A 288,358-nucleotide genomic window follows, 5' to 3' on the forward strand; every position below is an offset into this window, starting at 1 on the left:
TGTCCTGAAATGTGTCTGTTTGTCTATTTTGCTTTTGCTTATTTCTTGAAGGGGTTGTCGAAGTGGACACGCTTACTCAACAACCCTGGGGAGACTGGGGGAAACTTCAGACTCTCCACCCTTGAAGGAGGACCCCTGGAACCCTGCCTTGAACTTGGGTCCACTCCTTCTGCACCCTTGCAGGAGGTCGTGGGCCAACTTGGGAGATCCCCAGTTTTTATTGTTCTCAGGCCTGTGTTTTCCTCCTTTTGTATTAATTGTTTTGTTTTTTTTTGTAGCCTTTTGGACTGAACATCTGATCAGAGCTATGGGTAATGTGCTATCTTGGGGACCTCCATCTAGCCCCCTAGATTTGACTCTAGCTCACTGGAGGGAGGTCAAGGAGATAGCTCAGAACCGAGGTGTGGCCCTTAAGGAGGAAAAATGGATCACCCTGTGTAAGTCAGAATGGCCCACCCTTGAGAGAGCTAATTGGCCACCTGAGGGGAGCTTTGACATAATTAAAATCAGGACTTTACAAAGCCTAATCGACGCCTCTCGTTCAGGCTATCTAGACTAGATTCCTTATATAGACACTTGGAGGGAACTAATTTGCTTGTTTGAAACTATACTTTTCACTCACCAGCCCACTTGGGATGATTGTAGACAGCTTTTACAGGTCCTTTTCACCACTGAGGAGAGAAATCGTATCCAAGAAGTGGACCAAAGACTTATCCCCAGCCCCAGCGGAACGCCCATCACGAATCCTGCCTTGATTGACACCTATTTTCCTGAGACCTGACCAGCATGGGACTACAATACGGCTGAAGGTAGGGAACGACTCCTTGTCGATCGCCAGGCTCTGCTGACAGGTCTCAAGGCGGCAGCTCGCCGACCTACCAATATGGCCAAAGTTTATGATATTAGACAGGGAGAAAATGAAAGTCCGGCAGCCTACCTTGAGCGGCTTGTGGAAGCCTTTAGTCAATACACCCCGTATGATCTTGAGACCCAGGAATCTGCTCAGATGATTATGTTTGACTACGTAAATCAAGCTTCACCGGACATAAAGTGAAAGTTGCAGGCTCTAGACAGCCTTGATGAAAAATCTGTTAGGGATCTAGTAGCAGTGGCAGAAAAGGTTTATAATAAGAGAGAGACAGAAGAACAGAAACAGGAAAGGAAGGACAATGGACGTGAAATCGAGTGAGAAAAGAGAAACAGAGCTAAGGAAAAGAGTTTGGCTAGAATTTTGGAGCAACAACAGGCACAAAACAAGAAGGACCTCAGGGAAATCCTGACCTCCGTGCAGGCAGGAAACTTTAGACAGTCCTCCTCTCCAAGTAAGGAGCAGAGGCCCAAACCCCAATCAAAAGTGGGGAAGAACCAGTGTGCCTATTGCAAGGAAGAGGGACATTGGATCAAAAACTGCCCAGAGCTAGCCAAGGAAAAGGAGGAAAAACAGAAAGTAGGATCAAGAGTGTTGCCAGCCTTAGAGATGGCTGAGGACAGTGACTGAGGGAGTCAGGGCTCAGACCCCCTCCCTGAGCCCAGGATAACATTGAAAGTGGAGGGGAATCCAGTCATGTTCATGGTAGATACGGGAGCAGAAAATTCAGTATTACTAGCCCTGAGAGTGCTGATGTCCACTAAAACAACATGGGTCCAAGGTGCGATGGGCACTAAACCCTATAAATGGACTACTTGAAGAACAGTGGACTTGGGAGCGGGCCAGGTAACCCACTCATTTTTAGTCATTCCTGACTGCTGCTATCCATTGCTTGGACATGACCTCTTAACAAGAATGAAAGCTCAGATACAGTTCACAGGCAGTGGGGCTTCTGTGATGAACTCAAGAGAAAAACCTGTTAGTATACTGATAACTAGTAAGTTAGAAGAGGAGTATAGGCTATACCAGCATCCCAAGCCTGAGTCTCCAGAAAATGAGTGGCTACGGGTGTTTCCCCAAGCATGGGCAGAAACTGGGGGAATAGGACTGGCAAAATATCATCCTCCAATCTTTGTGGAACTAAAAGCCGGGACTGACCCAGTAAGAGTTAGCCAGTACCCTATGTCACTAGAAGCTAAGAAGGGGATCACTCCTCACATCAGAAAATTGTTAGATTTAGAAGTTCTGAAGCCTATCCAGTCAGCCTGGAATACTCCACTGCTGCCTGTAAAAAAGCCTAATTCTAATGATTACAGACCAGTGCAAGACTTGAGAGAAGTTAACAAGAGAGTAATGGACACTCATCCAACAGTCCCAAACCTGTATACCCTGCTGAGCTCCCTGTCACCGAGCCATGTGTGATATACTGTGTTGGATCTAAAGGATGCTTTCTTTAGCCTACCCTTAGCCCCACAGAGCCAAAGCTACTTTGCATTTACTTGGCACGATCCTGAAATCAGGATAAGCGGTCAATTGACCTGGACCAGGCTGCCTCAAGGATTCAAGAATTCGCCTACCGTCTTTAATGAGGTGTTACATGAAGACCTGAGTGAGTACCGCTCCAAAAATACTGGAATAAGTCTATTGCAATATGTAGATGATTTGTTAATAGCCTCTCCAGACAAAAATAGCTGTCTAAAGGGAACAGCTAGGCTCTTAAAGACTCTTGGCAATTTGGGCTATAGGGCCTCCACTAAAAAGGCACAAATTTGTAAACCTGAAGTCACCTATCTGGGCTTCATATTAAAAGAGGGCAATCATTGGCTGTCAGATGCACGTAAAGAGACTGTGCAGAAAATCCCTGTGCCTAAGTCAGCCAGATAAGTCAGAGAGTTCCTGGGAACAGCGGGCTTTTGCTGGCTGTGAATACCTGGGTTGCTGAGATGGCCAAGCCTCTATATGAAGCCACCAACAACCTCCCAGAATTTCATTGGACTGAGCAGATGCAAAAGCCTTTGAGGCAATCAAGAAAAGCCTTCTGGAAGCCCCTGCCTTAGGCCTACCTGACGTGAATAAACCATTCACATTGTTCATGGCTGAAAATAAAGGAATAGCAAAAGGGGTGCTCACCCAGCCAATCGGGACCTGGAGATGACCAGTCGCCTACTTGTCAAAGAAATTGGATCCTGTCGCCGCTGGGTGGCCTCCGTGCTTAAGAATAATAGCTGCAGTAGCCCTCTTGGTAAAAGGTGCAGATAAGTTGACTCTGGGACAGAACCTGACTGTGGCCACTCCACATGCTCTAGAGGGGGTGCTAAAACAACCACCTGACTGATGGATGAGCAATGCCCGCATGGTCCATTACCAGACCTTGTTACTTAACCTGGCATGTATCAGCTTCTGTGTACCTACAGCATTAAACCCAGCAACTCTGCTGCCGGATCCGGATCTGGAAGCGCCTCTGCATGATTGTGAGCAGATCCTGGCCCAAGCACATAGCCTCCGGCCAGACTTGCTGGATTTGCCGCTATCACATGCTGAGCACACCTGGTTCACCGATGGCAGCAGCTTCATTCGGGATGGAAAAAGGTATGCGGGTGCGGCGGTTACTATGGACACTGAGATAGTGTGGGCAGAGGCACTCCCCCAGGGAACTTCTGCACAAAGAGCAGAACTAGTGGCACTAACAAAAGCCTTACAGATGGGAAAAGGAAAGAGACTAAATATCTATACAGACAGTTGGTACACTTTTGCCACCGTACACGTCCATGGAGCCATCTACCAAGAGAGGGGGCTACTGACAGCCGAAGGAAAGGCCATTAGAAACAAGCAGGAGATTTTAAGCCTCATCCGGACCCTATGGGAACCAGCAAAGATTGCCATTATGCACTGTCCGAGTCATCAAAAGGGAGTTGATTCGGTGACTAGAGGGAATAATCTGGCCGACCAGGCAGCCAAGGAAGTAGCCCTACAGCCCAGAGCAGAAGTATTGACTCTAGTAGACCCAGGGCCACGAGCTTTGCCTCCTGTGCCCCAGTATTCCCAAGAAGACTTGGAGTGGATAAAGAAAATTCCCATGGCCCACAAAACCCCAGACAGAGAAGGAAACAATGACTGGTGGAAAACTGGTGAATGGAAACTTATCTTGCCACAAGGGCTGGGTAAGGGGATCCTTAAGAGAATCCACTGAGTTTCTCACATGGGAACCCGAAGAATGCAGGACTTGCTCCGATACTCCAAAGTGAAAATTAGACAAGGAGATCAACTTATTGAAGATATTGTTAAAAATTGCAAGGCCTGTAAGCTTACCAATGCCCCCAGTCAACAAGTTACTAAAGGAGCTTGCCTCTGTGGGGATAGGCCAGGTGTGTATTGGGAAGTAGATTTCACAGAAATTAAACCTGGAAAATTTGGATACAAATATTTGCTAGTTTTTGTAGACACCTTTTCAGGATGGGTTGAAGCCTATCCAACAAAGCATGAGACTGTGAATGTAGTGGCTAAGAAGATCCTGGAAGAAATCCTACCCAGGTATGGCTTCCCATCCACCATTGGGTTGGACAACGGACCGGCCTTCATCTCAAAAGTAAGACAGGGAATAGCCACTGCACTGGGGACAGATTGGAAATTGCATTGTGCTTATAGACCCCAGAGTTCAGGACAGGTAGAGAGAATGAATCGGACTCTAAAAGAGACCTTAACTAAATTGGCCTTAGAGACTGGCGCAGACTGGGTGTCACTCCTTCCTTTTGCTCTGCTTAGAGTAAGAAATTCTCCCTATCAGCTTGACTTTACTCCTTTTGAAATAATGTATGGGTACCCCCCCCGCCCATTATCCCTAGCCTTCAGACTGAATTGCTTGCTGATTTGGATGATACTGAATTTTTGTGTAAATTTGATTATTTGCAGCTCGTGTACAAGAATATGTGGCCTCAACTTAAGGCATTATATGATTCTGCTTCTGTCCCTACCCCCCATTTATTCAGACCAGGGGATTGGGTGTTCATCCGGAGGCATAACCCTAAATCCTTAGAACCACGGTGGAAGGGATCCTACGTGGTGCTACTGACTACTCCCACCGCCCTCAAGGTAGACAGCATCGCCACTTGGGTCCATTGCTCCCACGCCAGGCCAGCTGACCCCTTTGCCCTGGACGACGACTACCGTGGTGGAACATGGGAGGTCTCCAAGCACCCGGCTTAGCCGCTTCACCTTTGCCTCAAGAAAAGAAAGTTAGACTGAATAGTGTTATAATTTTCTTTTTGCCTTCTTTCCTTGCTTCCCTGGCTAATGTTGATGTTATTTTGGCAGCTCACTCCAAAGTGGGGTGATCCCCTTATCTTAGCAACTAGCAGGAGTCTTGTAAAGTCCCATGCAAGAAGGCATTGGTAGTTTTGGGCTTGCTCAGGAATACGGGCATAGCCACCCGACTCTTAGAGCACAGCTGAGAAGTTTATTATTTTGTTGCTGACATTTGGATCTTAAACACTATACAGCTAATGGTAAGTCTGTATAGCTGAAAGTTAATTTCCAGTTTGAAGTAATCCTGCAGTCCCTTGGTAAAGTAAGGTTATAGGTTCCTGGCTAGGTAAGGTCAACGTCCCTCAGTCAGCCCGAAGAAGCTACAGAAGATGGATGATCTTCACCCATCAGCCCCCCTTTAAAACCAAGGGACCAGAGTTTTTTTTTTTTTTTTTTTTGGTTATTACTTTGGGCCCTATTGGCCCATGCCTTATCTCTATATCATCCCCTAGACATGCAAGCCGTTGAAATGGACAGAATGGAGCCATGATTGGCTCCCAAGGTACCAAAGAGAAAAGGGGGAAATGAAGAGCCAGACTTTGAAGTCAGGCCCCACTTTAACACACAAACCCCACTTTATCACGTGAACCTGAGATAAGCAGACCCTGTGAGCAAACTCAGGACAAGCTTATTAGGGCCCAGCCGGTTGAGAACTCTAACCACTGGGAATGCTTAACTCTAACTTCCCCCAGAGTGCCTTGAGCCCTGATCCAATCAGATTTGTACCCGTGTCCAGAGTGCCTTGAGCCCTGATCCAATCAGATTTGTACCCGTGTCCTAAGCTTGCTTGCTTGAACATCTGATGGCTGTAACTTTGTTTTTTGTCTTTATAAACCCTGTGCAATCGCAGCTCGGGGCTTCCTCCTAACCTCTCTTGTGTCGGTGGGTAGGACGAGGCCCGAGTTGCAGCTTGCCTGAATAAAGCCTTGCCTTGCTTTTGCATTTCGGAATGTTTGAGTCTTGGTGGTCTTCTTGGTGGTCGTTTCGCGACTTGGCATAACACTATGAGGTACGATTCTGCATGATATGCTTGCTCTGTGGTCTTTCTTCCTATCTCTCTGTTTTTCTGAACTGGGTAGGAATAAATGACAGTGTCTCAGAGCATTGTCTGTGGGAGTTGGGAAAATAAGGTCTGTAATCAGATACTGATGTCACCTTTGAAGATGAAGGAGCCGAATATTCTCTGTGTTTCCCTACCTCACCCACCTCTGCCTGAGGCCATGACTGAAATACTGTTCTCTGGTTCAGAGCTGATGAGATCCATTTATTTACCATTTCCCCTGTTCACCAAGGGGATTGAAGGATCTTAAGGAAGAGTGTTATCCAGGCCAGGTATAGTTCTGAAGGGTATGTACCTCCTGACATATGCAGGCCACAAAGTGCCCAGAAGTAACTGAAAACATCTTTGCATTTATGTAGAAATGTCTGCACCTCACATCCTGCATTATTTATCCAGCTACAACTAAGGTACAGTCTTTCTTTAGTTAATGAATATTAACCTTTTTGTGGAGAAGGGTAAGTACACTCCTTCATCATGAATTTGGTGTTTTTAGTTCCAAAAATGTCTAAAAGCATCCTGCAACATTAACTCATAGAGGATTGAGGTGGATTATGATTTTTTATTCCAAAGCAGAGTTCCGTTTCCCGGCAGCCAGTCTGGTTCTCCAAGGACTCATCTGCCTCTCCCCGTGCTAGAAAGGTCTCAAGGCTCCTGTAAGCAAGATAAGATCTCTCCTCTTGTTAGAGAGCAGTGAATGCTTTCTCTTCAGTAGATTCAGGTTTACTTGTACTTCTTATTACACATACACACATGCATGTATGCACAGGTATGCACAGATTTTCATGTGATTTGTAGAGATCTCAAAAGAGACTAATGGGGGCTGGGGATATAGCCTAGTGGCAAGAGTGCCTGCCTCGGATACACGAGGCCCTAGGTTCGATTCCCCAGCACCACATATACAGAAAACGGCCAGAAGCGGCGCTGTGGCTCAAGTGGCAGAGTGCTAGCCTTGAGCGGGAAGAAGCCAGGAACAGTGCTTAGGCCCTGAGTCCAAGGCCCAGGACTGGCCAAAAAAAAAAAAAAAAAAAAAAAAAAGAGACTAGTGGATCTACATGAGATTTATCACAGACACTCACTTACCATGTCTTAATTTAAATAGAAACAAGCTTTATTGTTTCCAATTCTATGTGGGATACTTGCCTATATTTTCTTTAAACTACTCTTAATGCATCACTGAAAGCCTGTTAACAGCTCCTCATTACTCTCATGATGACCCTGCCTGTGGTTGAAGGGGGCCCAGGGAGTCCAGGAGTAGGAGGCATGTTGCCTGCATTTGTAGCCATCACCACTGGTGTGTTCCGTCTGCCAGGGTTTCCTGTTTGCTTGCAAACACAGGACTGGATCAATGCTCTGGTGCCAAGAATGCATCTACACAACATAAACCTCTTTTGAGTGATGAAAGGAAGTGACAAGGGGTGGCAATTAGCTGTTGGTCTCAAGCTGTAGTGCTTCAGGACCTGCCATAGGATTCAAGTGCAGAACACTCTCCAGAGACTTCCCACCTCCCACACCAAAAGCTGAGGGTGGTAGGGTATTCATCTAGTAATTTCTACCAATCCAGGACTTCTCTGTGGGAGATCTGCACATGGTTAGGCTGGCTGATGGGCTTTCTGTTCCTTTTCTTTTCAAGGGGTCATTTCTGCATGGTGGTTGATGGCTTTTCCTGCCTGTCCCTTTGATCTCCTCTAGCCCATATGTTCTTTACCTGGCCCTGCCCCAGTACATTTCTTCTTGCATTTCCAACACTGTCTTTGTGTCTGCTTCTTGGACTGCCTGAACTGGAAGTTCTCCTCATAGGTGACCTTGTTGGGGGTACAAGACACAATTCCACTTCACCTTTCTAGTTCTCAGCCTAGAAGTTCCTCAGATCTTGCCAACCTATACCATTACAGAATTTAGAGTTTTCTGGATGTTGGATTCTACTCTTCTAATGGTATAAGTTGTTAGGGTTCCAGACATCATCCCATTTAGACCCTTAGAGAGACAAAGACATGAGAGTCAAAACCAAACTTTATTTCTGTATAGAGATTCTTTTTTTTTTAATATACATAAAAAGGCTTTATTTTGCAGGGAAGCAGGAATTTAATTAATCAAACAGGCCAAATTCCATGTCATCATCTGACTCCTTGGATTCTTCTTTCTTCTCATCTTTCTTCTCTTTTGCTGCAGCAGGGGCAGAACCAGCAGCAGGAGCTGCAGAGCCAGGTGCAGCAGAAGCAACTACAGCCCCACCAGCAGGCAAACTGGCAAGCTTGCCAACACCTTGGGTGATGACATCTTCATTGCTCTTCCCGTTCAGCTTACTGATAAACTTGTTAAGCCGGTCATCGTCTGCCTTGATGCCCACGCTGCCCAGGATCTTCTTAATGTCTTTGGCTCTAGGGGAGGGGTTGTCCCCAAGGGCAGCCAGAAGGTAGAAGTCGACATAGCACATGTTGCCTCGAGCGAGCATGCGACCTCGGCGGCTTCAGGAATCGAAAGGAAGACACCGGCTCCAGAGGCAGGGGGTTAACCGCTACCCTAATAGAGATTCTTTCCAAGATCCCAGGCAGGAAAACATAGAAACTTTCTCTCAACTTGCATTCTTCTCTCCTAAAACCAGGCCAATGGAGTCAGCTTCTGAGTACTCTGAGTACTCTTTCCTCAAGATTCTGCTAAATCCTATATCTTAGCATCCTAGCAAGAAGAAGATAAGGACTCTTGCTTTTTAATTGCTCCTATAAAGGTCCCTTCTTTACCTCTCAGTTTCTGTATACATCAGGGCTCCCCTGAGAAAGAATGATGACAGGGAGGAGATTGGCATAGCACACACACACACACACACACACACACACACACACACACACACACACACACACACAGTCACTGGATCCCACAGTTGAGGAGTAATGAAACCAAGATGGCCTCATGATGTCTCCTATTCTATTACTGTTAGATGGTACATTACTACTAGACGGTACATCAAGGAAACACTTAGGAGATTATCACAAGGTGACACGTTTCTATAATAAGTTTGAGACCCATGCACAGTGCAAATCATGTTGTTCTTCACATGTAAGAGCTAAAAACATTTTTATAAGTTAAATAGGTCTTGGAGCATGGGGCAGTGGAAGACTTGCTGGCACTTTCTGAGGGTTCTTCTTCCTTTTTTTTTTTTTTTTTTTTTGCTGTATTTGAAATAATCTGGGATCACTCCACAGTCCTTATTTTGCACCTGGTGATACTGTTCAGCTCTATCCTTTTAGGTCCCCTGGGATGACTGCTGGGCTCCCCTTGGAATTATCTCAGGGAATTGTCATTGCAAAAGCTCTCTGAAGGCCCCAGACTTCAGCTGGATCATCCATGTTGAGAGTGGTGAAGACTGCTTCTCAGATGCCTTCACACCTGTGGGAAAGTCTGGCCTCATTAGGTCTGATTTGTTAGGAATGGTGGGGCATGGTGAGCTTCTTGTGTTCCCAGCTCAAGGCAAAGTTCAGAGCAGGTGCTCAAGAAAGCCTTATTGAGTTCAACTCTAACCTTCTCTTCACTTACAGAAGGTGAAGCCCCTGCCTCCCAGGTGATGTGTGTGCCTGAATCCCTAGATGCAAGAGTGGGCATTTGGTTCATAGGTTATTTCCTGTAACCCTGTCCCCTGCCTTGAGTGTATTTAGGCTGGGACCAGCTCAGGTGCCATTGTGCCATGCCACATATTTCTGTGTTTGTGTCCTGTCTCCTGTCTCTTCTCTGGTCACCATGGTGCACTAGCTCCAATGGTATTGTTGGTATTGTTTTTTCTTTCCTCTCTGTCCTTCATGGCTCAGTGTTAAGTGTATTTGCTGGCTGCTGTTATTTGAGACAGGAGTCCACCATACAGTCGCCAGCTTTTTAATAAAGTCTCCAAGATTTGACCTGTCCAAGTGTGGAATCTCCATTTTCTCATCTTATAACAATTCTACCTTTAATAGACAGGAAAGAAGCAAAACTATGGGGCAGACAGGAGAGACCCAGGGTCTAAGGAAAAGATGCAATGTACCTCTTCCTAGAAGCACAGCTTCACGATCAGCTTTCTTACTTTATGGGTACCTAAGCATATGCCTCTTGCTACCAAAAAGTTAAAAATCTAGATTAGGGCCTCTGATCAAAGATACCAAAAGTGCAGAGTAGGAAACCCACATGCTTGACTTTCCTGATGGGGTTCTCAGCCGTGGAACTCAGCCTGGTAAAGCCTGCTAGAGAGTTTTAGGTTTTGACTCAAGGTCTTCTGTGCTAGCAAAGACCAAAGAGAAGGAGCACATCAAGAATAAGTGTGTGGGGGCTGGGGATATAGCCTAGTGGCAAGAGTGCCTGCCTCGGATACACGAGGCCCTAGGTTCGATTCCCCAGCACCACATATACAGAAAACGGCCAGAAGCGGCGCTGTGGCTCAAGTGGCAGAGTGCTAGCCTTGAGGGGAAGAAGCCAGGGACAGTGCTTAGGCCCTGAGTCCAAGGCCCAGGACTGGCCAAAAAAAAAAAAAAAAAAAGAATAAGTGTGTGAATGTCAGAGAATGTCCATCTCCAGAAGCTAGGTATTGTTCAATCAGTTCTTTCTGAGATTACCATTTTGGTAACACAAACAAGCAGAACTTATACAACCACTGACCCATGGGACATTAAGATTCAAAGGGATGCTTTGATCATGTAGTTCAGTGCTATTGCTTAAAAAAAGAGAGAGAGGAGGGTCCATTGGCTCACACCTGTAATCCTAGCTACTTAGGAGGCTGAAATCTGAGGATCATGGTTTGAACCCAGCCCAGGCAGAAACATCTCCATGAGACTCTAATTTCCAATTAACCAGTCAAAAAACTGGACATGGAGCTGTGGCTCAAGTGGTAGAATGCTAACCTTGAACACCAAGAGGCTCAGGGACAGCACCCAGGCCTGAGTTCAAGCCCTACAACCAATAGAAACAAACAAACAAACAAACAAAAACAAAACAGAAAAAGAAAGGAAAGAGGCTAAGCCTAACCAGGTCTCCTCACTCTTGGTTGGCTTAGAGATTAGCTGGCCTTAGTAGATAGCTTTCACTTGCATCTTCTTCTTTTTTTTTTTTTTTTCTTTGCCAGTCCTGGGGCTTGGACTCAGGGCCTGAGCACTGTCCCTGGCTTCTTTTTGCTCAAGGCTAGCACTCTGCCACTTGAGCCACAGCGCCACTTCTGGCCATTTTCTGTATATGTGGTGCTGGGGAATCGAACCCAGGGCCTCATGTATATGAGGCAGGCACTCTTGCCACTAGGCCATATCCCCAGCCCCACTTGTATCTTCTGGTTGCTCAGAGTGGTCACTGGGAATGTAATGCAGAATAACCCAACAGTCTCAGTTCCTTGATGCTTAAATGAACTGAAGTACTGGGGTGCCAAAAGGAGGTGAATGTGTGTTTTCTTTTCATGGGTGCTTGGGTTTTATGTGGCACCTTCTTTTGCTTCCCCTGTCAAGTGATAGCCAGAGTGATGTGCGCCACCAGCTGAAGAGGACTAACCTGAGCATGGCTGAGAATGACTGCAGGGCTCCACTCCAGGCAAATAGACCTGTTGGATCTGTTACTGTGCTACAAAATTCACCCTGAAATGAGTCACCCACATGCAGCTGAAGTCTTTTCTAGAATCATGGCATGATCTATAGGGGAAGTCTAGTACAGCATTATCAATTTATAGGGCTCAAAGAAGTTCAATGATTTGCCTTGGGTCACACAACATGAATGGGGGAGACTGGCAAAGACCGAAGTATCCAGATTGGAAATCCAGATTCACTTTAAGAGAGAACATTTTCACTAAACCATTCACCCTTTGCTCCCATGTTAGGGTATTTCTGATGGGTTCCAGATAATAGAGATCATATCCATGCACAAACGAAGCAGGACAAAGACAATGGTGGCTGCATTTGCTGAAGGAACTAGTACTTAGGACAGCATGTTAGAGTAGAAGCTGAAGCTCTCTGTCATGGTCTTGGAATTGCTGCGAGAGGAGCCATTGGAGTTCAGATCCATGGAGGAGGGTGTAGCCTTGGAGGCCTCCTCTGGGTCCTCCTCGTGGGCCCCTACCACAGTGGAGACAGTAGTCTCCAGGCGGCTGACCTTGTACACACTGCCCTGGGTCTGGAGATACCGGGTGGATTTCATCTCTAGCCCCTCATAGTCACCAGCATTGATGAAAGGGCAGCACCGGAAGGCATGCTTGAAGCCTAGACGGAACCTGGAGAGAGAAATGAAGGAGAGTGAACTATGAGGATGGCCTGTTTGCAGAGGACATTCCCCATCATTGCATCAAATTCTCAACCTTGGACACACCCTGCCATTATTTTTTAAATTAATTCCGGGCTAGAAAGGTTCCAAGGCCAGTCAGCAAAGTCAAATATAGGATCAGAATCCAGGTTTAGGTGAGGTGCATGTTGCTTCTGAGGGCATCGCTGCACTAGGCTGCCTGTCCTGTTAGGTCAGAAGACTCTGAGTCAATTCAGTGTCAACAAAGACCACTTACTACCTGTTCACTGTGCTCACAGCACTAAGTTGGCCACCAGGCTCATGGTTAAAACCTGTGTTAGCTTTCCCAATGTAGTCCAACGACTGTAAATAGACTCTCTGTGAGTCTATTTCACAACGGAGATACCGTGTACCTACCTCAGTTTCTCTGTTAAACAAGAAGAATCTGCCTTTAAAGACAAAAATTTGAGGCAAGTTGTCATGCTTTCAGAAGGATGGGATCTCTTAAGTGAGATTAACAGAGACCACTGGAGCAAGTTCAAGAGCATGTCTTTCTGGTACTCATAGTACTTGTGTTTGTCTCAGTCACAGGAGGCTCTTCTCAACTGCTGCCTACAATTTTTTTCTTTGTGTTTTGTTTTCATCCTCACTTCCTGCCACACACAGAGGCTGCTGCTTTGAATGAGTACTGTGTTAGATCTTTGTATTCCTGCCCCCACTGGGCACCCTCTGCCAGCCATGGTGATACCTGTAACTGAGGATGAGAGCTACTTTTGATGATCTCTCCCTGCCCTGACTAGTCTGAGTTTGGCTTTTTCTTGGCGGGGGTGGGGGGGGGAGGTCCTTACACCAGTCTGATAAAATAATAAATGTGGCTTTCCAGGCCCTGACTCCTCTTTGCTTACCTGGTCCTGTTAGAAATGCAGTAGGATAGGAAGAAGATCCAACTTACAGGCTTGCCTTATGCTCATCAGCAAGAGAAGTTTTACATCAATCCTAATTCCCTCTTCCCTAACACAGTTGCTACAAGAATATATGGATCCCTGATTTGTTTAAGAAACATCCACACTTCTGTACAACTCCCAATCAGCAAGGGACACAGTGTGTGGCTATATTGCTCCCTCCTATTTTTGTCAGCTGTGTTGATTGAGGATGGCTACTTGTAGACCCTAGAAAGGGAGTGAGTGGGGGCTCACCTGTCATTGAGGCAGCAGTAGATGATGGGGTTGTACATGGTAGAGCTCATGGCCAGCCACATGATGGCCAAGTAGACCTGCTGGATAAACTTCTTCAGGTAGAGATCCGGGTTGATATAGGGCAGGAGGAAGAAGATGTGGAAGGGCAGCCAGCAGATTGCAAAGGTGCACACCACGACGATCATCATTTTCACCACCTGGTGAAAAAGGTGACCAGGGGAGCCCACCAACACATTCTCCTTTCAGTGCTATTTCTTCCCCTCCTCCCCTCACTGCATACATTAGGGTGGTATAGGGCAGGAGATAGTTATAATACTGCCTCTCAAAGAGGAGGAGGAAGAATCTTTTATATTTGGACATAAAAAATTTTGATTATGCCAATATTTCTAAGTGTGGCCCAGGACAGGCATCAATCATCATCACCAAGGAACTAGTTAGAGATGCAGGTCCCAGGCTTCTGGACCCAAAACTCTGAGGGTGGGACCCAGAGCTCTCTGCTGGACTAACTGTTGAGATGGTTTTAGTTTTGTGGTATATGGCCCTCCTGGGCAGCCTGGAGAAGCCAGGGGAGATCAGTTGGCTAGGGCAGGCACTTGTCACTTGGTCTGGAGGCTGAAGGAGTGGGAAGGGGGAGAGGGGGGGAGAGATTGGGAGAGCCACTGCGAGGACATATTAGTAAAGGAGATTTAAAATAAGATTTTAGGAACACTGGGCACGGAAGTCTGAATGCTTGTGTTATTTCCAATTTATATGTTAAAATCTTAATCTTCAACATGATGGCATTAGAGGGTGGGGCCTTTGGGAAGAAATTAGGTCTTAAGGTAGAGTCTCCTACTGGAATTAGATCTCTTGGAAAATTAGTGCTCCTGTGTGGGCACATAGGGGAAGGAGCCTGCAAATCAGGATGCAGCCCTCACCAGACACTCCATCTGCTAGTGCCTTCATCCTAGACTTCACAGCCTCCAGAGCTGTGAGAATCTGTTTCTCATCATATCTCGCAAATTTCCAAAAGAATTTTCTTATAGCAGCCTAAATGAACTACAATTCTGAATGCTGTAATCTGTCTCCAAGAAATCCCAGGGAAGACGCATATGGCAGCTATACAATCCGTTCAAGGAAGCACCAAAAGGAGAAAAAGAATGGAGCACGGAGAGTCTTCTGTTTGCTGATGTGCAAGGCTCTTGGAATTTTTATGTAAAAAATGAGACCACTATTTATTTTCTATTTGTAGAAACACAGAGAAAACAATGTATGTGTGCATGTGTGTATTTGATTTACAAATACCAATATATACAAGGCTTAGCAAAGCCAAATAACAGTGGGGATCATGTTGTGTGTATCTTCGGGTATTTGTGCATAGGTGGTTTCATGTACATTTATGTGTTTGAGTGTGTATGCATGTTTTATGCATACTGTGCATACTCATAATGTGTATGAGTGTACGAGTGTACATGCTTTATATGAGTGTGTGCAAGTAAATGAGTTTGTATATATATATTTAACAAGTGTGTATATGAATGTGTGTGAGTATGTATGTATTTGTGATTGTATATTCATGAATGTATACGAGAATGAGTTTATGTATTTATATGTGTAACTATGTGGCAAAATTGAGTCTGTCTGTGAATGAGTAAGTACGTGTTTGAGCTTATATGAGTGAGTGATTGCAAATGAGATTTATGAATGTGTGCAATGAGTATACGTATGTATATATGAATAAATACATATGTATTGTATGATATATAAGTATGTATGTGTGTAATGCATGTATACAAGTGTGGTATACATTTGTATAATGAATGCATATATGTACAAGTATATGTATGGAAATGAAAATATTATGCAAGTAGTAGCTACGAGTGTGTTTGTATGAGCATAAGCATGTGTAAGAGTGGATATAAATGTTTATGTATGTGTACATGTGTGAGTATAGTGAATGTGTATAAGTGTGTGTATGTGTACAAGTATGAGGGTAAATGGGTTTATTATGGGTGTACAAGTATGAGGGTAAATGGGTTATGCATGTAACTAGTGAATGTATGCATGCATGAATGTAAAGGTGTGAGCATGGATATGTGTATGTATGTAATGAATATGTGTATGAGTATATGTGTACAAGTGTGTATGTGAGTGTATAATGTGTGTAAGGAGATGAGCATAGGTATGTGTGTATGAGTGTGTATGTATGTGTATGGGCATGTGCAGAAAAAGGCCCTCCTCTCTGTTCCCCTCCTGTTCCCTAGTCCCAGGGATGTTTTATGCCTGCTGCTCTAGCACCAGGAGGTTGTCAGCCCTGCTTGCCAGTCTGTTGTCTGTGCCAGGGTGGTTGCTGCTTGCCCCTTGCTCACCTTGCGCTTGGCAGAGACTTGCTCGTGGTACCGGTCTGAGGAGTCCCCAGGGATCTCACTGGCCCACAGTGTGATCCCCACCACAGTGTAGGCATAGCCAATCACCAGCAGGGGGAGGAAGTAGATCAGCATGGTGACACAGATGTGGTACCTGCAACAAGGTAGACCGAAGGGTCATTCTAAGAAATGACAGGGTTGCTTAAGGCTTGGCTCAAAGGCTGGGTGATAAGGCACACTACAGACCGTGCTGACTGCCAAGTGAATGGATTTTGAGCTATGTTACTGCAGTAATACTCATTCTATCTTGTTTAAGGCAAAATTCTGCTAAATAGAAGATACAAGTAAGGGGTTTGAATTTTGAGAAGACAAATTTTTCTCAAGGAGGCTCTGGTTTGTCTGTCTAGTTTTAACTTTTTACTCATCGCTAGTGTTAGATAACATAATACTAATATTACTAATAATATTATCTTGGGAGACTTACTGAAGCTCTTAGATATGGTTTGGGTATGGCTTGATTCTCAAAGCTTCATGTGCTGGGAGCTTGGTCCCCAGTGTTGGTGAAGGTGGAAACTTTAAGAGGAAGGGTCTAGTGGAAGGTTCCTAGGTCATGGGAAAACCACTTTAGTAACTGCATTAGTCCTCTCTTTTCTAGGAGTGGTCAGATCTCCTTGAGACTACTTTTGTTCCTCCAGAGAGAACGGGAGCTTAACATCTTGTGTGAGTTATTGGGGTGCACACACTGCACCCCATTCTTGCACATACTCCTGCCTCTGTGCTACCACCCATCATGAGCTCCCTTCTAGGGCTGAGCTGATGGCAGTGCTATGCCCTTGGACTTTATAACTGTGAGCTAAGTAATTTTCTTTTTTCTATAAAGCACTGTGCCTCATGTGTTTTGTTATGGAAACAAAACAAACTGATAATCACTGTGCTAATAATATTAGTGACATTGTTAGTAGCAGAAATGGTAGCTAAATTTGGAATATTTCTGAAGAGAATGATGCTAAGCATTTCATTGGCATTCTCCTATTTAATCTTTAAAGCACATATCGTCATCCCATTTTGTAGATCAGGAATCCAAACTTCCAGAATCCCTTTAAGTTGTCCCAGTTTATAACCGGTAATGGTGAGGGGCTGGAATCAGGGTGCAGGTTGGTGACCCCAGACTAGTTTCTTGGCACTGGAGAAAATTTACCCATAGATTCCATTTCCTGCTCTTTATGCTAATTTTCTTTCCCAACAGGGAAAACACACTTATGCACTCAATTTCTCCTTTATGGACACTCCTTTTGTTTTCAGGCACTTTTGGTGAAGCCCAACATCTTTGCCACTTCTCCAGTCCCCTCTGGATATTAAGCATACGTGAAGAGTTCTTAAGTAATGAACCAGAGATTCAGTGATGCGGAGTAAGAGTACATCCTTGTCCTGCGCAGACAGGCTCCTGGATCAGCAGGCTGTCAAGGTCATCTGGGTTGTGCTTTCTGGGACCTGCTGGATTGTCCAGCAGCCACAGAAGTGATGGTGTGATGTACCTCCTTCAGGTTAATTACTAATGGTGCTTGCAAGCAAAGCATTTAGAGATAAGGTGTGTGTGTGGGGGGGGGGCGGGGATTGAAAGATGCTGAGACCCTTTAAGAGGCCTCCTGTCTTCTCCCTATGAGAACAGCTCAGTGTCATGAAGACTGACGGATCCAAACATGCTGGCTGAGCTTGGTCAGACCACTGCCTGGGAATGCTGAGCATTTTTGTGGGCTCAGGGCTGCGAGGAGAGGACCCTGCTACTCAGTTGATGCTTCCTTCTCTACACCAAGGGTTGTTACCTTCACATAGGCCTCAGACACATTGGAAGGGCTTGTGATGTGTTTAAGGGGGCTAAGAATTTGCATTTATAGCACATTCCCAGATTGCTGCTGCTACTGTTTCTGGTTCAGATTCTTGAGAAACATTGTTTTAACTGGTGATTCTAACTCCTAAATGCCTAGTAGAGCCACTGGGGGGCTTCTGAAATGATCAGTGCTTGAAGGTATCCATTCAATTGGCCTAGCTGTGGGAGCAGAAAATTTCCCAAGTTATTTTAGAAAATGTCCCAAGTTATTCTAATGAACATCTATCATGGAAAGCCTGCTATTTCTGATTATAGATCTTTGAGACCAAAGAATGCCTGCTGGGACCCCATGATTGTTTGTGGTTGAATGACTTCATTAAAATCTGTACTAAGCATGCTTTCTGGTGTCTATATCTGATGCTTTGGCAGCAGAAGCTTTGCTGGTAAGGGAGGTCTAGCTAATTCCTAGAGATAACAAAGCACTCTCCTGGTAACACGCCTTCCCATGCAAACTAATAATTAATACCCTGCATCTGTCAGCTTTATTGGGTTTGTTAGACCCAAAGGACATTTCTCCTGCCCTGGACAGGCAGAACCCACAGAAATAATTCAAGCTAGCCAATCCTTAGCCTTGCTTACTCAGCCTCACCTCGCATATTCTTTCCTGAAAAAAAAAACAAAACCCAGTTAAGGCTTTCTCTATGGTATGAGAACTGGCTCCTTTACTTTGGGATCTGTGAGAAATAAAGCATTTGGTTTTTTTCCAGTGGTAATTATCTTGTTTTACAGACCTTACCATACCTAAATACAAAATAAAACCAGCATTTAAAAACAACACATCCTTTGGGAAGTCCTGAATCAGAACATTAGGGGAATGCTAAAGTAAAACATCATTTATCAGTCTTTTCTTTTCTTTTTTTTTTTTTTTTTGCCTTTTCCTCTCTTTCTTTTTTTGTGCAAGTCGAACTTGAAGTCAGGACCTGTGCACTATCCCTGAGCTTCTTTTTCCACTCAAGGCTAGCTCTAGACTTCTTGAACCCAGCGTCACTTCTGGCTTTTTAAAAAAATTAGAACTTTTTTTTTTTTTTTTTTTTTTTTTTAAGTTTATTGGTGATGAGAGTGTCATGGACTTTCCTGCTTGGGCTGGCTTTGAAACTTGATCCTCACATCTCAGCCTCTTGAGTAGCTATGATTACAGGAGTGAGCCATCAGTGCCCAGCATATTTTTTTTTATCCTTTATCAAAGAAGAAAAATAATTCAGTTACCTATTTGGAAACAAAAGTAAAAAGGACTTAGTTTCAATAAAAACTGTGTTATATATAGCAGGCAGAACATTGGCTTTTCTATGTACAACCAGGAATAATTAGAAGCAATAGGAGATCAGGTGATCAAAGTTCTAGGTCAGCCCAGGTATCAACCAATGGCTAGGTGCAGTGGGGTAAGCCTGTCATCCCTAGGAACAGTGGGAAGTACAAATTATAAGGATTGCAAACCAGGCTGGCTGGGACATAAAGCAAGATACTACCTTGAAAATAACCAATGGAAAAAGAGGCTGGGGGTATGGCTCAAAAATAGAGCACATACCTAGTGATCATGAAGCTGGAACCAGGATTTCAATCCCCAATACTTCCAAAAAGAAAACAAAAGAACATAATGTAAGAGCACAATTCACGTTTCTGTTGAAACAAAGTTTGAATGGGGGAAAGTAGATGAGTGGGTAAATGGAAAAGGGAATGGGGGAAAAATACAGTCCTAATACTCAATATCCATCTGTGATAGAGGAAGTGGGAAACGGAACATGTTTCTGGGAAGAAGGGGAAGTAACATGGAGGAGAATGATGAAAGGGTGATTGATCAAGAAGTATTGAACATATAAATAGACATGTTAAATTGTAACTCCTTTGTACACCATTAGAAGTTAAAATGTAAAATAAATATTATAAATAGCATAAATTCAAATTATAATATCACCTGAAAAAAAGAGAATATTATACATTTATTCTACTTCTAGGAATAGACCCAAACAAACAGAAAAGCTGAACTCAAGCAGCTACTTAGACACCAATATTATTCAACACAGATAAAAGATGGAAAACAACCCAAATATCCATCAACAGATAAATGGATAAGCAAATGTGGTCTATCTGCAATAAACTACCATTTAATCCTAAATTGGAATGGAATTCTGAAATATTGATAAACATTTCAAATATTATACTAAGTGAATAGACCAGAAGGACAAATACTGTAGAATTACACTTATATGAAATATACATCATTAAGACAGAAAGTAGAGACAGAAGTTAAATAGTAATTCCTACTCTTTAACTCCTAGTATTTAACTGGCTACAGACCTTCTGTTTGGGATGATGAAATTGATAGCAATGACTGGTCATACAACACTGTAAATATTCTTAATGCCATTGCATTGTACATTTTAAAATGATTAAGCTGGTATGTTTTTATATTACTAGTTTTAATCACAATAGAATGATTAGAGAAAAAAAGATTTCAAAAAGTCTTAGATCACAGGCCTCCGGACTTGCAGTTTTCTGTTTTTTCCTGGCATTTCTAAAACCTCAGTTCTACAAAAAAGAGAGATTCAACCCTTGGATAAGCTCTAAAATGAAACGTATCATTCTAAATCTTGTTCAAACAAACTCTTAAGGCTGAGAAATTATGAAAGTTCAACCCAAGCAGTGCCCAAAATTCTCGCGGAATGTACATTGAATGAAACTTCATCATTATATAAGAATAAACTCATTTCTTTCATCTTCACACTTTTTTGAGGGAATTTTTTAAAAATCATATTTTATAGTTAGCTGAAGTTAGCTATTGGAGCTAGTTAAAAGTGTGTCTATGTATTTGCCCAAACTATTATTTTAGAAAGCTGGTCAATGAACCATAGTAATCCTATTTTGTGTGATTTCACACCTATTTTGGCTTTCATTTCAGATATATACTAGATTCATTCCAGGCAGGATTTTATGAGCTCTCAAAAGTAATATTTGCCTTGGAAGAAGAGATCTAGGGTCAGCAATGAACTGGAAGTGAGATGGAGAAAGAGCCAGAAATGAAAGGAGAGGCAGTGACAGAAGGAAGTGCTTGTCCCCTTGATGAGATTTGTTCCAGGTGGTGTAGACATGGAGGAGGGGTAGGAGGAACAGTACATTCATTGTGATAATTAAATCTTGCTGAAGTGCTTATTAGAACTTTCAGAAGAAAGCTGCATGCAATTGATTCATGCCTTTATTCCAACTAGCTCACTCCTTTAAGCAGTGAGTAGAACTGGAGGCATTTTCAGGATAAACTTGCTGAACATGAACCATGTAGCTCCTAGTCCCACAGAGTCCTGGTCCTTAATGCCCTAATACCTTAATGCTCATGAATCCAAGTTTACTTAATGCCTCACTAGCAGGTACTGAAGTAAGGTCAGATCTGGTCAGCATCATCATTGGCCACATGGTGAATTGTAGGGTCTGGCATCTTGTCTCTACGGGTGTAGCTGAATTCCTAGAGGAAGGGAAGTCCCACCCCCAGGTGATGGGTATTCCCGAATCCCTGGAGACAGGGATGGACACTTGGCCTATAGGTTACTGAACCTGTCAGCCAAGTGCTTGGGACTGGGAGCTTCCTGTGACCCTGCCCCCTTACCTGAACCTATTTAGGGTCAGGCCAGCTCAGGTACAATTACGCCATGCTGCATGTCTCTGTGTTCCTGTCCTGTGTCCTGTCTCCTGGCTTGTCTCTGATCACAATAGTGTCCCAAATCAGCTCTCCATTGGAGCTGGATTGGTTTGTTGGTATTGTTTTTATTCTTTCTCTCCTCTGTGGCCTGTTTTCCTAACAGTGTTAAGGGTATTTGCAGGCTACAGGCCTTTTTAACAACTGGCTGCCTGCAGACTGGTAATGCTCTAATAAAGAATCCAAGATTCGATCCTTCAATATGTGGCTTCTTGGATAATTTACCATATAACAGTACAAAGCACCAGCAGTTTTGGTTTCTGAAGTGATCCTCATCATCTGAAACCCAAATTTATTAAATAATATCTAGGTGTTTTCATAATGGACTTACTAGAGACTCTAGATGCTTTGGAATAGTGGAAGAAGGAAGCTAAATACTCATGGCTCTGTGTCTCCCATCTTCACCTCTAACAATGTGCCTTTTCAGTATGGCCTTATGTATTGGCTTTCTACATATGGTTTTGTTTAAAAGGTGGTAGGTAGGGCTGGGAATATGGCCTAGTGGCAAGAGTGCTTGCCTCGTATACTTGAAGCCCAGGGTTTGATTCCCCAGCACCACATATGTAGAAAATGGCCAGAAGTGGCTGTGTGGCTCAAGTGGCAGAGTGCTATCCTTGAGCAAAAAGAAGCCAGGGACAGTGCTCAGGCCCTGAGTCCAAGACCCAGGACTGGCAAAAAAAAAAAAAAAAAAAGGTGGTAGGTAGAAGATTTCAACTCCTACAGAAAGACTGAAGAGCACTGGTTGAGCACTCCTGGTCTCCTTCAATGCATTAACCATCTCTGCTATATCCCTGACATATAGGTCAACATCCTTTTATATAACCCCTGTGGCAAACTGCTCATTACCACAAATGCTGAGCTACACCGGTGACCTTTGGAGGCTTGTTGGAGATGCAGATTCTCAAGCTCAACCCCAAATAGGCCATATCTGAGATCAGAGATTTCATACACAAGTTGAAGTTTGAAGCACATGGCTCTCTCTCTTGACTGTATGTTGGGAATGACCTGTGGAATCTTGAGAAATTCCAATGTGTGGAGTCCATCCTAAAATTTCTTATCCAATTGGCCTGCAGTAGTGACCTGGGCACTAGAAGCTCTCAGGGAAGTTCTCAGGAGCTCTTCTGGGAAGCCAGGGGTAAGAATCATTGACACTGAACTTTTTTGGCCCTGGTAGCTCCTTCTAAACAGAGTGAAAGTCCCTGGCAATGGAGTATTCACTATTTCATCCAAGGTTAAAAGGCAAAAATGGACTCAATTTTCTTGGGAGGTCCTGCACACACAAGGTGACTTACTTGACTTTGTGTTAGTGGGGAAGTGAAGGAGGACTGGTCACCAGAAGTGGATCCAAGTGGGCGATTCAGAGATGGTGGTGGTCACAGAGTTCCAGTGGTGAGTTTAAGTTATTAGGTGGTGGCACAGGATGTGGCAGAGAAGGATACCCCACACAGGAAGACAGAGGTAGTCCCTGCAGCTGTATTATGCCCATTAATCAGGCTTCCCAGTGTAGCAGATGATACCAGATCATCTGAAGATTTGATGTCTCTGAGGATGTTCTGTAAATCCCTTCCAGCCCCAGGGCTTCGGGATAGAAATCCATGACTTACAACTTCCACCAGGAGGCACCATGCTGCAGCTGGCACCTGGACCAATCAGTATTTCCTTTAGATTATCAGCGCTTCAGTAAAAGAGCAGAAAAAGGAATGCACATTGTATGTGCTTGGACTCATTGAACAGTGCACATTGCCTGCCCTACTCTACACTCACATGCCTTACCCTATCATATGTAATTTTTTAGTTTGTGCTTTTGTAAGCATGTTCTTTGCAAACCCTGGAATGTTCCTAGCTGTGGAGAGCAGAGCTGCATTTTGTTGGTGACATGCTTGCTCTGCATGCCAGTGAGTGCTAGTCAATGTTTTGCTGCCACAACTCTGCCATCCTTGAGCCCTCCACACGGTTCTGGCACTCTGTCATGTTAGGTTTTGGCTGAGGATGGGCTGGCTGATCATCACTGCAGTGTCCTTGCTGGATGAATGCCCAGGGATGGATTTGGGTAGTCTTTTTGCCCCCAACTATTGCAGCCGATGATGAACACTGAGATACGGAGAGCTGAGATTTGGGCATTATTAGTGGAATTTGTATTTTATCATTCCATCAGGCATTGAAAGTATGGTTATTTTTGGTGAGACATTGTTTAGAAATTGCTTCCAGCAGTGCCAGCTAATAAGAATAAACTTTTTTCCCCATATAAATAAGTCAAACAATAATTGTGGATGTGGCTGGCACTTAACACTTTATCTAGTCTCTGGGGCATATGAAAACACATAAAATAATTGAAACAGTCTTGGTCACAATAGCCTAAGCACCAAACTTCTGACCCTTGTCCTAAGTTGTCATGACTGGAAAACAGTTTCTCTCTACAAGAGAAATCTCAGTACAGCAGCCATTAATAAATGGCTAGAAAGCTGAAGACTATTGAAGAAGATTTCTATGTGGTACAGTGTGAATAGCTATCGGCTTTTACAGGATGTAGAAATTTGACATTTTCTATGTGTAGTAGTTTCATTGTAAAGGCATTTCTAGGAAATGGATTTGACTTTATCCCATTACATCTGGGACTTCAGCTAACAGATGCCGCTGACCCTATTTTAAATTAGAACCTTAAAGGGACAAGGAAAGGAAAGTAATTGCCTTGTTCAAGTCACACAAAGTTGAAACGAGAGTAGGAAACACATTTACCTTTTTGTCATTTCAGCCTTTTGCATGGTTTCCTCTTGCTACTCAGAGGTGCAAAGAAGAATGGCTAGCTGTCACTCAAATCATACAAACTACAACTTTTTTAAAGAAAGCAAATACATCAAGCATAATAATTATCTACAGCACTTAATAATGGCACACAACTCATTAAAAATAGCATAGCTTAAAATACCAGCTGCAGAACTGAATTCCATATAGATGGATGCCTTGGAATGCAGCCAACTGGATTCTAATTTGTGTCTGGATTCCTCCTACTACTTCCATGGCTTCTGTCTATTGTGAACCCTGAGCCCAGAGAGAGTCTCAGTTACCTGAAATATGTGGGAAAGACAAACACTGTACTTTCTAGCACGGACAATATGCCATTATGCTATGCCCCACACAGGCTGCCTGAGTATAGTTTCCATCAACAAATTGAACAATGCCATTTACATGTGTCATGGAAATGATTAAGAAGACTCCATTAATCAATTTGAAGTCTTGTAAGTGAGAAGACAAACATTTTTAATGTGGGAATGATGAGAGATTTTTGTTTCCCTAAGTTGGCCCAAGCAAATCTAATAATTGGGAACCATCTTTTATGTAACTCACTTTATTTTACAAAACAGGGAGCCTTTCCCCCTTTTTTTTGGTCTGTCGAGAGCTTGAACTCTGGGCCTGGGCATGGTCCCTGAGCTCTTTAGCTCAAAGCTAGCACTCTATCACTTCAGCCACAGCACTATTTTGTCTTTCTGGTGGTTAATTGTAGAGAAGAGTCTCACAGACTTTTCTGCTTGGGCTGGCTTTGAACTGCTTTCCTTCGATCTCAGCCTCCAGAGCAGCTAGGATTACAGCCACCAGGACCCAGCTGGGAGCCTTTTTTTATGGAAGGAAAACCTAGGTTGATCTCCACAATAGAGATGGAAAACCCAGGTGCAGTGAATGCTTTTGGGGAGGAGGTATGAAGGGGTTCATGTTGGGAAATGAGAATAATAGACAGAGACTTAAAAAATATATCTAACTGGACAACTGACTTGTGCACTCTTCAATGGAATTATTATTTTATCATTTGCACCTATTAAACTGGGCTTTCTGAACTTGACTTTGTGGAGATGGTGCATCTGTATAAAATCACATACCTTTTCAGAAAAACAATCTCTAAAATCTTGGGGATAGCCTTGGGCTGAGAGAGAGCCCCTTCAGTTTGCAATTTTACTCCTTTTTGTGCTGAGGATTGAATGCAGAGCCCGGAGCATGAGGCTTGCTAGGAAAACACTTTACCATTGATCTTCTCCCTCCTGTAATATGCACCTTCAGCAATGGACGAGGATAATGGAACTAAGAGACCGCACAGCTGATGCAAGGCCCCATTTAATCAAACACCTAACTTTTAGTAAATCCTCTCCATGGATTAAGTCCAGAGGACATATGAATAGGAAGACAGATAATAAATAAATATATCACAAATGAGTATAAAATCATAAATGAGTTCAGTGTACAAATGAAACAGAGCAATGGTAGAGAAGATAGTACTCATAGGACCTGGATGGGGTAGTAAAGACTTAAAGGGCTGTGAAGAGCTGGGTGCCAGTGGCTCACACCTATAATCCTAAGTACTCAGGAGGCTGAGATCTGAGGATTGTGGTTCAATGACTCTTATCTCCAATTAACCACCAGAAAACCAGAAGTGGCCCTGTGGTTCAAGTGGTAGAGCACTAACCTTGAGCTGAAGAGCTCAGGGATATTGTAGGTTCAGAGTTCAAGCCCCATGACTGACAGGGAAAAAGTAAAAAAGCCATGAAGAGTGCAGGGTTAGGTGGCCCATGAGGAGATGGGAGCAGACATAAAGTTCTGAGGTCCAAATGAGCTAGGAATACTGGAGTAGCCAAGAGAAATCCCTGGTGGCTGGGGTCAAAGAGTTGAAGGCTGAGTGACATGAGATACGACTATATCCAGCCTCCAGGGTCCTGTAAGGCCCTATGCTGGGCCTTCACTTGAAATGCCACCAAAAGTCAATGTAGGGTTAAGCAGTACTAAGCATGATCCAGCATGGGGGGAGAGGTTAGATATATAAGCCTACTAGGCTCAGCTGAGAGGCTGCTCTTTCATGTGGACCAGACACAATGGAGGCCAGGAATGAAAGGCAATATTGTTCAGGGTTCTCCAGAGAAGCAATGTTTTTGTTTTGGTCTGTCTCTTTCTATCTGTCCCCCTGCTCCTTTTATTTGTCTATCTATATAGAATAATTTAAAGAATGACTTACACAGGGGTAAGGATGGGGATGAGATCTGTCATGTAGCCTTTGGTAAGAGTTGTTGCTGTAGACCTGAGGCAGAATTCCTTCTCTTCCAGAAAACGTCATGTGTTCATATGGCCTTTAACAGACTGCATAATGGCATGGCTTGAATATGTATGACGGTCCCCCTAAAATGCATTGAAGCAAGAAAGGCTTTGCTCTCAACTGGTGGTGCTATTTTGGAGGATCTGGAAAGTTTTGAAGTAGGGCCTTGTTGGAGGAAGTGAGTCACTGGAGGCATGTCCTTGGGGCTGTATTTTGCTCTGGACTCTGTCTCTCTGTCTCTCCCTGTTTCCTCTCTGCCTTGAGGTGAGTATTCTTTGTCACATGCTTCAGCTGTCAGAATGTCTGTCTCATCATATGCTTGGAATTAACTGAGCCAACAAATATGGAGTGAAATTTGTAAAACCACGTGCCAAAATAAATTGTTCTGTCTCTTAATTTATTTTATTAGGTTTTGGTCACAAGGATGAAAAGTATCATACAGATAAGTATTATTGACATTCTAGAGGGTAATCTCTTTCATTTAAAGCGATATGCATCTACCATGCCTTTACAGTAACATTTACTCTAGTGTTTGGCTAGTAGGTTAGCCAACTGACATGCACTCAACCATCATATGGGCACAGCTTGGATGGAGAGAGCTGGGAAAACTCAGGCTCTGATTTGGAGACATTCTACCACCACTACCACCACCACCACCACCACCACCACCACCACCACCACCACCACCACCATCACTGCTATACTAACAAGTAACACAGATAAAGTGCTATATATCAGACTTTGTTTTAAATGCTCATTCACCTCCCAACAGCAATGTCTGTTTTATAGATAATAAAACACAGATACAATGATTGCCTAGTGCTTCTGCACCACTGCATTCAACACTACTCCAGGGCACATTCACAGAGACTATTGTGTAAATAACAGTCCCTGAAGTTGTGTGATGCCATTGACCTTGACAGAGAGTTGCAGTAACTGGCTCAACAATTCTATATTATACAGAGTGTCTAGGGTGAGAAGGATTGTAAAATTGTATCGAAATATATGCTTTTTATTATCTATGTATGTATTTAATAAAATAGGAAGTTAAAAAGATAACAAAATTATTGAAAGTTATAATCACAATAATTCATTAAGGGATAGGCATATCAAAATGCAAAAGATAAGTCAAAACATTTGAAATATGTGTTGGATAGGATCACAGAGTTGGTGTCTATGTCCAGACTATATAAAGAATGCAGGGGCTGGGAATGTGGCCTTGTGGTAGAGTGCTTGCCTAGCATCCATGAAGTCCTGGGTATGATTCCTCAGTGCCACATATACAGAAAAAGTCAGAAGTGGTGCTGTGACTCAAGTGGTAGAGTGCTAGTCTTGAGCAAAAGAAGCCAGAGACAGTGCTCAGGCCCTGAGTTCAAGCTCCAGGATTGGCAAAAAAAAAAAAAAAGAATGCAAATGACTTAATTGCAGAAACCCAAATAGTGAAATGAAACATGGACAAAAGACATGAAAACATATTTCTGAAAAGAACACATACAAATGACCAACATGTATATGAAAATATGCTCAATATCACTAATCGCCAAAGAAATGTAAATTGAAGGCACAGTGAGCTATCACTTCATTTGTTTATTCTTTTATTTTATATTTGTATGGACTCTTGGGAATTTGTTTATCACCTACTATGACTTTAGTATTTTGTTCTCATTGATCCAACTTTGGTCATTTGGAGCGTTTTCAATCACCCTAGTGATCCCACCCTCCAACAATTGTGTGTGTGTGTGTGTGTGTGTGTGTGTGTGTGTATGTGTGTGTATGTGTATTTTCTTTCTTCTCTAAACTATATTTGTATTATGTTTAAGCAGTCATACAAAGGAGTTACTATTCAACAATGTGTACATTTTCTTAAATACAAAGCACTTCTGGTGCATTTTGTAAGTTCACTATCTCAGACTAAAAGCAGCGATTTCCTCAGTGAACGATGGTTCTTTTATGGAGAAAGGTATGAGAAACCGCCGTCTGGATGCTATGTGATGAACATTTCCAAGAGCAAGCAATCATGCTTGGTTTGCCATTTCCCCTCCCTCTGGCCCCTGCCACAGCAGCTCCATAGCTATGCTTGAGTATATTCTCTCCTCTACCATGGCCAAAGCGTAAAGAAAGCAAAGAGAAGGGGCCAGCAAGGAAAAGAGCAGCCATCCTATCCCAAGCTCTAATCTGTGTACTGGTTCAGTAGAAGGAAGGTTGAGGATTTTATTCTGGAGAGCTTTAAATTCCATGTGAAGGACTTTGTGTTTAATTTACTGGGTGATTGAAAGCCTGAATATGGAGGTCATTTTATCAGAGCTGGGCTTTGGAAAATTGAGTCTGTGCTTGCTTATGTAGGGAGTGGAAGGAAAAAAAAATCTCATGGTCTCTGATTCAAGAAGGTTTTGCAGATCACTGGGAAGCTAAAAGTTAATGTGCAAGAAGTGCACACTGCACAGGAATTAAATGCTCTGGGAGTTCAGAGGACTGGGAGGCAATTGGGAAGCCCAGATTGGTCCTGAGTATTTCCCAGTGGTGCACTATGGACTTGAAAAAGGATAGATTTCTGTTGGTGCCAAAGAAGGAGGAGCATATCAGCCCCTTCTCAAAACAAAGGTTAACAAATTCTCAGAGCCCAAAGTTTTTTTTTTTTTTTTTTTTTTTTTTTTTTTTTGCCAGTCCTGGGCCTTGGACTCAGGGCCTGAGCACTGTCCCTGGCTTCTTTTTGCTCAAGGCTAGCACTCTGCCACTTGAGTCACAGCGCCACTTCTGGCCATTTTCTGTATATGTGGTGCTGGGGAATTGAACCCAGGGCTTCATGTATACAAGGCAAGCGCTCTTGCCACTAGGTCATATCCCCAGCCCATCAGAGCCCAAAGTTTCTGTCACATGGCTCCACTCAGACATTGTAATCTCCTCTCAGACATTGTAATGCAAAAGCAACCACAAATCATTCCTATCCCTCCTCACCCTTGCTCCCCTGCTACCTTGGTGCCAATACTAGGGCTTATACGCAGTACAAGAGTGATCTCCCTTAGTTTTTTGTTCAAGGTTGATGCTCTACCAATTGAGCCACAGCTCTATCTTTGGCTTTTTGCTGGTTAATTGGAGAAAAGAATCTCTCATGGATTTTTCTGCCCAGCTGGCTTTAAGCCATGGTCCTCAGATCTCAGCTTCCAGAGTAGGTAGGATTATAGGCATGAACCACTAGTTGTTAGCACACAGATAATTCTTAAATGTAGGGGTATGACTGTGTTTCCAGGATAGCTTATGCAATTTTAAAATTCAACTTATTTATTGAAATTTTAATGTCATATAAACTTCAAATGCTATGAAACAATACTCACCTGGGAGATCCAAGATCAAAGTTTCAGCCAATCTGGTTCCTGGGTTATGAGGTTATTATGAGTTTCACTGTCAGATGGGGCCAAATGCCAGATAGGAAAAACTACAGTGTGCCATGAACAAAACATCCAAACCAACCAGCATGTGTAGTGGCATCCCTATGCTGAGAGGAGAAAATGAAGCAGTACCTGGGTGGGCAGCATGTAGTTTTGGGAAAGCATGGAATGGATTTGGATGCAAAAGAAGGAAAATGTTATACAGATAGCTCAGGAGAAATAGAAAGGAGACCAAGAACAAAAGGAAGGGAGAAAGGAGGGGAGGAAAAAAGGCTCCAAGGTTCTTTCAGTGAAGCTGACAAGACTCATTTGCAGAGCCAAGGAGGGAGGGTAGGATCAGTGACCAGAGACTACCCCCAGGAATGCAGCTGATGGCACCAGATACAGAAATCTTGAAAAATTGGCTAGTAGAATTAATTCATGTGGTCATAGTGTGCACAGTTTCTTGATTTTTCTAGTGTTCCTTGGAGGGGAGAAGACATAAAGGGCAATATGAGAGAAAATATAAGGGAAATTTAAGGTAGGAATGTTTTGCTGAGATTGGGGCTGGGCCATAGTGGGTATGGAAAGCCTTGGCAAACACATTTATTGAGCTATTCTTTTTTTTTTTTTTTTTTTTGCCAGTCCTGGGCTTAGACTCAGGGCCTGAGCACTGTCCCTGGCTTCTTTTTGCTCAAGGCTAGCACTCTGCCACTTGAGCCACAGCGCCACTTCTGGCCGTTTTCTATATATGTGGTGCTGGGGAATTGAACCCAGGGCTTCATGTATATGAGGCAAGCACTCTTGCCACTAGGCCATATTCCCAGCCCATATTGAGCTATTTTTGATCTAGCACTAATGGCAGTACCAAACTTTACTACATGTTACTCTATTGTAATGCCTGCACCAATTCTCTTAAAATTGTTTTACTAAAAAGGTTTTATTACCTACATTTTGCAATTACATTTGAGGTTCAAAGAGGTTCTTTGACTGATATCATGTGGACACAGCTGGGCTTTCAGTGCAAGTATTTAATCCATTCTACTGTTGTGTTTTTCTGCATGGAAATAGTGACCCATGAGGTCCCAGAATTCCACAGGCAAGTTAAGCACTGAAGAGGGAAACTTGCTTCTATCTAATCATGAAATCTTCCTCACTGTGACCACTGCTCACTTTCCCTCTCGTGGATCATGCAACTAACCTGGATGGTACTTGTGGCCTACTGAATTCACCAGTGTAGACTCCTGAGGGTCCCAGTTCCCACCTCTGTGAACACTGAAGATGGGTAGAGAAGGTGACTCTTCGCTATATCCTCTTTCCTAGCCCATAGAATCAGGAGTGGGAAGTGAACTAAGGAGGGTACAACTTCAGCATCCCTCTGTGCTTTATCATCACTCTTCAGGTGACTCCTGATAAGGACTGCACATATGTCTTACACAAATCTATATGTTGAATCCTTTACCTCCAAGCAGATGAGGAGATGAGATTAGGAGGCGAGGCCTTGGGGAAATAAGGTTGTGAGGCTGGGGCCCTCAGGATGGGATCAGTGCCTTTGTAACAAGAACAGAGACCAGAGAGCTGGCTCCCTCTCTGCTTTCCACCATGTGAGGACTCAGGAAGGAGGCATCATCCCACTGCACACAGGAATCAGAGGTACTTTGAGTTGAATCGCCCAGGTTTCAGAATGCTAATACATGCCTGTTGTTCAGGTTTCCCAGACTAAGCATATTAAAAGCCACATTGTTGTATCAAGCCCAAGACTGTCCCAGTTCATCCCACACTTTCGGAGTACAATCTTGTGGTAAAAACTATTTTGGTACAACCTGATAATAACCAAAAAGAATTTTGTTTTTGTTTTTGTTTGTTGGTCCTGGGGCTTGAACCTCAGGGCCTGGTCACTGTCCCTGAGCTTTTGTGCTTAATGATAATGCTCTATTATTTGAGTCATAGCTCCACTTCTGGCTTTTTGGTAGTTAATTGGAGATAAGAGTCTCGTAGACTTTCTTGTCCAGGCTAGCTTTGAACATTGATCCTCACATCTCAGCCTCCTGAGTAGCTAGGATTATAGGCATGAGACATTGGTGCTCAATGCCAAAAATGTTTTTAAAGCTAAGACATGAAAGCAACCTCCTGGGTCTGGAAGGAGAAAGACAAGGGTTTTCCCATCCCATGTAAACCCATTTACTGTCTTCTATCTCCATGGAAGCTGTTCACAAATGGAATGTATTAACAAGAACTGAAAAGAAAGAGTACATGCATTTAGACACCATTCTAAGGTCTTACTCATTGTAAGGGTTGCCTGGGAAGGCAGCCCTACTCACATATGAGAAAAACGGTGCTCCAAGAAGGAGCCTAAGTCCACAGATGTAGAACAATTTAAGTCCTAATGGGATCTGACTTTGGACACTCATCCAAATTTCTCTTCAGAGACAGATTCCCTAGTGACCTTTTTTTTTTTTCCAATTTTAAAGAAAATGGGCATCTGTGGCACACAGAGGAGCCTCCAGGGAAGGCTGGCTGGTTGTCTGCCAAGACATCTCCCCGAAGGGCACTTACCTTGAGAGGTTCTTTTCAGTCTAGGAGCTGGTGCCAGTTTTAGTTCCCAGAAACCTCATTTGTCTTAATGACTAGTCTCTGTGGCAAGAGCACCTTAGCCATGTTCTCAAGTCTGATATGTTGTAAGCCATTTTAAGGGAGGAATACAACTGCTTTAGCTAATAGGTGTTGGTGTTGGCCAGATCAACCAGCTGTGCTCATGTAATCAAATGCAGGGCCAGGAGGCTGGTTGGCCAATTCCAGAAAATCCTGGCACCAGACTCTGAGACTGAAGGGCAGGTGTACCCCAATCCACAAGAGGTTCTATGGTTAGGATGAAACTTGTTCCCTAGGAGACACAGCTGCTTTGCACAGTGCCTGGCATAGAACACACAGTTGGTACCTTGGAGATGGCTTAGTGAAGTGAAATCTGCATTTAATGGAAAAAGAAACTTAAACAAAACTTCAAGAATGATGCAGGTTTATTTTTTTCTTTCAGTATCCTGTCAAGGAAGGACATTTAATAACTAGGGTAAGCCCAGCTAAGCTAAATTGTACTCAGCTAAGTAACTAGTGTCTTTATTGCTACATCTAGTAAAGAATATGTTAACACCAAGAAAAGAAAGGCATAATCTTAGCACAGAAAAGCAGGCATTTAAGGTAAAAAGCCTCACTATATTAAAATAAAAAAATCCAAACACTATTTATAGGTGTCTAGCCTGAGTGTTTGGAAACCCATGAGACTATGTTTCCACCTTCCAGGTGGGCTATGGTGTGATTAATTTCATTTCCATCTGTTCTGCTACTCCCATCATCCAGACTCACCTACCTACTCCTCCTGATTGATCTTTAGGTGTTGGCAAACTGTTCTCCCTAGCTCAGATCTAAAGCCTTTTTCTATCTGAGGAATTGAAATCTCAGCCCCTGAGACAAATAAGACATCTGTTTGCTCCCCACCTTCCATTGCTGTCCTTTCCTCAAACAACAAAACAAGTCTTGGAATTATATGGTTTGTACAGTGACTGAGATGAAGCACACATGCTTGGACTTTTATTACTCATCCATTTTTTCCTCCCACTTATTATCCCATTTATTAAGTGTTATTGTATAACACTTTTTTTTTATAAAATGGAGAGGAAGTATTAAAATATTTTCACAACCACTGCCTCTGTCTCCACGTGCTGCTGCTGGATGCTCAAGGAACATTAAATTTATTTTCAAGATGAGAAACTGCCCACACAAGTGCTGGCTGGTTCTGTCCTAACTTGTTGGGAGAGGACAGAAGTTGACAAGGGTTCCTGTCTTCTTCATTCTCTGAAACTTCAGTTTCTAGCAAAGCCTATTTTAGTCAGCTTTTAGACAGAGGCATCTATCAGGAGCTGCTGGGTGTGCCTAGGCCTGTGAGGAAGACAGAGCTCAAATTTCTTGTGCACACAGCACAGCGCTCAGAGAATATGGCCCATTCTCCCAGGCAGACTGGCCGCAGATTTGGTATTGTTGAGATATTTCATTGAGATGTCATATTTCTCCAGCTTAGGGAAATAGGGATTTTTTGGGGGGGGGGGAAGGGGAAGAGCTTCTGAAGAATATACTGATATAAAATACAATATGATCTGAGTTTTTTCTTAAAGTAAGAAAAAAATTTCCTCTCTCATTTTGTTCATCAAGGGATGGACATTAAGGACAATCTTCCACTATTTCCATGCCCGTTCCTTCTCCCCTAAGAAGATAACCTCAGATTATAGTCTATAGGTTGCTAGCTATGATACGTGGGCCAATTTGGGGTGTGCATGTGTGGGGGAAAATTGTGTCTTTTGAATGGGATAAAACATTTTAGGACAAGCAGGGTAAAAGAGCATCTATGTGTACTATGTGACTAATGGCTGATTAGTCTTGGTTTAATTAAGATTTTCCTGGTTTCATGGACATGCACCAGTTCCAGGCAAACCAGAATGATGTGTTGCCCTAGACGTGGGAGTGATGACAGCCAGTCCACTTTCCAATTTTCATGTCTTACTGATAAGTGACAGGGCTGATGGTCCATTATTTTTAGAGCGATTTCTTAACTCAAAGGGATATTAAAATGAGAAAACTCTTGAGAAAGGTGATGTGTTATACTATAATAGTTGAAAAGCAACCATCTACCCAGTTGATTCCCTTTCTGCTTCCAATAACTGTGTTCCACCTCTGAGAAGTACACATCAGAATGACAAGAGAGCACTTTACATTAGTCAAGGCACAAAAATAAAGAAGTGTGACAATATCAAGTGTTGGCAAGGACAGAGAAAAATAGAAACTACGGGTGAGTACATACATTGTTGTACTTACCTTAGAAAATAACATGTTACCTTAGAAAGTTGAATATATACAAACCCATGTTTCTGTCTTTCAGATAAATACCTTAAATAAACTTTCAAACTGAGTGATCAGGAATCATATTTAAGGATGTTTATCACATCAAATCATTGGAAACTTAAGTGCCAATAGGCAAGAGAGTGGGTGAATAAATTATGAAGCATTTACAACAGAATAATAGAATGCATTTAAAATTAATAAACCATAGCTATGTACAATGACATGGATTAACCTTAGAAGCAAAATAGTGTACCAAAAACTTAAATAAATAATGCAAAACTGAATGCACTTAAGATATGATTTCTGTTATTTAGGATCCCGTTTAAGCCACCCGTGTGAGGATGCAGTGAGCAGTTCTATGGCCTAAGCATACTCTAGCTCATAGGATGGGTGTTAGGGCCTCACATTTTCAAGTTTTATAATTCCCCATTATTTACACAGATGTTGCCTAGACTCACTTTGTAAAATTACAAGATGTCTGGTAAACATTTCAGAAAAATAAGATGCAAACTAATAAAAGCATAAACAATTACAGTAAGTGTAAAGAAACTAAAGAAAAGGGCACAGATGGTAAGATTACATTTAAACACCAACCACAAATCCAGTTAAATGCAATTTATAAGAAACATACATAAAAGAAGAATAAAAGTAAAAGGGCAGAAGAAGATATTCCAAGCTACAGGTAACTATGTAAATGTAAGACAAATAGATATGAAAGCAAAAATTAGGAACATCTGATATTCTAGTGACAACACGGGGAATCAAGAGTCTCTACAAAATCCTCATAAAGCTGTAACTTCCTTGGATCTATACAACATAGTAAATCTTAAAACAACTATTAGAAGAGATTGACAGATTCACAACCACAATGGCAGCTTTTAACCCAGCAAGGGAGTGCCAATTGTTGGTTGTGTTTGGATTTGCCTTTGCTATTTTTATCTCTCTCAGTATCCTCTGTGACCTGGAGCAAGTTTCTTCTTTTAGTTAGATGATCTTTGTTTCTCATACTTAAAAAAAGGGGTGGGGGGAACTGTACCAGAGAGATGAGGAATCCCTCTAATACCTACACTTCTGTCAGACAGAGTCTGAAAAAAAGCCTTATCACATGACAAAATACTCTGCTTTCCATAGCAGCTCGTGCTCTTTTTCAGCAAGTCCCTGGACAATTTATCACCTGTTATTTTTCCTAACAATGCCACATCTCAGATCCTCTCTTCCTATTCTAGGCAGCTCTACACATGCGGAAGCTTATACCCCATCTCTCATCAGTTAAAGAACTGATGAGAGAGTTAAAGAACTGTGGGCATAGCCCACAGATCCAGAGGATTGTGCCTGCTTGTTTGGTTTGCTTCTAGAAGTCAATTTGGAGGTGACAGAGTGAGGAAGTCAGTTCAGGTCAGCTCCACTGGGAAGCTGGCGAACTATCTCTGAAACATGTAGGAGGCCAGTTGTGAAAGCTGGGCAGACAGCATCCCTCAATGAAGATTTCAATGCAGCCTAAAAGGACTAATTGGGCAGTACTATGATGACAATATGATCCTGAGACCAGGAGTTAGAATCCTGGGGCTGCTTTTCTGGCTTTGACAATGGCTGGTGCAACCTTGGTTAGCTACTGCTTTTCTCTGTATTTCTTCCTCATCCTTAAAGTGATAGGGACTTGTTCTAGCCTGATAAGATCTCCCCAGCTCTGGTAGAGAACAAGAACAAGAGAACAAGAACTCTTGGATAGCTCTTCTGACTTTTTTGTTCAGTAGCAATAAAGAGGAAAGTGAACTAATGCTTATCAATCCTTGCTAGGTCCCACATACTTTATGTAAGTAATTTCATAGAATTCTCACCATGAACTTATTACTATTTTAATTTTACTGATGAGAAAAGAGGGTCAGACAGGGAATACCAAGAATAGTGGTATAGACAGCATTAAGCTAAACGCTTTTGAAACCAAAGTTGTCCTTTTTCCATTTCTTTTAACTCAGGATTACGGATACAAAAGGAACATCTTTTCTATTGATGTGACTGCTGTTATTGGAGCAGGGCAATATTTCCAGATCAGGGGTGAGGGGAGCTCCCTAGGCCACTCAGGTAAGACCCCCCAACGTATCATGGGGTGAAGAACAGTGCACAGAGATTAAATGTAATACTCAATAATTGAATTATAGCTTAGGAACATACTGACAGTTCCTGATCAGGTTCCTTTTGGGATCTTGGGAAGTTGCCTCATTTTAGCTTGGAAAAATAGATTTTGCAGGATTTTTCCAGTTGCATGCCCTTGAATGATATTTATTAGTCTTCAAATCTCAGGTCATACATTTGCAAAGCAGAGGCTATGTAACAGCTCTGATCATAGGAAGTTGTGAGAATCAAATGAGATTATTTACTTACCACAAATGCCTAGCATAGTTTCTGTGTCATGGCAAAAGATTGATAAAAATTAAAATTAACTTTAAAAAATAATAAAACTGATAACTAATCAAATGAACATTAGCAAAACTAACTTAAAATGTGAATACCAATTCTTCAAAATGAGAAGCTTTACATAAAAATTATTCAAAATATCAAAGTTGTTATTTACTCACATCTACGTTTTAATTTTCATTTATATTAAGGTAAGACATCTAAAGCATCTTGATAATTTTCCAACTTCCACCCCCAACCTCCACATTTCTGTGCAGGTAGCGCAGATGCAAGCATGGCCTTGTGGATGGACCATGGGGTAGCCGAGGCATCCGCAGGAACTGAGGCTGTTCTATGGGCATCAGAAAATAGTGATGCAAAGTGTTTTCCAAACTGTATACTCTTGACTGCATTTTTTCCTTTTCTGATCACTCTGTTGCAAAGTGCTTAGCATTATGAGGCCCTTTGTGTGTTCTCTATGTCTTTCATTCTCCTTCCTTTCCTCAATGTCTGCTTCTTTGTCTTGGAGATTCTCAGAAGTATAAGAGGAAAGTAAAACAAAATTTTTTAAAGTTTATGTACATAGAAGAGTGAGATTGAATCACACATCCACGAGCTCTCTGACAGGTAAGAAAATGCCAAAATGTGACCCATAGTTAGGCTCTACCAGAGTTATGGAGCTCACTACCTCACAAAGCAGCCCACAGCATTACTTCATAGGGAAAATTAATTGTAAAGTTATCTTTAGATGGAAGCCGCATGACATGACATCATGCCAGTTTCATTTGTCTTAATTTTGTTATTCCCTCCTTTATATAAATCCCATTCCTGACTGCTGCAGTCTTACCATATTCTAAAATGTCTTTTTAACACGTCTCGGGGTCTGGCCTCCCCTTCTAACCCTATCTTCCCCATTCTTAGCCAGATTTCTCTTGCCCAAACTGGGCTATCAACTGCTGGTTAAATCTGGCACTTGAGTTAGTGCCATCATCCATGATAATCTTCCTGCTCCCTATTTCTGTCCCTATGTCTAGTGAATATCCAGAAGTATCTTCAGCTGTTGTGGACAATTTGTTGTGAAATTTGCTTCTTAATTTCATTTTACATATATATATATAATATATAATATATAATATTTCTCTATATGTAATATTTCTATCGAGGGTTCTTTACCTTCTGTGTCCAAATGTGATACATTTAACTTCTCAGGCAAAAGTTCAAAATGCATCTGGACCTAAGTCCCAAGGAAGTGAGTCATTCTCATCCATCCTCTGAGAGATTACTCTCTTCAGGAAGATAAGCCAATAGAGCAATCAGTCTTCTGGAAAACTGATCTCGTGGTGATGTTTTTGCTGTTATCTGGAGGGATGAAACACTACTGGTAGAGAAGGCATATTTCCTAAGCAGTGTGCCTGCTCAGGTGAATGGCTGTATCATAAAGTGCAGAGATGGTGGTTAGAAGCTGATCTGAAGTAATTAAGCTGTTTAGTCTGCAGATCAAAACCCTGGAGGAAGCAGTCTCTTTCCAGATGCAATAGGTTGTTACAGATATATTATACTTCAGCAAATTAAGGTTGGGATGAAGCTAATTCTTACTGAACTTAGAAGTCAAAATGCAATTAGAACTTTGTAATTAAATAGGCATAAATATTTATAAGTGTATGATTTACATTTCAAACATTTGGAAGACTGGATGTCTCTTTAAAATAGGGGAAGAAAGATACATTGCTCAGTTACTCCATCATGTGAAAATGGATTCTTTCATACTTCCAGGCAGTGCCAACAAATACATTTTGTATTTCTGGTGGCTGTGATAGGATATGCAGAAGGAAGCAACATAGAAGCACTTGGAAAACTTAAAAGGTAATTATCACTTCATCTTTACCCTACTGGCAGATAGATTAGCATATACAGAAGAAAAACTTCTGAAACCGTAATGCTTGGGATGAGAGAAAGTTTGGAGGAGGCCATTGGCCAGGGCCAGATAAGGAAATAGGGAAGATGGTGTAGGACAAATGAATTCATTAGGAGGAGTTAGGGAAGAATCATTTTCACAAAGTCAGTTATCAAACTACTATAATTCTAGGCCATATGGCAGGTTGCTTTAAAGAACAATGACTGACACCAGTCAATGCATCAGTCTCTTAGTCTATCATACCACAGGAGCTAGGTAAACTACTAAAGAAGAGCCGGCCTGCCACAGAGGGAAATTACAACTTAATCAGGAAACAGAATAAGACTGTATAATAAGATATCACATTGTATAAAGAGAGTGGAGTTCTGCCAACTCTACTCATAGTACATCAATGACAATAATAATTTAGGTGCATTGTTCAGATACCAGGGGTCTCTATCCTGGGTCCTGAGATGTAGCAGCTCCACCCAAGTCCTTCCTTGACCAATGCTCCCCCTACCCCAGGGTGAGAAGTCTGTAGGGCCTAAATGACATACTAGGCAGTGATAAATCTGCTCATCATGCTGTGGAAAGCAAGCCCTCTTCTAGGACCTGGGCGAGCCTCTTTCATTCAGTCAGCCTCCCCAAGCATGGCAAATTCTGATCATGTTGCCTGTGAGGCTGGAGAACCCATGTAGGAAGAACTTGGGCATTGACATTGATGTGTCACGTATGTGAGACTTCTCTGGGTAGGAAACAGGCAGAATGAGGTGAGAAGGAAAGCAGGCCAGGCTGAGGAGTGGGAACTGCATTGTTTCTACAAAGAACTCCAGGAGTCCCAGTGTTCAACCCTGGAGTGAAGGTATAATTTTCAATGTAAAACAAAGTTGAACTAATGGTTTACCAGCTATATTTGTACCTTTTAAAATATTTACAGACTGTGCTCTTATTTCTGGCCTGCAAATGTCAGTAGAAGCCCAGGGTACTCTAATCATTTGGAGAAGGGAGAAAGATCAGCATTTCCTGAGTGGCTACCCCACCCTAGGCAGGATAGGGGGTCACAAGGTGCTAAGAAGGTTCTGGGAAACTGGCTTTGAAGTAATTAAGCAGTTCTGTTCACAGATCATAGCACCGGAGAAAGTAGTTACTATTCAATTAGGAAAAAGGTTGTTATGCGACTATTATACTCCAGGATATTAAGATTTGGGAGGAAGTTAATTTTGACTGAAATTAATTTCTGGCAGTTAATTTCAGGAAAATTTCCTTCCTGGTAGGTGAGATTTCACTTTTACCTTCAACTATCTATCAAGTTTGGGGGAAAAATGCTGAGAAATGTGAGTGAAGGGGAAAATTTCTGGGAGGAATAATGGTAACAATGATGATCTAATTGGAGCCAGTCACTCCTGCTCCCCACTGTAACTGAATTCCTACCTTGTATTCCCCTCTTACGGAGCCTTCCCAGATTACTTCAATCCCTAAAGTCATCTTCCTTTTCTGATCACCTCTGTAATTCTTCGTCTCGAACAACCAGTATGCACAAGCATGTGCAAAGAAGTCATCTATATGAGCACTGGCCAGGCTTGAATTTAATTGTGAAACTAATAGTTTGAATCCTTACAAGTAAAAGTCCTTCTAAACCCAACAGCCCCTTTATATAAACAGAGAACAATCTTGAAGCCAGGCTAATTCAAGGCCATTCTGACAGCTTTGTATTGTTTAGGTTGAGGAAAGAGAAAATAGAGGAGGGAAAGCAATTACTTCACTTCTTGGACTTCATCAAAATTGCCTCTTGAAGCAGAGGAACTGAGAATGTGTCCCAAAGGGACACTGAGGGAATAGCCCTAAGCTATGTACGTCAAGCCTAGACATTAGGATGAAGGCTCCTGTTTTATCTTAAATCATGCAGATTTTATATTCTACTCCACAATACATTTTTGTGTCTGTTAAAATCAAGTTTTAAATTATTTATCTCCAAGCAAAACTCACTCTTTTGGAAGATCAGTCAAGCCAGTTGTATAAAAGTGTGAGTGAATCCTAGGGCTAAACAGCCTTGGCACATAGAGAACACTCGGTAGATACTGAATGGATGAATAAATGAAGGAATCCCATGTGGTTTGCACTGTACTGGAGGGCATATGGGTGATGGGATTAGAATGCTGATTCAATGGCTCCTGTGTGAGGAATAGGGCTAGCCATGCCTCTCTGGCAGTGCAGAGGAAGGATAGGTAATGGAAGAGACTTCACAGGCAGAGTTAATGGGACTAAGGACAGAAGGTAGTTGGAGGCTCCAAAGAAGGATGTGTAGAAATAGGATTACTTCAAAAGCAAAGGAATGTTTAGTCCAGTTTTAGCCTTTGGGACGACAGTGGCAGATTAAGGTACATAGGTCATCTCTCCCTCTAAGTGGATGCTCTGTGAGCCATTGTCAGTATAACAGAATGTGAAACTCCTCATCCTGGTAAAACTATCACTGTCTAGCTACATCCAGTCCATTAGAGTAGCCACAGAGTACATATACCTGATGAGTTTTAAAGTGTGGCTAGTCCAAACACATCTGGAACATGGAGGACTATACACCTCCACACCCTAAATACCTTATTAATATTTTTGTATTAATTATAAAATACTATAGATGTATTTGGCTGAATACTGTTTATGAAAAAACTTGCTTCATTGTGTGTGTGTGTGTGTGTGTGTGTGTGTGTGTGTGTTACTGGGGGTTTAACGTAGGACCTGAGCATTGTCCCTAAGCTGTTTATTTTTTGGCCAGTCCCGGGCCTTGGACTCAGGGCCTGAGCACTGTCCCTGGCTTCTTTTTGCTCAAGGCTAGCACTCTGCCACTTGAGCCACAGCGCCACCTCTGGCCGTTTTCTGTATATGTGGTGCTGGGGAATTGAACCCAGGGCTTCAGGTATACGAGGCAAGCACTCTTGCCACTAGGCCATATCCCCAGCCCCCCTAAGCTTTTTTAATTTTTTATTAATATATATATTTTTATTATCAAACTGAATTACAGAGAGGTTACAGTTTCATACATTAGGCATTGGATACATTTCTTGTACTGTTTGTTACCTCCTCCCTCATCCTCCCCTCCCCCCTCTTCCTTTCCCTTTCCCCCCTCCCCCATGAGTTGTTCAGTTCATTTACACCAAACAGTTTTGCAAGTATTGCTTTTGTAGATGTTTGTCTTTTTTTACCCTGTGTCTCTCTATTTTGGTATTCCCTTTCAATTTCCTAGTTCTAATACCAGTATACCCAGTTTCCAATATGCTCAGATAAGATACAGAGATAGTATAGGTACAACCACAGGAAGGTGATACAAGAAGATCATCAATAATAGAGGCTACAGTTACATATGGCACATTGAAAGTAATTACAACTGTGGATTAACAATTGTTTCCATAACATGGAGTTCATTTCACTTAGCATTATCTTATATGTTCATAAGGGTATAGCTATTGGGCTCCTGTGATACTCTGCTTTGACTCAAGGCTGGCACTAAGCCACTTGAACTGCAGCTCCACTTCCAGCTTTTTGATGGTTAATTGGAGATAAGAGTCTCCTGGGCTTTCCTGTTTAGAGCCTCAATCCTCAGATCTCAGCCTCCTGAGTAGCTAGGATTACAGGCATGAGTCACTGGCACCTGCCTTACTTCACCTTATAAAAATGTCACTAGCAGAAAATTTAAAATTCTTTCATCACCTTGTATTTATTACCTGTACTATATTCCATCCAGCAATGCTGACTTAAACTAATGAAGGAAGAGGGCATGGTCACAGTTCCAGGCAAAGAGGTCTCAGTAGCACATTCGTAAGGACTACCAGGGATAAGATTTTGCCAACGTCTTCTGTAAAACAGTATTTATCTCACTGGGGTATCTGGAATGCACTGTTAATAGTTGGTTGCAAAGAACAATTATCATTCACTACACGCTTTTGAAGGGTTAAGTGTTGAGAAAAGCAATGGAAGTATAAACTCCAAATCGAACCATAATTAAAATTCTTGCCTAAAGAAGTCTAATTCTTTCTAAACAAATTCAAGGAGAAATCTGTGATTGTATTTCCTTTATCTCCAGGTTGTCACTGACTCCCCACACTGCTTCCATTTTAAGCAATAAATAATTAGATTTCTGCTCACTTCCTTGATATTTGGAATCACTTCTCTCCTGCACAGGTCTAGCTCTTTTAAATATAATCAGTCTATCCACTTAGAGGAGCAGAAATATTTTTGATACTGTACTTTAACATCTGACACAACTCTGGCATGTTCAGGATTCAAATTGCCTTGTTGCTATTTGTGGTACAGAGAACTACCAACAGAGGAGGAAGCCAGGCCAGGGGCAGGCACTTAGGGACTGTTTTGGAATCCTTCTAAGGGAAGTTCTTTTTTTTTTTTTTTTTTGGCCAGTCGTGGGCCTTGGACTCAGGGCCTGAGCACTGTCCCTGGCTTCTTCCCGCTCAAGGCTAGCACTCTGCCACTTGAGCCACAGCGCCGCTTCTGGCCGTTTTCTGTATATGTGGTGCTGGGGAATCGAACCTAGGGCCTCGTGTATCCGAGACAGGCACTCTTGCCACTAGGCTATATCCCCAGCCCAGGGAAGTTCTTTTAGGTGCTGGTGCTGGAATGAACTTCTGGTATCTGTAGCCTGGGTCATTGTTTCTCTACTAATCTACTTGCTTCCATTCCCCGCCACCCCCACACCCCCAAGCCTCTTGTCATGTCATGATAGATGGAAAAAAGACCTCGACTCTCAATGGAGCCATCAGCACTTTGCCTGACCTGGCCTTATCCCTTCCTGCAGCCTCAGGTTAGACTGCATTCCTTGAAATGACCAGACTCACTCTCTACCCTGGCTCTTGTTCTGTTTGATCCTGTGGCTTCCAGCCCTGTGGTTTATTTTATTTTTATTTTTTAGCAGTTCTCTCTGCTTAGACTGCATGTGGTTGATTCCTTCTTAATACTTTGTTCCTCAGGCCATTGTCCTGTAAACCATCATCTACTAAAATTACTCCCATGGAGGTTTGGGTCTGTCTTTCAAAGTGCTTATTGCAGCTTATGATGTAAGACTTGCATGGTCTTAAGACTATTCGTGGTCTGCCTTTGCCACTTGGTTTGTAGCAGCTGGAAGGTGAGGGTAATGCTTGTGTGGCTCACTTACGCATCCTCAGGGTCAGAGATTCGATAAATCTTTAAATGGAAAAATGTATTCCCTGTATTCCTCTTGGACCTGCGTGGCCAAAGGAGCAGACACCTGTCCTTTTCCCCTCCTGCCAGGAGGTAGAGCCCCTAGTGCTTTAATCTCCAGGTGAAAATGAATTCGGTGGGTCTGTTTCAAATCTGGCTAGTTTAGGCCTGGAATGGTTCCCTGATGTGGTCCTTCTTAGATGTATTAAAATGAGGAGCCACAGTAATTACACAGGCAAGTGCCTCTGTGTATCTCTGGATTTCACAACTTCCTTTTCTCTTCTTTAACTGTCTGTGCCTCCCTCCTCTCCCTTCGGGCATGCTGCTCCCCCTTCCAGCTAATCAGCCAGTTTCCCACAGGGAGCATCTAGCTCCTCAGAGGTACACAGAGGCACTTGCCTGTGTAATTACTGTGGCTCCTCATTTTAATACATCTAAGGAAGAAAGACCACACAGATTCAATGAGCGATTGTGGAGCCCAAACACATGCTCCTGCTTCTGGCCTGGAACACAAGGAAGGGTGCTGAAATAGTCTTGCGCTAGAGTTGTTTTCAATGCTGATTAAAGAATTAAAAAGCAGGAAAGTGTTTAAGGTAGACAGAGTAGGGGAAAGCAGAAAAATGGCCTCAGAAGTGGACATAGGCTGCGGAAAGTTTCATGATTGGTTTCTCCCCACCTGGGAGTTCCTGCAGGAAGTTTCCCTTTGATTGCATCATCTCCACACACCAGTATGGAAGGGATTCCTGATTGGATGGCAGCTAGGGGAACACTCACCAGGCCACAGTCCGGTACATGTGTTCCCTCCACTATGCTGGAGCTGGTCATGGCTGCCACCTTCTATCCCCAACTAGCTAACCTGGAAGACCTCACTTCCTCTCAGATGCCAGGTACTGAGTTCTAGTCAGGGCCCTGTTCTAGTTGAGGACACTGGTTAGGCAGCTTTTCATCTTCTGGAGATTGCCACTGGTTTGACCTTACCATGGCAGCCATAGCATGATGTGGCGTGTACATCAACACAAGCCTTTTTCCTCAGCAAAATCTGCCAGCTCTCACCACTGTTACTTTCAAGCCCTTGCCCAAGCCATGGCCATCTTTTCTCGAGTTATTGCCACACTGTCCCGCTTCTGTCTCTGCTTATCAGTCTTAGCATTGCATTCAGAGCAATCCGGATGAAATGTAATCCAGCCACGTTTTCCCTCTTCCTGGGATCCTCTAAGGAATGGTCATGCAGAGTGAAGCTGAAGTCCATGTAATTGGCCTCTTCAACCCTGTCACCTATGATACTCCCTTAGCTCATTCCACTCCAGTACCATGGACTTCCTTCTGGTTCCTTGGTTATGCCAAGACTGTTTTCCATCTGCACTTTGCACCTGCTTCATTGTCTGTGTGGAACAGCATTCCTTCAGGTGTGCACATGGCTTGCCCTCTTTTCCCTCAGGACGCTGCTCCAGTGGGATCTGACAGGATGCTGACTTCATGTCTTTCCCGTCACCGTCTATTTATCTCCTTCTGGCTTTATTCTCTGAAAACAGAAAGCCCACTAATTTGATCACTGTTAAATGTGGGCAGGTTAGTAGTCCCTTTCCAGCTTCCCTATAAGGGCTTCCACTGAGGTAGAAAGATCTGAGAGACAAAGGCAATGGCTCTAAACTTACACAGAGACTAAATTGAAACCTTTTACTGAACAAAATAATTTGTATAAGATCTCATTTGTACAAGTTTTTAGAGAAAGGAAATGTGTGGCCATGTGGACACATTGCTGGGATGCAGGGTAGGCTGGTGGCAGAGGCTGTCACTGCCTTTGGTGACAGAGGAAGAAATAAGGACAAGAGAGGTTGAATTTTTAACTTAGCAACTTTGGGGCTGTGGCAAAGTCCTTGGGCCTAGAAATCTAAGCTTTGTTACCAGCACCACTTCCACATATCCTGTGCTCTGACCTGCATCATGGTGTAACACAGGGTTTTATAAACACTATAAGAAATATTTTTTGTATTAACTTCTTAGCACTCAGACTAAAATAAACATGCCAAAAGATGCTAACTCATTGCTATCTTCATCAACATCATCACTGGTACCATTAATAAATTGTCTATGCTTCATTGTTTTGTCCATAAGGAGAGTTTTGGAATTCCATACATCATTTACCAAACCATCTCTCCACCTCCTATAGGTCACTTCTTAGTTGCACCACCATCCTCGTAGGGAGTGTGACCCACTCCTGTCCTCTCTCCTGGGTATATCCATGTCTGTCTATCTTGCTCTGTGTTTTTCTTTGGTCCCTGTGGTATTCTTGCCTTTCTAAAACATGACTAACTTACTCAGCTATTGTTTTTCTGTTGTTTATTTTTGTCCTTTTTGCCTAAAATGCTAGCTCAGCATTGGCAGATCCTTTGTTGTGCTATTGATACTGACCTAGAAAAGTGCCAAGCTCAAAATAAGCAAATAAGCTAGCAAATAACTATCATTACAATTTCTTCGTCTTGTGTTTACTCAGCCAACTCTCTATTTAAGCTCCAAACTCAAGAGTGATTTGAGTTTGGTCAACATTCCTCATCCATTCACTTAGTGAATGTCTGTATCTTGTGGATGTTTTTCTCATGGGGCCTTGTGCTCTTGCTTAGCTTTTCCACTTAAGGCTGGTGCTCTACTTCTTGTGCCATATATTCACTTCTGATTTCTTTTGCTGGTTAATTGTAGAAAATAGTCTTCAATTTATCTATCTGGGCTGGCTTCAAACCTCAATCCTCAGATCTCAGTCTCCTAAGTAGCTAGAATTATAGTCCTGAGCTGGCTGGATCTTGTAAATTTTGTCATGTTTTGTTCATTACTCCTCCTAGCTCTTTCAAGATCCCTTCCTTTCCTGGTCCTTCAACATTTCTTATTTGAATGATTTTGGTGTTCTTTCAGTTCCTCTTTCTCATCTGCCTTCATCCAATGCATCCGAAATTCTGCATCTGGAAAGAAATCTTAAATATGCAAACCATATTATCCCATCTAGTGCTGATTCTCTTTTCAGTGTATAAAAGATAGTGTCAATGAATAGTGCAGGGCTTCAGTTTCATGAAAAATATTTACAAAACATACAGGAATTTTTTCTTAAAATGAGTACTTATTTTTGCAAATGTTAAGCAAAACCCCCCCCCAAAACATACAGCACATTGTTGGGTAAAAAGTCCATCCTACAAAATGGCTGAACAGGGATTTGAATTTGAACTTGGCTTCAAGCTTCACCTGTTTCAAATAGTTGACTGTAGAAAACAGATGCAACCATCAAGTAGCTATGTGACTGTGGGTGAGTTACCTTTCTGTGCTCAGTATCATTGTGTATAAAATGGGAATAAGAACCATACCTATTTCACTGTGTGATCATAAGGATTAAAAGGTACATGTGAAGAATTTTAGTTTCTCACACCTAATCAAGCCATAAGTATTAGCTGGTTTTAAAAAATCATATTCCCGATTTCCGTTCTCTTAATCATTACAGTATCTTACAACTTTTGAGGATGAGGAGTAAATTTTCCTAAGAAAAGGTGATCAATCTCCTTACAAATGTGTGCTCCATCATCCCAAGGCCATCCTTCTCAAAGAGTGGAGGGTACAGTCTCTGTTCAGAAGTGTGACAAATTGCCTGTGGTAATTCTAACTGGTCTGCAGAAATGAGGTCACCCTGCTTAACCTTCCTGCTCAGCCTTGCTTATCTTGTCTGAAAAAAAGATTGTTACTATCCCTTCTGTTAGGAATCTACTTGGTCTTCAATTTCTAAAAAAGTTTTAACCTTTATTCTAGGTTCTGCTTCTATCTGTTTTATCTCTTCTTGATTGATTATTCATGGCATAAATGGTTTTATCCCACATATTTTGGTGCTTGATAGAATTTTTTTGGGAACCTTTCATTTTTTATGTTCTTGCATATGTTAAAAAATTCTCACTGAACTTCTGCTCCTAATTCTGTCACATTCATGGCAATTTTGAGAAACTGCTCAGCCACTTTGGATTTCACTGTCTCCATCTTACAGAGAAGGTGTTGAGTCAGGCAAAATCCAAGCCCTCCTCAGATTTCATCTTTTAAGAGATCAGATCCAGTTTTGTAGTACAGATCATGTTAAGCAGGAGTAATGACAGTTTCCACTTATAAAGAGCCTGGTAGATTCCTTAATCATGTCATTTCCAATTTTTTTTAATAATGTTGAAAGAGAAGTATGACTGAGTCCATTTTACAGATGGGGAAAATTAATGGTAGGAACTGTAACACACACACACACATAAACACACACACACACAACTTGTTTAAGGGAACGTTAGTGATTCAGAGCAGATAGACTCTATTCTGAGTCTATCTCAATGTTAAACCTGCACTCTTTCTCTCTTTTTTTTTTTTTTTTTTTTTTTTTTGCCAGTCCTGGGCCTTGGACTCAGGGCCTGAGCACTGTCTCTGGCTTCTTTTTGCTCAAGGCTAGCACACTCTGCCACTTGAGTCACAGCGCCACTTCTGGCCATTTTCTGTATATGTGGTGCTGGGGAATCGAACCCAGGGCTTCATGTATACGAGGCAAGCGCTCTTGCCACTAGGCTATATCCCCAGCCCCTCTTTCTCCCTTTTAACTACCTTGGCTCTTATATGTCTTTTATGTCACTCTTGCTCATGAATGTAGACCTGATTTGGGACAGTCAATGATCTGAAGGGAACTTTGAATTGCATTTCAAAACTGAAGGATTAGACCCAAAGAAACATAGGTTGCATGTTTTCCCTCATTTGCTGTAATTAGAATGTGCCTATAAATCTACAAGTAAACACAATGGATGGTAAAAGACAAAAAAATTATACTTGGACATGATAAATTAAACAGGACTCTAAACATTCACACAATGAGACCAAAGTAGGATAGTCTTAGGAGGGGGGTCATAAAGTCTCAGTAGCTATTTTCATATGATCATATAAAATTATGCTTATCGAAATGAGCTCTAAGAATTGGAAACAAAAATTTATTTTACTTTTAGTGATTTTATTTTTCCCCTTTTGTACTTTTTTGTACTTTTTGTCTTGTATGAGCAAAGAGAACTACAGAAATAGTGGGACAAAGGGTGAACTAATTCAGCAATGATGCTCACTGGACACTATATAGAAAATCAACTATTGAGCTTGGGAAGAAGGAGGTTCTGGAGTGAAACACTGGGAGAAAATGAGTGAAAAAGAAATGTATTCATTATCTGACCTATGTAACTGTAACCCCTCTGTACATCAGCTTTATAATAAAAAGAAATTATAAAAATACTGAAGGATTCATTTATATTTTCTTGTTCAATCTGGAGACTGCTGTGTCTACTTGGGCATACCCTCAGGGTCCTTCATATTGGCAGCTAGAAGAAGGCAGCTCACATGGGAATTCGTAGTTTTTGTAATAACTAATAAATTCTGTAACCTCACTTTATAAATCTTTTCCTTCATTAAAGAAATTCGAACACCTACTTCCTAGGAGTGTTTGGAGAAATTTAAATGAAGAAATGAATGTGATCTTAGTTCCAAACTGACCTCAGTGCAAAACTGAGAATATCTTGCAGGTCTCCCAAAAGAACACACACACACACACACACACACACACACACACACACACACACACACACACACGAGGCAAGGACCTCCCAAAGAGATAGAATGGAAATTTTATATCATAGCTACTGTAGCAAACAACTCAGTATTCATATTCTGAGCTGTAGTTTTCTTACATGTTATTCAGTCTCACAAGTTCTTACCTCCCTCCTCACTTGTTTATGCTAAATGCAATGCCACTAGCTTTAATTCCCAAGCTTTCATTCCCAACTCATTATAATGCACAGAAAGCAGAGACTCTGCCAGTTAACCAGACTCATTTTCCTTGGGCAATTATTTGGTTATAAATAACAAAATATATTTACCTTACATATTATAATCAGAAACTTCTGTGGGTGACAGAATAATAATGCACATAGATGATAGAAAAAATGGAGACGGGGTTATTTTAGTCCAGTTATTGAAAGAGTTGTAGATGAAGGAGATGTAGATGGATGGAGTTGTAGTTGTAGAATCCAGTGTTAGGTAAAATAGCTTTGAAACTGAATTTCCTACGCTTAGAATAATAGAACCAATTATATTCAACTACCAATGTATACATACCTCTCAACTGTGGTTGAATGTAGACTGAGGACCAAGAGACTCACTGAAATTTGAACAGTGACCACACCACTACCACCACCTCCTCCTCCCCTCCTCCTTCTTTTCTTCCTCCTCCCCCTCCTCCCCCGTCTCCTTCTCTGTCTTTTTTTCTCTTGCTGTACTGGGATTTGAACTCATGCATGCTAGCCTGGCATGATCCTGCTGAACCATGCTTCTAGCTTCTAGAAGCCCATGATTCTGCCTGTGGCTTCTCATCTTTGCTGCAATCTCTGGCTTGCACCACTCTATCCAGCCTCCTCTGTGGAGATGGTGTCTTGCAGTCTTTTACTGCCAAGGTTGTCTTTCAATCGTGATCCTCTGATCTCAGCCTCACATAGCTTGGGGTAACAGGCACTCAGCAGTGCTCCTGGGTCTGAGATGTGGGGAGTGCGGGATTGGGTGGAGGGTGAGTGTCTTCTGAACTTTTCTGCCTGGGCTGGCCTTAAACTTTGATACCCTCATTTGTAGTCATCTGAGCAACTAGGATTACAGGCACAAGCTGTGGGTGCCTGGCTCCAATTAATTTTTTATTAGTGTTGAATATGAGCAAATATACAGAGGTGTTTTTTCAGGTACACAGGAGGATGTACATAATATTGATTTTTTTAAAAAGCAACTATAGAGAACTCCATGCCATAACCGAGGAACCATTCTTAGGTTCTCTTCTCACTCTGCATTTTCAACATCTCCAGTTCTCCATTCATTTTTTTTTCTTCCTAGTGTTCTATCTGTGAAGTGTATCTTGACCTAAACATCCTCTCATCTAACAGAGAGATGTCAGGATCAGAGTCTGTCAGAGTATTTTAAAATAAATGATGAAAAATATAGAGCTCAATATATTAAAATAATAATACTTTGGACTCCTCTTTTTGGCCCCTGTCCTGATGGAGTGTCTTACTACTTTCCTTTATAGTTTTCCCGTCACTTTCAAATAAACCTTCTCTTTTTACCTTATAAAAAGAAAGTAATGATGGTTGCAGGATCACCTCTCATGAGTCAGACCCTGTCTCAGGCAACCTCTCATTCTTAGGTAAGCCTTTGAACACTGTCCATACCTGGAAGGGGGAGGGGTCACACAAAATCCAGGCAGCTCTTACTCTGTAAATCTAAAGCAATTGGTATTTATTGTTCTCAGCTGGGACATAAACAAGCTGTTGCTCTTTTTCCTCTAAGGATCTGCATCATAGTAAAGATAAATGGAAGCATTTGCCTGTTTCTGGTGGTGGTACACAGCCGGTGGTATGCAGATAACACCTGCTCTCTGAAAAGAAAAAAAATCCTAATTTGTAGCATGTTGACTTGTAAATACTTCTGCCAATTTCAATTTCAAGTAATAGGACACCATCATTGAATGTGAAGCTAGGAAGAGATGGGTGAATTAGCACTGGCACGCTGCAGAAGATGTTCATGTTGTGCTCAAACAATAATACACGTGCTCCAGAACACTTAAAAATCATAGAAATGCCAAGCAGAATTCAGATAGAACAAAAAATTACTAAGATCTTTAGTATCCAACAAAAAATAAAGGCTTAATAATTTTGTTAGCTTCCGTTTCTAAAAACAAAGAAAATGCTGTGCTCAGATTGCTTGTAATGTTTAGTATCATATGTCTCTCGTTCCATACCTTAACAGAACACACACATTTCCAATGTTTTTACAATTTTCCCTAAACATTCTCTATTGCCTAATTAAACAAAAAACATCATGGTGCCTTGAGTTTGATTCTAATTCTCTCTCTCTTTCTCTTGTGTGTGTGTGTGTGTGTGTGTGTGTGTGTGTGTATGTGTGTGTGTGTGTGTACATATGAGATATGACATCCATTCTGATTTTCCATCCTCAAGATGTCTTATTATGTGTATGCAAATATTCCAAAACAGAAAAAGTCTGAAATATGAAATGTTTCTTGTCCAAGCTTCTTTAATAGGAGACATTCAGCATATGCCTGTACTTCCTTCTTTGTGTATCAACATAGTCACTGCTGGGCAGACACTTCCCATTCCTGTACCCTTTCCTCCCTCTATGATTCTAGCCTTATGAAAATCTCAGCTCGGGATGAATCCAACCACACACTATCTATCTAGTCCGCTGCAGATTCAGGGGCTATACACTGGAAGAGACTCATATAGCCAGCTTGGCAGATGGGATTCTAGATTCAGGGGGCCCCTTTCCTTCCATGCTGCTGGGACAGCATACCTCAGTTTCTTGCTTACCCTGCTAACCTCTGACTCACAGTCCACTTTGCTCAGTTCTACTATTTTACTGACTCCCTCTAATTAGCTTTCTTCAGCTGACTTCTTGGCTATTTTGTAAGTCCATCGATAAGTATGTGACTCACATTTTTCTATCTCTGACCTAGCCTCATTCATCAGGAGCACATGGCCCCTGGGCCTTCCTATCTCTTGCTTCATGCTGTTCTTTTCCAGCCATTACTTCACATTGTGTCATAGCAAATTCTCAACTTAATGGGCCTACAGTGTTTTTCATGATATCCAGACTGTATTCTGTATTTCTTCACATACTCCTATCTTGTCTCATCTACCACATCACACTACACACCACACACACACACACACACACACACACACACACACACACACACCCCACTCCACACAACCATGGGGAATGCAGAATAATGTAGTAGCTATCAACTGAGCTCCAACATCAGATTTCCTTGGTTCAAAATCTGGTTTTGTTACTGGGGAAACTTGGACAATTTACCTCTACTGTGGAACTTGCTGAGAGGATGAAAACAGACAATACAGGAACAGTTCTTGGAAGAGTGCCTAGAACTCCATAGGTACTTAATGAATGTTAAGTATTACCATTTTAAAATTGAGTATTTTCAACATAACCTATGCTTTCTTTCAAAGGATTTTGTGCATGTGGTTGCCTTTACCTGCAAATTTTTTTTTCTTTCAATGATCCTGATTTCTTGGTCTCCTTCCACCAAAATTCTGCCTAACTTACGCTCATTTACCAGGACTTTGTATTTCATGACTTGTGGCAATGACCTGGGAGCCCCTTCTTTATGTTCTTGAATACTGTGAAGTTATTGTCATTGTTATGCCTACCGTGTATACAGACTTGTCTCACCTCTTTGCCTAGTAGGAGCACAGTTTAGTCATTATTTGATATTCAGAATAGTATTTGCTATCAAGTAAGTATTCATTAATATTTGCATGCGTATGTGTGTGTTTGTGTGTGAGTGTGTGCACCCGTGTGTGTGTGTGCGTACATGCAAGTATTGAGTCTTGAAATTAGAGCCTTGAGCTCTTGTTCTCTCATAGCTGGGGTTCTTCCATTTGAACCATGTTTCTGGCTTTTTGGTAGTTGCTTGGAGATAAGAATGTCACAGATTTATTTGCCCAGGGTGGTTCTGAACCAACATCCTCGGATTTTGGCTTCCTGCATAGCTAGGATCACAGGCAAAAAACACTGGTAAGTATTCGTAAATATTAGCTAAGTGAATGCATGAATTGATAAGCATACTGAGTAACCATTGCTTTCCTTTTGAATAGTATGTCAGAAAGGAAAAGTTTGTGGCAACTATGGAAAAACTTTGAAGGAATGTAACCCCAACTCAAATTCACTGACCATCCTTGGTGATATAAATAAGTATTCTATGCTATAGATTACTACAAAAAATGTTGGACTAGCTCATTGATATATGTAGGAATGCTCACTAATATTCTATCTTTAAGAAACAAAAGGAAACTTCCATTGAATTCCAACACCTCTACCTAATAAACCATAGTGATAAATATAGCTGCCGGATTTAAAATGAAGAATGGAAAATATCATAGAAAATACCATAAAATGGGATTAGTCATATAGAGGATAGCCTGATTATTCTCAGAGAATACTCTAGAAAAGAGAAACAAGATGGAACGAAGATATGAAATCTAATAGAGACAGAAGTGAGATTCTCAAGGGATCCTCTCTACTAATGAAAAGATTTCCAATCAAGATCAGAATGATAGAGGTGAAGTAGTAACCAAACATGGTGTAAGTATCTTTGTGTGTGTGTGTGTATGTGTGTGTGTGTGTGTGTGTGTGTGTGTGTGTGTGTCAGACAGTGTCTCATGACATACCACAGGCTGACTTGGAACTTGTGGTGTTTCTGTGTCAGTTTCCAAGTGCTAGGATTTCAGGTGTTCATCACATGTGGCATAGGTGACATTGACCAAGATGCACAGTACTCACAAAATGACATGTTGGATTGAAACTCCTTTGTCAGTCAACTACTTAGTGGTAACAAAAATGGTTATCATGTACCTTACTGTGTGCTGAGTGTTATGTACAGTATCTTATCAAGTTCTAATAACTCATGATATAGCTGCAATTATTGCCAGTTTTGGATGAGGAAATTGAGACTCAGAGGAGTGGTAGAGTGATTTGTACAGGTGACAAAGCAGGTGAGTGGTGGCTCTACTATAGATTTCTTTTGGAGTGAGCTTTTGACCCATGTTGGAAAAAGCATCAGCATATCTGGAGCACTAGCTGAGATATAAATGCTAGGCCTCTTTGGCAATTGATAGGGAATACATGCACATATTTTCTACCATATGGTTTGTTTGGCCAGTGGCATGCTAACATATGTAAGATAAACAGAGTTTCGGAAAACACTAGTGCCAAGGGGCTTGTCCTCGACTGCTCCTATGGAATACAGTTACAATATGAAGCAATGAACTCCCTTACCCATGACAAGGAACACATGGTCCAATCAACCCTTAGAGTGAAAATAGATTATCAGGCAAAACAGTCATATACATACTTTATAGTTTTAAATGTATTCTCATCATCTTATAAATATTTTTGAGGTGTTACATTTCAGGTTTATTTGCAAAAGAAGAAACTTGTATCTGGAAGAGAAAGATATTCTCGAATACACATAGAATCTCTTCTCTTCAAAGAAACAACCAAAAAGCATGTGCTAGAGAAAATGAGAAACTAAGAATTCAAATAAGAAGGTCATGGTGTAGTATTTTCTTCCATTTTTTTTTCTGTAGTACTGGAGATTGAGCTCAGTGCTTCATGTATGTTAGGCAAGTAAGTGCTCTTCTACTTGATCCATGACCCTAGTTCTTTTGGTTTTTTGTTTTACTTTGAGTTATAGTCTCTTATCAGGCTTGGCCTTTGGCCAAGATACTGCTACTTCTGTCTCTCAAGTGGCTGGTAATACAGGTGAAAAACACCATACCTGGCCAAAATAGAAACTATTTTAAGAGAGCAGACTGATTTCAATTTTTCTCAATATGTTTTTTTCTGGGAATCTGTTTTAACTAATAAAAATTATTGCAGACTCTAAAGAGCTTTTGCTCATATGCCACATTAGAAGTAAAAACTGAGAAGGACACCTTGAAGGTCTAACTCATTATAAAATACCAATAACAAAGTCAGAGCTCAGATCTTGGTTTCTAATGGCTTTTGAGAAATGATGATGATAGGACTGTGGAAAAGAAATATGTAAAATAAATCTGATACGTCTTGTAGTACTACAATGTAAGAAAGTATTCTAAACAACACAATAAAAATCAAAACCCAAACCCAATATATGGGCAGTGTCATGAGTGTGTAAGTTGAAAGGATATAGAAAATTTTACTGGAGTCTGAAAGAAATCTCAATAGTCAAATCTGGAACAACAAAAGCAACAAAACAAGTAACCCAAAGAGATTATCAACATACAAAAAATATATACAAGCCTATACTAATATAAATAAGTGATTGAATAAATAAATTGTGGGGAAAGAGATAGGTCATCAGTGCAGAAGAATTCCATATAGTACATATATGTACTATATATGTACATATGTGGCTATAGCCACTCTGCTTCCTAGGAGGAAAGTGTAACTCTTCACTTGTGAAGTGTGACACATCTAGTGACATCTTTCAAACATTATGGCATAGGAAATGGGAATAAAAGGAATAACTTCTCAGTGGAGAAACTTGACAAATCCGAGCTTAAACAAGGGAATCAGGACCAAAGGCTGATATCAGCAAGGTGATGGAGAAGAAGATATAAGTGTAAATTGTTACAGTTTAAAATGGACTTTTTATTATTATAAGATGTTCTGTGTAAGCTCCATGGTAATCTCAAAGCAGAAATGTATAGCTGATGCATTAAGAAAGGGAATAGGAGAAAGAGAAACAACAAGTGTATACTGTATAAAAGAATCAAATCAGAAGGAAGCCAGCAACAGAGGAAGAAAGGAACTGAGAATCTGCAAAAGAACCAGGAAACAATTGACACCATGGCAGTAGTATGCCATTTCTTATCAATAAGTACTTTGAATGCCAATGGATTGTATTCTATCAAAAGACATAGAATGGCTGAGTACATTAAAAAAATGAGTCAACTATATGCTATCTGTAAGAAACACTTTCATTTTACAGGCACAGAATAAAAGTGAAGGAATAGAAAATAGACACAAAAAGGGTAGCTAAACTTGCACTACCCCAAACAGATTTTAGGACATAAACTGTAAATAAAAAGGGGGGGGGGGTAAAGATTGGGAATGTGGCTTGGTGGTAGTTTTATTTGCATGCATAAGATCCTGCATTCAATCCTTGGTACTACAACAAAAAAAACAAAAACAAGCATATAAAAAGAAAAGTCATTAGGTGGCTACTGGTGGTTTATGTCTGCAGTTCTCATTACTCATGTGGCTGAGATCCAGAGGATAATGGTTTGAGGTAAGCAGGGCCAGACTAGACTTCATCTCCAAAATAACCCACAAGAAGCCAGGTTGGGGGCATGACTCAAGTGGATAGCGCCCTTGCAACAAGCTAGCTAAGAGATCAGGAGGCACTGAGTTTAAATCCCAGTATCATTAAAAACAAACAAGGCCATTGTTATATTGATAGAGAGTTGATTAAGCATGAAAAGGTAACAATTGTAAATATATATATATATATATATATATATATATATACACTCAAGTATACAAAACAAATACTAACAAATCTAAGCAGAGAGATAGCAATACAGCAATGGCAAAAAAAAAAAAAAAACCTTCAATAATCTTCTTTCAACAATAGATAGATCATCCAGACAGAAAATCAATAAGGAAACATTGTACTTGAACTGTACCTTATACCAAGTGGACCTAACAGACAATTTATAGAACATTCCATTCAATAGTGGTAGAATGAACTTTCTTTTCAAGCCCATATAAAACACTCTCATGGATAGCTCAAAACATTCCATTCAGCCACAAAATAACAGCTTTGACAAATTTAGGAGTGAATTCATACAAAGTATCTTTTCTGACCACATACTGTGAAATTATCAACCAGTAATAGGAAAAAACTCACAAAAGAAGAAACACGAAAGGTAATCAATACAAGAAAAAAAAAAACCCACACCAAAAACCCTCTAGCAACAAAATCCTCTATGAGACATTATTTCAGACTTGTTACTATAAAAAAAAAAGACACGATCAGTTTTGGGGAACATGTGGAAAAAATAGAATACCTTTACATTTTGGATGGGAATGTAAACTATTACAGTCTTTATAGAAAATAGTATGGTGGTCCCCCCAAAATTAAATCTGGAACTGTCACGTGATGGAGCACTTTTGCTTCTTGGTATTTAGCCAAAAGAACTGAGAGAGATAGCATCTGCTATCCCATATTCATTGCAGCCCTATTCATAACAATACAGATATGCAGTCACTATCATGATATTGAATGGTTAAGATATAGAACCAATAGACAAAGAAATAAAGACAACGTGGTATAGGTACACAATGGAATACTACATATCTGTTAAAAGGGAACCCTGGCATTTGTAATAACATGGATAAATCGGGAGGACATTTTGCTAAGTGAAATAACCTGGGTTCAGAAAGACAAATACTACATAATCTAATTTTTGTGTGGAATTTTAGAAAGATGAACTTGTAGAAGCAAGAAGTAGAAAAATTCCAGGGGTTAGAGATGGGGAGATGTTGGTGAAAGGGACAATGTTCCAGCTAGAATAGATAGGCAAATATTTTGTAGAGATCTACTGGACAGCATAGTGGTCATAGATCATAGATTGTAGACCTGAAAATTGCTAAGAGAGTATGAGAGTATATCTTAAGTGTTTTCGCCATAAAATGTATGTGAGGTGATGGATATGTTCACTAGCTTGATGTAATGATTGGACAATGTGTCGACACATTGTATTGACACCACAAATTTATACACATTTTATTTGCCAACTATAATAAAACAAAACTGAAAGGCTGACATCAATAGTAATAAACTATATTATTCATATATTCCCTCCATAAATGTAATAAGAATGCCACTCTACCTCTATAGGTTTGCCTATTACCCAGGTATCATGAGAAACAAAAATTCCAGTTAAGGTCTCTTCTACAAATTACTTGGCAAGTACTCTTCCAAGCTGTCAACATCATAAAAAACAAGGAAACCATAGGAAACAGCCTCAATCAACAAGATTCTAAAGAGATATGGAAGCTAAATATAATACAACTTCGATGGGACCTTGGAATAGTAAAAGGACATAAGGAAAAATGGAGGAGATCTGAATTAGGAATGGACATTTGTTAAAGATTAATCAACATTAAGTTTATTAGTTGTGATAAATGTACCCAGCTGAGATGTTGTTCATAAGGAAAACTGTTAGTCGTGGGGCATGGGGCAACTCAGGGACTGGGTGCTGTTCCTGAGCTTTGTCTCTCTAGGCTAGCACTCCACTTGGTGCAGGCTGATATGTAAGGATTTTACTTCAGTTTTCTACATGTGTATAGCCAATTGTACCAGCACCATTTGTTGAAAAGGCTGTCTTTCTTCCATCTGATAATTTTGGTTCCCTTATCATAAATTATATGGCCATAGGTCTGTGGGATCATGTTTGGGCCTTCAATTCTAGTCCATTGGTCCTCAAGCCTGTTCATATGCCAGTACTAAGCTGGTTTTTGTTGTTGTTTGTTTGTTTTCTTTTCTTTCTTTCTTTCTTTCTTTCTTTCTTTCTTTCTTTCTTTCTTTCTTTCTTTCTTTCTTTCTTTCTTTCTTTCTTTCTTTCTTTTTTTAAATAATTACAGCTTTGTAACAGAGTTTGAAGTTTGGTATTGATATTTCTCCAGCACCATTTTTCTGGCTAAGGATTCTTTTTGCTATTTTGGGTCTTCTATTATTCCATATAAATTTTTTGGATTGCTTCTTCTATTTCTTTAAAAATGTTATTGAGATATTTATGGGTATTGCATTGAATTTGTAGATAGCTTTGGGCACTATTGCCATTTTCATGATGTTAATCCTAGGCACATGGGAGGTTTTTCTACTTCCTTAAATCTGCTTTTATTTCCTTTTTCAGGTTTTTAAAGTTTTCATCATAGAGGTCCTTCACCTCTTTGGTTAAGTTAATTCATAGGGTCTTTTTTTTTTTTTTAGACTATTACAAAAGAAGTTGATTTTCTGAGTTCAGCTCACTCTTCTCATAGTTCCCATACAGAAAAGCTACTGCTTTTTGTGGGTTAATTTTATGGCTTGCTGCTTTGCCAAAGTTCTGAATCAGCTCAAGTAACTTCAGAGAGGAGTTTATGGGGTTCTTTAAATATGGGATCATGTCATCTGCAAAGAGGGAGAATTTTGGTTCCCCTTTTTTGTTTGTCTCTTGCCTTACTACTCTGGCTAGGAATTCCAGTGCTCCTCAGTAGATAAATGAAGCAAGAAAATGTGGTATATATACACAATGGAATTCTATGCTTACATCAGAAAGAATGATATTGCCCATTTTAAGGAAATGGAAAGACTTAGGGAAGAAAAACATATTAAGTAAGCCAGACCCAAATAAACATAGGCTCCATGGTTTTCCTAAGTTTTAATAATTACTATATGTCTAGGGCAGTCCTAGCAGAGGATCACAATATGTCAATAGCAATGTACATATGACCATATAAAATTATGCTAATTGAAATGAACTCCAAGATACGGAAACGAGGGTTTTTTTGTTGTTTGTTGCTTGTTGTTTTTTTTAACGTGCTGTATGAAGTTCTTTCTTTTTTTTAATATTCTTTTTTCCTTTGGTTTATCCCTTGTCACTGTTTTTGATTTTGTTACCCGGTGTCTTGTATATACATTTATCTGATTTGGAGAAGGGGAGGGGAATAAAAAATGGTGAGACCATGGACTAAGGGTGAACCAATGTAGCAGTGATACTCACAAGACATATTTTAGAAATGAACTTTACAACTTGGGGCAGGAGGAGAATTGGGGGGGAGGCTTAACGATGTTTGACAAGAAACGTACTCTTTGCCTTACTTATGTAACTGTAGCCCTTCAGTATATAACCTTTAAAATTAAATTAAATTAAATTTAAAAAAACCCAAGGTTTGAGAGGCTGTTGTAAAGAGCAAGAAACACTCCTTTTAAATAAAATCATGGTTATCACATTCTAAGTGCCTGGAGCAGTGAAGAGCAGATAAGCTCTTGATCTTACAGTTTTAGCTGAGATGCTTGACAGTTCATCCGGAAACTAGAAAAATGACGAAAGAAATTGATCACGAAATAGTAAGTACTACAGTAAGGGACAGACTCAAGGGAAACACTTGGCACATAGCACTAATTCAAAAGGAGAGTAGACTGGAGGGGAAAAAACAGTATCCTTTAAAATCTTGCTTCAAAGGAGACTTTTCCTGAGCTAGAAATCCGACTCCAGTAAGACTGCAAGTTTTCAGCAACAAACCTCCAAACAACAGACACCTTGAGAAACAATGTATAAAGAATAAAGAAACATCTTAACTACATTCAGACTTCTGTTTTTCTAAAACAAAAAAAAATCAAATTTCTTCACAAACTAAATACCAAGACTGAACAATGTCTTAGGAATTTACACGATAAGTGATTGTGATCAATATTCAGGTACTGCCATATTTGTTTTATTTCATCATTTTATCTCCTAGTGATTTTTCCTAATATGAATGCCTAAATTATAAGAGGTCATGGAGAGGGGTGAATTTGATCCAAGTATATTAAGTACATATCTGGAAAACTCACAATGAAACTCTTTATTCAGCTAATATGCTAAGATGCTATAGAGACAATAATTTATAGTAGATCTGGAGAAACTGAAATTGTAGATAAGCAAATGCAAATATCTGACATGTATGATAAAATCATTGAGCATTAAACTGCCCCACATCTTCAGACTTTTCTGCTACAATGTATGAGTACATGTGTAGACTTTATAACACACACAAATGTTTTAGTTTACTGATCGGAATATCAGGAATGTATCTTTATGTTAATAGGCTTGCACAGTGCCACTAAAAACAACTGCATAACCTTCTTTGTATGAGTGACTCATTGTTTAATTAACCAGTCCTTTATGACTGGCATTTGTTGCTAGCTTTACAGTACTGAAAATCATGTTGACACCAATGTCTTTTATATGTATTATTACCTTTGTGAATTTCTTTCCCTTTAATTTCTTCTTTTTCCCCTTTCCTCTCTCTCCCCATCCTCCTCCCTCTCCACCTCCCTTTCTCACTTCCTCCCCTTCTCCCCCTCTCTTTCTTTTTCTTTGTGTTGAACCCAGGGCCCTGTGCTTGCAAGACAAGCTCTGTTCTTAACTTGAGCCACACACTTGACTGTTTGATTCTTACTTTGTTTTTGAGATAGCCTACTTTTGTTCAGGCTGGTTTCAAGCTTCTATTTCTGCTTCCAAGTAGATGGGGTTATAGTAATTCTACAGCCTTTCTTAAGAATTCCTAAGAGTTCAACTGTTCATTCATCTCAAGTATGCATTTAAAAGCCTTGATTGTTGTTGTCAAATTATCTTTCTACAAAAAGCAGCCACCTGCCTCATAATCTGGTCAATACTTAACACTTTTATTTTGGAGTTATTATTTTACACATCCATTCCTGAGCTGTCAGGAAAGGATTGTTATTACTATATTGTTATTGTTATTACTATGATTATATGATTACTCAGATCTCTTTTGAGTTAATTGTACTAATCATCTGTCTTATTTTTGCATTTTTCGGATTGGCACTTACAGGTGTCCCTCCTAAGTTTTCTGATATACAGAATGTAATATATGTATCTTATGTGTATGCGTCAAAGCAAACTCTTATTTTGGCTTTTGCCTTGGGTAGTAAGCTTTGGGAGCCTCCATCCCACCTTATTTGCAAGATATATTGGTTGGCTAGCCCAGAATTTCTCTAGAACATAGCTTATGAACAATGTTTCTGGACATTGACAGAGTTAATCACAAGAAAGATTCTGTGATCAAATAAGCATAAGAAAAAAGATCAGATTTCTATACTGTAAAAACTAACAGCAATGAAGACTATTCATTGCAATATAATTGAAAGGGGCAAAATAGTAGGAATAATCCAAATAGAAATCCATGTCATATTGAAAAATTCATGATAGGGCCCAGCAAGCTACTCAGTTCTGAAATCTCAGCTATTTGAGAGGCAGAGATTGATTGGATTGTGGTTCAAGGCCAGCCCAGGCAAAACATTAGACAAATTTGGTTCCAGTCACTAAGCTGCCTTGGTGGTGGTGCATGTGATCCTAGCTATCTACATAGGAGGCCAAAGGCCAGAAGATCAATGTCAGGCTGGTCCCAGTCAAAAACACAAGACCTTACCTGAAAAACAGTTAAAGCAAAAAGGGGCTGGGAGTTGTAGCTCAAGTGGTAGAGCACCTGCTTGCTAATTATAAAACTGAGCTCAAACCCCAGTAATGCCCCCCAGAAGGAAAATATATTATGGTTTTTCCCATACAACGGAAGGCTAGGAAGTTATAAAGAAAACAAATAAAAGAAGACTTGCAATATACTGATGGGAAAGGATAGTCAAAATAAAATCATATGTTAAGTGAAATGAACTCCAAGATATAGAAACAAGTGGTTTTTCATTGTTGTTATGTTTTAATGTACTATGTGAAATTATTTATTTTTTCTTGCACTTTTCTTCCCTATGGTTTTGCCCCTGTTGTCACTGTATTTGATTTTGGTAACCTGGGTATTGTATGTACATTTATCTGAATTAGGAAAGGGAACATAAAAATGGTGAAACAAAAGATAAAAGGCAAACCAATGCAACAGCACACAAGACAATATTTTAGAAATTAACTGTACAACTCCTGGTGGGGGGGGGAGGGATTGGGGAAGAGAGAACATGGGAGGAAAATGAGGGAGGAGGTAACAAGTTTGACAAGAAATGTACTCACTACCTTATGTATGTAACTGTAACCCCTCTGCATGTCACCTTGACAGTAAAATGAAATAAAAAAATAAAGAAAAAATTCAATAATAAAAAAATAAAAATAAAGTTATAGGGGAAGGCAAGAATAGGATGTACTATTTATTTTATGTACAGAAAGTTAAAATAAGAATATAGTGCTGTACTTTATAATGCAAAATGAAGAAACTTTGGAAACTTATCCCAAACTGAGAACCTTGATTATGGAGAAGGTTGGAATGAGAGAGAGAAAATCCTTTCCAGTCTACCTTTTGTGCTTCCTGGTTTAAAAGCCATATAGTAGATTATCTGTAAAGATGAACTAAACATACTTTTCAGGAAGGGAACTTGATTAAGTATACATAGAGGGGTCTATATACTACTTAATATTGCAGTTCTCCAAGTTAGAAGTTGTGCAGTTATCTAAAAACTCATTTGAGTAAAGAGTCCCAGAGTATTTTGGTTTTATAATTTGAAACAAACTATGAGATGAATCTTAGGGATTTGACAAATCTTTACCATGCACAGACATAAATTTTTATGTCTGTGGGTTTCTAGTGGGGTGTGTGTGTGTGTGTGTGTGTGTGTGTGTGTGTGTGTGTAATTTTCTAGTCTCTGTTTTTTACCCCCAGCACCTAGTATTTTGGCACCTGGAAAAGCAAGTTGTTTCTTATTCTCTCATTATTTTGCTGATATCAAAATTCCTTCTTCTTAGCCAATAATTTCCTAAACTGTTGTTCAACCATTTATTCTCTCAAATGATTAACCACCTGGACATATTCTTGGATATAGTTTGAAAGCTTGAGGAGAATTGATCTCCTTATGGAATTATTTAAAGACAAAAAGGAGACTGATTTCTATATACAATACACTTAAATAGTTTTTTGAGTCTTGGATCTTGTAAAATATACTGCTCAATTATTTCCTACATCAGTCAGTAAAGACTAGAGTAGCGTGAGGTGGACTTTTTTTTTTTTTCATTTAAGTCCTGCCTGTTTTTTTTTTTTAAATTATTCTAAGTATTCTTGTCTTTAGCTTAAATATTTTTTTTGTTAGAAAAGAGATCTATCTTGTCTAGGATTATGGTTGATGTAAGCTACTTTTTTTCTTTAAGATATATTGCAGTAAAAATATTTTGAACATTTTTTGAGATGAGTTTGAGAGGTTTCTGTTTGACCAATTAATTTGATGAAATACAGTAATAGATTTCCTGATAATTTACTATTTTTATTTTCCAGACAAAGTCATGCTTAAAAATAAAGCATTGTTCTTCTAAGATGACTTTGGATTTTATTTATTTTTTTTTGTGTGTGTATGTGTGAATATTTTAGCTGAGGTGTTTATGTCCATGTTTGTGACAGAAATGCAACTGTAGGTTTGTGTTTAAAAATTTCTCCATTTTCTGTTTATATTTTGGTTATGGCAGAACTATGTAGTAAATGAATCAATTCCATATGGTTCCAAAAATCCTGCCACTTCTCCTCTTGTCTCCCTTCCCCTCCCTTCCCTTCTTCTTCCTTACTATTGCTTCCCCTCCCCTACCTCCTCTCCCCTTCTTTTCTTCTTTTCTTTCTTTCTCCCTTTCCCTTTCTTCTTTTTCTTCTGTTTCCCCTACCTTCCCTTCCTCTCCTTATCTTCTCTCACTGCCCTCTTGTTTTCTCTGTTTGTTCTAATTTCTTTCTAGCAGTCAAGGTGCAGTGCTTATATTTATGCTTCAGATTTCCCAGTAGTGTCAGTGCACTCTTCATTCTTGGTTCAACTGCTTTTTATCAATAGTAGTGACAATGCTAGGGAACCTGGGATATATTATTAAATGCAGTGGATGTCAGGGAAGGAGATGAATCACAACAGCTAGCATAAACAATCTCTTCTGGAAACACAAATATGCTTCTGCCCCTAAACCAAGGCCTGGAGTAGCTTGGCAAAAGGATCTCCCCTGCCCTGCCCTGCCCTGCCCTCCCCTCCCTTCCTTTCCTTTTCTCTTTCTCTTTCTCCCTCCCTCCCTCCCTTCCTTACTCCCTCCCTCCCTTTTTCCTTTCTATATCTTCCTCCCTCCCTTCCTCCTTTCCTTCTTCCCTCATTCTCCTCCACTTCATCCTTCTTCTCTCTCTTAAATATTTGAATCAAGAAGGTAGAAAATTTGAGAAGTAGTTGTAATGATGCAAGTCTATTTTCTATTATTTTCCCCTGGCTTTTATTCTGTCAGTGAACCGATTTTTTTATCATTATTATTAATTATTGTTTTTGAAAGTAAAGAATATAAACATAAAGCTCTTAACTGGTTCCTACTAATGTATTATAATATCCCAAAGGAAAGTGCTGTAAATGTTGGCAGAGGCTTGTTTTTATGTTCTTTCATCATAATTGGTACCTGTAGCAACTGTTGCAGGTACTTATAATCAGAGTTTGTGTATTCACTTTCATGTACCTTTCCACACAAGTCCCAGGTAATTATAGTCACAAATGATCCTGCTTTTGACAATAGTCTCTGTTCCCATTCTTGTTGCAAGGAGAGGAAGGTCTTCCTTTTTTCTAACCCCCTACTAGAATAGACCAAGGTAGAAGTTTGACAGACAATGACCTATGACCAACATGTTTAAATGACTCAGGGAAACTAAAATTTCATACGCTATCCAAACTTCACTCTTTTTTATGTCATTCTCATCTTTCTTCCTCATTCTAGACTTTTCCTTGACCTTTGTGGTGGTCCCTCTGATAAAAAGGTCCTCTTTTGGCTCATTTATCTCCTTAATCCTCAAGGCCACTGTCCTCTTACCTTAGGACCTCACCCCCCAGTACAGCATCTGCAAGACAGGCCTTAGCTTTCATTAACATTGAAAGCTACTGCACTTTTCTTAATTTTATCAAGCCCAATTGTTCTTTCTTTTAAGTTCTCTCATCTTTCTTTCCCTGTGTTTTCCTTTATATTTTCATTATGTTCAGGTAGTTGTACAAAGAAGTTGCCATTCTACAAATCCGTTTATGAATGCAATGCATTTTGGTCAGTGTCACCTCTTTTTCTGTGCTTTTTGCTCTAGCAGGAAGACTCACTTTGGGTCACCTATGAAATCATCTGTCAACCAAATCCATTCCTATTGGACTTCCTGGGTTGTGTAACCATTGTGGAAGAGAAACTATGGCCAGGCTCCTAGGTTGCTAATTATGATAGGACTCAATTACAATTAAGATGATATGATAATAATGATAAGCCAAGTTTCTATTTTTGTAAATGCTATAACATTAGCATAATGTTCTATTACTGAGGGTTGGAAACAGAGAATGGCAGAGGAAACCATGCTGGTCCTCCCACGGGTTTGGAGATGCAGCTAGAAGAAGCCTATTTTCTTTTTTTTTTTTTTTCAAATTTTTATTATCAAACTGATGTACAGAGAGGTTACAGTTTCATACGTTAGGCATTGGAAACATTTCTTGTACTGTTTGTTACCTTGTCCCTCATACCTCCCTCCTCCCTCCTCCCCCTTTCCCTTTCCCCCCATGAGGTGTTCAGTTCACTTACACCAAACAGTTTTGCAAGTATTGCTTTTGTAGTTGTTTGTCTTTTTTTACCCCGTGTCTCTTGATTTTGGTATTCCCTTTCAATTTCCTAGTTCTAATACCAGTATAGACGGTTTCCAATATACTCAGATAAGATTACAGAAATAGTGTAGGTACAACCACAGGAAGGTGATACAAGAACATCATCAATAATAGAAGCTACAGATACAGATGGGACGTTGAAAGTAGTTACAACTGTGATATAACAATCGTTTCCATAACATGGAGTTCATTTCACTTAGCATCATCTTATGTGTTCATAAGGGTATAGCTATTGGGCTCTTGTGATGCTCTGCTATGACTTGCCTAAACCTGTACTAATTATTCCCAATAAGGGAGACCATAGAGTCCATGTTTCTTTGGGTCTGGCTCACTTCACTTAGTATAAGTTTTTCCAAGTCCTTCAATTTCCTTACAAATGGGGCAATGTCATTCTTTCTGATAGAGGCATAAAATTCCATTGTGTATATGTACCACATTTTCCCGATCCATTCGTCTACTGAGGGGCATCTGGGTTGGTTCCAGATTCTCGCTATGACAAATTGTGCTGCGATGAACATTGTTGTGCTGGTGGCTTTAGTGTGATTATGTTTGTGGTCTTTTGGATAGATACCCAAAAGTGGGGCTGCTGGGTCACAGGGGAGTTCTATATTTAGCCTTCTGAGGAATCTCCATACTGCTTGCCAGAGTGGCTGAACCAGTTTACATTCCCACCAACAATGAAGTAGGGTTCCCTTTTGGCCACATCCCCTCCAACAATTGTTATTGTTAGTTTTCTTGATATATGACATTATAACTGGGGTGAGATGGAATCTCAATGTTGTTTTGATTTGCATTTCTTTTATGGCCAGTGATGTAGAGCACTTTTTCATATGTCTCTTGGCCATTGTCATTTCCTCATCAGAGAAGTCTCTTTGTAAGTCTTTAGCCCACTTGATGAGGGGGCTATTGGTTCTTTGTGGTTTTGTTTTGGAAGAAGGTAATTTTTTTAGTTCTGCATATATTTTAGAGATGAGGCCTTTGTCCGTTGAATGGTTGGTAAAGATAGAAGAAGCCTATTTTCAAGTCTGGTGTTTTATGTGACTAGCCAGTGAAGAGAAACCACTAGGTTAACCCATTTTCAAGGGAGAGGATTAATTTAGGACATATATCTGGGCAGCACACACAAACACATTCACATAATGATATAGAAATACATTCAAGGATGTGGCAAATGAAATGAACAGATTGTAAAATGTATGCACCAATGCCTAACAAAAGTGAAAAGATATACCAACCTCATTCCTAATAAGGGAAATTTACATCTTTAACTGTAATGTGATATCATTTTTACCCCCATCAGATGAGCATAATCAAAAAGCCAAAAGGACAAGATGGTTGATGAGGCTATGGAGAAACTGGAACTCTCACACATTACTGGTGGGAATATACACTTATACAATTCTGTTTAGAGGGAAGTCATCAAAATTAAAGTGACTCTTCTGCTTTAGAGAGATCTTATACTACAATTCTTGTGTGCTAGATGTAAAAGTTATTCATGGTGGCATAGAAAATGCCTCCTTATTACACACTCTCCCTCCTGTGGTTGAGAACCAGGGTCTTTGCACACTGGCCACTAATAGTTTTGCCATGCACTTATATATTCAAAACAAGGCATTTCATTCTGTTGGTTCTAGAACTTTGTTTATGACAGTCACCAATATTATGGGAAACTACATTGTACTTTATTAGTGATAAAGTATTCCATTATGTGCTGGTACCACAACTCTTTATTCTACTTATGAAATGTCTCTAGGGGATTAAGAATAATGATAGGAGCAAAATGTTAAATAGATTTGGCTATGTATGTGCATGCTTTTTTTTAAATCTATTTATTTATTTTCCCCAGTGCTGGTTCTGTTTTCTATCCATTAGTGGGGCTTCACCTTGGAGCCTGGGTGCTATCCCTGAACACTTTTGCTCAAGTCTAGCATTCTACCACTTTGAGCCACAGTGCCACTTCCAGTTTTCTGGTGGCTAATTGGAATTAAGAGTCTTATGGACTTTCCTGCCAGGGTTTCATGTATGCTAGGTAAGTACTCTAGCACTAAGCCACATCCCCAGCCCTTAGGTTTTTTTTTTTTTTTACTATAAAATATTTTCAATGTAGATTTGACAATTTATACCTCTAGCAGTTAACCAAAGTTCTTATTATTTCATATTTTTACCAAAAGTTCAAAATAATTAGTTTTTGCAGGTGTGTGTGTGTGTGTGTGTGTGTGTGTGTGTGTGCTGTTAGTATGTTTACCACTTGAGCCACACTCTGATCCCTTTTGACTTGTATTTGTTTATGACATAGGGTCTCATTAATTTTGCCAAGGTTGGTCTAGAATCATGAGCCTCCTGCTTCTGTTTCCTGAGTCACTGGAATTATAGGCATGTATCACCACAAGTCTTCTCAGACTTTTTAATGTGTGTGTCTTTATGGTTTGTAGTATGTTAACATTATAGCTTTGGTTTTCATTTTGCTGGTGATGAGTGAATCTTCATAGATTTATTATCTATTTGATTTTTTTGTCAAGTATATACTTAAAACTTTGGCCATTCTTTTTTTGAATTGCCTTTTTTATTTTTATTGATTTGCTTGTCTTTAAAAGTACTTTATTTAATACATGTATTAATAAGGGATCTGAATGAAAAATGATTAGGGCTGGAGGCTTACCAAGTAGCCAGAACACATTTACAGCAACCTATGATTTTTTTTCAAAATGCCTTTATGTAATTAGTTGGCACAAATGATCTATCAGACAAATTGAGCCTAATCATCTGCCCAGACCATTATCTCATCATCTTCCAGTGTGCCCTATTAATGAATGATGTTGATAAGGGTGGTTAACATTAACCAGATCCTTCCACAGGTGTAATACTAGGTCACTGGGTTGAGCACATCATGTCGGTTACTTTACATCTTTTTTTGGAGGCTGGTGGCGGGGCTTGAAGTCAGGGCCTGGGTGCTGTCCCTTCTTTCTTTGCTCAAGTCTAGTGCTTTACCACTTGAGCCACAGTTCCATACCTAGCTTTTTGGTAGAGATTCTCCTGGGCTTTCTTGCATAGATGGCTTTTAACACTGATTTTCAGATATCAGCCTCCTGAACAGCTAGGATTACAGGTGTGAGCCACCAGTGTCAGGCTCTAGAACCATTCTATGTGGAATGTACTATCAGGCTTAAAGACTTTAAATTATGTGAGCATTATATGTCAACTAGTGAGTGATGGGGCTGAGAGTAAGCTATTGTCTAATTCCAGAGCCCACATTCTGATACGAATTACCATACTGACTCAAAACAATGTTTCCACCAGGTTTCAAATTGGGGTTTATTGTATACTGTGGAAATGATTAACACTGCTTCTAAAAGAAAGGGACATAATTAAGGACCAAGTTTAGACATTAAATTCCCCCCAGAATAGCATACTGTGTTACGAAGAATTCTGACAGAAAGAAAATGAGGGTGAATAAAAAAAGCTCTGTTGAATCTTGGAATTATGTTTGTATCACAGTCAAATCAATTTGTGAATGACAAGTACAGGGTCTTTGGCCTTAATATCCTATTAATAAACATGTTGTACATCTTGACTAGGTAAAATCAGATGCTTATAAGCTGGACTGTGCTTTTAGGTTAGGATGATGAAATAAACAATGCAACCACTAATGCTTCTCAACTCTCAAAGCAAGGAACGGGGACAATACAATGGACTGTGTTGAGTCTCAAAGGGATTTGCTAGTCATTAATAAACACAAAAATGTTCAAGTATGGGACTCTAAACATTACTGTTTCTGGGCAAAAAGATGCATCCTCTCAAAAAACACCCCCCACCCCCCCAAAGAAAACACCCCACAACTATAGATCTGGGGAAAAATCTATTCCCAAGTTAGAATTTGTTGTTTGATGAAAGAATCATGAGTATTTTGAAATGAAGATTTGTAGCTGGTGGATGAAACTTTGAAAAGATCATGAGAACTAAGAACATAGCCACAGTCTGTGTTGTCAATGGAGTTTATATCAGATTTAATTCACAGGTGTTTCCCCCTTTAGCAGGAACCTTCTGGTGTGATCATGTTCACAGATCCAGTTTGGCTTGTAAAGCTGTGCTCTTTCTCCCTCTGATACCTTGCACAGACTTGTAGTTTCATTGAAAAAAACAATTTTCAATGTCTTCTAGGCTAAGCATTATTTCTCCCACTGCTTGATTGATGAAATCCCACTGTCTGTGTCTGAAAGGCAATGTCTGAGCCTTACATATTGCTTCCTGGCAGGCCACATTTCCATGCTCTGTGGAACAGACACACCAATGTAACTCTGTGTGCCTCGGGCTCTAGAACCCTCTATCTTGAGGGTATGACAGGGATTGTGTTTCATTTTAGCTTTTAGTAAATATAAAGGCCATGCAATTATACTGATATTCAGTGAATTTGGTTCATAACTCTTGTATGGCATTTAATAGCTCACTTGGTGAGAATACATTATCTCATTTGCTCTCCCCAACTATAGTTTATGGGAAACTGTGCTTTATAGTCTTACATTTAGTAATGAGGTGGGGCTGTGATCTTTGCCTGTGATTATATAGCTAGGGGCAACGCCATCGTTAAAACCCAGCTCTTCTGATTCTAAGACCAGTATTGTTTTATGATACCCAAGATTGGAGAATTACGGAGGACTTTCAGAAAGAGCCACTTTCAGCCATGTGCTGTCAGTCTAGAAAGCTAGTGGTTATATAAATGTCACATTGCTGCTCATTTGAGCAGAGTAAAAGAAAAATGAAGCTGTTGCATTGCTACCTCTAAGATAAGAAGTATTAGAGAAAATTGCCAACATACTTTGCAAAACCCTAAACATGACCAGCCCTCCCTGTGTGAGATAAACAGGGTTGCCCTGTAATTCCTCTGTAACCCCCAAAGTGCTGGGCCTTACATTCCCAGACATTTCACTGTGTGTTTCCTTACTTCTCCAACAATAAAATTCTGAAAGGAGCCATTTCAGTTTGTTCTTCCACAGAGATAGAAATCAGGATAAAAGAGTTGAATGCAAATATCCTATTTGAGAGGAGAAAGAAGCATTGCAGGGTATGGGACCATGATACATGAAAGGAATGGTAGCCAGTAAAGTGTGATGTTCTGGTCCAGGGCAACTGGACATAGTGTTAAATTCAATCCTCAGAGACACTGTCTGAGAGAGGGACCAGAGTATCTACATGCCAACTGCCATTAGCCACTGTTGAGAGATTCTGGGAGGAGGACCCCATCTCCCAGCATGCTGTGCAGGAGGGCAAAGTGGCAATTGGTAGGTTAGAAGAAACAAGTTCCCAGACAAAGAAATGTAGATACTGACAGGAAAATATCTAGATAAAAGCCCAAGGGATACTTGGAGGTACCTAAAGAGCCTTCTGTAACAGGATCCAGCTCTTGTAATGGGATTCTCTTTTAGAAGCCCAGAATAATAATTTGGAATACTATAATCCCCTGAAAACTTCTTGGTTACTTCTTAATGGACATTACCTCTTACTTGTTAACATTACCTCTTACCTCTAACCTCTTTAACATTACCTCTTTACGGACAAAAAGAAGATAGAAAGAGAGAAGCAACAAGAAAGGATGCAACACAAAAGTTCCCTGCACCACAGCAACTTCAGAGCAGGTTCAAGTCTCTACTCACACTTTCTCATAAATCTTGTTGGGATGTTCCGGCCACTCGATCATGCACACCACTCTGCTGGGCATGGTCTCTGTGGTGGAGTAGTAGCCCTGCGGGAAGGCCAGCAGGAGAGCCAGAACCCAGATGACACAGATGACTACTTTGGTGGCCGTGGCTGACAGCCGAGGCTGGAGGGGATGGATGATGGCCATGTACCTGGAATGGAGAAGAAAGGATACAGTTAACCAAAACCTATAACCATAATCATGATTTTTTTCAGTCAGTGAAAACTTCCAGAAACTATATTATTTTTATTAGTTTATTTAAAAATTTCGTGTGTGTGTGTGTGTGTGTGTGTGTGTGTGTGTGTGTGTGTGTGTGTACTTGGGGCTTCAACTCTGGACCTGGGTGATTTTTTTTCTTTTTTCCATTTTGTGCAAAGCTGGTACTCTATCACTTGAGCCACAGCTCCACTTTTACCTTTTTGGTGGTTAATTGGAGATAAGAATGTCACAAACTTTCTTGTCCAGGCTGGCTTTGAACTGTTATCTTCAAATCTCAGCTGCTTCAGTAGCTAGGATTACAGGAGTGAGCCATTCACACCTATTGTCCATATTCTATTTTTCAGATCTCTGACTTATGTCATATGATGCTGAAATCCATAAGAAAAAGCAAGTGTACATTTTTAAATATCTGAGGACCCATCTAACAACATTCTAAGGGACATTTTCATCACTTAAATCCTCATATTAGGGACATAATAACCAAGTACTGGTAAATGGCTTATGGAAAAATTAGAAAAATAAGAGTGAAGGTGGGGCTGGGAATGTCGCTTAGTGGTAGAGTGCTTGCCTACTGTGCATGAAGCCCTGGGTTTGATTCCTCAGCACCACATAAACAGAATAAGCCAGAAGTGGCACTGTGGCTCAAGTGGTAGAGTGCTAGCCTTGAGCAAAAGAAAGCCAGACTTTTCTAAAAAACAACCAAATGCAAAAAGGGATAGAGACATGGATCAAGTGGTAGTGTGCTTTTCTAACTAGCAGTAGGCCCAGAATTTCAATCTGAATTCCCACAAGGAAAAAAAAAGTCATGCATTGCACAAAAGAGGTTTCAGTCGATGACAGACTACATATGTGAATATGGTACCATAAAATGATATTGCCTAATGGTATCAGGGCTCTCTTTCTATGAATATACTCTGTGGGGCTTGCACAGTGATGAGATTGCCTAATGCATTTTCCACAGCATGTCTCCACTGTTAAGTGGCACATGATTGCAGGAGTTTAAAAAGTCCTTATGTAGTGTTATCAAAACTTACTAACCAAATATCAGTCCATATAATCAGAGAGGGATATAAATATGTATGAGACAGAAATCAGTAGTCCAAGGGTAGCAACCCCCATGGTTCCTGGAGAAATCTTCCTCACCTCCTAGAGCATCTGAGATGAGCATGAGGCACACAGCCTTATAAAAGTCTCCCTGTGTGCTAAAGCAGATGCAGTAGATGACATGAAAAGCTAAAGACAGGAGGGATGAAGCCTTGTTGAGAGAAATGGGAAACACAGAGAGGTCTTTGGTGCTATTCCTACCTTACTTCACAGGTAGGGTTTGGACTAAGCAGTGTTGTCTGAGTGAGTTATGTCCCTTTTGCATTTGTGCATCATCTCTGAGATAGTAGCAAGGAAGTGAAGAATAGTAGATATCACAATCATCATCTCTTACCACTTATAAGCAAATCATTTCTGCCCCTTTCCGTTGCAATGGCATTTCCCTATGGATATTTTTCATACAAAATTTGTAGATTCTTCTTTTAAAATATACATTTTTTTTGAAATAGGAATGATCCTTTTACAGCCTTTGGGGTTTAAATATTACCTGACACCACCCAGAATCACACTTTTAAGTCTCTGACAAGCAGGTATTTCTGGCATTTGTGGGACAGAATTGTCAACAGAAGCTTCACAAATGTACAAATAGCAGCACAGCTGTCAGCTGGCTTGACAAAATACTACGTGACTCTTTTTACTGTGGCCTTTAGACTCCTAGGATCTCCAGGTTAGGACAGGGGCCAGGGCTGCAAGTAAAGCCATTTCATTCAGATGTGCTCAACAAATTCTTACCTAGCACCTGCTACATGCAGAGCATGGCTGTTTTCTTCTGGCCTATGAGCATCTAATTTCTCCAGGAAATCAAGGTGTATCAATAATCAGCTACAGAATGTGACAGCAGGGTAAGTGACCTCAGTGTGTGATCCTTAGTGATGAGCCTTAGGGAAGCTTCAGAAGTAATCAAGCCTTGGACTGGCAGGTGGTCTATTGAAGAGGCTCAAAGAGGTGTGCTCAAGCTGGATTGGGGGTAAACCTGCTGTGCATCCTGTTCCAAGAGCAGGAAGCATTTGAAGCCTTCTCTCTGTATTAGGATTAGATTTGACTTCCTGGAAAACTTGATAGTTTTGCTTTGAAAAAGGCTTGAAATTTGAGAGTAGATTTCTGTGCATTTTTTTTTTTGTGTGTGTGTGCTGGGGCCTGGGCTTTCCTTCTTTGAGCTGTAAAAGCAATGATGCTGACAGTATAGGGAGCCTGGATGTTAGGGGGATGCTTCAAGTCTGCCTTTATAAATACACTAAGAAATTGTGAGCACTCTCAGAGTGAGTGCCTTCTTGACAATGGATGGGTATTATTAAAGTCAGGACAGATTAGAATTAGGAAGAGATTTGGAGGAGTTATGGGGTAGGTAACAAATGTAAATTTTTTTTCTTGTGGGATGTGGGTACTGATACTTAGGTTTGAACTCAGGGCTTGGGTGCTGTCCTTTAACTTTTTTGCTCAAGGCTAGTGCTCTACCACTTGAGCCCAAACTCCACTTCTGGCTTTTTGATGCTTAATTAGGGAGGAAACACACTTTCTTGCATGGGCTGGCTTTGAACCACAATTCTCATGTCTGAACTTCCTGAATAGCTAGGTTCCAGGCATGAACCACCAATGCTGGTTAACAAGAATAAATCTTTGAGTATGCTATCTGAGGATCCCAGTCCAAAGCCAGCCCAGGCAGGAAAGTCTGTAACTCTCATCTCCAATTAACCACCAGAAAACCAGAAGTGATGCTGAGAACCAAAGTGGTAGAGAAATAGCCTTGAGTGAAAGAGCTCAGGGACAGGGCCCAGGCCATTAGTTCAAGCCCCATTACTGACAAAGAAAGTGTGAAGATAACTCAAGTGGCTTTGAATCAAGCATCATTTGACTTCTTTAGCTCACTCTGATGAGCCAGCTACCATCAAGTACAACCCAAGACTCCAAGAACCCAAGTACAACACAGACTCCAAGATCTTTCATCTTTGTCTTGAAAAGAACCCTGAGAAGTCTTGATTTCCCAAAACGCAGTATTTTTTTTGTTTCCCCTCTCCCTGCCCACATCAAAAGCTAGACAAGCAACCATGCAGATGTCTTATCTCACTTTCAGTCTCCAGCACCACTCAGGTGTCTCCCCTCACTGTGCAATCTCAAACTATGAAAGAGGAAGAGACACACAGGGGAGACAGTGGTAATTACATTGTTCTCTTTAAATATTATCTCAAATGTAAAACTTTAATTTGTTTCTAACTCAGGATAAATGCTCAATCTTAAATAAATGAATCATAATACTCATAAGCCATACACCAACCAGTGCCACTCCATATAGCTAATGTATATGCTTCAGGGGGATTGCATCAGCACAATAGTGCCATAGCTTCAAATGGGTGGCAGAAAGCCATATTTTATCTTTATTGCAAAAATTGCAGTGTGGGAGCCCCTTTCAGTTAATGCTGATGTTCCTGAGTGTGGGAGCTGTTCCAGTGACAGATAAAACTACAGCCTATATAAAGCCAGAGACACTAAAAAAGATTGGCTTTCAAAAAATGTGGATATTTCAGTTTGTTCAAGACAGAATTATTGATAAATCTCTCTTTTCTCCAATCTGCATTTCTTCTTTTCTTGTATTTCTTGATTCTGGGATTTGTGTAATGTGCTTCTTTCTTATTTATTCAAAAGCTAGTACCATTTGGATAATTTGTCCATAGATGGATGAATATTTTCTCTCATACTCCTCATTCCTAGCTTGCATCCGATTAACATACATTTGTATGCTTATTATGATCGGCCATGAATAATTTCTTCTTATTTGATTATGAGATATCACTGAACAAGTGCTGCAAGCCTTGGGAAAATACATTTAATAAATATTTATTGATTGCTCTGTGCTCATGAGACTAAGGCAGTCAATGAAACATCATTCTGGTTTATGCATTAATCAGGCTGCCAGAGTCAGAGGTGTAGAGGCTGTGGGATGTGGATTTTGTTTTCCACTTCAGATTATTTCCAATTCACAAAGGGCCATCAGCTCTGATTTGAATTATATATGTACCCCACCCACATTCTACTTTATAAAAAGAGCTCTCACCCTGCATTCCCTTAATCTGTCAAAGTGTATACTATGTATGTGTTCTCATGATTTCTACTCCAGCCCTCAATCATTAGGCAGAGAAATTGTTCTTCCTTAGTGAGGACGTTTGTCCTATAAGCTCCTTCATCCATAATTCTTCCCCCCAGATCTCATCCCCATCTTTCCTCATTTGTTCAGAAATGGTACAAGTTTCCTTTAAGGAACCATATCTTCCTGTGTTCAAATGACCAAGGTAATTACAATTGAGAGTATGACTAGATAAAGTGTTGGAAAACTTTTGTAAAGTTCAGTCAGCAAGTATTTTAACTCCCAAGGAGCATATAGTTTCAATCCTAACTACTCAACTCTACCTTTGTAGTGTCAAAGTAGCCATGGACATTAAGAAAACTATTGGATATGACTGTGTGCCAATAAAACTTTATTTACAAAAACAGGTGGTGGGCTAGATTTGTTCCTGAGATTACAGCTTGCTGCCCTTTGTGCAAGTTTAGGTGAGTCAAGAGCAGGAGGAATTAGAACCATAAGAGAATACAATGTCATCTCCAGGAACATTCTTCACCTTTAGTGGCCTGAGGATGCTGAGTCTGAAGCTCACTGGGTAGATAAACTTAAAGCTCAACAGCAATCAGGAAGGTGGTCACCTGGAATCTGGTGTTCTATCTGAGCACAGTGGTCTCCCTCCCTCCCTCCCTCCCTCCCTCCCTCCCTCCCTCCCTCCCTCTCTCCCTCCCTCCCTCCTTATATACGCTACTTATTCCACTACCATCTACAGAAATCTTATCTATCCTTTAAACATAGATGAAAAAAATCAATTTCTTGCCCAGGTACTGTGGGCTCATGCCTGTAATCTTAGCTACTCAGGAGGTTGAGATTGAGGTTCAAAGCCAGCCTGGGCAGGAAAGACAGTGAGATTCATATCTCCAATTAACTACTCTTATCTCCAATTAAAAGCAGGAAGTGGAGCTGTGACTCATGTGGTAGAGTACTAGCCTTGAGTGAAAAAGTTCAGAAACAGCACCTGAGCCCTGAGTTCAAGCCTTAGGACTAGCATATATTAACTGACCCCCCCCCCCACCACACAAAAGAACCCAAAAATCCAACCAATCAACTGACAGCCAACAAAAATAATCCAAAACATCTTTTTTTATGAAAAAGTTTTGATTGTGTTAAAACTGCACAGAGATAATTATAACCATATTCAACTGAAGCATCCTGTAATATTGTCCTGTTAGCCATGTTACCTTATAGATCCCCACATTCTATCTGGTAGCAATTTATACTTTACTCCTATTGCTAGATGTCCAGCTTCCTGAGGAGTGGGACTGTCCTCACCCATCTCTAAATCTTCTGTAATAGGTAACTTTGCTTGGGTGTGTCAATTGACTTTGCCCAAAGAACTCCTACTTTATTAAATAGCTGCAAGCTGGTGGCTCCTCTTGGGGCATGACAACCATTAAAATACAACTGGCTACTATCTGAGATAGGGTTGAATGTTCATCTTATGCAATGTAACATTGGCATTCATTTAATATTTTCTTCTAACCAATTTTGAAGTTTTTTGTAATCAACAGCAAGATGTATTTCTTGTGGGGCTGAAACACTGAGTTTATTGGGCTTGGTAGGCTATGTATGAACCACTAGTATGACACAATGTGTTTAGCATTTCCCATTTTTTGCCATTCTCTTCTCCAAGTAATAGCCATAATGTTTGCATAATCTTAGGCTTGACTTTTAACCTTGGCAACAGAAAACTTAAAGCAAGGGCAGCTGGGACAAAGGGGTGGGTTAGGAGTGAGTGTCAGAGAATGAGCTGCTTCCACCTCCTCCTCAGGATGGGCCTCTTCCACACTTCTCTATTCAACCCATGGATAGTGGATATAGGTGCTGGGGTTAGGGTGAACTGAGTGAGACACTCAAAGTTTTTATTTAAAATTTTGTGATTTGTGCATTCTTTGCATTAACTTTGATACTTTGAATTATTGCATCAAGAATTTGGTGCTCACTTACTGAAATTTTGTGCCCCTTAAATTTTGCTCCAAGGCAATGGCTCATTTGCCCTACCTCAATCTTAGCCCTGATGGTATCACCCACTCAAGCCTACCAGGCAGGACAATCCCTGATTAAATGCAATGGATGCAGACTTTTGTAGAGGTGGGACTTCTATTCTACATTGGTGGTTTCGATGGCTGCCAGGTATACCAGTTAGCCATACTGTTCTGTGCCTACAACCTTGAAATGTCTTAGGCCCCAGACCCCAGTGTGCTCAGATCCAGGAGAAGCCTGGGAAATTACCAGAAATATGATCAAGACAGATGCTGACTAATCCTGCAGTGTGATATGGTTATTTGGAACTCTTGCTACAGCTATTTTACTTCTTTTTTTCCCTTTCACTTCTTTATTGTTAAAGTAATGTACAGAGGGGTTACAGTTTCATACAAAAGGCAATGAATACATTTCTTATCCAACTTGTTACCACCTCCCCATTTCCCTCCCCCGCCATGAGTTTTACAGTTGGTTTATACTATATAGCTATTTTATTCTTATTGCTCAATGTAAATTATAACAATTGTTGATTGATATGAAGATTGATTGATAGTGCCTTCTGGGTTACAAAAGTATTTAAAACATTTTTGTTTCTAAATTATATTTTATTATGTTTGAGTAGTTGTAAAAAGGGGTCTTTCGACAGTAATGTTATAAATAAATGTGCATAATTAATGAAAAAGTAAATGCTAGTTTTCTGCTTTTCAACAAACGTTTCCAATAAATGTGTAATTTACACCGAGTACTATTAAAGATTTACTTTCGGTATGAGGGACGAGGTAACAAACAGTACAAGAAATGTATCCAATGCCTAACGCATGAAACTGTAACCTCTCTGTACATCAGTTTGATAATAAAAATTTGAAAAAAAAGAAAAAAAATAAAGATTTACTTTCTATAGGACTACTGTCCATGTGAGAAACAAGAGACTAATCTGCTGAAGAAACATATCTACAACAATACATTAGTTATTATTTTAAGACAACTGTGTAGATGGCACACCTATCATCCAGGCATTGGAAATGCTGAGGGAGGAGGATCTCAAGCTTGAGGCCAGCCTGAACTACACAATGAGAACTTATCAGAAAAGAAAACAAGCCAAACAAAACAAAATAAGTGCTCAAAGACTGTGTATATGCAGAGAAAATGGAGTATTTGCCTATCTCCTTGTGAAGCATGACTTATCACTTAAATAATTAATTTCAGTGATTTTCAATTCCATTTTTTTGGTGCTTTGTACAAAGGGCCAATTGTTGGCTCAGTCAGCAGAACTTGGCAAGTAGTTAAATTATCCCAATTTTGTATCAGGCTGACCACATTTTTCAAATGGAAAATCATTTCAATAATGATTCAATTCTCTTTTAATCCAATTGATTCCTGAATTCAGTTTTTGGAAGGTGAAACAGTCGACATTGTGAATGGCATCATAAATTCATTTCAAATTTCAACGACGAAGATAAATTGATTTGTTTTGCATTGCTGCTAATATGAGCATGCATTAAAATAATGTTTTTGCTAAATTAAGAAACCAATGGAACAGAAATGTACTTGGAACAGGTGATACATAATTTGCAACTGTGTCAAAACAAGCCTTGATGTTTGATTAGTTGAAACAGAAGTCATAGTTGTTAAAATTTACAAAAATATGGTAGGAATAGAGTAAGTGAACTACCTTTTCTTTTTCCTTGTTATTGATTTATTGATTTGGTACCTGTCCTGGGGCTTAAACTCAGGGCCTGGGTACTATCCCTGAACAATTTTTGCTCAAAGCTAGTGCTCTCCCGTTTGAGCCACAACTCCACTTTTGGCTTTTTGATGGTTAATTGCTGACAAGTGTTCCATGGACTTTCCCACCTGGGCTGGTTTTGAATCCATGATCTCAGCCTCCTGAGGAGCTAGAATTACAAGCATAAGCAACTGGTACAGGCTCATTAATTTATTTTTGATCATTTGTATTTGACAAATATAAAATTTTGTTTTGTTAAGATTTTAGATATGTTTGATCCTTTGACTAACTATTTTATGAACGATCTCAAGTACCATAACTGACGGGTTGAATTTATGTAAAATTAGTTGAAAATCTCTTATCAAAGTATTTTCAGGTGGATGCCATATATCCATTACCTTTGCTTCTACTGCTTTTATAAATGTTTATTTTTGGAAGTATTGGGGTTTGGTCTGGAATTTGTAAGGTAGGTATTCTCAATTGAACCATGCCTCTAGCCAGTTTTTGGAATGGTTGTTTTGAGATAAGATTTCATTTATTTCTCTGGCTTATTCTGCACTTCTCAGTGGATAAGATAATAAGCACATGCTACATTCCCAGTTGTTGGTTGAGATGGAATATTTTGGGTTTTCATGCTTGGGTGGTCTTGAACTATGATCTTTCAGTTTTCAGTCACACAAGTATCTAAGTGTATATATATCAGCCATAGTGCCTTGCTATGTAACTGTGTGTGTGCATGTGTGTGTGTGCGCGTGTGCGTTCATGCATGTGTGTGAGTGCATGTGTGTGTGTGTGTGTGTGTGTGTGTGTGTGTGTGTGTGTGTTTTGCAGGTTCTGGGGGTTGAACTCAGCGCCTGTCCCTGAGCTGTTGTGCTCATGGGTAGTGTTCTACCACTTGAACCACAGCTCTATGTTTTGGAGGTAAGAGTGTCTTCTGCCTGGGATGGCTTTGAACTGAGATCCTTAGATTTCAGACTCCTGAGGAGCTAGGCTTACAGGCATGAGTTAACAGTGCCCTGCTTATCTACCTGCTTTTTTCTTCATCATACGTTTAGCAAGACTTACTTAACCTCCTCTCTGTGTCACAGTAGAACATGGAAAGTTCCATGGTTAGTGGGAGTCTTGGTCTCCTGGAGAGGCATAAATGGAGATAAGGAGGAGCCATATTGCTGGCTGCAGGAGTTACCACAAGCATGAAGCAAAAGCACAGCAGACAGGAGTCTCTGAGAAACAGGCAGGGAAATCAGGGGTATTTCTCAGTGGAGATGACATTTGAATTTGACCTGGAAGGTTGAGTGGGAGTGTGCATCTCCAGAAAACCATGTGCAGCATATTTTGTAGGAGGAGGCAACAGCATAAACAGAGGCCCAGAGGGCTGCAAAGGAGTGGCTTGTTTATAATCACATCTGACATTTAATTAGAAGCCTATCCAGGAGTTCAGGGCTGTGTCTTCTGTTCCTCTGAATCTTGTAAGACCTGTTCAGCACAAGATAGCTCTTACATACAGATGCTCTTACTGACCCCTTTCCCTATTTAGTATGCATCAGGCAGAGAGGTTGACTTTTGAGTTTACCCCTTCTACATGATCATGGAGGACCAAGGACAGAAGGAAGGTTGGTGAGGAAGGACAGGTCCAGTGATCCTCTGCTTGTGAATGTTAGATCCAGATAGCCAATGTTCTGATCTTGAGGTCCAGGACCAGTGCCTTTATTTATGACCATTCTTGCCTTATCCCTCTCTCCTTGACTGACTATAATCCATTTGGCTGGTAACAGACCAGGACTTTGAACTGACACTCAGCTTTATTTTCTCTCTTTCTCCAGCTGTGTTCTCTTTTGCTTGTTATATAGTTAAACACACCCCACAGTTTGTTACTTATATACCAACCCCCTACCAGACAGTTCCAGCATTCCCACGACCACTCTAAAAGTGTTGACCTGTAAGCACCAATGAGTCTCTACCTTTGGCTGGAGGCTCCCCAGTAACTCTGTGCTGGTGTTGAGCTGTCTCTTTGCCTATCCTCAGTGAAGACTCCAGATAGAATAGTTAGTTTCAAAGGTCATATGAAAGATGCTGGGATTGGGGTTGCCAAGCAGAGAAAGAACTCAAAAGAAAGAAACATATTTTCCAGGAAGTAAACACTTCCCATACATGTGGGGGCCCTTCCTGCTGGTGAGGACTTCCCTGGTCTCTGTCCTCTGCTGCCCTGAGTTATATGCTACAAACATTATTTTTTTCTGTCAGCCTCCTAGCACAGGATGTGCGTTCCCTGGCTTCATGGCTTTTTAAAAACTGCTTTTTCATTTACTTAATCTCTCTTAAAATGGTAGCTAAGATTCCCAGTTTTCTTCCCAATGAGGATTAATGGAATTTTCTTTAATTACTGCCAGAGATGGCTGGATAACACACATAACAAGACTGGATGGTGTCTGGTACATTTCATGCACTGAAGACATATTCATGCTCCCTTTTGTATCTTTGTAGCTCATCTCTATAGAGGCCATGTGGTCTCTTCTCAGATCCTCAGTGCCCCATTTAAACCCAAGGTGCCCAAGTCACCAGGCATTTTGACCATCAACTGACGGGATCCAGGGCCAGGCACCCAAAGGTACTCCAAACAGTGAAAGGCCAATGAGGCAGTGGCATCAGCTTAATAGCTGCTGTTAAGGAGGGAAGTATTTAATTTGCAATTTACATGGTATTTCATGGGGAAAAATAAGTTAAAATAGCATTATTCATCCCCTTAGTTCCCTGAACCAAATTCAGGGAGACATTTCAACATGGGAATTGATGCAACCTTGAGTAGCCTCTGGTAGAGAGGGCACCTGCACCTGGGCAGCTACACACTGGAGTGATCATTTCCTCACAAGCAGATGCCAACACCCAGATACTTTACAGAGGAAGAGGCTGATGCACCCTCTCCCACCTCTGTACCACCCCCTTTCCATTTGGTTTCCTGTTTCCCTGCCATCCTGTAAATCTAATTTCTGAGAGTAGTTAGACAGCTTCACAGAGAGCTGCTGTGACACCAGGAACCAGTGGTTCACTGTCAGAGGATGAATCATGTGGGAGGTGAGTGTTAGGATTATATGAGAGGAGAGAAGCAGCTTCCCAAGCAAAAGCGAAGCTTAAGGACAGTGGTTGGTGGATTTCACACCAGTGGACAGGTACAAAGGCACATTAGCTCTCAGGGCACAGCCCTGCTGCCAGGAGGTCATGGATTCCTTTGTGCAGCCCTTCCTCCCCTCCCTCCCTTCCTTTTCCTTCCTTTCTTCCTGCCACCCTCCCTTCCATGTGCTTCAATACTCCCTCTGGAGATGTAGGGCCAATCTCCAAAGGCATGGCCCTAGCTGTTTCATTCTTACCAACTTCAGCAGAGGCCAGGCTGGCCACATGTTTACTAATGTGTGACAATTAGCACTAAACTCATCTCACTAGCCACCCAAGTTAGGAAGAAGTGGTCTTTTCTCTGATTTTTCTACCTTCTGTTGCTGTGAGCATTTGGCAAGTTGCCTCCTCTTTGAGTCCTAGTTTCCTCTCAATGAAGTCTTGGCAGAGTTCCTATGGGATTCAGGTGTAAGTTTCAGGGCTAGTGTAGGGCCCGGAACTGCAGCAGGGCCAGGGTCTCCTAGTTCCATTGAGCTCCTCACTTCCCTGATCTCTGCTCCATTTAATAGCATGGTTTAGCCAGAAACCTTAAAATTCCCCTCACTTCCACCAGAAGTGGGTAGGTTCAGGATAGGCACTCTAGCTGCTCCACCTCCTGTGGTTTATTTTGATCAAAAGTAAGGGCTTGAAATCATTTAGGGAGCTACTTATGAATCTCACCATGCAGAAATCTAGCTGTAGAAAAGATAGACAACTCATGTGCTGGAGGAATTACAATACCCAACTTCAAGCTGTATTCTGAAGCTATAGTAATAAAAACAGCTTGGTATTGACACCGGAACAGGCCTGAAGACCAATGGAACAGAATTGAAGACCCAGAAATGAATCCACAGAAATATGCCTACTTAATATTTGATAAAGAGGCTAAAAAGTAGGATGGAAGAAAGATAGCCTCTTCAACAAATGGTGCTGGCAAAACTGGTTCAACACATGCAACAAACTAAAACTAGATCCTTATATATTACCATGCAACAAAAACAATTCCAAATGGATCAAAGACCTTGAAATTAAAACAGATACCTGAAAACACTAAAAGAAGGAGTAGGAGAAACACTTGGGCTCCTTGGCATAGGATGGAACTTCCTTAACAAAGACCCAGAAATGCTACAAATCAAAGAAAGGGTGGACAAATGGGACTGCATCAAACTGCAGAGCTTCTGCATGGCAAAGGACATAGCTCGCAAGATAAACAGAAAGCCCACAGATTGGGAAAAGATCTTTACCGGCCATACAACAGACAAAGGCCTCATACCTAAAATATATGGAGAACAAAAACATTTAAATTCCTCCAAAACAAAACTGCAAAGAACCAACAGCCCTCTCAACAAGTGGGCTAAAGACTTAAAAAGAAACTTTTCTGATGAGGAACTGAAAATGGCCAAGAGACATATGAAAAAGTGCTCTACATCACTGCCATAAAAGAAATGCAAATCAAAACAACATTGAGAATCCATCTCACCCCAGTAAGAATGTCCTTTATCAAGAAAACTAACAATAATAAATGTTGGAGGGGATGTGGCCAAAAGGGAGCCCTACTTCATTGTTGGTGGGAATGTAAACTGGTTCAGCCACTCTGGCAAGCAGTATGGAGATTCCTCAGAAGGCTAAGCATAGAGCTCCCCTATGACCCAGCAGCCCCACTTTTGGGTATCTACCCAAAAGACCACAAACAAGAACACACTAAAGCCACCAGCACAACAATGTTCGTTGCAGCACAATTTGTCATAGCTAAAATATAGAACCAACCCAGATGTCCCTCAGTAGACGAATGGATCGGGAAAATGTGGTACATATACACAATGGAATTTTATGCCTCTATCAGAAAGAATGACATTGCCCCATTTGTAAGGAAATGGAAGGACTTGGAAAAAATTATACTAAAGTGAAGTGAGCCAGACCCAAAGAAACATGGACTCTATGGTCTCCCTCATAGGGAATAATTCGCACAGGTTTAGGCTAGTCACAGCAGAGGATCACAAGAGCCTAATAGCTATGCCCTTATGAATGCATAAGATGATGCTAAGTGAAATGAACTCCATGTTATGGAAATGATTGTTATATCACTTTTGTAATTACTTTCAACATGCCATGTGAAACCGTAGCTTCCATTGTTCATGATCCTCTTTTTTCCTTTTTGGCCAGTCCTGGGCATTGGACTCAGAGCCTGAGCACTGTCCCTGGCTTCTCTTTGCTCAAGGCTAGCACTCTGCCACTTGAGCCACAGCGCCACTTCTGGCCGTTTTCTATATATGTGGTGCTGGGAATTGAACCCAGGGCTTCATGTATATGAGGCAAGCACTCTTGACACTAGGCCATATTCCCAGCCCCTTGATGATCCTCTTGTATCCCCTTCCTGTGGTTGTACTCGCACTATAACTGTATCTTGTCTGAGTACATTGGGAACTGTATATATTGGTATTAGAACTAGGGAAGTGAAAGGGAATATCAAAATTGAGAGACAAAGGATAAAAAGACAAATGACTCCAAAAGCAATACTTGCAAAACCATTTGGTGTAAACTGACTGAACAACTCATGGGGGGAGAGGGAAAGGGAGAGGGGGGGAAGGGAAGAATGAGGGAGGAGGTAACAGTACAAGAAATGTACCCAATGCCTAACATATGAAACTGTAACCTCTCTGTACATCACTTTGACAATTAAAAAAACAAAGATAGACAACTCATGATGCTGGTTAGGGCGCAAACAGAACTTGGAAAGATCACCAATCACTGGGGTTGAATGATGGCAAAAAAAAGCCTGTTAGGTGCCCTAAGGGCATCATTGTGTCCATATCTGGTTGAGACACAATCTTCAATCAAAGGGAGATGTTTCAATGACCATTTATGTTGTCTCTTGGTTTGGACTTTGAGAAGAAGACAGTAGGTCAATGGCAATTCATTGTACTAAAGCAACTTACACCAGGGATAAGGTTAGAGCGCCCATCTTCTTTGTATGCTGAGCACAACCCAGTCCTCAGAGAGTAGGTAGGTTGAAAGATGGGAAGAGTGAGTTGGGGCATTTAGTACAACTCTTTCACTAGACACAGGAATTCTATGAGGCCCAGGGATGTGGCATGGTCACTTACAGTCAAGTCTAAGGCCAAGTTATGGTTAAAGTCAGGAGTGGCTCTAGAATTTCTGTACTGGAAGGTCTAGGGAAAGAAATTGGACTGAGGAGTTAGGGGGTGGTTACTTGAAGCTGCTTTTACATAGCACTGAGATAGTGCCAAGAGGAAAGAACTAATGGAGATGGCAGACAACCGAGGCCTCCCTTTGATACTAACATGGCTAATGCCATGGTTCTCTCCTGCATTTCCTACTAGGTATGGTCATCTGGGCCAAGCAAGGGGAAGAGGAAAATAAGTCCTTCTGAGTCCTACAGCTATAAGCTTTAACTCTGCTTCTCCTGCTAGGGTTTCAAGGAGGCAGACAGGAGGGTAGAGACAGATCCTGCCATGGACCAAGCCTGATTTCTCTCTCTTGCCCTGATTTAGACCATCAGGAAAGTAATTTCTAGCAACAAACTCATTAGCATCAACCTCCATTATCACAGAAAGCAACTGGAAGGCCAACAATGCTCATTGAAATGGGATTTTATTTATAATAAAAGCAGCATATAGAGAAGACAATGATTTATGCCAGTTGAAATTGCCCTCCAAAGGGGCTTATGAAAGGATTCTTCCTCCCACTGTGTTTTGAAGGGCTTTTGTCTTCTGGGGGGCCCTTTTTGTGTGCCTTGGAGACAGGTGTCATAAACAGATTAAAGATGTTTGTTTCAGCAGCTTCCATGGCTTTATTTCTGTTTCATGGCTACCCAGCCAGCTTTAGGGCCTCTCCTCTCAATGCTTTCTGTCTTTCTCTTTTCTTGTGACTATTTACTCTGAGTGGGTGCAAATTCACTGGGTGATGGGGCCAACTGACAGAGATGGCCATGGGTCACTTCAGGAGCTATTGTCTTACAAGAGGAAGGATGGCTCATATTCTAAGTGGCTCCTGGAATCTTGGTGTGCCCTGGTTACTAAGTAAGGAGTCTTTAAAATGATGAGGGCAGTGTATAACAAGACTTTTATGATATCAGGCCATTGCAGAAACTTGCTTTTTCATCCTCATGCCTCCCCTACAGGCTGCATCTCTAAGGCCTGCCTCTCCAAGGATCCATCTGTTAGGTGGGCTGGGAATGATATGGGGTAAGATATGAGATGGAGCCCAGGAAAATACCTCAAATCATAGTGACCAATATCTATCTTCATTGGTGTATGTAATTTGTTAAGTACCACCCATGTGTAGACATTTCCTACTGAATATCCAACAGATTCAGTGACCATCCACTTTGTATCATGAGATGGCCTGAGAATAGAAGCCACATGTGTAGGATCAGTACATTAAAAATAGCCCAGGTTGCTGATGGTTTCATGGAAATTTTATATCTGCCCTTTGGGGTCTACTAGATTTCACATAAGCCTAGAATTTTCATGTCTCTATAATATTTAGAATGCTGATCTCTCTCTCTCTCTCTCTCTTATTTTATGTATCAGAATAAACCCTTATTATTTAAGGTACAGTATTCAGGGCTTAATGTTGTTAGATAATTTGAATCCTGACAACAGAACTTGACACTTGGTAAGGAAGAATCTAAACGATGGCATTAACTTATTTGGGGAAAAGGAGACAGATGTTAAAGACTCATCTATGGAGGGTGATCTTCATTATGTAGTCACCCCATAGCCCATTGCACCTTGGAAACCTGGTCTCAAGCTGCTCACATCTGATGCATTATGACCAGTAAGATGTATGGGATAATTTCTTGCCATTTTTATAAAGTTCTACAAGAACAATGAACTCAAGCTAGAGTCAGAGAGGCTGTGCACAGATGGAAGGGAATATAGCTATCCTAAAGGACATTGTAATTGGGAGCACAACTAGATTGAAAAAGTGAGATGTTCTTGTACCAAAATGTAGTCCAGTGGTGTACACAGCTGGTTTTGCCCTACCAAAGTGGTGAGCTCATGTCTTAGCTTCAGCACCAATCCCCCTAGTGCTTAGGGGAGCACACTGGTCATATCCATACCTACTAGATTTTGGGGACACCCAGGATTTGGGTGTTTCAGGCATCCTTAAGACTTCAAAGAACATATCCCAATTCTTTAAGCCACTTAATAGACAGATTCAAAATTTCCAGGAGGAAGAAGGACAGATTGTTTGGTTTCATTGCTACAAATGATTTAAAACTAGTATTTCTAAAATAGAATTTCTATAAACAGAATCTGAGCTATTTAGGTAGAGTGGTCACATATGGCGCCCTCTTCAATTCCCTTCCTCTTTTAGGCCTGAAGACAAATAGTCCTCAGAGATCCATCTGGATATAGAGAATCTTTGGTCTTAGGATGGTCTTTTACTTGTGTTATCCTTGTCCTTCTTACAACCCTTCCCTTTCTCCACACCCCTAGACCTTTGGGATTTGTCTTCATGATGGGAACTTTGGCATAAGGCTTTGGCCTGTGAACATACAGCAGTTAAATGGTGGAGATGGGATAACCATTTATTAGTTCTGATACTAAATCTCATGTTTTGGAAGATGTATACAGAGTCTTCCACAGTTCAGAGACCCTGTGGGAAGATAGATTTTTGGGAATAACTGCCACAGATATTGGTGCCACTTATGGTACTAGATCCTATCTGCCAGAAGCTATGTACCATGAGACAGCGCCACAGATTAATGATTAAAATAATGCATTGAAATCTTTGCCATCTTGCAGCTGGGTTAGTGAAGGCTTGGGGTCATCTTAGATCCTCTGGTTCTGGTGTTTATGACCTCTTGGGCACATATATTCATATAGATAAGAATAAGTAAGAATGAAACCAGGGTTGGGGATATAGCCTAGTGGCAAGAGTGCCTGCCTCGGATACACGAGGCCCTAGGTTCGATTCCCCAGCACCACATATACAGAAAACGGCCAGAAGCGGCGCTGTGGCTCAAGTGGCAGAGTGCTAGCCTTGAGCGGGAAGAAGCCAGGGACAGTGCTCAGGCCCTGAGTCCAAGGCCCACGACTGGCCAAAAAAAAAAAAAAAAAAAAAAAAAAAAAGAATGAAACCAGGCTATAAACTATAATCTCCAGTGTCCTGCATCCCTAGAGAGTTCTGAGGCTCAGGTTCACAGGAGGACCTGGAGAAGAGAAAGATGCTGAGGGTCAGATAGCATCTCTGCAAGCTTCCTTGTCCATCCATCAAATCTCCTTGCTCTGTAGGGTGGGATGAGTAGAGGGCAGGCTATGTACATCCTTCAGGCTACTGTGACTATCTCTGACCCTGGAGGGGGGCCTTGGTAACTACCACAGGATGGTCAGAGTTACATAAGGAACTATAAAACAAAGAAGATGCCTTACTTCTCTCTAGGCCTACTAAGTCAGAATTTCTGGGGTCAAGGTCCAGAAATCAATATTTTATTTATTTATTTATTTATTTATTTATTTATTTATTTATTTATTTATTTATTTTTGCCAGTCCTGGGCCTTGGACTCAGGGCCTGAGCACCTTCCCTGGCTTCTTCCGGCTCAAGGCTAGCACTCTGCCACCTGAGCCACAGCGCCCCTTCTGGCCGTTTTCCATATATGTGGTGCTGGGGAATCGAACCCAGAGCTTCATGTGTAAGAGGCAATCACTCTTGCCACTAGGCCATATTCCCAGCCCTCAGAAATCAATATTTTTGATATGTTCTCAGACTTAGATCGTATCTAAGGTCTCTTCTTGCTATTGAATGATTTCTTTTGGTTTTCCTTTCAGGTATCAACTAGGAGAGGAGTGGAAGAAGCAGTGTGCTAAGGTACTTTATACATCTTTTATTGTTTAATTCTCAGTCTAGCCCTTTCCTCATGTCTCAAGCTGAATCTAAGGAAGTTTACTTAGATGAATTAATACCTTGCTATCAATAAATACTGGATCCAGGTTTCAACTCCATTTGTCTAGGAGCTAACTATCTTTAAAAAAAAAACAAACAGTTATCTGCTAATGCAGGGATGAGCAAACTCTTTGTTATGGGAAAAGCAGTAAATATTTTTTTGAGTCTTTTATTTTCTTTGATTTTTATTGCAACTGTTCCAGTCCCCATTATAGAGTGAAGGCAACATAGGAATGCATGATTATTGCCATTATACGTTATAAAACAGGTGGCTGGTGAGATTTAGCTCATTGGTTATAGTTTGCTGATCTTTACACTAAACAAACTATTCATTTATCCTTCTTAAGGAAAGGAAGATAAAATGAACAGTTGTTAAAACATTCGCTATGGAGCAGTTAGGTTGCTTGGGTATCATGCTAAACACTCCAATAACTTTTATGACCTATAAAGTGTTCTATCACCCAGGAATTATCATTCATATTTTTACATCTAAGGAAATGAAACAATTAAGTCATTGCCAAGGGCCACACTGGACAGGGTGATTAGTCTGGGGTCAGTGAACAGGACGGACTGAAATGAGCTATCGGACATTGGCATCTGTACGTTTTCTACTAAATGGAGAGGTGAGGCTATGTCAGGCTTTCCTGCTGCAGCTACAACTGTATGTGTACACCTGAGAGCTCAGTGTGACCCAGGGCTTCGCTGTCCTTTCACCCTGCTCCAATAAGGCAACATGTTCTTCCTCTACTTCAGCCAAACGAAGTGTCTCCCTAGAGAATATGAAACCGTTGTATAGGAAATGGAATCTCTCATAGCTTTCTTTTCCCCACATGATAAACAAGTAAATGATCAGTATTCAAAGTTTGGGTAACACAGTAATCTTTTTCCTGTTGAGAGTAGATAAAGAATTTGAGAAGGTCCACTGAGAGACAGATAAAAACTGTAGTTGTAAGTTTACTTGAGACATAGCCAAAATATTAACATCTCATTTAGAATTGGGAAAACAGGGTGAGGCCGAGAGAAAAGCATCAGAAAAATTAGACAACAGTGAAAGCAGCAGTCCTGGTCAACAACCCTCAGCAAATTTGGAGTGAAAGTGTTCATTTCACATGCACATCCAGGTTATTAGAGGGGAGAGAAGACATCTAACTGAGGAATCTGCATTTGTTCATTTAAATCAACATGTTACCATTAAAATGGAAATTGAAGTCCCGTCATACCAAGCAGTCATTTTCTGGATAATATGTGGTTATCTGTTATCTTTTCTTTGGTCACAATGGAAATGGAGATGCTCAAATTTACCTATTAGCCTTTGGAAGTTATGGATTTAAATTTTTTAAATAGCCACTATCTTTTTTCTTTTCTTTTTTTTTTTTTGGCCAGTGAACTCAGGGCCTGAGCACTGTCCCTGGCTTCTTTTTGCTCGAGGCTAGCACTCTGCCACTTGAGCCACGGCGCCCCTTCTGGCCATTTTCTGTATATGTGGTGCTGAGGAATCGAACCCAGGGCCTCATGTATATGAGGCAAGCACTCTTGCCACTAGGCCATATTCCCAGCCTGAAATAACCACTATCTTTGGTGCTGTGTATACACACTCATTTTTAGGGATGGGGGCTAAGTGGTTGCTGATGGTGCATATTCCTCCTATTCAAGTTAATTCAGAAAAGTAAAGGGCAAATGGAAATGAAGGTGGTATGCTGAAAGTGTCTAAGAAGGATTTTTGTTGTTGTTTGTTGGCTTGCTTTTTGGAAAAAGAGCAAAGGCAGGCAAATGTCCACAGCCACTTGGAGAAATGGCTTTAAACATCATTGGGAGGAATCAGACAGCCAATTGTGCCTACAAAATTCGCAGGTAGATTATGTGAGGGCTAGACTTAAAACCAATAGTGGCCTACACTGCTTATTGTCCTGCCTGTCTCCTGGCTGGTTTGTCTCAGAAAGTTCTGGCACAGAGCTCTTGAAAGAATTTCCTCTAGATCCAGCCTGGTCAAGTGCTATCACTCTCCTTGTAATATTCAACTCAGGACAGCTCCTTTAAAAAGCCCTCCTCTATTCCTTTCTCTAAAGGTCTTCAGTACTCTGTTGAGTACTGAAGTTCAGCTGAAGGCATGCTGCCCAGTTACTGGCTTTGCATTCTGGCTGCAGGATGAGGCTGTAAGCTCCGTGAGGACAAGTATCAAGTTGCATAGAAATCATGAAACAGAATTAACGGCCTCTCCAACAAGAGCCCAGCATAAGAAACAATTTTTTAAATGAAAATGAGTATATTTGGCAAGGCAATTTAGTGAGAGAGTGGCATTATTGTACATTTTTTGCAGGTAGGTCTACTATTTGGTTCAATAGAAGACATCAGAATCTGAAATCTATTTTTTAAATCAATCTCAACAATAACTGTCTGGTTGAAACACATGCAAAAGATCTGGCCTAAACCACATCTTTAATAGCATAAAAATATTTATGAAGCTGAATGTCAGTGGCTCATGCCTGTAATTCTAGCTACTCCGGAGGTTGAGATCTGAGGATGGCAGTTCAAAGACTGTCTAGGTAGGAAAGTCTGTAAAACTCTTTTCTCGAATTAAAAATCAAAGAGACAGAAGTGGAGCTGTGTCTCAAGTGGTAGAGTATTAATCTTGAGAAAAACAAATCACAGGGATAGCTCTTAGGTCCTGAGTTCAAGTGAAAGATTAATTTGCATGCATGTGCACACCCACTCCCACACAATATTCATGAAAATTCAAGAATAAATAAAAATAATCACAGTTGATATTCACATATTCCTTATGATATCTTTTCCTGGCTGTTACAGTGGTCCAGATTAATTTAGCACAAATTCCACTTTTATAGTCATGATAAAATCCAAAGCTTGACCTGTGGTTCAGGAGGATTCCTGTGGTTTTAATTTAATGGTTTCCATTGTGACTAGTGCACAGACTCGTTAATATGGATAAAAATCTCATTCTTTTACTGATTTCCCTAAAAGTGTCTCTAGTAAGAACAGGGAATTTAGATAGAGGTCTCGGGATTCTCACTGGGCAACGACATAATTTGATTGGTTTTGCTTCCTCTCTTATCTCCCTCTAGGGTTGGAGAAACCATTTTCCTTTAGTATTTGGAGCCTTCCAGCTCTCCTAGTTTGCAAATCCACATCTGTATAATCTCAGCAGAAACAAAGCCACCTCATCACAGAACTCATCATCCTTAGAAAACAACTGGAGTTTCAACTGGTGACTTTCCCCTACAACACTAAATAGAACTTGCATTGTCTCCAATAGGAAGCCCTTTCTCATAAAAGGGCTCTGTAACACTTAAGTTTTATCTAATAACCAGAAGTTTGAAGTTATCCAATAACCAGAAGTTCAAAGGGACAAGATAGAAAACTGAAGGCTGAGATGGCATGACTGCACCCAAGTGTGCAGACATAGGGAAAATATGGTAGCCAATAATCACTAACTTATTTCCATCATACATGGAGAAGAAACACAAAATCAGAGCCAACAATTTGTGTGGAGGATAAAAACAGTCAAAAACAGAATAACTGGGGCAATTTGGGCTTAAGCTATGCCTTTGTTCATATACAAGTCATTTTACAAATGTTTCTTGATCCTCCTATCAGCCTCTTTGTCCAGCACTAGGAATACACAGATGAGTGTGGTATAGAGCATTTGCTGCAAATGTATTGTGCCCTCCCCAGTAAAGCAACAGCATGTGGACCCTTAGATATTTTTAGTAGGTGACTCTTATTTTTCATACTTCTGGAACTGTAATCTGCTTGTTTCCTGAAGCTGCATAGCCCATGTATACCCAGGCTATCTTGGAAGGAAGCTCTAGGCTTCACACTGTATCCTTCTCTTCAGCTACAATTTTTCCCTCAGCTTGAGTTGCACCAGAAAGGAGAGAGGAACCATTTATTCGACTATCCTTGGTGCTTTCACACAGATTATTTCATCTCATTCAAATTACCACTCTGAGGGAGATAACCCACTCTGGGGATCAGAGAGAGTACCGAGTTGTCTGAAGTAACTATTAATGAAGGTCAATGAAGATGAGATGGAGCTCTGCCCTAGCACCTCCAGTTGTTCTTTCCACATTTTGTCTGCTTCACCACTCAGTCCTTTTAAGGTGCTAGCTTATGTCTTCTGAGCGTTTAGCTTTCTAATTCCTTCTGCTAATCCTCATGCCAAACTAGAAGTTGCCAAATATTTAAGTCAAAGGCAAATGTTGTTACATAATAGCCTCTTTTATCCCTAGGGCTTTTATCTTAAGAGGACAGGGTAGTGGTAGGTATGTGTATGCAGAATAGAAGTCTTATAGCAAGTTTGGCAAGAAGATCTAATGTATATTGCCAAGCTAGAAACAATGGTTTCTGTCTCCTTTATAAGCTTCTAAAATCTCTTCAACTAAGTCTCTCAAAATCAAACACGAGTAAGCAGAAGCATGAACAAGGGTTGGGAAGAGGTGCTTCAATTGTTCATTTGTTTATACAATACATACTTTGAGTGCCAGGAACTGTGAAAAGTGCTGGGGACATGAGACAGATAGAACTTAGGGCCTGCTCTTAAGTAATTCATGCTCTATTAGAGAAGAGTCTCTGCTAACCAAAGGGGAGGAGAACAGGTTATCCAGAGGGAGAATACATTATCCAGAGTGGGGGAAGGTTAACCTGAGAGGGAAAAGCATGTTAACCAGAGCTCAAACTTTGCTGATTCTCAGAATCACCTTAGTTGTTTTATAAATACTGGATTCCCAGTCAGCTTTCCTCTGACTGTGAGGTAGGACTTTTTTCCTACATCTACAGTCATCATCTGTACTATTGATAAGCTCCTTAGTTAACTTTAACCACCATGGCAGCTGGGGAAAAGGCCTCCCAGGCACATTATTAAGATCTTTGTGCTGTATGCTTCTGGCTCCCAGGAGGGAGGGGCGGCTACTTGGTATATTTCTGGGCTTTGTAGAACCAGTAATGTATGAAGAAAGCCTTCAGAATTATAGACAGACAGATTTGGTACATGGGCTACTGAGAAAGGAGGGAAGAAGGGCTTTCCAGGTGGATGGTACCTTCTGAGCAAGGCCCTATAGTGTGAATTACCATGCTCAGCCTGGGCTGTCTGACTGGGTATGAGAGAAAACCACATTAGAGGAAAAGCTAGAAATGGTCTACATTCCTGGTGGTTTTATTAATCCTGCAACTGAGAATTTTCCATGTCAAAAGGAGAAAACCACCTAGCTCAGACATTTTTTTCTCTGCTTCCTGGCCACCATTCTGTAAGCTGCTCTCCTCTGCTCTGCTCTCCTCACCATGATGTGTTGGGGTCTGGCTATACCTAAGAGGCAGGCCCCTTCTCCCACCCTGGGGCTGCTTGGCTGTTATCCACTCCTACCTTCTCCCCGGGTCTGGAACCTCCCCCGGAAGAGGAAGCTAAGCCAGCCCCACCCTCCATCTGTAAGCACGTGTGCCACCATGGCGCTGGCTGTACCCAGGGGGATGGGGATCCTATAGGATGTGACGTAAACCTTGGAGGAGGTCCTAGGGTGTCACTCCTGGATGGATAGCTCATTAGCCAATCGCTAGTGCCTAGCTAGGTGCTCCAAGTCCCTCCTCTTCCCACCGTCATTACTGCTATAAAGGTATTTGCCCTTCCCTTTATTAAACGGAAATCCAAGGAGCTTTCCCCGAAGGAGCCCAAGTGTCTCGCGCCTTTGTTCTTAGTGAGTCAATGGGGAGGAAGGGCGTCTTCGCGTTCGAACACGGGTTCGAGGCTTTCACGTAACCCTCGCTCTAGCCTTGCTGACCTGCTGGTTAGGCAGCTCGTGCGTGAGGGCGAAAGGGGTTACACGGAAGATAGACAGTCCGACAGACTGGTGCCCAACATGGGCAAAGGTCAGAACAATGTAAAGATCTCAACTTCAGTGGATCTGAAGTGGCTGTGTCTTCCATCCCAAATTAGCAGGCCAGCAGATGGGTTGCATCTGGGTAAGGCTGTAGTAGGAGTCCTCTGGACAGGCTGTCATACCTCCTGCAAGATTCTACACAGACTGTTGAAAGACATTTGGAATCCCCCAGTATTTCCTGGTTGCTTATTCTGAGTACTCTCTGGCTTTTGTAGGCTGATGCCCTTCTGGTTCAAGCAGGGTAGAAAGATTTCCCTAGTCACAAAATCCACACTGATAACATACATGTTAACCTGTATTCTATGAAGCAAAATGTTAGCACTCTGGATGTTCAAATTCTTTATCTAGAAATGTACTTTAAGCCTTTAAAGGTAGAGAGAGAGGCTTTTACACCTTTGCCTCAGCCTTATTTGCATCCGAAAAACTCTGGAACCCAGGGGACATCTAGCCTCCTGGCTGCCTGTTTTAAAAGAACCATTTTTTTCCCCCTCTGGGTAAGCTTCTGGAACTTCCACCAGATTTACTCAGGGGAGGGGTTTATATAACAGCAATGGTGGCAGGAAGGGGAGGGACTAACTGCATACTGGTGATAGGCTGACAAGCCATCCATCATAGTGATGTCACAGAACTTTCTCTATGGGTGGAGATCATGGCCCACAGAACCACCCTCTTAGGCTTGGCTCGGCGCCATTATGAGATATGTGCTCTGAGATGGGAGGCGGGGTTGGATTGCTACCTCTTCTGGGGGAGGTTCCAGACCCGGGGAGAAGGTAGGAGTGGATAACAGCCAAGCAGCCCCAGGGTGGGAGAAAGGGCCTGCCTCTTAGGTATAGCCAGACCCCAATAATGATGGTCTGTAACTTCTGAAACTATGAGCAAAACAAGTCTTTCCTTCTTTAATTTGTTTTTCTTGGGTATTTTCAGACAAGGATGAAACATTTAACTAACACACTAATAGAGGTGCTAGTGGCCTAGAATGAGTGTTGGAGCAATATCCCTCAATTCTCTTTGTATGTATGAAAAGTTAATCTGGAAAGTGGGTGGATGGGCTACACAGTTCAACTACCTTAAACTTCTAAGCTTAGAGTTTCTCCAAACAAGGAAGAAAGTCGAGGGAAAGCTCTCATGTCAGGACCAAGAGGAGCAAATCCTCATCTGCTTGGTAGTGAAGCTGTCAGTCACAGGTAATTAGTTTCCCTGTTTCTACAACCAAAGAGACTTCTAACTCAGCACAGATGATCCTAACCTTGCACAGTAGATCCTGGACTCCGTGGGGGTACTATTTCAGAAATACACTGTTTGCCGACAGAAGGAAGACCTCCTCTGCTCTGCAACCTGGAGAGGTATGATAATTAAGGCGTAGGTGCAGACAGTAGGGTTCTGAGGTAGCCCTATACTTCACTGTGGACTAGAAGGAGTTCTTGGTTACAATACTAGATTTCTTTGGTGCCAAGCCCCTTCCTCTTCCTCACAGGCAGGTGTGTCCTGCAGAATGAAGTTGGGGACTTTTCTCATTTTCTTGAATGTAAGATTCAAGCAGGCAACTCCACAGAAGCCAACATAACTCTGAATGAACAGTACTGTCTCAGGAAAGATAACACAGATCTATGAAATACTCACAAAATTTGATAAAATTCAACTAAACAAACAGCAAATGTTCTCCAATAGAATCTTCTTTCAAAAACAATAAGACACAGAAAAGATGTAAACAAAAACCCAAAAGGATTAATATCTTGATGAGATTTAAGATTTGAGCATCTACTTCATTTAAAAGCAACAACTTTATATCAGAAAATCTTCTCTTAAAAAGGAAAATTTTATCCTATATATTTGTAAATTCAAATTCTTAAATTTTATTTGCAAGTGGCAGCAGTGAATAACAGATTAGTTGGAATAAAAGTCCTATCTATGGTTCAGAAATGATTTAGAAGTCCGATTTGAGGTTTCTCTAAAACCAGAAACATGGGAGAAGATGAGGGAGGGGTGATACTGTTCAATAAGACATGTACTCAGTACCTCACTAATGTAACTGTGATCCTCTGTATATCACCTTTACAATAAAAATTTTTTTAAACAGAATAAATAAAAAAAAAGAGACAGAAACAGGAGAGACATATGAAATAATAAAGTAGGTTTAGGCAATAAAATAGAAAGTCTGGGGGCTGGGAATATGGCCTTGTGGTAAAGTGCTCGTCTTGTATACATGAAGCCCTGAGTTCGATTCCTCTGCATCACATACACAGAAAAAGCCGGAAGTGGCACTGTGGCTCAAGTGGTAGACTGCTAGCGTTGAGCAAAAAGAAGCCAGGGACAGTGCTTAGGCCTTGATCTCAAGCCCCAGGACTGGCAAAACAAACAAACAAACAAACAAAAAAACCAAAATAGAAAGTCTGAAAGTAAATATAAAAATCAATATGTTTGGAATATTGTCCCACCAGCTAAACATGATTCTAAGTTCTTAAAGTAAATAAAACTTTTCTTAGAAAAAGCTTCACAACATTACTACAAAGATGATTCAATCCTAAGAACTCAACATCATTTGTCACATGACCAGATCAAAGAGGAAACAGCTTATAATAATTTCTTTGAGGGATTAAAAGACATTCAGTAAACATTTAACATCATTTACTAACACAAGATGGAAATAGAATAGTATGTCATTGATAAAATGAAGTATGTATATTTAATTTCAGATAAAATATAATGATGAAAACAGAAGTGGTTTATTCTTATTAAAGTCGAGCCCCACATAAATGACTATTATTTCCAATAGTGATATTGATCTAGGCATGCTAGTTAGTGTAATTAAGAAAAGAAAAAGAAGAGACATAAGTAATATGAAGTCGGAAAAAAAATGGTCATTATGTGTAGATGATAGGCTGTCTGTAAAAGCAAAGGTAATTGACTGAAAAACTAATTAAAAACTAATTAAAATGAAGTAAACAAATGAGATTTCAGAAGAGAGCTAGTTTCAAAATAAATGTGTTGAAAATCAGTAGGTCCTACTAGCCATTTGTAAAATATAAAGGAAGTAGGAGCATGTTACCTTGGTCATGAGAGTATATAGTACCTAGAAATATATAAACACATGCTGAAATCTGTAGGACTTGAGAGACAAAAACTGCCAAACAGTTACTTGCTGGAAGAATCAGTGGGAACATGTCCCAGTTAAACATTAAATGCTGTGAAAAGGACAGACCTCACTGTAGTGTTAGACTAGTATAGTAAATTCAGTCTTAGGTGTGTGCAACCTGATGTTCTTATGGGACATTGAAGTGCAGAGATGCAGAAAGCGGCGGCACCTTATGTGTATATCTACCTGTCTCTCTAAACAAATGCAGATTTATAAACTTTATATCTCATATGTTTACATCTGCATTTTGAATTCAGTAGATAGGTCTAGGTTGGCTACAGAGATTTGGGTCTTACCCCTGTAGAGTGAATGGCTGAAATAGCTGAACACGAATGAGGACTCTACAAAGATATAGGAAACGGAAAGAGAAAGTGGTCAAGATCAGTTCTCAGAGACAGAGCAAGAGTCATTGAGACTTCTCTAGGACAAAAAAAAAAAACACTGAGAGAGAGTAGTGTTTTTTAGAAATTGAAGAAAGTAGCCTTAATAAGTAAGGAGTTGAAGTGATGACAAAAATAACCTGCTTTGTTAAAAGGCAAAAAAATTTAAATGTATAACCTAAATTAGAAAAAGTAAGGGAAGGGGTGGGTTAGGAAGGGTGAGTTAGAATGTTGAGCTGTCAACTCCTTTGTACAACTACTTAAAGATAATAAAAAATATTTAAAAAAACACCATAAAGTCATGTCAGACCAGATAAAGTTGGAAGAGAGCCCATTGTGTCTACCCTCTATGAGACTACTGGCCGTGGTGATAAAACTATTTTCAGTGGAATTATTGAGGTGTGATAGCCGAGCTGAGGATTATTGAATTTCTTGTGATACTAATAACCAAGGAGGAGCTAGATCCAAATGGAATCTGCTACTTACTGCAGGAAGTCACTAATAAGGAGTCCTATCTAATTTCTTCATCTATAAAGTAGAGTTTCAGGAAAAAGTGTGATAAAGACTAAGAAATGTTTTTCTTATTAAGCTCTATACCACGATGCAAACAGATGGTGTTGTTTTGGGTTTTGGTAATCTTCCAGGTAACATTGTCACATGAAATGTGCTAGAAAGGATGGCACCCAGACAATAGCCCTGAAAAATTTCTTCATCATCTCTTCCATGCTGCTCGTTTTGCCTAATCCCCAAAGGTGTTCTGTAACCTGGTTAACACAGAGACACAATCTGCTGTGTGCTTTTGGGCTGACTCACAGTGAGCTGTTGGGGAAGCCACCGTGTTGCAATGTGGTGCATTGTTTCACCTACTGAATGGAAGCGGAGTTCCAGTTCCAGTCAAGTGAGGTGGCAGAATGTTTTCCTAAGTAGATGCCAAAACTTAAATAATACACGATGTTCCTTCCCAGAACTTAGCTGGAAAGCACCCCCACAAAAAATAACCCAGAGATGCTTGGCTCCTGGCCCAAACCCACTGACATTTCCATTGTCCTTTACTTACATTGTAAGGATCTCAAATGGCCACAGGCCTGACATTTCTCTAGGCTCTCAGTGGGAATATTTCAGTGACAACTATCAAATGGTCATACTGTCATGGGCTTCATTTTACATTTCTCCCTTCCTTCATCCATGTCATCCTTTCCCACAGCGTGTCTTTGGTAAGCATCTTTGAAGTACAGGCACTTTGCCAGAAATAAAGGTTTGCAAAGACAAGTGATTTTGAGTTGACTATGAAGAGTTCAGTTTAGCAAAAAAACAAAGAAACAAAAACAACCAAAAAAAAAACAACCCAAAAACAAAACAAAAAAGAGAAACACTTTAGCACTTGTTTATAACATAATGAGCTAGGTTAATAAACTTTTGTTCAAAATTCTATGGAATTCTGGAAAAGAGGCATCAAGAATGTCAGTTCAGCCAAAAGGTCAAGAGATGAAATATCACAAGTCTGACTCCTTTCAACTCTGAAAACAGGAAGGTTAGAAGTTGGTACACAGTTGAAGTTCAACTAATGCTTAAATCAGTGATTGATGAATATTAATGAAGAAGCCTACAGCTTTCTTAACTACCCTAGTTGTATTCCCTCCCATCTACACAATTAACCTCTAAGAGCATCTCCTGGGAAAAATGGATATGTATATTATCATCCCTAGTAGGTAGAACCAAGACTATTAAACCAAAGAAGTATGTAGGCAATAGTTCCTTTACTGAATCTATGGAGATGTCTTTTTTTTTTTTTTTTTTTTTTTTTTTTGCCAATCCTGGGCACTGTCCCTGGCTTCTTTTTGCTCAAGGCTAGCACTGTGTCACTTGAGCCACAGCACCACTTGTGGCCATTTTCTATATATGTGGTGCCAAGGAATCGGACCCAGGGCTTCATGTATATAAGGCAAGCACTCTTGCCACTAGGCTATATTCCCAGCCCCTATGGAGATGTCTTTGATGTTGTCAGGAATCTTTTCTGAACCTCCAAGCCTCAGTAGGACATTATGAAAGGCTGATACTCTGAGGATGGTCTTGACACCAAAATGGGGTAACAGTGCAAAATAAAATTATCCTAAGCAGGATAATTTTTTTTTTAGGATTGGAAAAAGCTCCCATAAAAACAAATATCTTAATTTTTATAGAGTGTTCTCAAAGTTGTGTGGCACTTGAGCAACAGCAAGGATGACATTCCTGAAATCCACCTGGTGAAGTCTCTATTTCCTTCCCATGGCTGATGTTCACCTTTGAACTTGTGGATTGAGGGTATCCAGGTAGCCCTATAAAGGGGACAAAGGAGAGGAGGCATTTTTCTATTCCCACCTATAGGAATTTGCCTCCTAAGATGTCTTTTCTTTCCACTGAAGCTAATTCTAGGTCACCAACATACCTTAAATATTTTAATCAGACTCATGAAATGTTCTACCAGAGTCACCCTTTGTGAACAGCATAATTCAGCATTATTCAAGGTGCTGTACAATTAAAAGGCCTGGCACAGTCCCTGCTGTTTAAGGACGCTGGTTTTGATGGGGAGGTTGGCCTTGCTGTAGGATGTCAGTAAAAGCCAAGCATGCTGACTGACTGAGGAGTGTGTGTGGTGGTGAGGGTGGGGGATGTTGCAGGGCAGAACATAAGCTCCTTTGAATGTGCCTATAGTGTCCAAAGCTGAGCATGACCCACTGGAGAGCTAGCTTGGTGCTCCTTCCCCTAGGCTCTGGCACTGCTCCATCTAAAAACAAAGACTCCTGTGATTATACAGAAACATGAAGTCCCATTTCTGTACATTTCAAACACCACTGCCCATGAGAGGCTCATGGGGAAGAAGTTAGTCCTTCTAGAGTGTGGAGTGCCTATGTCAAGAGGGAGGATGACATCTCTGAAACTGAGCTGGGGTGGGGGGGGGTAGGAGTGGGGGGGCGGGGGTGAGGGGATTTCTAACTGGCTTAGGGATAATCAGCTTAGAAATAAATAAGGAAAGTAAATAAGGAAAAAACACAAAAAGAAACGAAAACACTGGGAATTTAACATCAACTCCAGCACAGCCACGGGAGAAATTAGAGTCTGTCAGTCATGGTGACTCTAAGGAGGGGACCTCAGCTCTCCTCTCTCTTTCATTCTCACTGTAGGGCAGCCCCTCTGTGCATCTCTATGCATTGTGCTTAGACAATGGCCAGAAGGCTCCAAAGGGGCCAATTTTTTCCTCTGATCTTCTTGGCCAGCTCCTCTGTACTCCCACCTGTGTCCTACCAACCATGTGAACCCCTTTTTGCTCTGCCCTCCATAGGATTATCAAACCCCTGCTTGTCCTCCACCTGCCTCCTTTCTGCTGCCTCTGTCCCTGGCTGCAGGTCACAGGCTGTGGCTTTTGCCTTCCTTCTTTCCCTCACTCATGGAGGCAAGCTTAGGAAAGCAGCTCTTTCCTCAGAAAGTCTGCTGCCTCACTTGCTCAAATTCATACAGCAGAGATGTTGCCCATCTCACCTTTCCAAGCCAAAGGAAAGAGCTTTGAAATTACAACTTTATTTTGGAGGGCAGATAAACCTTACCTCTATTTCAAGAACAAACAAAACCATCAAACTTCTGGAACTCTCTTGAAGCCCAGCATCATTGCCCATTTTGCTCTTGAGCCTTTAGGAATTCTCTCTTCATTCTTGGGATTGTGACCCCAAACATGCCTTAATTCTCTTCCAGTTTAAGACATTTCTGTTTTATGGTAGTGGCTTAATTAGTGTCAAGTTCACTTAGCACCTTTTGGATTTAATTTCCTTTCTTACAATGAACAAGCTCAATTCTTTCTCCATTTCTCTTTCTTTTTCCTCACTTCCTACTCTTTGATTCCCTCCCGCTCCTTTTCTTTTTTCTCTTGCTGTCTCTGTCTCCCTCTCAGTGTCCATGAGCTCTTCACAACTCTCCCATCCATTCTTCCCAGAGATTACTAGCTCAACTGATCCATCTTACCAATAGAAGATTTTATTCCTTTCGTACCCTGTTTTTAGACTCACATAGCTGAAATACATGTAAAGGAGACCAAGACAATTATTTTCCTGCCTTGGGAAATTATTAATTACCTTATTATGTTTCTTTTGAAGCCATAATGACATTCTATCATATTTATGTGGCTGGAGGAAGAGTTTTCAAAAGAAAAGCAGTCACACTGTCAAGAGACACAGAAAAAGATAGCTGTACTTATCAGGAGGCTATCAAAGATCTTCAAAAGATTACTTAAATATATATTCTGTTATTCTTCTTACCCTGGATTGTCAAATTATGGTCTGTGAGACAAATCTGGCCTGTTGCCTATTGTTTCATATGGCCTGAAAGTGAAGCACTCTCTATCTACTTATTTATCTATCTACTTATCTATCATCTATCTTTCTATGAATGACTGAAAAAAATAAAAAGAACATTTCCCAATGTGTGAAAATTCTATGGAATTCAGATTTCATGGTACAAAAATGAAGTTTTCCTGGAAGGCAGCCATGATCTCTCGTTTACTTACTGTCTGGAGTGGCTTCTACATCGTAGTGGCAAAGCAGAGCGGTTTTGATAGAGACCATATGGCCCATGATGCCTACAGTGTTTACTATCTGAACTGTAACATGCTGAAGTGAGGCTCCCCAAAAGATTTGTTCAAGCTTAACACCTGCTCCTTGTGATGTCTCCTTATTTGGAAAAATGGTGTTTGAAGATGTAATTAAGGATCTTGAGAGATAATGTTGGATTATTAAATCCAAAGGCAAGTATTTTTTTTTAAGACACAGAGGAGGAGGAGACAGGCAAAAGGGAGAAAGCCAAATGATTGCAGAGGCAAAGACTAGAATTAAAAAGCCACAGACAAGGATTGCTTGGAGCCACTAGTACCTAAAAGTTCAGATTTTCCCTGAGAGCTCTGACAACATTTTGGCTTTGGGGACCTGTGGCCTCCGTAAGTGTGAAACATAATTTTCTGTTGTCTTAAGCCATCTAGTTTATGGTAACTGGTTACAGAAGCCCTAAGAAATTTAGGCATAGACCTTTTACAAATCTTTTTCCAACCTTTGCACCTCTCTGTTTTTGTGCATCTCATTGAAAATCAGTTCATTTTCCCTAATGAAGGTAAATAGTGAAATGTAAGACTATGGCTCACTTCCATTAAGATGAATGAGAAAATGAGAGCATGAACCACCACATGGTGAAGCTGAGACCCTCTCCCTCTCAACGTGGATGGGAACAAGGGTTGGATTCTTCATCTACTTCACCAAGGGCTCATGTCTCCAGTTCATTCCAGCTGCTTCCCTGGACCAAAGATCAGAAAGAGAGCCTGGAAGAGGATGTCTCCTTAGCTTTTGCTCAGGTTTGTGGCAGTGGTGTGGCAGGTGTTTTAGACAGGAAGTAGATTAGACAGGAAGGAAGTGAAAGAGGAAAGGGTTCCTGCCACCTTGGAACCACTGGTAACCCAGACTTCACGGAAGGCTTACCAAGTAAAAAATAAAATCACAATTTCTTCCCTTTCCTTTTCCACCCTCTTCCTCCCCACATACCCTTGGAAGCAAGAAGTATGCTTCTCTTACTTACTTTCCCAAATGAAGGAACTCAGATCCTGAGAAATAAGTCTTATATAGGTGTGGGAAGGACCTCTAATGACAAGATTTTGACTTAGTACAATCAGAGATGGTATCACCAAGAGCTGTGCAAATCATGTGCCAAAGAAGGGCAGGTCCGTCAATAGGCTATGACAAGGACTTTGCCAAGTGGGAAATCCTAGGCTGATTCCAAACATAAGGATGCCCTATGGATGCCCTATCTTCACACCTAGCAGGAACTGTGCCAGTTTGATTTTCAAAAGAGGGTTGGGGAAGGGAAAGCAATTACAAAGGTATTCTGAGCAAAACAAAATAAATGAATTTATGAAATACCACAGTGAAACTCCTTGGTGCAAAAAATAAAGTAAATGACAGAAATGAATGACAGGAATGTAAAATTGTCTGAGATGTAGGGATACTAGAGGGAGAAGGGAAGGCTAATTAAAAGGATGAATTAGGATGACTATGTTCCCATACATGAAAATAAAAACATAAAACCTACTGAATTTGTTAAGTGGAAAATGAGGGAGGAGAGTGATAGAGAGAGAGAGAGGTTGATAGGCATACATTGTCTGCATGTGTGGAAATGTTACAATGTATCTCCTACAACTAATATATACTAATAAAAACAAAGGAAGGCATAAATGCATTTCTCTTACTTGGCAAGAGGTGGGTTTCTTAAGCAATTTAAATTCATTCTGGTTTTTGTTGTTGTTGTTCAGTTCTGGCTACTGGGCATTATCAGGAAGATGTGGGAAGAAGCTTGAAAGAAAATCTTCTAATTATTGAGAGAATTTAAAATGGCAAAGCAATTTCTACCTAGAGGCAGGGAGGGAAGAATGTCTGAGTCCAAGTCTCCATGGGAATGAGCTTTGTTTGGAGCTTGTTTCTCTAAGAATTTGCATATACATGTAAAAAGATCTGTGAAATTTTTATTGTAATCTCTTGGGTTAGGTATAAACTTTATTTTACCAGTGGAAAAAATTAGAGACTTAACTGGATGTTGGTGGCGCAATCCTATAGTCCTACCTTCTCAGTAGAGTGAGATTTTGGAGGATTACAGTTCAAAGGCAACCCAAGTGGGGAGGGGGATGTATGCAAGATTCCTTCTCCAATTAACCAGCAAGAGGCTGGACTGAAGGTGTGGCTCACATGATAGAGTACTAGCTGTGAACAAGAAAGCTGAGCCTGGGCATGAGGCTCTGAGTCCAAGCCCCTGTACAGGCACACACACAGCACAACCAACACCACTAAAAAAAAAAAAAAAAAAAGAAAACTCAGCTAAAGAGTTTAGCTGAGCTCATAAAGAGTTGAGGAAAAAAAGAGAATATGAAACTCTGGCTGTGACCCTAGGCGCTTTTCAACACACTGTGCTACTTTCACGTCTATGTAATTGCAAGTAAAGCCTCTAAGATCATATCTTTCAGGTGAAGGCTGGGGTAGTGATGGGAAAGGCATTATTCTAGGTAATTCCATCATCAATATAATTTCAAATATACAAAATGGATGGGAAGAGATTCTCAAGGCTTATTAGCTTTTCTTGGCTTGCTGTATTTTTTTTTTCCTGGGAAGAATATGTATTCCTGTGGCCTGATTCATTAAGAGGAATTATAATATTAGGACAGCTGTTTTCCAAGATTACGTGTGTGTATGTGTACATATATGTGTATATATATAATTAGATAAATAGCAAAAATGGAAATGATCCTAAGAGTGTGTGTTGAGGGGGTGTCTCTATCTCAGGCCACAGATGAAGTTTTAACCGCAGAGCCTGTTAATTGTTAGCTGCTGAGTTAAAAGTTGTTTCTGAAGTAATCTTTGGGTGGTTGCCATATATTTTCATCAATTAATTTTTTGTTGAAATGCTTGTTGAGTATGTGCTGTAGCATGGAGAGACAGCTGAATGTTTGCAACATATTGTAATTTGGCACTGGGCTCTGAAAACTGAGTATTCCTGCAATCAACATGATTAGGAGAGCAAAGGAAGCAGAGCACAATGGAGTGGGATCTGAGGTTAGGTGTGAGGTTCACTGTGTGGCAATTTAGAGTTAGAAGTGAGCCTTTGTTCTACCCCTAGGTGGTTCTATGTTCCAGGCCTAGCTCTGCCACAGACTGAGCATCAATGCAGCCTCTAGCAAAGCCATCTCAATCTCTGAGCATCTGCTCCCTCATTTGTGAACAGAACTGAAACACCACCAACTTTAGAAAGTCCCGTTAAATGGCTGAGATGTATTAGTTCACTTAATTCCCACAATAGCCACAAACTGAACAAATCTTTTTGTTGGTACTTTTATTTTGGAGGGATAACTGTTTAATTTTGTCAGAAAGGCTAGGTAATAGGAGACTTGATTTCTAGTTCAGGTTGGCTGTTAACTTGTTCCAGATCAGTACAATTTCAGAAAGCACATAGCAAACATTTTCCCATGCCTCAAAGTCTTTCTTAAAGACATGTAAAAAACACAGAATTTCCGGTAGCTAAAATTCTGAGGAAGCTTATAGACAGAAGAAAGGAAAGGAATTATCTTTTCATTAGATTACTTTTGCAGATGTTTTCTTAAGCAACATGGAGTTTTCCTATTTGAGAAAGATAAGCAAGTGCACATCTAGCTTCTAAATTATTCACAGCATTTGCACCATTTTCCTCCAGCACTAGTTAATATTTTCTTGCACTGATTTTAGGACTACAATTATCCATAATGCTGTGTGATGCAGAGTGCTTATATCTTGGGGGAAGGGAGAGAGCCATGATTGGCAGCTGGAAGGAGTCAGTTGCAGTGCATTCTGGGAGTTCTGTTGAATGCTGGATAAACTGTGACACACTGAGCTCTTGTTATGAGTCAGGCAACCCTACCATTCCTTCACTAGGCCAGGCTCATAAAGAACTGCAAAGAATGTCTGACTAGACAGGAATCAGCACCACTCATGAAAAATTAAACAGGCAGTAGGACTAGATGTCTCCTTCTGACAATACAGTTTCAGTATATAAATGACTTCAAAATGGGGAAAATGGGCTGAAAAGTATGAATATCAAGTAGTACTTGATCTTAAAATTCAGAAATGAGAATTCTATCAGCAATAATGTGGACAGTGAAGGGAGCCAAGCTTTTTAAAAAAATAGGCATTAAAATAAATAAAAATAGGTATTTATATTGAACTTAGCTTAAGTAAATTTTGTCACATGAAACAATATACAGAAAAAATTGAACTTGGTGACAATAAATTATGAATATATGTCATAAAGGGAGGAAGTAATGCTCAACAGGCAGAGGAAGAATGTATCTTTGAATGAAAATTTACAGGTTTCTAAAACAAATTGTATAAAAATAAATTTAAATCAAAATTCTGTTTAATTAGCATTTAAATGTAATTAAACACAATAGAGAGCTTTGAACTTTAAGATGGATTCAGACGGGCTGGGGATATAGCCTAGTGGCAAGAGTGCCTGCCTCGGATACACGAGGCCCTAGGTTCGATTCCCCAGCACCACATATACAGAAAACGGCCAGAAGCTGCGCTGTGGCTCAAGTGGCAGAGTGCTAGCCTTGAGCGGGAAGAAGCCAGGGACAGTGCTCAGGCCCTGAGTCCAAGGCCCAGGACTGGCCAAAAAAAAAAAAAAATGGATTCAGAATAACAGAATATAGGATAGTTCTGAAGTTGACAACCAAAGAAATAAATGCTGAAATTTTAAAAATGAAAAGATTAAAGAAATCCCCCAAAAAGGACAGAGATAAGAAGCAGGTCTCAAGGAGTTAAACATGTAGCTACAGAGTCACATTCAACATTAGAATATGTCATTTTTAGGAGAGAAAATTAGCAATGGAAGAATCAATTTTAGAAGTGGTTCCATAATAAAAAGGAAAGGACAAAAGACAAAAATAATGAAGAAATTTGGATTCCCAAACAGAAGAATCAAATGATATGAGCAGAAGTAATGATTTAAAAAAAGCTAGAAGAAAAATGCTCTTGAACTGAATAAAAGTTTGGGAATGCTTATACTAAAAAAAATCAATATGTTTGGGAGAGGGTATATGTGATATTCTGATATGCATTCTCCTTTCAATAATCATAATGCATTCTACTAGCCATCCAAGAAGACACACATTTTGCACATAGGGGAAATATATCAGGCTGATTTCTATTTTTTTCTTGCTGTAATGTCAGAAAGTGGAACCACATTTATAGTGTTATGACAGGAAAATTTTTATATGTTATGAACTGTTGACCCAAGTTACTATTCATTTGTTAAGATAATAGAAAGAGTTCCCAGAAGACCTAAGAAAATGTACAGGAAGTATTATCCCTGAAAAAAATATAAACAAGGAAAACAAAGGGGAAAGTAACCAAATAAACAAAAACTACCCCCAAATATTATTCCCTTGGGAAGAAACAACTCAGTATAGTACAAGAGAAAGCTGTGGGCTAAAAGGATTACATCCAACACTGCAAACATTAAAAAATTGAGTTTTAATAATAGCTATAATATTGCTATAAATGTTAATATTAATGTGATGAACAGCTTTTGAAACTGAAAATATAGAGCATAAAACAATAGAAAAAAATAAAATTAGATGGCCACTGAAATACCAAGAGAATGGTAGATAGTATAAGGGTATTAAAGATGTATGGTGAAATGCTAATCTTTCACAGACATAGCCATTAGAGTTGTACTTGTACAATTTATATGAAGAAAAAATAGTGTCTTTCAAATATAACACTAACCACTAGAAAAACAACAGCACACACACACACACACACACACACACACACACACACACACACACACATATATTACATATATATAATTATACATATAATTATACTAGAGGGGAAAAATAAAATAAATAGGATCCCTGAAGTAAAGGAGGTAAAGCAACAACAAAACAGCAAATCACCCAAAACAGAAGGCAACACAGACTACTTATTATCACAAGAAATCTTAATGGTTAAAACATTTTGGGCTGGGGATATAGCCTAGTGGCAAGAGTGCCTGCCTCGAATACACGAGGCCCTAGGTTCGATTCCCCAGCACCGCATATACAGAAAACGGCCAGAAGCGGCGCGGTGGCTCAAGTGGCAGAGTGCTAGCCTTGAGCAGGAAGAAGCCAGGGACAGTGCTCAGGCCCTGAGTCCAAGGCCCAGGACTGGCCAAAACAAAACAAAACAAAAAAAAAAAAACATTTTCACTAAAATAAAATGACTTTAAAAGATCACAAGTATGTTAAGAAAAAGCATGTAATAACATAGGCTGCCTAAACATATTTTTAGAAAAGTTACAGATGAAAAGATAATAACCTGTGGGCATATGTGACTTATGGAATTGAGCCATGTCTCCTTATCAATAATAGAAGAAAACACAAGCAGTATTGGGTCTGGAGCAAGCTGGTGAATCAGGTAATCAATTATCCAAAGTGAATATTGGACATTTTTTCAAAATTAAAAGGAAAGAAGGAAGTCCAGTCAAAGTTCTAACAAACACAGATTATTAAACAAACAAGCCAGGTGCTGGTGGCTTACTCCTATAATCAAAACTACTGAGGAGGCTGAGATCTGAGGATTGCAGTTCGAAGGCAGTCTGGCCAGGATGGTTCCTGAGACTGTTATCTTCAATAAACTGCTCAGAAAAAGCCAGAGGTGGTACTGCAGCTCAAGTGGTAGAGCACTAGACTTGAGCCAAAGAAGCTCAGGGACAGTGGCCTGGTCTGAGTTGATGCAAGCAAACAAAAGGGAAGGGAATGTTGGAAACCTGCCCACTAATATCACTCAGGGACATGGAGGAAATCTAGTTGCAAAACGTGAGCCAAAAAATATTCTGAAAGTGGATGATGTTAGAATGAAATGTTACTATTTTGTGACATCTACAAATTTAAAAGAAGACAGTTACGAAATTCAAAGTTTACAGAATAAGATTTGTGAAGGCCAAAGGCAGTGTAAAGTAATACATGTTTTCTTGACCTCACCTAAATGTCTTTTAAGAAAAATGGCAGTCTTAAAAACACATGGCAGAAGGACATACTATAGCATACCCTAAATAGTACAATGGCCAGTGGTTTTAGTCCAAAATATAGGAGAGTCAGTGCCATTATATGAATATCTACAATACTCAGTTATTTTATTTTAGAAAAGAAACTAGAACATGGTATCTTAGTGGAAATTGAGAAGTTCTAATTGCTATTAGTGAAAAATATATCAAAAGGCATAGCTTTATTTGAGCTCTAGTTTATCTTAGACATTTAATTATAGTTTATGATTTTCTTGTTTGGGGATATATTTCCATGGCATTGAAAGTTAATCCGGAGACCGTCAGTGACCAGAGAAGCAACAGCCGAAAAGACACGCCAGGAGTGCAGAGTCCAGACAGCAGGAGCTCCACGGACCCCAGACGGAGCGCAGACCAGCCGAGACAGATGGCAGCAATGGACCGAACGGCCGGGAACAGACAACAACAGCAGGGGAACCAGGCAGTGCAGACAGGGAGAGCCAGACGGGGAGAGCCAGGACCGCCACCACCAAATGACCGATTGCCACACCCCAACACCCCAGCCCCAAAAGCCCACAGCAGCGCAGAACACACACACAATCCAGGATGAGTAAGTTCCCCACTACCCGCCCCCCCCACACACAATGGGAGACCAGCTCTAGCAGAGACCCAAACCCTACAAAGAAGATAGAACTCCCTCCCTCTCCTTACCCCAAAGGAACAAAGGAGCCCCATATCTGATGGCTCTAGGACCCTACAGCCTCTGGGAGGACACGGGAGCTAGCAGAGGCAGAGCAGCACCCAACAAAGTGACCGGGAAACACCTTAGACAGGCGTCCCCCAAAGCTGAGGAGCCTGAACCCGGCTGCACCAGCCTCGCCCCCACCCCTAGCAGGGACCCAGGGACTGGTAGGCCTTGGAACGCCACCTGAGGCACCCTAGTCTGTGCGGACTTTTTGAACAACAGTCACAGGCTTGCTAGTGTGCAATGCCAGCCCAGCAGGGACACCTGGGCCCTAACACACGCCCCCCCATACAGTGGAGGCGCAGAAAGTCTGTGGGCACCAATCCATGCCCAGACACCTGCTGGGGACCACGCATACTGCCCCCCACAGCAGACTCATGAGAGGGCACAAGCACCCTCCAACAACTCGGGGCAGCATGCCCACAAAGGAAGCACGAGAGTGCACAGGCACATGCCCCCCAGAGGGCCAGCATGGGCCACTGTGCCCTCCCGCAGGAGGATCTACTGCCCAACCCTCCGTGGGAGTGCACAAGTGGGCAAACTGCCCCCTCAGCAGCAACACCCGCTCTGATAGGTGCACTCCGCAAAGGTGGGCAGGGCCCCCCAGCGGAAGTGCCTGCTCTGATAGGCGGACTCCGCACAGGTGGGCGGGCCACCCCTCAACAGCAACACCTACTCTGACAGGAGCAATCCACACAGGTGGGTGAGCCGCCTCTCAGTGGCAATTCTCAATCTGAGAGGTGAGCCCCTCTGACCATGGTACCGAGTGGGAAAAGAATCAAAGAAGAGAAAAGTCTCCATGCCACGCTGAACCAGCAACCCACAAACCCCCATCAGGGGCACACGAGGGTCAGCACAACACAGTGGCAGGGCATAGTCCTGCAGAGAAAGACGCAGAACCTACCTACCCCCAAGTGCAGTGAGGGTGACCACCCTGGCAACAACCCAGATGGTCACGCTCACCCATTGGTCAGTAAGGTTCAACAGCCAAACTCAAACCCAGAGCCAGGACACAAACAAGTCTCCACTGACGGACCAGCAGGAACCAGCACAAAGCCAAGCCAAGGTCGCCACCTACAGGTGTATATCTCCAGATGCACAAATCACAAAGAAATATTACAAATTTCATGAAAGGTCAAGCCAACTCGCCAGCTCCAAAAAGTAGTATGACTGAAGAGGGGATGGAGAATAAAAAAACAACTGAGGCTAAGATAGCAGAAATGATGGACAGCCTCAGGAATGAATTCAGAAAACAATGCCAGAAGTTTAGAATGGAAGTCTCGAAGGATCTTCAGGAAGTCAAGAAAGAAATGGAAGCAAAAATGGATACAGTACACTCCTCCGTTAAAGAAGAACTTAACATCCTGAGAAGCGAAATGCATGAAAAAATAGATTTAAAATACAACTCTTTAAAGGAAGAAATTTCCACGATTAGAGCTGATCTGGCAACCATAAATAGCTTGCTGATATCCATAAACTCCACACTTGAAGCCACATCACAAAGAATTGATCATATTGAATCCCGAATCTCTCTTTTGGATTATGATGCAGCTGATAAGGACCAGAAAATTACCACACTCCAAGAAATGGTTAAACTCCAGGGCAGACTAATCCAGGAGCTAGTGGACAAAGACAAGAGTTATAATCTGCACATAATTGGAATAGATGAAGGAGCTGAATTCCAGAGCCGAGGGCTACAACGTATTTTCAATAGAGTTATTGCAGAAAACTTCCCCAATCTCACAAGGGACTTCACCCAAGTAACCAAAGCCTATAGGACACCTGGCAGACCAGACCCTAGAAAATCCTTGGCCAGGTACATAATAATCAAGACTTCAGATCTCAAGAATAAAGAGCAAATTCTGAATGCAGCCAAAATGAAGAAAGAGCTTTATTACAATGGAAAAAGAATCAGGATCACAGCTGACCTCTCCACACAAACCTATAACACACAAAGAGCATGGAAGAACACAGTCCAAGTCCTCCAGGCCAACAATTACCAACCCAGAATTAGATATCCAGCAAAACTAGAATTCACCTTAGAGAGAAAAACCAGATCTTTCCATAGCAAAGAGGATCTAAAGGAGTATGTGAATGAAAAACCAGCCTTACAGCTAATTCTAAGAGGGGAACCCCACCCAACAGAAAACCTACAGGACTCCCAGATAGAAACAGAAAGAAATTACAATAGCCAGAGCCCAACAGAAAGAGCAGCTAAATAAAGAAAAGAAAAGAAGGAGACAGAAACTAAAGGTCATCTCACTGGGGCTGTGTCCTCCACTGTAAAGCCAAGGTAGGACAAGTTCATCTAAAGCCTCCAAGGCCCCTCCTAGAAGCCCTGGGAAGGGAAACAGTCCCTTCTCCTCCCCTTCACTGTGCCTTATTTTGATTTATTATGAAAAATAGTTCCAGAAAAAGGATATAGGAGAGAAAAGATTGCGCCGAAAGAATAGGGAGGCACCCCGACTTGCACCAACTGAATAGCGAGCTGGGAAATCCAACACTCAACACCCCATCAAGAACCCAGCAAAACCAGCATCCAGAAGCAGTGGAGAAATGCAGGAAAACAAAAAGGAGCAAAAAAGAAGAACCAAAAACCTACATGGAGCCGGAGATTCTCCGGGGCACCTCCCCCCACCAGCCGACCCTGGCCCAAACAGGGCCAGGCTGGGAAAGGGGAACCCGGCGACCGACAGACAGGTTGCCAGCAGTGCAGAATTCATATAGTGGGAGACCCCACGGACACAAGGCAGGGTGCGGACCAAGACACACACCGGCAGCGACGAGAAGTTCGGGTCCACACCGGGTTCGGACAAGGGAACCCAGCGTGGCAGAAAGAGGGAACGGGGAAGCCACCACGACACTTCGCCAACCCCTGAAGGGCCAACGGCTGCGCGGGACACACACACAAAGCAGCAAAAGTGAGTCCCCCATTATCCCCTCCCCCAACGGGAGACCAGCTACCAGAGACCCAACCCCGACAAAGAAGCTAGATCTTCCTCCCTCCCCCTCCCCACCCCTGAGGGAACAAAGAACCCCCAAATCAGGCGGGAAGCTCCCATCAGGTGCTGGGAAGCCAGTTTAGCAGGGGAAGGGCAGAACATCCCCAAGCCCCCACAGGTTCCTGAACTGGCAGAACCGGCCCCGCCTCCTTCCCAACAGGGGCCGGGGGATGGCCGGCAGGGCAAGCACCACCCGAGGTGCCTGGACCTCGCCGAATCTTACAACTAAAATCACAGGCGCTGGTGGGCAATACCAGCCCAGCAGGGTCACCTGAGCCTGATCACGTCCCCCCCCTAGCAGCGGAGGCGAGGTCTGAGGGTGCCAAGCCACACCCGGACAGTCGATCCCACTGGGCCCCACACATACCGCCTCCCCCAACGGACTCACGGGAGGGCGCAAGCACAACCCAACAACCCAGGACTCGCTCTGGGAGGCATATCCCGCTAAAGTGCATGTTGTAGTGGACAACAGCGCACAGGAGGGCAGGGCCCCTGGCGACAGCGCCCGCTCTGGTAGGCATACCCTGCACTGGTGGGCGGGGCCACAGCGGCAGCACCTGCTGCCGTAGATATGCCTACACAGGAGGGAGGAAAGAGCTACAAACCAAACCTGAGAAGCCAAAGCCGTCCACAGATTTCCAGATGCGCAAATCACAAAGAAACATAACTCAGTTCATCAAAGGACAAGCCAACTCGCCAGCTCCAAAAAGCAGCACGACTGAAGAGGAGATGGAGACTAAAAAAGCAAATGAGGCCATGTTAACAGGAATGATCAAAAGCGTCAGAAATGAAATCAGAAAACAATTCCAGGAGTTTAGAGCAGAAATCTGGAAGGACACCCAGGAAGCCAAGAAAGAAATGGAAGCAAAAATGGATACAATGCAAGCCGCCTTTAAAGAAAATCTCCACATCCTGAGAATTGAAATGCATGAAAAAATAGATTTAAAATACAACTCTTTAAAGGAAGAAATTTCCACGATCAGAGCTGATATGACAACCATAAATAGCTCTCTGACATCCATAAACTCCGCAATTGAAAAGATAACACAAAGAGTGGACCATATAGAATCCAGAATCTCTCGCCTGGATGATGAAGCAGCTGACAACAACCAGAAAATGACCACACTCCAAGAAAAGGTGAAGCTTCAGGGAAGACTAATCCAGGAACTAATGGACAAAGACAAGAGATATAATCTGCGCATAATTGGAATAGAAGAAGGAGCCGAATATCAGAACAGAGGGCTTAATCATGTTCTCAATAAAGTTATTGCAGAAAACTTCCCCAATCTCACAGGAGACCCCATCCAGGTAACCGAAGCCTATAGGACACCTGGCAGGCCAGACCCCAGGAAAACCACCCCAAGGCACATAATATTCAAGACTACAGACCTCAAGATTAAAGAGCAAATTCTGAATTCAGCCAAAGCGAAGAAGGAAACTTTTTTCAATGGGAAGAGGATTCGAATAACATCTGATTTATCCACACAAACTTACCAAGCTCGAGTGAGTGGAAGAACACCATCCAAGTACTTCAGAATAACAATTTACAACCTCGGATCAAATATCCAGCGAAATTGGAGTTCACATTCGAAGGGAGAACCAGATCTTTCCACACCAAAGAGGAGCTAAAGGAGTATGTGAATAAAAAACCAGCCCTACAGCGAATATTGAGAACCCCACCCAACAGAGATCGTAAAAGACACACAGACAGAATCAGAAAGAAACTTCAACAGCCAAAGTCCAGCAGAAAGACCAGCTCACTAAAGACAACAAGAAAAAAAAAAGCCCAACAAGAAAATGGAAGGAGAAAAAACACCCTTATCCTTGATCTCTTTAAATATAAATGGCTTAAACTCCCTGATTAAGAGGAGCAGACTGGCAGAATGGATTCACAAACAAAAAGTTGACATCTACTGTCTACAAGAGACCCACATTACAGCAAGGGACAAAAACAGGCTTCGAATGAAAGGATGGAGCAAGATGTACCAAGCAAATGCACCCACCAAAACGGCAGGTGTAGCCCTTCTTATCTCAGACAAGCTGGACTTCTCTTTAAAGTCCACTCAAAAAGACAAAGAAGGACACTACATATTAATACAAGGAAAAATCCAGAATCAAGAAATCACGGTGATAAATGTATACTCACCGAACAAAAGAGGCCCGACATATGTCAAGCAAATTCTCACAGAATTACAGAGCAAGATAGACGCAAACACAATCATAGTGGGTGACTTTAATACTCCTCTCTCTCCAAGAGACAGATCCAACACCCAGAGGATTAGTAAGGGAGCTGAGGACCTAAATAACACCATTTCCCAAATGGATCTAACAGACCTATATAGAACCTTTCACCCTACAGAGACCCAATACACCTTCTTTTCAGCAGCCCATGGATCATATTCCAAAATAGACCACGTCATAGCCCACACAAAGAACCTCAGCAAATACAAAAGTATTGACATCATCCCATGTATTATATCTGATCACAGTGGATTAAAGGTAACCCTCGGGCTGGGGATATAGCCTAGTGGCAAGAGTGCCTGCCTCGGATACACGAGGCCCTAGGTTCGATTCCCCAGCACCACATATACAGAAAACGGCCAGAAGCGGCGCTGTGGCTCAAGTGGCAGAGTGCTAGCCTTGAGCGGGAAGAAGCCAGGGACAGTGCTCAGGCCCTGAGTCCAAGGCCCAGGACTGGCCAAAAAAAAAAAAAAAAAGGTAACCCTCAACAACAAAGGAAACCACAGACACTAGACACACTCTTGGAGGCTAAACCCCACGCTGCTATCCAACACTTGGGCCACAGACCAAATTAAAGATGAAATCAACGAATTCATAAGCCACAATGACAAAGAAAACACATCACAAAGAAACCTATGGGACACAGCTAAGGCAGTACTGAGGGGAAAGATCATTGCACTCAGCACCCACATTAAAAGAATGGAAGCAGAGCAGGTGAATACCCTCACGGTGAAACTAAAACAACTGGAGAAACAAGAAATGACAGAATCTAAAACGACTAGGAGGGGAGAGATCACAAAGATTAAAGAAGAGATAAATCTGATTGACAATAGAAAGACCATTCAACAAATAAATAAGACAAAAAGCTGGTTCTTTGCAAAAATAAACAAAATTGACAGACCCCTTGCAAGACTTACAAAAAAAAGAAGGGACTCATATACGTAAAATCAGGGACTCCACCGGAAAAATTACAACAAGTACACACGATATTCAAACAATCATAAGGAGCTATTTCCAAAACCTCTACTCAGCAAAAAACAATAATTTTACAGAAATGGATCAATTCTTAGAGAAGTACAAACTGCCCAAACTGAACCAAGAAGAAATAAATCAACTAAATAAACCAATAACTTACGGTGAGATACAGGAGGTAATCAAGAACCTTCCTACTAAGAAAAGCCCAGGCCCAGATGGATTCACCAATGAATTCTACAAAACCTTTAGTGAGGAGCTAATACCAATACTCCTCAAACTCTTCCGCAAAATAGAAACAGAGGGAGAAATCCCAAACTCATTCTACGAAGCTAATATCATACTCATTCCCAAACCAGGCAAAGACCCAACAAAAAAAGAGAACTACAGACCAATATCACTAATGAACACAGACACAAAGCTCCTCAATAAAATATTAGCTAGCAGGATCCAGAAACTGATCAAGAAAATCATACATCTTGACCAAGTAGGCTTCATCCCTCAGTCACAAGGATGGTTCAACATCCGTAAATCAATCAACGTAATTCACCATATAAACAGATCTAAAATTAAGAATTACATTGTTATCTCAGTAGATGCCCAAAAAGCCTTTGACAAAATACAATATCCATACCTATTAAAAGCTTTGGAGAGAACAGGAATAGATGGAACATTCCTCAAAACAATAAAAGCCATATACAACAGACCAACTGCTAATATCATATTAAATGGAGAGAAACTTAAATCATTCCCCCTAAACTCAGGAACAAGACAAGGATGCCCACTCTCCCCACTTCTGTTCAACATAGTGCTGGAATCCCTAGCCATAGCAATAAGGCAAGAGGAGGACATCAAAGGGATCCACATCGGCAAGGAAGAAATCAAGTTATCCCTATTCGCAGACGACATGATCTTATATCTGAAGGACCCAAAAAACTCAGTACCCAAACTCCTACACCTAATAAACCAATTTGGCAAAGTAGCAGGAAACAAAATCAATCCACAAAAGTCAGCAGCTTTTCTGTACACCAGCAATAGACAAACAGAAAATGAAATTATGGAAACAATTCCATTTACAGTAGCCAAAAAAAGAATAAAGTACCTAGGGATCAACTTAACCAAGGACGTGACGGACCTATTCAATGAAAACTACAAAAATCTAATAAGGGAAATCAAGACACAAGGAGATGGAAAGACCTCCCATGCTCATGGGTAGGCAGAATCAATAGAGTGAAAATGGCCATATTGCCCAAATTGTTATACAAATTCAATGCAATACCTATCAAAATCCCAGCCACATTCTTCACTGAAATAGAGAAACCAATCCATAAATTCATATGGAACAGCAAAAAACCTAGAATAGCCAAAGCAATTCTAGGCCAAAAAAAATAGTGCAGGAGGTATCACCATACCAGACTTCAAGTTCTACTACAAGGCCATCATAACAAAAACAGCCTGGTATTGTTATAAAAACAGATCGGGGGCTGGGGATATAGCCTAGTGGCAAGAGTGCCTGCCTCGGATACATGAGGCCCTAGGTTCGATTCCCCAGCACCACATATACAGAAAACGGCCAGAAGTGGCGCTGTGGCTCAAGTGGCAGAGTGCTAGCCTTGAGCGGGAAGAAGCCAGGGACAGTGCTCAGGCCCTGAGTCCAAGGCCCAGGACTGGCCAAAAAAAAAAAAAAAAAAAAAAAAAAAAAAAACAGATCGGAAGACCAGTGGATTAGAATTGAAGACCCAGAAATAGAACCGCGCTCTTACAGCCAACTAATATTTGACAAAGGAGCTAAAGACATACAATGGAATAAATATAGCCTCTTCAACTACTGGTGCTGAGAGAACTGGGCAGCCATATGCAGAAAACTCAAAGTAGACCCAAGCCTATCACCATGCACCAGGATCAACTCAAAATGGATCAAGGACCTCAACGTCAGACCTGAATCCTTGAAACTACTGAAAGACAGAGTAGGAAAGACACTAGAACTTATAGGCACAGGAAGGAACTTCCTGAAACAAGTCCCAGGGGCACAACAGATAGGGGAGAGACCTGACAAATGGGACTACTACAAAATAAAAAGTTTCTGCACAGCTAAGGTCATAGCCACCAAAATAGAAAGACAGCCAATGATATGGGAAAGGATATTTACCAGCACAGCAACAGACAAAGGCCTGATATCGGTCATCTACAGAGAACTCAAAAAACTAAGCCCCTCCAAGCCCAATAAACCTATTAGGAAATGGGCAAAAGAGCTAAAGAGAGACTTCACAAGAGAAGATATAAAAATGGCAAAGAAACATATGAGGAAATGCTCAACATCCCTGCTAGTAAAGGAAATGCAAATAAAAACAACCCTGAGATACCACCTCACCCCAGTTAGAATGGCCTATACTCTGAACTCAGGAAACAACAAATGCTGGAGGGGCTGTGGGGAAAGAGGAACCCTTCTCCATTGTTGGTGGGAGTGCAAATTAGTACAACCACTTTGGAGAACAGTATGGAGGTTTCTCAAAAAGCTCAACATAGACCTACCCTATGACCCAGCCATACCACTCCTAGGCATCCATCCTAAACAGCAAAACCCAAGATATCAAAAAGACATTTGTACTTCCATGTTTATCGCGGCACAATTCACAATAGCCAAAATATGGAAACAACCCAGATGCCCCTCCACAGACGAATGGATCCAAAAAATATGGTACTTATACACAATGGAATACTACATAGCGATTAGGAATGGTGAAATATTGTTATTTGCAGGGAAATGGTCAGAACTCGAACAAATAATGTTGAGTGAGACAAGCCTAGAATACAGAAAACAAAGGGGCATGGTCTCCCTGATATATGACTGTTAACAAAGGGAGATGGAGAGACAGTAGAGACCAAGTCTGTGAACACTGTATATGTTCTTGATACATTGTATATTGCATATGTGTCTACCTCACCTAGACAAGGGATGGAAAATCAGGTTGTAAGATATCACAAGAAATATACACACTGCCCTACTATGTAACTGCACCCTCTTTGCACAACACCTTGTAAAAAAATTTATGTTCAATTAATAAAAAAAATTAAAAAAAAAAAAAAGAAAAGAAGGAGAGGAAAAACAGCCTAACAGGAAAATGGAAGGGAAAAAAAAAAACCACTCTTATCCATGATCTCTGAATAAAAATGGTATAAACTCTCCAATAAAGAGGAGCGGACTGACAGAGTGGATCCGCAAACAAAAAGTTGCTGTTTGTTGTCTTCAAGAGACCCATTTTACAGTAAGGAACAAAAACATGCTCCGAATGAAAGGATGGAGCAAGATCTTCCAAGCAAATGCACCTACCAAAACGGCAGGAATAGCCATCCTGATTTCAGACAAGTTGGACTTCTCATTAAAATCAACTCAAAAAGACAAAGAAGGTCACTACATTTTAATACAAGGAAACATCCAGAATCAAGACATCACGGAGGAACTTCTGGAAGACGGTGGAGGAGAGCAGAGCCCTAGCTGAGCTCCCTCTGACATTGCAGTTTTCTCACCCCATAGAAACATTTACTCCTAGAAAGACAGCCAGAGTAAGTTCTAACAGTACAGGAATTCTAGCCAGGAAGGAAAAATCAACTTTGCTCCTCTGAAACCACAGATTTGAGCTCCGGGTGGCATCCTGCTGCCGCACCAGTGCCGGCGCCGGCATGCGCCCGGCACAGCAATCTGCACTCCGCGCCGGCATGCGCCCGGCACAGCAATCTGCACTCCGCGCAGCTAAAGCAAACAGCGTAGACCAGGTAGAAATCTTCCAGACGGCTGAGCACGGGTGGGCTGAAAATGGAGACAAAGCACAGAGGAGCCATGGTTCCCGAGACTGCTCACGTCCCCATTTACAGAGGACGCCCAAGCCCTACCTGCAAGCTGTGCGAACCACAGAGACCCAGGATTGCACCAACAGGGGAGAAGGGTCAGAACAGATCCACCCCCTGCAAACTGAAAGCAAGTCAAACCAGCCAATCAGGAAAATAGACTGCAGATCATTGCAAGGAAACCAGAGACTGGGGAAAGACCACCCAAACAAGGAGGACTCCATTTTTTTTTTCTTTTCAAACATTTTTTAAACTTTTTAAAAAACTTTTTAAAATTTTTTTTCACTTCTGAAATGTCATTGGCTTTTTTGTTTTCCATTTTTACCTGTTTGTTTTATCAAGTTTTTGTTTTTTTTGGTTGTTTGTTTTTCTGTTTTTTTTTCCTTTTTGTTTTTGTTTTTGTTTTTTTTTTTTTTTTGGCCAGTCCTGGGCCTTGGACTCAGGGCCTGAGCACTGTCCCTGGCTTCTTCCCGCTCAAGGCTAGCACTCCGCCACTTGAGCCACAGCGCTGCTTCTGGCCGTTTTCTGTATATGTGGTGCTGGGGAATCGAACCTAGGGCCTCGTGTATCCAAGGCAGGCACTCTTGCCACTAGGCTATATCCCCAGCCCTCCTTTTTGTTTTTTATTTTATTTTTTTAAATAATTTTTCTCTGTTTTGTGCATCTGTCTTCCAGTATTTTTTCTTTATTTCTCTCTTTGCGTTCTCTTTCTTTAAAAATTACTTTCCTATGAATAACACCTCCACTCTTTTCTGCTAACTCTCCATTGTCTATCATTTTAACCTTGTTCTTTCTACTGATTCTACTCTTCTCCACATTTCCACGTCACTGAAACTAAACCAAAATCATCACCCCCCCAATACATTTTACCCTATTCTCTTTACTACCTCTAACTTTCCCTCCTGACTTACTGCCAGGACCTCCAGGTTCCATTGACTCCTGGTTATTGGATAGAGGTTATCCCTGCTTAATCTGAGTGAATCAAAGGGGTCCACAGAGAAAGCCAGTCCTAAAACAACTTACTATAAGAACAAGAATTGCTCATAGGGTTGTAACAGTAAATAAGTAAATACTGAATACAGGGCCCAGCATCGGTTGTTACATTGAAATTGTATTCTTTAGGAACACCAAATATAATTTTATAGACAGGTATACAGGGCATCTGTATATAATTGTGAACTTATAAGATTTATACAACAGTGCTTGGTAAGGGCTGCTTTGGGTCTTAAATGGTGTTCAGAGGTGCTTATAGATTGGCATTCCCAATCAAAATGGGCACAAGAAACACAAGAAAGATGGCAAACAATGGAGTCTCATCTCCCACTCAAAACAAGCAGGAAACAGAACAGTCAATCAAAGACATAGAAGAGAACCCTCAAAATGATTTACAAAGTCTACTGATAAACATGTTAAATGAAAAGTTTGAATCAATACAGCAGTCCTTCCATAAAGTAATAGATTATTTCATGCCCTCAACAAATAGAAAGATAAATGAAATTCAAGAGTCAAATGAAATGATAGCTACCCATGTAAAAGATTTGAGAGACAACACTCAAAACCAAATTAATGAAGTAAAGAAGTCCATGCAAGACCTAAGAGATGACATGGAAATCATCAGGAAAGACCAATCAGAAGGAAAAGAGATTCAAAATCAAGTAGCTAGCCTACAGTCCAAACTAATTGAAGCAGAGGATAGAATCTCAGGAGCTGAAGATTCCCTAGAATCTAAGGAGAAAGATAAAAAAATCAATAAAAACCAATCCAATCGATATTCTGGATAGTGAGGAGGCAAAGCAAAAATTAATGGAAAATTTCATGGCCTCCACAAATATAAAGATAATTGAACTTCAAGAGTCAAACAAAAAGATAGTTACCCAGCTAAAAGATTTTGAGAGACAGCACTCAAAACCAAATTAATGAAGTTAATGAAGTAAAGAAGTTTATGCAGGACCTAAGAGATAATTATAGCCTACATTCCCAACTAACTGAAGCAGAGGATAGAATCTCAGGAGCTGAAGATTCCCAAGAATCTATGGAGAAAGATAAAAAATCAATAAAAACCAATCCAATCGATAAAACAGATCACTCCAGGAGCTCCAAGACACAATCAGGAAGCCCAATTTAAGGCTAATAGGTATTGAGGAAAACATGGAGAAAGAAGTTAATGGAATAGGCAATCTATTTAACAAAATATTAGCTGAGAACGTCCCAAATATCCAGAAGGATAGGCCTATACAGATAGAAAAAGCATTTAGAACCCCAAACCGACCAGACCAGATTAGGACATCCCACTGACACATTGTGATCAAAACAGGATCAGTAGAGTACAAGGAAAGAATCCTTAAAGCTGTTAGGGAGAAGAAAACAATCACATATAAAGGAAAAGCAATCAGAATTACCCCAGACTTCTCAGCAGAGACCATGAAAGCAAGGAAAGCCTGGAATGAGGTATACCAAACACTAAATAAAAATAACTACCAACCAAGAATACTGTACCCAGCCAAACTGTCTTTCATAGCCGAAGGTCAAATAAAAGTCTTCCACAGTAAGGAAAAACTGAATCAATATATCTCCACCAAACCAGCTTTACAGAAAATCCTCAAAGATGTACTATACAGGGCAAATAATTAAGATCCCAATACAGACAAAGAAATGAACCCTAAATAGAAAACCAGAAAATTAGATCAAGAAATGGGAAGACACAGCTTTTAACAAGATAGATGTAGTGAAAGGAACAAACGAACATCTCTCAATCCTAACTCTCAACATTAATGGACTTAATTCTCCAATCAAATGACATAGGCTCATAAATTGGATCAAAAATCAAGATCCACCTTTCTGCTGCCTCCAAGAGACACATCTATCCAGCAGAAGTAAACATCTTCTAAAAGTGAAAGGCTGGAATCAAATCTATCAAGCAAATGGCCCCCATAAGCAGGCTGGAGTTGCAATCCTAGTATCAGACAAAATTCACTTCAAATTAAAAAAGGTAAGAAGAGATAAAGAAGGTTACTACATACTAGTAAAGGGATCTCTCCTACAGGAAGATATAACCATTCTAAATATCTACACACCAAATGAAGGAGCACCCAACTTCATCAAAGAAACACTACTGACTCTAAAAACACTCATAGACCCAAACACATTGATAGTTGGGGACTTTAACACTCCACTATCACCTCTGGACAGATCAACACACCAAAAACTGAACAAAAATCACAGAACTAAATAATTGCATAGACCAACTAGGCTTAACCGACATCTACAGAATATTCCACCCAGCAACAACAGAATACACATTCTTCTCCGCAGCACATGGAACATTCTCCAAAATAGATCACATCTTAGGGCGCAAAGAAAATCTGTACAAATTCAGAAGTATCAAAACCATTCCCTGCATTCTCTCAGACCACAATGGAATAAAATTAGAGCTCAACTCAAACAGCCACCACAGAAAATCCTACAATTCATGGAGACTAAGCAACACATTACTGAACCATCAGTGGGTCATTGAAGAAATTAAAATGGAAATTCAAATTTTTATGGAATTCAACCAAGATGAGGACACAAAGTACCAGCTCCTTTGGGACACAGCAAAGGCGGTACTCAGAGAAAAATTTATATCTCTGAGTGCATACACCAAGAAACTGGATAAACAGCAACACCTTAATTTCCTTGAAAGAGAACCAGCCAAACCCCAAGTCAATAGACGGAAGCAAATAATTAAAATCAAATCAGAATTAAATCAATTAGAGATGAAAAAACTATCAAAACAATCAACCAAGCAAAGAGTTGGTTCTTTGAAAAAATCAATAGGATAGACAGACCTCGGGCACACCTGACCAAAAAACGAAGGCAGCACCACTCAAATAAACAAGATAAGAGATGAAACAGGTAACATCACCACAGAAACAACCAAAATTCAGAAAATAATAAGGGACTATTTTGCAAAACTTTATGCCAACAAATTCGAGAACTTGGATGAAATGGATGATTTCCTAGAAAAAATTCATATCCCCAAACTCAACCATGAAGATTTAAACCTTCTAAACAGACCCATATCCAGTATTGAAATAGAAACGGCAATAAATGATCTCCCATCCAAGAAAAGCCCAGGTCCAGACGGATTCACTGCAGAATTCTGGAAGGCCTTCAAAGCAGAACTCACACCAATATTTCTCAAACTCTTCAATGAAATTGAAAGAGAACGTTCACTACCAGACACATTCTATGAAGCCAGTATAATCCTCATCCCAAAACCAGGCAGGGGGGCTGGGAATATGGCCTAGTGGCAAGAATGCCTGCCTCATATACATGAGGCCCTGGGTTCAATTCCCCAGCACCACATATACAGAAAATGGCCAGAAGTGGCGCTGTGGCTCAAGTGGCAGAGTGGTAGCCTTGAGCAAAAAGAAGCCAGGGTCAGTGCTCAGGCCCTGAGTCCAAGCCACAGGACTGGCAAAACAAACAAAAACAAACAAACAAACAAACAAACAAAAAAACAGGCAGGGACTCATCACTGAAAGAGGACTATAGACCGATTTCCCTGATCAACAAAGACACAAAAATTCTCAATAAAATTCTGGCCAATCGACTTCAACAGGGCATCAAAAAAAAATCCTACACCACAATCAAAATGGATTCATCCCAGGGATGCAAAGTTGGTTTAATATACGCAAGTCAATTAATGTAATCCACCACATCAACCAGAGCAAGATAAAGAACCACATGGTTTTATCTCTGGATGCGGAAAAAGTGTTCGATAAAATCCAGCACCCATTTATGCTAAAAGCCCTGGAAAAACTGGGATTCCAGAGAACATTCCTGAATATAATCAAGGCAGTTTATGACAGACCAACAGCAAGCATAACTCTAAATGGTGAAAAACTAAAGCCATTCAATTTAAAATCAGGAACAAGGCAGGGATGTCCACTCTCTTCCCTGCTCTTCAAAATAGTACTAGAATTCGTACCCAGAGCAATTAAGCAAGATGAAAATATAAAGGGGATCCTTCGGGAGCTGAGCTAGCAGATAAGCTCATCCTCTCCTCTGGCTGTGCTGTTATCACCAGGATATGCTAGATGCAAGGACATTTGTTCACAGCCTCTATCCGGAATTGCTTTGCTATGTGCACACCTTGCTATGTCCACTGGAGTAGATTCCTATGTTAATCAACCTTATCCTGTGTTTACTGTAATCAAATGTTGCAAACTTCAAAGCCTCTTTGTGTTCTTGAATTTTAACAACCCTATGCTATTCCCTGGTTCCAAAACTGCATATAAGCTGGGAGTTAAGAATAAACTTGGTTGCAGTCTTGAGTTACAATTTCAAGATGCAGACCTCGCCTACCCCATCTTTGCCTCTTGTCTTTTTTCTCTTGTATTTTTCCTTTTCTTTAACCCTCGCCCCCCGCTTTCAGGATTTCCTTTTCACTGCCGGCTGGCTTGGCAGATGTGGCGCTCGAATAGGGACCTGAACACCTGAGACGACGGCAGAGGACCTGCGCTCAGGTAAGGACGTCCAATCACTTGGGAAGGAGAGTGGGAGAGAGAGAGTATTGTCGGGAGTAAGAAATTATGGGATAAAGTATAGGCTGCATGGTATACGTGCAGGCCCCCAAAGGCATGCTTAATGCCTGGGTAGTGATAGTTGGCCAAAGTCACTTAGAAAGTTTCTTTTACTTTATCGAGGAAGCATGCCCCCAGTTCCTGGAGGAAGGAACCAATAACTTAGAAACTTGGCAAAAAAAAAAAAAAAAAAGGGAGAGATTCAGGAACATTATGATGCAAATGGCCCTGAGAAAACCCCAGTGGATACTATTATTCTTTGGTATCTGGTCCGAGATTGTTTAGATCCTAGACATGAACAGATTAAATTCAATCAGCTGATTGGAGAAACTGAACAGGGACCTGATGAGTGTTGTCCAGCCCTGGGAGCATAGGCTGCTGCCTGGGAAGAGCTGAGAAAATTAATAGGAGCTGAACCCAATGGGCTAGATATTAAGGAAGACTCAGATGGCTCAGACACCAAGGAGAAATTATGCAATGAGCCTACTAAAGATAGATTGACCAATGTTGAGAATACGTTGAAATCAGTTATAGCTCTATTGTCACAGCTTCATCCAGAACAACAAACTCCTTTAAAGGTAGATACTGGTGAGCCCCCACCGACAGTCCTGGCAGGGTTATGGCTCTCCTAGGTGCAGGCTGCTCGCACGGGTGAGGGACCTGAGGCTAGGGAAATGCTAACACCACTGAGGTTACTTCTCCTGACCGAGCGCTCTACTTTCATCCACCATGACAACGACAGATTTAAAACCTCAACCAGGGTGAGTGACCATTAGCCTGGAGCTTGGATTTTTCATAAAGCCACTGGGATAGGTCAAGGAGATCAGCAATTGTGGGTGTTTGGAGTCAACTGATCTCTAGTTCAGCTCCGCTGGTCACTCATCAAGTGGGGGACAGTCTAAATTGCTTCAGAAAAGCTGCTCAAGTTTGAGCCCAATCTTACATATTTGGAGTATTTTGCAGGACTTACCTAACTTCTATGAGTGCTCAGGCACATGAAGTTCTCTCTGTCTCTTTTTCTGCCTCCCTCTAAACTCTGCTTGCCTGCCTGTGACATAGGATGGGTATTGATATTTGTTTAACATCTGCTTTGAAAGACTCAAAGAAAGGGTTTCTATTCTTCTTATTGATGTTAAGTTTGGAAACTCCATTAAATTCTGTTTGTTTGGCTAAATCGTGAGTTTTCCCTAGCATTGAGCACATAGTAGACAATAGGATTGGTTGGAGTGGAAGCCTGCCCATCCCCCAGATGCCAAATTCCTGGAGGCAGGGCAGGGACTTGGAGTCTCCAGCTCCTGATAACCCTGCCCCCACTCTAAACTCTGTGACTATGGCCTTGCATTTCAAAGGTGCCTTGCAATTCAAATGCTGGAAGATGAAGGTAGGTGTCTTACTGTGAGTTTGCTGTCTGTGTTCTGTTCTTAAGCTCCCTATGGGAGCTGAACTGGTTTCTCAAAATGTGGCTTCTCAGATAATCTGTGAAAATTTTGGTTTGCTGAAAAGGTTTTTTTTTGTTTACTATCTAACCACGTGGTTTTAGAATAAAGGCAAAATAATATCATTTATCACTGGAATTCCAGAAAACTTACATGGCCAATTAAAGAACAATTATAAGCGTACCCCAAAACGTGTGCACATTGTCTGTATGTGTATGTATGTATGTCTATGTCTATATGTTGGTAAAACTTAAAAATAAAACAAAAAACAGGTTTTAAACCCAAACTGATTTGTTTGGGTACAAACAAATGTGTCTAAGAAAAACTCCAAAAGGTTCTAATATACACCACGCTATATAAGTACAATGATGTAAAACCAATGTGTTATTCTTTATGTCTATCTATGCTAAGAGTCAAGTGTACATCTAATCCTGACAATTCTTTGGTATAGACTAAGATTTTGCTTCTCCATTCCCCGCCCCCCTTTTTTCGCTGTGCTCTCATAAACTCTTTAAGATCAATGGACCAGAGTCATTTTGGAACAACTGTACAAATGCGACTATTAACCTAAATTTTCCTGACCCAAAATTAACATTTTGCTTTATAGGATACAGGTTGACATGTGTGCTAGCTGAGTGGACTGTGGCAGTCTGTGGCTACAGAAAGCTGCCTCCACAGTCAGCTCCCAAACTGCCTGGTTTGCTCAGGCATCTAGGAGTCCTGTGAGGATTTTGACATGCCCGGACTGTCAAAGGCTACTACCCTGGCTCTGCCTTCCCCAAGATTAGAGTTGGGTTTATAGCAGGCCCATCATGACAGAGTTGCAACCGAGACTTATTCCAAGGTTAAAAGCATCAAAGTTGTGTTTGGCAACCACAGGGTTGCATTGGGGTAGCATTGGTGTCTTCTCTCTCCATGACTCAGAAACTGTCCCGGCTGCTACATAGAGCAGACTTGGTTGGCCTTCAATCTGTGTGGATCTTGTGACTAGAAAGAAGGTTAAAGGCCCAAGCCTTCTACAATCTGTTTAAAAATGCCCTTAACCAGTCTGTGTAGAAATTTAGAGGCAACAAGCAGGAAGTGTGACAGCCTATCCAGGGAACTCTGAGATGCTACTACAGCCTTATCCAAATGCAAGCCATATCTCCTGCTGGCCTGCTAATTTGGGATGGAAGACACAGCCACTTCAGACCCATTGAAGCTGAGACTTTTATTGTTATTCATTTGTTTTCTCTTTCACGTGCCAGTAAGGTAAGGTTAAATAATATGACTTGATTTAATGGCACATGGATCTCATTCAGTCTGCTGTTCTTTTAAGTGTTACAGCAAAACTCTGGCAACTATTTGTTGGTCAATTCTTAACAACTTACAGGTAAACTCTACTCCTTTTGTTCTCCTGTTGCTTTAATTGGAAATAAAAAGGGCTTTTATAGCTAAGACTCCTTGGACAGTTCAAAGACAGCCCTGCAGAGAAAAATAAAAATCCCTCTTGGTCATATTTGAAGTCCTTATTAATTTACTAGTCAGAAATTACAGATTAAGACTTCTTATTTGCGTACTTTGCATGATTTTCAAAAATTTCTGGGAGATATTAATTGGCTTCGCCCTTATCTTAAATTATCCACAGCTGAATTAAAACCCTTATTTGATCTATTAAAGGGGAACCCTGACCCTACATCTCCAAGAGAAATGACAACTGAAGCAGCCAAAGCTTTAAGCATAGTAAATTCTGCCTTTTCTTCCCAACATGTAAATTATTTTGATTACTCAGCCCCTTGGGAAGCATATATTTTAACTACACCTCATTCTCCTACAGCGGTCCTCTAGCAGAAGGGACCCCTTTTGTGGCTTTCCTTGCCTGCTACTCCTTCAAAAGTGTTAACTCCCTATTATAAATTGGTGGCCACCTTAGTTCATATGTGCCGTGTGGAATCTTGTAGGTATCTTGGACGAGATCCACAGGTTGTTTATATCCCTTATACTTTACTACAGCAAGAATGGCTTTATATTCATTGTGATTCCTGGGCCATTGCTTGGGACAATTTTATGGGCACAATTTCACATCATTATCTCTCCAACAAATTACTTCACTTTGCCTTTTCTTACCGTTAAGTGAGGGCAATGCTATTACGGATGAGGCTACTCAAATTATTCTCACTCATATTGACTTAGCAAAGCAATCACATGCTTCCCACCATCAAAACAGTCGTGCCTTACGTCAGCAATTTCATATCACACATCACATGGCTCGTCAAATTGTGAAAACTTGTCCCAACTATACTACCTTCCTACCTGTGCCTTAACCCTTGAGGCTTAGTGGCCAACCATGTTTGGCAAATGGATGTTACCCACATTTCCTGTTTTGGACGGCTCCGCTTTGTCCATGTTACCATAGACACTCTAATTTTATTATGGCTACTCCTCTTAGCGGGGAAGCTAGCAAACATTGTATCTCCCATGCCTTATGCTGCCTTGCTACTATGGGACTTCCTAAACAAATTAAAACTGATGATGGTCCAGGATATGTTGGATGAGCTTTTCAAACTTTTTGCAAATGTTACCAAATTATTCAATCTACAGGAATTCCCTATAATCCTCAAGGGCCTTGAACGGGCCAACGGTTTGTTAAAACATCAAATTTCTAAATTAAAAGGGGGGGAATTATACCCCTTCTTTCCTGTTAATATTCTTTCTCATGCTTTATTCGTACTAAATTTTTAAAATTTGGACTGCAATGGCCACTCCGCAGCACATCGGGTCTGGGAAAAGAAAGAGCAAAGAGCTTTTGCCCAAATCAAGGGGAAAGATCCTTTAACAAGTGCTTGGTACGGGCCCGATCCAGTATTGACATGGGGTCGAGGACATGTCTGTTTTTTTTCACAGGATGAAAATGATGCCCGCTGGCTACCTGAGCATTGCGTTTGGATTGTGGAAACTCATCAGAATGTTACAAGCGCTGACCCACTGGGCTTACGTGCCAGATCCACCGATTGTGCACCCTGCGACTTGGGAAGGAACTGAGGTGTTTGTCCATGTCAACAGATCAGCGTATGGTACAGCTCCAGACCCTTTTGTCCAACACGTTAAAATGGGAGACTTTGCAGCTTCTGGCATTGGAACCCCTTTATGTTTTACAACTGACTCCAACAGATATATTCCAGGCTGTACTGTAATGCAATCCATAAATCATAGAATTTGGATTCCTGATAATAGTCAAGGATATAATATACGAATGACTTCATTGCCTACTGGGTTTCCTGTGCATGCTAATTCTACCTTATCCTTCATGATACCTCGCTGCATCAACTCTTCTCAAATTGTAGAATCCATGGGAGAACTGCACCTCATAAAGTGTAGACATGATCATCCTTTTATAAACAATATTTCAGGAACTAATTCTCAGCTTATGGACTGGTCTGGAGCCAATCTCACCAACAACCCAGGTCTGTGGTGGATGAATGGACACCCTCAACTTCATGTGTGGATATTAGTGGCTGCCCTAAATAATATCTCCTGGCCCACTTCTTTTTCTTTAAAAAATATTATGAGGGCTGGGGATATGGCCTAATGGCAAGAGTGTCTGCCTCGTATACATGAGGGCCTGGGTTCGATTTCCCAGCACCACATATACAGAAAACGGCCAGAAGTGGTGCTGTGGCTTAAGTGGCAAAGTGCTAGCTTTGAGCAAAAAGAAGCCAGGGACAGTGCTCAGGCCCTGAGTCCAAGCCCCAGGACTGGCCCCCCCAAAAAAAATATGTGTTGTGTAACACCCCCTTATGCCGTTATGTATGGACCTTTAAATATTTCTATAGGAGCCATGTATTTCAATGTCACTTGTACTAACTGTTCTTTTACAAATTGCTTGTATAGTGGTCTTACTGATTCTGTAATTATTATTAAGCAGCCACCATTTGTCATGCTTCCTGTGAACATATCTGAAGCTTGGTATGAAGAAACAGGTATTCAAGTGTCAAAACATTTAAAAGAGCTTATGCACCCTAGACGATTTGTAGGGCTATTAATAGCAGGCATTGTAGCCTTTATTTCCTTAGCTGCCTCTGCTGCAGTGGCTACTGTGGCTTTAACACAAAGTGTGCAGACAGCTCACTATGTTAATCAGCTTGCTCATAATACCACGCAAGCCCTGCACTTTCAAGGCAGGATTGATGATAAGGTAGAACAAAAATTAGAAGCATTGTATGAATCTGTGTTGTCACTGGGAGAACAAATTCATGCTTTGCAAACTTTGCAACGGGTATGCTGTCATGCTGGGTTTGACTTTATTTGTGTGACACTCCTTAAATATAATGGGTCGAGCTATCCTTGGGAACAAGTTGTAGCACATCTAAATGGTATTTGGCATCATAATAACTTGTCCTTAGATCTCTTTCAACTCCATCGGCAAATAGCTGGACTAGAGCAAGCTCCACCTCTGGACTCTAAAGTGGCAGAAACAGCAAAAGAACTGTTTGAACAACTTCAACAGTATATCCCTTCCTTAAGTAATGTTAAGGGGCTGCTAATGACATTGCCCGGCCCAGGGATACTTTTGCTGATGGCTTTCCTATGCCTTCCTTGCATTGTATGCATATTGCAAAACTCTTTCATGAGTTTAGACAGTCAGCTAGCTGCATAAGGACAAGCTCCAAGTGAATGAATTTTCCCCCATGAGGAACCACAGCCAGAGACGGGTTTGAGAGCGGGGTCAGCTTGACCGACCTAAGACCTGGGCTTTCAGCATTGCTCTGAAGTTGTTCCCTAGGACGGGTAAGGCAGGTTGGGCGACCCATCCCACCTAAGACAGGGGGGTTCGCTTCTTTAAATAAAGACTGGGGAAATGTCGGGAGCCGAGCTAGCAGCTAAGCTCATCCTCTCCTCTTGTGCTGTTATCACCAGGATATGCTAGATGCAAGGACATTTGTTCACAGTCCCTATCCGGAATTGCTTTGCTATGTCTGCACCTTGCTATATCCACTCGAGTAGATTCCTATGTTAATCAACCTTATCCTGTGTTTATTGTAATCAAATGTTGCAAACTTCAAAGTCTCTTTGTGTTCTTGAATTTTAACAAACCTATGCTATTCCCTGGTTCCAAAACTGCATATAAACTGGGAGTTAAGAATAAACTTGGCTGCAGTCTTGAGTTACAATCTCAAGATGCAGACCTCCCGTACCCCATCTTTGCATCTTGTCTTTTTTCTCTTGTCTTGTATTTTTGCTTCTCTTTAACCCTCACCCCCCACATTCAGGATTTCCTTTTTGCTGCCAGCTGGCTTGGCAGAGGGATCCAAATAGGAAAAGATGATTAAACTTTCTCTCTTCTCAGATGACATGATCCTATACCTTAAGAACCCCATAGACTGTACCCCCAAGCTACTAGAGCTGATCCAAAACTTTGGCAAAGTTGCAGGATATAAAATAAACCCTCAGAAATCAACGGCCTTTCTCTATGCTAATGACCCGAAAACCGAGGCTGAAATCAGGAAAGCAACTCCTTTTGTAATAGCTCCCCAAAACATAAAATACCTAGGAATAACCTTAACCAAAGAAGTGAAAGACCTCTTTGATGAGAACTTTAAAAGCTTGAAAAATGAAATTAAGTCAGAACTAAGGAAATGAAAAAACCTCCCATGCTCCTGGATTGGGAGGATTAATATAATTAAAATGACAATATTGCCAAAGGCTACCTACAAATTCAATGCAATAGCCATTAATATCCCAACACCATTTTTTAATGAAATAGAGGAAGCAATCCAGAAATTCATATGGAACAATAAAAGACCTAGAATAGCAAAAACAATCCTAAGCAGAAAGAACAATGCTCGAGGAATTACAATACCCAACGTCAAGCTGTATTATAAAGCTATAGTAATAAAAACAGCTTGGTATTGGCACCGGAACAGGCCTGAAGGCCAATGGAACAGAACTGAAGATCCAGAAATGAACCCACAGAACTACGCCTACTTAATCTTTGATAAAGGAGCTAAAACAATAGTTTGGAAGAAAGGTAGCCTCTTTAACAAATGGTGCTGGCAAAACTGGTTCAACACATGCAACAAACTAAAACTAGATCACCCTGCACCAAAATCAATTCCAAATGGATTAAAGACCTCGAAATCAAAACAGACACCCTGAAAACACTAAAGGAAGGAGTAGGAGAAACACTTGGGCTCCTTGGCACAGGACGGAACTTCCTTAACAAGGACCTAGAAAGGCTACAAATCAAAGAAAGGTTGGACAAATGGGACTGTATCAAACTGCAGAGCTTCTGCATGGCAAAGGACATAGCTCGCAAGATAAACAGAAAGCCCACAGAATGAGAGAAAATCTTTACCAGCCATTCAACGCACAAAGGCCTCATATATAAAATATATGCAGAACTGAAAAAATTACCTTCCTCCAAATAAACTGGAAAGAACCAATAGCCCCCTCATCAAGTGGGCTAAAGACTTACAAAGAGACTTCGCTGATGAGGAAATGAGAATGGCTAAGAGACATATGAAAAAGTGCTCTACATCACTGGCTATAAAAGAAATGCAAATCAAAACAACATTGAGATTCCATCTCACCCCAGTAAGAATGTCATATATCAAGAAAACTAACAATAACAATTGTTGGAGGGGATGTGGCCAAAAGAGAACCCTAATTCATTGTTGGTGGGGATGTAAACTGGTTCAGCCACTCTGGCAAGCAGTATGGAGATTCCTCAGAAGGCTAAATATAGAACTCCCCTATGACCCAGCAATCCCACTTTTGGGTATCTATCCAAAAAACCACAAACAAAATCATAGTAAAGCCACCTGCACAGCAATGTCCATCGCAGCGCAATTTGTCATAGCTAAAATCTGGAACCAACCCAGATGCCCGAATGGATCAGGAAAATGTGGTACATATACACAATGGAATTTTATGCCTCTATCAGAAAGAATGGCATTGGCCCATTTGTAAGGAAATGGAAGGACTTGAAAAAAATTATACTAAGTGAAGTGAGCCAGAACCAAAGAAATATGGACTCTATGGTCTCCCTTATTGGGAATAATTAGCACAGGTTTAGGCAAGTCACAGCAGAGCATCACAAGAGCCCAATAGCTATACCCTTATGATCCCATAAGATGATGCTAAGTGAAATGAACTCCATGTTATGGAGACAATTGTTATATCACAGTTGTAACTACTTTCAATGTCCCATGTGTATCTGTAGCTTCTACTATTGATGATGTTCTTGTATCACCTTCCTGTGGTTGTACCTACACTATCTCTGTAATCTTATTTGAGTATATTGGAAACCATCTATACTGGTATTAGAACAAGGAAATTGAAAAGGAATACCAAAATCGAGAGACACAGGGTAAAAAAAGACAAACAACTACAAAAGCAATACTTGCAAAATTGTTTGGTGTAAGTGAACTGAACACCTCATGGGGGGAAAAGGAAAGGGGGAGGAGGTAGGGGGAATGAGGGACGAGGTAACAGTACAAGAAATGTATCCAATACCTAACGTATGAAACTGTAACTTCTCTGTACATCAGTTTGATAATAAAAATTTGAGAAAAAAAAAGACATCACGGTGATAAATGTATACTCACCGAACAAAAGAGGCCCTACATATGTCAAGCAAATTCTCACAGAACTGCAGAGCAAGATCGACCTAAACACAATCATAGTAGGAGACTTTAATACTCCACTCTCTCCAAGAGACAGATCTAACACCCAGAGGATTAGCAAGGGAGCTGAAGACCTAAGTAACACCATATCCCAAATGGATCTGATAGATCTGTACAGAGTCTTTCACCCTACAGAGACCCAATACACATTCTTCTCAGCAGCCCATGGGAACATACTCCAAAATAGATCATGTCATAGCCCAAACAAAGAACCTCAGCAAATACAAAAGTATTGACGTCATCTCATGTATTATATCTGACTGCAGTGGAATCAAGGTAACCCTCAATGACAAAGGATACCACAGAGGTTATACAAATACTTGGAGGCTAAACCCCTCACTGTTATCTAACACTTGGGCCACAGACCAAATTAAGGATGAAATCAACGAATTCATAAGCCACAACGACAATGAAAATACATCACAAAAAAACCTATGGGTAACAGCTAAGGCAAGATCATTGCCCTCAGCACTCACATTAAAAGAATGGAAGCAGAGCTGGTGAATAACCTCACGATGAAACTAAAACATCTGGAGAAACAAGAAATGATGGAATCTAAAATGACTAGGAGGAGAGAGATCACAAAGATTAAAGAAGAGATAAATCTGATTGAAAATAGAAAGACCATCCAACAAATAAAACTAAAAGCTGGTTCTTTGAGAAAATAAATAAAATTGACAGACCCTTCGCAAGACTTACAAAAAAAAGAAGAGACTCATATCCGTAAAATCAGGGACTCCACCGGAAAAATTACAACAAGTACACACGATATTCAAACAATCATAATGAACTATTTTCAGAACCTCTACTCACTAAAAGCCATAAATTACAGAAATGGATCAATTCTTAGAGAAGTATAAACTGCCCAAACTGAATCAAGAAGAAATAAATCAACTAAATAAACCAATAACTTACAGTGAGATACAGGGGGTAATCAAGAGCCTCCCAACAAATAAAAGCCCAGGCCCAGATGGATTCACCAATGAATTCTATAAAGCCTTTAGTGAGGAGTTAATACCAATACTCCTCAAACGCTTCTGTGAAATAGAAACAGAGGGAGAAATCCCTAACTCATTCTATGAAGCTAATATTATACTCATCCCCAAACCAGGCAAAGACCGAACAAAAAAAGAGAACTACAGACCAATATCACTAATGAACACAGATGCAAAGCTTCTCAATAAAATATTAGCTAGCAGGATCCAGAAACTGATCAAGAAGATTATACATCATGACCAAGTAGGCTTCATCCCACAGACACAAGGATGGTCCAACATCTGTAAATCAATCAATGTAATTCACCACATCAACAGAACTAAAATCAAGAATCACATTGTTATCTCAGTCGATGCCCAAAATGCCTTTGACAAAATACAACATCCATACTTATTAAAAACTCTGGAGAGAACAGGAATAGATGGAACATTCCTTAAAGCAATAAAAGCCATATACAACAGACCAACTGCAAATATCGTATTAAATGGGGAGAAACTAAAATCATTCCCCCTAAACTCAGGAACAAGACAAGGATGCCCACTCTCCCCACTTCTTTTCAACATAGTGCTGGAATCCTTAGCCATAGCAATAAGGGAAGAGGAGGACATCAAAGGGATCCACATCGGCAAAGAAGAAATCAAGCTATCCCTATTCGCAGATGACATGATCTTATATATGAAGGACCCAAAAAACTCAGTCCCCAAACTCCTACACCTAATAAACCATTTTGGCAAAGTAGCAGGATACAAAATCAATCCACAAAAGTCAGGAGCTTTTCTATATACCAGCAATGTACAAGCAGAAAAGGCAATTATGGAAATAATACCATTTACAGTAGCTAAAAAATGAATAAATTACCTAGGGATCAACCTAACTAAAGAAGTGAAGGACCTATTTAATGAGAACTATAAAAATTTTAAAAGGGAAATCAAAGACCACCTTCCATGCTCATGGGTAGGCAGAATCAATATAGTGAAAATGGCCATATTGCCCAAATTGTAATACAAATTCAATGCAATCCCCATCAAGATACCAGCTACATTCTTCACTGAAATAGAGAAAGCAACCCATAAATTCATATGGAACAGCAAAAGACCTAGAATAGCCAAAGCAATTCTAGAAAAAATAAAGGCAGTGCAGGAGGTATCACAATACCAGACTTCAAGCTCTACTATAGCGCCATCATAACAAAAACAGCCTGGTATTGGTAAAAAAACAGACCTGGAGACCAATGGAATAGAATTGAAGACCCAGAAATAAAACCACACTCTTACAGTCAGCTGATATTCGACAAAGGAGCTAAAGACATACAATGGAATAAACATAGCCTCTTCAACTACTGGTGTTGGGACAACTGGGCAGCCATATGCAGAAAACTCAAAGTAGATCCTAGCCTATCACCATGCACCAAGATCAACTCAAAATGGAGTAAAGACCTCAACATCAGACCTGAATCCTTGAAACTACTGAAGGACAGAGTAGGAAAGACGCTAGAACTTATAGGCACAGGAAGGAACTTCCTGAAACAAGTCCCAGGGGCACAACAGATAGGGGAGAGACCCGACAAATGGGACTACTACAAAATAAAAAGTTTCTGCACAGCTAAGGACATAGCCACCAAACTAGCAAGATAGCCAACCATATGGGAAAGGATCTTTACCAGCACAGCAACAGACAAAGGCCTAATATCTGTCATCTACAGAGAACTCAAAAAACTAAGCCCCTCCAAGCCCAGTAAACCAATTAGGAAATGGGCAAAGGAGCTAAAGAGAGACTTCACAAGAGAAGAAATAAAAATGGCAAAGAAACATATGAGGAAATGTTCAACATCCCTGGCAGTAAAGGAAATGCAAATAAAACAACCCTGAGATACCACCTCACCCCAGTTAGAATGGCCTATACTCTGAACTCAGGAAACAACAAATGCTGGAGGGGGTTGGGGGAAAGAGGAACCCTTCTCCATTGTTGGTGGGAGTGAAATTAGTACAACCACTTTGGAGAACAGTGTGGAGGTTCCTCAAAAAGCTCAACATAGACCTACCCTACGACCCAGCCATACCACTCCTAGGCAACTATCCTGAACAACAGGTCCCAAGATATCAAAAAGACATCTGCACTTCCATTTTTATTGCTGCACAATTCACAATAGCCAAAATATGGAAACAGTCCAGATGCCCCTCCACAGATGAATGGATCCAAAAAATATGGTACTTATACACAATGGAATACTACATAGCGATTAGAAATGGTGAAATATTGGTATTCACAGGGAAATGGTCAGAACTTGAACAAATAATGTTGAGCGAGACAAGCCTAGAACATAGAAAACAAAGGGGCATGATCTCCTTGATATATGACTGTTAAGGTGGGGGGAGGGGGAGACAGTAGAGACCAGGTTTGCGAAACCAAAAACTTCTTGTCAAATGGTATTTCCCACAGGTTTGGGTCAGCGACCCTACATTATGTAACTAAAACCAAACAGCTATTTAACATATAAAGGCCAAAAATAGACCTCTCAGTGGATCACAACAGCTCAAAAGCTATGTATGTACGTTCATATAAAACAAGGATAAGCAAACTCTATTGTTGACATTACATTTAAAGTCCTAGGTGAATTTCCTTTGGCGTAGGCCATGTGGCTACTGTATATGTTTTTGGTACACTGTGTAATGTATATATGTCTACCTGATCTAGGGAAGGGAAAGCAAAACATGGTGAAAGATATCACAAGAAATATATGCACTGCCCTATTATGTAACTGTACCCCTTTTGCACAACAGCTTGTCAAAAAAATTTGTTTAATTAATAAATTATAAAAAAGAAAGTTAATCTGATTGTATTTTTAGTATTTTTGTGTACTATTTATGTCTCATAGAAATTAAGATGCAGATTAATTTTTGAGGTTAATTTTTTCATTAATTTTATGTTGCCATTTTATTTAAAGATGAATGGTCCAAGAAATTTTGTTGATGTTTTGAGGTTAAATTTTCAACAAAAAGAAAAGTCCATATACAATGAATTAATAAACAACTATATTCACTAGGAAGCACACAAAAGCCCTTTAGTCTTTGCTGTTTAAATATGAAGTTTCCCTAAAAGAATACTTTTTCCCATTCATTGTGGAAGATTAGAGAGAAATGGGATTCTAGAACAATCTAAAGTGTGCAATTATACAGACATGCTGCCCTAGTAAAACAAGACTGACAATATTAGAATATTCATTAACAATCAAACATTCATTATCTTATAGGAGAAAAATATGGGTCTATCTGGTGGGAGATCAGTAATGGAATTAATCAAACTCAACATGCAGTCTTGAAAAGTCATAGAAACTATGATAAATCCTTCTTTATCTGATAGAAGTATAACAAATAATAAGCATCCAATGGAATGATGAAATTATAAAAGCCCTTTTATTCTGTGGAGGAGATCCACTGTCACCTGTTACTGTGTTTTCATAATAAGAGCTTCTTTAAGCAGTTCCATAAATTAATGCGACTGGCTAACTTGCAGATTTGGAGCTTGTGATGAACACTGGCTTGGGCGTAAGATAAGTGATGAATACCTCCACCTCTTATTTTCTCCCAGCCTGCTCCTCAGAAGCAATTAGCCTCAAGACTCACACTGATTTCTCCAGAGGGAAAAAGCTGCAATGGGTCTCACTAATATTTCTTCTGAAAAATAAATGGAAGAAAGAGAACAGAGTTAGAGGACAGGAGCATGTAAGTGTGGAAATGAGAGGTTGTGAGTGGCTGGAGTTGTAAAAATCTAAAATTTAGAGGCTACCTGAGGTTATATACTTTAAAAAATTGGATCAAAATTACCCAAAGAAGGCACTTCACTGGAAAAGAGAATTAAAGAAGAGACCCATAAAGAGCTGTAAAGTTAAGGGTCAGGAAAGTCTGTTTCACTTCATTCCAATGTACAATTATGGTCCTGTTTCTGGGTTATAGATGTCTTCGTGTTTCTGTACTGAAACATATTTTGCTTATCGTGGCTAGCTAGAAAATATGGATAAAACAGTATACTTTTTATATGCTCACAATAATAACAAATAAGACTATGTACAATGATACAATAGTATTCCATAAAAGTAATAAAAAAGATAAACTGCAGGAACAATCATACTGCAGTGTGAAGGAATGTATGTTGAATACACCTAGTGCTGAATACACCTAGTGCTGAATACTTAAAAGTGAAAAACTAATAAAGGCAAAAGAGGACATTTATTTCTCAAACTTTTTATGTTTTAATGCAATAAAACATTCAGTTATATTTTCTTCTTTATTCCAAAGATCATACAGTAAAAATAAACTGGCAAAACAGTAAAAAAAAAAATTGGCATGTTTAGGCTGGTGGTAGACTGTGCCTGCTTATTCACTCAGATATTGATGTCCTAATGATTAAAACCACATGATATCAACACAATGGTTGAAGATGAATCAAAGGACTACAATCAAATGCCCACAAACAGATGATCCTCATATAAAAACATAGTGTAAACTATCCATGACATTGTAGAAGAGAAAGATTTGCCAAGAAATCCTTCTGGCACCATTTGTTAAAATATTTGGCAAAAATGCATTATCTCATCCTGTAAAACCCATCAGGAAATATAGGCATTGGTCTGTATTGGAGTGACAGGAAACTTTCTGAAAGTGTACTAAAGAATTGCTTACTAGATTATATATTATATAAAGCTATGAATTAAAAGACATATCAGAAAAAGGAAGCAAATAAACTTGAAATATATTTTCCTCTTATTTTAGGAGTTAGTGTTTTATGGCACTTGAAAGATTGACACAGAGTAATAGTACACATTTCTGAGTATTGTGTGACATTTCAATACACACATACAATGTGTGATGATTAGATCAGGGTAATTGGCATATCCATCATCTGAGACATTTATCTCTTCTTTTGTTTTGGGAACATTCAAAACACTCTCTATTAGCTATTTTTAAATACCCAATTAATAATTGTCAATCATAGCTATCTGCTGTGCTGTACAGATCATTTAAAGTTATGCCTCCAGCCTAAGTGCACCCTGACCCCTATTAACTGCACTTTCTCAATCCCTTCTGCTCCACACCCTTCCAAGGGTCTGGAACATGATATTTAATTTCTGACTCAATAAGACCAGCTTTAATTGAGCTCATGTGATATTTGTCTCTCTGTGCCAGACTTATTTCACTTACTAGAATCACCTTTGGTTTCATGCCACCGTTAATATTCTTAATATAGAACAACTCTTATGAACAAATTTTAAGAATGGGTAACTGCAATATGAAGATAGAGAAAGTAGTTAAGCCAATTTCAAAATCTTAGAAAGACATATAGCTAGTAAAAAGAATGTTAGGAGCCACACCTATTGTAGACCCTTCTCAACACTTAGACTGTTAACATTTCAGAAAACACTGGCATCACTGGAGAGATGCAGTTATTGTGAAGGGCCCCAAAGGACTCCTGAAGAGGGTCTTCAGTCACATCAACGTGAACTCAATCTCGTTGGAAAGGAGAGGAGGCTCTGATTGACAAGTGATGAGAAATAGAAAGGATCTGGCTATCATTCCAAGTATCTTTAAGTCACATACAGAACTTTGACCATGGTTGTCACACTTTCATTACAAGACAAATCTTATACCTGCTCATTTTCCATTAGTCACATTCTTCTGAAGAATAGGTCTTCTATTGAAATATGACATGTCTTGGGTGAAAAATACAATCTGGGACTTCAGATCAAGCCAGGTATTACTTGTTCAATATCTCAAGCTCAGAAAGATGAGTTAGACATGAATGTGCTTCAAATTCAGCTGCTCTGACTCAGTAAACCAGTTAACAGTTAAGGATTTTAGGTAAGATTCGGTTGGTGTGGAAGAAGGAACAGTTCTTCAGGCTTACAAATAAGATCTGATTGTTGTTCAGTTTCAGAAACAAGATTGTAGAGTATATGAATAACTTGTGACATTTCAATGGTGCGATAAAAGATCTCTATTGGAGTTAAGTGTTGGTGGCTGATTCATGTAATTCTAGGTAGTTGGTCATCTGAGATTGGAAGGATTAGGATCCAAGGCCAGTCTTGGCATACACTCAAGATCCCTTGTCAACCAGTTGATGGGTATGGTGGAATACAACTGTCAACTAAACCAGGAAGGCGGCCGAGATAAGGAGAACTGACAATGTAGGTAGAAAAGTATGTAAGACTCCATCTCAGTGGAAGAATGGGCATGGTTTGTGCCTGTTAACCCAGCTACAATGGAAAGCACCATGCATTGTCACATAGTTATTGGCTCAGGTAGGAAATGAGACTCTATTTTGAGGCAAGCACTCTTGCCACTAGGCCATATCCCTAGCCCGAGACTCTATTTTGAAAACCAATATAACAAGAGGACTCCAATGTGTTTTAATGGCAAAGTACTGGCTCAGCAAGCATAAGGCCACAAGTTCAAACCCTTATTTTTTTTTAAAAAAGAAAAACTCCATTGGTTTGGGGCTTTTTCTCAGAAAAATTGCTTAGGTTTATTAGTTATCAAAAAGAGTTTAGTCAGCACAACAATGGGATGCTGTTTTTTATTCATCAAATTTTCAAAGATTAAAAAACAGATGCACAGTCTTCCTACGCAAAGTACAAAATCAGGCATTATCATTTGCTGCTAGAGAAATATGAATTGAGACTTTTCAGGAAGTAAATTCAACAACATGTCAGAAGTTTTGGCATTTACAAAAGTAACCACTGACTTACAGTTCTATTTTTAGAAATTTGCTTGTGGAAATACTCAGACTGCTGCAGCTTATTTGCTATTCATTTATTTAAAAATATTGAAGTAACTGCCAAAGGTAATTGGTTAAATAAGTTTCAGCATTGAAAACTCCATCTATTGTCAGAATAATGGTTCTCTTATCCTCAAGAGGCCAAAATTCCTAGTCCCAAGACTGGCCAGTATTACCTTATATGGCAAAAAGGACTTTGCAGATAAAATTGAGGACCTTGAGCAGGAGATTCATATCACAAAGGTCCTTAAAGGCAGTGTCTTTCTCAGCTGTGGTCCCTAGAGGCTGAGGGCAGCAAGAGAATGAATGGTCAGACAGATGAAGTGTTCTAGCATTGATAATGGAGGAAGACCTAGAAAAAGCAAGGGCACATTCACTCCAGAGAGTACTGGAAAAGAACAAACCCTGACAAGTGACACCCAGGTCAGACTTCTCCAGAGCTAAAAGTTAATTAATTCATGGTGTTTAATCAATTGAGTTTGTATAAATTAGTTACAGGAGCAAGTAAAAACTAATACAAATAGGATATTACTCTATCAGTAACTACCAGTTGAGTCCATTCAGTCACATATAAAGCAGATTACAAAGATTACAAAACTAAAAGTGACAGCCTAGTTCCCAGGATGCAATGTAAATACAGTAGCAATAATTATTTCTAGAAGGTCAATTTACAAGAGTTTTCTTTTTTTTTTTTTTCTGTCAGTCATGGGGCTTGGGAACTGTCCCTGAGCTCTTCAGGTCAGGGCTAGTGCTCTACCACTTGAGCCACAGCACCACTTCCAGTTTTCTGGTGTTCAGTTGGAGATAGGAGACTCAAGGACTTTTCTGCCTGGGCTGGCTTTGCATTGTGATCCTCAGATCTCAGCCTCCTGAGTAGCTAGGATTACAGGAATGAGCCTCCGGCACCCGGCAAGACATTTTTTTAAAGTTGATATTCTATTTCCCCAAATTAACATAGTCTCCTTAGTAATCAGAAAAAATACAAGTAGGTCAAATAAACATTAATCTATATTTCTGTAATTATTAAATCAACACTAATTTACAATGGCTTTAGTCCTCGTAGCAAACATCTATTTCTACCTTTCTATCCCTAATCTAAATCCTTATCTAATATTTGATGAAAATTATGTTACTTTTCTAAATAAAATATAAACTTGTCAGGCATTGGTGGCTCATCCCTATAGTCCTAGCTACTCAGGAGGTGGAGATCTGAGGATCACAGTTCAAAGACAACCCATGTAGAAAAATACAAGAGACTCAAATGAGGAAGAAGGTAACAAGGTTGATAATAAATGTACTCTCTGCTTTACATATGTAACTGTAACCTCTCTGCACATCACTCTGACAATAAATAAATAAATAAATAAATTCAATAGAGAAAAAATATGAGACTCTTATTTCTAAGTAACCAGCAAAAAGCCAGAAGTTGTGGTGTGGCTTAAGGAATAGAGCACCAGCTATGAGCAAAGAAGTCACAACTCTGAGTTTAAGCTTCACTGCCAGGATAAAAATTAAAATACACTTTACAAATTTATTTTTTTATATTTTACTTTCAATTTAATTACTATATAGAAACTTGGTGGAAATCATGTTTGGGGGATTATAATTCTCAATCTCATCCCTCTTTTGGGTCCTCAATTTTACTTTAGATAGTCTTTGGTTGTAATACATCTTTATATTGCTTTATTTTTTATTCAGGAAAAGGGTATAATTTTTCTATTTTGAAAACCCTAGATATCAGAATATTGTTCATACATAACTATGAACGTACAATGAGTATATAATGTCACAATATTTTCTTCTAAAATATGACATTGATTTATTCATTTACTCTGTGACATTGCCATCTATCAGAAGACTGACTTCAGAGTAATTTTTGTTTCCTTTTAGGAACCTTTGATTTTTCCTGTTGAGATTTGTAAAAGGAATTTAAAATTTTAACTTATAATTCAAACATCAATGAGTGCAGGTACCCCCCCCCCCCCCGCCCTTTACTGCTACTTTGAATGTGTAATCCCATTCTAGGTAGATTCTGGAAGGTAGATTCTGCTCAGAAAAGTTGTTTGCCTGCAATTTTGTGACAATTACTCAATTAAGGCTAGCTTCTTTTTCTAGAATAACTAGGATATTAAACTGAACATTTTGGTCTGTCATTTTCATAACATATCTTCTGTCTTTAAAAAATGGGCTTTTCTTTGTCTTTTACTTATGCTTCAATGCAACTTTAATTCTGAAATAGTTTTTTTAGTTTCCTTGTGGTTTTCTCTTATTTCAATCAGACTTTTGGATTCCCCCCCCCCCCCCACTTACTATTGTGGATATCTTTAAATTCTTTTCTCTCATAGTAAATTGTAAAAAGAATGCTTTTATTTTAAAAGAGAATCCTTATCTTGTGCTGTAGAGATTTTTTTTTAATTTTATATGCTCTCAACTGATTTCTTGAATGGAGAACTAATCAAATCCAGGTTTGACACAACAGGTAGAACCCCTTCTAGGATCTATAGCTAGAAGGTACACTGAATAAGCAAAGTTTCTGGATTTGTAAAGAAATTTTGTCCTGTTGTTCTGAGCAGAGGTAGAAGTTTCTCTTTTCCCAAATGCCTATTTATCTATAAGATGAAATAGTCTCTTTATCCTTTGATTTGAGAAGCTTCTAGTGCAGTTCTTTTGTCACTCTCTCCCATCTCGACAGCTCCCTTGCCTATTGTCTCTAAGTGATCTGAACACATATCTCAGATGCCAATGCCTACCTGTTGCTTCCCTGAAAGGGAAGCTAGGGTCTCCCTGGACAGAACAAGAGGCTGTCATCTGGGAAAGAGAAAAATGTAAGGACACAGTTCCAGACACCTCAGCTTCTGCTTCTTCATGTAAGCAGCAGAAAGTACATGGATTTGTTGAAGCTCACAATCCATGCGTGAGGAAGGTCTTTTAGAGAACTGTGAGGGAAGAATTATTATACACTTTTTTTTTTGGATTATAGGTGACTATGTTCTGGCTGTGTCTCTTGACATTGTTTTACCTGTGTCCATATTTCTCTTTTTATAAAGACAGCAATCACATTGGATGAAGGTCCACTCTAATGATGTTATGCCACTTTCTCTTGATTACCTGTATAAAGATCCTATTTATAAAAAGGTCACTTTTTGAGATACTGTGGGATGTATGTACATATATATGTATATACACACATATATAAACACTATCTATGTCTGTGGATATATATATATATATATATATATATATTTGTCTTCAGCTGTGCAGTATTGTGCCTGACTTTAGTCTTTCATCTATGAATATTGTGTGCATGAATGGACAGAAAATTAAACTCACAACAGTGCTGTTAGGTTAAGCCTTCATCTATTACTCTAGATTAAGTAAACTCTTGGTTAAGGGAGTGAAGGATGTGCGCACAATCCGTGAAAATCGCCCTACACTGGCACACATTCAGCTATTAACCTGAGTACACAGCCCTGTTGTTGGTTTCCATACCTACATTTACATTGTTGAGCACTGTACAGCAGGTACACAGCCTGGACAAAGCCTTGTCAGGATTTCTCACTTCCAGATTACCCTTAAAGTTTCAGTCATGACATATTTATAGGCAAAAGAAGCACTTCATAGTCTCTGTCAAGGTACCTCTACAATACCTTATCATTGACAATTGTATTCATGACCTTCAGGTTATTTGCTGAATCTTGAAAAATGATTGGAGTTCATCTTCTACTTAGGAAGTTTTTGATTTACTTAACAAATCTCACTGAACAAAAGGACTGTGAAAAGGGGAGGAGGGATGGTAATGGCAGAAGAAATTAGCTGCTGAGTCTTTCATAAGGAAGTAAGAGAAGCCAACTAATTTCCTCACCTTCACATTGGGAGACAGATGCTAGAGCAAACCCTAGGGTGAAATGTGGTTTAATTACACAACAACTATCTGCTCTTTTAACTTGAAAGACTATTCATCACACTTTCCCTTCACCAAAAAAAAAAAAAAATTCATTGACTTGGTAATGATCAAACTACATTCTTAAGTGGAGAGAAAGGAAGAAATTAGAGCTTCTAGTTCTTTCACATGCAAAGAACAGTTCTGTAATGAGCTGTCTTATCCTCTCCATTTTTTTTTTCTGAGCTACTTGGCCTTCCCTGAGGACAGACAGCCTGATGTGCTAAACGATAAGGTGGTGCCTTGTCTCCCTGGTGAGGGCTAATTACAACACTGAAGCTCACTCCTTTTCACCCACTCCTGTATGCCTACTCCCCAAACAAAGGATTTTCCTGCCCTGTTCTTTAAAAAGAAGTGTGTTACCCTCTCTGGGAATTTCACCTAGAACCTCTGTTGGATCCCCTGAGTGGCATCAGTGCTAAGGCATCCATTGTAACACAGAACATGAGTATGTATTGTTTGCTAACATTTCCCATAGGAAAACAGTTGCTAAGGATGCCCCGTCTTTGCAGATAATAACAAATAGGTGCACAAGGAGAAGTGCTATGTGAAAGACCCGCCCTCTCAATCCATAGCAATAGAGAATCAAAGAGAATCACTTCCTTTTCTATTTTAATTGCAATAATTTGCAGCTCTAGTGATTTTTTTTTTTATCATGGCCAGGGATTTCATTAAGATGTCTCCTTGGGAAGCTAGAATCCTACTATGGCTGTGGCTCCCAATGATCAATTGTCTCACTATCAGGGGCAGGAAGTAAAGAGGGGCTAAGCACAAACTTTTGAAAAATCAATTTGGAAGTTTTTATTGATGAATTAGAATCTCCATAGGTTATTGATCTTGACTCTGAAATTATCTGCTTTGAGGCTACTGAGTGCTGAGTAACTAAAGGTACTTGGAAGGTTTCTGGTTCTGAGCAGTGCTCAGATAGGTTGCTCTCTTATATCCTTGATTCTAGGTGGAGGATATTTTCTTTTGAGAATTAGAACTTTGGGGAGTATTTGGTTGTTAAAATAGGCCAGGGAGCTGCTGGTATTTAGTGTGGGAACTAGGAACGCTTGATGTCTTGCATTGAGTTATATAGTCCTACATTAAGGAAATATTGTCTCACATCCCCAATGATTTTTTGGATGATCTTCTAGATAGTCATGCAAGTGAAAAAAATCTGCTTATAGTTACCCTGATGTAGAACCTACCTCTGATTTTATATAAACAGAGTAAAGTTTTCTTATTCTTTTTGAAAATAAAAAACAGATTTATTATTCTATAAATCTAGAGCCCTGAAGTCCAAAATGGTTTTTGCTGAGGTTAGAAACCAAGTTTTTGGTAGGGTTGTTTTTCTTCTGGAGTATCTAGTTCTTTGAGTTTTCAAATTCCAGGGGATGCTTGCATGCCTTGTTTCATGGCTGTTTCCTTAGTTTGCAAGGCTAACAGTGAGGCATCTTCATATATCCCTCTGACTTTGGCCCTTCTGTCTTCCACTTTCATTGAAAGGACATTGTGATTGAGTTTGGTCCACATAGATGGTTCAGGATCATATCCCCATCTTGAGATCCTTAACTTAGTCACATCTGCAAAGTCACTGTGCCATGTAAAGTAACAGTGAGAAGTCTCCCTTTCCATGACTAACACATTCCAAAAATCCCTGGGGAAGATTGGAATCTTGTACTAAACTCTTTATATGTGATGTTTTCTTCCCCTTTACATAGTACATAAGAAGTTAACAACAATAATTAATATTAAAATGGAACAGTAATAACAACATACTATAAAAACAAGTTATCAGCATCTCTACACTTGTGCTTCAGTACTGATTAGTAAAATAAGGGTTGCTTGAACACATACCAGGACAATGGATATGATAGCCAAGACAGCTAATAAGTGGCCAATAGTAGGATAATGTATATAGTGAATGTACTGGTCAAAGGGATAATTCATGTCCTGAGCAAAATGGAACAAGATGGCTTGAAATTTCTTCAAACTGCTCAGAATGGTGCCAGATTTAAAACTTTGCTTATTACTTTTCTTCAAGTATATTTTTAGACCACATTTGACTGGGTTACTCAAATTGTGGAATGTGAAAGTGAGGAGTGGGACAGGCTACTGTATTCATAATTTTCAGGATTTAGATGTAGATATTTTGGGGAGCTCAGTATGGTACTTACCATGAAAAGAATAAAAATGGTTTTTAATATTTCTTGGATTCTCTAGAAACCTAACTACTGTATAAATAAGGAAAGATTTTAATCTAGATATGTTTGTGGTATACATCTATAATCCCAGCTTCTCAGGAGGCAGAGGCGGGAGGATCACAAGTTTAAGGCTATGACAAAGTGAGGAAGACCTTTTATCAGAGTAAATTATAACCAAAAGGGCTGGCGGTATGGATACTGGCTTAGCATGAATGAGTGAGGCCTTGAGTCTAATCCTAAGTATTGAAAAACAGGATTTTCTTTTCTTTTCATGGTCAGGAATTGATGCTCATTTCAAAATATCATGTTACTTATGCCAGCACACCTAAGTTTAAAATAGAAGTTGGGGGAAGTAAGGGAATGTAGCCCTACCTCTGTTTCTGGCCTGCGCCTGTTGCTGTTCCATTGTCTTTATTCTGAATAAAATCATAGTTTAGCATACTCATCCCTTAACCTAATGTGTGCCTGAACACTTCTATACTGAAATACATAGTTGCTGTAATTCTCATTCTTTTTTTGCAGTTCAGTTATTATGTTATAACATGTATAATTTTACCTCAGTAGAATAAGAGATATTATAAAATATTTGGCATAAAAAGTAGGGCATTGTGTATATCTCAGATTCATGCTGCTCATCTCAGCTGAACAGCATTGATCATCTATGCACTGGATTTTACGCCAATCTCCTTCAAAATACCCATGAACGTATTTTTTGCTAAGGCCATCAAGACACTGTCCTGCGATATAGTTAATAGTTTTGGCACATCCAAGGTCATGAATTTTCCCAGGAAAATCTCTGGAGGAGACATCTAGGCTTCTGGGGGCCTTTGGTATATTCTTCCACAAGAGGATTTCAAGGAATCTCATGGCACCCCATCTATATCTGATTAGGTTACACTCACTCTGACCTGGTGGTACTACTGAAAAATGCCCCTGTGTCTAATATTTTGAGGGATTAGCAGTAGAAGAGGACAAAAGAATTTTAGAAAATAAATGCTACCAAAATACACTGCATCTGTGAATGAAGGTGGTAAAACAAAACTCACTAGACACTATATAATTATAGGACATAATGGAATTGGGAAATATGCAAATAGAAAAGGCATCAATCTAACTAAGGAAGGGAAAGGGAATATCAAAGTTGAGAGACAAAGGATAAAAAGACAAATGATTCCAAAAGCAATACTTACAAAACCATTTGGTATAAACCAACTGTACAACTCATGGAGGGGGGGGGAGGAAAAGAGGGGGCAGTGGGGAAAAATGAGAGAGGAGGTAACAAGTTGAACAAGAAATGTACTCACTGCCTTACATATGAAACTGTAACCCCTCTGTACTTCACTTTGACAATAAAGGAAAGAAAAGAAAATGCGTCAATATAATAGAAATTTTATATATAAACCAAGCACTGATGGCTCACACCTGTAATCCTAGCTACTCAAGAGGCTGAGATCTAAGTACTGCAGTTCAAAGCCAATTGGGGCAGGAGAGAACGTCTGTGACACTCTTAATTTGAAATAATCACCAAAAAGTCCAAAGTGGAGCTGTGGCTCAAGTGGTAGAGTGCTAGACTTGAGCAAAAAGGGACAATGTCTATGTCCTGAGTTCAAGCCCCAGTATCCAAACACACACACACACACACACACACACACACACACACACACACTACGGTATGCACACTTGAAACAGAAAGCTCCCTTGAATAATAATCCATAAGAGCATACAGTTAAAAAATGAATGGCAGGAACATAAAACAGATCTTGTCCAGGGTGCAGTACTAGTGGAAGAGAGACAGTACATTAATGGCAAATATTATCAACACACTTTATGTACATGTGCAAAAACGAAACTGAAACTAGCTATAATTGGTTTAATGAAGGAGACAAGGGATGAGGGAGAGTGATAGCAAGGATGAGTCTGAACTAGATACATTATATGTCTATATGGAAATGGATTAATGAACTCCCTTGTACAACTAGTTGATGCTAATTAGTAAAATAGAAAGCTCTAATTAGAGAGGTTATAGGCCTTCCCTTAATGACTCCATCATTTCTCTTTTCTATGGTCTCTTCCATTTGCCTGAGTTTCTATAGTTGCCAATTATAACCTGTGTCCTGAACATTTTGCTAGTCTGATTACCCTCCCAGCCTCTGCAGCTACCATGAAGGGCATAGCTTATCTTCAGTGAAATGCTTACATAGTATCCCCTTCATATTTTTACCATCTACAGCTTGACTGTTTCGGAGTACCACTTCTGCAACTGCTGTCATCCCAGATGATGGCTCTTCTTCCACCACAGTCTTTCTACTTTATTCAGAGCGTGGACCATGGGGTGATGTACTCACTGGTCCTCACTGTCTTTTCCAGATCATTACTCCTTTCTCTTTAACCTCACTGGGTGACGCTATGTCGCAATCATTCCCTGACTCTGCAGCTCCTTCCTCTCAATGATTAGTGATTTTTTTCCATGGACCACTCTTTCTTTTCACTACTTAACTTACCCTCTACTTTTAGTGACTGTAATATCCACAGATATGATTGTTCCTATCTCCTGTCTCAGTTTCTTGACTTCCTCACTTCCAATTCTAGTCTTTTCCACTTATTCTACCTGTCTGTTATCATGGTAACATCATTATCTGCACATGATCCTCACCAATAACCACATCATTTCCAGAATTTCTGATTTTAGTCTCTCAATTTCTGACTAACATCTCTCTTTTCAGTTTGTGTTCAATAATGCTTAATACTCTAGCTCATTAATATTTTAGCCCATTAATCTCACTACCTTTATTGTCTCTACACACTCATATCCTTTTTCTCAGCATACCCAGCTTAGATTCCAAAAGGCCATGTCTGTGGTCACTCTCCACATATAACTGAGTACATTTCTCTGTCAAAACCTCAACACTAATGCCTGTCATATGTTTACATCATAGAATGATACACATTATGTTCATTGATCTTAATTCTTCTCAGTTCAGAAATCTCAAGTAGCCCTTCAGCATTGCTTGAAAACCCACAATGATGTCTCTAAGTTATCAACTCTGCAGTTCTGTAATGTTACTATTTTACAAATCTTGATTTTCAGGCTTTCATACCTCCTTCTTTCTTGCTTTCTACTAATGATCTTGCCTTTTGTTTCCTTGGGAACATGCACAACGAAAATGCACTATGCCATCTCATCATAAATTCTGTCCTCCTTTCTTGTAACTGAAGTAGTTTGTTCTTCCTCATCTATTTGAAGGCCAGCCCTGGCGACATCCCCATTTATTTACTCAAAAGGTTTGTTCCCATATTCTACCCTCAGCAACATTCTAATGTTCTCTCTTCCCTTCTCCAGTTATAGCCTATGCAAACATGTTGTAATACCTCTTAACAATCAACTCTTTGGTCTGCAACATGTGCCTTGGATTTAGCAGCAGGCTAGCAGTTCAGCTAAATAAAGTTCTCTCTTCTGCCCGAAAATAAAAAGCAACTCTTCCTTAAACTAATGACTTTTCTTCCTAGTTTTTCCTCACATTCTTCTGCTAATCCATACCCATTACTTCGTACCACTTTTTTGAACTAGTAATAATCTTATTTTCTTATATATAATGGTCTAGTCCTGGTCCTCACCTGCTCTTACTTAACTTCTCAGTAGTATACCCTGGTAGGTATGCCTTTCCTCCTGAACTGAACTGATTTCTTATGTAGCTTCCAGGGACTCTCCCCTATTCTCTTAACTCATTGGCTATTCCACTATTTCCTACTCTTTTCTTATCTTCATTATTTTCAAAATTTGGAGTTCCTCAAGGTTTCCTTGGGGAAATTATTCTTACTTGTTTATATAGGTGGCTGTTTATAATGCAATGGTTTTAGTTATAAGTTATTAATGCCCACATTTATAGTGCTGATTACTTTCCTGATCTCCAGTTTTAAAAATCAACTGCTTCTCTACTCAGTGTCTCCATTTGTTAGTCTTGTATCTGTCTCAAACTTACCAGGCCTAAAATCACTCCTGATTTCTGCTCTTGAACTTGTTCCTTTGCCAATATTCTCCATCTCAGGGAATCATCAGTCTCTAAATTGCTTAGAATCATACAGTAGCCCCAGAGTTGTTGTTGTTGTTACTTCATATTTCTGCAACAAGCTCTCACTGTGTAGCTCAAGTTGGCCTTGAAACTTGTGATACTCTTGAAGCTACTTACCAAATTCCAATATTACAGTTATGAAGTATTGCCCAGAATTAGAGTCATTATTGATATTTCTACTTCTCTTCTGTCTCATACGTATTTTGCTTGCAGATCTTTTGGCTTTACCAAACAAAAAAAATTCTTGGTTAAAAAAAATCTTCATTACTAAATTCTGATTTTAGCTAGTGCAATCTCCCTTCCAGATTCACCAAGGGAAAGTTTCTAACTGGTCTTGTTTCCACATTTGACCTCTTGTTGTCTTTTCTCTATAAAACAACAGGTATTCTTTTTCAAATGTAGACAAGGTTAGGAACCTTTCCTTCTCATAATCTTCTAATTACTTTCATCAAAACTTACTCAGCTGAAACAGACTTTCAACATTTTTTAAATATTCACAAGCCATCCACATTTTCCAGAGCCATTGTAATTGGGCCAAGCTGTGTGACTAATTCTCGATAATGTATTTTGAGGACCTGTACAAAGGTTAAAGTTCATGTGTGGTCCTAAGTTTGTTCTTTCTCAAACATGGCAGGCAACTGAGCAGCTGAATTTTGAGATGGCAGAGACACAAGATGGAAAAGGCCAACAACCAAGTACTGTTCTCAAGAAGTGTCCCAGGACAGAAACAAGACTGGAAATAGAGTTGGTGTGAGTGATGAGGAACTGTATAGTGAGCCACTGAGATGTGGGATTTGCTTGTCATCTAGCCTTCTAGCCTACCCTGATGAATGCATAGACTACACATCTTCTCTAACCTTATTTGCCTCCTTCCCTGTAATGAAAGTGGATCTAACATTATCCCTAGGGTCATGTCACTCTCATTCTCTTGCTCTTCTAAATTTGAAATAATGGCCAGACTCAGAGTGACAACTCAGATAACTTAGCTTATCATGTCCACCATCAGCCTGCTGTGAGTTTCCAGTACTGGCACTCCATTAAAAGTTGGGATGGTAATGAATTCTTACAGTGCATATGAATTGTGATTTTATGATTTCTCCTCATTCTAATTTTATCCACAGATGAATGTTTAATGCAAGACATGGAAATTATAAATGAAAAGTATTTGTTTTTCCAGTGCATCATGCTTCCTCCTGCCCAGGACTTTCATAAATACAGCTAACTTGTTTATAACTCTTTCCTCCACCTGACTTCAGTTCTCTTAATTAGATTATATTTGGTTGCAAGTAACTGGAAATCTTTCTTGTGGGGTTTAAAGAAATAGATGTTGCAAAGCTTTTCATAACAAAAAGTCCCAAGCTTGGTACTGTAGGGCTGTTGATTGATGGTGTATGCAAAGGAATTCTAGGCTCTTTCTAATAACTCTCTGACCCATCATTGTAAGTGGGGATGGGGTAATCTCATACATAAAAATGTGTTGATGACTGCTAGGCCTCTCACTTGTGTTTCAAACAAGAGGGGGAAGCAGGAAAACATTTTAAAGAGAATTTTTCTTTGTAGGTTTTATTTAGGCAGAAAAGCTTGGTCTAGAGTCTTTCTTCTGAATATGACTACTCAAAAATGCAATGTGACTCATGTTCTCTACAAGGAAGACTGGGGCATGGACAGTGCCACTTATAGTGATGTCATAGGAGAAGCCATGTGAATGGCTTTTGCAGAGATAACCTACAGTATCTACTATAACGTCCATGCTTTATGACCCTACCCCTAATTCCTGCTCTTACCTTAAATCTTTTTTTCTTTCTTTCTTTCTTTCTTTCTTTCTTTCTTTCTTTCTTTCTTTCTTTCTTTCTTTCTTTCTTTCTTTCTTTCTTTCTTTCTCTCTTTCTTTCTTTCTCTCTTCTCTCTCTCTCTTTCTTTCTCTCTTTCTTTCTCTCTTTCTTTCTCTCTTTCTCTTCTTTCTTTCTTTCTTTCTTTCTTTCTTTCTTTCTTTCTTTCTTTCTTTCTTTCTTTCTTTCTTTCTTTCTTTCTTTCTTTCTTTCTTTCTTTCTTTCTTTCTTTCTTTTTCTCTCTTTCTTTCTTTTTTTTGCCAGTCCTGAGGCTTGTTACTCAGAGCCTGAGCACTATCCATGGCTTCTTTTTGCTCAATGCTAGCATTCTAGCTCTTAAGCCACAGCACCACTTCTGGCTTTCTCTGAATATGTGGTACTGGGGAATCGAACCCAGGGCTTCATATATGTGGGGCAAGCACTCTACCACTAGGCCATATTCCCAGCCATCTTCCCTTAAATCTTAATCCTAAACCATCCAGCTATATGAACTGTAATCTGGCAACATTGATATTCTGTACTAACTTTTAAAAGGGTAATATGTACACGTTGACTTGAATAGTCATTTGATTAATGTTTTATTAATATCTGTCACTAGCTAGATTATAACCTCCTAGAGGGCAAAAATAAGCTTAATTCTTACTATTATATTCAGGGATTCAGGGTATATTTTCTGTAGATTGTCTATAAAGTTAGATCTGTATTTGTATAACATGAAGGTGTTTGGGCTTTAGGAGAACATAATTGGTACTTCACAAGCAAAGTGATGATGAAAATAAAATATGCTAGACTTGACTTTTATAAATAAAACATTGGAGAACAAATAAACTATATACAACAATGATTTTTCAAACTTCAAATAAGGTTTCTTAATATACCTTTTGACTATATCTACTTTCTTGCCTTACTCATGTTGTCTACGGGAAAGAAGAATGTGGAAAAAAATATAACTTAGTGTGTTAAAGGATACGTTTAATTTAGAAAAATTGCAATGTTTATTTTCACCTTCTAAGTATTAATTGTTGATATCTTAAAAATAAAGTTATATTAATCACAGTCTCATTAAAGCTCTTATGAAATACATACTCAATCTGAAAAAGCCTGCAGTGCTATGCTTATCTTATCTGTTACATTTCCCTGGGTTTTGTCAAAATGTATGTCTATTCATAAGGCTGTGTTTCTCCTGGGATGCTGTGTATACTGGCAGAAAAGATAGGTTCAGTCCTTTTTCTAGCTGAATGGCTTAAGTTCACTGAGAATCATGGCTGAATTCCCTTCCTGACCTGCCCCAGGTAGGGCTGGTTTTTGCAGTAATCCAGCAAAACCGAGATAGTGAGTATGCAGCTGGAGTTCCATACTTGCCTGTATGTTGTTATCTTTTCTAAACTGAGAGGCCAAACTCTTTAAACTATTCTGCAGACCTTATTCGCATTGGCTTTCTGCAACAATAACTCAGTGTGTTATTTCCCCATTTCCTTTGCTGCATCTGAAAAGACTCAGAAAAGATGTGTGTGACTGTTGATGAATAAGCAAGGAAAATAGGTAAGCAATAATCACTTAGGAAATGGATATGAACTTCCTAAAGAATAGGGCATATTACCATATCTAATTTCAAAATAAATATTAGAAAAACAAGTAGCTTCCTAGTGCACCGACAGTAATCCATTAGAAAAAAATATATAAACAGAAAACCCTAGTTTGTAATTCCAGCACTGAGGAGGCTAAGGCAAAAAGATTTTGAAATCAAGGCTAGTCTGAGCTAAATTCCAAGTTTAAGCTCAACCTAAACTACAGTAATGTATACCTTGCTCAAAAAAACCAACCAATCAACCAAAGACTAAAATGAATTTGTAAATAAATAAATAAAAGGAAAAAAAAAAACGAGAAAATGTTCTGGACCCCAAGATGCTAAATTTACATCTACAATAGTTATATTTTATACATATGACATTTTTTCCTCCTTTTCCTTGTCTGTTTGTTTGTTTTGTTTCTCCTGTATTCTTTTCCTGTGGTTGTAACCCTGCTGCCACTGTATCTCATCTGAGTACCCTGGATACTGTTTATACATAAGACATTTGCAATTATATACTACACATAATTTTAAATGAATGCACAAGTCTTACATAAAGAAAAATATGAAAAAGTTATGAAAGACAACTTGACTATGTAGATGATACACCATGTTCATACACTGAAAAAACTGATATGCTAACAATGTTCTTTCTTTAAAGGTAATTATTTTCTGAATGTAATCCATTTAATGAATTTATAATGAGCAAAACTTTTCAAACTACAGCTTGTCAGGAAGGATAAATGCATTTAAGATACATAGCTATATAACATGATCCTCTCACATATGGGGGAAAAAAACCAACTTGACAATGAATAATGATTACTAGGGACTAGAAAAGTTGAGGGGGAAGGGAAGAGGACAGGTGGAAGAGGAAGGTTGAATATGATAAATACATGATGTACACCTATATGGAAATATATAGAATTATTTTATTATGTATAATTAACATGGGTCAATAAAAACAGAGTTTGCATAATAAAAAACAGTCTAAGTATGATTCAAATTCAGTATAGGACAAAGGTAGTATTTTTTATATTGTAATGTTTTATTATTGTAGCCTTATTCTGTTTAGGTGTAAAGGTAGTATCTTAAATTAGTAGGTAAATGTATAGTCCGTAAATGGTGTTTGGACAAGGAGATAAATATGTCATTAAAAAGATGTAATCTAAGTTAAATTATTGATGGGTGAAATATTCAAGACTTCCTAGGCTACAAGAATAAATAAAATTATTTATACACATTTGTTTATTCTCTGAGGAAAGCTTTCTAAACGTAATGCCAAAGAGAGAAACTATTTTTTTTTCTTTTTTGCCAGTCCTGGGGTTTGGACTCAGGGCCTGAGCACTGTCCCTGGATTCTTTTTGCTCAAGGCTAGCACTCTGCCACTTGAGCCACAGCGCCACTTCTGGCCTTTTTCCATATATGTGGTGCTGTGGAATTGAACCCAGTGCTTCATGTATACGAGTCAAGCACTCTTGCCACTTGGCCATATTCCCAGCCCTGAGAAACTATTTTTTAAAGGTGGATATATGAAAAATATTTAAGGTAATTACTGGAGAGGAAATTGAAATTTTAACCAGAAGCACTAAAAATATTTGCATCATATCACCATTCAAAGTTATGTCCTTAATCTAGAATTTCTGAAATTAAAAATGTAACTAAAAAATAAAGACTTAAAATTTAAAAATCAACTGAGTAATTTACAATAATGGAAATTAAGCTGATAAATTTCTAAAAATAGAGTTACTAGTGAGAAGTACAACACAGAACACATCTTTACTTTTTTAAGTTAGAAAAAATGACTCTCATATTGTTAAGAAGACAGGTGAAACAACATTTCTATATGCTGATCGATATATTCAGACTCCTGTTGTTATTTGATTTAAACCTTCTTAAGATCAATTAAGCAGAAAGAAGACAAAGCCTATAAATGTCTAACACTCTAAATTGACAACTTTTCTCCTCAAAATTTATCCTAATAGCTATTTATATGTACAAGTTTTGGTAAAAACAAATTGAGCACAAATTGGATAGAATTGTGAAAACTAGAAACATTTATTGAATATAAGGATAATGGGGCTATTAAATTGTAAAACTTTAAACATCCAATATGATTTTATGGAAGAAAAAATTTTACATGAAATATTTCTTTGTTTATTGTGTTAAACAAACATATATAAAATTAGATATGCTTAAAGAGTGCTATAGTTTTTATCTTGACTTTCTCTTACCCACCCCCCAACCAGGGTCCTTGTGCTTCAGATTTATGAATAGCTTTCAATGACACCAGTGGTGTGGTGCTATTGGGAGGTGGTGGAACCTTTAAGAGGAGGGGCCTGGTGGGAGGAAGTTAGGTCAATGGTGGTGTAACCTTGAAGGGAACCATTTCCATCCACCCTCTCTGCTTCCTGACTGCCAAGAAGTTAGCAGGCCTCCTTTGCTTTGTGCTCCTGTGGTGATGTACGATGGCACCACATCTCCAAGACAAGAGGGCTAAGTGGCCATGGACTAAAACCATAGGCCCAAACAAACCTCTTTCCCTTGTTAAGTTGTTTATCTCAGATATTTTGTCATAGTAATAGAAACCTGACTAAAGATGGCAATTGTGAGAAAGATCCTATTCACAGGAAATATATCCTAAAATGAAATAATTCCTAAGAACTGCTGATAGTAGAGTTTGGTATTCTGATAAGGGTCGAGCTTGCTTTTGTTTTTCTTCACATATTTTTGTAAATTTTTATTTCTCAATAAAGTATAATATTTTAGAAATTACCAAGTAGGTGCAATAAATGTGTTAGAAGGGAATATTGAATTGTGCAGATAATACTCAAGAGTAATTGTTTTTACTTAGAAAACAGTAGTTTATGTACCTAAATAATACCTAAATAATGAACAGCCTTCATGAATCTTTCCAGGTTCCTTCTGGACTCATTTGCTTAATTAGAACACTAGTAATTTGATTTTTATACAGTTGTGCAAATGTTTTGTACATAACAGCTTTTGTTTTATCATCTGCTCCGTCTATGTTTTTATGCACTGCTATTTATTGGATCTGTGCTATGTCTAAACACTGAGGAGGGGCTAGGAAGAAATGGATCAAGGAAATTTTTATCCAGATGTAAAAGGAAAGGAAGGTCAGCAGAGAAAAAGAATGTTTCCAGATGAAGGGCGGGTTTAGACAGACTGACAGAAAATCTTGCTTTCAACCCCGGACTGGCCAACAGTACAGTCCCACTGTCGACACTACAAGACTGAAGCATCCACCTTAGCCTTACAAGATTGCACTGCAGACTTGAATGTCTGGGAGTGTGATCCACAGCTCCTGCTTAGTGAAAACATTTTTCTAGGTTATAAAAATATTACATATTGACAAAACAATGACTGTCTTACATAAAGTTTTAAGAACAGAAATGAATCCAACCTCATTTCACTACCCAACCACAAATGGAAACTTCACTGGTCCTTCAGAGAAGAGACAGAAGTTCTTCAAGTAACAATGGCTCATGACAACAGAGCTTCCAGTACTCATGACCAATCTCCTTGGTAGGCACATGGTGGTATTTTGTGAGAAAGCAATTTGGGACATTTCTGTATTACCTAAATTCCAGCACTTTTTATGTTTCAGGCTAGCTCAGTCCCTAAGATTGTTTTGATTCTGTATACTCATTCCTACTCAAAGAATGTCATAATTGGAATGAACACATTCCTATTTGAAAATACAGATGAGACCTTGGAGACAGAAAAAGGTCCCTATCATCCCCACCTTACTGTGATTTTAATCAGAGATGCTTTTCTTTGTTCAATTCAATTTACTAAATTGGACTGGGTTTTGAAGAGAATGTGTAGTGATTTGGGACTATGCATTGATGAGGCAGGATTGGGAAAGGGCTTCAAAGAAGGCTGGAGGTGATTATAGCATCACTAAAGGGGAACTTCGATGAAGAGAAAGGACAGATCTCTGTCTTCCTTTCATTCAGTCTAGCCTTTTAGGATGTGACTACCCTCACTGACTCACTTAAATACTGGGATGGTTCTGGCTTCAGCGGTATTCTGGCTGCATCTTGAACACACTAACTTCTAGATCCCTTTTCATGCCAGCTGAAAAGAGAACTTCCATTACAAGTGTAAATGAGATCTCCAACAATGATCTGGTAACAAGGTTTTGTCTGTCATCTTTTTGCTGGGATATGAAGAGCCCATTTAAGTTGTCCAACTTACACTCAGGCCTGCTTCTATTCGGGATCTTGTCATGAATTCTAGGGCATTTTAAAACCCACTCTGACTATTTAGGAGAGAATTTCAGTTGTTTGTAGTCTTTTCTTTTGCTCTATCAATTTCAGAGTAAACGATTTTCTTTTGTTTTATGGTGATAGGGTCTAACCAGTATCCCAGGCTGGCCTGGAAATCCTGAGTTCCTCAAGCTTCTAAAGGATTATAGGAGTGTACTGCCATACTCTGCAGACAAATCCTCTTATGAAAACATGCTCATTGGGCTGGGGATATGGCCTAGTGGCAAGAGTGCTTGCCTCGGGCTCGTATACTTGAGGCCCTGGGTTCAATTCCCCAGCACCACATGTGCAGAAAACGGCCAGAAGTGGCGCTGTGGCTCAAGTGGCAGAGTGCTAGCCTTGAGCAACAAAAGAAGCCAGGGACAGTGCTCAGGCCCTGAGTCCAAGCCCCAGGACTGGCCAAAAAAAAACACAAAAAACAAAAAACCATGTTCATTATTCCAGAGGACATTCCTCCATACTAAAATAAAAATTAATAAATTATACAAGGTGAATATGTAAAATTATGCTTCTAATCTCCTCATATGCTAATAAACATGTGCACCAGGGTTTTAAAAATTAATGTCTCAATTATGTTCTCTGATAGAGTAGGAAGGCTGCTGGCCTGACTGTGGATAGGCCTCCTGGCCTGAACTCAAGCAGTGACAGAAGGGCAAAGGAGACCTGATTATCAGTCCACCTGTGGTTTTAGGACACTAGGCTGAGCAGTAAGCACAGCATAGTTTAGGAACATTTTTCACTGCAATTAATGGTAGTGAGGAGAAAATTAAGGGAAGGAGTCCAGCATACAGAGAACTATGAAAACGCGCTTAGTCCAGTTATCTGAAGGCAGAATATCTCATGAGGCAGTTAGGGGATTCAAGAGTATGAGGTGATACTCCAGGAAGGGAGTCCCTACCACTGACAACTTTGTGTCAGGAGGAAAGGGAGCTGCTGGGCTGAACTTTGACATCAGAGGCACCTGACAACAGCATTGGAGCTAGGTCCCAGACATGTTTAGAGCTTGGGTTTGTGAAAGCAAACACATACAACCCCACTTTCAATGATTCATGTGAAGAAACAGGATACATTCAGCAAAGTTCTGGCACATGTTTTGTGACCTCAAAGTCTGAGAAAAGAAACTGGAATACCAAAGGTAGGGGTAGTTGGGGCCAGGGAAGGACATTGCTTTTTCCATACTTTTATGGTCAGGATAGGAGTTACATATTCTCTGAGTGCTTCCTGTGTATACATTTAATCCCCATTTAAAAGCAGTAAAATGGTGGTGCTAGGTGCTGATAGCTTATGCCTATCATCTTAGCTACTCAGGAGGCTAGGATCCAGTGGCTCATTGTGCAAAGCCAGTTCAGGCAGAAAAATCTGTAAAAGTTCATTTCCAAAATAACCAGCAAAATGTGAGGCTGAAGGCATGGCTCAAGTAGTAGAGCACTATCCCAGCAATGGCAAGACAGAGTTCAAATTTCTGTATCAGTAAAATAATAATTATAAATGAAAAGAATGGAAGATTCATCTGGTTGTGGTGTTTATGAGTGAGGCCCACAGGGATTAGGATTAGATAAGGTCCTCAGGGTGGACCTCGTGATTTTATGCTGGTGGCTTATATAAAAAGGGAAGGAGACCAGAAGAAGAACAGAGACACATGTGTGCTACCACGTGGCAAGAATGTCTGCACCACCTTAGGACTTTGCCAGCATGAAGTCCATCACCAGAGTGGCCCTAAACTTACACTTCCAGAACTGTGACCCTGAATAACTTCCAGTCTGTAGTTATTAGCAACAGGGAATGGATGAATACTCACGTCAATAAACAATTTGGAATCAAAGGTAGATAAAGGGAATGGATAGAGGGTATAGCAAACTCTACTCATGCAGAAAGAAGACAAATGCAATATAGATCTGGGGAGGGTAAGGCTCTGCAGGATTGCATCAGGATATATATATATATATATGTATATATATGTACACAAATATATACATACACATACATACACACATATATACACATAGTACAGGATATATATTACAAGGACTTGACCTCAGTGGGTGAGCCTGGTGCCCCCGGAGAGGCAGAGTTCCACTGTAGGAAGGGGCCCAAGTCTTAAGGTATAGTATGTGGGCAATATCTTGCAATGAATCCCCAGATTCAGACCTCCTACAACCCCTGGTTTCAGAACCCCTGCTGTTCTTTCCAGACAGAGTCTGCAGCAGATGCTTCTATGTCTTCACAGTGCTGGTAAGGCATTTAATGAACTGAAATAGACAATGAGGAAATCCTGTTTGGATGTAACTTGTTTGTATGTATGAACGTGGTCAGTCTAGGTTGCTTTATTTGTGACTTGTGTTTAATATGTTAAAAATGTGCCTTTGACATGTTAGGGACTTGGACTTACCGAAGAAATAATTTTAATTGCTTAGGAGGATTTAATGAGTTCATTTTGTAGTCAATATTTATATGCTCATGCTAACCTCATTTGCTGGGTTTATAAGTTTAATTCTTAGGAAGTTCAAACACTTGGAGAGAGTTTGATGGGCTAAATTTAGCAGCTTTGATTTATTAGACATATAAGAGCTATGTAAACCTTGAGAGGGATTTTGTTCCTTTTATTTGTAAGTCATCCTGCTAGGGATTTGAGATTTTTAGGAAAACCAGATGTATTAAATTTGTGGTTATAGTTTGAAAGTGTTTGGGGGAGTTTCATTCATCAAGTTTATAAGTTGCTTCCAGTTTTTTTTTTTTTTTTTGGCCAGTCCTGGGCCTTGGACTCAGGGCTCGAGCACCGTCCCTGGCTTCTTCCCGCTCAAGGCTAGCACTCTGCCACTTGAGCCACAGCGCCGCTTCTGGCCGTTTTCTGTATATGTGGTGCTGGGGAATCGAACCTAGGGCCTCGTGTATCTGAGGCAGGCACTCTTGCCACTAGGCTATATCCCCAGCCCCTGCTTCCAGTTTTTTAAAAGATCAATTTCATATAAGTTCTAAAACAGTCACAGCTAATTGGAAGTATGGCAGACTACTTGGTTGATTAGTTTGAGAATGGCGCTAAGACACTTAAGAGCAAGGACTCATGCCACATTTAAGAGCTAACTGAGCTTCAGTCAAAGGTCAAGAGAAAGTGGCTGTTTAACACTGTTATCCACGCAAACTTCACGCACAAGAAAGTTACCTGATTTAGAAGGCTGGATAAACACCGCAACAAGAATAAGTTGATTGTCAACTGGAAATCACATAGCTTGAAGAACTTTTTGCAGTGCACAAGTTTTCCCTCAGGTATTAAATGTGCCATTGACATTCTCTAGTGAAAGTGGTGATGTAGGAACAGGAAGAGTTGGGCAAACAAGAGCTTTTTTTTTTTTTAATGTACTGTGTGAAGTTATTTCTTTTTGCTTTCAGTTTTTTTCTTTTGGTTTATCCCCTGTTGCAACTGGCTTTGATTTTGGTACCCTGTGTCTTGTTTATACTTTTAGCTGATTAGGGGAAAGGAAGGGGAATAACAAAATAGTGAGACAAAGGACAAAGGGTGAACTAATGCAACAGTAATACTCTCTAGGCACTATGTTGGAAATGAACTTTACAACTTGGGTGGGATGAGAGGAGATAAAGTAAGAGAAAAATGAGAGAGGGGGCAACAATGTTCGACAACAAATGTACTCATTACCTTACTTATGTAACTTTAACCTCTCTATACATCACCTTTACAATGAAATAAAAATAAATTTAAAAAAGAGTTGGACAGTGAAAGCTGGGTGTAGTGCTGTGCCTGTAGAATTTAGGATTTGTTAGTCTGAAGCAGGAGGATTGGGAAGTCAAGGGTAGCCTGGGTTACAGAGAGAAACCCTGTCTCCCTAAAAAGATTTGGAAAGTGAATGATGAATGGTTTGGGGTGGTGGTCGTGGTGGAATGTGTGTACATGCCAATAGATGGTTCAAAAGCTCTTAGACATTTCCTGAGCGATCAGAGTATCTATTTTATGAGATCAAGTGAACGAAGCCCAGATAGGTTGAATGTCTTGCTTAGGTTTGCACCTCTAATACATGGTAGAGCCAGTGCTGCAACATGATCTATACTCCTGACAGGCTAGAAGAAAGGTTGTTGGAAGGGTGATCTTACAAATCATGGGAAAGGCACTTCTGGGTAGTCTCAAATATTAGACATAATGTTAGGGCTGGATTTGAAGGTAGATCAAATAAAATTTTCAAAAAGAAGAAAAAAGCAGCTCATGTGCTGCACTGAAATTCATGCTGAGGCTTAGGCCTCAAGGGTATAGTTAAAGTACCTTCTCATTCATGGGGCTCCTCCTCCATGGGCTTTCCTACTCCCCCTCCAACTGCAGTGTAATTGCAGCCTGTCAGGTGGCATGAAAAAGTTTGGGTCAATATAAGCTAGTCCTCCAGTCTATTACCCAGTCTATGGCTTCTTCAGGCCACTACATACTAGAATTTTCCTGTGTGAGTAGAAAGACAATAAGGTAAAAACTCTACCATGAAGTTCTACTCCTGGGCTATACTCTCTCAGTTCTGGACTAGCAGCCTGTGGACAACTAGTTTGGCTCCAGGTTTGCCAGGGTTTGGTAGAGTGTAGGTTTCTGCTGGTCATGCCTCAAGAAGAGCAAATAAATAAGAGCAGGGTTTTTGTTGTTAGAAATGTAAAATAAGTAAACAAAGGAACAACTGGGCCTGAGGAAGGTGCAAAAGTAACCTGGGCATTCCTAGTATGCCCAGGGAGACTGGAGGTATAGTAGAGATGTGACATGCCCTTTCTAGTAGAGGTTTTGTCCGGGAGCATAGTGCACACTGAGTGCAGCAGGGTGTGAGTTTGAAGGGTGGAGTGAGAAAGAGGTCATTGTGATTAGAAATCATGATTATTCTATAGCAGGGTATTCCAAATCGAAAGTGTTCTGTGTTTCAGCACTAACTTTATGATGATCAGAAAGATGGCCTTTTTTCTCCTCCTTTTGCTTTAAGATGTAGCATTATAGGTATGCTTTAGATTCTGGCTGATATACCGGATCTGGTTTTCAGATTTTGTTAGTGCAGGAGGGAGGCATAGAAAGTGGCCATAGTACACATATTGTAATAATTTCCCACTTTGTGTCATGTAAGTGCTTGAAGCAGCTTGTTTTCATAGAGCTTGTAGTCCAGTAGGAAGGGAGATGAGTTGGAGACAACACATCACAGGCAGTAACAACATCACTGGATAAAGGATATGGGAATAGGTAACAAGGACACTTCATTTAGATTTGCAGGTCCAGCAAGTCAGCCTACAAGTGGAGGTGGCTCCTGATAAAAGCCTAAGAAGACAACAAGGCCACCAGGTAAGACGCCAATCCTACAGCAGATGGTGGTATACAGGGTCATGGTCATTAGGTGATGCTCAGTTCTGATCACCTCCTTTTAAGAGGACTCTTCACAAATGGAATGACTAATAGGAATGGGAATGATTAATGAGGATATAGAGGTTGATACAGTAGGACTGTTACATCTCTTTCTTCATATAGTGTCAGCTTTCTTTAGGTAGGGCACATTAAAGCAAAATGCATAGATCTTCGAGCTGAGAATGGATGGAGAATTGGAGGGCCGTGAGTAGAACATTCATGTCTGTTCATGTGTTACTCCATTTATCTATGGAGATATTAATGTTTTGATTGCTTATTAGCAGTATATGTAAATGAAATAAATTAACATAATGTCCGTCTTGCTTTAAAAAAAACCAGCAGGTCTCTAATAGTCTTTCCGAGGTATAAAAAATATTTCCGGGCAAGGAATATAGTAGAGTATATAGTGGTAGAATGCTTACCTAGCAATGCATGAGGCCCTGTATTCAATTTCTTGGTACCACATAAACACAACAAATAAATAAAATTATTAAAAGAATATTCCCATTGCCATCATGAGGATTGTGTGAAACAATGGATTGGGGAACACAAGACAGGCTATTATTACTAATTTATTAACATGGAATCTCTTTTCTAGTATCTAAGTGATAAAAATTAATAACTCCTCCAAGTGCCAATGGCTCATGCCTGTAATGTTAGCTACTCAGGAGGTTTAGATCTGAGGATCAAAGTTCAAAGCTAGCCCAGGCAGGAAAGTCCATGAGACTCTTATCTCCAATGTATCACCAGAAAACTGGAAGTGGGGCAGTTGCTCAAAGTGGTAGAGCACTAGCCTTGAACACAAAAACTCAGGGACACACTGGCTGTGGAAGGCGACTGGGTCTACAACTAGGGATGAATGATTTCAATCTCTTGTCTACCCTCATATGCATGACCTCATTCCCAGGCAGTGTTTTACCTGACCCAAGGCTTCAGCTCTGTCCTAAGTCAAGACTAAAAGTTTTAGATTTTCCCTTTCCATTTATCCAGAAGACCCCAAACTCCAAGACTGTAGGCCATGACCTACTAGCTTTGTCACTTCCCAGTAGAGATCATTTTAAATAAAGTTCTTTGAAACGTTAAAAAAAAGCTCAGGGGAAGTGCCCACGTCCTGAATTCAAGCCCTATGACTCACAATAATAAATAAATAATAATAATAATAATAAATCATTGTATTTACAAGCCAGCATTCTTTTTTTTTTTTTTTTTGCCAGTCCTGGGCCTTGGACTCAGGGCCTGAGCACTGTCCCTGGCTTCTTCCCGCTCAAGGCTAGCACTCTGCCACTTGAGCCACAGCGCCGCTTCTGGCCGTTTTCTGTATATGTGGTGCTGGGGAATCGAACCTAGGGCCTCGTGTATCCGAGGCAGGCACTCTTGCCGCTAGGCTATATCCCCAGCCCCCCAAGCCAGCATTCTTGTAGTTAACTTAAAAACAAAAGTCTACATTGTTTCCTCTGTACAGTTACACTCTTCTTCTTCCTACTCCTTCCTTTCCTTTTCTCCTACCTTCTGTTCTCCTCCTCCTCTTCCCTTTCCCACAATCCCAGGGCAGTTCTTTGCTGTCCACAAGCTTCCTGAGCATGTGCTCAGGATGCTGTGCTCCCTGTGGTATCTGTGCTTATGTAAGATCCCCAAAGACTGAAAGCACAGAGTGAAGTGTCTCCCTATCTCAACAGCTGGCACGTAGATCCTCAACCATGGTTTGATGGATAGATAGGAGAGGGAGAGACTATGTCCCCTCACTGCCATCCAATTTTACCACCCAATCATATTTTATAAACATCGTGACTTTATAGGTCACTGATATTCTTCAGAGGAAATTCAGTGTTCGCAGTGTCCTTAGGTTCAATGACACTAATGAACACAGCCACCCACAGGTTGACTTTGTTAGTCTTTGTCACTCTACATATTCTGGCTTCTGTACTACCATGTCTGCTTTTTCCCTTTGTGGTGCCTGGTAGGATGTCCTTGTGAATCTTCAGCCTCTTTATTGGAAACAAGTACATGGGAGGAAGGATGATGCTCTACTTCTATTACACTGGATGATGGTAACCTCTCTGTTTGGCAAGTGCCTCAATCTATGTTTTGATCCCTGGTTTCCCTATTCTGTAACTCCATCATGTGAATTACTTTTTGGGTATTTCCATCTAATATATCATTACAATATTGAATTCAACATAAATTGTACTCACTTTCTTCCCACTATTTCCTCTAATCATATCAATTTCCACATTACATTAATTAATTTCAAGGCCTGGGCTCTGACCCTGCTCTCTTTTGCTCAAGGCTAATGATCTACCACTTTGAGCCACAGCACCACTTCCAGTTTTCTGGTGGTTAATTGGAGATCAGTCTCAGACTTTCCTGTTTGGGCTGGCTTTGAACCATAATCCTCGACCTCAGCCTCTGAGTAGTTAGGATTACAGGCATGAGCCACCAGTGTCTAGCTACATGTCACCTTTTTACTCCAATCATTCTCTATAAAATAAAATTTAAAAAGCAGAACTATACATAAGGTTTAAGGCCAAGTCAATTTCTATCTTCTGTGATCTTTCTTGATGCTTGCCTACCATGACTTCCCACCTCTTCTCTCCAATAGAATTTTTCTGCACAACACATATGAAACACAGCACTTAGTATCTTACATTACAGTAGACTCTGAATCAGTCAGATTTGTCTTAATATGTAGCATAAGGACTTTGAAGGAAGATACACTGCCCTGAGTTTGGAACATATCTCCTTACCCTGTGGCATTCAGTTTGTTTCTCAATGGAATGAATGTCTTTTCTAAGTTGGAGTGAATGTATCCCTTATGGTCTTTAGCTTACCATTTTATAATTCAACAACAATAATAGTAGCAAAGTCTTGGGCTCCTATCATGTTCTTTTACATTGAGAATTACTTTTCATTTTACCTCAGTGAGCTCAGATTCCTGCCAGTTTGGGAAAAAAAATGAAACGAAACAAACAACCAACAGCTTTGATCATTAAGACAGTGAGACTCCCAAGAGTTAGGAAAGGATCTGGCAAGGGTAAAGGGACAGCTCTCAAAATTAAACTGGCATTGAGTCTGTTTTTTTATTTTTTTGGTCTGTCACAGAGCTTGAACTCTGGGTCTGGGCCCTGTCCCTGAGCTCTACAGCTCAAGTCTAGTGCTCTACCACATTGAGCCACAGTGCCACTTCCAGATTTCTGGCGGTTAATTGGAAATATGAGTCTCATGGACTTTCCTGCCTGGGCTGGCTTTGAACCTCAATCCTCAGATCCCAGTCTCTTGCATAGATAGGGTTACAGGCATGAGCCACCAGTGCCGGGCACATTGAGTCTTTTATGAGAATTTCTTGAAGAATAAACACCCACCTGAGATGCTACAAAGTCTTATCTGATCCCTGTCAACATTGATATTGAAGGTTCCTGATTTGAAAGGATGGACATTTGTGGTAACTAAACCTTTATTGAATGGCTATTCTCATCATCATATGAATGCTTGGGCTATGGGTTCTCAGGTCCGTCTCAATCTTGGGATCAGATTCTAGTTGCTGGGTGAAGTGGGAAAGACAGAGGGAATAGTGTCAAGATAGATAATAGTATCTGTCCTAGCCAACACATTAACATTCAAGGGAAGCTAAATGCTGTCAAGACAGAATGGGAAGAACATCAGAGCCCATGGGGCCGAATGTTTGTTATTGTGCTTGTCTTTGTTTTGTGTTCCTCTTTTATTCTCCCATGTGACACATTCCCTCTTTTCCCTTCAAAAAGATAGCTACTGCTATCTGGGCAACTGAGATGATGCTGAGAATATCTCCTGTTTTCCAGGAACAATCCTGGTAAGATTCTCCTTTCACTGAAATACAACATACCCAGTCAAGGAGAGAGCAATCTGTGCTTTTCTTCTCACTGAAATTATACCTGCTCCTTCTATGCAGAGGATCTGTAGCTGCAGGCTTCTACTGGGAGCTTTATGTTGATGCATATATGGTATGCATCTATTGTCCCTTCATATCCCCTTGTGGGGCGCAGAGACTTGTTACCCAGTACTCCCATCAGTTCACTCTATTGAAACAACTGTCATCTCACCATCAGTCCTCATAAACTGAAAGTCTTAATTCTCAATAACCCCTCAAGTTCAGAAACTTCTTATCTTATAGTTTTTTTATAATAGAAAATAATTTTCAACTTTAAAGTGTGAGAAATTACATAATTCAAAAGGTAAAATTCCTGATATTTGTTGGGATTTAATTAGAACTAGAACTGATTGGCTAGACCTGCATTTGTCTTTGGAACTTTATTTTTTGTAGGTAAAATAAGTATTCTTTGGGGGGGAAATCTTGTCCTCACCCCCACTACCATTCAGGGAGAGACTATACGAAGCATTTGAACCAGTACTGTAATCCACAATTGAAAGTATTAAATCTTTTCATACATGTTAATTCTAAAAGGGAATTAGGAAAAGCTAACAGGATAATTCAAACCCAACAATATTTAGAGAGTTTATCCTAAGGAAACTTTCAAAGTTTATGTCCAGGATATTCATTTCAAAGGTACTTGTAGTTATAAAGAATTAAAACAACTGGCATCCAAAAACAGAGAAATGGCTAAACAAATTATAGGCACATAATATGACACACTCACTAAGCATCCTATTTAAAACTATTCTATAATATTTAACAACAACAGCAGCTTCAAATAAAAAAGAAAGTAAAAGCAAATCAGCTATTAAAATTGCTCTAGCTGGAAGCTTGCATTAAGTAGTAGTGTGCCTGTCTAGTAAGTATGACTAGAAAACCTCAGTACCACACACAAAAAAACACCCCACAAAAACAATAAACATGAAAATGAAACTAATTTTATTGTGATCAGAAATTTACTCTTGAAAGTGTGAATGGCTATGCATGGTATGAGAATGTAAGGATAAGCCAGTACTTCAGAACTTAAACTGATAAATTATCATCAGTGGTATTTTAAGGTGATACTTAAATTGTACTTATTGTAAAAATGTTCTTCTAGATACATGTGTTATTTACTCACATATTCAGAAACACAGGCCATGGTTAGGTGTCAAGTCCTGTTTGTGTTGAAGAAATTAAAATAAATAAACAAGACAGATATGTTCCTTGCTCTGCTAAGAGTTTCTAATCCTTTAAAAATAGTTTTGAAGTTTGTTTTGATTATTGCATTCGATCTAGTATTCTCACTTCTGGGAATTCCTTCAGAGGAAATAGTTTTTAAAAAGCAAAACACAATGATCGTATGGGAATGATCATACAGAAATTAACTAGAACTTAAATCTAGCAAAAAGTCTAGAAATCACCTAAATACCCAGCAGTAGATGAATGGTTAAATAAACAATAGCACATTCGTGCAATAGAATAATATGACACCATTCAGATTATGTTTCTGATGATGGTTTAAATAACACAAAAAGCTATTAATTTAGTTTTCCATTCATATCCTGGAAGAAAAGCCACAACATCATACAGAATGACTTCAGTTATGTAGTCTCATTTATAAAAGAGAAATTCCAGTGTTAACAGGTGCTATTTTGAGATGGTGTGGTACTAGTTGTTTGAACATTTGCATCTATGCTCTTCATATTTCCCAAGTCTTCTGCAATAAATAATGTTTAATTTTATAATCAGAAAAACCACATTGGTATTTTCCACATTGGTATTTTTAAGAATTGATTCAACTATCCCATTAAAATTTGAAGACTGTACAAAAAAAGCCTATTTCTCTGACTGTATTTCCATGTTGCAGGAGAGGAGAGATGATTCTGAGAGAGAGAGAGAGACAGAGAGAGAGACAGAGAGAGAGATTGAGAGAGAGACTTCAAATGCCTTTCTACAAATCCTTTGGAGAGAATGGATAGCTCTGCAGGCAGGAGCCATGCTCACAGTGGGCCCAAGCGATGCATTCATTATGTGCTCCTGAAACTGAGCAAGGAGAAAAAGAAAGTGCACTTGAGGGAGGTGGTGATAGAGACTAGAAGCGATCCTAACTCTCACTTGACTCTACCCTAAGCATGCCATTGATAACATCCCTGGGCCATAGTTGCATATTAGAAACATGGGATACTTCTTGTTGCTGTCATTTTCTGTAGCCCTGAAGGGTCAGGATACAATCTTAGTTTACCTAGAGAAAAATAACAGTGGAGCCAGGCAAAATCTGGCTCCCTGCCCATGATCCACCATGAGGATCCTGACTCTGATTCTTACCCTTGATCTTCTAAATTATCAAGGAAAGAGCTGAGCTGTTGAATCTGTTCCTATGTGAGCCAGAGGGATAGTGCTGTTTGTTGGTGCTGTCAGTCTGTCCACTGCTCTAGTACCTACTGACTAACAGGTCCCCTTAGAGCTCAGGCAATGCAGTAAAATGCATCAATTTACCCTCTAATTTGGCGATCATCAAGGAAGTATGTGTACAGCTGAAATAGTATCAACTTTCTCTGCACAATCTTTTTTTTAAATTTAATTTATTTATTAATTGAACACAATTTTTTTTGACAAGGTGTTGTGCAAAAAGGGTACAATTACATAGTAGGGCAGTGTGTACATTTCTTGTGATATCTTACGCCCTGTTTTTCTTTCCTTTCTCTAGGTTAGGTAGACATATATACAATATACAATGTATCAAGAACATATACAGTAGCCACGTGGCCAAGCCCAAGAAAATTTGCCTAGGGCTTTAAATGTAATGTCGATATTAGACAATATGTCGACAGTAGTCTTATATGAACGTACATACATAGCTTTTGAGCTATTGTATTCCACTGAGAGGTCGATTTTTGACCTTTATATATTGAGTAGTTGTTTGGTTTTAGTTACATACTGTTGGGTCGCTGCCCCAATCCTGTGGGGAAATACCATTTGGCAAGCAGTTTTTGGTTTCACAGACCTTGTCTCTACTGTCTCTCCATCTCCCTTTCTTAACAGTCATATATCAGGGAGATCATGCCCCTTTGTTTTCTGTGTTCTAGGCTTGTCTCGCTCAACATTATTTTTTTGAGTTCTGACCATTTCCCTGCGAATAACAATATTTCACCATTCCTAATCGCTATGTAGTATTCCATTGTGTAAAGGTACCATATTTTTTGGATCCATTCATCTGTGGAGGGGCATCTGGGTTGTTTCCATATTTTGGCTATTGTGAATTGTGCCGTGATAAACATGGAAGTACAAATGTCTTTTTGATATCTTGGGACTTGCTGTTTAGGATAGATGCCTAGGACCACACAAATCTTTGGTTACTATGCTATAGAGTATTTTTGGTGGGGAGGGGGGGAGATTGTGTGTATGCTGGTACAGGGCTTGGTACTTGGTATAAGGGCTTGAACTCTGGGACTCAAACATTCTTGGTTAGCTCCTTTGGTTAGGGCTTGTGCTCTATCACTTGAGCCATACCGCCACTAGCTTTTCATTTGTTAGTTGGAGATAGGCATCTCATAGATTTGTCTGCCTGGGCTGGCTTTGAACCGTGATCCTGTGATCTCAGCCTCCTGAGTAGCGAGGATTACAGGAATGAGCCACTTATGCCCAGCTAAGTTTTTTTTGCTTTGCTTTGTTTTGTTTAGAGAAGCTGCTATGGGGTTAAGGAATGAATCAACATGGAAGGGCTAACAGGTGTGCCTCATTATCTGCAAACTGAGTATCTGAAAAACCAAGATAGCATGCAAAATAAACTTACAAAGTGTTTCATTTCATAGCTGATTTAAGTAGCTGTTTTACCTTCTTGGTTTAAAATATAAATGAATTCACATAATTTGTTTTGCACACACCATATTAAGCACACATTGCATAGAGGCAAACATACATGAAGCTCACAAGTTGGGACTAGACACCACTGAAAAGTATGGAAATATAGATTTTCCTAGTTTTAAATGTGCTTGTTGTCCACAGAAGCACTATAGACATTTGCATCAACAACAACTCATAAACAATCTTCACTGGAAAGGGGTTAGTAGTTCAGGATTTTTAAAAATATTTTCTCCTAGTCACCTTTGGGTTCCCTGGATTCATTTTTCTCAGCAACCACATCAAAAGAATTTTAAAATCAAACTGGCAGATGCTTTCAATATACCTCCATATCCCAAATAAACACTAAACACTCATGCCTATATAGATTATGAATCAGAAACCCAGGACACTCACAAAAAAGTCAATACTAATAAGGTTACATTCTACTGACCAATATTCCTTCATGCCACCTGATGAGGCATTCCAGAACACTAGCGCGTGTTTAAAAATGCTAACCTTTTCACTTTCAATCAGCTTTTGATGCCTGAACCTATTGGTTGTAGGAAAGGAAGAGTTTGCAGTTGTTTTTGCCAAGAACGTTTTACTGTGGGTACAAACAGGCTCAAAACATTGACCTTCCATAGTAAGATAAATCTAGAAAGGCTCTTTGGGTAAGCTTTGTGGATCTCTGACTATGAGGTTTCTTAAGAACATCATTTCATTCTTGAATGCAAAATCTAGCAACACAGAGAAAGCTGAATTAGAGCTTGGGATATGTTATAACTCTCGGGAAATACTCTTATACTCTTGTCAAGCTAATAGTACTATTGAGTTGAAATAAGAACTTAAAAGTTCCTAAATCTTCAGGGGAAAAAGTGTGTGTCGGGGGGAGAGGAATTTGTCTAAGTGTACTTAAAGCACAAAACAAGTTCTACAGCCAAAGAGCAGGCCTGGAGGAATTTACAAAGCCCCACTTAGAGCATAGTCCCTTGACCCAGCCCTGAGCAGTCCCTTTCAGACTTTGAGAGGGCTAAATGGAAAAGAGCAAAAGCTGGAGTTGAAAATATTGGGGAGATGAGTAAGTGAGGGAGAAAAGGCAGTTAAATGAAGAAAATGAGAGTGTGTGTGGAAAGGAAGTAAAATTGGTGACAGGTGGCAAAGGGGGAGGAAAAAAATGGCCTAGATATAACATGGTGATTCAGTGACTGGGCAAGAGTCAGTGAATGCCCCAGAGCACGCATAGGTAGACCAGTCTCATCCTTGGCTCACACGGAATGCAGCCCAAGCCCTCCCTAGCAATGCCTCTTTGGCCACGTTCTCACTCCCACTAAGGGCGAGCTCACCTATCGAAGGCCACGGCTGTCATGGAGTAGATACTGGCGAAGACAGCAGCGATGGGGAAGAAGTTGTGGAACTTGCAGTAGAACAGGCCATAGTACCATTCATTGTGGACGGCGTAGGTGAAGTTCACCACGGTGTTGAATGCAGCCATGGAGGCTTCGGCGAAGGCCAGGTTCACCAGGAAGTAGTTGGTCACCGTTCTCATTCTTTTGTGGGCTAAGATGATCCACATTACCACCACGTTGCCCACCACCGAGGTCACCACAATGACCGTGTAGGCAGCTGCCCAAAGGACAATTTGCCAGGCTGGCTGCACGAACTGATTGGGTTCTGAGGTGTTGGTGGAGATGTTTAGGGAGAGGTCGGAGTCCACTGGGAGGACGTTATCCATTTTTTTTTTTAAAGGTAGGAAGCAGAGCCCTTCCACCTCTTTCTAGAGTCTTTCCCCCTTTGCAGCCACGTTCTGAGGATCCCGGTCTCACTTTAGGGAGACAGAGGGAAGGAAGTTTACTACATGGAAGTCTGTTCTTGCAGGCAGGAACGAGTCCGGGAGCTCAGAAAATAAATGATTCTAGATACGCTGTGTCTGACTGCTCCGTGCCTCTGAATTCCTCCACTTTCAGGCTGTGAGGAGCTGTTGAGCTCAGTATCTGGAAGGCAGGGGTTCTTCTGGATTAAGCTCGAAGTGGGAGAAGCATTGCACCTCCCCGCACCTGCTGCTGTGTGCTTGGAACTCCTCTTCCCCCTTTTCCTGCGGCGGGAAAGACAATGCTTGGTGCCTGAGCAAGAGGATTTGGGAAAGAGAAAAGAGATGCTCGCCACAGGGCTACCTGTGAAAGTTCTGATTCTGTGAAAGGCAGGATCCTGGGGACCTCCGGTCCAGCAGGATTTTTTTTCTCTCCTCTTTTCGGGTTCGCAGAAGCTCCCGCCCCCGCCGCAGGCGCTGCCACCTTCAGCTATGCGAGTGCATCTTGGTTTAGGTCCGGCTTCAGCTCCCGGTTCGCAGAGCCTCCGCTGGCTGTGCACCCCGGCGGCTTTTATAACCCGCTGCAGACGCGTCACCGGGAAGAGGCTGTACCTGGCTGCGTCCTTGCCAGTCCTCGGGCGCAGCGCGGCGCAGCAGCTGCGCCAGCTGTTGGCAGCTGCCTCCCTCCTCAGCCGCAGCCACCACGCCTTTGGCTGCTGGCTACCTGCTGTGGGCCACTGCAACCCTGATGCCCCCCACATTCCCAGCAGGGGGCGGTAAGTGGCCTGGGGAACGATGGAGCCATACTAGGGGGCCACAGCTCAACCACAGTTGCACCAAGGATTCTTTGCGGTGGGGGGGGGGGGGCGGAGGGGAGAGTTGGTTGATAAGGAAGGATTTGAGGAGCTGAGAAGGATTTGAGCGAACAGTCAATTTTCAACGTCCAGGGAGGCAATCCGGAGTCCTGCAACAGCTCTGCAGCGGTGTTTGTGGCAGTGGAAATCGGGCCAACGTGGTGGCCAGGTGCCAGCGAGGCGCTCTGGCCTCACTCCAGCTTTAGTGTCTGGCATGCTTCATTTGCCAACTTTCTTGAGGTAGTGCTTAGGACTCCTCTTCGTCCCCCCACTTATCTAGCTTCTCCCCCTTTTACTCCCTCTCCTCCGCGGTGGGCTGATTCCCTTGGGAAGCCTTGATAGGCTCTAAGCTTTTGGGACACCTTTCCCAGCCACCCTGGTGATTTATCCTCTTGCTCTAGGAGAAGCTTTAGCTGATCCTTCCATCTGATTCCCCCAACAGCCTCCCCGCAGGGGCGGGCAGAGGGACTGGTCGGGATTCCCGGCTAAACTTAGTGAGTGCAAGGGCAATTCTTAAGCCTGCACGCTGTGGCTAGAGCTCTCGGGCCAACACCCACCGCGGACTGGATTCTCCTTAGCTGCCTGGGGACCCGGCACAACCTCCATCTCCTCGCCTGTGCGGAATGGCATGGGGACTCTTTCCGGACTCCCCCTTTCATGTTTACACGGCTGGCAACTCAGTCTGCCTTCTCTCCCTGTGAGCATCCAGCCCCAGGTGGACTTGGAGCCTTCAAGAATGTAAGGCAATTTGAAGTGTTCGAGCTGTGACCAGGCGCTCTGAGGAGGAGGGGTAAGAGCTCAGTACCATCTTGGAGAAGCTGAGTTGGGCTGATCTCTGGAGTGTGTTCCAGGAGGCTACCAGCAAGGGGAAGGGAACAGTTGAAGTCTTCCGGGAGGGAATCTACTCCCCTTTTCCCCTCCCCCTGCTCCTCCCCTGCTTCCACTATGGGGACACTGGGATACGCCCGCCCTGAAGGTAGCACCCACCATGCTCTAGTCTGGGTTGGCACCTGTGGTTCTCCCTACAGAGTGAAGTTTTTTATGCCCTAGTCTGGCAAGCGCGCACTGCATTTCACATGAAGCATCCAAGGCTGGGAAGTGTATTGTACTGACTCTTGACAAGGGAAAGTCGGATCCCTTCCCTGGAGCAGGGAATCTGCTAGTTCACTCTGGCTAAATTGGAGACCAACCGAGATTTCAGCGTTTGTAGGAACCTCATCTTGCTTTACTATGTCTCCCAGGCATCCCTAAAACCCCTAAACCCTGTAGAGAGAACTCCAGCACAGTGCCCCCAGATTAGATCTGCAGCTGAGTGGTGGAACGATGCCTTCTCCACTCTGGATCTCTCACAGTTGCTGCACCAACTCCTAGAGAGGGAGACCTTAAGAAGGGCCAGGGGAGAGGAAGGAGGCCCAGGTGGCATGCACGACAGCCTAGAGGACAGAAGTAACTGATGGCAGGCACAGAATGGACAATACTGGAAGAAGAAAAGTACTAGCTCTCAAGTGAGAGAAGAGGAAGACCTCACCTAACTAATGAGTTAGGGTGGAAGGTAGAAAAACTCATCCACAGAAAAGCCTGAAGGAAAAATAGAATGAGAAGATACTGAGTGAAAGGGAAGAGAATATTCCAGGCTTAAACTGTCAGATAAACACTGTTCAGCTTACATCCAGTGACACAATGGTGCTCACCCTGGCCTCTGGGCTCTTTTGCTCTTGAACTTGATGCTTGGGATGAGGCTGGCATGGCTGGCCCTCCTTTCTGCTCCAGGTTCTAATGGTGCATGCCCATTTTACTGGGGATAGTTAGGACTCAAAGTTAATTTCTGTTCTACATGAAACCAAGGGTAAGTGTGGGCACACATCTGTAATCCCAGCTACTCAAGAGGCTGAGATCTGAGGATCATGGTTCCAAACCAGCCCAGGTAGGAAAGTTGTGAGACTTTTAACTACAATTAGCCAGTCAACTACCAGAAGTAGTGCTGCAGCACAAGTGGTAGAGCACCAATTTTCAGCAAAAACATTAAGTGAGAGTTCAAGGCCCTCAGTTTAAGCCCTAGCATCAGTGCAGCAATAAGAATAAATGTGATGAATACACAATTAAAGAAAACTCTGGAGGACTGAGAGCTTGAAGCCAGCCTGGACTACCCAGAGAGACCCTATGCTAAAAATAAACAAAGAAAGGTTGGGAGAGTCAGCTCAAGTGGTAGGGTGAGGTCATCAGTTCAAAGACCCCAGCAAACCTTATCCATGTAGTTCAGAAAATGTCCTCTGTTCCCACACTAGTTAGGTAGGGACCTTCTCTGAGAGTGACAGTTTTCCCCTCTGGGGATAATTGGTACAAATATGCAGAAGTGATTGTTTTCAACATATCTTTTTGTTCATTAGTTCCCATTTCTACACTGGACACAGCACACTCACTTACCTGTCTCAAAGCAAATCCTGTTGACAAAGTATTATAAATCCTTGCTTATTTGTCCAGGCTTACTCAAGCTCAACAGAAATATGAAAGCATGCAATACCTGTACCTGTGAATGCAAATAGAGGACTTTTGGTGTTGTCTTTATTTTGTTTTTCTCACTCAGAAGTGTGTCCAAATACTGTTGAATTGACAGCTGAAGATTCAACTCACCCTTCTCAATGGCTAAATATTATGTTGTGGATGAACTATAACTTAAACATTTGTTTTTCATTCATGAAAACACACTGTTTTCAGATTTTTTTCCAGAAGAGACAATGCTACAATAAAAATTCTTGAGCTACACAATAAAAATTCTTGAGCTACATTCCTAAATCCTAATTGTGTCTGTCTTTCTCTCTTTTTCCCTCCCTTCCTTCATTTGTTTAGTTTTTCAGTGCTGAGAATTGAACAAAGTATTCTATCACTGAGCTACACTCCTAGGTCCTAATGTTGTCCTTCAATGGGATATAGTCCAAGTAGACTTGCTGAGTAATTTGTAATACCATATTTATATTAGAAATATCAACATAATCATGTTTTATTAACAGATTTATATTCATATGTAGATATGCCATGGATTTTGATTTATATTTTAATGCTGCCTTCCAGAAAGGATAGCAACATCTTTTAGTGGTTTATTTGACTAACAATTAGATGACCCTTTTCCACACATCTACTCCATAGTAGGTATTAAAATTCTTGTCGAAAGGCTATGTAATACTGTAACAATGCTATCATAGAATAGACCTATACCCAGCTACCAGAGAATTTGAATTTTCCCTTTTATAAATTCTCTATTCCTATCCTTTACCTTTTATTTTTCTATCAGTTGGCTTTTAGTCATTTTTCTAAATGTTCTCAATGTTATTAGCAGAAATATGGTGCCTGTCCATGACATTTCGAATATTTTTCCCAATGTGATTATTTCTCTCCTGAATTTATGAATGTGTTACAAAACTTGAACACTTTTTATGTAGTTGAATTTGTTTTAGTAACATTTGGATTTTCCAGTCTTGAATTTATAACCCTTTCTTAAATTCTAGCTATTTTCAGTCTCCTAGATTTTTCTTAGCAGTTTTTACTTTTACTTTAATTTCACTTATTTCTTATTTTATATTGTTAAAAGTAAATGAAGATTTTTTTTTCATTTTCCTTCATAGACAGGTCCATTTCCTTCTGACAGGTCCATCATTTTCCAAATACATTAGATCATTACCTTTATCATAGATTAAGTATTCAAATATATGTGATTTAATTTTTATATTCTCCAGTCTTCCTTCTGATCCATTTGTTGATTGGGATAGCAATGTCATATATATGTATATATACACACATGAATATATATACACACACACACACATATATAGATGCATACACACATAATTTCATAAACGCCCACATTTTTCTAACTACTCCTTTCCTTGCATTTAGGGAGAAATGTGTGATTACTAATTCAGGTCAATAGACTACCAAATAAATAATAGTTTGTATAATTTCTAGTTTGAAGGATAGAAAAGGTTAGGAGGGAGAGAACGAAGAGAGCAAAAATTAAAGAGAAAAGGAGAGAGAAGAGAGAAGGAAGAGGAAAGCGAGAGATGGACTGGGGCTTATCTCTGGGTTCTCTTCCCTCCTTTCAGTATCTGGTTTTCTGAATGCTGCTGCTACAAGACGACAGCTTCTATGGCCTTGAGTTTCCATGTGACTGTGTATCACAAGCCCTTGCTAAATCATTGGATACAGAGAAGCAGGAGCAAGCAATAAACTTTTGTCATGTTGAGGCACCACTAAGACTTGAGATTAACATGTTCCTCATCATGTAGTAATGAATAACTATTACAGAATAGATTTTTGTATCTGGCAAGGCAAGTTCACATGACTGCTCATTTAATGCTTTTCTTAATGCCTTTCATATTTAAGCATGAATACTTCATATTCCATTTAAAAACATCCAGACAAAGTGAACTATATTAGTCATCTAATTGCTGTTCTAATTAGAACTACTTGGAATTTATTTGTTAATTCGACAAAATCAACACTTTGGATATTAAGGTCTTTTTTTGTCTGAGAATTTAGCATGCCTTTCTCTTCTTTCAGGTTGTTTTTCTAACTTTTGAGAAGATTTTTTATAATTTTAGGCAAACCAGGTCTAGTCTTTTGATTATTTTAATGTATTCTATAGGTTTAAAAATTATATTGCAAATGAAATGCTTCTCCTTTTAATGTTAGATGAAAGAAAAGTTATTGGCATTTGTATGTGTATCTTAGCCATGTTGATAAATCGTTGTTTATTCTATTATTTTAAAATCTTTCTTTAGTTTTCTGTCATTTTATTTGTCATTATTTCACTGAATTTTTCTATCTTCCAAGACGAGTTAAATTAAAATGATGATAGCAGGTTTTCCTCCATGGTTTCTAGTTTTAAATTAAGGTGGTTTTAGTTTTTTTTTTTTTAACCATTTAGAATAATACTTCTTAAATTTGCCAAGAGATTTTTATGTTTCAGTATTTTTTCTGTCTCACTTTTAAGTCTTATTAGGAATGTCTTTATTTACAATTGTTTTTCAGGATCTGTTGATCCATTGTGTAATTTTTTCTCAGTAGTTTATTGACCCAATGGATTAAGTGAATAAATTTCCCAACAATGACCCAAACAAGGACCTGCCCTTGCATTCCTGGCATTCATTCTTCCTTGTCAGAGAATGTTGTTCCTCTAAATCATTCAACTTGCTAATATTTTATTTAAATTTTCAAAGCTGATTTCCTGAGATTGATATATATATATGTATGTATATATATATATATATATATATATATATATATATCCATCCATCCTTTTTTTTTTTCTGACAAGCTTTGTTATTAGTGTTACAGAACCAAAAAGAACTGGGAAGCATTTCATCTTTAACTATAGCCAGAAATAATTTTAATATTGATTCCAGAACTAGCATTATGGATAGTACCATGAGCTAGTTGGAGATGTAATTTCTTTTTTTCTGGTACTGGGGTTAGAACTCAGGACCATACATAATACACTTGGTAGCAGACTTGAGTCATATGCCTCCAGTCTTTTTGCTTTTAGTATTTTTTTTCGTAAAGTCTTGTGTTTTTGTCTTGGACCATTCTCACACATCCTTCCTCTTACCTACAATCTTCCATACATTACAGTTTGGATGGCAGGCATAAACTAACCTTGTTTAACTTATTGGCTAACATAGGGTATTTCAAATATTTTACCCAGGCTAACCTCCAATTTTGATATTCCATATATGTTTCCCAAATGCCTGAAATTACAAGCCTGAGCCACCAGGCCTGTCCAGAAATGCAAATTCTTGGACAGACTCTAGACCTAGAAGTACTGAACTACAATCTACATTTTAACAAGATCCTAGATGACCTGCGGGTACATTTAAGTTTGATGAAGTGAATAAATAGGGCATATGTTCTAGATTTCTCATAAAATGAAGGGTACATCTTAAAGAAACATAACATTTACTAGAATATTCTCATCTATTAGATATTTGGTGTATGGAAACTTGCATTTTTAATAAGCATTATGGATTAATATTATCTTTGAGTCAGCTTAAAACATATGTGAATGTTTTATTTTCAATCCAGCCTGAAAGTAGAGGAGCTTTTCTCAGGCAGTTTTTTCTTAGTATATTTTCAAATGATCACAATCCCCACATCTTTTGTTCTCTTGTTAGAACTCCTCTTGTCAGCAGGCAAGTCTGCTAGATCTGTCCTTCCTCTAAAGGCTTTAGAAATACAGGGCATTAACTGTCCAGGAGGGAGAAACAGGCAGTTAATTGTACATGTTGGTTAATATTGTAATGAGAGAGGCACTAGTTTGAGAGAAGTGGCAGGCCTCTTCATTAGACAACAAGGGGATTAGGGTGAAAGGTAGAAACCATTCTCCTTGGAGAAGCCTGGATCAAATGATAGCACAGAACAGTAAATGTCCATGTACTGAGCACGGCAAGGCCAACTATTGTTTTGTGAAAGTTTCAGTCCCTTTGCAGCCCTCTCTGAATAAAACCTTAATGTAAAATTGGATTGTCCTTAAAAAAATTTTTTTTTGTATAAGTTTCTTTAAAATTACTGCACTTTGCTGAGAAATACTCCTTGCATTTGAACTTTCCAGCCATTCCTTTGGGTTTTTTAATACAACTACTGAATACTTTGGCCACGATATTTTTGTTTGGTTTTGGTTTCTTTTCTTTTCTTTTTTTTTTTGGCCAGTCCTGGGCCTTGGACTCAGGGCCTGAGCACCTTCCCTGGCTTCTTCCCCCTCAAGACTAGCATTCTGCCACCTGAGCCACAGCGCCCCTTCTGGCCGTTTTCCATATATGTGGTGCTGGGGAATCGAACCCAGAGCTTCATGTGTAAGAGGCAAGCACTCTTGCCACTAGGCCATATTCCCAGCCCCTGGTTTTGGTTTCTTAAGATAATGTTTTTCTTCAGTTGAGCTTCTTTAAGGATACTTATTGTTATTTTGATATTTTGTTCAAACTTCCATCATCTTTTTTCAGGAGTTTGCTTATTCAAGTATGTTTTCTGGTTGTACACTTCTGTCTTCCTTGAAACCCTTGGTTGAGTCACCATTATTTCCTCTCTGCCTCCCACCTTCTTATCCTCCCTTTTTCCCTTCCTTCCTCTCTCCCTCCCTTCATCCCTCCCACTTCCCCTGCCCTCTTCTTTCCTCCCTGCCTTTCTTCCTTCTTTCCTTCCTATCCACCCTTCCTTTCACTATGGATATTCATGGTTATTCATATTTATGCTTTATGCATATTATAAACCTAATTAACATATTTGTTATCTCATATATTTATATGACTGAAACATTAAGATCTCTTAGAAATTTTCAAGTATGCAGAATATTACTGTTAACTGTGTTCTACAATAGACCTCTAGACTATTATTCCCTTCAGGTTGAAACTTCCTACCATATATGGTCAACATTCTTGCCCTTCCCTACCCCCAGTTCTTGGTAACCACCAATCTACATTCTGCTTCTATGAATTTTTCTCTTTTAGATTTGCATTTAAGTGATATCATGCAATATTTGTGACACTGAGCCCAGCTTATTTCATTTAATTTAGTGTCCATCAGGCTTCATTTTGTTGCAAATTACAATTTTCTTTTGTTTTCATGAATGAATTCTTATTGTATATATAACTTCATTTTCTTTATCCATTTATCCATTGATAAAACACAAATTGATTCCAGATCCATAGATTATGAATGAAAGAGAACATTTCTGCATCATTTGTGAGAATGAAAATTTGTGATTACTATGGAGAATAGTATGAAAGTTTTTTCAAAACAAAAAGTAGAACTATCTTTTAACCCAGAAATTCTACCACTGAGTATATATCCAAAGGCAATAAAATCAGTATATCAACAAAATATCTGCTATCCATATTAGTTGCAACTTTTTTTGTATTGTTGTGGAGTTTGCTGGAATTTGAATTCAAGGTCATGTGCTTGCTACGCAGTTGTTCTACCTGGGCTGTGCCTATAGTCCCTTTTGATTTTTTAGTTATTATTATTTTTTAAGATAGGGCTGGTCATTCACTGAGATCCTCCTACCTATACCTTCCTCCTAGCTGGTATCACAGACATGATTCTCTATGCCTGATTTATTTGTTGAGATTGGAATATCACTAACTTTTAGCCAGAGCTTGTCTTGAACTGTGAGCTTCCCAACCCATGTCCTCTGAGTTGCTGGATTTCATTAGCATATCATTCACAATGCTAAAATGAGGCTTGTTATTTATTTGTTTTGCTGGGTCACAAGAGTCCAAGTATGGTAGTTGGAGGGTTGTTTTGTTGTTGTTGTTGTTTTGTTTTGCTAGTGAAAAAATTCTTACTAACTTACATAGATCAGTTAAGTTATTTTTAAGAAGGGATTTATTTTGACTCATACTTCTTGTCCAAGGTTGTGAGGTATCCTGTAGTGACACTCTGCTGGCAAAATCCTGCACATGGAATGACACAGTGAATCAGAGAGACATCTAGCCAAATTGGCTTTGATAGCACAGCCATTTAAGTAATCCATTAAGTCATTAATCCATAACCCACATGAATGGATTAACCCTTTAAAATATGAATACTGGATTTAAGTAATGCTATCTTGGAATCTTAATAGAAGTTAATAGAAGATGGGGGACTTTCTGAGAACTCTAAAGGTGATAGATTGCAGATGTGTCATGAGTTGTTGGAGTCTAGGAAGGTCTTGCTTCCCCTAGATAACTGGGTCCTGATCACCCATGATTGCTCCCCTGGGTAGTTTTCTTTGCCTATGTATAATACTTTTGTTAGGATTAAGTATCCTCATTTAGTTTTCTCTGCCTACATATAACATTTTTTTTTTTTTTGGCCAGTCCTGGGGCTTGGACTCAGGGCCTGAGCACTGTCCCTGGCTTCTTTTTGCTCAAGGCTAGCACTCTGCCACTTGAGCCACAGCGCCACTTCTGGCCATTTTCTGTATATGTGGTGCTGGGGAATCGAACCCAGGGCCTCATGTATATGAGGCAGGCACTCTTGCCACTAGATACATATAACATTTTTGTTAGGTTTAATTTCTCACACTGGTTATGTGCTTTATGCCTTTATAAGCTTTATACTAGAGGCATTCCAGGCTGTAGGTCTTTGGGACAGGAGCCGGCCTGCAGTCTCTGGCTTTCTAGTAAAGACTCCCAATTTAACCTTTTAAGGTATAGACAAATTCTCCTATAACACCACCTATAAGGACAGAACCCTAATAATCACTTTAAAGAATCCCTTGGTGTTACTTCTGGACACCCCATAATGAGATTAAATTTCAGTGTCACTTTTAGAGGGGAACATACCATATTCAAGCCACAGGGAAAAATCTTAAACAGATCATGAAAGAAGTGGCAGGGACAGGTCATTAGACCCTTCCACTTTTCTGGACATGCCTGTAACACAGAAAACTTCCATTGCCATGTTCCAAGAGTGAGGATACCTTGCTCTCTGTGTTAGACTCCAGGAAATCTCTCTGGTTCACAAGATGGATACTAGGTGATATATAGCCACTCCCATTCTCAGACCTCTGGGTCCAAATTCTCCCCGTACTTCATACTTTAGGACACTTTTTAGGACCCTCTGTACTCCAGCCTGGTGTCCCAGAAATGCTCAGCCTGCTAGAGGAATCTCTGCCCAGTTCCATTGTTCCCTCAGCCTAACCTTCCAAGTGAACTCCACAGCTCAAGTATGCCTTTCAGTTCAGAAGCCATGTGGGTGGATGAGAAAGGATAACCTATTAGTATTGCAAGGACAGGAGAAGCACCTAGGTTTACATGCCCCTTAAAACTGGATTCTCTCAAACCACTAGCTAGGAGGTGTCCTCTTCCTTCCCTGGCAGTGTGGATGAGTTGCCTTTACTCACTGTCTTCCTTGCTTACCCACCCATTCAGAAGGAAAACTGCCTGGTATGCATTCTGTCTCTTTCAAATTAGGTGATTGTTCCCACAGGGCAGGAACCAAGCTATTCACTCACTCCTGTCCTTTACCACCTTTCAGGCAGCAAGTGGCTCAACCTGATCAATACAAACGTATTCAACTGGGATGAGTTGCATGAAAATAGGTGGCTTTAGGAAAACCTTAAAGAAGCAAGGAGGCAGCAACAGCAGAAATCATCACACTGTAAGTCTCTGCAGGACACAACAATAAAAATTAATAAAAGTGACAAGAAGCAGGAGGAAGATGAGGAAGGCACTAGGGTCTGAACTTATGTTTATTATGTGCCAGGTACTGTCTTACCTGCTTTGCGTAGAGTTAGTCTATTACCACATCAGCCTAGTACTGTTAGTATAACTGTAGGTGGACAATGTTCCTCTCCCACTCCAAGCATTTTCCATGTAGGCATTGTTCTACATGGTGTTCATGTGCTGAGCTACGAGAGTCTTGTGAACTCCAAGTGGTGTGCAGTAATAGGCAGTGTCATCTGATGAGGTAGAGGAGGGACAGAGGGCTAAGGTCTATTTGAAAAGCTCCTATGCAAAAAGACATGTTTTTTAATTGTCTGAATTTATTTTTACAGAAAGAAGTTTGCCACAAAAAAAAGCCCATAATTAAAATGTATCTAACGATCTCAAGAAAATAAAGGGTATGATATTCTAAAGGTTTCTTTGCAAATCAGATGAGAAAAGAAAAAAATAAGCATTCCCTCTAAATTTCAAGTTAATGTTTACAAGGTAAATGAAAAACGAATACATGTCTTATATGGGAACTCAGTCGATGAGAAAGAGAAGCCGAATTTTAAGAGGTGAAATTCGGAGTCTTAATTGGAAAGCCAGTGACTACAGGTGGACTCCTATCTCAAAGACCTGCAGGCCAGAATGGAGCTTGGATAAAGCTTTTAAAGGCAAAAAACTACATTTGGGGTGGGGCATCTAACCCAACAAAAGCAGGCCATATAGGGAAAAACTTAGGGATTGAGCAAAGCAGAACATTTAGGGAAATGCTCAGAGGCTAGCAAAACTTTCCATATAGGTGAACTGTCAGAAGTGAGCATTCTCTGCAGCAAAGAGTTCCTGGGGCTTAACAGCATGACATCAGCTATTCAAAGAATGGCCTATCTCACCTCTAGGCCTTTTGGAGCTGAGTGGAAAGCCCCTTCCACCCAGCAAGGCACCAGGATGGCTGTGAGAACAAAACAATGTTACTTAGACCCACTCTCTTTATTGCACCTATGTCAATTATGTGTTTTTTTTTACTACTTATTTCCCAGTTATGAGGATGTATTCCTAGATCAGAGATATGTATGTACACACACATACGTATACACACAAATATACACCAATGCATATGTTTGACCGATATTATATTAATCATAAAGAATCCAGGTTAATTGATGTTTTCAAAGGTAGTCACCTTTGTTTTTCTGAAATACAGGATGTAAGTAAATGGGTTCAATTACTTAAGTTTGTAAAAAATACACCTTCTGATTAAAACTTCATGAATTAGATAAAAATCAAAATAAGGACTGGGAATATGGCTTAGTGGTAGAGTGCTCACCTTGCATGCATGAAGCCCTGGGTTTGATTCCTCAGCACCACACAAATAGAAAAAACAGAAAGTAGTGCTGTGGCTCAAGTGGTAGAGTGCTAGCTTTGAGCAAAAAGGAAGCCAGGGACAGTGCTCAGGCCCTGAGTCCAAGCCCCAGGACTGGCAAAACAAAAACAAAATAAAACAAAAATCAAAATAAAATTATATGCAGTAATAAAGGGAGAGAAACACTTAATTTTAAACACTTAATTGTTGATTTTATCTTTCTTACACTTGATATCTGATACAAAGAAATACATAGGTAAAAATTAAGGTTCGCAAATGCTGAAGCAGCTATCTATAGAGTCCCAGATTGGTAAAGTATATTAAGGTCCTAGGAAAATAAACATTGTCTTGAGTCCTTTCTTTCTTTTTTTTTTTTTCGCCAGTATAATATGCAAAAAAATAAGAACATACATACACACATAGATTGAAAATAAAAGAGATGTTTATTAGTCAACTTTTATTACTACAACAAAACACATGGGACAACTTACAAAAGAATAAAGGCTTGTTATGCCTTACAGTTTTAAAGATTTTTGGTTACTTTGGAGCTTCTAGGCAACCAGTACATTTCAGTGCAAATTATTTAACCTCATGGTGATCAGGGAGCAAAAAAAATGAGGAAGAGACTGGTATCCCACAACACTTTTCAAAAGTACATCTTCACTGACATGAAATTTTCCACTAGATATCACCTCTGAAAACTTTCCACCACCTTCTGATAATGCCAAGACAAGGAGCAGTCCTTTGACTTTAGAAGGCACTCCAGATATAGAAAGATGGAATGAGTGCCAGCTCATGCCTGCAATCCTAGTTACTCGGGAGGTTGAAATCTGAGGACTAAGGTTCAAAGCCAGCCCAGATAGGAAAGTATATGAAACTCTTTTCACCACCAGAAGTGGTGCAATGGCTCAAAGTAGTAGAGTGGTAGCCTTGAATGAAAATGCTCAGGGACCATGCCCAGGCCCTGAGTTCAAGCCCCATGACCAACAACAATAACAAAAAAAAGAAAGAAAGAATAAAAGAAAAAGAAAGATGGAATGAGATATTCCATGTAAATAAAAATCCAAAGGAAAGTAGAAATAGCCATATTTTATCAGATGAGCAGTAGGGAGCATGGAGATATGACTCAAGTTGTATAGCACCCACCAAGCAAGCAAGCTGTGCATAGAACAATGAGTTGAGTTAAAAACCCAGCATCACAAAAAATGGACTAGGAACAGACAAGAAGGGTAATTATATAATTACAAGGTATCAATCCAACAATAGGAATCAATCAATCAATATAAATATTATATTCTCAATATTGCAGTACTCAACTCTATATAAAGTACTAGTGGATATACAAGGAGAGATCAATTTCAATACTATAACAGTAGAAGTCAGGCCTGGTGACATATACTTGTAATAGTAGCTACTCTGGAGGTAGAAGCAGGAATATTGGGAGTTTGGTACTAACACAGGCATAATAGGTAATAATTTTGTCTCTAAAATAAAAGGACTGGCAGTATAGAGTTCTTGCTTAACATATGTGAGGCCAAAGGTTCAATGTCTCAGTACTACAAAAAAAAATGAACACACCAATAACAACAACAACAAAAATACAGTGGAAAAATTCAAAGTTCAACTTTCATTAATGGACAAATCAACCCAATAGAAATAAATAAAAGATAGGCTACATTCCGGGACTGGGGATATAGCCTAGTGGCAAGAGCGCTTGCCTCATATACATGAAGCCCTGGGTTCGATTCCCCAGCACCACATATACAGAAAATGGCCAGAAGTGGCGCTGTGACTCAAGTGGCAGAGTGCTAGCTTTGAGCAAAAAGAAGCCAGGGACAGTGCTCAGGCCCTGAGTCCAAGGCCCAGGACTGGCAAAAAAAAAAAGATAGGCTACATTCCACCCAAACCTAAGCAGATCTACCAGACATCTGCATATTTAATCTAACAACTGCACAAAATACATTGCTTTGCATAGTACATGGAGCATTTCCCAGGATAGGTCATATCATAGGTGATAAAATCTCAAAAAAAACTTTTTAAAAGTTGATATCATATTAAATATCTTTCCATTTACAATGTAAGACAAAAACAGAACAACAACAAGTAGAAATCAACATGAAGAAAATCTTTGGTAGTTATACAAATGCATAGAAATAATTTACTTTGTATTCCAAAATACACCAAGTATATACCAAGTATACCAAAGCATCAAGAAAAAATTTAAGAGGAAAAATTTAATAAAACTTAAAACAAGTCAAACTAGAAACATAACATACCAAAATGTCTGAAACACCCAAAAGCAACATGAGGAAAGTTTATAACAGTCAATATTTATAAATGAAGTAAAATTTCTCAAAAAAGCAATTTATCATTGCACTTCAAAGAACTGAAAATTGAGAAAAATTCAAACTGAAAATTAGTAGAAGGGAAAACAATGTAGTTCAGCACAGACATAAGTAGAGACAAAAAGATTACAAAGATCAATGAACTGTGAACTTATTATTCCAAAAGATAAAATTGACAAAACTTTAACAGACTGGGGAAAAAAGAGAAGACTCAAATATAATCACAGATTATTGTGAGCAAATATTTACCAAAAAGTTTACAACTTAGAAAAAAGGGATAAATTTCTAGACAATTCACCTCACCAAAACTTAGTTATGAGTATATAAAGTACCTGAATAGACAAGTAATGAGTAGCAAGATTGAATCAGTGATAAAAATCTTCCATCTGAGAAAAACCTCAGAAACATGTATCATTTTATCAAATATTTAAGAAGAGGTTATACCAATTATTTTTTAAATTATTGCAAAATGTGAAAAGGAGAAAGCTTTGCAAGTTTATTCTATGAGGCTAGGATTATACAGTTACCAATAACTGTCAGGGAAACAACAACAATAAAAGAAGAAAACCACTAGTCCTTATCTTTGATGAACGTAGATGTGGGAACAAAAAAAAAGAGAGAAATAAAAGAATTTGTCAAAATATTACAAACTAAATTTGAAATCATATTAAGAATATTCATCAAATGAGTTTCATATTGGTCATCATCAAATGAATTTCATCCCAGGGATGAAACATACAAATTAATAAACATAATGTACCCCATTAACAGAATGTAGGAGAAAAAATGATAATCTCAGTAGATACAGAAAGATATTGGATAAATTCAATATCCATTCATGAAAAACAAACTCTGAAAATGTTAGGTATAGAAGGAATATACCTCAAAATAATGAAGTCTGTGTATAATAAGCCAACAGCTGACATCATAGGAATGTAGAAAAGGCAGAATCTAATACCTGGAACATTAAATTTGCTGGGAGAAACTACTGGAGTAATTGGATATTTACATGAAGAAGAATGAAACCAGATACTTCTCTTTCACCAGTTATACAAATGGAGTTTTCATGGACTAACGATTTAAAAGTATGACTTTAAGCTCTGGAACTATTGGAAGAATACAAAGGAGAAATGCTTCAGGATATTGGGAACAGACAAAAGTTTTATTTTTTTTTTTCTGGACAAGATTCCCAAAGCACAGGAAAACAAAGCATGGATGATTTTTTTGTGCTTTGTTTGAGAAATATGACTACTTTAAGGCCATAAAGCTGTTCTCTTCCAGTAACTTTTATGTCTAGATCTATAGTCTCACCACTGATGGATTTGAGTGGTAAGTTTCCTTGTGAGTTTCATTGTAAGTTTCATTGCTCTGACAAATACCTCAGAGAAACAACTCAAAGAAAGAAAGATTTATTTTTGCTCATGCTTTCAGAGATTTCACTTTGGCTCCATTGTTTTCAGGCCTGTGACAAGGCAGAAACAGTAAGGTGAATGGGTATGGTGGAGGAAATGTTCACTTCATGGCAGCCAAGAAGAAAAGACTACTAGAAAAGGGCCAAGATATATATACCCTTCAAAGGTATGGCCTTCAGTGACCTTTTTCCTCCAGCCCAGTCATACCTTTCACAGTTCCACCAGCTCCCATAATCTAGAATCTACTGACCAGGCTACTCTTCTTTGAATATGCCTTCACAGACACATTAGAGGCTTGACTTGAAATATACTACATTTTTTTGGCTTATCTACATTTTTTCAATGGTTTACAGTGAAGTTTCATAATTTTCCAAATGGAGGCTTTGTACATCTTTCATTATTCTTAAATGTATAATTGCTAGTGCATATGGATGCACAGTTGATCTTTTTATTTCAATGTTACATTTGAATTGACAAATTCATTTATTAATTCTCATGTTTTAATTTTAGATACCTCTAGACTTTCTGTGTATACAATTACTGGAAGGAATAATGACGGTTTTAGCTCTGTCAGGTTTTGCTTTCTATGTTTTGACATGAGTATGATAAGTTCATATGTATTTAAGATTGGCATATATTTATTTATATACACACATGCATAGTTCTATTGAGTTCATCTTTTTATTTTATTTTGTTTTATTTTATTTGCTAGTCCTGGGGCTTGAATTCGAGGCCTGAGCCAACTGTCCCTGGCTTCTTTTTGCTCAAGGCTAGCACTCTGCCACTTGAGCCTCAGTGCCACTTCTGGCCATTTTCTATGTATGTGGTGCTGAGGAATCAAACCCAGGGCTTCATGTATATGAGACAAGCACTCTCGCCATTAGGCCATATTCCCCAACCCCTTTTATGTTTATGAAATATACTTTTTTATTCTCTGTTACAATTTCTGCCTTCAAGTTTACTTTGTCTGACACTGGCATCATTTAATTTACCTTCCTTTCAGTTATGATTTTCAGTGCATATTTTTATGTTTATGGAATCAAACTCCTCATTGGCTTTTATATAGTTTCCAGTTCTGTGCTGTAATCTTTTATTTTGTTATTTAATTTTGGAAACATATTAAATATAGTTTCTTTAGTCTCTGTGCTTAATAATTCCAATGCTTAATATCTCATAGGTTTATTTCTATTTATTTATCTTGATTTTTCTTTAGTTATGCTTAGCTATTTATCATATGATAGAAAAGATGTACAAAATGTTTACAATAATTGAAGGCTGTATGTCATGTTATGCTCCCCTAGAAGGGAGTTATTTATGCTCTTGTCATGTGGTTAAAATGAATTTAATCCAATTAGGACATGAGCTGAATCGAAGTGACAGTTTGGCATGTTTGAGGCCTGGTCTATTTTCAGTACAACATTACTCCTAGGATAATGTTCTTTGGTGTCTCAAGTGAATCATTGGACATTTATAAGGTTCATTCTTTCTTCATGTTACTGACTTATTTTTGGTTTCTTTTTTTTTTTTTTGGCCAGTCCTGGGCCTTGGACTCAGGGCCTGAGCACTGTCCCTGGCTTCTTCCCGCTCAAGGCTAGCACTCTGCCACTTGAGCCACAGCGCCGCTTCTGGCCGTTTTCTGTATATGTGGTGCTGGGGAATCGAACCCAGGGCCTCATGTATATGAGGCAGGCACTCTTGCCACTAGGCTATATCCCCAGCCCTATTTTTGGTTTCTTTATCCTCATGATAGTACAGAAACCTTTCCTTAGATCCTCAGTCTCTGATTTACCACATAAGAAAATGCCAAAACTTTGTGAGAAAACAAGAAAAAGGGACTGGCCAGAGTGGGAAACAACTATGTGTGATGGACTGTACCTATTTCTATTATGGAAGTATTTCAATGTTTTTAAACTAGTAGGCTTTAATTTAATGTATTTCTTGGCAACACACACACACACAAACACATACACATACACACACAGAACACACACACACACACACACACATACACACACATACCACTAGAGACTCTGATTTGAACTCAGATCCTGGCTCTTGCTTGGTTTGCCAGTTGGTACTCTATCACTTGTGTCATACCTTCAACCTGGACTTGCTAGTTACTTTGGACATGGAGTCTTGGATTTTTCTGCTAGGGCTGGCTTCACATCATGATCTTTTGGCAATCTCAGATTACTGAGTAGCTAGTATTGAAAGTGTGAGCCATTGACATCTGGCTTTCTTCCTTTCTTTCCCCTTCCTTCCTTCCTTCCTTCCTTCCTTCCTTCCTTCCTTCCTTCCTTCCTTCCTTCCTTCCTTCCTTCCTTCTTTCCTTCCTTCCTTCCTTCCTTCCTTCCTTCCTTCCTTCCTTCCTTCCTTCCTTCCTTCCTCCCTCCCTTCCTTCCTTCCTTCTTTTTTTCTTGGCACTAAGGTCTCACTATGTAGCTCAAGCTGGCCTAGAGCACAATTTATAGTGCAGGCTGGACTTGAACTTGCAATCCTCCTGCCTGAGTCTCATGAGATCTGGAATTAGAGCATACACTACCACTCCTGTCTCTTCCTCTTAATAAAGAATAATTTTAGGTTAATAGAAAAAAGTGGAAAGGAAATATAAAAAGCCCCTACACATCCTCCTCCCTCAGTTTCCTTAGAATAAACCTTGCCAGTGAATCAGGGATGACTTCCTACCAGTCTTCACATCTCTGGAAGATGAGGCCATGCACTTGTAATGTCTTATGTATGGCCTTGATTTTCCTCTTTTCTAATGACTTTTGAACCTCTGTCTGCATTTCTGAGGTGACAGATCAGCACTAGCAAGCAGAAGGTATGGAACTTTATCAGTAACTATTTGTAAAGAGCTTGACTGCTCTTGTTGGCCAAAATTCTATCATTATAGACAATATCATGTAAAGTAGACACTTCTGGAAAAACCACAATCATTCCTGGCAGTAGCAACACACACATCCACACAACACATTCATGCAGAGGCTTGAGAGGCTCAACCAACAACTCCACCTCCTCAGGTACCTTTTGCCACCAACATTCAAAAGGATATATATCCCTTACTTCCTGTTCTAACCATTGCACCATCTTGGACGGAATACCCTTGTGTCAGGTTTTAAAAGAATGCTATTGAGATATGGAAACACTGCTTTACCAATTCCCTTACAGTTTAAATCACACAGTTCTTCAATCCTTTCCATAGAAGCTTCCACAGGTATTTATTTACAGTTGTGGTGAAGATGCCAGAGGTTAACAGCAGAAATGTTTCCTAGATCAGTGCCCATTCTCACCTGCAATACCTTATACCGAATATATTTTAAAAGGTTCTAGGTAAGCCTGGCAATAGTCAAAATAATCTCCCCAAAGTTGCATCCAGATGATTTAGGATGTTTTCCTATGTGTGTCAACATCTGAAAGTAGTTCTCTCCATCCCCACCTACCTTTTCCTCCATGAAATGTTAAAATTAAGAGAGTAATCTGGAGATATCTGGAAATATCTTTCAAAATAGATTCGACTTCCCAGGCAAATAAAGGCTATTTTTTTCTTAATCTCCCAGAATCTGGGCTATCTGGTATATCTATCCTGAAATAGCAACACAGTGCACCGAAGGCTTTCTATCAAAGATTCCAATACGTTCTGTCCATGGGGTGCTATATAATTATCATTATTAATCAGATAATTAGGAGTGTGGAATACCACACACTCATATGCTCATATCCTTTTTATTTTCTCAGTACTACAATTGAGAAAGCATATGGTCTGTGGCTTTGGTAATGATCCAGTTAAATATCACTTCTTTAATATTATTCCTCAGATCATTAATTGTCAGTAAATCTTTCCTCAGAAGCTGTTGAGCCACTGGGCATTCTGGTTGTGCAGGTTGCTTTGAACCCACTCCATATCACTTTCTTGTGGAAAAGATTATCTTGCTGTAGCCCCAAGCACTTTCTTTCCATCTCTCCTTCATGTCTCAGAAACAGAAAGGTCATCAAACTTACATCCGTCTAAAGCACATGGAATTTTCTAGGACAATGCTTAGGATGGAAGTGATTTGAGAGTTATTTTATTTTCTATTTTTATCCATGTTCTGGTAGGAAGACTACAGTGATTAATGGAGAAGATAATTAAATGTCTGTTGTCAGCCACAAATTCAGGGAGGTTAGTGGCTGCCCTAAACAAGGCATCTGGCATCTTCCACGCCCCGTCCCCCCAACTATTTCCATGGGACATGAATATTCAGAATAGCCGATTCTACTTCTCTATTAGTTGCTCAGTGAATTTTAACCTCACCAACCTAAACTTAGTAATCAACATTTCTTTCATTCAATAAATATTTGAATGTCAGACTCTGCCATGCATATGGGACTTAAGTATGGCCCCTGTAATCAGGAGAGATATATAAAAAGGCAGTACAATATTGAATGATAAATGATAAGTTTGGGGAAGTACGAAGTGCATAATGAAAGGGCATAACCCAGAGGTGGAGAGTCTGGGTAGGTCTCAGAATAAAGAATGACATTTGAGCTTCCCAGGCCATGCTGCAGTAACAACAGCTCCCATATACCAGTGGCTTTACAAATAAAGTTTTCTTTTCTTTTTCCTTCTACCCATAAAATGTAATTCCTCATGTCAATCAATTCAAGAATCCTTGTAGTAACACATCAAATTCAAAGCCTAAAATTACTGGCTAAATCAGATATGAATATGAGTTCCCTTTGTCTGGAGACATATAAGCTAAATAGAAAGTATCTGTGCTTTCAATATGTGGTGGTAAAAAATCACAGTAAGTATTCAGAGGGAGTGTGAGAAGCATAGTTATAGCTCATGGACATTCTGAAATTATTCTGGCAGACCTCCTTAACCTAGGGAAGTATACCTCAACTAGGGGCAATCATGCATTTTCAGGGACATTTAATGATGTCTGGAGATAGCTTTGGGGAAGAGATGCTACTGGCATCTAGTGTAAGTCAGGGAGGCTGTTAAAGATCTTATAAATGACAATGTGTTACTAAGCCTTCTATTACTGTAACAAACACCTGAGACTACTCATCTTATCAAGAAGAAAAATAAATTGGCACACTGTTTCAGAGTTTTCAATCTGTGGCCATGTGATCCAATTGCTTTTGGAAGTATGCCAAGGCAGAATATCATGGTGGGTATTGGCAAAGCAAAGGTGCTTACCTGATGACATCTCAGAAACAAGAGTGAGAGAGACCAAGAGAAAGAGAAGACAGAGACAGACAGAAAGAGAGGAGGGAGAGAGGGAAGAAGGAAAGGAGGGAATTGAGGGAAGGGGAAGGAGAGAAAAGAGAAAGGAAGGGAGAGGAGGGGAAGGGAGAAGAGAAGAGAAGAGAAGAGAAGAGAAAGAGAAGAGAAGAGAAGAGAAGAGAAGAGAAGAGAAGAGAAGAGAAGAGAAGAGAAGAGAAGAGAAGAGAAGGCTGGGAATATGGCCTAGTGGCAAGAGCACTTGCCTCCTATACATGAAGCCCTGGGTTTGATTCCCCAGCACCACATACATAGAAAAGGCCAGAAGAAGTGCTGTGGCTCAAGTGGCAGAGTGCTAGCCTTGAGCAAGATGAAGCCAGGGACAGTGCTCAGGCGCTGAGTCCAAGCACCAGGACTGGCAAAAAAGAAGAAGAAGAAGAAGAAGAAGAAGAAGAAGAAGAAGAAGAAGAAGAAGAAGAAGAAGAAAGAAGAAGAAGAAGAAGAAGAAGAAGAAGAAGAAGAAGAAGAAGAAGAAGAAGAAGAAGAAGAAGAAGAAGAAAGAGAAAGGCATCGGGTCACATTTCCAGGAACTCAAATTCCCCACCATTGTACCCCACCTCCTATAGGTAGCACCACCAACCATGACTAATTCAGCCTGACCAAGCCTTTGACATGAGGATTTCTGGGGTTATTTACGTATTTACGCAAAACAAAACATACAGTATGGTCCCTCTTCCATGACAAGCAATTAGCAGACCCCAAAGACTAATTAATAGTGCTGAGGCTGAGACTCCCTGACCAGTAGGTAAGGAGGGTTCTGTGAATAAGAACTTGGCCCTGTTCCCTCATTCACTTGTGGCTCCTAGTTCCTACGTTTTAGAAGCTCCTATCCTCTTCTTTTCTTTTTCAGAAGCACATCTGAACTGAACATTTTGGAGTATGCCCTCATTGAATACTCCACAAATGTCATTCCTTTGAGGTTGAGTGACTCAAGAGTCCTGTAAAGTTTTGAATATGCAAGATTTGGTTATCAGTTTTAATGACATTTTAACTCTTTCTGAAATGTATTTGATTCTGATCAATTTCTTAGGTTTTCACTTATAGCCACAGTTCTTTAAAAAACACAGTTCTCCTTTCTGCTCTTTTTCTTTGCTTTATCATCCTTCCAAATCTTCTAAGATCCTGAGTGTGTAGGAAGAGCATGCTTCCTCTGATTGCTGACACAGGACTGCATTTTAATGGGCCTTTGCCACTCAAAGACATTCTTTTTTTTTTTGCTAGTCCTGGGGCTTGGACTCAGGGCCTGAGCACTGTCCCTGGCTTCCTTTTGCTCAAGGCTAGCACTCTGCCACTTGAGCCACAGCACCACTTCTGGCCATTTTCTGTATATGTGGTGCTGGGGAATTGAACCCAAGGCCTCATGTATATGAGGCAAGCACTCTTGCCAGTAGGCCATATCCCCAGCCCTCAAAGACATTCTTAACATAATCTTTTCCTGTTTGGGATATAAAAGCAATTGATTATTCTTGTCATCCAAGGCCATGAGTTTTTGGTTTCTTATTTTCTTTTCCTCATTAATTTCTTCCAGACTCATCTCCTTTTCTAATTCCTTGCCAATTCAGTCAAATAACAAGCAACATATATTACTGTTTCTTTTTTCTAATTTTTTTCCCATTTGGGATGAACAACTTTGTTGAGGAAGTTGTTACCAAGTAATTACAGAAAAAAATTAGTTTACCACTTTGTAATGTACATTAACACTTTTCAGCCTCCAATAGCAATTTTCTTATACATGCTAAACTAATGATTCCTTGCCTAGCTGAGAATTTGAACTTATAATGAATTAATGATGGGGGCATGGGCAGGAAAAAAGAACATTTTCCTGAAACAATGAAGAAAGTATTATGACTAAACCTGAGGAAGCCTAAAGACTGGGAAAAATGTGGTTCATGTTGCAACTGACTGTGTTCCTTGTTAGAAACGGATTGAGGACAGGATGGGAAAAGGAGTTAGGAGAAGGGAATAAGGGAAGCCTGGTAGGGGATCTCCTCATGCTGACCCTTAGAAGTCATATGAAGGAGAAAAGCTTTCATTGCATGTCAAGCGGGGGAGTGACAACTTCATTAGAAAAAAGTCATTCTGGCTTCCCAAAGTCCAGAATGGGTTGGGGTGAGCAAAACTGGAGGCTGCGGTCCAGTGAGGAGCTTCTTGCATGAAGGCAGGCAGGGAATCGCAAAAACTAAAATAGTTTCAGAGAAGACAGTGACATGGACAAGTTGAGAGAATCACCGAGGGAAGACTCCATAGGAATTGGTGATGAGCTATACATTGGTAGCAGGGTCAGAGATAGAGCTCAGGTTATTGGGGCAGCAGTTTTGTGGACTGTGGGTTTATTCACCAGTGTGAAAACTAGAGAGAAAGCTCAGTGTTACCCACAGATAACCCATTCTGCCAGGTTTTATAATAGAAAGATGGCCTAATGTTAATTGCAGGAAGACTTGAAACTTATACTAGTCAGGAGGCAAGCACATCTTCATTATAGTGCCATTTCTCTGAGCCTTCCAGTGAGGGCTGTATGTTCTAGAGAAAGAAAAGGCTGCTTACCAATATCATTGGTATCTTAATGGGAAGCTGAAGAGCTCTAAGTCTTCATTTTGGAAAACAGTATTACCTACAAAAGTTGAACTTACATTGTGGTGACTGATTTTATTTTCACCCAAATCCTGATGTCCAAATATGTGAAAACTTATTCTAGATGTTTCCTTGAGGGTGTTTTGGATGTAATATTTCATTCAGAAGACTTTAAAGCCAATTATATTTGTACCTGAACTACAACATTGGCTCTTTCCTGGGTCCTACAGAGTCTGAACATCCCAGTTTTCACATGTGTTAGCTGACTCTTTACTCTGTTTCCCCCCCCCCCCCCCGGAGGTATTGATGAGGATTTGAACTCAAAGCCTGCTAAGCAGGCTCTGTTGTAGGCTCTGTATCACTGAACCATGACCCCTAGCCTGTTTTTTGTGATGTTCTTTTTTTTGAAACAGGATCTCATGTCTTGCTTGGGCATTCAGTTGGATCATTATTCACCTATTTGGGGCTTCCCATAATAGCTGGGGTTGCAGGTGTCTGCCACTATGCCTCTCCCTTTTTTTCTGTTAAGATGGTCTCAAACTTTTCTCCCTAGGATGGCCTTGAATCATGATCCTTGTAATTCCAGGAAGCCATCAGCACCTGGCTATGTAAGCCAATTTCTTAAAAACAAACCTCCTCTTTCAAATTGTATGCACACACTCATCCTAGTGGTTCTGTTTTTCTAGGTAATCCAGTAATTCTGCTACTGGGTATACACCATAGTGAAAGTTGAGAAGATAAATACCAGATACAGATACAAGAAAGCTAACTTCACCATTGTTTACAGTTGTCCCAAACTGTAACTACCAATGTAGAAGATATGGAAAAGTTTTGTTATGGCCTTATCATGGAATGGTATACAGCAATGAGAATGAACTAGAATCACACACAAATAAGTGAATGAATCTCACAACACTAATATATAATAAATTATCTTTTCATAAATTCAAAAAGAAAAAGTAAGTTACAATGTTAAGAATACACACATAAATAGTAACAAGACAAAAATTTAAAAAGGCAGCAATTAAGAAAAAGTGAAGAGTAGTTATTTTTAAGAGCTATAAAAAAGAACACCTGGGAAATATCTGGGAGCTGCAATGTTGTAGTTCCTGTCCTCAGTGCTGATTATATTGAGTCTTTATAGTATTTACATTTATTTATTTATGTTATTTATTATTTATTCAGTATAGTGACCATTTGTGTTAAAGGACTGTTTTTTTTTCACCATACAGGAAAAAATTATATACTTTCATTTCTTTTCTGAAATCCCAACTTTTTTTGTTTATTCAGAAGGTGATTTTCCCTGATTATTGGAGCTGACTGATAAATTGTATTAATTCTCTTCTTTGCAGGACTGTGTGTGTTTGTGTGTGCATGTGTGGGTGTGGGTGTGTGTAGAACAAGAGAATTCTCTGCTAACAGAGGTGGAAACTTGCTTTTCTTTTTTTCTAAAAATTTTAAGGACCCCAACAGCATCAGAATGTTAGGACATAGTTGCTTTAATTTCTGCCACTGAAGCCTGAAGCAAGGCTTTTTGTGTCTTGTGATTTCCTTCTGTTCATTTTCTCCTCCTGATTAACAGTGACAGTGAGGATCTAAAGAGGCCTCGAGACTGTAATACAATTTGAGTGTCCACAGTAGCATGTCATTGCATATACATTCTGTTATCACAGAAACTATGACAACACATATTCAACACATGCATTTTGAAGGAGCACACATATTCAAGGTCACTTTAGCCTATCTCCACATTTACTGGCTCTCCTTCTCTGTGCTTTGGAATTGGTACTTTAAATATAGATCCAATATAGGGGTGATTTTACCTGTGTTTTGGACACCTGAGTTTTTAATAGTCTGAACAAAAGCTCCAGTAACCTTGAGCTTAGCTATGATTTCTAATGCAAGAAACAGTGACTTTCTGTAATTTTTGTTTCCTTCTCTCTTTGAGGGGACCTAGCCCAATGGTAGTCTTAGTTTAACTCAAATGTCTGAGTAACCACTGAACAACAGATGCTAGGAAGCACAAACTCACATTACTGGCAGATTCTGTGGCAAGCACTCATCCCTAGTTTATAGATGGTGTGTTTGCCAAGGTAGTTTTCTGGGCCTTTTTTTTCTGAGGTCACTACTTACATGACCAATGACTTTAACCTTCATGACCTAACTCCCAAAGGCCCCACTTCCTATAACCTATGGTCAGTAGGATTCAATACATGAATTCTGAATAATATGAACATTGAGATTATAGCAGGTATCATCTCAATAGTACATTCTAATCCAATCTTCTTGTTAGTGAACTAGGAGTCAGAGTCCCCACCCATTCTCATTTCATGTGCCATTACTTCTTCTGTAGGTATTTTAACAAGGTGATTCTACCTGGAGAGATGGAACAGGAGAGAGAATTTGGATTAATTAAAATCTATTTTTCATGAAAGGTCTTTATCCAGCTCTAGGAAAGACATTATTACAAAAAAACCTGAAAATTTTGGTTTCTGTAAGTACTGACTTTTAGAACTGTACTTCGGCTGATACTTCTCTTGGATAAGGCTAATTACACAACATGGTGAGGATTCTATTCCCTGCTTACCATCTCAAGTCTAGGTGGTGTTTGTTCTCCTCTCAGAAGTTAAGCAATGAGATTCAACAATTTTTTTTTCTCCTTCATGTTGGGCCAACCCAACCCTTGGGAACTAGACTGTATTTTGAGGCTGGACTGCTAGTGGATGGGCAGTTATGTGGCAGATGCATTCTTGGTTTTGTTTCACAAATAGTTATTGTTTTATCATACAAATGGAACCTGTATTGTCATCAGCAGCCTTGAACTAGGTTTTTAGATTATAACATCTGCTTACAGGCTGTACTTAATTTGTTTGCAGTATTGTATTGATACCAATAAACCCTACTACTCTCATTCTGGGCTCTCTTTATCACTAGAAGAACTTCTGGATGCTGGAAACTCTAACCCAATGATATCTAGAAGTCTGAAGTCATGCTGTCATGAGGTTTTTACTAACAAATCCTTGTATATGTCACTTGTTTCTTGGGGCTTACCCAACTTTCTCCAGTAATATTGGCTATAGTCTAAAGTAGGGGACACTGTCACATCTCCTTTTTCATGTGACCTTCTTTTCACCCCAGTGCCTCACAACATTTCAGTGGAAGTAGCCCCTTGCATTCTGCTTGCAGCTGCTCTCTCCTCAGGGCTCCCAGGAGCCTCTACAAAAGCAATTTCCCTTCTTCCTCAATGCCTTCCTTCCCACTATTCATCAAATCCCTTGAGTGCTGGAGTCAGCTCTTTGGACATGAGACTTATATTTTATTTTACAGCTTTTTCTACAATAAGATGCTTCTTCACAAGTAGAGGAAATTAAAAGACTGTGACAATAATAAAAAGAAGTAGAGAACACCCTGGGATCCAAGTAATCCTCCCAAAGAAATGTGTTAATCTTGTCTGGCCATTTGAAAAGTTTGAGTTCTGGCTTGAGAATGAGTTTTGGTGAATAATTGAAGAAAACAATTTTAAAAAAGGCCTAATGATCTATGTTTTCTTTAGATATAAAATTACTTCAACCCAGAATTGGGAGGGTAATTGCACAGAAGGCCCTGGTGGCATGGTAGACACAGAAAAGTGATTCTGTGGGGAAGGAGAAAATTAATACAGGAATAGAAAAAAGGAGATAGTGTTGCTAGTGCTAATAACTGAATTCTCTGTATATTCTTGTCAAGATAGAGTGTACTGTCAGAGGAAAAATATGTGCAAGCAAAAGGACTTTACGGAAAGGCAGAAGTGAAGGACTTGAAGCCCAGATGGTCAGGGAGCTGAAGTTGTGGCTGGTAATGGAGGTTACTGTGAAAGGAAAGAATTGTGTTTCTCCAGATCAGCTAATATAGCAACAGGACCTGAGCATGCCCAGGGCTTGCTGTGTGGGTGGGTACTGCCACTTCTGGCCAGATTTGGTTGAGGGGATCAGGAGAGACTAGGAAATTTTTGTTTTCATCTTACTGAAATGCTAGAAGGTGGTTGGTAGTAGGGCTCTCATGCGGATGAATCATCTATATTCATGAAGAGCACAAACTTGCTGTTGGCATTCTTTCTTTCTCTACTATCATTCCTAGATGACAGTTTCTTTTTATCTAATCTTCTCTCTCATTATGCCTTTTTTTGGGGTCAAAACTTGATTGAATGTGTATTTGCCTTAACAATGCCAGACACTGTCACATTTAGAGCATTTCCAAAGGTAAGATTCATCATTGAATGCCCATGGGCACTGTAGAAATATAAGGGGTTATTTGAGTAGCTGAAGAGTGCCTAGAGATCTTCTTCTATTTGATACCTTGGAGTTGATTAATTCAACCATTACGTACTGATTATCTACTATCTGCCAGGTCGTATATGAGATGTGGAGGTATAAAAGTAGGAAATAGTGGGTAAACAAGACAGAAATGGTTCCTCCATCAATGAGATTCATAGACAAACATATGGGTAAGTATAGACTGAACTGGGATTCATCAGAGTGGCTCCTAGCCTATCTTTGGAAAGTTAAAACAAGTTCTTCAGGTCCAATGATGTGTGAAGCTAAAGAATGAGGAGCCTAAGTAGCCTAGCAAAAGGAAATCAGGAAACAGGACCAGAGAATTGCCTTAGGAGCAACAAGACTGTTTTTCAGACCTTCAACCTTCCAATTTTTTTTCTTGTTTTATGAAACAACATGTTCTGAGAATATCTTGAGTAGTAGAATTAAAAAGAAGAAACAAACTCTTACCATTTAATAATTCCATGGTCTGATAGAGAGTTTTGCTCCTAAATAATTCCAACATGTCAATAAGTACTGTGCTAGTTCCCAGCAGTTTGCAACTTGAGCTTGCAGGCTTTGAATTTGGACATCTTACCAGTGGTGCTGCTATCAACTAAGACAGGCAATGAAGAGAAGAATTACAGACTGGGGATCTGGGTATTACAAAAAAGTAACTTTAGACAAGCTGAATTAGGTGAGTGTAGTATTTCCAAGTAGAAATTTGTTTGCCAGTTATTTCACAGAAGAGGTCAAGTAGACTTTTCTTCCTGGACTGTCTTTGAACCACAATCTTATGGATCTTATTCTCCTGAGTAGCTGATGTGACAAGTGTAAGCTACTGGTAAAAGTAACTCTTGAGAAATCAGAACCTCAAGCTAACGCTGTGTGAATTTTTCTTTTTGTGATGGGTGTCCTGTGAAAAACATGGCTGCAGAGAGGAAAAGCACATAGGGTAGCTGAATAAAGACAGGTAGTCCTTTCTATGGGAGAGAGACATAAGATACAATAAATTAATGAATTCCCAGATAATAAAACAAGCGTTATAAGAGACTTCCAAATTTAGCCTGGAGAGTTTCTTAGTATTGTTAAAATATTCTTAGGTGATTGTGCAGAATGGTAAGCATATTGGCTAATTATGGAGTAGATGTGTTAAAATTTAAGGATGACAATAAACATAATAGGAACAAAATGATTTCCAAGATAAAAGGAGGGCTGGGAACATGACTTAGCGGTAGAGTGCTTGCCTAGCATGCATGAAGCCCTCGGTTCGATTCCTCAGCACCACATAAACACCAAAAGCCAGAAGTGGTGCTGTAGCTCAAGTGGTAGAGTGCTAGCCTTGAGCAAAACAAAGCCAGGGACAGTGCTCAGGACCTGAGCTCAAGCCCCAGGACTGGAAAAAAAAAAAAAAAAGAAAAAAGGAAAAAAAATTCAACAGATGGTAAGGAGGAACAATGAAAGGAAAGTAACACATAAAATAGAAAATAAAAAATAAGCTTAAATATTTCAGTAATCATAGCAAAGATACATTTAAATTTGCCTTTTAAAATTTAAAGATATTCAGATTGATGCTTGTTTTAAGATGGGACTATATCATGCCTGTAATCCTAGCTACTCACAAGGTTAAAATCAGTGGATCACTATTCAAAATGAGCCCTGGCAGGAAAGACTGTGAGACTCTATCTCCAATAAACTACTAAAAGCCAGAAGTAGAGCTGTGACTCCAGTGGTAGAGTGTTATCCTTCAACAAAAAAAGCTCAGAGAAAGCTCCTAGATTCTGAGTTCAGGACCCAGGACTGGCTGCAGAAAAATGAAAATAAAAACAAAACAAAATGAAGCAACCCCACCGGAATTCATTTCAATACAATGGACACTTTTGTGTGAGTTTTGTCTATGAGAAACAATAGGTGTGAACTGAAAACTTTACCTGGCTGAGCTAAGCTGACTAGGAATCCACAGAACAGGTACAAATCGAACACCTATCAGGCAGACACATGGGGCTCCTATCGCATCTGGTTCCACAACTTTCCTTCTGCTTTCAGGCAATACTTTTTATACCACTTTACAATAACCAGCAAGCTGCAGCCCTTCTGACTTCCACGTGAAAACTTTAGTTTTTTTTTTTTTCAAAGAAAATGCCATACCTATTGCAATACTCACAATATTTCATGACTGTCTAAAATCATATAAAGCTGTTATCATTTTTTCTTTTTTTTTACAATATGCTGGCAGTAAATGTTTTGAGTATTATGCCACTAAGTGCATTTTTCATCCTGAGATTTGTATACAACTTTCCAATCTAATTTTTAGGAATGAATATGTTATGCAATCATTGTGTTTTGAATCCTAAAAGTATTTACAGAATGAGTCTGACATTAAAAGATTAATATTTAAAGGTTAGGCTAAACAAACAAAATTCAAACAAAAGAAAGAAGATATAGCATTCTAAATATCAGAGAAGGAACAAGGAAAGTTAAAAAGCATGGACATCAACAACAACCAAAAACCCGTTTGTTCCATATCTTGGAGTTCATTTTGATTAGTATCATTTTCTAAGACTTTTTTTTTTTTTTTTTGCCAGTCCTGGGGCATGAACATGGGGCCTGAGCACTGTCCCTGGCTTCTTTTTGCTCAAGGCAAGCACTCTGCCACTTGAGCCACAGTGTAACTTCTGGTCTTTTCTATATATGTGATGCTGAGGAATCAAACCCAGGGCTTCATATATAGGAGGCAAGCACTCTACCATTAGGCCATATTCCCAGTCCCTGATTAGCATCATTTTATATGGTCATATGAACACATCCACTGAGCTATTGTTAGTCTTGCTAGGGCTGTCCTAGACATACTAATTTGATACAAATGAGGGAAACCATAGAGCCTATGTTTCTTTGGGTCTGTCTTATTTTGATTAAAAAGCCCGTATTAAACTAAAGGATAGAAAGATCAGCCTTTGATGGGAAGAATACGTTCTTCACTGAGACTAGACAGGATTCAGGATAGATCTGAAACTAACCGAGTTGCCTATGTTTAGCCTCATGGGAAGCTAAAGGACACCTTTCCCAGCTGTTCTAAAAGGACACCTTTCCCAGCTGTTCTAAAAGCTGTTCGAATCCAATACTCTGAGACTCTGGGACTATCTTATGTGGCCAAAACAACTTTGTAGATGTGATGGAACAGGAATCTTCAGATTGGGGAGATTGTTCTGGATTCTCTGGTGAGCCCAAGGTGTCTGCCTTTACAGAAGAGGAAACCAGAAAGAGTAAAACCAAAGCATAAAAATGACAAGAAAGATTTGTAGCAATGTGTGAGAGATGCTGAGCCCAGGGATGCAGGATGCCTCCACTAGCTATAAATGGCAAGGGAGAAAGCTCTTTCTTGAAGCCACCAGAGAATGAAGCCCACTGACACTGATTTCTGACTTCAGCCCTCTAGAACTATCAAGCATAAAACTGTGTTATTTTAAGCGACCAAATTCACGCTATTTTGTTCAAGGAGAATTGGGAAATAATACGTGTCCGTGTGTGTGTGTGTGTGTGTGTGTGTGTGTGTGTGTGTGTGTGTGTGTGTGTGTGTTCCTGAACATAAGAAGACAGCTGGTGGGGCCAAGGTTTTAGGAAAGGAAAATATTCCCTGTGGAAAATTGTTCAGGGAGCCAGTGGGGAGGAGCCTATGAGGATTTCTAGGCAACACTGAGGCCCCAACAGCTACTGACACACACTGAGTATCAGCATGTACTGGGACCAGCCAATGTGGCTCTGGGAGTTTAGTCAACCATGTTCAGGAAAAGAGAATGGAACATTGTGTTCATCCAGAATTGGATTTTCTTCAGGTAAGTGGAACAGAGAGATGAATCAGTATGCAAGAACATAAGGAATTTCTGTTAGCTATAGGATTTATCTGAAAACTTGAAATAATGTGGTGGTGATTAATGGCTCATGGGCCTTATTTTTGCATTCACCAAGGAATTTAGTTGTACTTAGTGAGTGAGGTGGTTGTTGAAGGGTTAGACATTTCATAGTGAGTAGGTGTGGGTGATGGTAATATGTAGAATTTGGTAAATGGCAGAAAATATTTGGAGTAGCCCCAGATACTCTTGTTTCTTCCTTCCTTAGCAATAGCTACATTTTTGAAGTCCAAAATAAAGCATGTGTTTTTGGCCTTCTTTACCAGCTTTATGTAGATGGATATATGTCAAAGTTCTAGTCAAAAAAGTCAGAAAAGATCATGCACAAGAAGAGGCATGATCTTTTCTGACTTTTTTCCCTTGGTGCCAACTGAAATTAAGACTTAGAGGTGAGCTACTGATGTCCATGTAGAAATAGCAATAACCTACAGAGAGCAGAGGAATGAGGTAATCGTTTAGGCCTTCTAAGCTTTTGGAACATAGCCAAACATACCTTTATGCAGCATAAAGTTTTCATGGAAAATAGTCAATACAACAGACTGTACTTGTATAAGACAGAGAAGGAAACTGTGCCTTATTTAATTTACCAGCATTCTATAAGTCTGTCCATGCCATTGAACCTATTAACTATTCACCATGATTGTATTTGGCTGTAATGAAATAGAATTGAACCTTAGTGATATTGATTAGTTCTAAAACCTTTGAGAGCACTTAGAATAATGACAGGAGTGAATGATTTTGACCTAAATAGCAATGTTGTTAAAGAATAGGTGAGAGTGAGAAAAGAATAGTTTACACTACAAATCTCAAAGTAAAAATAATTTCATATCAAGATGGTGGGATTTGGGTTTGCAAAGAGCTGTGGGGAGCAAAAGAGACTTAGAACCCTGCCTTTGTAGCCACTATGTGTGAGCCACTGTAGGAAGAACTAAGTTTCAGTTAAGGTGAAGTAGAGAGGAGGGAGGAAGTTTCACTGTGAGATGAATGTAAAGACAGAATGTTTGCTAAATCACTGAACAATGGAGAGTGTCAATGGTGAAGTAAATGGTATAAATCTAAGATATCAAAATGAAGCATTGGATGGCTTGATGGTAAAGAAAAGGGAAGGAGGATGGTCAATATATCAGAACACTGGAAGAAAGCTGAATTTGATTTCTGTAGATGAGCTGAAGAGACTTGAGTGAATAGACTCCTCAGTATGATATAAGCAGGGTGACCGGGACCAGCCAAGGCACCTAGAAACAAGCCTAAGCTATTGCACCCGTAGTCTTGAAGAGTTATGAGGGGTGTGATAAAAGTTGGTACCATGAAGGTGGGAAGGGGCTCCAGTAGAAACTGTTGTTGTGGAAGGAAGCTGTTAGTGTTAGAAATGCAACTCCAAGTAGGGAGCTAGTGGGAAAGAAATGCTCTATTCCTTTCTTCCTTCTTCCTTCCAATCTCTGTCCTGTGTTTCCAGTAGCCAAACCCAAGTGGGAGCCAGTTGATAAAGGATTTAGTTAATATAGTTCCTAGTGCTCTGTGAGCAGAGTGATAAAGAGAAAAGTGAATTTGCAAAAAGAGAAAATCAAGCTCTAAGAAATCAAGAGGATGAAAAATCACCAGAGCTCAGGATTCAAATGTAACTTTGATTATATTGTTGTAGTTTAATGAAGACTGAGGCTCCAAATATATCTGCAGTTTATAAATACAGGTAGACATGACCCTGCTTTAATTTCTCTTAAGAAATCCTTACCAAAGTGTGGAGTTAAGGGGATTAGGAAATTCTGAGTACCCTCAACTTGTTAAAAAAAATAGGAAAGCTAGGTGATGGTCACTGTCATCTATCATCTTAGCTACTCAGGAGGTTGAGTTCTGAAAATCACAGTTCAAAGCCAGGTTGTGCAGAAAAGTCAGTGAGACTTTTATCTCCAATTAACCCATAAACTCTAAGAATTGGAGGCATTACTCAAGTAGCAGCACATCAGGCATGAGAAGACATGCTAAGTGTGAGCTTCAGAGACCCTGAGTTCAAACCTCAGCACTGGCAAAATAGCTATAATCACAAGAGGGAAGGGAGAAGGCAAGCCTTTCTGGAGGAAGAAGCAATGTCCAGGAGCACTGGTCATGCTTTTCAAAATTCCCAAATCCGTGTGGATGATATTACCTGGTGTGGGGGAGAAACTTAGATTCTGAGTAGGGCTCCCCACAATGTTGTTAGCTTTTGAGCAATCCCATGCTTCTTACCTGGTCTCTGGAAACCATTCTTCCCAGTGTACCACATTCCCTACTCCTGCAGAGGTAATGGTCACATTCTCATCTTAGATGGTCAAAGAATGGATCAGCTGTCAGTGATAGGTTAGGTAGGAAAAGTCATATGAAACAATAGGCACAAGGTTAGACTTTCTGGTTTGTAAGAGACTGATAGGAAAATGATACTTTTCCCCAGCTATTCAAATTGCTTTACTCATTCTCTGGACAAGAGCTATTTTCATTAGATTTTAACTTAGAGAAAGAGCTGTCAACACAAAACCTTAAAAGCATTTGTCTCTTGATTGTAGACAGCTTGGTTAGAGTAAATGTTATGCTAAAAGCAAAGAATCAACAAATGTTCAAATTGATGTAGTTTTCCTCTGAATCTCATTAAAGAAAACAATGAATAAAATCTAGAGTTTACAAAGTAACTTTTGTTTCAGTGGTTTTCAAAACATGAGCCATAGATTCTTTATTTTCCCCAATTTTGCATTAAAAAATTTTTAAATATCAAAAAATAATAGCATGGGCTGGGGATATGGCCTAGTGGCAAGAGTGCTTGCCTCATATACATGAGGCCCTGGGTTCAATTCCCCAGTACCACTTAAACAGAAAATGGCCAGAAGGGGCGCTGTGGCTCAAGTGGCAGAGTGCTAGCCTTGAGCAAAAAGAAGCCAGGGACAGTGCTCAGGCCCTGAGTCCAAGCCCCAGGACTGGCCAAAAATAAATAAATAAATAAAATAAAATAAAATAATAATAGCATAATATATATCCCTGTAAACAGTTTATATTTGTCAACATTTTGTCTTTTTTCTTTTTTTAAGAGAAAAGAAAGACTAAATTGGGCCATGTAGCCCAGGCTGCTTCAAATGGAAAATTCTCCTGCCTCAGCTTTTGGAGTGGTTGAGATTACAGGTATGTACTGTTGTACCTGGCTATTCTGTCATCTATTTACCTACTCTCTGAACCATACATCTATAAATACTATCTGTGGATAGAATAAAGTCAAAATTGAGTGTAGATGAGAAAATACTTTGTACCTAAAACATTAGACTATTTATCCTAAGAAAAAGGACATTATCTCTATGACCTATCTTTGTTATGAATTGTTGAAGAGGTGAAGTGAAATAAGACATAAAAGCTACCTTAAGAAATTTTACCACTTAGGAGCTCAATCATTACTCAGCTCTGTATCTTCCAATTTATGTGATCTCTAAAGCACATACATTTCTTATAGCTTAATCATCTCATTTTTATGTCTTGACCACCCATCCCCCTCCTACTTGTATCCATTCCCCTCTTCACAGTTTGTATTACTTTCCTATCCTTTATTTTATTATTCATACACTGTAAAAATATCTAGTATTCTCTGGAGTAGGAACTTCTGAATTTAAGTATAACTCTATCAAACCCTGCCCATTGTGGAAATCCAGATAGAGTTCAGTTCAACACAATACTCATGTGGGAAGAATCAACATCATTACAGTACAGCCTCCTTCCTTCAAGAAGATAATTGTCTTACTCTGCTCTTACTTGTTATACAATCCATCTTTCTTTTGTAATGTTCTTTACGTAAATCTCACACAACACTTTTGACAATTTTATAAGCATACTTATTGTTTCACTTAGGATTATTCTCTTATCTTTCTTAATTGGTAATAGACATTCAGGAAATGTTTTGAATGACAAACAATCAATATTCTGCATCCCAAAGTTGTTCTTCCCTGTTCAGAGGTCAGGAAAGAACAATCTGAGGATAAGTACAAATTCTTCTTGTAAATAAAGTTATATTGGGAGACAGCTAATGACTATTTACTTAGTATTCCTTTGGCTGATTTTTCACTACAATGTTGAAGTTGAGAAGTTGTGACAGAGGTCTGCTTGCTGGGCCCTTTATGGAACCGGTGTGGTTGACTTCTGCTACAGAGAGTGATCACCTGTTCCAAGGGGTTTTCAGTTGATGTTCTTATATTTTCTTGGTTTCTGTTTAATTTGTAGTTAATAATGACAAATTTCATCCCCTCTCCAATTACTCTACTTCAGTTCTGTTATGCCTTCATGCACTTTTTTTTTTTTTTTTTTTTTTTTGGCCAGTCCTGGGCCTTGGACTCAGGGCCTGAGCACTGTCCCTGGCTTCTTCCCGCTCAAGGCTAGCACTCTGCCACTTGAGCCACAGCGCCGCTTCTGGCTGTTTTCTGTATATGTGGTGCTGGGGAATTGAACCTAGGGCCTCGTGTATCTGAGGCAGGCACTCTTGCCACTAGGCTATATCCCCAGCCCCGCCTTCATGCACTTTGTAGAATATCCACAATACTGGTATTAGAACTAGGAAATAGAAAGGGAATATCAAAATTGAGAGACACAGGGTAAAAAAGACAAATGACTACAAAAGCAATATTTGCAAAACTGTTTGGTGTAAATGAACTGAACAACTCATGGAGGGGAAAGGGAAAGGGGGAGGGAGAGGGGGGAATGAGGGAGGAGGAAACAAACAGTACAAGAAATGTATCCAATGCCTAAAGTATGAAACTGTAACCTCTCTGTACCTCAGTTTGACAATAAAAAATTAATTAAAAAATAAAAACAAAAAAACTCGTCAAAAACAAACAAAAAAGATAAAATTGACATTAGAGATAATATAAAAAAGAATATCCATAATTCTGTTGAATAATTCCAAAGATTATTTCTGCCTCAAATGGAAAAACTGGTGTAGTCTTTTATCATAATGTAGATCATGTCATATTTTAACACACTAATGCAATGATTTTTAGCTTATAGGACCTCTGCTTACTAGTACTGTATGTAGACTATTGTCTACCTTTAGTATATGCATATGACAATGATATATTCTAACTTTGAAGCCTATCCTTTTGTTACTTGAATAAATATTCTTAAATATTTTTTGCTGGGTTTGATTTACTAGCATAAATTTTTGTTGTGATCTTTATTTGGAACACATTTTTGAAGTCATATTTCAATAATATTTTTGTGCCAATATTGTATAAAATAATAAGAAAACTATCCATTATTTTCTATTCCCTGCAATGATTTTTGTAAAACAACAATTTTCTGATCTTCAAACATTTGTGTGGGGGTGGGGGGGGAGGGTGTGGGACTTGAACTCAGGGACTGAACACTGTCCGTGAGCTATTGTGCTCAAGGCTGGTGCTCTACTACTTTGGGCCATAGCTCCACTTTTGGTTTTCTGGTAATATTAACTATCAGAAGATATGTGACAGAGATGTGGAGTTAAGAGTCTCATGGACATAACTGCTAGGCTGGCTTCGAACTGCCATCATCAGATCTCAGCCTCCTGACTAGCTAGGATTGTAAGAGTGAGCCACTGGCACCCAGCTTGATCTTCAGACTTTTGAACTATCTAGGTCCAGCAGCTATTTTTTAGTAGATAATTTTCTGACAACTAACAAGATTATATTATGAGAACATATTTATTTGTCAGTTGAAGTGTTTTACTTCGCAATGAGAAAATTATAATTGTGTTTATTTTAGAAGCAGATCAATTTATAGTTTACAAGATTACAGAGAGGTAGAAGGGGGGAGGGAAAGGGAGGAAAGTGATCAATGGCCCCAAGTTTCTTTGGTTACTCTACCCTCTGATCTGTGTACTCTTTCATTTTCTCTTTCTCTTAGGCAATGGATACATTTCTTGTACTGTTTGTTACCTCTCCCTCATTCCCCCTCCCCCCTGCCCGTTCCCTTTCCCCCCATGAGTTGTTCAGTAGATTTACACTAAACAGTTTTGCAAGTATTGCTTTTGTAATAGTGTTTCCTTTTTACCCTGTGTCTCTCGATTTTGGTATTCCCTTTCAGTTTCCTAGTTTTAATACCTGTATACACGGTTTCCAATGTACACAGATAAGATACAGAAATAGTGCAGGTAAAACAACAGGAAGAGAATACAAGAGGATCATCAATAATAGAAGCTATGGTTTCACATCACATGTTGAAAGTAATTACAATAGTAATATAACAGTCATTTCCATAACATGGAATTCATTTCACTTAGCATCATCTTTTGAGTTCATAAGGGTATAGCTATTGGGCTCTTGTGATCTTCTGCTGTGACTAGCCTAAACCTGTGCTAATTATTTATTCCCTATGAGGCAAACCGTAGAGTCCATTTTCTTTGGGTCTGGCTCACTTCACTTAGTATGATTTTTTTTTTCCAAGTCCTTCCATTTCCTTACAAATGGGGCAATGCCATTCTTTCTGATAGAGGCATAAAATTCCATTGTGTATATGTACCACATTTTCCTGATCCATTCATCTACTGAGGGGCATCAGGGTTGGTTCCAAATTCTCGCTATGACAAATTGTGCTGCGATGAACATTGTTGTGTTGGTGGCATTACTGTGATTTTGTTTGTGGTCTTTTGGATAGATACCCAAAAGTGGGGCTGCTGGGTCATAGGGGAGTTCTATATTTAGCCTTCTGAGGACTCTCCATACTGCTTGCCTGAGTGGCTGAACCAGTTTACATTCCCACCAACAATGAAGTAGGGTTCCCTTTTGGCCACATCCCCTCCAACATTTATTATTGTTAGTTTTCTTGATATAGGACATTCTTACTGGGGTGAGATGGAATCTCAATGTTGTTTTGATTTGCATTTCTTTTATGGCCAGTGATGTAGAGCACTTTTTCATATGTCTCTTGGCCATTCTCATTTCCTCATCAGAGAAGTCTCTTTTTAAGTCTTTAGCCCACTTTTTGAGGGGGCTATTGGTTCTTTGCAGTTTTGTTTTGGATGAAGGTAACTTTTTTAGTTCTGCATATATTTTAGATATGAGGCCTTTGCCCATTGTATGGCCGGTAAAGATCTTTTCCCAATCTGTGGGCTTTCTGTTTATCTTGTGAGCTATGTCATTTGCCCTACAGAAGCTCTGCAGTTTGATGCAGTCCCATTTGTCCATCCTTTCTTTGATTTGTCGCATTTCTGGGTCTTTGTTAAGGAAGTTCCGTCTTGTACCAAGGAGCCCAAGTGTTTCTCTTACTCCTTCTTTTAGTGTTTTCAGGGTATCTGCTTTATCCATTTGGAATTGATTTTGGTGCAGGGTGATTGTAAGAATCTAGTTTTCGTTTGTTGCATGTGTTGAACCAGTTTTGCCAGCACCATTTGTTAAAGAGGCTGTCTTTCTATCATCCTATTTTTTTTAGCTCCTTTATCAAAGATTTAGTAGGCATATTTCTGTGGATTCATTTGTGGGTCTTCAATTCTGTTCCATTGGTCTTCAGGCCTGTTCCGTTGCCAATACCAAGCTGTTTTTATTACTATAGCTTTATAATACGGCTTGAAGTTGTGTATTGAAATTCCTCCAGCACTGTTCTTTCTGCATAGGATTGTTTTTGCTATTCTGGGTCTTTTATTGTTCCATATAAATATCTGGATTGCTTCCTCTATTTCATTAAAAAATTGTGTTGGGATATTAATGGGTATTGCATTGAATTTGTAGATAGCCCTTGACAATATTGCCATTTTTATTATATTAATCCTCCCAATACAGGAGCATGGGAGGTTTTCCCATTTCCTTAGTTCTGCCTTAATTTTGTTTGTCATCTTTTTAAAGTTCTAATCATAGAGGTCTTTCACTTCTTTCGTTAAGGTTATTCCTAGGTATTTTATGTCTTTTGAGGCTATTGCAAAAGGAGTTGCTTTCCTGATTTCAGATTTGGCTTTCGGGACATTAGCATATAGAAATGCCATTGATTTTTGAGGGTTTGTTTTATATCCTGTAACTTTGTCAAAGTTTTGGATCAGCTCTAGTAGCTTGGGAGTAGAGTCAATGGGGTTCTTAAGTATAGGATCATGTCATCTGCGAAGAGAGAAAGTTTAACCACATCTTTTCCTATTTGGATCCCTTATATATTTTCTTCTTGCCTAATTGCTCTGGTTGCGAATTGTAGTACTATTTTGAAGAGGAGGGGAGAGAGCAAACATCCCTGTCTTGCTCCTGATTTTAAAGGGAATGGCTTTAACTTTTCACCGTTTAGAATTATGCTTGCTGTTGGTTACTCATAGACTGCCTTTATTATATTCAGGAGTGTTCACCGGAATCCCAGTTTTTCCAGGGCTTTTAGCATAAACGGGTGCTGAATTTTATCAAATGCCTTTTCTGCATCCAGAGATATAACCATGTGGTTTTTTACCTTGCTCCAGTTGATGTGGTGGATTACTTTAATTGACCTGTATATATTGAACCAACTTTGCATCCCTGGGATGAATCCAGTTTGATCATGGTGTATGATTTTTTTTAATGACCTGTTGAAGTCGATTGACCAGAATTTTGTTGAGAATTTTTGTATCTATGTTCATCAGGGAAATCAGTCTATAGTTTTCTTTCCGTGATGAGTCCTTGACAGATTTTGGGATAAGGGTTCTACTGGATTCATAGAATGTGTCTGGTAGTGAACTTTCTCTTTCAGTTTCATTGAAGAGTTTGAGAAATATTGCTGTGAGTCCTGTTTTGAAGGCCTTGTAGAATTCTGCTGTGAATCTGTCTGGACCTGGGTTTTTCTTGGATGGGAGATCACTTATTGCCGTTTTTATTTCAATGCCAGATATGGGTCTGTTGAGAAGGTTTAAATCTTCATGGTTGAGTTTGGGGATATCAATTTTTTCTAGGAAATCAATCATCCATTTCTTCCAGGTTCTCTAATTTGTTGGTATAAAGGTTTGCAAAATAGTCCCTTATTGTGTTCTGAATTTTGGTTGTTTCTGTGGTGATGTTACCTGTTTCATCTCTGATCTTGTTTATCTGGGTTTACTGCTTTCATTTTTTGGTCAGGTTTGCTAGGGGGCTGTCTATCTTGTTAATTTTTTCAAAGAACCAACTCTTTGTTTTGTTGATTCTTTCAATGGTTTTTTTTTTTTTTTTTTGATCTGTAATTCATTTAATTCTGATTTGACTTTCATTATTTGCTTCCATCTATTGACTTGGGGTTTGGCTTGTTCTCTTTCGAGTAGATTAAGGGGCTTCCTTAAGTTGTTGAGTTGCTGTTTCTCCAGTTTGTTGATGTAGGCACTCAGAGATATAAATTTCCCTCTGAGTACTGCCTTTGCTGTGACCCAAAGGAGCTGGTACTTTGTGTACACATCTTGGTTCAATTCCATAAACATTTGAATTTCTGTTCTAATTTCTTCAATGACCCTCTGATGGTTCAGCAGTGTGTTGGTTAGTCTCCATGTATTGTAGGATTTTCTGCGGTGGCTGTTCGAGTTAAGCTCTAATTTTATTCCATTGTGGTCTGAGAGAATGCAGGGAATGGTTTTGATACTTCTGAATTTGTACAGATTTTCTTTGTACCCTAAGATGTGATCTATTTTGGAGAATGTTCCATGTGCTGCTGAAAAGAATGTGTATTCAGTTGTTGCTGGATGGAATATTCTGTAGATGTTGGTTAAGTCTAGTTGGTCAATGCTGTTGTTTAGTTCTGCGGTTTCTTTCTTCAGTTTTTGGCGTGTTGATCTGTCCAGAGGTGATAGTGGAGTGTTAAAGTCCCCAACTATCAATGTGTTTGGGTCTATTAGTGTTTGTAGAGTCAGTAGTGTTTGTTTGATGAAGTTGGGTGCTCCTGTATTTAGTGTGTAAATATTTAGGATGGTTATATCCTCCTGTAGGAGAGATCCCTTTATTAGAATGTAGTAACCTTCTTTGTCTCTTCTTACCATTTTTAATTTGAAGTCAATTTTATCTGATGCTAGGATTGCAACACCAGCCTGCTTGTGGGGGCCATTTGCTTGATAGATTTGATTCCAGCCTTTCACTTTTAGAAGATGTTTACTTTTGCTGGATAGATGTGTCTCTTGGAGGCAGCAGAAAGATGGATCTTGATTTTTGATCCCACTTATGAGCCTATGTCATTTGATTGGAGAATTAAGTCCATTAATGTTGAGAGTTAGGATTGAGAGATGTTCGTTTGTTCCTTTCATTAAATCTATCTTGTTAAAAGCTGTGTCTTCCCATTTCTTGATCTAACATTCTGGTTTTCTATTTAGGGTTCATTTCTCTGTCTGTATTGGGATCTTGATTATTTCCCCTGTATAGTACATCTTTGAGGATTTTCTGTAAAGCTGGTTTGGTGGAGATATATTGATTCAGTTTTTCCTTACTGTGGAAGACTTTTATTTGACCTTCGGCTATGAATGAGAGTTTGGCTGGGTACAGTATTCTTGGTTGGTAGTTATTTTTTTTTAGTGTTTGGTATACCTCATTCCAGGCTCTCCTTGCTTTCATGGTCTCTGCTGAGAAATCTGGGGTAATTCTGATTGCTTTTCCTTTATATGTGATTGTTTTCTTCCCCCTAACAGCTTTAAGGATTCTTTCCTTGGACTCTGTTGATCCTGTTTTGATCACAATGTGTCGATGGGATGTCCTATTCTGGTCTGGTCGGTTGGGGGTTCTAAATGCTTCTTGTATCTGTATAGGCCTATCCTTCTGGATATTTGGGAAGCTCTCGGCTAATATTCTGTTAAATAGATTGCCTATTCCATTAACTTCTTTCTCCATGTTTTCCTCAATACCTATTAGCCTTAAATTTGGCTTCCTGATTGTGTCTTGGAGCTCCTGGAGTGATCTGTTTTATAGATTGGATTGGTTTTTATTGATTTTTTGATCTTTCTCCATAGATTCTAGGGAATCTTCAGCTCCTGAGAGTCTATCCTCTGCTTCAGTTAGTTGGGACTGTAGGCTAGCTACTTGATTTTGAATCTCTTTTCCTTCTGACTGGTCTTTGCTGATGATTTCCATGTCCTTGCTATAATTATCTCTTAGGTCCTGCATGAACTTCTTTACTTCATTAACTTCATTAATTTGGTTTTGAGTGCTGTCTCTCAAAATCTTTTAGGTGGGTAACTATCTTTTTGTTTGACTCTTGAAGTTCAATTATCTTTATATTTGTGGAGGCCATGAAATTCTCCATTAATTTTTGCTTTGCCTCCTCACTCTCCAGAATAGTTGACTGAAGAGATTCAAACTTTTCATTTATCATTTTTATCAGTAGATTTTGTAGAGCATTTTAGGGCTCTTTGGGGCTTTTGTAGTGCATAGAGGGCTCTCTTCTATGTCTTTGATTGACTACTCTGCTTCCTGCTTGTTTTGAGTGGGAGATGAGACTCCATTGTTTGCCATCTTTCTTGTGTTTCTTGTGCCCATTTGGATTGGGAATGCCAATCTACAAGCACCTGTGAGCACTGTTTAAGACCCAAAGCAGACCTTACCAAGCACTGTTGTGTAAATCTTATAAGTTCACAATTATATACAGATACCTTGTATACCTGTATATAAAATTAGATTTGTTGTTCGTAAAGAATACAATTTCAGTATAACAACCACTCCTGAGCCCTGTATTCAGTAGTTATTTATTTACTGTTACAACCCTATGAGCAATTTTTGTCCTTATATTAAGTTCTTTTTGGACTGGCTGGCTTTGTCTTTGAACCCCTTTGATTCACTCTGATTGAGCAGGTATACCCTCTATCCAATAACCAGGGGTAAATGGAATCTGGAGGTCCTGGAAGTAAGTCAGGAGGGTAAGTTAGTGGTAGTAAAGAGAATAAAGTAAAATGTATTGGGGGGGGGTGATGATTTGGTTAAGTTTCAGTGACGTGAAATTGTGGAGAAGAGTAGAATCAGTAGAAAGAACAAGGTTAAAATGATAGACAATAGAGTGTTAGCAGAAAAGAGTGAAGGTGTTATTCATAGGAAAGTAATTTTTAAAGAAAGTGAATGTAAAAGTTTCTCTGGAGTGGTAAAACAATGTCGGAGGAAGCTTAGCTAGGGCCCTGCCGCTCCTCTGCCGTCTATCTTGGTTATCAACAGTGTTTTATTTTTATTTTTTTCCTTGAAGAAAAATTTGTTCTTTCTGCCTGGAAGCTGATAAAATTTCTCTTAATACTTCATTTTTGGGAGTTGTATAAGGATAAACCTGATGTGAGACTTGTTTTTTAATTCCTTCCTGCTTGACATTTAGTGGGTCTTTCAGCCTACAGACTTGGGTCTTTTGGATTATAGAAGAATTTTATACTAGCATCATTTAAATGAGTGCTTTACTTACAAATGTTATCTTTTCATTTTCTGAGGCTATTGTGCTTTTTGTTTTGTTTTGTTTTTGCAATTTCACGGAAGCTTTTATTGCCTCTGTTGGTAAGATGACAGGGATCTTAAGAAACACAGTTAAGTTACAGATATATGCAGGTGATATGCACTAAAGGTAACCTTGATCTCAAGTATTTTCATATGTGGGTACTTCTAATTTTATACATTTTACTATTTAAAAGGCATTAGATTTAAAATGGGTACCTGTTCTGACATTTGGCAAAAAAGGAAACTGTACCTGCGATTCAGTTTGAAACAAAGAGATCAGCATGGGAAGTTGACCTGAATGAAGACCAAAATGTGGTGAAGTAAAGCATTCAAGTCAAGTGTGTGTCTTTCTCTTAGACGTGCACACACCCACACACAGTGTCATATGTGTAAGCTTTTTTCAGTACAGAACATTATCTATAACCATTTATCTGAGGCTATTGTTATTGGTATACCAAATCTACTGTTTCTTATGATTGTCTTTTCTTTTCATTGTTACCTTATATTCTGTTCGAAGCTTTGGGGCTTTTTTCTTTCTTTCTTTGTATCTACCTTTTGCGTGCTACTGTTTTAAGTCTCAATAGACAGCTCCTCTTTAATTCATCTACTGAATTATTCAGTTTGATCAGCATTTGTGGTGGTTTTCATTCCTTCTCTTTGAAGCATTACTTCAGTTCAAGAAACATTCCCTCAAATTTCTTGTAGTGTGGATTGGCTTGCAACATTTTAATTTTAACCATAGCTTTTTTTCTTTTTTTAAAATATATATATATATATTTATTATCAAACTGAATTACAGAGAGGTTACAGTTTCATACATTAGGAATTGGATACATTTCTTGTGCTGATGGTTACCTCATCCCTCATTCCCCCCAGCCCCTCCCTCTTCCCTTTCTCCCTTCCCCCTCATGAGTTGTTCAGTTGTTCAGTTCATTTTCATCAAACAGTTTGTAAGGATTGCTTTTGTAGTTGTCTTTTTTTACCCTGTATCTCTCTATTTTGGTATTCCCTTTCAATTTCCTGGTTCTAATACCAGTATACACAGTTTCCAGTATACTCAGATAAGATACAGAGATAGTGTAGGTACAACCACAGGAAGGTGATACAGGAATATCATCAATAATAGAGGCTACAGTTACATATGGCACATTGAAAGTATTTACAACTGTGATATAACAATTGTTTCCATAACATGGAGTTCATTTCACTTAGCATTATCTTATGTGTTCATAAGGGTATAGCTATTGGGCTCCTGTGATCCTCTGCTATGACTTGCCTAAACCTGTGCTAATTATTCCCTATAAGGGAGACCATATAGTCCATTTAACCCTAGCTTTTAAAGGCTATCTTCACTAGATGTAAGATGCTGAATAGACTATTTAAGACTTTTCAAAATGGTATTTCTGCTAAAGGTATGTCTCAGAGATAGTATAACAGCCTAGCATGCGCAAGGCTCTGAGTTCGAGCTCCAATACTGTATAAAAATAATTTTAAATCTGGTGTATAACTTAGTGATAGAGCAGGCCTTGGGTTCCATTCCCAGAACCATAAGCACACACACACACACACACACACACACACACACACACACACTAAATGGCATTTCTTACTCTTTTCATCTCAGTTGTTTTTTTAGAAGTCAGTAATTTTTATTTCTGATCCATGGTGTGTGATCTCTGGTTCCTTTCAAAGTTTACTTTTATTTGCTTTTTTTTTTTTTTTTTTAAATTAAGTATCATACAAAGAGGTTACAATTCCGTAAGTCAAGTTATGAGTACGATGCTTCTTTATTTAATATCATCCCTTCCATTCTTATCCTCCATTTCACCATCCCATACCTACCCTCAAGTTAACATAGTTCAATTTTTATATAGTGTACAATGAATATCATCACTGCATTTGCTCATACTACCTTCCTCCTTTCGTGTGCTTCCCCCCCTCCACTCCCATTGCCCTTCCTCCAGGACGTGTTGTTGCTTCCTGGTATTCATTTTTTTTGGTATTCAGTTTTTAAGAGAGTTTATTAATTGTTCAGAGTTTGATTATAATGTATTTAGGTATTGCTTACTATGATTTATCCTGTTTGGAATTCATTCAGCTTCCTGTATTGAAGTAAAAGTTTTTCACTAATTTTGGGAAATGTTTGGTTTTATGTCTTTCAGGTATTTTTTCTGCCATATTCTTAGTTTACCTTTTTGTGAGATTTCAATTTTGACTCTATTAGGCATTTTGATATTGTTTTGTAGGTCCTTGAGAGATTAGGAATTTGTTTTCAGTCATTATTTTCCTTTCGATGTCTTCCGTTTTTGTCTTCAAGTTAATTAATTCATTTTTATGATTTTTCAACCTGCTACTGTTAAGCCTGCGTAGTGAATTTTTCATTTTACTTAATGTACATTTTAGCTCTAGAATTTGATTTGGTGCATTTTTCCTTATAGGATTTTTCTTTTCTGTCAAACTCCCCTCTGTTCTTTCAATAAGACTACAGTTTTTCTAAGTCATTCGAGAAGCATCAAATCTATACTCTGATGTATTTGCCAATTACAAATTCAGGACCACTTGAAACTATTTCAGTTAGCTTTTTTCTCTTAGACTCTGGGTGACATTTTCTTGTCACATGTCCAGAATTATTTTTTTTGGTCGGTTATGGGGCTTGAACTTTGGGCTTGGGCACTGTCCCTGAGCCCTTCAGCTCAAGGCTAGTACTCTACCACTTGAGCCACAGTACCACTTCTGGTTTTCTGGTGGTTAATTGGAGGTAAGAGTCTCATGGACTTTCCTGCCAGGGCTGGCTTTGAACCCTGATCCTCAGATTTGAGCCTCCTGAGTAGCTAGGATTACAGGCGTTAGCCACCAGACCCCAGCTTCAGAAGCTTTTGGTTATATACAAAATAGTACGGATATTAAACTGTAAAGATATTGAATGTGTTGTTTTCTTATAAAGAGTTATAACTTTTGTTCTCATTGTATATTCAATAGCTGTGCAAGAATGGTTTTAATGTTTTATTGGGGACAAAATCTATGAAATATCTATGAGCTCCCAAATCCATATTACTGGGAAAGATTCAACCTTCATTATCATTTTCCTGATGGATCTTCCCTGTGGGAATATTTACAGAAGAACTCAGGCTGGTCTTACTTAAGGCTAACCATCAGTAAACTATGACCTATTAGCCAAACCTAAACTTAAAGTCTCTTAAGAAAATTAATTACAGTGACAGCTATTTTTATATTTTATATGGCTACTTTCACTTTAACACTGCATGATTGTGTAGTTGCAACAGAGATTGCATGGCCTTCAAAACCTGAAATATGATGACCATATACCTAAAAGGAAAGTTAACAAACTTTGTCATGGCCGTGAAATAGCTGGATATGAATACTCCACTTTATCTTTTTATTGTCTGTTATTTATCTTTCCTCTCTTTGGCTCCTTTATTCTACTAGGTAGATTGCCACTTCACTAGTTCACCAGGATTCAGGACTAGTTATTGGAATGCCCTGTATCCCAGTAAGCCTAATCTGATGGGAGTCATATCCTGTAGAAGCAGACCATTAGCCCAACGCCGAAGAACCTGCAGTACTTTCCCTGCACCTTAGTTTCTGGTATTCTTGAAGACTCAGACACAGGAAGGTTATGTCTATTCAAATCCCCTTTGTCTTTTATGAGTTGGGTGACTAGTACACCATGTGGGAATAAATCAAATCTCTCTCCCTACTACCATGTCTCTGAGCCCAAAATTCTTCTCAAGATGCTCTGTTTTCTATCTTACAACCATTACTATCACATTTTTCCCCTGATACCTATCAATAGAAAAGAAGATGCATAGTAGTTCTCTTTGCTGAAACCTTCAAAAGAGTCCAGTCCTTATATTTTTCCCAGGTAGGTGTGTGAGCAAGCTTTTAGCACATGACCAACAAATGAATTCAAATTTTAAATAGAAAAGGAAAGAAAATTATTATCATATCTCAATGTTGGCTGGATTTTTATTTATTTATTCAGTTGATATTTACTAAGTACTTTCTAGTTTGCAGGCATTCACTTGGGCAATAGAAACGTGATGGTGAGCAAAACAAACATAATATCTGACTTCAAGGGAGCTAGTGGTTAGACAGACTGAAGCACATGATTCTGTAAGGAGATTCATAATTATGAGTCATCTTAATGGCTTTGAAAGAAGACTCTGGGAAGGAATGACAGAGCACAGTGGTATACCAACTTAGCCATACATGAGAGCTCAGGAGCTGATTAATGATTGTCTCACACAGAGTCTCCACTGAAATCGCTCCCTAACAATATTTTTGATTTAGCTTTCAGCATCATTTTCCCTATGAAAGTATCTTCTATCCTGGCCATGCAAGTAATACGGCTCATCAGGCTAAATAGCTCAGAAACATCTAGGTTTTCACAAGAAAATGATGCCAGGCTGAATGAAGCTCTGTGATTTTCAATTATTAGACAGAACAAAGACAGTCTATCACTGACAAAATATCTCCTCCAGTGACTAAGCATGAGTATTCTGAAACAGGTTCACAGAATGTGGGTGGGAGGGGAAAGGGGCAAATGTAGGGGCTGACCTGATGTCTGGAGTAATTTCCTAGAGAATTGTGACTGATTGACAACAGACTGGGTCTCATCATTTCTCACTTCATCAAACTGAGATAAAGTGAAGGTGGTGTTCTTTGACTAGGATTTCTTTTGCCATTTTATTGCTGGAAGGATTTGTAGCATAACTCTGTCTAAATCCCCAAACAAAAAACTAATACCTGAAAGGAAAACAGACCTAATGAGAACAGATCAGCAGTGTAGGTAAATGCAGAACTGAGTCAGGTGATTCTCAGATTGGCATACTATCACTATTGTCTGAATCCCAGAGACCCAGGCCTGACTGAGAGTTTGCTTGACTTGTTGCCATGGCTTAGTAGAGTCTTATTACACAAATGTGAATAGAATTTCCTTGTAATGAACTTGAAATTAAAGATGTTTCAAGCTGGAGGTATGGCTCAAGTGATAAAACACCAGCAGTGATAAAAAACATTGAGGAAGAGTACAAGGTCCTGAGTACAAACCCCAAAAATGGCACAAAAATGACTATGAAGTATAGTTATCACTAGAATGAAAGGATACAACAACATATTTAGAGATCAGATTTTATTTTTTTAGACTTAAATTTTAAATTTAGGTTTATTTATTTACCTAAGATAAATGAAAAGTTAACTTCATACTTGAAAGCAACAAGGGTGTCTGAAATTGATATGCTTCCTGTTGGAAAATTGATTTGATTTTCCAATAGTCATACTCATTTGATACTCGGGAGGTCTTATTTATTTTATATCAACTAAGAAGATTTTACTAAATACTTGAAATTTTCTTGAAATTTTCATGCATCTTTATAATTTTTCTTGTATCTCTGTGATACGAAGTAGTCTTATTCTGTATATGTCTATCTAGATATATGCATTCTTAAGTATATATGAATGTGTAAGCAAATTAAAGGCCTATGAATTTACCACATATAGACATGTGTACACATACACACACAAAGCAAAACTGCTTTATATGAGGCACTATGAACATAAAAACACCGACATTAATTTATAAGAAGATTTATCTTCTTTGCAATTATTTTGTAAGTACTCATATTATGTTTGATAAATTGAAAGGAGAAATGGATATTATACTTAATATCAGCAGTAAGGAAAGTGGAATATATAGCGAAATTCTGGGAAAAGAGTATATACATAATGAACTTACATACATATATGTATCTATAAATATGTACAAAGTAAAATTATGTGTACCTACTCATATATATGGAGACTGAGGATGCATTAGAGTTTCTGATTTTTGTTTTGAGTTTATATTTATTATATTATGAGTAAGATATTTTTCTACTTTTAAAAATCATTTGAGATTAAACTGATAGTTCATGTCACTCATTTTCCGCTGAAAATTTTATTTTCCCTCTTGCTTTGTGTAATTTATAGTGTAGTGTGTGTGTGTTGTGTGTGGCATGTACTTGTGGATGTGGGTGCATAAAGGGGCATGCATTTTATTTGGGTAAAAAGTGTGTAATCTAAAATTGACCATCTCAATATTTTTAATGTGTATAGTTCAAAAGTGTTGGCTATATGTATATCTTGTGGGATAGACATCTTAAACTCACTCTACAAAACTCTGAATAAATTGTTCCTTGCTTCCAGGAGTTAGTAAAGATGTTGATGGCAATGCAAATGAATGCCTGTGTACTAAACAATGGGGCACTCGATTTTCTCCATTATTGGGCATATACAAGAAAGTATCCCTTTCTGTTATTTCTACCACTAACACCCAACTACCATCACCCCTCTCAGGAGACCTGTTTATATTTAGGAGACATTGAACAGAGGTTCAGTTATGGTGGCATATTTTAAATAACATGAGAGGGCCTCTCAGTAGAATAGCTTTATTGTACCTTATCTACTATGAAGAGGTCCTTTCAAGGTGGGTGTTCCCAAATGGAGGAATGATTTGTTGAATTGCTTTCGACTACTTCATTGACATTTGGAATTTATAGGTTCCTGAAAGGAAATAGTAAATTATTCAGCTTTGCAGAGTGAGTGTAATGGAATTATTTGTAATATGGACAATTAAACAAATTTTGGACATTTCAATGATTGAAACAATGCAGTTCCCACTTTTTCTTCCTGACTAAGAAGCTAATAATTGGTAGATTTCATCATAGATAGGAATGAAATGAGAGAAGAAAGATATCCAGGAAATGAAGAATTCAAATGGAGAGAAACAGTAAGAACTCTGCAAATTAGATGCTCAACAGTGCTAGACCAATCATCTTGACATCTGGGTTAGATCTAGAAAACAAATGATTCAAGGTTCTGTGATGGGGAACTTCATATGGACATATGAGATGAAGTGATGTTAGGCTACTTAAAATTCTGCACGGTATCACACCCTAATTCTTCCTTTGGATTTTTGTATTTGCAAGTTCATTGAATCACTGCTCAGTCTTCTTGTTCTATTTGTAAATGTATCTATCACTTATCTGGGGGAAGCAGCATAGCACTTAATCAGTTCATATGAAACCAAGAGCTTTCTGTTAACAGATTTATTAAGTAGGACACAGAATGGGTCCCATTCTAGAGTTCAAACTTGTATTGACTAGAAAGATGACCTTGGCATGAGACACAGGCTGGCTATACATTAGCCCTTTCAATGGTAAACTGCAAAATTTGGTAATCTTCTGTTCTTACTTCTTTTTTCCTTCTCTAAATGCAGTCAATACTATCACACTATCACAATAGGCCTTTCTAAATTGCAAATTAGATTATGTAATAGTGTTTCAATTATAGAGCCCTCTAAAATATACATTATTTAAAAAGCCTTTTCATTTAGTCAGATGCATTCCTGTCCCATAAATCTTCTTAGCTTGGCTTCTCAAGAAACTATGTAAACCATTGCAGTAGTAGTTATTCAAAAATTGCTGGTATTTGAGAAGAATCTTTGTCTAGGGACAGTCTTCTATTTGGAATTAAGGTGAAAATTAAAGACCAAAAATACCTGATGTGTTTCCTCTTCTTTGGGTTTTACAGTTATGGAAATGTGTGATTTCATGAGATCCCAGGTGCCTCTGGGATTCCTAATGAATGGTCAGAATTAGTTTTAGGGATGCTAGAATTTGATCAGTATCTGAATTGTATAGAAACTCATCAGGGCTAAGATCCAATTAAAGTAAACACATAAAACAAACACAAATATTTTCTTTCTCCACATTATTACATTAAATATATGTATACATATATATTCTAAAGAGATTAAATATATACATATGCATATATGTTCCACAAGATACTCTGGAAAGAGCAAAATTAACCTTCTTTGTTTTACTCAGGCTCTCTGTGGATTATGCACACCCACATCGGGTCCTTTACTCAGTCCACCAATTCAAATGCTAATCTCCAGAAATATTCCACAGACATGCCAGAAATAACGTTTAATCAGATATCTTGGCACCCCATGACCCAGTCAAGTTGACAAGTAAAGTTAGCCCATCACAAGGGTCATTCTTGTGTGCATTTGTAACACGCATAAACAAGTACAGAAGTGGATACAATTGCTTGTGCCTGGTCAAACTTCTGGAAGTAAATACAAAAAGATGAGAAGATCAAGAAAATTCAGTTGCAACTAGAAGTGTGTATTATCAGCATAGGATTAAAAAACAAGTTCACACTTGAAAAACAAGATGCAGCTAATCTGATTTCACTACAAAGATTTCAAATAGGACTTCCTTTTCTAAAGCCATACTTACTTCTCAGTGGTAGGGAGCACCACACACATTTTTCTTAGCAGTGGTTCATAGATGCTAAAATCTTTACAGCCTGTAACACCTGGCTTTACACTTTAGCTCTGCCAGGAACATGCACTATAGCTCAGGGAAGTTATTAACCAACTTGCCTTTCCTATTGCAAAATGTAAATAGTATTAGTAGTACCTTCCTCAGAGGCAGTTTGAAGCATTAAAGGAGGGTGTGTGCCTTGGCATCGTACTAATCACACAAATGGGGAAATAGCAATGAAACTTTAGTTTTCTTAAATGTATTGCCTTTAGCATATATATTCTTCATGGCACATCATATCTGTTCAATAAGTACCTGTTGAATGATAAAATCTAATTAAATGCCCATAACAAAAGTTGGTTAAACACATTCTGATGTGTCTACTAGTTAAATACCTGATTTTGAAGAATTCAGTTAAGACTTTATTAGGTAAGTTCAGACAATAGAGAGAGAACGGATTGTCAGATTATCCCTTTTATGAGTCAATGAATGTAGAGCAAACCTCAGGGAAATCCAAGCTTTTGAGCACAAGAAAAGGGTGCGTGTGTGTGTGTGTGTGTGTGTGTGTGTGTGTATGTGTGTGTGTGTGTGTTGAAAATACTATCGTGCTGAGACGACAGAACAGGTGCGAGATACGGAAGGACCTGATGCTATTTGAAAAAAATGCCTGTTTCCTCAGTCACCATGCATGTGTGATGAGTACTGTAGAAGAACTTTCAAGTTGCATGATCTGGGTAGATTGAGGTTTTTCAGTATGTATAAGTCAAATGTGTTTTTTCATTAAGTTACTAATGGTTTCTAGGCACAAGCAATACAAAGATGAAAATACCTTATGTCAAGCAACACAAGAACAAAATCTTTGGCAACTGTAAAAACACATAGTTTCCTGTATGCATGGCATGTGAGTACACTACTGCAGCATGATCAGGTTGTGACTCATGGCAGAAATTCAATCAAACAATTTGAGCTTAAAGTGTTTGCTAGATTCTAGGTATTTAATAAGCCATTAGAAATATGAATCTAGAGTAGGTAGAAAGGTTTAGTCTGAATATTTCAACTTGAAAAGAATCAGCTTATACATTACTTTTTTTTAAAGCCATGAAACAATGATAGTAATACTCTGAGGTTAAAACTAAAGATATCAAAAGAAAACTATAGTTGTATGTCTCTTGTGAACATACATGCAAAAATCATTGGCTAAAATTAGCAGTAAGTTCATCAACTTATAAAAGCAATTATGTACTCACTGGGATTTATCCAAAGGATGCAAACTTGGCTCAATGCTAAAAAAATCAATTAATGAAATATATTCTAATCAATAGATTGACCTATATTCAAGCAACAGAAATTGGATTGTATTAGGGAAAGACAGAGAAGGAGAAATATTTATCCTCTTAAGAAAAACTGTCATGTACTGAGCTAGATTTTCATCTATATCATACAGAAAGCACAATGGTGAGTGTTGAAGGACCTTTGTTTTTTAACAATTTTCCATGCTGATCAAAGGCATCACTTTAAAATACTGCTAATAGAAGTATTTCATGGGTCTGCACGCTGTAATTCAGTAATTTGGCCTCAAGATGCCTATTGTAACTTGTACTCTATACCAGCAATCATCCTCCAATTTTTCCTTTAATTCTTTTCTTTTCCTGCCTCCCTCCTCTGGTCCATTCCTTCTTCCTTTTTTTTCTCTCCCTCCCTCATCCCTCCCTCCCCCTCCTCTATTTCTGTATTTTTAGATACAAATCTGAAGATAGACTATTTTGTTTAGTTGGCAAATACCAGCAATGTAGGTGGTATGTGTTCTGAATTTGGAATATCAGAATCTCTACTAAACTGTAACGACACTTAGAAGGACATGATTGCAAGCAGCTTGCCATCTGAGGGTAGTGATATTTGTAACCAATCTGGGCAGTAAAAACGTGAGAATAGCAAAAATAGAAACGATTTCCTAGGTAACATGTTACTCTTTCCTGTCCACACCTGACTCTGTGTGTGGATGGCCACTCCAAATTGCCATTTGCTTGGGTTGGATGACTAGACTCCGTCTCTCACATCCTGTTCCTAGTTTCTTTAAAGTTCATCCCAAATTTAATTAATTCTCTTGTCTCTAACCACCATCCTCTTTTTTCTTCTTTATTCCATCCTCAACATCTATCATCAGTCCACAGCATTAACACTGTTACTATTGAGCTGGCTGGGGTCCTTGTGCTCTACTCAGATGGAAATTACAAGTAAGTGAAGGGCAGCTCTAGTCTGGGCCCTTGGGAGCCAAAGGATTATGGGCTGGCCTCATAGGCTCAGAAGCTTTTAGCTCCATGTCTTGAAGACTGGAGAATTGTCTCCAATAACTTAGAAGCCAGAAACATAGTACTCAGGTTAGAGACACAGTATTCTGGGTTCCTATTACCAGCCTGGCAGGGGATTGCTAACAAAATTCTTGCCTTTAAGCAGCAACTAGTGACAGTAGCAGTGAGCAGCAATCAACACCAACTAATGTTATGGCTCGTAAGCCTTGGGTGTCAAGACTTTTAGCCTTTAAAACTTGACAGCTCCCAGGAACTCTTCCAGTGAACAAAGCCTGCAATTTCTCAACCATCAACTGCCTTCTTGGCTCTCTGTCATCTCTAAACTTGTACTGTCCTTTGTCATTGCTACTGCTTCCTCTCTTTGCTCTCTGGATCTCTTCAATCACTCTGTCTCCATTACTGCCATTGCTGCTACTGCAGCAGTGTTTGAGCAGCAGTGGCTGCTCCTGTCTCTGCTGTTGCTCCATCTCTGCTGCCTTTTGGGTTACAGGTATAACCCTTTCTGCTTATAATGAAAATCACAAGTAGGCAAAGTAAAGAACTACTTGAGAGTAGCTTCTTACTGGGCTTAATATTGCAACAACCAGACACAGCACAGGAGGATGTCTCTCAGCTGATTCAAAAGGTGAGCTGAACAGTCTGGTTATTAATCGAGGAAGGGGGAATGTGACATGAAGAATATGTAAATGAAGGACTATATTTGCACAAATCACAACACAGATTCCACTCCCATCAATCATTGGCTTTCTTACAAAGTTATTGAGTACAGGTGCTCATATTCTCATCTTGAAAGAGAATATTAGGGCCATCTAAAATTCACTGAAGTTTGTCTTGTCTAAGATGCTGCCTTCCAAGGCTGGTGTAGATTGTCTGGCATAATTGTGACAGGAGCAAGGCCTGCTGGAGCAGGGACATCAGCAGCAATGATCATTGAAGCTGGAGTGTTCTCAAAGTGCTCATGAAGTTTCTTAAACAGCTGGGCTGCCAGAGAAGGGGCAAGTGGCAGTTTCTCACCCTAGGCTTCCATGCATAAGGGAAGATTCTATTCACTTCTACTTGAAGGCTGAAATGGCCTGCTCCCGAAGGTTTCACTCATTCAAAGAAAAGACAAAACAAGCATTATAGAGTTTTTTCTTAATAATTACTTATTTATTGTCAAAGTGATGCACAGAGGGGTTACAGTTTCATATGTAATGCAGTGGATACATTTCTTGTACAAATTGTTGCCTCTTCTCTTATTTACTCCCTTCCCCTTTCCCTTTCCCCTTTCCCTCTCCCCCCGTGAGTTGTTCAGTTGGTTTACACCAAATGGTTTTGTGAGTATTGCTTTTGGAGTCGTTTGTCTTTTTATCCTTTGTTCCTCAATTTTGATATTCTCCTTCCCTTTCCTAGTTGTAATACCAGTATATATAGTATCCAGGGTACTCAGATGCGATACAGTGATAGTACAGGGACAACCACAGGAAGGGAATACAATCCTCATTATAGAGTTCTTACATTAAAGATTTAAAGAAAATTCAATGTAAAATTAACATATTTAATAATATGTAACATCACTTAAGGTTTGGATTTTTCTACCTCAATAGCAGTTTTCTAGATTTTATTTTCTCCCCTATAATCTGTTCTCTACAAAGAACCAGAGCAACTTTTTAAAGATTTGTCAGATCTGGACACAACTTTGCTAAAAATCCTGGTGGGTGGGGGTGAGGGGGTGGCTAGTGATGGTGAGTGTGGTGGGGATCTATGTCCTCAGTGGAAACTGAAGCTCCGAGTGTCCTTTAAGCTTTAAGTGACCAGACTCCATTACTGCTTTGCTCCCATCTCCTCCTACTCTCCTTAGGGAAAAGGGGGTACAATTGGATATCTAATTGTCTCATTCCCTTACCTCCCTGAAGTCCTCCCTTCTATGGCCAAATTCCCCCATAATAAGGTTTTTGTAATTCTGTTCAATATGCAACTTTTCCCTTTCCCAGCTCAGTAATTTGTCGTCACCTTGCATGAATTTTCCTTTGGTTTCATGTTCATTATCATTGTGCAATATGCTAGCTTTTACCCCCTTGATCTAGTCATGGGTACTTATTTCTCATGGCATTCTTGAATTGCTTTGCTAATCACCTAGAATAGTGCCTAGTATAAGTGAGATCTGTCAATATTTATTGAATAAATAAATGAGCACCACCTCTGTATTAGGTGCCTTACTAACCGGTTTATTAGAATTATTGAACTGAGTCTTCTGAAAACTATCACGAAGGAAATTTTACTATCATCTTCATTTGGAGAGAATTTTATTTGTATTTAAAAAAAATTTTATTGTCAAGGTGATATACAGAGGGGTTACAGGTTGTGAGTACATTTATTGTCATATTTGTTACACCCTCCCTCATTTTTCTTTCCCTTCCCTAGCTCAGATAAACATATATACAATATCCAGTGTAACAAAATCATCTACAGTGACCACAGGGGGTACACCATGGGAAATTCACCTAGTACATTAAACATAATGTCAACAATAAAACCCTCCTGTTTCCATCTCTTGGAGTTCATTTTGCTTAGCCTCATCTTATATAATCATATGTACATAGTTGTTGAGCTCTTTTGATCCTCTGATAGGTCTATCCTAGGCATTTTTATGTTTATTTAGCAATTGTTTGGTTTTAGAGACATGATGTAAAGTCGCTGACCAAAGCATGTAGAAATACCATTTGAAAAGAAGTTTGTTATTTTATAGACATGATCTCTACAGTCACCCCCTCCCCCAACATCCACATATCAGGGACACATGCGCCTGTGTTCTCTGTGTTCTAGGCTTGTCTTGCTCAACATTATTCGTTCAAGATATGACCATTTCCCTGTGAATGCCATTATTTTATCATTTCTAATTGCTGTGTAGAATCCCATTGTGTTCAGGTACCACATTTTTTGGATCCATTCATCTGTAGAGGGGCATGTGGGTTGTTATCATATTTTGGCTATTGTGAATTGTACATCAATAAATGTGGATGTGCAGGTGTCTTTGTGGTATCCTGGATCCTGTTGTTCTGAATAGATGCCTAGGAGTGGTATGGCTGGGTCATAGAGTATGTCTATGCTGAGTTTTTTGAGTAACTGGAGAGAATTTTGAAAAAAGAAACAAGTATAGTGAAGTTGAGCAATGTACCCAAAGTCACACAAGTAGTACAAGGCAGAGCTGGAATTTGAGCCCAGTGAAGTAAGGTGAGAGGCTTACTGAAGAGACATTCTTCATGCTAGACCAACTCCACAGGATTTCAACTAGCAAGGTCTCTGCCTGTGGTGAGCCAAGCTTTGTGAGGACAGCTAAAAGAGGGAAAACTTGTTGGGTATATTGGCTTGGACTTGGTCTGGGTATAAATTCCTGATTTACAGTTAGCTATTTGTGATTAACACTTAGAAAATAGCTTATAGCACCATTTTGCTTTACTTCAATTATTTAAAAGGAAGAAAGGTAGGGTCAGAAACAAAAAAACAAACCTAGAGGCTGAAATTTAGAGAGATTTTTTACACTTTGGTTTGACAGACCGTTTTCTTTTGTGTTTCTCATCCAGATCAAATTTTCTTGTATAGCAGCAAAGGAGAATTCTTGCACATGGCTTCAGCTGAATTATACAATGGTGTGTGGAGATGGAGGTCTAAAACATGCCTTTGGGTCTGCAGTCTTCTCCATGGAAAGATGACCCAAAAGACAAAGAACTGGGATAGTTGCAAATATGTCTTGGGTTCTTGTTTAGTCTAAGAACCATTAAACCCCAACTGTAATAAACCGAAGAAATACACATTACTTTTGTAGAGTCAGATTGTGATTTCATGGAAATAATAAAAAGAAGAAAAAGGCCTCCTGGTGAGTGTATCCTATTTCTGTCAAAGATTTTTATGACTCAACATTTAGTCAGTCAGCTAAGAGTCAAAAGCCTCATTCAGCTGAAATTCCAAAACTGAATAATGCATGTCATAGTGCTATTTACTAAAAACGAGAGGTTTGTTTTATTCTTTGAGATTTATATCCTCAATATATTGCCCAAGAAATTATCTTGTCTGGACACCACAAAAGAACATGAGAGAGGACATGGAATTATAGAAATGTGTCAGATATTTTTCTATTTCCCCTCCTAGAACATCAGCTCTACAGTACTGAATAGAAACAGCTTAACAAATCAATCATTATATATATATATATGTACGTATATACACATATATACACGTATATACACGTATATACACATATATACACGCATATACACATATATACACGTATATACACATATATACGTACATATATATATATAAAATGCTGCTTTAAAGGAATCCAATTTTCTTTCTCCTTCAATAATAGGAAAGAAGGGAGGAAAGAAGGAAGGAAGGAACAAAAAGATAGTTTAGAGAGGCATCAACTGATTAGCCTGGCCAGGCTTTCCCTGTGTCTTAGCTAGTCCCTTTGTGATCCCAGATAGTCATCACTGTCTCCAATAATCAAGAACACTTGTGTAGACAATTCCTGTTTTCAGTTCTGTTCAAAGTAATCTACTTACATTATCTCATTTACGAGGCAAGCTCTTTACCACTAGGCCATATCCCCAGCCCGATTATCTCATTTAATCTTGTAGCATCAGTTATGGTTTGGACAGAAAGTGTCCCCCAAAAGGTCTATTCTCAAAGGCTTGGTCTCTAGCCAATGGATCCAATCATTGAAAGGTGATCAGATCACAAGGATGCAGACTTAATCAATGGTTTAATACATTGGTGAATTTGGAAATTTTGTAGCATTATTGAGAAGCAGCAGAAACTCTGAGCTAGGGCCTGGTTATAGGAAAGAGGTCTGTGGGAATATGTCTTTGAAAGTGTGTTTTGGGCCTGGGAATATGGCCTAGTGGTAAAGTGCTTGTCTTGTATACATGAAGCCCTGGGTTCGATTCCTCAGCACCACATATATAGAAAATGGCCAGAAGTGACGCTGTGGCTCAAGTGGCAGAGTGCTAGCCTTGAGCAAAAATAAACAAGGGACAGTGCTCAGGCCCTGAGTTCATGGCCCAGGACTGGCCAAAAACCAACAAACAAAAAAGAAAGTGTGTTTTGCTCCCAGCCCCATCCTGTCTTTCTCTTTCTGCCTCCTGGCTGCCATGAGGTAAAAAAAAAAAAAAAATAAATAAATAAATAAATAAATAAATAAATAAATAATAAAAAAAAATTGCTCCACTCCATTCTTCTTCCATGAATGCTCCGATTCACATGACCCAGAGACAATGGAGTCAGCTGAGAATAGGCTGAAACCCCTCAAATAGTGAACGCTTTTTCAACTACTCTTTTAGGGACCTGTCACAGTGAAGAAAAACTAACTCAGTGCTATATGCTAAGATCATAGTTGCCTCTTTTTATGAGCAAGTAGCTATTTTCCACATCCTGTGTTTTCCAAATCCTACAGTAAATCTGCTTAGCAAATATGAAAAATGTCTATCAATATTATCATCTCCATGCTTTAGTGCATCAGATTATCTAACAGTCAAATATGATTTTCCCTGCCATGTTCATCTGGAGCCTTTAATTCTACAGTTCTCATATGGTTTAGTAGACCCCAAATCTTTACTTTTTCTCTTCCCTGTGCTGTATTTGTTGTTTTCTAGAGTTCTGCCTTGCTTATTCTTAGCTCTACTGCCTCATTTGATGAAATATATCTTCCAGATCTTTCTTTAAAAACTTACTTAATAGATAAGTATTTGAATTATGTCATTTTCCAACCTCTATTCTTATTTATAATTTGAGTGATGTACAGTAATAGTTGCTACTTTTTCTCATGATTTGGAAGATATTGCTCCATAATTTTCTAGCTTCCAGCCTATTAAGTAGTATAATATGGTTCTGATTATATTTACTTACTATAGATTTATTCTTTCTCTCTTTGAAAAAAATTGTTAGAACATCCTCTTTATCTTAAAGTAACAAAGTCTTACTATGGTGTTGCTTGACTAGGTATTTTTTTAAGGTCGTTCTGCTGGGCATTTTGATGAACATGAACTTGTCCTTCAGTGCTGGAGAGTTCTTTGATAACTGTCTGATGTCTCTAATGTCACTAACTGAGTCTCTTGGGTTAATCCTTTAACATTCTGTTGTTTTTTTTTTTATCTCCTGTCACATTTTTATTTCCTACTATCTGAAATATTTTCCCAGTTTTATTTTCAAACCCTTCTGTTACTTTTTTCTTTTTTAAAAATTACTATTCTTTTTAGTATTAGTTTATTTTGGTAACTTTTTTCATCTTTCAAGCTTTAAAAACTAAACTTGTCCAGTTATATTATCCTGTCCACTAATATTTTTAAACAAAATATTTGAAAAATTATGGGCTAGAAGTTTAGGGTATAGTTAAGTGGGAGGGTACTTGTCTGGTACATAGAGGAGCCCAAAGATGATCCCCCACCACACAAAAATAATAAATAATAAGGAAAGAAAGGAAGTGACTTTAAAATATAATAATTTGATAATATAACTACAGCAGGTTATACTTAACCCCACCTCTTCCCCCTTAAAATATTACAAATTATGCTTAAGCTTTTTTCAGTAATTATATTGTTAGGAGAAATTTATACTATTTGACACAAAACAAATAATTACAGGTAATTCAAATCTGATCCGCTTTAGTGTTAAAGCCTGGCAAAGGAGGAAGGAAAAAACTAAAAAGACTAAATGCTCTGTGATGTGAATTGAAGGTATCATTTTAAATTTGTCATGTAATTTATATTTTTTTTTAAAAATCAAAGTCCTATCAATGAAAAACATCCCAGAAATAGTCACCAATCTAGTAGCAATAAGTGTGTCTAGCAGCCAGATAGTCTTTATAATAACATTTCCCATTAAAAGAGCCAGGGTTCCTTAGAGAAAAATGGCTGATTCCTGGCCCACAACAAATTGTTATACCAAACAGCCAGGAAAACTAAATGACTAATGATAGCATGTCAAATGGACTCAAGAGTCCAGTTTAAAAAAAAACAACTCCTTATAGGCAATGATGGAACAGCTGAGCATCAACAAGAAAAATAAGTGTAACAGATTGAGACACATGAAATATTTTAAAAATTATGAGCTCATAGGCATATCAAGGAAATTGAATTGAGAGAACATTGGAGAACCCAGAGGAACTGAATCATTGCTTTTGCAAAATGGTAAACAAAAAGAAAGACTTAAAGAGCTGATGAGGAAAATATCATTTTGTGGAAGTATTTTATTTAACAAATTATAAAAAAGATTATAGAACTACAATATTGCAAAATAAGTAAATCTAGATATAAGCACTTATGTCAGCTAATATCATTAAAAGGACAAGAAAATGTCAGATGACTTCTGAGAAAAGAGCTTAACAACAATAGTCTGCTGTAAAAATAAACCTGAATCTAATCAGCCTTTATTTCTATCACTCAGTATTGCAAAATAATGCAGAGTGTACAAGAACATACTAAACTTGGCATGATCTCTTTTTTCACAGCACTGAAAGAGCTATGTCTCAGGAGACCCTTAAATCCCAGACAAATCAGCAGGATTGTCAACTCTAATAAAACTGCCTGCACAACCATGTTCATTGCTGCACTGTTCACCATAGCTAAGGTATTGAAACAGCTTAAATGTCCTTCATTGGAGAAACAGATAAAGAAAAATGTAGTGTATAGTGTGTGTGTGTGTGTGTGTGTGTGTGTGTGTGTGTGTGTAATGGAATTTTATTCATTAGAAAGAAAGAGATTATATCATTTGCAAAGAAATGGATGGGCCGGGAAAAATTATGTTAAGTGAACAAAGTCAGGCCCAAAGAGGCAAAGAATACATGTTTTCTCTCATATTTGGAAGCTAGAACTAATGCAAAATGTATAAGTAAACATATACAGGATTGTATGAAGGTATGCACAAATGTATCAACTGAAATATGGCATTTGCAGAGGATTAAATTCTATAATATTTTAGAAAATAAACTTACATTCCAACAAAATGAATACCAGGAAATTTGTACTGTAAAGGTATGGTGGGTGTCAAGGAGAGGTGCATAGACAAATAAAGAGAGAAAAGGGGGGGGGGTAAGAATGAAGTCATAATGTTCAATATATATCCTAAAGAATTAAGAAAATTGAGGGGAAGGTTTGCATTGGTAGGAAAGGGGGAGAATGACAAAAGGAATAATATCACTCTAGATGCTTTGTATTCATAAACGGATTTGTTGAATGGTAACTCCTTTGTACAACTACTTCAATATAAAAATATATTAAAAATCATCAACAATTGTGTGGTGGCACACACACCTGTAATTTCAGAACTAAAGAGACTGAAGCAGGAGGGTTATGAATTTGCAAACAGCTTGGGGTGCATAGCAGGCAAAAACAAAAGAAATGAAACAACAGAAAATATAATCAGCAAAATCTAAAGTATGAGAAAGTGTACTAGTGGGGTAAGTACAGAAACATTGATTTTTTATTCCTTTCTTCAGCTTTCAGCCAAAGCTTTGCCCCAGAAGATGTATTTGTTTTGAGAGCTCTGAGACAAATAGCCTGCTCTAGACTATCTTGCCTCCTCTGGTGTGCCCCACTGGTGTGCCTGCTCACATGTAGGAACTGTTGTTATGTGGCCATTCCTTCCATTTCTTCTTTTTAATTTTCAAAAGTCTGGTAAAATATATATGAAATAAAATTTACCACTTGGGCCATTTTAAAGTTAGTTAAGTGGTGTCATGTACACCCCCCCTTGTCCTGCAGCCATGACCATTCTCTATAACCAAGGCTTTTCACTCTCCTCGGTTGAAACGCTACCGGCAATAACAGGAACAGGAAGAAACAAGACAAAACAAAAACCCAGGAACTATCATAGAGAGCCAATTGAATATCCATATGTAGGCAGAGGTAGAATGAGAGGTTGTGTCTTTGAGCTAATGTCATCTCTGGTAGCTGTCAGAGTAGCTTGACCATAACTGATGACTTCAGATCCCTCTGAGAGAAAGGAGCATTGGCTGAGGGAGGGAGGTCAGTAAAATGAAAATGGACTTTCAGTATTCCCTAAATAATTTAAAAGTAGAAAATAGTTCCTATTTATATTCTCCATAATGCTCAACTCAGTGTTCTACAGTTGTTCAATTAGTGCTTATCAATTGATGAATTAATTGATGATTTCCTTAACCACACATGCCATTCACATCCATCTAGACTCAGCATGGCCAGGACAACTTGGACATGTTCCAACAAACTGAGGAATTCAATCTCCCAGCAGGGACCCTGGCAATAATAACACCAGTATACTGAACTCAGTGATGCACTTCTATTTAAATAGAAACAAAACAATCACACTCCAACCCTATGAGTAACAAGTAGCATAATAAGCTTATTGATGGTTAGCCTCCTGCCCCCAGGAGGGTAAGAAAGTGGTAGTCAGTTAATTCAGTAATGAATTACAGAACAACTTCCTTTAGCTCAGCCCACATAGAGAAAGAATCTCAGCAACCTCTGGAGAAATTAATGTACCTTCATTTGAATCAGGGGCTACTTTGAAATCAGCTATTTTACATATCTAGTTGACAAATTCCTCCATCCTTAGGTGATTTCTTTCTCTCCACATGGCTGGATCTGGCTCTAGAAGCTACATAGGGAAATAAAATATTCTGCACATCGAGTAGTGAAGTATAAATTGTGCAGGTGGATCACCTCCTTACCTCTTGAGCAGTAGCTAACCTTGTGCTTTCTCTACAGAGCCTGGATTCCCACTGGTTTGCAAAGTCATCATTAGTTTATGGAGGAAGATGTTGCTTCCTCCCACGGTAGGTATGTGATAATAGGAGACTCTGTCAGAAAACTTTACAATCCAAAACAAATTACTGTTTAGATGGTAGGACAACATGTACTACAAGGCAATTTTGGTACAGGAAGGATCTAAATGCCTCTAAGAACCATTATCAAATGGCATTAATTGGTTAACTTGATGTAGTTAGTGTCTTGGCCAGGAACCTTTTTCTTTTTAAACTCCTATTTCTCTGTTCCTGATATTTGCTTTCCCTCCACCCATCCTTACTGACAAAGAAATCATCAAAGGCAGTAGGGCAATGCAAGATTTCTCCTTGTCTAACAGCTCTCACTGCTTCTGGAGACAGTGACTGAATTCCTGGAGCAAGGGCTCTGGTGGCCTTGAATTGGCTCGAAATGACATGATGATCACCAAGTCTTCAAATATTGCTCTTGCATTGATAACATCTCTGATAATATGTTTGAGAAGACACCAAAGCAACCTAGTATTATGGAAGAAAGCAGCTGAACTAGTATTTGAGTTCAAATCAAAACCCGAGATAGCTTCTAGCATCTTAGAAAACATGGGCTGCCCTACATAAATTGCTAGGAAATTTAGATGGACTGAATTGGGGCTCTGTTTTGTGAGCGAAAAACAAAGACAGAAAGCAGTTTCTCATTTTCAAGTAAATAGAAGGAAGCAAATTGTTATTTTCACCTTTGTAACACCGTATTGATCTAAAGGCTGACAATTTTTTAGTTAACCAGGTCTTGGAAGAAAAAGCAACTGAAAGTATACAAAGGAAGTACTCACTGTCACAGTGGAGTTAGAGGGACCAATATACTTGGGTACTGGAGGATGAAAACTACATGTCTAGACATGCAAAGAATAATAATACATTATAGCTGCTTTTGTAGTACCAGCTAATGAACATTAATAGTTTAAAATGGTAGAGGTTTATTTCTTGCTGCACTGTGTCCATTCAGGTTGGCAGGCACACCATTCATCACAGTCCTTCAAGATTCAGTCTCCACAGTTGCCTATGGCTATGCCGGTAACAGACATAAATACAAAGTCTTATGAGGTAGTACATGTCTGTAATCCCAGGAGTCCAGAGGCTGAGTCAGCAGATGGTGAACTACAGAATGAGATCTTGTCCTGAAAATGAAAAAAGTAAGCACAGAAAAATCTGTTGTCTCTGAAAGTGACATGTCTACTTGACTTTCATTGGAAGAGTCACACAGTCATGCCTAACTTCAAGTGGGCATGAAAGACATTCTTCCACATATCCAGAGAACGGACCAAAATAAGTGTGACTAGTCTTTAAAAACTATCACACCCATAGATAAAAAGAAAAGTATGAAATATCTTAATATGTTTGGAGCATAGTAAAAAATTCCAATTGGGGAAAGGTGACTGAAAATGTAGGTTTGGAAATCACCAAAGAAAAACTGTGTGTGACATACAATTCAGAACTTATTCTGACAGTAAAAAGTTCTTTTAAGAAATGATTTTTAACAAATGCTATTTATTTAATGCAGCTGATAATCAGAGATTAAAATTCAATAAGCCAGCATAATGGTCCTTGTCACTGCTATTTGTAGAGCTATTTGCAGATAACCTCAGTGGGCCCCTAGAAGGAATAAGTGAGCTGGGATGTGTAATGAGGACCCATAAATTGTTTCCCTGATTTTTCTAATGGGAAAGCAAAGCATCGGGCAGTATAAAATGGGCAATTTGCACAGTCATGTACACTCCTTGCATGGCCATGCCTGCCAGGAACACTGTTGCATAGACAGCAACCAGAAGAACCAGAAGTGCTATTTCCAGACTGGTAAAATTGAGCTCAGCAAATTTATTTATAATTTGTAATCTTAGCTCTTCACCAGGATCCTTGTTTAAACAACACAATCTAAAGGCATATTTCCAAAGTACTTAAGGATTTATAGTGTGAGACTTTCTGCTTGAGATTGTTCCTCAATGAAACCACTGCTCTGAGCACAGAAACCCCCGTCCTTGATGGCTTGAGAAATCAGAGGACAAAGGTCATAGACACAGAGAAGTGAGAAACTTATGGAGTATGTGGGTTTTTGGTGACTGCAGCAACCCAGCACTCTAAAGTGGTGGACTGAAGCCTCAGAAATAAATGTCTTTTCTCATTGTTCTGGAGGTCTGAAGTCTGAAATCAAGGTGTCAGCAGGGCCATGCTCCCTCTAGAGGCTCTTGGGAAAATCCATTCTTTAATTTTTTGAGATTCTAGTGGTTCTGAGTATTCGTTGACTTGTTTTTGTATCACTCCAATCACAGCTTCATTGCTTACTCCTCTCCTGTATATCTTTTCTGGATGGCTATCCCCAACTCTGTGTGATTCTCTCATATAAGGGGAAATGTGATTAGTTAGAGCTCAACCATGATGATCAAGGATCAATTCCTCTGCTCAAGATCCTTAGCTTTTTCCCCCCTGTATTTATTTTGTTTGTTTATATTGTTATTGTAGAGTTGATATACAGAGGGGTTACAGTTACATGAATCAGGTAATGAGTACAATTTTTTTGGACCATGTCTCCCCTTCTGTCGCTTTCTCCTGGTTTTACCTCCCTATCCCCACCCATAAGATGTACAGCTTATTTTTTACATAGTGTCTTGTGAATACTGCTGCTGTATCTGTTCACCCTTGTTTTGCCTATTCTGTGCCTTCCCAAATCCAACCAAACAAGAAAAAAGGAAAACAAAAACAAAAACATCAACAATGGCAACTAAAAAATGCCCCTTGTTTACCTGGAGTTCATTTCATAGAAGATCCTTCACTTAATCACATCTTTGACCACATGAAATAGTAAACACAGGCTCCTGTCTGTCTGTCTGTCTGTCTTATCTATCTATCTATATCTATCTATCTATCTATCTATCTATCTATCTATCTATCTATCTATCTATCTATCTATCTTTCTTTCTTTCTTAGAGGACTATCATTAAGTCCACTCCCTGGGAAAAATCCTGGGAGGAAGTGATTGTCAGAGGGATTGAGCTCTGAAACATGCAGTTAAAGTTTTCCCAGAACTTTAGCTAGCAGAGAAGGGTAAGACTCAAAAGAAACTGGTTAAATGCAACATATCTGGAAACCAGAAAAACAGAATATAGACTTCAGCTACCCATAAATGAAAGATATAGACAGTTTGGCATTTGAGTTTAGCCAAGTTAACTCTTCCCTACAAAAAAATCTATCATCTATGTCTGTCTGTCTGTGTCTGTCTGTCTGTGTTTGTCTGTCCATTTGTCTATCTATTTATCCACCTATCCAGCCACCCTCATTCCCCCCAAACAAAACAGAACCTGAAGTTTCTATTGGTGAATATGTTTCAGGTCAAAATTCTGACCTTGGCCTTTAAGTTGGGACCATAAGTACCTGCAAAGCTGTCCTTGGCGTCCTGGCTCTTCTCATGGGGAACACTTGCTCCTGGATATGACAAACTTGTGCATGGCTAGTGCACTGTAGTTTCTGAAGAGAGTTGTAGTGGGGGTCCCAGCATCCTTATGACTCGACACAGTCTAGTCATGCTCTTATGCATGTCTGCATTCTAAACAGGGGCCTCCATTTTCAGATCTCTGTAGTGAAGTTTGGGGTAGGGTTCTTTTGACATTTCCAGCTACTTCTTTTAAGATCTCCTTTTCAGAGGTTCTTGAGAGTACTTTTTTTACTGAGACTTGGTCTCTTTTCCCTTTTCCTCTACTCTATCCCCTAGGTCCAGAAAATAGTAGGAACCCTTTGTTCTCTGGTGCTTCAGTTGATCTTCACCAGGTGCTGTTCCATGAGGAGAAACAGAACATTGGAGTAGGTGGCACTACTCTCTGTTTTTATCCTCTTGTGTATACTATTATAATGAATGAATAAAAATTAATTACTTGGCTACTGATATATAATTGGCCATTCTGATAGCCAGTAGCTCTTGATAAAATTCATAATGTCCAATTTTCAACCAAAATCATGTGACATGTGAAACAACATGAAAATGATGGCCAAACTAAAGAATGAGAAGGAGGAACAGGAAGACAAAAAAAATAAATAAATAAACCAACTGCAAGAATGTCCATTGTCTACAGTTAGTAAAGACTTTAATACCATTGTAAGTATGTTCAAAGAGGCAAAGGAAACATATGCACCATGAGTAAATGAGCAGAAAATTCTAGTAGAGAAATTTAAATTATATTAATGAATCAAATGTGAATACAAAAATTGAAAAATATAATTATCGAAGTAAAAAAAATAGTTAGATTGTCTTAGCTATAGTAGAATAGCAAGTGAATTTGAAAATAGATTCAGGGAAGTTATCTAATTTGAAGAGTATTGGGGAAAAGATTGAATTAAAATGAGATTCCTCTTTAGAGAATTATGGAATCATTTATCAAGGATCATAATACACATGCAGTAAGAGTCCTCGAAAGAAAAAAGAATAGAATACAAAATATACTTAAAGAAATATTCAATAAACTTATTAAGAACATTAGCTTAGAGATCCAAAATGCCCCACAAGCCAGAACAAATACAAAAGAAATCACAAGATGTACCATAGTCAAACCAATGAAATCTAAAGACTAAAATAAATGGCAAAAGAGTCAAGAGAACTCATCTTAACTAAAGATAAGAGTGGGGGTACACATGTGTGTTATCCCACTCTGTAGGAAATGTAAAGAGAGGGATTATAGCCCTGGTTATCTCTAGCACAAACATGAGACTTTATTCAAGACATAACAAAAGAAAACTTTAAAAAGATGGGCTGGGAGGCGTGACAAAATATCAAATAGTAAAGCACCTGCCCAGCAAGCTGAGGGCCCTGAGTTCAAGCCATAGTATTTTAAAAAGAATGAAAGAAAGAAGAGAAAGACAAGAGAGGACATTTTGAAGGTAGCCAGATAAAAGTGATATATTTTGTATTATATACAGGTGGAAATATGATACAATTCATGGGTGGTTTCTTATTAAGAACAGCAGGGGCAGAAAACAGTAACTTCCCTCAGAAGTAAACCTATGACTTACATCTCAGATATAAACCAGCACTAGCAACCTGCTTTAATTATCCCATAAATTGTAATCACAGAGATGACAAGAATATTTCTATTTGCTGTGGTAATGTCAAGGCAAATGCATAGTTTCTAAGGGCTAGACAAGTAATTCTAGTCCATTTCTAGAAGGAGGAATATTATTTAGGAGACTAAATGGGGAATAAGCTTAAGAATGTTGTATAGTAATAGGAGAGTCAGGTTAGCTGTGATAAGATCTAATGTAGACATCCCAGCTCTAGGGTCATTCTTCCTTTTCCTTTACTTTTCAATTAAAATGGCTTAAGTCTGTCTCATTCCAAGGACCATTCCTGCCCTCAGGGACATGGTCACCGTGTGTGTGTGTGTGTGTGTGTGTGTGTGTGTGTGTGTGTGTGTGTGTGTGTGTTGCTGTGGACCCAAGGTCCGGCACATGTTGAGCAGGTGCTCTATCACTAAGCTACATTGCCAGTCCACATGGTCATCTCTTGTTCCAAATTCCTGCTCACATTCTTTGATGATATTTATTCATGATCTCACCTTCCAAAGCTGCTCTTTTCTCTCTCCAGTACAAAAGTGGGAACAGTCACTTCCTACTCACTCCTCAAAGTGCCACTAACTCAAAGTTATAAGAACAAGCTTTATTTAAGATAATAGAGAATAAATTCTGTATGAGCTGTCAAGACTAAAGGTCAGATTATAGTCCTGAGAATTCATTGGTCAATCTGATGAACAAGAGCTCCCCTACGACCCAGCAGCCCCACTCTTGGGCATCTACCCAAAAAAGAGCACACTAAAGCCACCAGCACAACAATGTTCATCGCAGCACAATTTGTCATTGCTAAAATATGGAACCAACCCAGATAACCCTCAGTAGACAAGTGGATCAGGAAAATTTGGTACATATATACAATGAAATTTTATGCCTCTATCAGAAAGAATGACATTGCACCATTCATAAGAAAGTACAAGGACTTGGAAAAAATTATACTAAGTGAAGTGAACCAGACCCAAAGAAACATGGACTCTATGGTTTCCCTTATAGGGAATAATTAGTACAGGTTTAGGCTAGTCACAGCAGAAGACCACAAGAGCCCAATAGCTATGCCCTTATGAACACATAAGATGATGCTAAGTGAAAGAACTCAATGTTATGGAAATGAGTGTTATATCACTGTTGTAATTATTTTCAACATGCCTTGTAAAACCATAGCTTTGTTTTTGTTGTTGATCCTCTTGTATCCCCTTCCTGTGGTTGTTCCCATGCTATCATTGTATCTTATCTGAGTACCCTGGATACTGTATATATTTGTATTAAACAAGGGAAGGGAAGGGAAAGGGAATATCAAAATTGAGAGACAACGGATAAAAAGACAAACGACTCCAAAAGCAATACTTACAAAACCAATTTGTGTAAACCAACTGAACAACTCATGGGGGAGAGGGAAAGAGGGAGGGAGGATGGAGGGAATAAGGGAGGGTACAAGAAATGTACCTACTGCCTTAAGTATGAAACTGTAACCCCTCTGTACATCACTTTGACAATAAATTAATAATTATTCAGAAAAAAAGAATATTTAACTGGCTTTGTTTCTCCCTAAGGCCCACCATCCTTCTATGTTGTTTAGATCAGAAGAACTGCTGGGTTCTGCCTCTTGCTTCTTTGCTCCTTTTTAAACTCTATGAGGTTTCTTCTTTAATTTTTTTCCAGAGTTACCAAGAACAATTCCAGAATTCCTATAGCCTTATACTGTGGGATGATCTAATTCTTGGGTTCACTGTTAACTTCTGTAATTCAAGAATTTAACTATTTATAATAACAACAAAAATAATCAGGTTAATTTAACTTCCTAGGACAAATCCTTCTGTCTCATAATTCTGTTTTCTAAAATGTGGCTATCAGGGTCCCAAGGGAAACTGATAGTCAAATTAGGAGAAATGAACCAAGGGAATTTTACAGCTATGTAGGAGGGATACAAGGAAGATGTGGATAATGCCATCACCTGGAGTAAAAACTGCAGAACTATTTCTATCCATCATCTAAAAAGACAGAAAAGAGTATACCAAGCAAGAATGAGAGCTATGTAGAGGATGCTACATGAAAGGAAACATAACACTTTTTTTTTTTATCATGGGGCTTGAACTCTGGGCTGGGGCACTGTCCCTGAACTCTTCAGCTTAAGGCTAATGCTCTACCACTTGAACCACAGCACCACTTCCGGTTTTCTGGTGGTTAATTGCAGATAAGAGTCTCACAGACTTTCCTGATCAGGCTGGTTCTGAACAGTGATCCTCAGATCTCAGCCTCCAGAGTAGCTAGGATTAAAGGTATGAGCCACTGGTCCCTGGCTGGAATAGGATCTTCAGTTAAGGGCTATAGCCAGCTCAGGCCAAACCGGCAAAGCAGTAAAGATAGGGTAAAATACTTTAACCTCTCATCCCTTTCCTCCTTTTCATTTCCTGCCAGAACCTTCCATTGACTGCATTCAGAAGGCATTCAGCAAAGGAAATCTTTCAGTCTCAAACATGTCAGCCTCCCTTACTCCTCAGGTGAAGATAGGTACACAGAGTATTCAGAGGGATGATGGAGGATTCCTGGCAGAGATTACTCAGATCAGAGTCACTAGACAAAATAATTTACTTTACATATTCCTCTGAGAAAGTACCTGGATATGAGAAATGTCTTGCTCATTGAGATGGACTAATGATCTTCTGGGACTATGAGCTCACATTTAATTTGACCAGTTTGTTGTAGAGCTTAATCTCTGTCATCTTAAGTAAAGCTGTTTTCCTCTATTTTTAATAAATTTCTCATGCCTGTTTACAACTTTTCATCCTGAAAATAAACAATACAAGCTCATAGGAAAAAAAATAAGAATGGACCAAAAACAATATGTCCTTCTAAATTTACTAAATGTTAAAATTTTGCAACATTAGCTTTCTCTCTCAGATATACATACATACACATTTTTTTGTGAATCATATGGGAGTAAATTACAGATGTTACTAGGTCTCATTTAAAATAGTTCCGTTTATATCATTTCCGATAAGACAATTTCTTGCATAGCTAGTTGAGTATTTTATATTGATATAATATGGCATTATTCAATATAGAATCTATATCCAAAATTTATCAGGTATTCTAATAAAGTCCTCTGTAGTAAGTGTTTTTAAAATTCCAGGACACAATCATGAGTACATTTGGTTATTATATTTCCATATATGTAGGCATTATATATATATATATATATACACACACATATATATATACATGTACATATATACATATATATATATGCATGGTTGCTATATCTTCCTAGACTCCTTTAATCTGAAATTGTACCTTTGCACTTTGTGATGTTTGTAATTTTGGAGAGTATTGACCCATACTCTCTTTGTGTTGCATTCTGCTCCTTCACCGGAGTTTGCCTGAATTTTTTCTTGTGATAAGGCCCAAGTCATACATTCTTGGCAGACATCTGACATGGTAGGATTATGTCCTTTCTGGAGCTTACTGACTTTTTACCTTTGAGCTTGCATAGTTTATTTTCAAGATGAAATGCTGAAATAAGAGACACGTGGGCAATTTATTGAAAATACTGGGAAAAAAAAGCTTTACTTAAGATAGCAGAGATTAAGCCCTATAACAAACTGGTCAAACTAAATATCAGCTCATATTTCCAGAAACCCATTAGTTGAGAAGCACTGACAAGTAACTCAAACTATAGCCATCTTTTAAAAGTAACATTTTTAAATGTATGCAAAGAAACCAATTATTAAGCTATCACAATAGGCAGAGATATATTTAGACCCTTCATGTGCTGTCATATTTAAGTTTTATAACAATGCTTTAAAGTAGTTACTACTATGGTATCTTCAAAAAAGGAGGAAACTGAAGCTCAGAGAAGGAAAGCAGCCTTCTTCCAACTACACACTCAATGAGCAGCATAGAAAGGTGTCAACCTGACTTATATAACTTCCAAGTTCATGCTTAAATCATGAGGCCATACCAAAGTGAAATAATCCCAGAAGTCCATTTGAATAGAGGACAGGAAAGGATGGGAGTGGTCCTACACAGAGGCAGGACTAGAAGGAGTGAGGAGATGCATAGGTGGAATAGGGCTACTTCCCTGGGCACAAGTGTCCTAGGGATATAATGGAATGAAACATAAAGATTCTGAGAAGTCCCCACATAGAAGTAATCAAACCAGGACTTCCTCACTAGAGGCATAGTCCAAGATGATGAGGGCTATTCAAATGTATGACTTTATCTGGGAAGACATTCACAAATATATGGGGCAAGAGTTCCAAAGTTCTTGGCAGTTGACTTGCCTTTGACTTTAGGATTCAGTGGGCTAAGGCTGGATGAGAAGTTAGAACAACTAGGTAAAAATCAGACCAGAGTAGAGTTGGCTACCACATGAAAGGCTGGGCTGGCTAACAGAGGTCTAGTTAATATTAGGCCATCTTACCTGGAAATATGATACTGGTTTATGGGAAATAGACTGATCAATCTGGACTAGATTTAGAATACATCCAGTCCATAAAGAAGGGGAGGGGAAGGAGTGTAATCCTGACTTTCGATGCCATGGCACCAAGGTGTGAGGAAGTACTTTATGTTAGAGATTCATTTATAGATAAGACAAACACTATCATTCTTATTTAGCTTTCATTCTAATGGGAAAACAATTATGATGAACAAGTAAATGATTATATCAGAAAATAATATTAAATATAGACAATGTGAGATTGTAGGTGTGGGAGAGATATTGTAGTTTTAAATGAAAGAGTCACTTAAATGATGTTTAGCCAAAATCTTTAAGGAGGAGCAAGCCATGTGTCTATCTCAGAAAAGAGTTTTACAGGAAGTGAAAGGAGACTGTGTAAAGGTCAGCAATGAAGCAGAAATGTGCTTGAAAGTAGAGAGGAAAGAATGAAGGACAGTGCCAGGAGAGATAAAGGACAGTTCATGTGTTGGAAATTTAAATATCAATTGCAAGTCTGTTGAGAGATGAGACCTTTCACAGATTATGAGGTTATTATTTCCAGAGTGGGCTAATAGAGTAAGAGTAGGTTTGTTATGAAAGAGAGTTCAGCCCCTTCTTGCTTTCTCCTATCAGGTAATGCCTTCTGTCATCTTGTGAGGCAGTAAGAAGGCCCTCACCAAATGAAGCCTCCCAGTCTTGAACTTTGCAGTCTCCAGGAGCACAAGCCAAATAAATTTGCTTGTTCTAAATGGGGGCATTTTGTTATCACAGTATGAGATAGCCTAAGAAACATGTTATGCATTTCCTGTAGAAATACTGCCAGACTTCATCTTCCCTTTCTTATCTGGCAGGGCATCAAAATGTTATATGTAGCCAATTTCTTTCTAATTACTAGCAATGAAACTCTTACAAAAATGGAAAATTATTTGTATACATAAGTTTCACAAACTAAAAAGTACAGATCCTATTCAGATACTCTATCCTGCTTCTGTTCTTATTGGTGTTATACCAGGCCATCAAAAACTTATTAGCTTCAAATGATATAATTTGTTATCTTTTGATTCTGGAGGTCTGGAGTTTAACAGGAGTTAGAATGGGCTCCTTCTAAAGAGTCTAGGGGGAAGAATCTTCCTTACCTTTTCGAGAGGCCAGAAAATTCTTTGACTCTTAACCTCTTCCTCAAAGTCCACAGTAGCACATCTCTATTTTCTCTATCTCTCCCTCTTGCTCACTCACTTGCCCTCTCTTGCTCACTGGCTCTTGTTCTCACTCTCTCAGTTCCTATGATTCAATCATCATCTTTTTCTTTGGCCCTTCTGTCTCACCTTTATGAGGATCATGGTGATTTCATCAGCCCCACTCGTAATCCAGGATAATCACCCTGTTTCCAGATGCTCAATTTAATTGCATCTGCAAATCCTCTTTTGTTTAGTAAGGACACATTTTGTAGGTTCTGGCGATTAGAGCATAGACATCTGTAAGGGCCATTCTTCAGTCTACCACAGCCAGACAGCTTAGGAAGGGAGTAAAAGGGAAAAGGAAGGAGAAATAAAGCAAGAAAATGAATGGGAGACATGCAGAGACAGAGGATCACAGATTATAGCAGGTCAGTGCAGATAAACCAAAAAGCCTTAGGTGTTTGGTATGAAGCTGCTCTTCAGTAGCTGATAGTTTGGAGTGTGAGATTTCAATCTATAACCTGCAAGGCTCTAGGAGAATGGAGAAAATGCCAGAGAGACTCAGGGATAAGAACTATTTTATGATTTTATATGCATTAATATATTCTCATATATATTAATAAGACATTTATAATTTCTTGCCTGCAATAATTTTCATAATGTTTATTTTTATGATGCTTGCTTGTGAATACATTTAGGCTCTTAGGAACTATAGGAATGAAAATTCATGTCTATTGCTGCTAGGAATACCATAACAAAATAACAGGCACAATAGCTCAAACCTCCCTTCCCACAAAATGTATTTCCCATAGCTGTAGACATTTAAGATTGAGATGTTTGTGGAGTGGTTTCTCCCAAAGTCCCTTTGCTAGGCTTGCAAATGGTCTCCTTCTTTCTGTGTCCTCACATGACCTTTTCTCCATTATCTTTTCTTCTAGCAGAACAGTCTTATTGGATTAGGGCCCCACCATCATTACCTTGCTTATTATTACTTATCTCTATGAGGTCCTACCATCTAATATAGTTACATTGGAAGGCAAGATCTAGCTATTGAAACTTGGTCTGTGCATGGGGGAAGAAGAAAATAGCATTCTTCAGATTATCACATCAGGTATTAGAATGTACTAGATAAGACATTCTCCCAGGCATTGCACCTAGTACTTAGAGTATGTACTAGATAATGCTGGAAGAAAGGATGTCCCAAGTGATATGAAGATACGTAGGCATGACTCCACTCAGCCAACATTGTCTCTTCCATAGTCGAACTGCTGTGCATTTCCCTAGGGCTGACCTAATCTAGAACATGGCAAAAATGTTTTGATTATAAGCACCCTTCCATACAGTCCAACATGTATGTTCATGGTCCTAAAGGGTTTCAAGGTGCCAATGATTTACTTGGGTTACACTCAAGTAACTAACAATTTCATGGATTGCATGAAAATCTATGTTCAATGCCTCCTCATGTGAAGAGATCAATTTCAGTTTATGAAGTTTAATGTTTCTAACATGTTCATTATTAGTGTTAAGGCCAGACCTGGTTGGACATGGTTTAGAAGACTGACAAAGTTTTTAGTAGAGAAGGGAGTCTTTAGGTTGGTAGACAGGCATATAAATGAATAGACAGACAGACAGACAGCTAGAAGTCTCCCTTTATCTGCAATTTCACTTCCTTCATCTACCAGTGTTTTTTTTTTTTTTTTTTTTTTTTGCCAGTCCTGGGCCTTGGACTCAGGGCCTGAGCACTGTCCCTGGCTTCCTTTTTTGCTCAAGGCTAGCACTCCGCCACTTGAGCCACAGCGCCGCTTCTGGCCATTTTCTGTATATGTGGTGCTGGGGAACCGAACCTAGGGCCTCGTGTATCCGAGGCAGGCACTCTTGCCACTAGGCTATATCCCCAGCCCCCATCTACCAGTATTTTGATCTTAAGTACCCCTCTACCCCCAGCCTCATGTGCTGAAGGCATGTTTCCCAATGTAGCAGTGTATGGGGCGGGGGGAGCCTTTGGAAGGTGATCAGATGATGAAAGTACTGACATAATCAATGAAATTAATCAATTTATGAATTTGTTAGTTATTTTATGGGGGTTTTGTTAGAACATTTCATTGTCTTTTCTTTTTTGTTACTGGGGATCAAACCCAGGACGTTGCACTTGTTAGATAAGAGCTTTACCACTGGGCTACATCCCAGACTTGTTAGAACATTTCTTTCTTTCAATCTCTATTGTCTGTTAAGTTCTGTCAATATTTGTCAATCTCTTTCCCTCCCTTCTATCCCCTTCCTCATCCCTCTACCTCTCTCCACTACCATGACGAAGTGAACAGCTTAATGTTCTGTCTTGCCATGGCCTAGCAATAATGAAGCCAAGTGACCATGGATAAAGCCTCTGAACCAGTAGCCCAAATAAGCCGTTCGTCATTTATGCAGATTTCTTCCGGCATTTGGTTACTGTGGTGGAAAGCTAACTCACTGAGTTTCAGTCACTCAGGGTTAACTATGGTCTAAAATTAACACATGGAAAATCTTAGAAATAAGTCATCCATAAGCTTTAAATTACATTCATTCTGAATAGCTAGATGAAATTTCACACAGTCCTGTCTAGGATGCAGATGTTGCCTTTGTACACAGTCTATGCAGGCCATGTGCACTAACCATTAGTCAGTTAGTAGTTAACAGATTCACTTGACATAGGCTCAGAATGCTTGTGTTTAAGTAGCCCTTAGTTTATTTATTAGTGGCCCTGAGGCTCAAAAATAGTGATATTGGCAATTTAAATATGCAAAAGGGGAGCTGGGAATATGGCCTCGTGGCAAGAGTGCTTGCCACATGAAGCCCTGGGTTTGATTCCCCAGCACTACATATATAGAAAACAGCCAGAAATGGTGCTGTGGCTCAAGTGGCAGAGTGCTAGCCTTGAGCAAAAAGAAGCCAAGGACAGTGCTCAGGCCCTGAGTCCAAGGCCCAGGACTGGTAAAAAAAAAAAAATGCAAAAGGAAGACATAAAGTCTTTCCTTTAAGTGAAAAAGGAAACGTTCTTGATTTAATTAGGCAAGAAAAAATTTGTGTGCAGAAGCTGCTAAAATCTAAAGTAAAAAAATAAATTTTCAGTTCATGAAATTATGATGGAGCAGAATGAAATTCAAGCTAGTTTTGTTGTTGCACCTGAAATATGTGACATCCACAGTGAACAGTATTGAATTTGTGGGTGGAAAACATAACCAAAAATGTATTTTAAATGACAGTGGCATATGGTGCTAGAAAGCACTGAGCTTGCAAGAAGAAATTGGGGACATCCTAGAATGAGTGACAGTAAGGCACTTCCTGCATGTAGAAGGTGGTTATACAGATGAAAGACTAGATAAATGCAGGGTTTGGTGCTAGCTATGGCTTCAGGAATCCACAAGGAGCCTTGATATCCACCCCCATGGATAAAGGTGTGGGGGACTACTGTACACCAGAAACCGGAAGAGAAGCAAAACATCCATGCCCTACAGATGTGAAAAAGATATTATATAAACCAGAAAATCAAAACTGCTTCCTGGGCTGGGGATATGGCCTAGTGGCAAAAGTGCTTGCCTCCTATACATGAGGCCCTGGGTTCAATTCCCCAGCACCACATATACAGAAAATGGCCAGAAGTGGCCCTGTGGCTCAAGTGGCAGAGTGCTAGCCTTGAGCAAAAAGAATCCAGGGACAGTGCTCAGGCCCTGAGTCCAAGCCCCCAGGACTGGCCAAAACAAAACAAAACAAAACAAACTGCTTCCTGTTACTCTTCTTCTGATAACATGTAGTGGACAGAGAATATATTTGCTAATACCTTAATTTGGCCTAGGAGAAAGATGAGGATGATTTTAAAAACTAGCCTTTGAGCTATAGTCATTAATAGGTTTAGTATTCAACAATAATCATCTTAAAATCATCTATAAGACTACTCCAAGCAGAAGGAATATCAAACTCACTAGAGCATGAGGCCAAAAGTGGGGAAGAGGAAGGCAATTTTTCAACCATAGCCAGGGAAAGAGAATATAGGGCTTGGGAGACCTGGAAAGTTTTATAGTAAGTAGAGAGGGGACACAGTTGTATCTGTCACAATGTGGCTGATGGATTCATAGTTGTAAGGAGATCAACAGATGGTATTTCTTCAGGTAGGAGAAAAGGTAGTTTAGATCAAAGTTTAGCAGTATGGTAGTATGAAATGAGTGTGTTTTTAAATGTATTTTGTTGGAAGTGATCCTGGATCACTGCTAAATTAAATCTGGTCTGTGATGAAAAATGAAAATGGAAAGGTCCTAGAGAACCCAACGTCTTGAGAAATTATTGAGCAGGAGACATCCAAATGAGGTGTTCATGCAGAGTGGTGCCAGAAAGGCTACCACACAGTAATCAGGAGAAATAGTTATCTTCCTCACTATGGGGTTAGAATGAGGTACTTCCATTGTACTTCATTCCTGGAGTGGAGAGACTGGATTGGGTATCTTGTAACAGAAGTGGATAAAATGGAAAATTCTTGGGAAAATAAATAAAGTGATCTGAAATTTACTGAAAGAATTTGCTTCAGTGGCAAATGAGTCAACTTTAGCTTGAAGGAATATTTTTTATAACCATGCAAACAAGCCCATCGATCAAATAAAGACATAGAAGACTTACTAATTAAATTTGCTTATGACATAAAGCTTCAAAGGGACATGAATATATAGACAGCAGAGTCAGAATTCAAAACTATTTGTATTTGTATCTAATAAGTATAAGTCAATGAAGATTCACCTTGGGTCTTGGACATGAGTACAAAAAAACGTAAGCTGAAAAAAGAAATCCATGTATCGGTAGATGGATCTATAAAAAGAGACTCATAGCCTTTAGAATTCAGAGAGATTGATATTAGCCCAAAGCATAGAGTGATTGCCAAAAGAAATTAATCCAATGTCAGGTGATGTTGGTGATACATTTTCTAGACAGATTAATCAGACCACACTTGGTTTCTTCAAAGCCAAAAGGGAAACCTACTTCATTGTTGGTGGGAATGTAAACTGGTTCAGCCACTCTGGAAAGCAGTATGGAGAGTCCTCAGAAGGCTAAACACAGAGTTCCCCTATGACCCAGCATCCCCACTTTTGGGCATCTACTAAAAAGACCACAAACAAGAACACACTAAAGCCACCAGCACAATGTTCATTGCAGCACAATTTGTCATAGCTAAAATATGGAACCAACCCAGATGCCCCTCAGTAGACGAATGGATCAGGAAAATGTGGTACATATACACAATGGAATTTTATGCCTCTATCAGAAAGAATGACATTGCCCCATTTGTAAGAAAATGGAAGGATTTGGAAAAAATTATACTAAGTGAAGTGAGCCAGACCCAAAGAAACATGGACTCTATGGTCTCCCTCATAGGGAATAATTAGCACTATCACTGTATCTTATCTGAGTACATTGGAAACTGTATATACTGGTATTAGAACTAGGAAAGTGAAAGGGAATACCAAAATCGAGAGACACAGGATAAAAAGACAAACGACTACAAAAGCAATACTTGCAAAACTGTTTGGTGTAAACCAACTAAACAACTCTAGGGGGGAGAAGGAATGGGTGAGGGGGGAGGGGGGAATGAGGGAGGAGGTAACAAACAGTACAAGAAATGTATCCAATGCCTAACATATGAAACTGTAACCTCTGTGTACATCACTTTGACAATAAATTAAAAAAAAAAAAGAATATCGACAAATGGAAATAAAGGTGCTTATCTAAGAGACTGGAACCGCAAATGAAATATAGAAAATGTAGGCTAGGTTATATTCATTCAACAAATATTTTCTGAGTGATTATTTGTGTCGAGTACTATCATAAGCACTGATGCTACATTCAGAAATAAATACTTCATCTTAAGAAGATGATATTCTAGAAAGGAGAAATAGCTAACAACTATGATGTAGAAGAGCTACTAGATATATTTTTAATGGGGCAAAGGAGAAGTTATAATGATTTGGAGCTATAAGTAAGCCCACTTATCTTCAGTGTTGGAGTGGGGGAAGCTTTCTAATATATTGTGAAGGAAGGAAAATAAGTCCTATATTCAATTATTTTATTTTTTGTGGGTTGATTGTTAAATATTTTTATTTTTATTATAAAGGTGATATACAGAGGGGTTACCATATTATAAGTCAAGTAATGAGCACATTTCTTTTTAGATAATGTCACTCCTTCCTTCACTCTCTCCCAGTGTTCAATTTTAAAAGGATATGTTTTATACCTACAAAAATTGAAAATAAATATATAATCATACACACACAGATAATGCTCATAATTCCATAACATACCACCCACACCATTAGCCCTATTTTCATGATATATTACTGAAATTTTGTATGTCAGCTTTATGTCCTTTTTTCACTTAACAGTATAAGCATTTCCATGAGATTTTCTTTTATATAGATACTGGGGCTTGAACTCAGGGCCGTGGGCTTGTTGGACTTGCTTGCTTGGCTAGAGTTGCCATCCTGACAGTTTGCATTTTGTATGTTCTTTTACAGATGGAGTCTCTTGACTTTTCATTCTGAGCTGGCTTGGAACCTTGATTCTCCAGATCTCATCTTCCTGGGTAGCTGGGATTATGGGCAAGAGCTACCAGTGACACTTTCATATTATTTAAACTTATTTGTGACTATTGTTTTGCTGGAGGAAATGTTTATAAATATTTTAAATTGTTCTTAAGATGCTGTATTTTCATGGTTCTTCTTTTGTTGTTGTTGTTATAAGTGATTCTGTGATGATCTTTGTGATAAGTATGCTGTCACCTGGCCATTTACTTGGAATAGAATAGTGGAAGTATAGTTATTGTGAGAATGATGGGAACTTTGTGTAGCATAAAAGTAATTTCAAGGATGTTAATCACATTTACATTCTCTCCTCATTCTTAGCAACATTATTACTATTTAAAATAAGTTCAGTTTTATGGGCAAACATTGGTGTTGCATTTTTAATTTGCTTTTCTTAGATAGGTAATGAAGGTAGACGTGCATGCTTTTTCTATAGGTCAGAGTTCTTACATTCAGTTTCCCAGTAGTTTTGCAGAATTTTGTTTATTAACTTGAACATGTTTCCTAGGCAGTAAGAATCTGAATTTTTAGTCTTTGATATATCTTTATAAAAATTACCTTTTCAAAATGTATTCACGATCTGAATTATGTAACTATAACTTGGTCTGTACATCACCTTTACAATAAAAAAATTTTAAAGAAAAAATATATTTTAAAAATTATTTTAGGCCTGAAGAGCTAGAGTGGTAGTCAGTGGGGGGGCAACCTAAGACAGGTGCACTATACAGTAGGGCAGCCACCTACTAATAAAACAAAAAGGGGGAGATGTGGGACATGCCAGGGCATGTTACATCAGAAAGAGGCAACTAGCTGGTCCCGCCTGTTTCCCAGCCCTGGGGCCACGTGTGGCTAAGATGTGGCCTGGTGATGGTCCTGTGGGCTGTGACGTAGAATTAGATTGCCTCTTAGGATTGGTCCCTTGGCCCTCCACCCTTCACGTCTGGCTCAGGCCTCCCTTCACAGTCCCTAGATAGGTGCACATACACCCCTCTCCTTCCTGCCACTCCCTGACCTATTTAAGAGCAAAGCTTATTTCAATAAAGCGAGATGTGCGCAAGATATTCAAGAAAATTATTTTAGGAGAGGAACACAAAGGTGCAATACCTATGTGTATCTGACCATACAAAATAATATTTATTATGAATAATACAAATGAACTCCAGGAAATGGAAATGAGGTTTTTTTTCTTTGTTCCTGTTTTTGTTTTCTTTTCCTTTTATCTTGTTTGTTAATTTATCTGTCTTTGAGAGGGTAGGGGGCCCAGAAAAGGGACAATGGATGAATAAATGCAGCAGTGTTACTTACTAGACCCTATGTTAAAAATGAACTATACAACTTGTCGGTGGAATGAAAGGGTAAAACTGGGAGAGAGCAAGAAAAGGGGTGACACCGTCCAAAAAGAAATGTCCTCATTACCTGACTTATGTAACCATAACCCCTCTGTATATCACCTTTACAATAACAAAAACACACTAAAATTACCCTTTCCCTATTGTCTTTGTTCTTTGGATGGTTAATTATTTTTATACACCAGAGAAAAATACTAATGACCTCAATGCTCCAAAATAAAAATCCCTGCATATTACAAAAATCAAAATACATTACCATAAGAAATATTTGCAATCAAATGTTTCTAATACGTCATCACATTTAACATTTAATACATCAGAAAACTCTATTAAAATATAAAACACAATAAGTAGATGCTATAAGGACATGAAAGCCAAGAAAAAGTTTAATCACACTATGGATAAAGTAAATATTAACAATCACTATCAGTGATAAAATTTTGTTCTTTATATTAGCAAATATTGAAGTAACTGATAAAAGCACTATGTGGTAGTACAGATGTAAGCAAAATGCTGGGAAGCCCTTTGGTAATATGCAATGTATAAGAACTTTAAAAGATCCCTACTCTTTGTATCATTAACTCTAGAAACTTACTTATACCTGACAAGTGTGCTACCATGTTCTACCCCTTAACACTACCACACGGAGTTTCTAATATAGCCAATCTTTGGGCACAAACCACATCCAAATCATAAAAATATTGAAAGGGAAACATGTTTAATAAAATTGGATTCATAGAGCCTCTCTAGGTAGATACCTTTTCCAGCTTATCTCTATCTATATTGGTTACTTGATCAATTTGATCATGAGGAATGTGTAAAGAAATGTTTTAGAGAGCTGTAGAAGAGTCTGAAAAGGTTAAGAGATTCTTAGAAATAAAACAAAATTTTATAGAAATAAGATTTCCTTCAATGAAAAGAAAAAAGTTAGCTATGACCATAGCCATATTTCATATATATTTGATTGGCTATGTGTGATATGTCACTTAATGTTTCAATACATTTTACATATAATATTTCATTTAGTAGTTACAATTTCTTTACAATTAGTGTCTTCATTACACAGTGAAGAGAAAAAAGGAGAAAGAATTACAATTATGCCACAGCAGGATTCAGTCTTTTGGGACCTAAACTACCTTTCTAAGAAAGGAAATGTAATATAGCACTCACATAGTCACATAAAACCCCAGAATGCAGAATTACCTGACAGAGTTGAATAATTAGAGGGATGGGAGAGTGGGAATTAAAAAAGATGTAAAAATAAACAAAGAACAACAAAATAATCTGCAATAATAGAAAGTTAATGCCTAACATGCATGCATATCTATGTATACATCTACATGTTTACATATTTAACTTATTGCTACATATGATATATGTATGCACACATATATGTTCTGTGTATATATAGATGCATGCATTCATATATGCAATATGGAAACTAGGAGAAAAGAAAAAAGCCTGAAATGATAGCTTCTAGTAGCCACTTAGTGATATTTCATTTTTAATTTAGAGTTGTGTTCATATGGTACACACACACACACACACACACCCTATACTTGCCTCTATTTATCTATCTATCAATCATCTATCTACCTACTTTCTTCTGGCAAATATTTATATGTTATGGTCTATAGCCCATACACATGAAAAAAAACCCAAAACATTTGTTAAGAGTCACTATGCAGAGCCTGAGTAAACATCTGCTTTTTGGGCTGCTGGGCCCCTTCCATTCCCCTCCTAAACCCCTGCAAGCTATCTCAAGAGGAGAAGGTTTGGCAGCACAGAGGGCAAGTGGCCAGGCTCCACTATCAAAGTCAGATGAACAGCATCCTCCTCCCTATTTGAATCTGTGCCTAAGTTCTCCCAGCTGTTAAATATTTCTTAATATATATATTTTTGAAATTACAGTAAGTGAAAAAGAGACAAATTACATGTTTATAAAGTCAGCAAAATGAGTATATGTAAGAAATAACATGCTGCTTTTCTCTTCCTACTTTTTTCTACATTCTTCATAAAAGATATAGGTTCATTTTTTAGTTTTCTGTCACATAGTAAGATAATGAACCAAAACAAAAGCCACAGATGAGTACATCGATATGTGTTATCTTACATAAGCTGACAGAGAACAGTGCCCACATTTATTACAATAGGCCCTGAAAACGTTTGAAAGGTAAATAGTCAAGAGTCAAAACATAGATGTTAGTTTTATAAAGCTTTAAATAAACTATCTCTACTTACCATTCTTAGATAGAAAAGCCGTCTCTGAACAGGAAGACACAAGATAACTGCCAGGTAGGAGGAGGATTGGAAAGCCTCAGGCCAGATTAGATGGTGGCCTTTGGAATCACTATATCCTCACCCAGATGCTTTAAATACACAAAGCATGAACTGGAAGTGGCCTAGTCTTTCTAATTTCCCCAGTTCCATAGAAGGAGACAGTACACCCTAAATTACTCCCTGTGGCCAGCATACATGAGTTCTTTTTTTTCTTCTTTATTGTTAAAGTGAAGTACAGAGGCGTTACAGTTTCATATATAAGGCAGTGAGTACATTTCTTATCTAACTTGTTACCTCCTCTGTCATTTTTCCCCTTCCTCTCCCTTTCCCCTTCCCCTCTCCTCCCATACATGAGTTCTTATGCTAGGCTACCTGTATCTTCTCCCCGTAACTCCCTGAACTCTTAGAAGCTAGAGCATGCTCCAGAGCCCTTTTGGCTTACTGAGGGAGATGAAGTGTCCCCCTAAAAGTTTCATATGCTGAAGGCTTTGGTCCTCAATTTGTAGTGGTTCAATTTGATTAGGTCATGGCAACACTAATGTAATCCATACATTAACCACTGACGAGTTCATAGCTAAATGAACAACTAGAAGGTGGAGCTTATCAGGAAGAAGTAGTCACAGGGGAGTGTTTTTGAAGAGCATGTCTGATCCTTGGCTCCTTTCTCCACCAGTACTGAAACCAAGGAAACCAGACAACCATCTACCGAAGTGTTCAAAACCATAAGCCAACATGAACTCTTCCTCCTTTAAGTTGATGTTCTCAGGCATTTTTGTCACAGTGACAAAAAGTTGACTAACACAATTACTTTCTTGCATTTTAGAGTCAAATTCTCTGTGCTCTTCCTAGGCTTTTCAGCCCACCACCCCATGCAGATATACCGAAGGGAAATATCCTTGATTAGGGATTGTTAACAAAAGAAGAGCAAGTCCCTGCTGTTTCTGGTGTCTATCATTCAGCATGTTCGATGACTTCTAATTAACATCACAGAAATTGACTTTCTTTTGTAGTTTAAAGTGGTTCTCATAAATTAGTAGATACAAGTTGTCTGGCACATCAATGAGGGGAAATAGATGCCCAGAAGTGTTGAATGGGATGTTGACAGCCCTGAAATCCCTAAATAGCAGGAGAAATTACAACAGTCCCAAAATGGGGATACTCAAGTGTCATCTGAAGACCACTTGTGACCAATCATCTGGAGGTTTTTTAAAATACAGACTCTAGGGCCCAACTCTCAATCTACTGAGCTTTAGCAAGCTTTCCACACCATTCATGCATACACAGTGAATGATAAGACCCACCTCCAGAGAACCTTTCTTCCTGGTTTCTGCACAGCCAGCAAGGTCTCAGATTTAAAGCTGGGAAAACATGAGCAGGTTAGCCTTTCCTCATCCTTTGACCAAATAAAAGAGCTTAATGAATAGGATAAAAGAATATGAGGAAGGAGGAATGACCCGTATGAGGATTACAAAATCACATTAGAAATGAGGACATTATCAAAGAGCTAGTTATGGAAGGAGGCGGTCTAGTCTCATAACAGCAAAGGCTTCTAAAAGGTAGGCAGGATTTATTTTTAATGTACCCCAGGCCTGCCTGTCACCAATTTCTTCGAGGATATTTTCTGAGTCCCTACACATAAAGCATTTAAGACACACAAAGTAGATATGTAGAGTTATTTAATATTTATAACCTGTTTGGGTCACATGAAGGTATAACAGCCATTGCATGCTCTATGCAAATAGCACTCACCTTATGATATATGTATATATCATAAGCAATAGTGAGATATTTTGGCATATCACTAATCAATCTGGTAAGTGAGGTAGACAAAACTTATTTGAGAGAATTTTGATATGTGGCCATTAAGTTGAGGACTAGAGACATATAGAAAAGTATATAACCTCAAACAATCTCTGGGCAATTCTGCATACTGACAATATAAATAAGCACATTCTTTCCTGAGGAAATTTTGATCTTTTGCACCAGGGGTGCATCTGAAGCATGCATCATGATGCATCTTGAGATTTTTAATATCTAGAAATTTACTGTGTGCACAAAATTGTATGTGTAGCGTGACAGAAACATATACTATAGGTCTGACACTCGTTAAATAAATCAGTAATCAATTCAAATTAAATAAATCAGTGTCATTGATATATTTTTGTCAGTGCAACTATTTCCCCAGATAAAATTGTAAAGCACAGCTTGAGAAGCTCTGGCTGAACTGGAGAAACTTCCACTCAGAGACTTGCACCTTAGAAGTCAGGTTTTCATTCACTAAGCTAAGCAGAGCCCTGGGACCTGCAGAAGCTCATGACCAGCAGAGGGCGCTCAGAGAACTAGTGGGAGCCAATTTGGGATTACATACTAGGCAGATGTACCGATGGCCTCCTGTGTCATGGAGGGTGGTCCTGTGGAGAATAATGTGAGCGACTTAGAGGCAATGCATTCAGTTGTGAATCAAGACTACATGACCTTTTCCATTGCCTGGAACAAGGTAAAAGAGGGCAGGGAAAGTTCCTGAGTTGAACGAGTTTGTCTGAAAGTAAGTAGACTGAGTAAGGAAAAATGTGTTATTAAACTTGAAATAGTGGTTAACTCTGAGGGGGAGGAATTTTTTATTACTATATGACAGTTGTACAAAGATGTTTAATTGTGATGTTTTCATGTATGTGAACGATGTACTCTGATCAAACCCATCCCATCACATCCCCTTTATGCCCTTACCCCTTATTGGAATAGTTTGAAAAGCATTGTTCTATCTTTACACATATGTATAGAATATTTCAACGTTATTTACCCTACCCCTCTCTCTTATCCTCTCCGTGGAAGTTTAAGTGGGAAGAATATTGGAGCCTCCAAGGTGTTGATAGTATTTTTCATCCTAAGTTAGATAGATGGTACATAGTTAGCATATCAAATAGGGGATGGCTGTGTGTCTAGAAGATTCTATCATACATTATTTAAAGACAGGAGTTAACGTGCTGGGAGGAAAAGATTAGGTAGGACTGTGACATCTTGGTTTCAAGAGATAGATGTAAGAAGTGTGAAGAGATTGCGCTTTTTTTGTGTTGTAAAAATTATATTTCAGTAAAATGAAAACAACAGTTTAAAATAAAACCAAACAAAAGTAGCTCAGTTCAGGGAGATGAGTAACAGTGGGGCCGTCTGTAAACATCAGCTGGAAGCAGGAAACAGACTGATTGTAAAGATTGGATTTCAGCTTTTCTAGCTCCAGGCTGCAGAGGCAACAGCCCCATTGTCACCTGGGAACTCTGCTCTAAGGTTGGTGGTAGATGAGGTTTCAAAACTTCCTTCCCACATAGCTTGGGTGCCTGTCATGTGTGTTCACTGCCATCCTATAGTCTGTGTGGGTGTTGTGGGAATTAGGTGACAGTTTAATGAGCCCAGAAGCCCCAAGAAAAATAAGTGGATGAATTTTTCATTGTTACATTTCATTCTTTGATATCTTCTTGCATTATATTACTGAGTTTCCTCATCTTTTTTCTTAGTCAAGGGAGAGAATAATGGTGGGGAGCTGGGTACTTTATCTGCTCTGACCAGGGAGGGTAGAAAATGCCTGAGAGTTCTGATCCATGCCAGAGAAGGTCCCTTTGAATCAATTACTTTTGTGTCACTGAGAGGAGGAACCTGACGCAAACTTACAAGAGGAAGAATTTATTTTTGCTCATAGTTTAAGATTGTTCAGTCCTTGGTGGCTTAGCCCTATGGGCTTTCCAAGAACATCTCAGTAGTTGGAAAATTTATCAGGAAAGCATTGTTCATCTCATGGCAGACAAGAAGCATGGAGAGATGTGTGTGTGTGTGTGTGTGTGTGTGTGTGTGTGTGTGTGTGTGTGTGTGTGAGAGAGAGAGAGAGAGAGAGAAGAGAGGGGTAGGAGAGAGGAGGCCTCAGGTAATATGACACAAGGACTCACTTCTATTGACCTATTTGTTCTAGATAAGTTTTATCTCCTGAAGTTTCTAGAACTTCTCAAAACAGTACAAGAGAAAAGTAAGCAATCAAAACATGAGCTTGTGTGGGATATTTCATTCTAAACTATAACCATCTTTTCTGTAGGTACACAGCTACAGTTTCTGAAGTGCACACCACCCAAGACACTAGCAACCATCACGTGCTAGATTTAGGATCAAGATGACCTGGCCCATAAGAGGTAAAAGATATGTTTTTGAGGCATAGCAACCAGGGTTCCTTATGTCCAATGGGAAGTCAGTATGGGAAATTGTTCTCAGGAGCCCAGTGCTCTTAAGGAACTCTGAGGAAGGTGGAGGAGAGGGACTGAAATAGGAGCATGTCCAAGAAAGAACCTAATGGTAATATTGAAAGATCCCAGAAAACCACATGCAATAGTATCACATTTACCTATTCTGGCTACCACATGTCTGACCAACATCCTGAGTTTAATTTTCCTTCCAGGAAAAATTAAAGGAAGGAAAATGCTACCTACATATGTAGATTCAAAAGGACTTTTTTTTGCTAAAATCATTATGAGATTGAAATGAATGCCTTTCATACTTATCTATATTGACTCTACATAAATTTTAAGGAATAAACATTGCATGATGGAATGGAACTAAAAGGAAAAGACCTAATTCATGCATCCTTTTTTGTTTAAAGCAAAATGATAAAGAATAAACATGCTATTTATGCTCAGTTATGAATAAAATGTAGCTTTAAACTTCCATGATTGAAAGATGATTGTTTCCAAGGGCTTATTTAATACTGGTCTGACATCATTTAATATAATATGCCAAACTGAAATTTCACTTACAAAAATTAATGGGGTCCTGACCCTGCACAATATTTTGTAGCCAAGATGCATGTTTTTAAAGAAAGATAAGAGCATCTCAGTATGAATCACCAATCAGATTGAATCTCTGCTGTTGTATCTTTAAGAAATTAGATTTTGATCATTCACGTTAGGTCCCTTCTATGAGAACAGGATTTTATGAAATTATATAAAAGTGAGATTTTTTTCCAGCTTGTTGTGGCTATTATTTATAGCACTGATTTGGTTGTAAACAAGTTAGATCCCAGAAGCTAAGATAAAATGGATGGAAGAAGACAATGATAGCCAGGACATTTAATGAAAGGGGACAGTCCCAGGGCTATCTGGGCCATTTGTGAAAATTCCCTTAGGCCAACAAAAACATATGCCTACCCAGGAGAAAAGCTAAGTTGAATTATATGCCAAAGAGAAAGGATGAGGAGTAGATGTGGATGGCAGAGTGGTGGGCTACGATAGATACATTAGCCAGCTCAAGATATAACTCCACAGAAACTGAGCCTAGGGAGGGTGTTTGTTTAACGTGTGACCTGTAGCATCTTCTTGAGACAGAACCTGGTCTGAGAAGGGGCTGAACTGCCAATGATGGGTTCATGTCTATAGCTCCAGGAGACAGAGGGCAATCAAAGTACTGTTATCTCTTCCCACCTCTCTTGGGGTGCCTTTCTCTAATCTTCAGGCTGGAAAGCTAAACACTATATATCTAACCTTCCTTCACTAGGACAACCAACTTAATTTACAGGAGACTCGAACTTTTTGAGCAGAGTTCTTCAGGGAGGGGAGAAACATCATGAAAACCATCTCTTCTGATGTGGCTCTAACACCATATAACTGCTCTGGAGCCAATCCCTCTGGATCCCCTCTTAGATTGGAGTGGTGCTAGATTCTGGAGCCACCTCTGGATATAGTAGCTTCCTGGTGTACCAGCTTTCTAACTATGGCACAATTTGGCATTCTCTTAGTTTGATTCCAAAAGTCATTATTGGAGACCCAGCCTAAAGGTTGCTTTGCTAACCCTTTCAAGAACAGTAGAATACTTATTTCCTATGTAAGTCACTTTCTATTTATGGAACTGAGCCAGAGCCCTCCAATTTCATCACTTGGTTTGGCTAATCTTTTCTATGCCTGAAGCCCAAACTAACACTCCTAGAGCACAAACACATATTTACATACTAACCTCTTCCCTCCCCATTCAGGCTTCAGAGTTAGTTGTGTTTTTAAACACTACTCAGAAGAAGCAAATGGAAAATTACTCATCTTCTTGACTGTAGGCTTGTTAAATAGACTTGCAAAGCTTCCATTGAAAGTATAGTCTTGAAATCCAATGCACTATTGATTTTCAAGAGCTGGATGTGTAATAGAGCTGTCCTTTTACTTTGAATTCTAAAAAAGAAAAGAGAGAGAGAATGGTTTCTTCATAAGGGGAAAGGATCCAGATGGGAACATCAAAAGCACAGAGTTACTATCTTAACATGCAGTTTTTTTTAAACAACAGAACAACAGCAACAAAATATATGATACCTTTAAGTCTATTTTCCCTAAATAAGGTAAGAGTTGAGTCAGCAGAAAGAGAACTTGGATATTGCATATATCTCCAGAGTGAACTCAGTCCCCCTAACTCAAGTTGGACATGCTGTGTATGTCATTTAAGGCCAATGTATAAGGGAAGGAAGTGTCATTGTGTTTCACTTGTCATAGCATAGCCCAAGGATGGAAACCTCACTCATGTTGTAGGCAGTGGGGACAGATGAGTGTTGGTGTGTGTGTGGGGGTGGGGTGCTTCACTTTAGATTTTCTCAGTAGAGAGGATTTACTATAAAGGTAAGTAGGATTAACTTCAGCAACTCTCACTTTAAAAGTCTGAGGACTAGCAGAACATTGTGTTTATAAGTAAGCAGCCTTAGCTGCATATCTTGAGATCACAATGTCTTCCTTCTTGATCTACTTCTCTATCATGCTTGTGCTCATATGAGATGGCATTCAAGGGACCACAGATTGCTTGGGATTTGGGAGGAAAGGTGAGAGAAAAATGAGAGAAGAAATGTATTCATTGCCTTACTTATATAAATGTAACCCCTTCTCTCCAACACCTTTATAATAAAATTTAAATTTAAAAAAAAGAAAGTGGAATGGATGGTATGTTTCAGTTGAATGTGTAGGAATGTGTTTCCAAATCTGGCAGATGCTTCATTACTTCTGGCATCAAGATGTCTTCCAGGAATACTCTCACTTTTATATGCTGTACCAGATCATTGTGATGGGAAGACAGAGGCAATGCTTGTATTATAACATTAATATGTCCTGTGCTGCCCAGAACTCCTGGAAATAGGTGATGGGGTAAAGGGACCTTATATTAGATGGATGGTACCCCAAGCTTATTTGTGGGAAATTCTTCCCAAGAACAGATGTGCCACATTATAAGGTGAAAAAGTAGATATACTGACATCTTATCAACCTGGAAGTTTCTTCCTGTTGGACACTGTTATAGTTGGGATGTGGAATGGTCCCCAAAGACACATGTACTGTGCTGAGAGATAGATCTCTAGTTGACGGGGTTACTGAGGGTGGTAATAACTTTAATTTAGGAGGTGTGGCCTCACTGGAGAAAGAAGATCAATGGATTTATGCTCTTGAAGGAGGTATTGGGACACTTGCTTCTTCTTCTTCCTCCTCTTCCTCTTCTTCCTTTTTCCTCTCTCTCTCCTCCTCTCTCTTTCTCTCCCTCTCTCTCTGTCTTTCTCTCTCTCTATCCCTAGGCACCTTGAAGGAGGTGGCTACACTATATAATATAATAGACTTGCTACTGTGATAATTCTACTTCACTACCAGCCCCCGAATAATGAAGCTGAATGCACTGAAATCTCTAAAACCAAGAGCCATAACAAATCCTTCTTCTTATTGTTTGTCTCAGATGTTTTGTCACAATAGAAGAAAGTTAACTAATACAGAAGCATACTAAACTTCTTGTTTGTTCTAATGAAAACAACATAAAATTGTATTTATCAAAATTTCTTTGTTGGTAAAGCATACCCATTATTGATATTACCAGTAAAGACTGTGTTTGTATGTGAACCCATGTTGTATTAATCATGCTAAAGGAAAGACCGAATTATCTTTCTATTCTGTATTTTCAAAAGATACTCCAAAGTTGTCACCATATAAAAAGCAATTGAAGACTGTGTAAAAATTATAAGACCCAAGTATTACTGACCCAAGACAGTTAATTAACAAAAGTAGTTTTCTAGATTTTGTGTTATGCTAGCTTTTCAAAATGTGTTATTTGTTATGCTTTCTTTCCCCATTCAAATGTAATATGTTCCTAATTTTGTATCTTTTCTTTAAACTTACCCCCTAAATTATAAAAGATACAAGGACCATAAACCAGAATTCATCCTTGGTTTATAGTTTAGACTTCCTGAACCCCTCAAGAGGGTTGCACGAGTTCAGATAGGCCTGTGTGCCATAGGGATCTGTGCTCAGATGAAGCAAGAAGTACACATGTGGCTTGTGGCCAAGGGTCACATCAGGAGCATGGACACAAATAGGAAAGGCCATAGACAGAAATGATCCACTAGGTAGAGAGGACAGTGTGTAAGAACAAAGATACCCTCCCCCATGAAGGATGACAGCTAAGTTTTCCATCCCTAGCCTTGAACCCCAAGTAATGACAACAATTAATACAGGGATAAAATATCTAGGGTTACTTTAATAACTAGGAGGAACCTGCACTACTTCAAAATGGCAAAATTTCCATGAATGGAAATACAACTTTATGTTTGTTTCAACTTTTCAAAATATTAATTTCTTACATAGGTAATATAGGTCATATAGTCCTAATATTTAAAATAGTTTTCAGTTTGAGGATAAACATACCCTACTTCTCTCACACACTTGTTCTTTCCAGTTTCTTTATCTCCCACAGGCAAATGTTCATCTTTATCTTTCCAGATGTCTTATACATTTACAAACCTGTAAGTAGGTCATACTATATATACAGTTCTATACTTGGCTTTCTAAGCCATTTACTTTTTTATTTATCATCTTTGTGTACCTTCTTGTATAGTTTATACAATATAGTTTATACAGTTTAGGCAATATTGTCTTGACATTTAAATTAAGTTCAGTTACAGGCAAATAAAGAAAGGCATGCTTTGGAATTCTGAAATCTAACTCTGAGTATGTTTTGTTTCCTTCTGATTATCGAGGAAGCTGTTGGGGTAGAGATGGCAGAGTAGGCTTTTCTTAGGTAGGTTGTCACTGAGAGTTGGTGAGTTAGGTAGGTATCTATAAAGGAAGGGATTTAGAGATGGAGGATAATTCAAATAACAACAGAAGACTTCCTTCCTTGTCATATTTGAGTCAGAGAACAAAGCTGGCTGTGGAGTCTCATTTGCTCAATCCACATTTTTTGTGAGCCTCCTTGTTGATGAAAACATAGCAATGAATACAATCAAATTCCTGTTCTTGTGATACATATGTTTCAGCAGGAGAAATGGGGGGAAATACCCAAGGAAGCCAGAGCCAAATATGTCAGGTAGTAATATCTACTCTGCAGAAAAGAAAGATATGGAGATGACAGAATGATATGACAGAAATTGGAGTTGCTTCACACAGAGAAGTTAGCAAAAATCCTCTGTGAGAAGGCAACAGATTTGAATGATCTGAAGGAATGACAAAGCCAGCCATGTGGGATTTGATGAAAGAACTTCCCATAAGTGGAAAATCAAATGCAAAGGCCCAAGACTGAAGTGGAGGTTATAATGAGAAATGAGAAGAAAGCATGGAGGGAGGGAAGGCTAGACCTTGCGGTTTGGTGAAGACTTTAATTTTATTCTAAGTGAGAGGAGAAGCTATTGTTATACCTGGGACAGAGGAATAACCTGCTCAGACTGTTTGTAAGTTAATTCTTCAAGCTGATATATGCAAAACCCATTGGATGGAAAGCCAGGTTAGAAGTTGGGATATTGATGCAATAATTTATGAGAGAGATATTTTGAAGGAGGAAGATTTACCAATAGATTGAATATATGGATGAGGGAAAAGGGGATAATGCCAAGAATTTTTTATGCTGAACAATTCTTAAAGTTATGATTCGTTGAGATAGAGAGAAATTGAAGAAGAACATATTTGGGGCATGAATTCACTTTTGGATATATTTTTTGAGAATCTATTAGATACAAAGTGAAGATGTTAAATAAGTTAGTTGGGTATAAAAGGTGAGCTCAGAGGAGATGATAGAGAGAAAATTTGGAATGCATTGAAATATAAATGTCATGTAAGCTGTGGGAGTAGAAGAGGTCACTTAGTAAGTGAAGATGCACACACATAGATAGATATAGGTGTAAGTATCTATCTCTCTGTCTCTCTATGAGGCAGAGGAAATAAGAGAGATCTAAATCATCAGATGTAAGAAATTGAATATTTAGAGATTGGAGAGATAAGAGAAGAATAGCAAAGAGTTGAGGAATGTCTGTTAAGATAGTTTCTCCATTTAAAAGGCACTTGGAGCTAAAGGAAGCTACTAGAATTCTATGTATCAGAAGGGTTCCCATTTTTCCTGGGAGAATTTGCATTCCTCAAAGTGCTGGGCAGGAGTGCAGGAAAGCTGCTTCTGGTAATTACATTCTTTCAGCCTGCCACACTTTCATGGTGTATCCACACTAGGAAGGATGTGTTGCTCAGAGCACTCACCTCAGAAGCCACTTTTTTTTCAAAAAATATTTATTGTCAAGGTAAAGTACAGAGGGGTTGTGGTTATATACGTTAGGTAGTGAGTAGATATTTTGTCCAACTTGTATCAGATGTCACTTTTGCTTTGCTCAGTTTGCTCCTTTTTCTGACTTTTAGCTGTTTCCCATTGTAACTTTTATGTAGATCCAAACTTGAACCTTTGTAAGTTGATTCCAAATCTTCCACAAAAGGTGTGGCATTTTTTTGTTTATTCACCACCTCCAATGGGAAACAATATTCCATACTGAGTTTTCAGCCTCTACAAAGGAGATACCTCACATACAGAACAAGAGGGTGAGGTAAGTAGAGGCAATTGGTGGTAGTTTGTGTCCCTCAGAGGGCACAGCCTCCACCACCTCAAAATAACTCTGTGCTTTCAGAATTTACCATCTACCAGGTGGGGCTGCCGAACTGTGAGATGACAGCATGCTTCACACATGACTCCAGGCTGAGCAATGTGAAAAGAACAATATCCAGAGGTGAGGAGGAAATGGAAAACCATAAATAATTAATTTTCAATGGAAAAGTAAGTTTTCCTGGATGCCTGTTGAACTGAAAATAATAATAATCTGTCCTCAGACTTATACCACATGGATTTCAAGACATCAGGTATCTTTGGAGTAAAGTTCTGATCTAGAGGATTCTATATACCAGTCTGTATAAGTGGATGTTTTCAGAGGTAAGTGTTCCCTGATGAGTAATCTGCTAATAAAAGGACCATGCCCAGCAAGGTAGAGCATAACTTGTATCAATTCTATACTAATTCATTTTATAATACTGGTGAAATTGAAATTTTTAAAATATAAATGATAATAATTGGGTAAAGGATAAGTAAACTTTGAATTGCATTGAATAGTAATGACCAAAGACATAATCATATCTAGGATGTTTTGAGCCAAATAATTATATCCTTTTCATTCCTCCCAGCCATTAAGGAATAGGTAACTCTCATGCTACCTGTAAAATAAGAGGTAAGTTCAAGATTTTTTATGCTGAGAAACACTTTAAAATTTATGATTTACTGAGATAGGAAAAACATGAGAAAGAGCATATTTGAGGTAAGAAAATCAAGGATTCAAACTTGCATGTATTAATTTTGATACATTTAATTTAGACATAGTAAAACAAGAGCTACTTACTTCATTATATTAAGGTTGCATTACTATTAAAACTATAAAAATATTTTAAAGGCATAAAAATGAAAAACACACAAAACAAAATGCATCTCACATTCCTCATTCTAATATATCTTACCATTATAATAAATGAGTAACCTAATTTATCAGATTAAAGTGATTCCTTGGTTCCTGGTACTCCAGATTCATGAGCTACATCAAAAACTTTGTAAAGCCACAGTGATACACATGCTTTACTAATGGGGTTATAACTCTCAGAATTTGTTGGGCCACCACATCCCTATTTCTGCATTGACATTTTGTAGTAGTTATCAACTATGGAAAGTTTAATATAATGGTGGGAGATGCACTGTGGAAGAGTAAGATGGACAATAGAACAAAATCTGCACTGATGGGTTCCAGACCATAGCTCTGAGACCAGGGTTAGACAGCAAGTAGGGTGCCCAACCTGCTTGCCTGCTTTCTGGATGTATCTACAGAATGAAATAAAGCCTTTTTATTTGGATTTTGTTCTTAATATTTGCAAGAATTCCTCAAGGAGTCTTCTTGTTGCTTTGAGTATTTTGTTTTTTTATTATCTTTCAATAGTTGTATAAAGGAGTCACCATTATAAATACAATGCATCTTGTTCAATGTCACCCCTTCCAACATTCTTACTCATCCCTACCAATCCACCCCCTCTTTCACTCTTCTCAGTTTTGTTGGATATCTATTGAAAATTTTAATTCTTTAAAATTCCTTCTGTTGTCTTAATGTAAAGTTTGAAAGGGCTGTAACAGAACTGCTGTCCAAAAGTCATTTTGAATCAGAGATTGAGATCACTGGATTATTGTAACTGAACAAATTCACCAACACTGTAACTAAAGCCACTGCTTTCTTGGGGCTCAGCCCTGCCACTCACAGGCTGCAGAGGGATGCGAGGTGGCTGGTATCTGACACAGAGAGATTCTCCTTGGGGTTACTTGTAGCTGTCCCTAATCTTGTCAGGAGTTTGGCAAGTTTACTCTCCTTATTTTTTACTTGGTCAGGTTTTATGTGCCTAGCTTATTGAATCAGCGTTTTCATTCTCTTCCTTGTTATTTGTTACAGATTCTCCAAAGGGTATAGCTAATAGCAGAGTTGGAGTTAAAAAAAAATTGTCCTCAAGCAAAAATGTCAAAAAAGATCCCTTTGTGTTGATACAAAATAAATATCTCCAGCCCATGAAAAGAGACAAAAGTCATGGTTTTCTTTGCTTTCCTAGAAATACCAGAACCCTGGAGGGAAATGAGCTCAATTCCAAATGACAGTTTTCATTAGGTGAAAACAATTAGCCTGAATGCATCTTGTTTGTAAAAGCAAGATTTAAGGAGATGCCAAGAGCCTTAATAACACTCTGGACATAACCCAGAAGAAAGGGAGTCCTTTTTTAGCTAAGGACCCCAGAGTTCCCAGGCTTTGGGGTTGTCATAGGGTGGTAAACACATGAATACATTACTTCCCAAACCTGTTTTGAGCAGAAAAAGAGAACAATAAAAATTTTCAGTTCTCAAAGCCCAAGGCAGTTGCATCTCTAGTTGGCAGGCTCTTGTCTACCTGCTGTGAATGGGAGAGAGGCCTGACTTTTCTACCCTAGCCTCCCTGCATCCTTCCTCACTCTACAGCAGGGAAGATCACGATCACAAAACCGATGGCCAATAGTCAATAACAGCCAGAACACCAATGTGGGATCCTCCAGGTCCTCGAGGTCCTCCCCCTGCTCATCAATGCAGGCCTCCCATGAACGCCCAGACAGTTGCCCAGATTGCCCCCTTCTGAGGTGGCTGTGTTGGCCTGTCCTGACATCATCCATCACACCTCTGCTTCCTCATATGTAACATCATGCTATGCCTCTAGTATTTACCCTTTAGTTTTGATTTTCCTTGATTGCTACATAAATTCCTCTTTGTTGTTCAGTTGCTTTTTTTCCCCAGATGATCAGATGACGTTGCACTGAAATAACACAAGAAGGATTTGTAAAATGAAAAGATAAATCACTGTAGGGATGGATGTTATTCTGAACAATGCAAATCTTTCCTGTTTATAGAACACTGAGTCTAATATTTCAGCTAGTTGCTGACCTGTTTGTAAAAGGTGATCCTAATGCACAGAGAGGAAATGGATGAAGTGTGGGGTCATTTCTCATCACTATTTGGGAACTTTGTAGTGACTGGATCTCTAACCCTCAGTTCTTTTCCTATTGGTAAACTGGGGCTCAAATCCTGACAGTGCATGATTGTATCACTGATAGTTTATGTGCAGTGCCTCCTAACTCCTATCACTTAGTAGGTGCTTTAGTGTAATTGCTGTTATCCTCATTACCTAAAAATGTGTCATATTCCTTTTGGTAAAAAATTAAGTGAGCTCTGAAAGTGCTTTGAATAAATGGCTAAATAAGTTTAAAAATACTTTCCTGCTTTTTACATATAGAAATGTCACATGTTTTATGTGACATGATTGATGTGACTTTTCTAGTTGTAACACAACTATTCCATGTAAAGTCTTATGTGCATTCATTCTCTACCATTCTCTGCAAGACAGACTAGCTAAAATCACAACTAGTCACCTAGTCTACTTCTATGTTCAGAGATCCTGGTGGACAATATGTCCAGGTATAACCTCTTGTAGTCTACCAATTTATGACTTGCTGATAAATATAACCAGCCCAACACCCCCAAATAACCACTAGTAGAGGGAGTGTGGGAAGACCACAAAGGCACTCTATCTATAAAAGTAATCTGCATAAACACATTGGAATTTCTCTCCTGGTCTCTAACACATTCTCTGCCTCCGTGTGGTTGGCCAGTCTGACCTCTCTGACTCTACTAACCCTGTCCATTGATATCCAGGAGCCAGACTGAGAAACAAGTAGGGACATTTCTGCTTCAGGGGGCCATTTAGCCTTCCTACTCACATGACTTTGGAGCCCAGGAATTGTTTCAGATAGCGAATATCATGAATATTCTTTAAAGCTGAATTTTCTTTGTTAGTTTGACATCCTTAAAACTCTACTAAGTTGTCAGTCTATTCAGTTCCTGGGAAAAAGTTATAGCCACTAACAAAAGCAATAAATTTTTAACAATCACAGTTTAACTCTGGACCATACTTCATTCCCTGGCAGCTTCCATTTCTTAGGAATAAGGCCTGAGGGCTCTGCCCACAGGACCAACCCTCAGCCTGGGAGTGCCAACTACACAATCAATAAAGCAGTAAGCCCTGGACAGGATGCAAAGCCAGTTTTCTCCCCATCACAGTGTGTAACCCAGTGGGACCTCTTCAGTGTGGGAGAAAATAACACTTCCCACAGGCATAATATACAGGGTAGAAACTACCAGAGGCTAGGTCCTAAGTCTTTCACTTCTGTAGAGTCCCTCAATTCTACGTAAAATATCAAAAAAGAAAAGGTACATTAAGAGCCTGATATGGTGAGAGGGATCAGAGGACCAGAAGTGGTCCCCTCCCATCTTTTTTTTTCCCAAAGAATAAGCTTTCTTTACTAAAGAAACATCTGGTAACTGATAGACTGAATATAGGTATAATAAAGGGGAAGGAATCCTTCAAACCCAGAACTCCCCTGATCAGATCATCATCATCCAAACTTTGATTGCATATCACACCTGCCATAAGCCTTCTCCATCTTGTAAGAGCACTGCTAGGGTAAACTGCTAAACATCAGACACAGCCGAAGAAGAAAAATCACCCCTGGGGAAGTTGACTAGTTAGGACCATTTCAGAGGCATGAATGTAACAGGGCCTCTGCTCAGCGAATGAGGCAGATATATGAATATCACAGGATATACTTGCCCCAGACCACAAACAGAAAATGGAATGGTCAAATAATTTAAAGATATTTAAGGCTTCTGAGTCATAGCCTTGCTATGTTGTCCAGGCTACCCTTGAATTTGGAAGACTCCTGCCTCAACCTCTGAAGTAGTAGGATTGCAAGTGTGTAGCACTAGCCTGGTTTCTTAACTAGAAGTCCATTTTTCTTCAAAGTAGGGGAAATATCTCTAACCTAGGGAAGCAAGTGAAAACCTTGGATAAGTGTCTACTATTTTACTTGGCTCCATTTTCATAGTGTATTCTTTGGGAACTAGTGACAGTCTCAGAAAACTAAATTAATCTCTTCTGAAGATGAAGCCTATGGTAACTGCCTCTTCCAAGTTCCATCCTAGCCTTGCTTTTACTCATAGATAATTTAACTCACCTTCTCAGGTCTTATATTATAGGTCACAGGAGAAAGGTCTGCTGGTTTCTGCTTCTGTAGAATGGTTGACCAAGAAAGGCTCTTCCTGTAGATTTAAAGGTAATGTTTCACTAATTGACTTGAAGACTCAAAGACTAGGTTAAAATGGTGGCAAAGCTACAATGTTAAGTCTTCCAGCTTCCACACTACTCTCTACTCTTTCCCACCATTTACTACTATTATTTACTACCCTGAGACTTCTCCCAGGACCTCTTAGAGAGAGTTTTTTTTTTTTTTTTTGCCAGTCCTGGGGTTTGAACTCAGGGCCTGAGCACTGTCCCCAGTTTCTTTTTGCTCAAGGCTCACACTCTACCATTTGAGCCACAGCGGTGCCACTTCTGTCTTTTTCTATGTATGTGATGCTTATGAATCGAATCCAGGGCTTCATGTATACGAGGTGAGCACTTTACCACTAGGCCATATTCCCAGCACCCAGGACCTCTTAGAGGATACCACACCCAACACCCAGAGGGTGGTGTGAACCCCGCAGGCCTCAGGGCCTAGCTATTTCCTGATATCCAGCCATGCTGACTGGTGGACCCAGAACAGTATGAGTTGATTAATGTACTTTGAATATTACCCCACCAAACGCCACAGGAAGTAGCCCATACACCCATGATTTGACATTTTCTGCCAAGTTCCTTGAACTTCCAGGTGAGATAAATGATCTCAGTACCCATAAACAGTCTATGGTATAAGTAATTTTTTCCTAGGAGGTAGGAAATAGATATGAGAGAGAATGCAATGAGCCACACTTCATGCTTTTAACATCTTGAGCAACTCCAGATTTATATTTAAAGCCCGGTTTGAAGCTTTGTTACTTGAACATTTGACTTCATATTTCAATTTTTACTTTAATTATCCTTTTGTTGTACAATAAGTCAACTGTCTAATTGAGGCACAAAACAATATCTGGTGGGAATATGCAATAGTTCTCAGGCAATGAAAAGAAAAAAACAACTTAAGTTTTTACTAAACATCAGAATATTTTTTATCCAAAAGAATACTGAATGTTAAAGTAGTCATTCTGAATGGATTTGCATAAATTTCAACAGCCATGGCTTGGGCTGTTTTTTTTTTTTAATATATCTAATGTTGAGTTTCTTTTAGAATCTACATTCATCTTTTGAACATCTGAATTATGCCAAAAATTTTGCCCTTTGAAGGGGGATTTGATTTTCTTAGAAAATCATTTGAAGTCACATTGAGTGAATGAAGTAACTTTATCAAGTTGAATATTACTTTTTGGTGGTAATGTTTTTTTTGTAAGGTTTCATTTATGACAGAGACTAGAAAGTGGGGGAAAATACTTGTGCCTTAACATTACCTAAAATTCTTTTTCTCTTTGCCAGGGGATTACTAGCAGGTAGATGGTAACTGGCTGATAATTAGTTGGCAACCTTTAGCCAGATAGGATTTGCTTCAGAGGAAGGGGAAGAAAGAGGGAGGGAGAGAGAGAGAGAGAGAGAGAGAGAGAGAGAGAGAGAGAGAGAGAGAGAGAGAGAGAGAGAGGCAGGCAGAGACAGAGAAAGAGAGAGAGTCCGGCAGAGACAGAGAAGGATACACAGAGAGACAAAGAGAAACAGAGAGAGAAAGAGAGAATGTGTGGAGTGAGTTTCAAAGTCTAGGCTGAGAAAAGCCAGGAAACTGACTTTCATGACTCTAGGCCCTCTGAATCCTCTCATGTTAGAAAAGTCCCTGCTATAAAGGTTGTGATTCTACCCAAAAGATCAACTTAACCAGAAAACAGGGAAGTTGTTGGGGAAATTAGTCTCTCTTGGGGCTTTTCAATTACAGTTGTGGCATACAAGACGTTGGAATAATATAAACCTAGTTCAAATCCTAGATTCTACATGTGACCTTTGGCAAGCTATATTACCCTTTTGGGAGCCAGATGCCAATTTGCAAAGTGGTAATTATTATACTTAACTTATAGTTTGTTATGAGAATTACATGTCTCTTTATTTTAAAATTCTAGTACCATGCTTACTACATAACAAATGAGTGACAATACTATGTTCTTAATGCCAGAAATGAGTCTTCGTGTGTCGGGCCTTGTTACCTCCTGTGTAGTCCCCTTTCACCCTCAAGCATAAGCCACCCATCCCACAGATGGCAAAGCTGGAGTGAGGGCTACGTGCAAGCCTTGACTTGTGTGGCCACGAGATGCCACCCCCACTCGCTAAGAATAAGGAGGCAGGACACTCAGGCTGTCTCTGGGTAAGCTTCTGGAACTTCCACCGGTTTTACTCAGGGGAGGGGTTTATATAACAGTAATGGTGGCAGGAAGGGGAGGGACCTGGAGTGGCTAGCTCAGATTAGCCTGTCTGAGCTGTCCATCACAGTGATGTCACAGAGCTTCCCCCAGAGGCGGAGATCACAGCCCACAGCCCACAGAACCGCCCCCTTGGGCTCAGCTTGGCACCATTATGATATCCATGTGCTCCGAGCCAGATGGGAGGCGGGGCTGGTTTGGGTCACCTTTCCAGTTCTGGACCTGGGGAAAAGGTAGGAGTGGATAACAGCCATGCAGCCCCAGGGCAGGAGAAGAGGCAGGCTTCTCGGGACTGCCCCTTAAAGGTATAGCCAGAGCCCAACATTTGTGTTGATTTGCTTTTCAGTCTATGCTTGAACAAACAGAAACAGGATTAAAGAAATGCTACTGGACTATCCAACATAGTAGCAAACATAATACTCTCCATATGAAACTATGCACAAACAAAGGCAGGAAGTTTAAAATTCTATGCAGACCAAAGTCAATGTAAATATGTCTACATCAAAAGTGTGACAAGGTGAGGTAATAAGAAAATTGCTTCCCCTGTATATGCCTTTACCTCAAATCCATTGCTTCTGTGCTCCAAGGCTTCCCATAGCTACAACTGCTGATTCCTCCGGTGGCTCTGCCCACCCAACTGCATGCTTCAGGCTCCCAATGGACATCTCTGACTCATAGGACCCAGAAGACATCTCTGTGGTCCCACAGCTTGTTCACAGAGGTGTGATGGGAAAAGACCTAGCTTTGTGGTAAATATTTGATCACTTTAACTTCTCTTATCAATGAAAACTTTAAACAAATGTCTTTTATTTCTAACTTATTTAACAAATTTTCAGTTACTTGAATTTTTTTCCTTAAAGTCAGTGTGAGAGGAACTGGAGAGGAATGCGAATGGGAGAAAAATGAGAGAGGAGATAACAATTTGACAAGAAATGTGTAGGGCCTATTACCTCCTGTGTAGTCCCCTTTTACCCTCGAGCGTAAGCTGCCCGTCCCGCAGGCAGCAAAGCTGGAGTGAGGGCTACAGGCAGGCCTTGGTGTGTGTGGCCACGAGATGTCCCCCTCCACACTTGCTAAGAATAAGGATGCAGGACACGCGGGCTGTCTCAGGGAAGACTTCTCAGAATTCCACCGGTTTACCCAGGGGAGGGGTTTATATGACAGTAATGGCGGCATGAAGGGGAGGGATCTGGAGTCACTAGTGATAGGCTGATCTGGGCTGTCCATCACAGTGATGTCACAGAACTTCCCCCAGAGGCGGAGATCACAGCCCACAGGACTGCCCCCTTGGGCTCCGCTTGGCGCCATTATGATATCCATGTGCTCCGAGAGGGGAGGCGGGGCTGGTTTGGGCCGCCTTTCCGGTTCCGGACCCGGAAAAGGTAGGAGTAGCTAACAGCCAGCAGCCCCAGGGCCAGAAAAGAGGCAGGCCTCTCCGGACTGCTCCTAAAAGGTATAGCCAGAGCCCAACAGAAATGTACCAACTACCTTATGTATGTAACTGTAACCCCTCTGTACATCACCTTGACAATAATTTTTTTTAGTCTCAATGTGCTTATATTATATAGTTTCAAATCAACCAATGCGAAAAGAGGACAATCCTGAGATCTATTTGTAGAGTTTTGGTGTGTCGTCACTCTACTTCCAGGAGTGGGGTGCTGAGCCCCCCTCCCTGCTTTTTCCCCAATTGTGATGGGTATTATTCTTGGCCCCAATTCTGGAACCTGGCCAGAAGTGTCTTGAGGAACACTTTGAGCTACGATGGACCTTCTCCTCTTCATCCCACAAAGCCTCCGTGATGGAGAATTAGTCTCTTTTGAATCACATATCACAGTATGCATTGTGCCAAGGCCAGTTCTCACCTGTGTCTTTTCCCATGGTGCATCTGATTGGGTACAGGTGTTTCTGTAAGGAGTGGCTAGAGGAGCACAACCCCTCACTGGTCGGAGTAAAGTTCTTATGTGTAGAGGCTGATGTACTTCTTGAGAATGTCTTTATGGAGTTACTATAGCAGATATGTGAACTCAATGTTGTTTTACTTAATTTTATACAGACTCCTAAGATAAGGGCTAGAAATTCTCTAAACTGGGGCATTGTAGATTTCTCTTACCTGCAGATTCACTACCTTTGCTAGGCATTTGTTTGTTGTCATAGACCTTCTTGGGTATGAAAATACAATAGTGAGAGACAGCAAATAAAGCAGTACTGTTAGTCTACTTCTATGTAATAATCACTTGTTGAGCTGTAGTTTCTGCTGCTTAACTTTCATGAGAAGTATAGGTCATCTATTGCCAACTTCATTTTTAGATCTCTTAGTTTAGAGAACTTTTGAACTTACAGCAATTTGTTATTAAAACAAAGGTACATCACACACACACACACACACACACACACACACACACTACCCCAATGACACATGTTCACCAGGCTGATCACTGGATGTCAGTATTTTGAGAGCTATCTTTCACCTATGAGGCTAGATGTGCCTTAGTTTGTCAATAGTAATTGTTTATCTCATGAGTGTCCTGCTGCCTTCTCCCTGCTGATCACACAATCTTTGCTAAGAATTAGGCAGCTCATCACAAAATTACAGTCTGGCTCAGCATGGTCTCCTTAATCATGATCTAGGGTTCACTTTAATTTTACCCTTTGTGGTTGTTCTGAGGGCTTGAACTCAGGGACTCGGTGCTCTCATTTGGCTTTTTTGCTTTGGGCTTACATTCTACCACTTGAGCCACACCTCCAATCCATGACCCAGGTTTTTTGATGTCTGAATAAATCATGGCAATAAATCCTCTTGTTTATATGTAAATATATGATTGGAAAGAAAGGTAATTCATTGTACAGAGGATGTTTTGTTGTGGGTAATTACAGAGTACAGGCAGATTGGGGAATTTATCAGCCATGAGGCCTTTGCAATTGATCTTTTATGATGGATTGCATTTTGAACAGATGATTTTTTAAAAACTTTTGTCCATGAACTCATGATAAAATGGCTCTGTTAAACATGCTCATTTGAAAGCCACAAAACCCTTGCTTCTAGTAAAGCTCTCTTAGATGGTATTATGCACCAACTTACTTATGCTGTTAGCAAAACGAGCCAAATTCAAGGATCTTTTAAGTACCTTCACGTTGATCCATTCAGACCCACAGGCTTTCAGGCACTAACCCATCCCTGAAACAGTGTTCATGAAATGGCTCATTAAATGCCTGGCAACAGAAGCAGCCATCTGGTATGGCTGAACTGTGATTATTAGCTGTCTACATTTGCCTTCTCATGAACAACACTATCTTCTTCCTTATTCATACAATCAGCTATGCAAACCTAGGGGAAAAAGATAGAAAAATAAATGGATCTGGCCACTAGGTTGTGTGTGTCTGTGTGTGTCTTTCTCTTTTCTCTTTTAAGTTGAGAGTAGCCAATCACCCCTCTAGGATCAAATCTATGGAAATTAGTCATTGGGAATCAATCCATTTCAAAACACTGTTCCCTAGCTGCTGGTCTCCTAAGGTGCTTTGGGCCACCTTTCTACCTGTTTTTTGGCAGGAAGCCTCCCCATGGCTGAAGACAAGACAGTGCTACAGAAAAGCAATGGGGCAACCCAACCTAAACACATTTAGTGACCTCCAGGCAATCTCACCACAAAACAACCACCAAACAACACAGGAAGGAGTCACATATCAGGCACATGTCAGGGCTGATTTTTCCTGGGCTCTGTCAGATTGCTTGCAGTGTCATTCCCATCATGAAGCTGATTGGCATGTGAGTGAGCCAGTATTCTGTTTTGGCTATGTACTGGAGTCACATCTCCAAAGGCTACTTCCTACTGTGGTTCTTTCTATTGTGTAGGCAATGCACCCAAGTGCAGTCTGCAGACCAGCAAGGGAGGTATCATATGAATGCTTATTACAAGTTCACCATCTCAGCCCTAATCCTGACCTGAATCAAAATCTCCCTTTGGAAGATCCCAGGGTTCTGTATGCATGGTAATATTTGAAATTATTTAGGTGGGTATTACTTCCTGAACTATGATACCTATCAGAATTACTGGAGTAGCCCATAATTAACAGTACTAGGATCTCCAAAGGAAGAGCCTGAAACTCTTTACACATAGCAAGATTTTAGGTTCTGCCTATCCTGCCAGTGTAGTTTAGAGTCTCTCAAATATCCTTAACATTGAGACTCCCCTGATGGGGGATCGGACTTATACAAAAATTCCTAGGTCTCTTCCCAGAGATTTACTTTCACATGGAGCCTGGGATGGGACATGATAATCGATACCTTCTCGTTGCCCAAAGTGATACAGTAATTCTTGGGAAGTTTGGGGATAAAGGAGTAGGCTACAGCAGTAACTACAGCAGTAACTCACATTAAGCATCAGAAATGTCTGGGGAGTCTGCTAAAATTAATGATTCCTGGAACCTAAGATAAAGGAAAGCCTCCCAAATGAGAACAAGCAAAAGCTATTAATTCAGAGCTTGTTAGAACAAGAAAGTCAGCTACCATCAAGCTTAGGCAGGGCCGTGCAAAAGCTTTATAGCTAGGGAAAGAAAGGGCTCCGGTATGGGCTGATTATAGGCTGGGTCATGAGGATGCTGTAGGTGATCATCTGTGATTGATAAGGAGTGTGTATTTGTTGTTCTCCAGTTGTTCCTATGTTGGAAGTAAAGACAAAAGCTCTGATCAAATCTTAGGTCAGCTTGGGCTGATTCTCTTTAGAGGTTATGGGTTAGAGCTCTATTTTTTAATGCATGGTCATCAGTCTCTCAACACCTAGACCAAAATTGCTAGGGAAAAATGTCCAGCCTGGCCATCAATCTTTTAATATCCTCCCCTGGTTCTCAACTGTGTGAGCCACCCATCTAGAGATGGCTTGATTTCTAGCTACTTGCCTGCCTTACCACATTTCAAAAGGGTTAGACAGTTTTTTACCCTAACCCTGACCCTTAAAAAATTTTTGTTTTCTATTTGTCTATATTAATTGATTTTTCTGACATTTTCTTCAAATATTTACTTCTAGCTTATAACCCACACTTAATTGCACCTTCTGCAGTCCCCTTTCTATTCTGTAACAGTTCCCTTTCTCCTTCGAGTTTACTTCTTTTTGTTAGATTCCGCTTATGAGAGAAAATGTGATATTTGTCTTTCTGAGTTTGGCTTACTTTGTTTAGCATAATAATGTACAGTTTGGTTTATTTTCCTTTGAATGGTAGGATATCATTTTTCCTCCCTTTTTGGATGTAGAGAGGTTTGAACTCAGGGCCTTACGCTTGCTAGATAGACCCTCTACCATTTGGTTCATGCCTCTGGCCCTTTCTTTTAGTTGTTTTTCAGATAGAGTGTACTCTTTTGCCTTAGCTGGCCATGAACTACAGTCCTCCCAAGAAATTAGGCCACTGCAGCCATGTGCCACTGCACTAGGAAATTCCAGTCTTCTTAAGGATGGAATAACACTCCACTGAAATAAATCTTTTTGTTCATGATGCTAGAGGTTGAACCCAAGGCCTTGTGAAAACTAGGCAAATACTCTATCACTATGAGTTACATCCCTACCCCTTCCTTACAAAACATTGAAGCAAGAACTTTAAGTCAAAGGATACTTCTTGGCATCCACTCATTACCCACATACTTTTAGCTATATTATGGGTGATAGGCACAAATGAATTAAAAGAAAGAAGTCCATGAGATTCGTATCTCTAGACAACCAGGAGTGGCAAAGCACTAGTGTTGAGTAAAAGAGCTCAGAGACAGTGCCCAGGCCTTGAGTTCAAGCCCCATGACTGGCAAAAAGAAAAAAAAAAAAACCAATCAAGATAGATAATTTAAAGGCTAGCACATGGACAGGGAGTTCATATCCCCATAAACAATTTACCAGAATTTCCTAAATAACATCTTTGATCAGCAGGGCCTCTAAGGGGGCAAGCATCCCAGAATTATCTATGTGGAAAACTACATAGATTTTAAAAGCAATCAGAACAGGATATTTCTCTATAACCCTTTGTTGAGAACCACTGATGTGGAAAATGCAATGATTTAAGGGATATAAAT

At 39.5% G+C, this 288,358-nt stretch overlaps 2 protein-coding genes across 2 annotated transcripts; both read right to left on the minus strand.

Annotated features, from left to right (window-relative positions):
- Nucleotides 1–8,275: 8,275 nt before the first annotated feature.
- Nucleotides 8,276–8,664, minus strand: LOC125356877 (60S acidic ribosomal protein P2-like). Its single transcript, XM_048353574.1, has one exon. The coding sequence runs from the start codon at nucleotides 8,662–8,664 to the stop codon at nucleotides 8,317–8,319; it is 348 nt and encodes a 115-aa protein (XP_048209531.1). The 3' UTR covers nucleotides 8,276–8,316.
- A 3,342-nt stretch (nucleotides 8,665–12,006) lies between these two features.
- Nucleotides 12,007–178,188, minus strand: Tacr1 (tachykinin receptor 1). The gene is made up of 5 exons (XM_048353576.1): nucleotides 177,796–178,188; nucleotides 73,000–73,194; nucleotides 15,991–16,141; nucleotides 13,643–13,839; nucleotides 12,007–12,438 (listed from the first exon to the last, which is right to left on the minus strand). Exons 1-5 carry the CDS (start codon nucleotides 178,182–178,184, stop codon nucleotides 12,147–12,149), a joined length of 1,224 nt encoding a protein of 407 aa, XP_048209533.1. The 5' UTR covers nucleotides 178,185–178,188; the 3' UTR covers nucleotides 12,007–12,146.
- Nucleotides 178,189–288,358: the final 110,170 nt, after the last annotated feature.

This window comes from Perognathus longimembris, chromosome 8 (genome assembly GCF_023159225.1).
Source record: "Perognathus longimembris pacificus isolate PPM17 chromosome 8, ASM2315922v1, whole genome shotgun sequence".
Classification (NCBI taxonomy): Eukaryota; Metazoa; Chordata; class Mammalia; order Rodentia; family Heteromyidae; genus Perognathus; species Perognathus longimembris.

Bases quoted from the DNA above. Each gene is read 5' to 3' on its own strand.
- Tacr1 (XM_048353576.1), bottom strand. From the start codon at position 178,184: ATGGATAACGTCCTCCCAGTGGACTCCGACCTCTCCCTAAACATCTCC. The intron at 73,195-177,795 runs GTGAGCTCGCCC...TCTCCATTCCAG, and splicing joins ACAGCCGTGGCCTTCGATAG to GTACATGGCCATCATCCATC. The intron at 16,142-72,999 runs GTGAGTAGAGAC...ACCTTGTTGCAG, and splicing joins AACAAGATTTATGAGAAAGT to GTACCACATCTGTGTCACCA.
- LOC125356877 (XM_048353574.1), bottom strand. From the start codon at position 8,664: ATGTGCTATGTCGACTTCTACCTTCTGGCTGCCCTTGGGGACAACCCC.